The sequence below is a fragment of the Thalassophryne amazonica genome, chromosome 16, assembly GCF_902500255.1.
Source record: "Thalassophryne amazonica chromosome 16, fThaAma1.1, whole genome shotgun sequence".
NCBI classification, from domain to species: Eukaryota; Metazoa; Chordata; class Actinopteri; order Batrachoidiformes; family Batrachoididae; genus Thalassophryne; species Thalassophryne amazonica.
Genome location: NC_047118.1, coordinates 7,824,771 through 8,085,597, shown reverse-complemented (window position 1 = coordinate 8,085,597; position 260,827 = coordinate 7,824,771). Strand labels below are relative to the sequence as shown.

Here is a 260,827-nt window from a genome sequence, read left to right as displayed (position 1 = left end):
ACATAACCATCAAAATTTAAAAGTGGTCTTTTTTGTGAAATGTTATCATTTTAGGTATGGTTATATATCAGAGTTTCAATATTTCTATTGGTCTCGGTTCAGTCATTGCTAGAAATTATCAGTGCATATATACTATAATGTGCTAGAGCGTAACACTTGCGACAACAGTTGGAGGTATCTTCTTTAGTCTGCAGAAGTATGAAACAAAAATTCTGTCCATTATTTCCTGGTATTATTGAACATGAAATATAATTATTCTATTGAAGCAGAGTAGGAGATATAGCCTAGGTTTTGACACACATAAATCAAGAACTTACGCTTGCGTTACGCTTGCGACAGTTTACCTTGCTTTAGAAACATGTTTGTCTAGGAAATGACATTACTACCTTTATAAAAATGTATTACTGTTAGTATGAAGCACAACAAACTGACAAAATACAAGGTTATTTCTTTAACATTTAACTTTAAATGACAATGCTAAATATCTGTCACACAAAACTGATGAAAAAAGTGCTATTTTGGGGGTAAATTTCGTGCATATCTGTGGAACCGTGAGGAATTTTTCCATGAAATTTTCAGTACCTGTCAGAGACTATAGGCAACTCACAGATCAATCTGGATGGTGCTAAATAAAATAACAGCTTGTTCATGACAAATGCAATGCAAATCAGCAGTTAGGCTTCATTATTTTTGAACTAGGCCTAATGTGACCATAGGGTAATGCTAATTTGTTTTTGCTACGCTTTGAAGACATTTGGGTTTGAGATATAAAGAGGAGTATGTACTTGACTAGATGTTTTAAACACTATAGAGCTTAAAAACCTTTTATATCCGTCCTGCCAGGTTTTGCATGAGCAAATGTATTGGGGAGTGTTACTTACGGATCTTAAACGCATCCTATAATTGTGGTTCTGTCATGACTGTACGTACTTTTTATTGTTGCATTTCACTTGGGAAGACTGCAGATGTTAAAAAGCATAACCCAATATAAAGGCCAGACCGCTATTTATCGATGAAAAGTAAATCATTTAGAATCTGAGGGTCGAGGGGAAATTTTGAGGCATTGCAGAAACACTGAGCATAGCTAATGCAAGAATCTGAAATAGCCTGAAAAATAGGAAAAACCAATGTGCTGTGCAACGGACATCAAATGGGTTGACGATAAGGGAGGGGAAAAAAACAGCTGGTTATAGAAACATTGTTCGAGCTGTGAAAATCCCCAGTGACCGTGACTACCCACAATCCAACACAGAAACAATATATAGACATCATACTGCAAGATGCAAACCACTTAATCAGCAGTAAAAACTGGAAAACAGATTACAAATTCCATAACAAACATACAAAAACACAAGGACACCATTTCCATAACTTCATCACCAAATCTATCCTTCACCTTCTACAATGTCTCAGCAAGATCTAAAGTACAGGACCAGGTTTGGGCCTTGTTGAGTTCTGGCATACATGAGATTGCAGACATTCTCTGTCTTTGGGCTGTGCACAAAACAAGACATTTGAAAGCGTCGTTGTGGATTTTGGATAACATTGATCAACTTTTTTTTTTAATGTTTTAAGGATCTAACAACTAATACAGAAAATAATTGATTGATTATTCTATTCTGAACGTCATCCTTTGTTGCAGCCCTTTGATATTGTTGGGTTTTTTTAAATCCCAAACCAGTGTCTCTTCAGCAAAAACAAGCTGTACTTTTTGTTCCGTTACTTTCAGAGATGACTGTATTTGTTGTTTGTTTTGCTTGCAGTCGGCTGTTATCACCCTGTCAGAACAGGTTCACTGATGTGCTTCAACCTTTTGCAGTACTGATCTTTTTATCTTTTTATTTTTAAGCCTTGTCATTGTATGTATTCTCTGCACTTTACTGCTGCGTGAGGGAGGGAGGGAGGGAGGGGAGGGATTGATGGTGGGACAGAGTGCAGTATTGGCTGCATGGGAAAGGGTGGAGGTGATTACTTTGACTATATGTTTTAGGGGGGGGGGGGGGGGGTGCGCAAGGAAAGGAGGAGATTCCTGGTTCGAGGCGGGTTGTGTGGAAGGGACCACAGTAACTAAAGAACTTTTTTTAGTATGTGCATACGTTTTTAACTGTTTCCGAAAGACATGCACTTGTGTTCTAACATGGACATCCCCTCAAAGTTAAAGCAATGCTCTTTTTTTTATAGACACTAGCTCCTCCAGTTGATGTCTGAAATTATTATTATTATTATTATTTTTTTTTTTGCTTGCTCATAGAGCATCTCCTCTGTTGTGTCCTGTCAGGATCTTTCCATTTGGAAGAAGTCTCCTCCTCCTTTCTTTGTTAAATAGAAAAGCACTTTCTACTAAAATTCCTAGCTAGTTAAGAAAAAAATAACGTATATTCTTTAAAGATGTTTTAAAAAAAATCAATATACTTTTCCCTTTGTATTTTTAACCACTTAATGTAGCATTGTGTATATTATTGTATCTGGTACAAATGTGCAGCTTTATAATGTCCCGGTTTGTTTGTTTTTTGTGTGTGTATATATATATATATATATATATATATATATATATATATATATATATATATAAAATCTGGGGTTTGAGGAGATGTGGTAATGTTGGGCCTTTTTTGATAATGTATATTATACCTGACTGCTAACTTTGAGAAGTAAAAACAAGTAGCCATGGTTATCACACACGTTTTCCTCCTTATTCTCAGACATTGTTGAAAGTCAACTGTAATCTGCAAAAGGACGGGTAAAGTTGAATATTTAACAAAACGTCAGTCACAAAGTTCATTTTGGTGGACATAATGTTTCATGAGAAGGTTCAATGAAATGTTGTATTCCAGCTGACTATTTTAACTGCACAGACGTTTGGATGAGAGGTGCTATTTCAGGTTTGCAGTGGCAGAACGCCTGGAACCAAATGTTTACTGGTTAAACGTAACGCAGGAGATGCAGCAGATGACTCCTTTTTTGAGAACATTAGGGTCTTCTGTTAATTGAATGTGAAATGCACAAACGTCTTAAAATGACAGTTATGATGTTTTGACAGATGATCTGAAAGAGCGTTGCAGCTGGTTTTATGCAGTGATCTCGTTACGCCTCCAGTTCTTTTAGATCCACCAGCTGAACTGCTGCACCAAGGAAGAAAAGGACAAAAATGGTGCTTCACACACTCAGAAAATACTGACTCATTGGATCAATGCAATTCAGTTATGAGCAGGATTTCCATCTAATAAATATTTAGTCCCACCTAAATTAAATTATCTTGCATGGATGTGCTGTGCATACTTTCTTCTAGATGCACTGTAAATATGGAAGTGTGTCAACGGTAGGATTGTGGTACTAAAAGCAACGCTTTTTGCTATATCCGGCCATTGCAGAAAATTACAGCATGCACATGATAGATGCAGCACACAATGTTGTCAAAAATGGACATCGCTCAACAAAAATGTAGCATTCCATGTCTGCATAAAAAATTTCTCAGATCTAAAGCATGGAAGTCACCTGAAATGCAGTTTGCACATGAATGAAAGGACAAAATGCAGTAAGTGTTACATTTCCCAAAATATGCATGTGCATGTGGACAAATGCCATTGGTGCTGGAGCTCTTTGGAGGATCCTTGGGTACTACAGAAATTACTTTTTGTCCAGTGAATAGTTAATTAAAAAAGTAAGCTCAACAGTATTGCTTGTATTGTGAGGGAACATCAGCTGTGACATTTTGGCCACCGTGCATTTTCACTGATGGCTAGAGAAGTAGGGCGGGTCCATGGTTGACTTTGCTGCAGCAGATAGTAGGGGGTCACTTTCAAGAAAAGGGGATGGATCAGTTGTCTGTCTGGGTGGTTGCCATCCAGGATCTAAGGCAGTTCTGTAGCATGGGTGCAGCAACTGACTAACATTAGAGTTATGATCAGTAAGGGCCCTGTTACACTTAGTAAAAATGAACAGGGATCACGCCGAATCAGCCGGAATGGGGGGAAAAAAGCCACAGCAGTCAGGAGGGACAGATATTCCGACAACCGTATATGAATGCCCGTCACTACTTAGAATGTGGGTGGATCCCTGCCGTGTCTTGCTGCTGGAATTTGAATGACATCCAATCCATGAATTGATTACATGTCAACCAGATTATTACAGTCATCGCATCACTGACCTGCAGACCCACAGCAGTTATTACCGGAAATAGCCACCAGTCTGTGGTGCATTGCAGTGCACCCATGATAAGGGGACCCTGACTTATATACATCACTCCATATATTGGATAAAATACAAAATCCAGAGGAAAGGAAAGGCAGGTCTTGACATTAAAGCATTACACAGCGGCGGCAAGTCCCCTCGCTCCCCACCCCCCATCACACGTGTGCCCCATCTCTTACTCTCCAGAAAATCAGCTGTTTAGCGGACAGCAGGATGCTCTGCTGTCCAGACGGGCTCATGCACACACAGCAGGGTGATCAAATCAAATCAATTTTATTTATATAGCGCCAAATCACAACAAACAGTTGCCCCAAGGCGCTTTATATTGCAAGGCAAAGCCATACAATAATTACGGAAAAACCCCAACGGTCAAAACGACCCCCTGTGAGCAAGCACTTGGCGACAGTGGGAAGGAAAAACTCCCTTTTAACAGGAAGAAACCTCCAGCAGAACCAGGCTCAGGGAGGGGCAGTCTTCTGCTGGGACTGGTTGGGGCTGAGGGAGAGAACCAGGAAAAGACATGCTGTGGAGGGGAGCAGAGATCAATCGCTAATGATTAAATGCAGAGTGGTGCATACAGAGCAAAAATAGAAAGAAACACTCAATGCATTATGGGAACCCCCCAGCAGTCTAAGTCTATAGCAGCATAACTAAGGGATGGTTCAGGGTCACCCGATCCAGCCCTAACTATAAGCTTTAGCAAAAAGGAAAGTTTTAAGCCTAATCTTAAAAGTAGAGAGGGTGTCTGTCTCCCTGATCCGAATTGGGAGCTGGTTCCACAGGAGAGGAGCCTGAAAGCTGAAGGCTCTGCCTCCCATTCTACTCTTACAAACCCTAGGAACTACAAGTAAGCCTGCAGTCTGAGAGCAAAGCGCTCTATTGGGGTGATATGGTACTATGAGGTCCCTAAGATAAGAAGGGACCTGACTATTCAAAACCTTATAAGTAAGAATAAGAATTTTAAATTCTATTCTAGAATTAACAGGAAGCCAATGAAGAGAGGCCAATATGGGTGAGATATGCTCTCTCCTTCTAGTCCCCGTCAGTACTCTAGCTGCAGCATTTTGAATTAACTGAAGGCTTTTCAGGGAACTTTTAGGACAACCTGATAATAATGAATTACTATAGTCCAGCCTAGAGGAAATAAATACATGAATTAGTTTTTCAGCATCACTCTGAGACAAGACCTTTCTAATTTTAGAGATATTGCGTAAATGCAAAAAAAGCAGTCTTACATATTTGTTTAATATGCGCTTTGAATGACATATCCTGATCAAAAATGACTCCAAGATTTCTCACAGTATTACTAGAGGTCAGGGTAATGCCATCCAGAGTAAGGATCTGGTTAGACACCATGTTTCTAAGATTTGTGGGGCCAAGTACAATAACTTCAGTTTTATCTGAGTTTAAAAGCAGGAAATTAGAGGTCATCCATGTCCTTATGTCTGTAAGACAATCCTGCAGTTTAGCTAATTGGTGCGTGTCCTCTGGCTTCATGGATAGATAAAGCTGGGTATCATCTGCGTAACAATGAAAATTTAAGCAATGCCGTCTAATAATACTGCCTAAGGGAAGCATGTATAAAGTGAATAAAATTGGTCCTAGCACAGAACCTTGTGGAACTCCATAATTAAGCTTAGTCTGTGAAGAAGATTCCCCATTTACATGAACAAATTGTAATCTATTAGATAAATATGATTCAAACCACCGCAGCACAGTGCCTTTAATACCTATGGCATGCTCTAATCTCTGTAATAAAATTTTATGGTCAACAGTATCAAAAGCAGCACTGTCTAACAGAACAAGCACAGATGAGTCCACTGTCTTGAGGCCATAAGAAGATCATTTGTAACCTTCACTAATGCTGTTTCTGTACTATGATGAATTCTAAAACCTGACTGAAACTCTTCAAATAGACCATTCCTCTGCAGATGATCAGCTGTTTAACAACTACCCTTTCAAGAATTTTTGAGAGAAAAGGAAGGTTGGAGATTGGCCTATAATTACCTAAGATAGCTGGGTCAAGTGATGGCTTTTTAAGTAATGGTTTAATTACTGCCACCTTAAAAACCTGTGGTACATAGCCAACTAATAAAGATAGATTGATCATATTTAAGATCAAAGCATTAAATAATGGTAGGGCTTCCTTGAGCAGCCTGGTAGGAATGGGGTCCAATAGACATGTTGATGGTTTGGATGAAGTAACTAATGAAAATAACTCAGACAGAACAATCTGAGAGAAAGAGTCTAACCAATACCGGTATCACTGAAAGCAGCCAAAGATAATGATACGTCTTTGGGATGGTTATGAGTAATTCTTTCTCTAATAGTTAAAATTTTATTAGCAAAGAAAGTCATGAAGTCATTACTAGTTAAAGTTAAAGGAATACTCAGCTCAATAGAGCTCTGACTCTTTGTCAGCCTGGCTACAGTGCTGAAAAGAAACCTGGGGTTGTTCTTATTTTCTTCAATTAGTGATGAGTAGTAAGATGCCCTAGCTTTACGGAGGGCTTTTTTTTTTATAGAGCAACAGACTCTTTTTCCAGGCTAAGTGAAGATCTTCTAAATTAGTGAGACGCCATTTCCTCTCCAACTTACGGGTTATCTGCTTTAACCTGCGAGTTTGTGAGTTATACCACGGAGTCAGGCACTTCTGATTTAAAGCTCTCTTTTTCAGAGGAGCTACAGCATCCAAAGTTGTCTTCAATGAGGATGTAAAACTATTGACGAGATACTCTATCTCACTTACAGAGTTTAGGTAGCTACTCTGCACTGTGTTGGTATATGGCATTAGGGAACATAAAGAAGGAAACATATCCTTAAACCTAGTTACAGTGCTTTCTGAAAGACTTCTAGTGTAATGAAACTTATTCCCCACTGCTGGGTAGTCCATCAGAGTAAATGTGGTGGGTGGACTCATTTACATTTTGAGCAAAGCCAATTGAGTCTAATAATAGATTAAATGCAGTGTTGAGGCTGTCATTCTCAGCATCTGTGTGGATGTTAAAATCGCCCACTATAAATCTTATCTGAGCTAAGCACTAAGTCAGACAAAAGGTCTGAAAATTCACAGAGAAACTCACAGTAACAACCAGGTGGACGATAGATAACAAAACTGGTTTTTGGGACTTCCAATTTGGATGGACAAGACTAAGAGTCAAGCTTTCAAAGAATTAAAGCTCTGTCTGGGTTTTTGATTAATTAATAAGCTGGATGGAAGATTGCTGCTAATCCTCCGCCTCGGCCCGTGCTACGAGCGTTCTGGCAGTTAGTGTGACTCGGGGGTGTTGACTCATTTAAACTAACATATTCATCCTGCTGTAACCAGGTTTCTGTAAGGCAGAATAAATCAATATGTTGATCAATTATTATATCATTTACTAACAGGGACTTATAAGAGACAGACCTAATGTTTAATAGACCACATTTAACTGTTTTAGTCTGTGGTGCAGTTGAAGGTAATTTTTCTTTTTGAATTTTTATGCTTAAATAGATTTTTACTGGTTATTGGTGGTCTGGGAGCAGGCACCGTCTCTACGGGGATGGGGTAATGAGGGGATGGCAGGGGGAGAGAAGCTGCAGAGAGGTGTGTTAGACTACAACTCTGCTTCCTGGTCCCAACCCTGGATAGTCACGGTTTGGAGGATTTAAGAAAATTGGCCAGATTTCTAGAAATGAGAGCTGCTCCATCCAAAGTGGGATGGATGTCGTCTCTCCTAACAAGACCAGGTTTTCCCCAGAAGCTTTGCCAATTATCTATGAAGCCCACCTCATTTTTTGGACACCACTCAGACAGCCAGCAATTCAGGGAGAACATGCGGCTAAACGTCACATCTGCCGGAGGGGAACTAACGGCGGCTAAGCTACCTTGGTCCACACTGACTACAGGGGCCTGGCTAGCTGTAGGATTTTCCAACATTTCACACCCAGAGCAGAAAAGTGCAGGAGAGACAGGAGAAGCCGCCATGCTAAACTGGCTAAGAGCTAGTAGCTGCGCTAAGCTAGCGGATTTCTAAAAACACGAAGTGATAATATGTAAATAATTTAGAGGTGATTCAGCAGAGGGAGTGCTTTAGTTAAGGCACGTGAAGATTACACTGTGAAACAAATCGTTATCTAGATAAACTAGATCTAACTGCGCAGATTAAACAGCTAACAGATACAGAAAAACACCGCTGTGCTCCGGAACAGGAAGTGATACAATACCGCAGTGAGAGCCAACCACCAGTAGAGGCAAGCAAGAGCCAACAAGAGAAGGAGTTTGCGAAATAAGGTCCGCCTCTGTCACGCATACGAACAGATTATATGTCCTCATGCACGAGCTGCAGGATTTTATGTCCATGAGATGATTACTCTGTGGTTCACATGTGTGTCCTGGCAGTCAATTCACATGATGTACTGTCTGGACTTTTCAATTGCGTGGAACGTGCCCTGGCGCACGGGGGGGGCGTCTGGCTGGGTGGCACCGTTGCAACCACTGGAATGGCGCGTCATATGGGATATAGCCATCCTTATGGCGCTGCCAGGTTGCCAGGGATTTTATCACAGGCTGCTGCCTGGCTGTTTTTGCCCTGTAAGATGCATCTGAACTGTTCCACAGGTGAATTCTTATACTATTGTCCTGGCTTGACAATAACAGTTGGCACATCATTGCTCCTGAAGGATTCAATGGTTTACATGTCATACATTAGAGCTGAGACACGCCGTTCAGCTGCACTGTGCCAGACCGAGCCTCTGAAACGCATTGATTTGCTGTAGGTCAGCAGCGTGGCACAGCTGCTGCTGGTGTTACAGCTATGCTGATCATATATTTACATACATTATCTAATCCATGGGAGGGAATGACGATGTATCTGTAATATAGGTTTATTATGGATGTGACACCCTGTTCCGATGTGTGCGCTGCTCCACGGTTCTGAGACGCATTGACTCACAGTGATACACAGTGCTTTAAGTTTGATTGCACAATGTTCACATCTAGTTCACAAGATGAATGCATGCCACAGACGTTGCACATAATATTTCCTTTGTGCGGCCCAAATGGGATCCAGTGGAGGTGCATGTATGGCTCATCCGTGGCACAGTCGGGATATGCCGGCAGTATTTGATGTGTCTGACCATGGCGAAATGTCTCTTGAGCGCGATCAAGACTGTTCTGAATGCTGTTTTGATGCTGTGGGAATATTTAGAACGCAGTCAGACAGCACTTCAACCGCCATTTAAGCTTTTTCCACCTCGACTGCACCGTGAGTGTTTTGAACTTGTGCTAAACATTCAGGCAGAATGCTGCCGGAGGTTTTTGATTGCGCTTCGACTTTGCCCGAATGGAGGTTGAATTTTCATTCGCACTCTAGTGTGACGGGGGTGTAAAACATTTCAAATGCACGTGGCGTGGCTCTGTCCTTCCACTTCACAGTTTTGCTCTGTTCATGGACACGTCTTAAAATACACCCACCATATTTTGTAACCACATAGTTTATTAGCACAGCTGTTATCACCACATGCAAACAGATGTCTGCATCTCTTCTTCAAACTAAAAATTTAATGTTATTCCACATCTGCCACTTCAATTAACCCATTAATTGAGTGCCTACCCGAAGGATGCATTAAGACATTTATCACTGTGTTCACTTAAGTAGAGCACACATACACCAGCGAGTTACATAACGCTGTAAGGTAGCCGAGCAGGCCGATTGGAGGAGGAACACTGATGGTGAGTGGGTGGTCAGGTACCACAGCTCGCTTCAGCAGCAGAGGAGATAACACGCTGTCTCTACGTCTCCGTCCCCATTTGGGTTTGAAAATAGTCGACCGCCCCAGCTGTTAGTCATCACGCTCTGCACTGAAGAGGAGGGAGGAGGTCACGTCTGTCAGCGGGCAGATAAGGAAAAGATGGCTTTACGTTGTGCTTTTCAGCCTCGTGAGCGTTACAGTTTGCTCATTAATCACAGTGTATTTGCAAGTGTTTATCCGAAGTGTCTAACGGGAGAAATGAGCAAAACCCATGTCAACTTCATGCCCGCACTGCAAGTGTCTCATTGTGCTCATTTAGATGTGGAAACATTTCCCCGTTTGAAACTTGTTTTAATTTGTTTCTTAAAGGTTGCACCTTTTTGCGCATGAATAGTTAATCTACTTGTTGCAGGTCGAGGACAAAGGTCAAGCTCTGATTAAAACCAGAATCGCTGGCGGCCAGGTTCAGGCTGTAAGCCGCCCGTGTCATGTGGAGGTGGTGACGTAGCCTCCATCCATGTCTGCTGGCTTGTCAAGGGAGTAATGCCGATGCAAAATTTATAGATTTCAGTTGGATCTTTCCAGAAGAGGAGGTGACTTCCAGCCAGAAGTGTTTATTCTCTGCAGCAGTGTTTCCGTCTGGTTTCTCTGGATCCTACAAACAGTTAAATGTCTGTCTTGAATGAACAGTTTCTTACAGTGGAAAAGGGTTTTCTCTCTCTTTCTCTCTCTCTTCATTTGTCTTGGGGGGGGTGGCAGTTATTTCATGGACGGTTTGTAGGGAAATGTGCAATATGCATTTTAACGTAGATGTGAAGCGCCTCCACGTGCATTAAACTTCTCTCACATACAATAAAAAGACATAAATAGCAATTGTGTAAAAATAAAAATCACCTTTTGGTTGAGATGTATATATAACTGCAACTCTGGACAGTTTTTATAAAACATCCGAACAATAGAAAAACTACTGCAACAATAAATGGGTGATTCTTTAACTACGGGCACTATTGGCCTTGTAAATGTAATTTCCACCACACCATTGCCTTACAATATAAAGCGCCTTGGGGCAACTGTTTGTTGTGATTTGGCGTTATATACATGTGCTCTGATGTCACTGTTTATCTCCATAGAAACTACTCAAACAATCTTTCATACAAACTGTTTAAAGGGACATTACAGTGTTGTGGTGGAAATTACGGCAATAGTGTGGGACAACTACATTTGTTTTAAAAAATCACAACAGTTGTATGACATTGAATACCCAATTATGTTTTGATTTTTTTACTGATATTTTATTCAGAGATATTTTAAAACATTAGAAAAAAAACATTTCTTTACCATTCATTTTTATCATTGAAGATCAAAAGTCTGGGTGTGGGACAAGCACAAAACGGCAATATTTGCATATAATGATGCTGAAAAAGTCATCATAGACTACTAGAACAAATTTCTTAACACACTTTCATTGTAAAGATAACTATAAAAGTGTGAAATTTCCCCTTTTTTCTGTTTTTCATACAATATGATCAAAGGACATAAGTGCCCGTAGTCTAAGAATCACCCAAATGTAGAGGCGGCGCTACAGAAACACTTAATGTACTTTCCAGAGTGTAAGTTGCGGGTTTTGTTTTGTTTTTTCCCTCCTAGTTTGGGAGGTCCTGCAACTCGTATTCCGGTGCAACTTATATACCAAAAAAATAAAATAAATAATCATTCATTTGTTATTAATATTTAATATAGTCACTATTTATATAGGACTTTACCAGAAATACACACAGGCCACAATTGACAACCTGATCAACTCTATGCGAAGGAGTTGTGTTGCACTGCATGAGGCAAATGGTGGTCACACCAGATACTGACTGGTATCCCCCCCCCCCCCCCCAATAAAACAAAACTGCACCTTTCAGAGTGGCCTTTTATTGTGGGCAGTCTAAGGCACACCTGTGCACTAATCATGGTGTCTAATCAGCATCTTGATATGGCACACCTGTGAGGTGGGATGGATTATCTCAGCAAAGGAGAAGTGCTCACTATCACAAATTTCGACTGGTTTGTGAACAATATTTGAGGGAAATGGTGATATTGTGTATGTGGAAAAAGTTTTAGATCTTTGAGTTCATCTCATACAAAATGGGAGCAAAACCAAAAGTGTTGCATTTATATTTTTGTTGAGTGTAATAATAATTAACTAGATAATTCACAAATGGAAAACAAAGTTTAAAGGAGTAAAAATAAACTTGTAAAAAAAATATGTTCAAAGGAGAAGCAAACAGATAAAGGATTCTGGTAAAAGACTAAATGCCCATAATTACAAAGTGTGCTCCAAACAGTGCACAAAACCCCTGAATTAAACAGCTGTTAAGACAGAAAAATGGTGCGACTTATATATGGGTTTTTCCTCTTCAAGAGGCTTTTTTTTTTCCACAGCTGTTTCTTGTACTCTGGACAATACTGTAATTGTAGGATGAGTAAAGCAGAAATTTAAAATAAAATTTACAGATCTTCAAAAAAAAAAAAAAAAAACTAAAACATGTTTGTTTTCATTGAACATAAGTCCATTATGTTGCCTCAAAATGAATCATAACAGATCACTGAATTAGCCAAGGCCATAAGTATTTGGACAGTGACACAATTTTTGTAATATTGCTTCTGCATACCTAATAACAATGGAGGTGAAATGAAACGATCACAACTTTCAACTTTAATTCAAGTAGTTTAACAAAAACATCACATTAACCACTTCAGAGTTACACCTGTTTTTGTATATTATATTTTTGAGTACCATCCCCAGCCACACATTAGTTTCTTGTTGTATATTTCATCACTTATTTGCCCACACAGCGGGCATCATCTCCTACCCAGAGGGTCCTACCCAACACGAATGTGATTGGGGGGGTGCACATTACACCTGGTGGTCAGCAGGTGGCAGACAAATATATCTATTTAAGATCAACCACAGAGATTCAAACATTTTTTTGAATCCATCCAGCGCACATTAACCAGCCACCAGGTGGCAGCCACATTTATGAGATGATACATAAGTAAATCAAAGTTGTGTTTTCTATTGATCTGGTGCATCAAAGTTCACCATTTCCAAATCACACCATCCTCATTATGTGATATTTAAATCTGACGAGTTTATTGTTTTTGAGTTACTGTTCATAATATGGCAGTGATGGGGAAAATGGTGAAAGTACCAACAGGTGCTGAGCTTTCAATGAAGTGTCACTGGGTTGCTGATGTCGTTTGGGACTTGGAGCGAGTGATTTTTAGGTTATTTTAACTTGGGTGCTGGTGCAAACAGTCTGTCAAAACTCAAAAGAAGCATTGAATATTTAGATTTTGGTGAGGTTTAATTCGTACCTCACACAGTCAAACATGACTTACTGTTGCTAAATAAAACGCAACTGTGCACTTCTGGAAGTTGGCAACCCTGAACACATATTTTAGCAGGAAAAAAAGCCATCAGCAAACACTGGGGACAGGACGGGGAGAAATGGAGCAAAATCACTGTTTCTTATTTTACAGGGATAAAATGTGTTTTTGTCCTTTGGTCTGCCCCACAGCTCCCTCCTAACCTCACAAAGTCTGGCCGAGACTATTTTAATTAACATGCTGCCTCCCCAAAGTCAGCATGAATGTTCCTTTGTTTCACCCTCACAAATATCAGGATCTGCATGTTCGGCCTTGATGTCGCCCACGTCACGCTCACTCACCAAAACTGTGATATTAGATCGGTTTTGTTCAATACTGTATCTCTCTTGGCGTTTTTGTTCCTTGTACTCGGACTGACATGAGGGGAAAAGATTTGTTTTTTATCTTCTGATGTAATTATTTGGAATGAATTGCACATTGTTGTAACATTGAATATGTGACCTTCACTACTAAATTGATATGATCTGCACTACTTTGCAAAGGTTTGGAAACATTGGATAAAATGTCATGGTTTCTTGACATTTGTCCATTTATGAACCAAATAATCTTGGAATACTGGAAAGAATGTTTATTTTGAAGGTTACGTTCATGGATTTCAATTATTTGGTTCATAAACAAACAAACAAAGGTACAGCAGACCAATGAGCTCATCACGCAACAACATGGGAAACATGTAAATGAAGAAAACATCTTTGAGTTCGGCAATGTATGCGCTGCAATTTCTCGTAACATAACAAAAAAAATGTGTTGCAGCTTCTCACAACACATCCAAATAAAAAAAAAAATTCCCTGCAGCTTCTCATAACTAAACCAAATAAAAACGCATTACAAATTCTCATAACTCAAAAAATAACAAAAAACGCATTGCAACTTCTCATAATACAATCAAATACAAATCTTGCTGTAAATGTATTTACGAAAGGCACTTTTGTAAAACGTTGCCTTTGGCCTGTAACTTTGACTTTTCTCCCATTTTTCTCAAAATAAACCTCTCTGTCCTTGGCTGGCCCTCAAAGCCTGGTCCAAATCAGGTCAAAAGTCAAGTTATTTTCTTCACACACAGATGGACAGATGTAATGAAAAAGAAAAAAAATCTGATAGCTTTACATGATTTAATATGTACATCGATTGCCCATGATCAGAATGTGCAAATAACATAAGAAAATTGTGTTATTTGGACACATTCAAATCATGTGCAATCAATGTGCATATTTAAATCATGTTTCCTTCTTTTCAGTGTACAGTACAGAAAGCAGTACCCCCACTTGTGCTGCTGCATGCGGGTGCTGTAATTTAAAGAACTAAGTATATCTTATGTTGTGTGAGTGACATGAGCGTGTTCAGCTGATCCCAGTATCTTGCATCAACAATGGGAGTTGTGGAAACTGTGTCTGTTGATCACATTAGAAGGCTGCAAACACACAGTTTTGAAAGGCAAATATCAATTTTCTGCTGGGGCTTCTGACATTCTTATGGGATTTGGGGCGGGGGTGGGGGGTGGGGGGGATAGCCCAGTCTGGCCCAGCTCTAGAACCGCCAATGTAGGGAACACCAGAAAATAAAATCCAGATTTTATTTTATTGAGGTGAAATAATATAGCCCATCACTTTTCATATCACTTTTGAACAAATTACTCTTAAAAAAAAAACAAAAAAACAATGAACACAAAAGTTTCATCTTTCTGTGTTATAAACTGAAATCTTGGCCCCATGATTATCTCTTTCTTTCTTTCTTTATTCATTCATTCATTTATTTATTTATTTATTTTACTTTCCTTTCCCAGCATCTTGTTTTCTTCTGTTATCACAACTTGACAGAAGGGGCACGAAACGCTTTGTGACGCTTCAAAGTCAAAGCAGAACAATCTGCCCATTCGGATCCGTCAGTCTTCCGTCTGATGCAATTTTCTCGGTAGCGTCGTGAACGCGCCCTGTAAGATGTTATTAAAGGGGCGGACGAGAGGACGCGGGAACGTGCACGGTGGTTTCGACGGTTGCATAAAAAGTGCTCGTCGCCGGTCGCTCCGGCTGACCGGCGACAGTCTGCTCAGCGTGACACCGGATCGGACCCGGACCACGGACACGCGCGTGGACACGGTGCGTCTGTCCATCAGGTGACACAGTTGATCCTTTTTTAAAAATTATTATTTTATTTATTTTAAACCATTTTGCAGGAGTTTGAATTAAAATGTTGTGTGCGTGCGAGCTCGCGCTGTTGATTTCATACCGGACGTGCACGTGCGCGCGCGTGAGTTGAATAACGTTTCTAACTCGAGTTTTGTTTTTTTGTTGTTGTTTTCTTTACATTTATAAAGGAGATCGTGTTTTTCGGTTTGAGTGTGATTTTCATTCAGTTTAATGGAAAGGTTGATTTTATTGGAAAAGGGGATGAAATTTGGAGCTTTTTTTTTTTACCAAGAATTTTTCTCCATCGAAGAGGATTATCAAAAAGTTTAAAAACACCACATCCATCGAAATATCACTTAGATTTTTATTTATTTATTTATTTATTTTTAATGACAAGAATAATCCAGAGCTGGATATAAATCTGGATCAGATGCTGATTCAGTTTCCAACATAATAGAGCTGAAAAAAACATTTCTGAAAAAAATCATACACACACACACATATATATATATATATAGCTGCAATTCTGACTTTTCTTCAAAGTATGGCATTGTGAAAATGCAATTTTGTCCTTTTTTTTGTAACAGTATAGATAATATTCTTGTAGTTTCATGTTGTGTCCTGAATTTCTCTTAGTTTTGTCTGCATGCAGAGAAACTCCACTGCAATAATTAAAATTTATGTCTAAAACAGCGCATTTTATATTTCCGTGACATACGTCGCACACGTTCATATTATATAGGCGAACTCGAGACTGTTGCCCCAGACTGTTTGATCTCCTCCACAGAAGTCAGGAGCAACAAGGTGGCAACATGCATGCTTTTTGAAAGTGACCATCAGAGGGCGCTGTGATCTACCAGAAACTGTGATGCAATTATTCCACAATAAAAGCTTAAAAATAGTAGTTAGCATTTGAGTTTCATTTTAAATCTCATAGCTCTTGGTGGTGTGTTTTTTTTTATGGCCAAAATAATTTTCTCCTCTAACATCATGTCTGCACAACAACTAGTTGGTGATGAAGATGTTGGAGCTCTGAGCCACTCAGGAGCCGATGCTCATGTTAAGAAATAAATGGCTCAATCACTGGCTGTTCACGGTTGATAAACCTGCTTCCATCCTGACACTCTGTTGCAAACATGTCATTTACAAAATGGTGTGTGCATAGTACTTCTACATAAATGTCAGTCATCATGAAACTGCATGCATGTGTGACCCTGATGCCCACTCCCATCTTTAGCCATGAATGGATGGAGGTGCATCCTCAAAAATCATTTGCATATAAAACCTCTGTGTGTCTAAATCCAGGCCTGTTTCCTCACACAGCTCATGGGGGAAAAAAGCTCAAAAGAAGCACAATTTTACCAAATACAAAAAGGAAATGGACATCGGAGAGAAAGAAGAAATATGTTAATTTGGAGATCTGAAATTCTAACATTTTTTTAATCCACTAAAATGGGTTAATCTCATGCACAACACAGAAGTGCAACTATTTATCAGAGCCACATGTAACAAACAGCCAAATTATAATGCAAAGTGTGAGGTTGCTTCACCTTGATTTGGTCACCCATCTGTTTGAATTTTGAGTGTCTCAGTAAGACTTCCTGTCCTACATAGTTTCAATATTGTATAAGATGAATAAAACAGTCATAAGGATGCTCAGTGAAAAATTGGTTTAATGTTAATTTGACTGAAGATTAGCACTCGGTCTGTTTGTCCCCACTGACAGTCAAAGCCCATTTTTTTGCAGCACTTGTCCAGGATCAAAGTGAGCCGGTGACATCAGCAGACAGCCAGCACAGCTGACATTAAACTCAAACAAAGTAGGCCATGCAGCCACACACCTACGCAGCTTCTGTGGAGCTCCGCTAACAGACTGCGCTGCCTGTCTTTCACTCTTATTCATTTGCATGTTTGCTTGCAGGATCTGGATGGAGCCTGTTGGGATGTGATGCTTTATTGTCCCATTCAGATCCAGATGTATATATTTATGACATCACTTTTCACCCTCTGACAGCAGGATGATCGCCCACACCTTCCTTCACCTTGTATGCTTTGTGTTTCCAACCGTATGAGCCTGCTGCTGCTGAGCTTCTTCTTCTCTTTCAATGCTTATATTATTGTTCCTAAACCTTAAATCCATAATATCCTGTTTCTTCCATCACCCCGACCCCCTTCTTTGCCTATGTATTGAATGACGTTTCCCAGAAAGCGTCCACCTTACCGTGACCTGTGTTGTGTGGGATGCTGGAGAGTGGGAGAGCTGGAGTGGGCAGATTTGATGCCAATTGGCAACTCTGAGAGGTTTGGCTTGTAGTCAGTCATGGGGGATTCAATCTTCAACTGCTGTTATGTTCCACCCCATCCTCCAGGCCAGGAGGAACCCCTCAGATCCAGGCGTTCAGAGATCATGGCCGCCACTTCTGCTCACATCTCCAATAAGCGCTTCCTCATCTTCTTCGACTTCGATGAGACCATCGTGGACGAGACCAGTGATGATATGGTGGTGCAGGCCGCCCCGGGTCAGCACCTCCCAGGCTGGCTGAAGGACACCTACCAGCCTGGCCGCTACAACGAGTACATGCAGCGTGTGCTGGCCTACCTGGCGGAGCAAGGTGTCACTGAGAGCGACATACGCATCATCATGGAGAAGATACCCGCCACGCCTGGCATGCTCAACCTGTTCCAGTTCCTCCGCACCAGTCCTCCACAGGACTTTGAGGTGGCGCTGGTGTCTGACTCTAACAGCTTCTTCATTGAGTCTTGGCTCCGTCGGGCTGGTGCCCGCCAGCTTTTTCACCGGATCTTCACCAACCCTGCGACCTTCAACAAGGACGGCCGCCTGGTGCTGCGGCCCTTCCACTCCCACAACTGCCCTCGCTGCCCTGACAACATGTGCAAGCAGGTGATCCTCAGGGACTACGTGGCCCGCCGAATGCAGGAGCGAGGCCGACCCTACCAGAGGGTGTTCTACGTGGGAGATGGTGCCAACGACTTCTGCCCGGCGCTCATTTTGGGGCCCCGGGATGTGGCCTTTCCCCGGCGGGATTTCCCCATGCACCGCATGATCACAGAGATGCACGAGGCCATGCCCGGGGAGTTCAAGCCGGTCACAGTGCCGTGGGTCCACGGAGATGACGTGGTGCAGCGACTGAGGAAGCTGGTGGCAGAGTAGATGATAACTCCAACGGAAAGAGGGCTAATAATACTTTAAATCTTATTCTCAGGTAAAATAGTCCCAGAAGCCGTTGTCAGACACAATAAATTGTTCGATGCCGTGTCCTTCGTCGAGAAGCTCTGTGTATTTGTGGTCCAACCTGCATGTTTCTCAGTGCTCCATGTTGTTTTCTCTGGAGGTTCTGCCCCAAACAGCAGGTTAATGATTACGGAGAGGTGCTTTAGGGTTACTGAGGACACCTGACACCTGGACACTTACTCATTCTTGTTAAGCATTAAAGTGGCTTGAATGAGATTTGCTTTTGAATGAGAAATTTAAGTGCATTGTCACACAAACTGCACATTTTCTTTAAAATATAAAGCCTTAAAATGTAAAAAAAAAAAAAAAGTGAATTTAGAATGAGGCTGCCCTCTGATGGCAGTGGGTGATAACAGAGATGGTGTTTGTTTGTTGTTGTTTTTAACATTATTCTTGTTAGGGAAGATACATTTCCAGATGTGTAACTGTGTTTATCTGTTTATTGTGTTGTTACTGTGGACATTAACACCAGCAGGAATAAAGCCATGAACCGAAACACTGTGCGTGTCTGAGTTAATCCACGCCTCTCTGTGTTCACGAGTTCTATATCAGTCTCACAGATGATGTATTTCCCCTTTTAACACCGGCAGTGGATCAAAGTTCACGCAGACCAATCATTAAACCATATCAGTTCCATCAGTACGGTCTGTTTCCTGGAATTTTCTAAGAATGAGTTGTTATTCACAATACTGATTATTAGTCATGCAAATGGAAAAGAGTAGATTGAGAAGTTGTTTGAATTCTCTCAGATATTTGTGATGAAACAATCTCAGTCTCCAGCAGATGTCCAAATATTATGAAGTAGGCTTTTCTCATGGTTGGTTTTATATATGTTGTGGGATGTATTATATATAGAGTGTCTCAAAAAAATGTACCCAAAAGTACTCTGAAATATTAATACCAGGAAATGGTTTTACTGGGACATAATGGTGTTTTTCCTCATTTCATGAACCCTAAAGTTTGTTCTGCAAGACATTAAAGTCCAGAAAAATGCCGCAGTTGACCCTAATTCAGAGAACAACAATTGTCGAGTTCTGTGTAACGCATCCTAACGGCTGACTTGCATCTCTTTCCAGACAAAATTCACTCTCAGAGCGAACTAACTCCCCAGCAAATGGCAAAGAGGCTTCAATTTGCTGGGTGGTTTTCCGGAAAACTGGAGATGGATGATTTGTTTCTTAGGAAACTTCAGACAAGGAGGTTACGTTGATCATGTGGTGTAAAAGATAAAGCGTTAAAACATCAAAAGGAAAGACTGAACTAAAAAATGCACTGGGGAGAAAAATTACATGCTTCGGCCATATGGTCATGCAGAAAATGTCTGATAATATTGGTTGGCTTTTCTGTACTGTCAGACTACTATGGTGTACATTTTTTGAGACACCTTATATATCCCACAACAGCCTCTACTCAAGGTTCTTGAAATGGATCAATATCACCACCTGGTGGAGATATTCTCATTTAACTCATGATAAGGCATTCATTCAGAGAGTAGAGAGTTGAATCAACACTGATTTGAATGCCTTTATGAAAATAGTCCAGTGCGGCGGGACACATTAATGCAGACACAATAGAGTTTCACCAAACACGCACATATATATGGTAAAAGTAAATTCCTTTGGCTGCTCTCTTGCTGGCACTTGGAATCACCACAGCAAATCTGAGGTGGATCTGCGAGTAGAATTGGCACCAGATGTCCTTTCTGACACAATTCCACATTACATGGAGAAATGTGGCAAGGGTGGGGTTTGAACCGGAAACCTTCCATACTCCATATATATATATATATATATATATATATATATATATATATATATATATATATATATATATATATATATATATATATATATATATATATATATATATGCACACAAATTTTCCAGTATGTAGGATTTAGTGCCATCTAGTGGTGATAGTGAAGATTGCATTATGCTGTTTCTGGTCACTGTTTCCATTCATGTTTTCACTTCTTTGCCCATGGAAATTCATGCTCCCCTGCATTCTCTTGTAAAAAGGACTATATATGATCCTCCATTTCACAAAAATGAGGATTCTCAAACTTGTTGGCCTGCACTAAGCATCCAGCACAGTAGGCAGTACATAGGGGAGTAACCACTGATTTATTTTTCTCTGATCTTCTAACATTCTGACCACACTGCAAAAATGCAAAAAGGCGGATTCAGTATGTCCTTTTTGGCTACTGTATCAACATGGCGGCCTCCATAAGGGGGTCTGGCCCCATATAGATATGAAGGTCTGATTCTAAACTCATGAAAACACATTGATGCATTATTGCAGGCAATTATACATGAATGAAGAGGTGGTTATGAATGTGGTACACCATTTCTGCTAATAACATCCCATAGGTCCTGCACATAGTGGCTTTAAAATAAATAAATAAAGACATCAATCACTACATTGCCTTCTAAATTCTGAACTACTGAAAGCTTTTGCACAGTATTGTACATGTAAATCTTTAAACACACACTATTCATTGTGTTTCTTTGTTGCACTGTTTGATTTGTCAGTTTTGCACAACAAATTGCTATTTGCCTGAACTGTATGTATGTGTACAAATGGCAAAAAAGTCTCTTGATTAATTCCATTTCAGAGTCAGCAGTTTCACAGGTTCTTTTCAACTCTCAAAGTGTTGTTGTAACATTCTGTGACAGAACCTGTACAGCACTGGAATAGTTTCATATATTGAAGCAAATCAGTGTTGATTCAACTCTCTACTCTCTGAAGGCACCATTTTAACCCTGGACCTGAGTTGAGTGAGAAATGACAAAAAGGAATTTCAAAAACAGCACTGTTCCCTCATAACCAGAGGGCTGTGTGTCCAAACCCACCTTAAGGCCTTTGTCCAAGAGCTCTTGGTGCCATTCTATTGTACCTGCGATAATGTTAATGTCCAACAGGTGGCAATATTGCTCCATTTCAAGAACCTTGAGTACAAGCTGCTGTGGGACACAATGATGAACCTGTTGCTTCTACTAGTTGATACTTCAACAGTTATGCTTTTAAACAGGATTGGAGTATGCTCTATGACACTGGAAATGCATTACATATGTGAAAAAGTTAACATTATTAAATAGTTAATGTTTTAACATTGCTGAATATGTAACTTTAACTCTGAACCAGTGTAAATTAAGAATAGTGTTAATTTTTAACTCTATGCTGTGTCAGCTACATAAAGTATGTAAAAGTAAAATTGATTATCACTCCAATTTTTTTTGTAGAATTATCAAACTGATTAGAAATTATTCTGTTTTTATTTAATCTTATTTGTTGTTCAGAATCATATGTTATAAAGTGAAAACATTTAGTCACAGACGATAGATATCTCCAATGTGGGACTTCCTACACAACCAATAAGGGCTGCTAAATGCGACTGTCTACATGCAACCAGTAGGAGGCAGCAAATATCCACATCACATTTTACAGAATGAGATGAGTGTTTGGTAGTGTACAACTTTCAAAATGCCTATGTGATGCAAACGTACAACATGGCATGGCTAAGAACTAACATCATACATCAACATTAAGTATGAAGAAAATACACAAAATATTCCAGAGATGTCTGCAAAAGAGCTGCAGAAAATTCAAGGTTCTGTACATACTAAATATGAAGGAACTCCACTTAGCAGTTGCTGAATTCGGACTCAAGACAGATTCTGTTATCCCCTACGGACCCCATGCAGCTGACATCATGATGTCTCATGATTAGGTTTTGTTTGACATTTTGGTTGTTGTACACTGTAAAAATGATCAAGATGGTTCCATTTAAATTTTTTTTTACATCAATTGCTGCCTTAAAAATGTGAGTAAACTCAACTTCAAACTAAGTTCTGTTTCAACACAAAAGGTTAAATTATAAAAGTAGTTAACTGAATGATCATTTTTTACAGTGTAGCGTCTCAGCTTGGGACTCCAACGAGGGTGGTTGCATTTCCTCCACTCTCTCTTATCTCTGTTCTCTGCCTTTAACCTTCAAGTCCCTACTTCACCAGACTGTGAATTCCTCAAATTATATTGGATTCTGGATCTACTGGACTACTATTGGATTAACCATGGAATTGATCAGCTGGTCTCTGAACGCTATTGACACCATTTTTCTACAAGAAGTTCAGGATCAGGGGATCCTACCTGCCCAGACGGAACGTATCCTGCGGGCTATGTCCTCGACTCCTGGGGGTCTTGGCGTGTTGCATGCTTGGCGCCTTTCTCCATTGAGGACATCGAGGATTTATTCATTTTTGGTCTCATGGCAGCAAGGCTGGTACATTTTGGCTTATGTGCTGCCCTGATCTACCAGAAATTGGCAAGACGGTGGTATCAAGAACCACGGCCCCTCGCTTGTCCGTCATGATTAACGAAGTTGGCAGGGCAGTACATTCTCAGACTGTGATGACTTTTGAACCCAGACGCAAATTGGATGACATCTTGGAGCAGATGCGTGCCTTACAGTTGAAGCTGAAGATTTCAGAGGCCGGTGAATATTCTTAATTCATAATTGGGAATATTCTTAATTCATAATTGGGAATATTCTTAATTCATAATTAGGATTTGGTTGTGCAAGTTGAACTGTTAAAAAGTGATTTCACTGCTGAAACCATAACATTACAGGCTTATCAAGCCTGAAGGTCAAATTGCTCCGCTGTCTCCTCCAGAGGTATTTGTTTCGACCTGCGGAACATTGGCTGTTTCTTATCTCATCTCACAAAGACAATAAACTGTTTTTCACAGGACTGAAGCATGTTCAATTCCTTTCCCCCACCCCCTCCCTCCCCATCAACACTTCCCCTTTCCGGCACCTGCCAACGTCATTCCTTCCCCTGTGGGGGCTGTGCAGTTTTTAGCTGCGGCAGGTCCCCGTTCCCCCCAAGCTGGCAGCGGCGTGACTCCAGTTGCAGCGGCTACCACACACTCACATCGCCTCAATTGGAAGATGGACTGGCGTACGGATTGATGATCCTCCACCTGTTGTGAGAAGCTGCTCATTTACATAAGGCTTAAATTCAGACCTGAATGTGTTGCTGATAGTGTGTGCCTCTGAAGGATATTTTGACTTACCTCACCTTTTCCGTCCTTCACAGAGTCAGTTTGTCGTATCCACCTGGGGGGTGTTCGGCGGTGAATCTAGTCCAGAAGTGTCGGGCTTTGATCCATTTGGGCGCTGGAGAGCCAAGACAGCTGAATATTTATGTTATACACGAATTATTGCACATGAGGGGGAATAAATTTGGAATAAATTTGTTTCTTCTCATTCATTTCATTCTCACACACGATAATCACCTCCGATTTGTGCTGACAGCATGTGTCCCTCACCCGTCCTCCTTCACAGGCACAATGTGTCAAACCCTGGCGCAGTCCTCAGCGTCTCACAACCGAACGTCACAAGGTCGAGTTCCCGGCAATTCTGCTCAAATCACTCATGGCTTAAATGCAGAACGCCATCTCATTATCTGCTTCAGCTGAAAGTCTTTAAGTCTGCACGTGAGCATCATCCACAGGTGCTGCAAGTTGTTAGGCCTGCACGTGAACATCCTCCACAGGTGCAGCCAATAGTTCTGATGAGGGTGAAGGACTCTTGCGCCAGCACCTTCTCCACAGAAAAAAACAGTTTGCATACCACCTGGAGAGCAAAGAAAAGAAAACAGCACCCAAATGTCCAGCCAAACCCCCCAACACACAACATATGTGTTGTCTTAATTCTGATGTGTGCCATTATTACGGTAAACAAGTAATAATTGTGGATTAATTGCTGTTTGTCTGTGGAATGTGAGTGTGGAAATGTCATTGTTGTAATGACAATGACAATAAAGCTATCCATCCATCCATCCATCCATCCATCCATCCATCCATCCATCCATCCATCCATCCATCCATCCATCCATCCATCCATCCATCCATCCATCCAAAGAACTCACTCATCTTCAACTGCTTACTCCAATTAATGGTCACGGGAGCAGTCATAGGGTGTAAGGAGGGGGGCACCCTTAGAACCATACATGCACATTTCCATAAAAGCCCATTAATAAATTGCCTTAATAAATGAATGAATGAAATAATTAATCAAATTAATTAATTCACTCGCTCATGATACAGGGAGTCCCAAACAGGAAGAGCCAAATTTTGAGTCCACAGTGAAACAGGAAATGTCAAACACTTCCTGGATCGACAGATGAGATCACATGGAATCCCACGGGAATACAATGGCAAGTTCACACTGAAACAGGAAGTGCTAAATTTTGAGTCCACAGTGAAACAGGAAATGTCAAATGTTGAACACTGTCTTTTACCTTAATGTTGGTTTACAAATGGCTGCTCAGATTAATGTGAAAGTGTTGTAAGCCTGTAAACTTTATTTGTTGTTATTAATTTAAAAAAATGTTGAACACTTCCTGGCATGAGTGGAGTTAGAGCGGAGGCCAGGGTTGCACTGGACTCCTCTGAAATCTGATTGGACACAGATGATTGACATGTCACGGCACCACACGTCTGGTTGAAAAGAGCTGCATTTTGAAATCAGACATATACTCAACAAAAATATGAACGCAACACTTTTGGTTTTGCTCCCATTTTGTATGAGATGAACTCAAAGATCTAAAACTTTTTCCACATACACAATATCACCATTTCCCTCAAATATTGTTCACAAACCAGTCTAAATCTGTGATAGTGAGCACTTCTCCTTTGCTGAGATAATCCATCCCACCTCACAGGTGTGCCATATCAAGATGCTGATTAGACACCATGATTAGTGCACAGGTGTGCCTTAGACTGTCCACAATAAAAGGCCACTCTGAAAGGTGCAGTTTTATCACACAGCACAATGCCACAGATGTCGCAAGATTTGAGGGAGCGTGCAATTGGCATGCTGACAGCAGGAATGTCAACCACAGCTGTTGCTCGTGTATTGAATGTTCATTTCTCTACCATAAGCCGTCTCCAAAGGCGTTTCAGAGAATTTGGCAGTACATCCAACCAGCCTCATAACTGCAGACCACGTGTAACCACACCAGCTCAGGACCTCCACATCCAGCATGTCCACCTCTGAGATCGTCTGAGACCAGCCACTCAGACAGCTGCTAAAACAATCGGTTTGCATAACCAAAGAATTTCTGCACAAACTGTCAGAAACCGTCTCAGGGAAGCTCATCTGCATGCTCGTCGTCCTCATCGGGGTCTCGACCTGACTGCAGTTCGTCGTCGTAACTGACTTGAGTGGGCAAATGCTCACATTCGCTGGCGTTTGGCACGTTGGAGAGGTGTTCTCTTCACGGATGAATCCCGGTTCACACTGTTCAGGGCAGATGGCAGACAGCATGTGTGGCGTCGTGTGGGTGAGCGGTTTTCTGATGTCAATGTTGTGGATCGAGTGGCCCATGGTGGCAGTGGGGTTATAGTATGGGCTGGCGTCTGTTATGGACGAAGAACACAGGTGCATTTTATTGATGGCATTTTGAATGCACAGAGATAGCGTGACAAGATCCTGAGGCCCATTGTTGTGCCAATCCAAGAACATCACCTCATGTTGCAGCAGGATAATGCACAGCCCCATGTTGCAAGGATCTGTATACAATTCTTGGAAGCTGAAAATGTCCCAGTTCTTGCATGGCCGGCATACTCACCAGACATGTCACCCACTGAGCATGTTTGGGATGCTCTGGACCGGTGTATACGACAGCGTGTACCAGTTCCTGCCAATATCCAGCAACTTCGCACAGCCATTGAAGAGGAGTGGACCAACATTCCACAGGCCACAATTGACAACCTGATCAACTCTATGCAAAGGAGATGTGTTGCACCTGCATGAGGCAAATGGTGGTCACACCAGATACTGACTGGTATCCCCCGCAATAAAACAAAACTGCACCTTTCAGAGTGGCCTTTTATTTCGGACAGTCTAAGGCACACCTGTGCACTAATCATGGTATCTAATCAGCATCTTGATATGGCAGTACAATAGTTGAGCACAAAAAGTTATAATCCACTTTAGTAGAAGAAGAAAAATGTTGGACTCACTGACTCCAAAACAGAGATTTTCTTAAAAAGAATTGTAGTTCAACTACAATTTGCCAGAAAGTACATCTGTGATGCAAGCCGAGATTTGATGTTTTGGTGAAAGAAATTGATGTAAATAAAGTCCAAGACATATAATTTTAGAAATTTTTATTCTTTATATTTTGTGTGTGTGTGTGTGTGTGTGTGTTTCTTGTATTTGGAATGTCACGAACAAATTAAAATGTGCAATATGTTCCAATACTTTTGGAGGACACCTTATCCTAACCTTATGATGAGTGCAAAATGAGTGTGGTATTATTACTGTATTGTTTCAGAGTGTTTCATTGTACTTATCATTTATCTCTTGCTTGCCTCTACTGGTGGTTGGCTGTCACTGCGGTATTGTATCACTTCCTGTTCCAGAGCACAGTGGTGTTTTGCTGTATCTGTTAGCTGTTTAATCTGCGCAGTTAGATTGATCTAGATAACGATTTGTTTCACAGTGTAATCTTCACGTGCCTTAACTAAAGCACTCTCTCTGCTGAATCACCTCTAAATTATTTACACATTATTCACTTTGTGTGTTTTTAGGAATCCACTAGCTTAGCGCAGCTACTAGCTCTTAGCCGATTTAGCATGGCGGCTTCTCCTGTCTCTCCCGCACTTTTCTGCTCTGGGTGTGAAATGTTTAGTTATTCCTCGGCCTGATTTAGCAGTAATGGTACTTGTAATAAGTGTAGCTTATTCGTAGCTTTGGAGGCCAGGCTGGGCGAATTGGAGACTCGGCTCCGCACCGTGGAAAATTCTACAGCTAGCCAGGCCCCTGTAGTCGGTGCGGACCAAGGTAGCTTAGCCGCCATTAGTTCCCTTCCAGCAGATCCCGAGCAGCCGGGAAAGCAGGCCGACTGGGTGACTGTGAGGAGGAAGCGTAGTCCTAAACAGAAGCCCCGTGTACACCGCCAACCCGTTCACATCTCTAACCGTTTTTCCCCACTCGGCGACACACCCGCCGAGGATCAAACTCTGGTTATTGGCGACTCTGTTTTGAGAAATGTGAAGTTAGCGACACCAGCAACCATAGTCAATTGTCTTCCGGGGGCCAGAGCAGGCGACATTGAAGGAAATTTGAAACTGCTGGCTAAGGCTAAGTGTAAATTTGGTAAGATTGTAATTCACTTCGGCAGTAATGACACCCAGTTACGCCAATCGGAGGTCACTAAAATTAACATTGAATCAGTGTGTAACTTTGCAAAAACAATGTCAGACTCTGTAGTTTTCTCTGGGCCTCTCCCCAATCGGACCGGGAGTGACATGTTTAGCCGCATGTTCTCCCTGAATTGCTGGCTGTCTGAGTGGTGTCCAAAAAATGAGGTGGGCTTCATAGATAATTGGCAAAGCTTCTGGGGAAAACCTGGTCTTGTTAGGAGAGACGGCATCCATCCCACTTTGGATGGAGCAGCGCTCATTTTTAGAAATCTGGCTAATTTTCTTAAATCCTCCAAACCGTGACTATCCAGGGTTGGGACCAGGAAGCAGAGTTGTAGTCTTACACACCTCTCTGCAGCTTCTCTCCCCCTGCCATCCCCTCATTACCCCATCCCCGTAGAGACGGTGCCTGTTCCCAGACCACCAATAACCAGCAAAAATCTATTTAAGCATAAAAATTCAAAAAGAAAAAATAATATAGCACCTTCAACTGCACCACAGACTAAAACAGTTAAATGTGGTCTATTAAACATTAGGTCTCTCTCTTCTAAGTCCCTGTTAGTAAATGATATAATAATTGATCAACATATTGATTTATTCTGCCTTACAGAAACCTGGTTACAGCAGGATGAATATATTAGTTTAAATGAGTCAACACGCCCGAGTCACACTAACTGCCAGAACGCTTGTAGCACGGGCCGAAGCGGAGGATTAGCAGCAATCTTCCATTCCAGTTTATTAATTAATCCAAAACCCAGACAGAGCTTTAATTCATTTGAAAGCTTGACTCTTAGTCTTGTCCATCCAAATTGGAAGTCCCAAAAACCAGTTTTATTTGTTATTATCTATCGTCCACCTGGTCGTTACTGTGAGTTTCTCTGTGAATTTTCGGACCTTTTGTCTGACTTAGTGCTTAGCTCAGATAAGATAATTATAGTGGGCGATTTTAACATCCACACAGATGCTGAGAATGACAGCCTCAACACTGCATTTAATCTATTATTAGACTCAATTGACTTTGTTCAAAATGTAAATGAGTCCACCCACCACTTTAATCATATCTTAGATCTTGTTCTGACTTATGTTATGGAAATTGAAGACTTAACAGTATTCCCTGAAAATCATTTCTTAATAACATTTACATTTACTCTGATGGACTACCCAGCAGTGGGGAATAAGTTTCATTACAGTAGAAGTCTTTCAGAAAGCACTGTAACTAGGTTTAAGGATATGATTCCTTCTTTATGTTCTCTAATGCCATATACCAACACAGTGCAGAGTAGCTACCTAAACTCTGTGAGTGAGATAGAGTATCTCGTCAATAGTTTTACATCCTCATTGAAGACAACTTTGGATGCTGTAGCTCCTCTGAAAAAGAGAGCTTTAAATCAGAAGTGCCTGACTCCGTGGTATAACTCACAGACTCGCAGCTTAAAGCAGATAACCCGTAAGTTGGAGAGGAAATGGCGTCTCACTAATTTAGAAGATCTTCACTTAGCCTGGAAAAAGAGTCTGTTGCTCTATAAAAAAGCCCTCCATAAAGCTAGGACATCTTACTACTCATCACTAATTGAAGAAAATAAGAACAACCCCAGGTTTCTTTTCAGCACTGTAGCCAGGCTGACAAAGAGTCAGAGCTCTATTGAGCCGAGTATTCCTTTAACTTTAACTAGTAATGACTTCATGACTTTCTTTGCTAATAAAATTCTAACTATTAGAGAAAAAATTACTCATAACCATCCCAAAGACGTATCGTTATCTTTGGCTGCTTTCAGTGATGCCGGTATTTGGTTAGACTCTTTCTCTCCGATTGTTCTGGTTGAGTTATTTTCATTAGGTACTTCATCCAAACCATCAACATGTCTATTAGACCCCATTCCTACCAGGCTGCTCAAGGAAGCCCTACCATTAATTAATGCTTCGATCTTAAATATGATCAATCTATCTTTATTAGTTGGCTATGTACCACAGGCTTTTAAGGTGGCAGTAATTAAACCATTACTTAAAAAGCCATCACTTGACCCAGCTATCTTAGCTAATTATAGGCCAATCTCCAACCTTCCTTTTCTCTCAAAAATTCTTGAAAGGGTAGTTGTAAAACAGCTAACTGATCATCTGCAGAGGAATGGTCTATTTGAAGAGTTTCAGTCAGGTTTTAGAATCCATCATAGTACAGAAACAGCATTAGTGAAGGTTACAAATGATCTTCTTATGGCCTCAGACAGTGGACTCATCTCTGTGCTTGTTCTGTTAGACCTCAGTGCTGCTTTTGATACTGTTGACCATAAAATTTTATTACAGAGATTAGAGCATGCCATAGGTATTAAAGGCACTGCGCTGCGGTGGTTTGAATCATATTTATCTAATAGATTACAATTTGTTCATGTAAATGGGGAATCTTCTTCACAGACTAAGGTTAATTATGGAGTTCCACAAGGTTCTGTGCTAGGACCAATTTTATTCACTTTATACATGCTTCCCTTAGGCAGTATTATTAGACAGCATTGCTTAAATTTTCATTGTTACGCAGATGATACCCAGCTTTATCTATCCATGAAGCCAGAGGACACACACCAATTAGCTAAACTGCAGGATTGTCTTACAGACATAAAGACATGGATGACCTCTAATTTCCTGCTTTTAAACTCAGATAAAACTGAAGTTATTGTACTTGGCCCCACAAATCTTAGAAACATGGTGTCTAACCAGATCCTTACTCTGGATGGCATTACCCTGACCTCTAGTAATACTGTGAGAAATCTTGGAGTCATTTTTGATCAGGATATGTCATTCAATGTGCATATTAAACAAATATGTAGGACTGCTTTTTTGCATTTGCGCAATATCTCTAAAATTAGAAAAGTCTTGTCTCAGAGTGATGCTGAAAAACTAATTAATGCATTTATTTCCTCTAGGCTGGACTATTGTAATTCATTATTATCAGGTTGTCCTAAAAGTTCCCTGAAAAGCCTTCAGTTAATTCAAAATGCTACAGCTAGAGTACTGACAGGGACTAGAAGGAGAGAGCATATCTCACCCATATTGGCCTCTCTGCATTGGCTTCCTGTTAATTCTAGAATAGAATTTAAAATTCTTCTTCTTACTTATAAGGTTTTGAATAATCAGGTCCCATCTTATCTTAGGGACCTCATAGTACCATATCACCCCAATAGAGCGCTTCGCTCTCAGACTGCAGGCTTACTTGTAGTTCCTAGGGTTTGTAAGAGTAGAATGGGAGGCAGAGCCTTCAGCTTTCAGGCTCCTCTCCTCTGGAACCAGCTCCCAATTCAGATCAGGGAGACAGACACCCTCTCTACTTTTAAGATTAGGCTTAAAACTTTCCTTTTTGCTAAAGCTTATAGTTAGGGCTGGATCGGGTGACCCTGAACCATCCCTTAGTTATGCTGCTATAGACTTAGACTGCTGGGGGTTCCCATGATGCACTGAGTGTTTCTTTCTCTTTTTGCTCTGTATGCACCACTCTGCATTTAATCATTAGTGATTGATCTCTGCTCCCCTCCACAGCATGTCTTTTTCCTGGTTCTCTCCCTCAGCCCCAACCAGTCCCAGCAGAAGACTGCCCCTCCCTGAGCCTGGTTCTGCTGGAGGTTTCTTCCTGTTAAAAGGGAGTTTTTCCTTCCCACTGTCGCCAAGTGCTTGCTCACAGGGGGTCGTTTTGACCGTTGGGGTTTTTACGTAATTATTGTATGGCCTTGCCTTACAATATAAAGCGCCTTGGGGCAGCTGTTTGTTGTGATTTGGCGCTATATAAATAAAGTTGATTTGATTTGTTTAAGAATCTTTAATTTTCACTGTTGCTGCACTTTGTGTGAAATCATAGTCATATCATATATCATATTAATATGACAATATTTTGGCCATAATAATAATTATACAACCCCAATTCCAATGAAGTTGGGACGTTGTGTAAAATGTAAATAAAAACAGAATACAATGATTTGCAAATCCTCGTCAACCTATATTCGATTGAATACACCACAAAGACAAGATATTTAATGTTCAAACTGATAAACTTTATTGTTTTTGTACAAATATTTGCTCATTTTGAAATGGATGCCTGCAACACGTTTCAAAAAAGCTGGGACAGTGGTATGTTTACCACTGTGTTACATCACCTTTCCTTCTAACAACACTCAATAAGTGTTTTGGAACTGAGGACACTAATTGTTGAAGCTTTGTAGGTGGAATTCTTTCCCATTCTTGCTTGATGTACGACTTCAGTTGTTCAACAGTCCGGGTTCTCCGTTGTCATATTTTGCACTTCATAATGCGCCACACATTTTCAATGGGCAACAGGTCTGGACTGCAGGCAGGCCAGTCTAGTACCCACACTCTTTTACTACGAAGCCACGCTGTTGTAACATGTGCAGAATGTGGCTTGGCATTGTCTTGCTGAAATAAGCAGAGACATCCCTGAAAAAGACGTTGCTTGGATGGCAGCATGTGTTGCTCCAAAACCTGGATGTAAATTTCAGCATTGATGGTGCCATCACAGATGTGTTAAGTTCTCCATGCCATGGAGAACTTAACACACCCCCATACCATCACAGATGCTGGCTTTTGAACTTTGTGCTGGTAACAATCAGGATGGTCTTTTCCCTCTTTTGTCCGGAGGACACGACATCCATGATTTCCAAAAACAATTTGAAATGTGGACTCATCAGACCACAGCACACTTTTCCACTTTGCGTTTGTCCATTTCAAATGAGCTCGGGCCCAGAGAAGGCAGCGGCGTTTCTAGATGTTGTGGATGTATGGCTGTCACTTTGCATGGTAGAGTTTTAACTTGCACTTGTAGATGTAGCAACGAACTGTGTTAACTGACAATGGTTTTCTGAAGTGTTCCTGAGCCCACGCGATAAGATCCTTTACACAATGATGTTGGTTTTTAATGCAGTGCCGCCTGAAGGATCAAAAGTCACGGGCATGCAGTGTTAGTTTTCGGCCTTGCTGCTTACGTGTAGAAAGTTCTCCAGATTCTCCTGATTATATTATGGACTGTAGATGATGGAATCCCTAAATTCCTTGCAATTGAATGTTGAGAAACATTGTTCTTAAACTGTTGGACTATTTTCTCACGCAGTTGTTCACAAAGTGGTGATCTTCGCACCATCTTTGCTTGTGAACGGCTGAGTCTTTTGGGGATACTCCTTTTATACCCAATCATGACACTCACCTGTTTCCAATTAACCTGTTCACCTGTGGAATGTTCGAAACAGGTGTTCATTGAGCATTCATCAACTTTCCCAGTCTTTTGTTGCCTCGTCCCAGCTTTTTTGAAATGTGTGTTGTGTGGGCCGCTGAAGAGGAGGTACTGCTGGCCCACCACCAGAGGGCACCCTGCTTGAAGTGCGGGCTTCAAGCACGAGAGGGTGTCGGAGCAACAGAGAGTGACAGCTGTCACTCATCAACAGCACCAGCTGTCACTCATTCTACTATCATCATCCACATCACCATAAAAGCAGGACTGCAACTCCACCTCCCCGCCGAGAAATCAGCTACCACTCAGGTAACCTTCTCTGCTGTGACTTACTGAGACTGAATATTGTTCTGTGTGCAGCCGTTTGTCCTGTGGATACAGTCTTCAGCTGGATTGGCGTACAGTGTGGGTTTGCAACGTCTTCGCCTCTCACTCCTTCTAGAGAAGCGACTGACAGGAGCTGCACAGGTGTTTCTGTTTCTGGAGGTGGAGGTTCTCCCTCCCAGAGGAATTGAGTATTGAGAGATTACTGGGTGTGTACTCACACACCCACCATTAACTGTTTCTTTTTCCTGCCAGTAGTACCAGGTCTGACAGCTGGAGACGGTGGCCACCTGGGGAATCAGGACTTGGCGGCTCCGGTGTTCTTCAGATCCGTTGGCGATGGAAGCCGTGTGGGATCCAGCTCTTCTCTGGACAGACGTCTTCTATCCTCGAGCCTGCCCACACGTCACCTTTTCGTATAATTGACTGTACTTCTCAACTGCACTTGTCTGTATTCTGTTGTGCGATTCACAACATTAAACTGTTATTTTTTGGCTTATCCATTGCCCGTTCATTTACGTCCCCTGTTGTGGGTCCGTGTCACTACACTTTCACAACAGGATTTCTCGGCCAGCATCATGGATCCCGAGGGGCGTCAACCATCGCTTGAACAGCCAATGGAAGAGCGAGGTACACAGGCGCCAGCAGGAAGCATGTTAGGTGAGCTGCAGCACATCTTAACCACTTTCACTGCTCGGTTGGACTTGGTAACCAAGCAGAACATTATTCTCAATCGAAGGATGGAGGCTCTCACCGCCCAGGTGGAAGCGCGCACACAGGGCGCTGCTGCAGCACCTCCTCCTGCTGACCGAATGCCAGATACAGACATTCCAGTGGTCGTTCAACGAACCCCCCCTCCATCCCCTGAATCATACATAAGCCCTCCGGAGCCATACGGAGGTTGTGTCGAGATGTGCGCAGACTTCTTAATGCAGTGTTCGCTCGTCTTTTCACAGCGTCCCGTCATGTACGCGTCAGATGCTAGCCGGGTGGCTTACGTTATAAATCCTGAGACCCATGTCAAGCATGTACGTCAGGTCCTGCAGCGGTTGTTGGAGAACCGGCTGTTCGTGAAGAGCGAGAAGTGCAAGTTCCACCGCTCTTCTTTGTCCTTCCTGGGGTTCATAATCTCCTCTAACTCCGTCGCCCCTGATCCGGCCAAGGTTGCGGCGGTGAGGGATTGGCCCCAACCAACAAACCGTAGGAAACTGCAACAGTTTCTCTGCTTTGCAAATTTCTACCGGAGGTTCATTAAGGGCTACAGTCAGGTAGTTAGCCCCCTGACAGCTCTGACCTCCACTAAAGTCCCCTTCACCTGGTTGGATCGGTGCAAAGCCGCGTTTAGGGAGTTGAAACGCCGGTTCTCGTCTGCACCAGTCCTGGTGCAGCCCGATCCAAATTGCCAGTTCATAGTTGAAGTGGATGCCTCTGACTCAGGGATAGGAGCCGTGCTATCCCAGAGTGGGGAGTCCGACAAGGTTCTCCATCCATGTACCTATTTTTCCCGCAGGTTGACCCTGGCTGAAAGGAACTATGACGTCGGCAATCGGGAACTTCTGGTGGTGAAAGAGGCTCTTGAGGAGTGGAGACACTTGTTGGAGGGAGCATCGGTACCGTTTACGGTTTTCACGGACCATCGGAACCTGGAGTACATTCGGACCGCCAAGCGTCTGAACCCCAGGCAAGCCCGCTGGTCACTGTTCTTCGGGCGTTTTGATTTCAGGATCACATACCGCCCCAGGACTAAGAATCAACAATCCGACGCCCTGTCCCGGGTGCACGAGGAGGAAGTCAAGACTAAGCTGTCGGATCCTATGGAAACCATAATCCCCGAGTCCACTGTTGTGGCCGCCCTCACCTGGAACGTGGAGAAGACCGTCTGGGAGGCCCTGGCACGGAACCTGGACCCGGGGCCCGGCCCGAAGGATAAACTGTACGTCCCACCAGAGGCCAGAACTGCTGTCTTGGACTTCTGTCACGGTTCCAAGCTCTCCTGCCACCCAGGGGTGCGAAGAACCATGGCAGTGGTCCGGCAGCACTTCTGGTGGGCGTCTATGGAAGCCGACATCTGGGATTACGTCCAGGCCTGTACCACCTGTGCCAGAGGCAAGGCTGACCATCACAGGACCCAAGGCCTCCTCCAGCCTTTACCCGTGCCTCATCGCCCCTGGTCCCACATCGGCCTGGACTTCGTCACGGGCCTCCCGCCGTCCCAGGGCATGACCACCATTTTCACGATAGTGGACCGGTTCTCCAAGGCGGCCCACTTCATGGCCCTCCCGAAGCTCCCGACGGCCCAGGAGACTGCAGACCTCCTGGTCCACCACGTTGTGCGTCTGCATTGGATTCCATCAGACATCATCTCAGATCGTGGTCCTCAGTTCTCCTCTCAAGTCTGGAGGAGTTTCTGCAGGGAACTGGGGGCCACCGTGAGTCTCTCCTCCGGGTACCATCCCCAGACGAATGGACAGGCAGAGTGGGCGAACCAGGACTTGGAGCAGGCCCTCCGCTGCGTGACCTCCGCGCACCCGACAGCCTGGAGTCACCATCTGGCCTGGATCGAGTACGCTCACAATAGCCAAGTTTCGTCTGCCACTGGCCTCTCCCTGTTTGAGGTGTGTTTGGGGTACCAGCCCCCATTGTTCCCGCTCGTGGAGGGAGAGGTCGGGGTGCCCTCGGTCCAGGCCCACCTCAGAAGGTGCCGTTGGGTGTGGCGTACCGCCCGTTCTGCCCTGCTCAAAGCCCGGACGAGGGCCAAGGCCCATGCAGACCGCCGGCGTTCCCCGGCCCCTGCATACCAGCCTGGGCAGGAGGTTTGGCTATCAACCAAGGACATCCCTCTTCAGGTGGAATCCCAAAAACTCAAGGACAGGTTTATCGGACCATTTCCCATCCTGAAAGTCCTCAGTCCGGCTGGCAGCTTCAGCTTCACTGCGGATTCATCCTGTTTTCCATGTGTCACGTCTCAAGCCCTACCACACTTAACCGCTCTGCACCCCCGGACCTGCGCTGCCTCCTGCCCGGATCATCGACGGGGAGCTGGGATGGACCGTGCGTCGGCTCCTGGACGTCCGTCAGAAGGGTCGGGGATTCCAGTACCTGGTGGACTGGGAGGGGTATGGACCTGAGGATTGCTCCTAGGTGAAGCGGAGCTTCATCCTGGACCCGGCCCTCCTGGCCGATTTCTACACCCGACACCCTGACAAGCCTGGTCGGGCGCCAGGAGGCGCCCGTTGAGGGGGGGGTCCTGTTGTGTGGGCCGCTGAAGAGGAGGTACTGCTGGCCCACCACCAGAGGGCGCCCTGCTTGAAGTGCGGGCTTCAAGCACGAGAGGGCGTCGGAGCAACAGAGAGTGACAGCTATCACTCATCAACAGCACCAGCTGTCACTCATTCTACTATCATCATCCACATCACCATAAAAGCAGGACTGCAACTCCACCTCCCCGCCGAGAAATCAGCTACCCCTCAGGTAACCTTCTCTGCTGTGACTTACTGAGACTGAATATTGTTCTGTGTGCAGCCGTTTGTCCTGTGGATACAGTCTTCTGCTGGATTGGCGTACAGTGTGGATTTGCGACGTCTTCGCCTCTCACTCCTTCTAGAGAAGCGACTGACAGGAGCTGCACGGGTGTTTCTGTTTCTGGAGGTGGAGGTTCTCCCTCCCGGAGGAACTGAGTATTGAGAGATTACTGGGTGTGTACTCACACACCCACCATTAACTGTTTCTTTTTCCTGCCAGCAGTACCAGGTCTGACAGCTGGAGACGGTGGCCACCTGGGGACTCAGGACTTGGCGGCTCCGGTGTTCTTCAGATCCGTTGGCGGTGGAAGCCGTGTCGGATCCGGCTCTTCTCTGGACAGACGTCTTCTATCCTCGAGCCTGCCCACACGTCACCTTTTCGTATAATTGACTGTACTTCTCAACTGCACTTGTCTGTATTCTGTTGTGCGATTCACAACATTAAATTGTTATTTTTTTGGCTTATCCGTTGCCCATTTATTTACGTCCCCTGTTGTGGGTCCGTGTCACTACACTTTCACAACAATGTGTTGCAGGTATCCATTTCAAAATGAGCAAATATTTGCACAAAAACAACAAAGTCTATCAGTTTGAACATTAAATATCTTGTCTTTGTGGTGTATTCAATTGAATATAGTTTGAAGAGGATTTGCAAATCATTGTATTCTGTTTTTATTTACATTTCACACAACGTCCCAACTTTATTTGAATTGGATTTGTAATTTGGCCATATTGCATGACCCTACTGTCAGCTAGCTGAAAAGTTTGAATATTTATTTACATTTACATAAAAAAAAATGCTTAAAGTGGCAGGGGGTTAAAAGGGCTGTAATTACGGGGGTATGGGGGGGTGGAGCCCCCCAGAACCTGAAAGGCAAAAAAGAAAAATGCTTAAAAAGGCGGGAGTCTGGGGAGGGGGGTTAGGGTTAGGGTTACCTGAAAGGTTTTAGCCATGCTAATGCTCCCCTGAAGCATTTGCTCAAAAAAAGTCTGAAGGACCTAAATGACATGGTGAGATTCTGAAGAGCATCACTCGGTCGTTCATGTCTGCGACATATACATATTAATATAGATAAATAATCCTGTCCAGGGTGTACCTCACCTTGTGCTCTATGACTGCTGTGATAGGCTCCAACACCCGGAGTCAGTGGTTGAAAATGGTGTGTGTGAGTGTGTGTGTTTTCCACACGAACAGCAGAGGGAGTAATGAATTTTGATGTTGGTTGTTCATTGCATTCTATCAGTAGACGAAGAAGAAAACACCTGAATGTGTTACGTTGTGTGCGCATGGCGGTGTTTGAAGTATCATTTCTCTGTTGAATTTGTATTTATATTCTTTTAAACATAACATTTGGCAGCGGTGCTGTAATTAAATACAGGTGAGTGTATGTTGCACGTGTTCTCTTGTCAAATAGAGTTGTTTGTCGTGAAGTGCGTTTGCTGGACAACAACGCAACTAAAACGTTGCCTCCGAAAGTCATTCATTTAGCCGGATAGCATGCTAACCTTCGGCTAACGCAGCAGCTTCCACATAGCTACATAAATCAAACACCCGCTGAATAAATAAAAATTCTTTGGCTGGGTTTGATGAGTCCTTTTGGCTACATACTATTCAGCATTAGCTGTAGGGTGTAGCTAAGTGTTATAACACCCTTTTTGAAAGCTGTTTTTAACTTGTAGCTACTGCTCCTTTCAGTCCCGCTGTGTTTTTCCAAATAAGTTCTTCATTTTAGGAATTGACAGAAGTCATTAAATTCTAAAGCATATCAATTTTTATGTGACTGAGATTTTGTGATTCTGTCAGTTATTTGTGCTATTAATGTAAGAAATTGATCACATTTTCTTAATTATTTTTTGCCTGATTGACAGAGATAAACTATTCTCTTTGCATTGATATAAAACTGTAAGAGGCGAATTTTCATATTAAGATGCAGGAATCAGTCTGATCTCAAAGTAGGTGACTGTTGCTTTTGTTCGAGTTGCCTGCGATCAGTAGGACAACCACTAGTGCAGCGGATAATTGAAAAAAATGCTTCAAATGGTGATGCAAGCACCAAATTTGGCACACATACTCCTTAGACATTACTCTTTTAAAAATGCCGGGTACCCACGTGAACTTTCAATAGGCGGCTAAGAAGGGGTCAGTTGAAGTATTACACAGGGGTCAAAATTTAGAAATGCTCCAATCATATTGAAAGGTATTCCATGTTATTTGTATGATCATAAAGATTTGGACTATCTGTGAATGAATGGTCTGGAGTTATGGGGTAAAAACAGCAAGAACACTGAGAAAGGTCAATTTCAGTTTGTACAGGGGTCAAAAGTTAAAGTTGCTCCAATTTTGGTAAAAAAGTGGTGCAAATTACTGGTTGAGCTAATAGGAATAATAAATGGAATAGTTTTGACTGTGTTGCGTGCTTGGTTTGCAAAGTAAAGATTAAACAATATCAGCATCCATTGGATTCTATGACATGTGACATATGCTACCCTGTAACATAACTAAGCATGATACATGCACTATACCTTTTTGGAATCTTTATGATCAGACAAATAATATGGAATACCTTTCAATATGATTGGAGCATTTTTAAATTTTGACTCCTGTGTAATACTTCAGTTGACCCCTTCTTGGCCGCCTATTGAAAGTTCACGTGGGTACCCGGCATTTTTAAAAGAGTAATGTCTAAGGAGTATGTGTGCCAAATTTGGTGCTTGCGTCACCATTTGAAGGATCCCTCAGTAAATATTCACTTATCTGCTGCACTACACAGGATATAAGTGATCACAGTGATGTCACTGCTGTGAGCCTTTCCTCATGTCTTTGTCGATCATAACAGAATTTGAAAATAGTCCACACCTGTGGTGTTTGTGGATGTACAAATTGATCAAATGGACCAAATAGTTTTCTTTATTCATGTACCTCTCGTCTACAGTGAGGAGGAGAAAAAAAAACTTTGAAGTTGATCATAGCTGGAAACTGGTGACTACACACACCGTATTTACCCCATTAAAGCCCCCCCTCCACCCCCCAACTTTTTTCAGCACATTGCATGTAGCATGTAGTGAAATTGTGAATTCCTGAAAGAACAGAGTAAAATGAAAATGAAATAGTCCTACCTCATTGCCACAAAATCTCATCAAGTCTTTTCTTGTTTCCATGTTTCTTATGCAGCCGCAGTTCCTCATATTTCAGATTTTTCCTTGTCACATGAATGCCTGAGGTTTAGAGCTGAAACAACTAATCAAGTTAATCGATTAAAATTGATTATTAAAATAGTTGTCAACTAATTTAGTCATTGATTAGTTGCTAAATAACTTTGTTTTACCGCAAATGTTTCGTTTCTCCCATATAATCAACCGAGCTTTGCTTTGAATCTTGAAGCAATGAAGGAGTGCTTCGAGCTGCTGCTTCGTTGCTTTCATTTGTTTTATTTCACTTTATCTTAATTTTTTCCCACTAAAACTCTAAAGAGCATATGTCTGTGAGGAATATTTACCTTTTTTTTATGTTAAACTGACCTGTTATGGTCTTCTGAAACAGTTGATAGATGTATTTTATACTAACGCCGATGCTAATGCATTAGCATGTCTATGGTGTTTTCAGTGTTAAAGTTAGCATTAAGCTGCTGGCATTTCAGCATGTTTGTGCATTTGTTTTTTGTATAATAATTAATGGCTCAGCGTTTGTTGTCATAAAAGAGTCAAATGTATTACAAATTGTAATATTTTTACATTTATTTTTATTTATATATTAATAATAATAGCAATAATAGAGCAGGGGTGGTGGCCAAGTGGTTAATGCGCTTGGTTTCAGTTCAGAAGGTTCCGGGTTCAAATCCCACCCCTGCCACATTTCTCCATGTAATGTGGAGTTGCGTCAGGAAGGGCATCCAGCGTAAAACTTGTGCCATTTCAACATGCAGATCCACCTTGGATTTGCTGTGGCGACCCCAAGTGCAAACAAGGGAGCAGCCGAAGGGACTTACTTACTTTACAATAATAATAGCAATAATAATAATAGTAATAATAACTAATAATGTTACAATACAATTTTAGAGAAAGAGACATGAGTCACATGTGTCATTGTGAAATGACCACGTAGTTTACAAGTTATACAGAGAATGTTGCACATATGAGTCAGGCTACAGTTTTTGATTTAGGTTTTATGGTTAACTGGTTATGCTAATTATGCTCATTTTCAGCAACAAAAATACCTCTTTTTTTCACCATATATTTTATAACATATGTTTCAGTGTTGTTTTATGGCAACTCAGCACTTTGATAAAGCAATGCCATTTGAAATAATTATTTTTGTTCTTTATTATAAACTGTTTTATTCTTTATTATTTTATATTTCAACAGCCAAGGGACATTTGACGATTTGTTGATTTTCAAGTATTTTAAGTTTTCAAATAATGTTCTGTTGTTAAATAAAGTGATGGAAGCAGAGAAAAATTGTTTCCCTGGCACATTTTTAAAAAATTCCCCGCTAATCCGATTAATCGATTAATTGTGTCGAAACCCCATAAGATTCATCGATGATCCAAATAATCGTTTGTTGCAGCCCTACTGATGTTCTCCTTTCCTGGAATCATCTCATCAGCTTCTCTTCAATGTCCTCATAATGCACTCTCCTCCCCCCACCAGGTAGCCGTTTTGCTGTTTTGGCCAGGGTTGTAAGCTTATCCTTGTTCCTACACCACCCTGGACACGTTTCCTCTCGACTAGGAAAATCAGAGCAGCACGGTTCTTCCCCCTTCTCTTCCACTTCTTTCACAACTTTTAGTTTGAATGCTGCGGAGTAATGTTTGTGCAGAGCCATTTTATGTAATTGTGTAGCAGCTACTGCATGCAGGAAAACAACATTCATTTTGAGTCTGTGCTGCTTCTCTTACATGCAGTATGCATGTCCGTACATACCATAAGGCCGTACTGTGTACAGCATGCATGCATGATTGTCAATAAACGCCCCTTCACGAAAATTGCAGCCCCCTGGGATGTTTAATGAAGTAAATATGGCATTTAATGTTTGCAGAGTTTGTTGTAAACAGGCCATGTGGCAGGGGTAGGGAAGTGATTAGTGTGTTTGGTTTCATTGCAGAAGGTTCCTGGTTCAAACCCCACCCCTGCCACGTTTCTACATGTAATGTGGAGTTGTCAGGAATGGCATCCGGCATAAAACTTGCGCCAAATCAACATGCAGACCCGTCTTGGATGTGCTGTGGCAACCCCAAGTGAAAACAAGGGAGCAGCTAAAGGGACTTACTGTTGTAAACAGGCTGTGTAGCTTGTTTTTGCAACATGTAGCATTCTGATTGGGCACTATCTTTGTCAGTGAGAGACTAAAAGATTCCTGGTCCTACAAAATTTGAAAATCCAGAGTTGTTGCAGTCAAGTCTGGGAGCATGCACTGGTGCTGTGCTTTACCGCATCCACAACACCACGGAACCGCCTGTGTGGATGGCAGCCACCCAGGCAGACAGCCAGTCTATTCCTCCATCTCTAAAATAATGTTTCTGCCACAGCCATGTGAAACGTGGGCGTCTCCTTGGCGTTTGCTGCAAGGTTTGATAGCTCATTTCTGTTTGTCATGAACTTATTATTTGCTGTAAGTCAAGATAGAATGTACTGCAATTCGAAGGTTATGTTTTCTCCTCTGTTTGTTTGTTTGTGAACAGCCTGTAACCCACAATTTTTCATATATTGTTATGACATTTTTACAGAGGGTTCATATCCCAATAGGCAAGAACTGATTAAATTTTCAAGGTCTGTGACAGTTGGAACAAATTTTCAAAAAAAAAAAAAAAAAAAATCATACCTCTGTCAAAAAATATCAAATTTCTTTCATATTCGTTATGTAGGATGGTATCCTTTATCAACTGTCAAAGTTTGATCTGGATCTGATCCAGATTATAGATTTTGTGGCCATTTAAATTTAACATTGAAAACCCCATTTAATGTATATTTTACATTATATCTTAATCAGATGTGACTCAATCACTCTCATATTTGAAAGTGAGGTGCAGACTGTCACTCACTATCACCTGACAACGTTTGATCCAGAGCCGATCCGGATTGGAGATTTTGTGGACATTTGAATTTAATATTGAAAAGCCCATTTGATGTACAACCCCTGGCAAAAATTATGGAATCACCAGCCTCTGAGGATGTTCATTCAGTTGTTTAATTTTGTAGAAAAAAAGCAGATCACAGACATGACACAAAACTAAAGTAATTTCAAATGGCAGCTTTCTGGCTTTAAGAAACACTATAAGAAATCAAGAAAAAAAGATTGTGGCAGTCAGTAACGGTTACTTTTTTAGACCAAGCAGAGGAAAAAAATATGGAATCACTCAATTCTGAGGAAAAAATTATGGAATCACCCTGTAAATTTTCATCCCCAAAACTAACACCTGCATCATATCAGATCTGCTCGTTAGTCTGCATCTAAAAAGGAGTGAACACACCTTGGAGAGCTGTTGCACCAAGTGGACTGACATGAATCATGGCTCCAACACGAGAGATGTCAATTGAAACAAAGGAGAGGATTATCAAACTCTTAAGAGAGTAAATCATCATGCAATGTTGCAAAAGATGTTGGTTATTCACAGTCAGCTGTGTCTAAACTCTGGACCAAATACAAACAACATGGGAAGGTTGTTAAAGGCAAACATACTGATAGACCAAGGAAGACATCAAAGCGTCAAGACAGAAAACTTAAAACAATATGTCTCAAAAATCGAAAAATGCACAACAAAACAAATGAGGAACGAATGGGAGGAAACTGGAGTCAACGTCTGTGACCGAACTGTAAGAAACCGCCTAAAGGAAATGTGATTTACATACAGAAAAGCTAAACGAATGCCATCATTAACACCTAAACAGAAAAAAAACAAGGTTACAATGGGCTAAGGAAAAGCATTCGTGGACTGTGGATGACTGGATGAAAGTCATATTCAATGATGAATTTCGAATCTGCATTGGGCAAGGTGATGATGCTGGAACTTTTGTTTGGTGCCTTTCCAATGAGATTTATAATGATGACTGCCTGAAGAGAACATGTAAATTTCCACAGTCATTGATGATATGGGGCTGCATGTAAGGTAAAGGCACTGGGGAGATGGCTGTCATTACATCATCAATAAATGCACAAGTTTACATTGATATTTTGGACAATTGAAAGGATGTTTGGGGATGTTTCAAGATGATAATGCATCTTGCCATAGAGCAAAAACTGCGAAAACATTCCTTGTAAAAGACACATAGGGTCAATGTCATGGCATAGGGTCAGCGTCAACAAGTAGATCTGATTTGATGCAGGTGTTAGTTTGAGGGATGAAAATTTACAGGGTGATTCCATAATTGTTTCCTCAGAATTGAGTGATTCCATATTTTTTCCTCTGCTTGGTCTAAAAAAGTAATCGTTACTGACTGCCACAATCTTTTTTTCTTGATTTCTTATAGTGTTTCTTAAAGCCAGAAAGTTGTCATTTGAAATGCCTTTAGTTTTGTGTCATGTCTGTGATCTGCTTTTTTTCTACAAAATTAAACAACTGAATGAACATCCTCCGAGGCCGGTGATTCCATAATTTTTGCCAGGGGTTGTATATTTTGCATTATATGTCAATCAAAAGTGTCTCAATCACTCTCATTTTTGACAATGAGGTGCAAACTGGCACTCTCAGTGAATAGACTAAGTTTGATCTGCATCTGATCTGTATTACGGATTTAGTAGATATTTGATTTTAACATTGAAAAGCCCTTTTGATCTATATTTTGTATTATATTTTAGCTTCTGAAAAGCCACTTCTAACAGGACTTTGGGCTTGAAATTTTTTTCCAAGATGAAAATTTGTAAAATTCAAAACTAATGTTGGCGGTGGTTTGCGCTCTATGAATGCGGTGCTCTAGTATTGCATGTAAACAAAGGTGAACCTTGAACCCAAAGATCGTGGCATGCAGTGAAAACTGTGTAGTAATGATGTATAACCAGTACTACTTAAATGTCCTTTCTCTCAGATCTCTACAGGATGGAGGCTGATCTGTATGATGAGTTTGGAAATTATATCGGCCCAGAGATAGACTCTGATGATGATGAGGATGATCTCGATGCAGAAGACAGGGATGTTGATGAGGTAGTTTCTAGTTCAAAAAGTTAAATTATTTCAGCACCTATTTTTTTAAAGAAGTACATGTGCGGAATATACACAGATGATTATTCCTCTCTCCTTGTTCAGGGTGATGAAGATGATGACGATGAGCCTGCTGATGATGATGTCCCAGGGATGGAGGTGGTCCTGCACGAGGACAAGAAGTACTATCCTACGGCAGAGGAGGTTTATGGACCAGAAGTAGAAACTATTGTCCAAGAGGAGGACACACAGCCTCTTACAGGTTAGAGACATGCAAACAGCCATCTGTATTTTTGGACGACAGTAAACGACAGGAGGTGTCGGTATTTCTGTAAAGAGTGACATTGCTTTCAACCTGCGGAATGACATCAGTGATGATCTAGAGACAGTATGAATTGACGTATAGCTCCCAAAGACGAAGCCCATCCTTGTCGGCGCGTGCTATAGACCACCAAAGCAGACAGACTTTTTTCAACGTTTAGAGCAATCATGCATAAACTGTGACAGCTTTACAGCTAGGGAATGTATTACAACCCCTGGCAAAAATTATGGAATCACCGGCCTCAGAGGATGTTCATTCAGTTGTTTAATTTTGTAGAAAAAAAAGTAGATCACAGACATGACACAAAACTAAAGTCATTTCAAATGGCAACTTTCTGGCTTTAAGAAACACTATAAGAAATCAAGAAAAAAAGATTGTGGCAGTCAGTAACGGTTACTTTTTTAGACCAAGCAGAGGAAAAAAATATGGGCTCACTCAATTCTGAGGAATAAATTATGGAATCACCCTGTAAATTTTCATCCCCAAAACTAACACCTGCATCAAATCAGATCTGCTCGTTGATATTGACCCTATGCCATGACACTGACCCTATGAGTCTTTTTGCAAGGAATGTTTTCACAGTTTTTGCTCTATGGCAAGATGCATTATCATCTTGAAAAATGATTTCATCATCCCCAAACATCCTTTCAATTGATGGGATAAGAAAAGTGTCCAAAATATCAATGTAAACTTGTGCATTTATTGATGATGTAATGACAGCCATCTCCCCAGTGCCTTTACCTGACATGCAGCCCCATATCATCAATGACTGTGGAAATTTACATGTTCTCTTTAGGCAGTCATCTTTATAATCTCATTATTTATTAATTCATTATTTTCTTTATCATCTCATTGGAACGGCACCAAACAAAAGTTCCAACTGTTCTAGATTTGTTTATTGTATCTGACCCTGCCAAAATATCTCAAACTGGTGTATCAGATTTCACTGTTAGTGATCATTCACTCATTTATTGTACTCGTAAGCTTAAAAAGTCACCAATTAATCAGCATAATGGTATACATATCAGGTCTCTTAAAAATTATAGTAAACAACTGTTTGAAACTTGTCTGTCTGAGGTAGACTGGCAGGAGGTGTACGGTTGTACATCGGTGGATAGGGCATGGTATGTATTTAAAAATAAGTTTCTCTCCATCATGGACCAAATAGCGCCGCTCAAATATGTTCGCGTTAAGCAACATACAGATCCCTGGATGACAGGAGAGATCCTGCATCTTAGACATGAAAGGGATCGAACTTTCTTTAAATAAAAAAAAAAATGACCACAATTTATACGAAAAGTACATTTATCTTCAAAATCAGGTGCAATATCGGAAAAAGAAGCCAAATCCAATTATATAGCAAGGAACGTCGAATATAAAAAACAACCTAAAAAATTGTGGCAAACTTTAAAGTCTCGGAACGTTATCGCAATCAAAAATAAAACCTTCCAACATCGGTCTAAATATAAATGGAGAGACATGTTTCGATAAATTATAGGTATCCGAGCACTTCAATGAATTCTTCACTACCATCGCCTCAACACTTGTCGACAAGCTTCCGCCTTCTGTCGGTAAATATGGCATACGCCATATTAGAGAGTATTATCAATCTTTGTTTGCTCCGGTAAATAGTTTTAAACTTTCTTTGGTCTCGGAGGACATGGTTACTAAGATATTGTCTGATCTAAATTCGAGCAAGGCCACCGGTTTAGACCAACTGTCACCCAGATTTATTAAAGATGGTGCCCAGTTCATTATTTCTCCTTTAACGCATATTCTAAATTTATCTTTGGCTACTGGTAAAATCCCAGATGATCTAAAAGCGGCTAGGGTGACGCCGATTCACAAAAAGAACAATAAACTTGAGGCAGGTAACTATCGACCGGTTTCGACTTTGAGCACGGTATCTAAATTATTTGAGAGTCGTCTATAACCAACTTGATGATTATCTTAGAGCCCATAAGCTCTTATGTGAATACCAATCGGGTTTCAGATCCGTTTATTCTACCGATACCTGCCTGATAAATCTGACCGATTATATCAAGTAGGAACAGAATAGAGGACACTATATTGGTATGGTCCTCTTAGATCTTCAAAAAGCTTTTGATACGGTACACCATAGGATCCTCTTACAGAAACTCGACGCTCTAGGATGTCATGTATCAGCCGTAGACTGGTTCCGATCCTATCTTGGAGAGCGAAAACAATCGGTTGAGATTAGTGGTACAATCTCTAATCCGGCTACCATAACGTGGAGTGCCACAAGGCTCTATTCTTGGGCCTCTACTTTTTCTCATTTATGTTAATGACATTCCGTCTGCCGTCAGTTGCAAGACACTCGTATATGCTGACGACACTGCTCTTATTGTTTCGGGCAAAGATGTCAAGGGTATAGAGAAAATACTCTCCTCTGAGCTTGAATCAATCAGAGAATGGCTGATTGATAACAAGCTATCTTTACATTTAGGCAAAATGAAGTCAGTACTTTTCGGGTCTAAAAATAAACTCCACAAATGTAATTCCATTCAGGTGCAATGTGCTGGCAATATATTGAATTGTCAAACACAGGTGAAATACCTGGGTGCCAAACTTGATCAATCTCTATCTGGAGCTGGCATGGCTGAAAATGTTATCAGTAAGTCAAACGCCAAATTGAAATTCTTATATAGACAAGGGAGGAATGTGAGAAAATGCTAGTATCGGCACTCATTCAATGTCACTTTGACTATGCCAGCACCTCTTGGTACACTGGACTAACCAAGAAGTATAGAACTTGGTTGCAGTGTACCCAGAACAAGGTGATTCGGTATCTTTTAAATGCACCGGCCAGAAAACATATTGGCGTCATGAATTCGAACAAGTTGGTATGTTACCAGTGGAGTTGCGTGTTCGGCAACTGAAATTAAACCAAATGCACAACATCTTTTATGGAAATGCTCCATCATATTTGGCCCGTCCTTTTGAGCGAGCACGTAATCTCCACTCAATCGGTACAAGATTCAGTACCATGTCCTACCAAGTACCCAATGTTAAGTCTCATGGAAAAGATTCGTTTAACTATACAAGTGTTTTGTTATGGAATCAATTACCTAGTCATGTACCTACCTAGTCAAAGGAGCAGGTCTCTTTAAATGCCTAGTCAGACTATTTTTATTTGATAACCTCAATGCTGAGGAATCTAGTTATTTTATATATTATTCATTTTTTTTAAATAGTGTACTATTTAGGTACTTTTTTATTTTTTATTTCACTTAGTCATAAATTCATATGTTCTCTTTACATTGTTAAAAACCATTTCTTGTACCCATGTTGATCATGTACTGTATCTGTTTTTGTTTTTTTATAAGGACCACAGTGGAAATAAGTGCTTGCACTTTTTTCCTTTTATTTGAATGTTACTTGTATACAATATTTGTTATTGTTATACAATGTACATTTTAATAATAAAATCAATCAATCAATCAACATGCACAGTTGTATATCTGTTGGTGTGCAGTGATGCCGGTAACGCGTTACTTAGTAACGCGTTACTCTAATCTGACCACTTTTTTTAGTAACGAGTAATCTAACGCGTTAATCTTTCCAAATCAGTAATCAGATTAAAGTTACTTCTCCGTGTCACTGTGCGTTACTATTATTTTTCATTGTGGGTCGATAGCAGCATTAAACTTGGTCTGTGGGCAGGAGGTCGGGGTTCGACTGAACTGCCCACTTTAAGTGAGCTGTGAGCTTTTCATCCACGGTTTTTTGCAGCTGCTCGACTCGTCGTCTCCTCTTAAAGCACGGTGATCAGCACACCTGCACTGAGCTTTACAAAGACATTTTTATACTTTTTTTCCTCCTTTATTTAGAGCTGAGCTGAGCTGCTCCGTATCTGCACGTTAAAACAGCTGATCCTCCGCGACGCGTCAACAACTAACACTATTTTCCACTCAAATGCACCTAAACTGTCTGAGGACCACATGATGTGAAAACACAATAAAACTTTCTTACCTGTAAATCTGGTCACGTTTTCTGCATAAATAAATGTTATCCATTCTTTGTGCTCAAACGCCAAAGTAGGGGCGAATCCAGATGGAATGGGGGCGTGGGGCAGGGATGTGCCCCCCTCACAACACCCCTAGATTAAAGGTCCAGTTTTGAAGCCTTTTTTTACTACAACTACTAATACTACTTAAAATAATATTAATTTCGACAAGTAAAATATTTAGAGAGAATTTAAATGTTAGAAAAATGCTAGAATGAATTTAATAGTTACATTTATAAACAATGTAGGTTCGAAATTGCAAGTTTTACTGTTACAGTGCTGTCAACAGTTAAATATGAGGTCAAGAAAGAGGTCTTTATTTTACTTTTTATAAAACAAGTATTTATTTTCATTGAAGTCAAGAAAGGGTGACTATAAAGTAAGTTTTGGCAAAACAGGTATCATTGTCATGTTGAGGTGGCAGAGGGTTGTTGTTGGCAGCTGGGAAAAGTAACTAAAAAAGTAACAAGTAATCTAACTTAGTTACTTTTACAATTTAGTAATCAGTAAAGTAACTAAGTTACTTTTTCAAGGAGTAATCAGTAATTGGATTACTTTTTCAAAGTAACTGTGGCAACACTGTTGGTGTGTGATGGGTGTTTGGAAGAAAACATACAGATGCCAATGAAAAAAATTTTCTGCACTTTTTCTAGAACCAATCATCAAACCTGTGAAGCACAAGCAGTTCACCTTGATGGAGCAGGAGTTACCTGCCACTGTTTATGATATGGAGTAAGTCATTGAAATGATTGACTGTTTAGATGAATGCATATGTGAACTTCTGTTTTTTTTTGTTTTTTTTGTTTTTTTTCTGAGAAGACAGAGGTAAATATCGAAAAATCTGCATCAGAACATCCTGGGTGTTTCACTTGAAATTCTGCTCGAAAAGCAGGTGGGAGGAGGCACAGGAGTCAGTTATTAAGTTAAGGCCAGTGATCACCTTAGTATTTCTTCTGTTTTTCTTGTTGCTTAATGCTGACAAATTGTACTGTATTTGTTGTCTTTCTGATACCTGATTCTGTTTTTTTTCTCTCAGTTTGAGGTGCGGCTCCCTCCAGAGTTGGGTGTGGTGTCTGTTTCTGTAACCCTCCTGTCCTGTGCACTGGTAATATTTCGTGTATATTCGTTTTGTAAATTGTGTCGGTCGCATGGGCCAAGTAGAGAGTCACCCCTTTGAGTCTGTTTTGCTTGAGGTTTCTTCCTCAAATCATCAGAATGAGTTCTTCCTTACCACTGTCGCCTGGGGGTTGGTAAGGTTAGATCTTACTTGTGTGAAGCGCCTTGGGGCAACTTTGTTGTGATTTTGAAATTAAATTAAGATGAAATTAAGTTTATCAGAATGCCCACCCCTCCAAATATTTCAATAAAATGTCTGATTTAATCACAAATAACTCACCCATTTCATACCAGATAGTACCAGATCCTTTCCACCTTGTGCTCAACTTTTGTACTGCAAACTTTCAAAAGGTATTGTGGGTCACCTGGTGTGTTTGTGGAACTCGGGAAAGACCAGCACACACTGATGATGTCATCACAGGTAAGGCTGAGGTGTTAAGAAAGACCTCATAAAAACTTTTTGCTTTTGTGTTAGAGTTAAAAAAATTAACTGGAGGTAGGCATTTAAAAAAATTTCAGAAACTTTCATGAAACAAAGGGGGTGGCTGGATGCTCCAGGGGCTGTTACGAAATGTGGAGACCAAAATGTCATTGACAAAATACCAAACACCTGTGTCATACAGGAGTGAACATGTGACTTATTGAAACAGCTGCTGGCATCAAATTCATGTATTTGTACCATTTTCTTGAATTAAATAGAGGATTTAATCTTTTGTAAATCATTGCACATCATTTTTTTTTTTGTATGACAGTTCAGTTTTCTTTTCGATCCTTTGTTTTGGCAGATTTCTTGCTGATCTGATGGACAGTACAGAGTTGATCCGTAACGTCACGCTGTGTGGACACCTTCATCACGGCAAGGTTAGAGGCTGCCACGAGCTGACGCATTGGCGGATTGGGCTCTCTGTTATTATATTTTTTTTAAGCTGTCTTTATTCAAAACAAGAACATAATGCACTAATCTCTGAGTATATGTTGATGACATGTCTGTACCTCCTGGTTGTAACTGATGGTTATTCTGTTCAGACTTGTTTTGTGGACTGCCTCATTGAACAGACGCACCCAGACATCAGGAAGAGGGATGATGTGGATGTAAGCGTTCTCTCACGTCACATGTCTCTACAGTCTGGTATTAAGTGCAGTCTCTGCACTTAATTCCCCTTTATGGTAATAAAGACAAATATTGTCATTTGTCTTTCAGCTCAGATACACAGACATCCTCTTTACAGAACAAGAGGTGAGTGTTTTAGGTAAACTTTTAACTAACAATGACTAATACCTACTTTATGACAGCATCTTCAGCTACATTGCATGAGTTTGCAGAAACTTTCATGTGTCTGAATAATGTACAACAGAAAATTAAAAATATGGTTTATGACTAAACAGTGCAACACTGAGAGTATTTGATCACTATTTTACACTATGGCTGTTGGTGAAATTCTGTTGTACCTGCATAGTTGTACATGTGCACCAGGTGGAGATGTTACTCCATTTCAAGAACTTTGGGACATGATGATGGCCAACCTGTTGCTTGTATTAGTAGATTTGAGGCACTTGGAGTGCATATCTTTGCCAAAGCACAATGTTTTACTGGAATTCTGGATTTCCATATTTTGAGGGGTGGCCCTGTATTTTGTCTGGGGAATGTCCAGGTAGTCGAGGTGTATTTGATCAGCGCGACGCATAAAAAAACACTGTGATCACATTTGCATAAGTCGAGATGTGTGGGAATATTTCCTGTTCGAAAAAGAGGTTTAAGGACAAGTGGTTAGTGCGCTTTGTTTCAATGTGGAATGTTTCCTGTTCAAACCCCACCCCCGCCACATTTCTCCATGTAATGTGGAGTTGCATCAGGAAGGGCATCCTGTGTAAAACTCGTGCCAAATCAAAATGCAGATCCACCTCTGGTCTCCTGTGGCGACTCTGAGTGAAAACAAGGGAGCAGCCAAAGGGACTTACTTTTGTTGCCTCATAGTAGTGAGAAGGTGCGGCATTAATAACTTATCAGTAAACGCTGCTATACAGTAGAATGTTGCAAGGTTTATATAGTCAGTATGCTGACTGCAACCGGTTCCTTTACAGGAAATGAGTAATGTTACAAGTTATTTTATTCCTGTATTTTCAAGTATCAAAAAGATAAATTTGTGCTCATGTTTCAGATTAATCTTGTACAGCAGTGCTTTTCTAGCTTCTTTTGGCTACTTTCATTTTTGCCCAGTTGCCCCATGGGATCTGTTGTGATTATTTTTCTGACTTTCTCCATTTACTTGCAGTCTTTTACAATGAATGGACTGTATAAAAATGGCTGTAATTCCTCAATGGTTCAATGTCATATTTTTGTTAAACTCCTTGAATTAAAGATGATAGCCTACAAGTGCATATTGTTTATTTTCAGCTCTATTGTTTATGGTGTACAGAGGAAAATTACAGTCTCAGTTTAAATCTGTTGGTTCCTTTTGCACAACGTGGTGCTCCTTAATTAACAGAACCATTGGATCAGGACTTCTCCAGTGCAGAGGTATGATCTGACAGAATCCTTCACCCTGTGTTTCTCCTGAAGTCAGTTAAAGCACAAATTATAACTATAACTGGCTCTAGTGCTAATTTGTGTTTGGTTATAAAGTTTTATTTGTAGTTCTTGTTATTTATGTGTTGGGAAAGTGGGTAGTAAAACTAATAGACAGTGGAGAAAAAAGTTTATTGCATCAGTACATGGCAATAATGAAATAAAAATTAAATTAGACACAACGTTCACATCATAAAATTTACTGTGTGTCTTAAGCTGTCGACAGCAGAGGAGTTATTCTCTAAATAAATTTCTAGCAAAAATAAATCTCATGAAAATCAGTATGAGCAAAATTGGCTTTTGCTCTGATGGCCCATTATTCAGTCTGTATTGCTACAAAGTCGGTGTGCATCCATTCACTTTAATTTACATTGTGTTCTTATATTAAAAATTATATTCACTGAATTGCTTTGTCAAGTGGACTAAACAACTGAAGAATTATGGCCTTTGTTTGACATACTTTGTGTTGACAAGCTCTTAAAAAGAATCCCGTAGAAGTGCATATCCTGATTTATTTTCTTTATTTTTTAATTTTACCTGCTTTCCCCTCAGAGAGGAGTTGGTATCAAAAGTACGCCCGTCACAATGGTCCTACCTGACTCAAGAGGCAAATCCTACCTTTTCAACATCATGGATACCCCAGGTATTGTGTCTCACTTGGATGATATTTTTTTGGATGCACCGTTAGAGGAGGAATTGTGTCCAACATTTAATTATGCTTTTCAAGGCCATGTCAACTTCTCTGATGAGGTCACGTCCAGTATCCGACTCTCAGATGGCATCGTCCTCTTCATAGATGCAGCAGAAGGAGTGAGTAACAATTTGGCTTCTAGAAAGTATCTAAAACCTTCAGGGTCTCTGCACATATATTGACATCTCAAACCATCCACATAACCCAGATTGTGTGTATGTTCTTGTCAAGGTGATGCTGAACACAGAACGTCTGATCAAACACGCTGTTCAGGAACGTATGGCTATCACCATCTGCATCAACAAGGTGGACCGCCTCATTGTGGAGCTCAAACTGCCCCCTACAGATGCTTATTACAAACTTCGCCACATAGTGGATGAAGTTAATGGTTTGCTCAGGTAATGCTGGAAGTCATCACATCTACCAAATCATTTTGACAGCACAGCATGAGTGTGAAGGTTTCTCTGCAACTGGAGCTCAGGTGGAAGAATGTGTGGCCCATTAACCATAAAGTTATGGTATAACAGAAATTGTGCTTTTTTATATATATATATATATATATATATATATATAATTCATTGACCGATATCATGATTTATAATGATAATGCTGCCAGGTTGAAGACTACAGTGTATCCGGAAAGTAGTCACAGCGCTTCATGTTTTCCACATTTTGTTCTGTTACAGCCTTATTCCAAAATGAAGTAAATACAATTTTTCCCCTCAAAATTCTAGTCACTACACCCCATAATGACAACATGAAAAAAGTTTTGTTTTTCTATGAAATTTTTGCAGATTTATTAAAAATCAAAAACTAAGAAATCACATGTACATAAATATTCACACCCTTTGCTCAATACTTTGTTGATGCACCTTTGGCAGCAATTACAGCCTCAAGTCAAAGGAATGTTTATGTACCCTTCCCCAGATTTGTCACTGAAGACAATCCTGTCTCGGAGGTCTACATACAATTCCTTTGGTTTGTGCTCTGACATGCACTGTCAACTGTGCGACCTTATATGTACAGGGCTGTGAAAACTCTGGAATTCCACGGATTTCATCATGGGGAGGGGTGCGGAGTGTCAGTGTTGTACGCTTTAATTGTGATCGTTACTGAGTTCTTAAAATGTTTATCGCAAAGCATTCTCTTTTTTTACGACATCATGCAAGTTTTATAAGTCTGTGGACACTGATCTGTGTGTTACAGATACAAATCAGTTTCCTCAGATCCGCGGAGTTTCGAGGAAAATAAATGCCACTCAAAGCCTGGCTGTTACGACAGTTGTCGTAAAGCGGGACTGGTTGGTTGCTGCGGTGACGCTGTGTGGCTCCTGTGCGAAGCTAGCTGAACGTAGCATGTGGACATCGCAAACTTTTAGAACTTTCAAGTTTTTAAAAGAAGAATTTTGCAGCATGTCTGTGTCACGGAGTGACATCAGACAGAGCGAAGATGGCGAGAAAGACGTTTTGAAAAAGTGTGATAAGGACAAGAATCCGTGGAATTGTTGCTGGCTTCATCAACACACCTGAAAGATAAACGGGAAAAGCGAACTGGTAAGAATTTTTTTCTCTCTCTGGAAAATAAACATTGTGCTGTTCAAACGATTTCAGAAAAGATTATGTGCCTTTTTTTCTTTCATTAATCTAGACTTTCTTTGATTGAAAAGAGACATTGTGGCTTTGAATGAATTTAGGCTACATGAATTTACACAACAATGTAAATTAGTTTTTATTAATGTAGACTTTTTTCATGGGAAAAAAAGACATTGTGGCTTTGAGTGGATTTATAGGAATTTACACAAGAATGTGTGGCTTTTTATTATTAGGTACGTTACTGATATTTTACCCTGATTTTTTAAAAATATTCTACAATCTACCACCTGCAAATTTTCCTCAGATTTCACAATTTTCATTTCACAGCTCCGTATGTAGACAATATGCCTTTCAAATCATATCAAATCAACTGGATTTACCCCAGGTGGACTCCAGTTAAGCTGTAAAAACATCTCAAGAATGATCAGTGGAAACAGGATGCACCTGAGCTCAAGTTTGATCTTCATGGCAAAGGCTGTGAATGCTTATGTACATGTCATTTCTTAGTTTTGTTGTTTTGTTTTTTTTTTTTAATTTGCAAAAATAACAAAAAAGAATTCACATCGTCATTATGGGGTTAGTGTAGAATTTTGAGGGAAAAATTAAATTAACCCCATTTTGGAATAAGGCTGTAACATAACAAACTGTTGAAAAACATGAAGTGCTCTAAATACTTTCTGGATTCACTGTAAGATTAGAGCTTTTGTGAAATTCTGTTGTCCCTGCATTAATGGTAAATGTCCACCAGTTGCACACGTGAGAATCTCTGAGCCAAAATTAAGATGCTGCTGTTTGTAATTGAGTGCTATTTTCTTCTCAGCACATACTCCACAGATGAGAATGTGGTGGTGTCTCCTCTGCTTGGGAATGTGTGCTTTGCCAGCTCTCAATACAGTATCTGTTTCACACTGGGATCCTTTGCAAAGATCTACTCAGACACCTATGGTGAGACACTTAAGAGTGTACAGCATAGATGCAGTGTATTAGATATTAACTAACTACGGTCTGTCAGCAGGTGACATCAACTACGGCGAATTTGCCAAAAGGCTTTGGGGAGACATTTACTTTAACCCCAAAACGTAAGTATCTGCTTTGGATTTTAGCATTAAGTTCATTCTCTCTGTACAGCTCGTCTAACACGTCCTCAATTCTTCTTTGTAGGCGCAAATTCACAAAGAAAGCTCCCAGCAGTAACTCTCAGCGCAGCTTTGTTGAATTTATCCTGGAGCCGCTCTACAAGATTCTTTCACAGGTTAGAGTTTGATTTTAACAACACAGCTGGATTACCTACTTAGCATATTCCCAAACTCGGGGAACATCGCCGATCTCTGGGTGAGAAACTTTCACGACCGTGTGAGTAGTCATCAATGAAATTGTGTTTTGATTCAGGTCGTTGGGGATGTGGACACGTCCCTACCGCGGGTTCTTGACGAGTTGGGGATTCACCTGACGAAAGAGGAACTGAAACTCAACATTCGACCCTTGCTGAGGCTGGTCTGCAACCGTTTCTTTGGCGAGTTCACTGGTACGCCTCTCCACACTGCTATGAACAGCTCTAATGTCACTTTTTTTTTTCTCCACACAGTTTTTCCTGGGTCATTGCAGTGGTGATGGTTTATATTTTACTTAGAGCATTGTCATAAAGACGACGACGACGAAGAAGAGGAGGAAAACGTTGCCACGAACAGCGGGAGAAGAAGAAAACTAGAAGGGTGGAAATGAGAGTGGGGACTTTGAATGTTGGTAGTATGACTGGTAAAGGGAGAGAGCTGGCTGATATGATGGAGAGGAGAAAGGTAGACATATTGTGTGTGCAAGAGACCAAGTGGAAGGGAAGTAAGCGCAGGAGCATCGGCAGTGGGTACAAGTTGTTGTACCATGGTGAGGACAGAAAGAGAAATGGTGTTGGGGTCATTTTAAAGGAAGAGTATGTTAAAAGTGTGTTGAAGGTTAAGAGAGTGTCTGACAGGGCGATGAGTGTGAAGTTGGAAATTGAAGGGGTGATGATGAATATCATCAGTGCATATGCCCCACAGGTAGGTTGTGACATGAAGGAGAAAGAAGATTTCTGGAGTGTGTTACATGAGGTGGTGGAGAGTGTGCCCAAGCATGAAAGAGTGGTGATAGGAGCAGACTTCAATGGGCATGTTGGTGAAGGGAACAGAGGTGATGAGGAAGTAATGGGTAGATATGGTATCAAGGACAGGAATGGGGGAAGTACAGATGGTAGTTGATTTTGCAAAAAGGATGGAAATGGCTGTGGTGAATACCTACTTTAAGAAAAGGGAGGAGCACAGGGTAACATATAAGAGTGGAGGAAGGTGCACACAGGTGGACTACATTCTTTATAGGAGATGCAAGCTAAAAGAAATCACAGACTGTAAGGTGGTAGCAGGAGAGAGTGTCACTAGACAGCATAGGATGGTTGTTTGTAGGATGACTTTAGAGGTAAAGAAGAAGAAGAGAGTGAGAGCTCAACAAAGGATCAGATGGTGGAAGCTGAAGGAGGAAGACTGTTGTGTGAAATTTAGCGAGCAGGTGAGAGAAGCACTAGTTGGAGGGGAAGCAATTTTGGACAATTGAAGAGTACTGCAGATGTGGTGAAGGAGACAGCTAGGGCAGTACTGGGTATGACATCTGGACAGTGGAAGGAAGACAAGGAGACTTGGTGGTGGAATGAAGAGGTCCAGGAAAGCATAAGGAGAAAGAGGTTGACGAAAAAGTTTTGGGATAGTCGGAGAGATGAAGAAAGTAGACAGGAGTACAAGGAGATGCGGCGTAAGGCGAGAAGAGAAGTGGCAAAAGCAAAGGAAAAGGCATATTGCGAGCTGTACAAGAAGTTGAATAGTAAGGAAGGAGAAAAGGACTTGTACCGATTGGCCAGACAAAGGGACAGAGCTGGAAAGGATGTGCAGCAGGTTAGGGTGGTAAAAGATGCACATGGTAATGTGCTGACAAGTGAGGAGTGTGTGCTGAGAAGGTGGAGGGAATATTTCGAAGAGTTGATGAATAAAGAAAATGAGCGAGAGAAAAGGCTGGATGATGTGGTGAGAGTAAATCAGGAAGTCAAAGAGATTAGCAAGGAAGAAGTGAGGGCTGCTATGAAGAGGATGAAGAGTGGAAAGGCAGTTGGTCCAGATAACATTCCAGTGGAGGCATGGAAATGTCTAGGAGAGATGGCAGTAGAGTTTCTAACCAGATTGTTTAATAAAATCTTGGAAAGTGAGAGGATGCCTGAGGAGTGGAGACGAAGTGTGCTGGTTCCTATTTTCAAGAACAAGGGTGATGTGCAGAGCTGCAGTAACTACAGAGGCATAAAGCTGATCAGCCACAGCATGAAGTTATGGGAAAGAGTAGTAGAAGCTAGGCTTAGAAAACAGGTGAAGATCTGTGAGCAGCAATATGGTTTCATGCCGAGAAAGAGCACTACAGATGCAATGTTTGCTCTGAGAATACTGTTGGAAAAGTACAGAGAAGGACAGAAAGAGTTACATTGTGTGTTTGTGGACTTAGAAAAAGCTTATGATAGGGTGCCAAGAGAAGAGTTGTGGCATTGTATGAGGAAGTCTGGAGTGGCAGAGAAGTATGTTAGGGTAGTGCAGGACATGTACAAGAATAGTGTGACAGCGGTGAGATGCGCAGTCGGAATGACAGACTCATTCAAGGTGGAGGTAGGATTACACCAAGGATCAGCTCTGAGTCCTTTCTTGTTTGCAGTGGTGATGGGCAGGTTGACAGATGAGATCAGACAGGAGTCCCCATGGACTATGATGTTTGCAGATGACATTGTGATCTGTAGTGAGAGTAGAGAGCAAGTTGAGTCTAGTCTGGAGAAGTGGAGATATGCTTTGGAGAGAAGGGGAATGAAAGTCAGTAGAAGCAAGACTGAGTACATGTGTGTGAATGAGAGAGAGCCCAGTGGAATAGTGCAGTTACAAGGAGTAGAAGTGGTGAAAGTAGATGAGTTTAAATATTTGGGGTCAACTGTTCAAAGTAATGGAGAGTGTAGTAGAGAGGTGAAGAAGAGAGTGCAGGCAGGGTGGAGTGGGTGGAGAAAGGTGGCAGGAGTGATTTCTGACCGAAGAATATCAGCAAGAGTGAAGGGGAAAGTTTACAAAACAGTACTGAGACCAGCTATGTTGTATGGTTTAGAGACAGTGGCACTAACAAAAAGACAGGAGGCAGAGCTGGAGGTGGCAGAGCTGAAGATGTTGAGATTCTCTTTGGGAGTGACAAGAATGGACAAGATTAGGAATGAACATATCAGAGGGACAGCTCAGGTGGGACGGTTTGGAGACAAAGTCAGAGAGGTGAGATTGAGATGGTTTGGACATGTGCAGAGGAGGGACCCAGGGTATATAGGGAGAAGGATGCTGAGGATGGAGCCACCAGGCAGGAGGAGAAGAGAGAGACCAAAGAGGAGGTTCATGGATGTGCTGAGAGAGGACATGCAGGTGGTTGGTGTGACAGAGGAAGATACAGAGGACAGGGTGAGATGGAAACGATTGATCTGCTGTGGCGACCCCTAACGGGAACAGCCGAAAGACAAAGAAGATTGTCATAAATTTTTAATGACACCAAAATATTAGAATTATGTTGTATTATTAATATTCTTGTATTCCTTGTCATATTGGTTAGTGGGAGACTTGCATTATCAGTGCTGTATCTGCGCAATACTTTACTCATGTTATGGGTAAGTGTGTGAAATCGCTGTAAAATCTTTCCCCACAGGCTTTGTGGACATGTGCGTGCAACATATTCCTTCACCACAAGAGGGCGCTCGGAACAAGATAGAGCACACCTACACAGGAGGCCTGGACTCAGACCTGGGGGAGGCCATGGCAGAGTGTGATCCTGATGTGAGTGGAATGGGAGCGGAGCAAAACTTTCCGGCTTTATTTGGCTTGTCAGAAACACGAACACACACATACACACGTGTTAATTACTGCAGTCTGTTTTCAATGGAACTCAATATTGTTAATCCAGCTGTCCTTCCAAATTGAAGCCTACAGGCTATTTTAACTGGCTTGAAAATAATGTGCTATTAAATGAGCCAGTACAAGTCAGTGAAGGACATTGATCATAGTTTCCTAAGTGCCATTTACAGAGATTAGTGGCTCTTCCCTAAGCCGTGTTACAGGCATTTAGGAAGAAATGTTGTATGGTAAGAGTTCCTTGTCCTACTTTCTGGCCATCTCTCTTAACCCGCTTTCCTCATGTCTGTCACCCTTAGGGCCCTTTGATGTGCCACACCACTAAGATGTACAGCACCGAGGACGGGGTTCAGTTCCATGCATTTGGCAGAGTGCTGAGCGGGACCATTCAGGCAGGCCAGGCTATCAAAGTTTTAGGAGAGAACTATACCCTTGAGGATGAGGAGGATTCCCTTGTCTGCACAGTGGGGCGTCTTTGGATTTCTGTTGCCAGGTATGCTCCAGAGGTTGGTTTTGTTTGTACTCTCAGAAAGCAGTCAACAAATGATCAAACATTGTGGTTCCATCTTCTGTTTTTTTTTTTTTTTTTTAAAGATACCAAATTGAAGTCAATCGAGTGCCTGCTGGCAATTGGGTTCTCATCGAAGGTTGTGATCAGCCAATTGTCAAGACTGCCACCATCACAGAACCTCGGGGGAATGAAGAGGTGAGATAAGGGAGCTTTTATGTTGACAGAATGAAAATGAATTGACGACAGAGCAATGTTTAAATTTTATATTATTATTTTTTTAATCAGGCTCAGATTTTCAGGCCATTGAAGTTCAACACAGCTTCAGTTATTAAAATTGCTGTGGAGCCTGTCAACCCGTCAGAGTTGCCTAAAATGTTGGATGGACTGAGGAAAGTCAACAAGAGCTATCCTTCTCTCACCACAAAGGTTTGCGTCTCTGCATAGATCAGTGTCCTCATTACATGAGGCATATAGTATATGTCATATTTGTAAATTATCTCTTGAAGATTAGAATTTAACAAGCTCTAGGATACACAAATTACCATTCCAACAGCCATGGCTGCCAAATACTCAGCCATGAAACTCCACTACAGAATATTCAGATAAACAAAAAAAAAAAAACAAATTAAGAAAATTGTAAATTGCTTTATTTCTCACTGACTGTTTATTACTTATTTCAGGTGGAGGAGTCTGGAGAGCATGTTATCTTAGGCACAGGAGAACTATATTTGGATTGTGTCATGCACGACCTGCGTAAGATGTACTCCGAAATTGACATTAAGGTAATTTTTCTAATTGTTGCTTAGTTGAAATTACAGAAAGTGTGCTAAATTTACATTTTGCTACTGAGTTGTCGCCAAACCACTGTAGGCCAGAATGGAAAAGCCTCTGTATATATCTGGTTTTGTACTACCCACACTTGCACAAACTCAGCCACATGGGGTGTGCAGCCAGTACATTCTGAGTGCCGGTCCCAAGTCCAGATAAATGTGGAGGGTCTGAGGAGGCAGGGCATTAACCTTAAAAGTTCTCAAATCTCAGCCACACGAGGTGTGCAGCCAGTACACTCTGAGTGCCAGTCCCAGGACCGGATAAATAAGTAGGGTTGTGTCAGGAAGGGCATCTGGTGTAAAAGAAGCCAAAATGACCATGCGGAGTACAAAGTGAATTTCCAGACCAGATTGGTCGAGGCCCGTGTTAACAACGACCAGCACCGGTGGCGCTGCCCAACAGGGTACTGGCAAAAATTGGGCTACTGCTGGGCGAAGAAGAAGAGGAGGAGGAGGAGCAGAATGTATTCACAGACAGCGGAAGAAGAGGAAAACTAGAAGGGTGGAAGTGAGAGTCGGGACTTTGAATGTTGGTAGATGGAGAGAAGAAAGATAGACATATTGTGTGTGCAAGAGACCAAGTGGAAGGGAAGTAAAAGCAGGACTATAGGCAGTGGGTTCAAGTTGTATCATGGTGAGGATGGGAAGAGAAATGGTGTTGGGGTCATTTTAAAGGAAGAGCATGTTAAGAGTGTGTTGGAGGTTAAGCGAGTGTCTGACAAGGTGGTGAGTGTAATGTTGGAAATTGAAGGGGTGATGATTAATATCATCAGTGCATATGCCACACAGGTATGTTGTGAGATGAAGGACAAAAATTTCTGTAATGAGTTAGATGACATGGTGGAGAGTGTGCCCAAACATGAACGAGTGGTGATAAGAGTGTACTTTCATAGGTATGTTGGAGAAGGGAACAGAGGTGATGAGGAAGTAATGGGTAGATATGGTATCCAGGACAGGAATGTGGAAAGTCAGAAGGTAGTTGATTTTGCAAAAAAGATGGAAATGGCTGTGGTGAACACCTACTTTAAGAAAAGGGTAACATATAAGAGTGAAGGAAGGTCCACACAGGTGGACGACATTCTTTGTAGGAGATGCAAGCTAAAAGAAATTGGAGACTGTAAGGTGGAGGCAGCGAATGTGTAGCAGGACTGCATAGGATGGCGGTTTGTAGGGTGACTGTAGAGGTGAAGAAGAAAAGAGTGAGAGCTCAACAAAGGATCAGATGGAAGCTGAAGGAGGAAGCCTCCATTCATCCATCCATTTTCTTCCGCTTTATCCGGAGTCGGGTCGCGCGGTCAGCAGCCCGAGGGGCTCGGAGGGCGGCAAAGCTCTCGATTTACCGATCGATCTACATTCCAGTCCTCACCTATGGTCATGAGATTTGGCTCATGACCGAAAGAACGAGATCGCGAGTACAAGCGGCCGAGATGAGTTACCTCCGCAGGGTGGCTGGGCGCTCCCTTAGAGGAGGAAGCCTGTTATGTGAAATTCATAGAGTAGGAGAAAGAGCCACTGGATGGAGGAGAAGCAATTTTGGACAACTAGAAAGGTTCTGCTGATGTGGTGAGGGAGACAGCTGGAAGGTACTGGGTGTGACATTTGGACAGTGGAAAGAAGACAAGGAGAGTTGGTGGTGGAACGAAGATGTCCAAAGCAAAAGGAGAAAGAGGTTGGCGAAAAAGAATTGGGATAGTCAGAGACATGAAGAAAGTAGCTAGAAGTACAAGGAGATGTGGTGTACGGCAAAAAGAGAAGTGGCAAAAGCTAAGGAAAAGGCATTTAGCAAGCTCTACAAGATGTTGAATAGTAAGGAAGGAGAAAAGGACTTGTACTGATTGACCAGACAGGGACAGACCTGGAAAGGATGTGCAGCCGGTTAGGGTGGTAAAAGATGCAGATGGTAATGTGCTGACATGCGAGGAGAGTGTGTTGAGAAGGTGGAAGGAATATTTTGAGGAGCTGATGAATGAAGAAAATGAGAGAGAGAAAAGGTGGAATGATGTGGAGAGAGTAAATCAGGAAGAACAAGAGATTTAGTAAGGATGAAGTGAGGGCAGCTATGAAAAGGATGAAGAGGGGAAAGACAGTTGGTCCAGATGGCATTCCAATAGAGGTATGGAAATGTCTCGGTGTGAAAGTAGTGGAGTTTCTAACCAGATTGTTCAGTAAAATCTTGGAAAGTGAGAGGATGCCTGAGGAGTGGAGACAAAGTGTGCTGGTTCCTGTTTTTAAGAACAAGGGTGATGTGTAGAGCTGCAGTAACTACAGAGGCATAAAGTTGATCAGCCAAGGCATAAAGTTATGGGAAAGAGTAGCAGAAGCTAAGCTTAGAAAACAGGTGAAGATCTGTGAGCAGCAATATGGTTTCATGCTGTGAAAGAGCACTACAGATGCAATGTTTGCTCTGAGAATACTGTTGGAGAAATATAAAGAAGGCCAGAGGGAGTTACATTGTGTGTTTGTGGATTATGATAGGGTGCCAATAGAAGAGTTGTGGTAATGTATGAGGAAGTCTGAAGAGGCAGAGAAGTATGTGAGGGTAATGCAGGACATGTACAAGGGTAGTATGACATCGGTGAGATGCACAGTAGGAATGACAGACCCATTCAAGGGGGAGCTGGGATTACACAAAGGATCAGCTCTGAGTTCTTTCTTGTTCGCAACGGTGATGGACAGGTTGACGGATGAGATCAGACAGAAGTCTTCATGGACTATGATGTTTGCAGATGACATTGTAATCTGTAGTGAGAGTAGAGAGCAAGTTGAGTCTAGCCTGGAGAGGTGGAGATATGCTTTGGAGAGAAGGGGAATGAAAGTCAGTAGGCGCAAGACTGAGTGTGTGAATGAGAGGGAGCCCAGTGGAATAGTGCAGTTACAAGGAGTAGAAGTGGTGAAAGTAGATGAGTTTAAACACTTGGGGTCAGCTGTCCACAGTACTGGGGAGTGTAGTAGAGAGGTGAAGAAGAGAGTGCAGGCAAGGTGGAGTGGGTGGAGAAAGGTGGTAGGAGTGACTTGTGACTGAAGAATATCTGCAAGAGTGAAGGGGGAAGTTTACAAGACAGTAGTGAGGCCAGCTATGTTGTGTGACTTAGAGACGTGGCCTAACAAAAAGACAGGAGTTAGACCTGGAGATGTTGAGATTCTCTGGATGTGCTGAGGGAGGACATGTAGGCAGTTGGTGTGACAGAGGAAGTTACACAAGACATGGTGAGATGGAAATGGTTGATCTGCTGTGGCGACCCCTAATGTCTACAGTGGAAAGAAGACTACCCACACTTGCATAGATTTGGGAGGGCACACGACGTGTGTCATTGTAGCATTAAAGTGAAAAATATCGTATCAGGCGATAAATATTTTGTCAATAACACCAATGAAAATATTTAATGAGGCTAAAACTGAGTGATTCTAGTCTTTGGGTATTCTAGTATTCCTAGTTATTTGGTATAAGGTTGGTGCAGCTGTGAGTATGGGTTTGAAATTTGTGCTTGTTGTCAAGTGATGGTCTGAATTAAGCAGAGATTTATAAAAAGATGAGGATGTATGACAACACAGTTCAGTAAAAGGTTGTGAACACCACCTTTTACTGAACTGTCACCGCTGGGGGTTAGTAAGGTTAGACCTTACTTGTGTGAAGCGCCTTGAGGCAACTTTGTTGTGATTTGGTGCTATATAAATGAAAATAAATTGAAATTGAACAAAAATGTATTTGGCCACTGTTTTAATTTTAGTAAATGGTATATACTTTTGATGCAAGGGTGTCATTCATGAATCTTTCGCTCTTTGCACACAGGTTGCAGATCCAGTTGTAACTTTCTGTGAAACAGTTGTGGAGACGTCATCTCTCAAGTGCTTTGCTGAGACACCAAACAAAAAGTGTGTAACAAGAAATATTTGTGTTATTATGATGAATGTTATTTATCATCAGTCTTACAGTAACTTGGTAATATATATTTTTTAATATTAGTTCCTGTCCACCCTTTGCTCTTGAAACATTTTGGAAGTTGTAATTTTTTGGGGAATCTTAAACGTCTCCGGCGTTTGGTGAACACATGAACCATCTCTAAGTCAGTCTTTCCCTCTGGTCCAATTTCTCCCAGTCCTCGTGTGGTTGATTGACATCTGTAATGTGTAATTGACAGGAACAAGATCACAATGATTGCAGAGCCCTTGGAGAAAGGATTGGCTGAGGACATAGAGAATGAAGTTGTACAGATCACATGGAACAGGTATGATAATGCACGTAACACCAGTTCTGTTCTACCCACATACCAATTATGAAGTTATCTCAGAATTCGTGGAAAGTGGTTAAATCAGGATGTGATGGACATCAATGAAGTCCAAAGTGATTCTGCTAATTGCTTGTTTTTTGTATGAATTAGGATGCCATTGCAACTCGATGCAAATTCTAGGCTTTGTCCTATTACAAGATAATATTGATTTTACTTGATTTGATCAAATGCTGCAATCATGGTATCAACTACATTCAGGGGCATGTAGCCAACCTGCTCTGGTCACTGAGCAACACACTGCTGGCACAAAATCCTGTTGAGAATGACTCTTGCAGGTACCTTTCCCGGCACAGATAGCTGTATTGTACACCAATATTAGATGTCCCAACAGCCACCAGAATCCTGGTGCTGAAGATGTCCTACCTCCCCAGCAGTAGGTCTATTCTTATACAACTGCTCCAAGTAGGAAACCCGATGACATAGTGCAGAAGATCCTGCTGTCACTTGCCTCGACTGTGGTGGGACAGTGTTGGGTATGGAGGATTATTGCGGTTATTGTGTAAGCAGGCTGATGGTTTCTTGGCCACGGATGGAAACACAGTCTGGTTTCTCAGCTTCTAATGCAGCTGTGAGTCCTGTCTTCTGTAGGGATGTCCCAATCCAATTTTTGTTGGTCTGCCCTGCCTCCACTGCGTATGCATCATGTTGGACCTCTGAGACAGAGTCTCTTCACCCAAAGTGATCAGATGGATTAATGGGATTATTAACCATCAGATGACAAGGTAAAACCTCTTAAATCATTCTAAAGTCAGCAAGACTTTAAGCAGAAATGAGGCGATACTTGGTGATGCTTTGAAATGACGGACGTGTAGTGAGCGCATCAGCTAGAAGCGCTGCGGTGCGCTGATCACTTCCTCCATTTTTTCTGATGAAATAATGCTGAATTTTTGTGGAAATGATTGTTGTACAAAAGCTTCAGATATCTGTTGCTGAGACAGATGATGACTGGAGTGCAGTTTGAAGCTGAAACAAAATGATAATCGGTGAACCGCCCCTAATGACGCATGTGCAGTGAAGGCAGGGCGGACCGATTTTTAGGGGGGACCGTTCGGTCTGTGACACCTGTTATTGAACAGCTCTTAAGTGCATTAAGGAGAAAAAAAAACATTTAGTTTAAGCTGCTCTTTAATGTTTTTATTACTTTGGTTTATCTTTGCAAAATAACACGATAAACATAATTTTATGTGTCTCATTAGTGCAGCATTGTACAGTAAAATTAGAAAAAGAGTACTGTTGATTGAATGCAAAAATATGTTCAGTATATCTTCAAAAGTGGGCCATTACCAAAAAAAAGGGGGGATAGTAAACTGTTTGTGACATAGGAACCTCTGCATGAAATATCATTGGATTCTATATTGTACACACAGATAGGCGGTCACATTAACCTCCACACATCTTCTAGAGGTGTTTGTAGAAATTCTGTGTCCTTTTCTGTATTGGCAGGTTGGTTGGCAGAGGTTTGAAGAACTATTTAAAGACTGTTTAGGCTCTCTGAAATTGTAATGAATATTTTTTTCACTGTTTTCTGATCATTTATAGTCTAAACAGGCTTGTGTGCACTATGAACCTGAGTTAGTGCATGAAAACTGTTCTTGCTGTTGATCTGTTAATTCACTAAATGAACAGTGCACCTATGACACTTCTCATTCCTGTAACATGAAAAATGTGTTGGAGTGTGTGTTGTGCCAGAGGCTTGTTTCTCCTCAGTTTCCCCTTTGTCTCTGAGGCCATCTGGGCCAAAGCAGTGCCAGCACGGAGTATCAATGCCAGGAAGTGACATACTTAACACGCTGTTAAATTAACCTCCGCTCTTATCCTCTTCTGCCATTAACCTCTTTGCCTTTCTGTCAACCAATGTCCTTAATGCTACAGCTGACTCAGTCTGTGTTCTAACCCTTTGTGGCCCAATGCTGCCATTGCAGGAAGAAGCTGGGAGAGTTTTTCCAGACAAAGTACGACTGGGATCTGCTGGCTGCTCGGTCCATCTGGGCCTTTGGACCAGACACCACAGGACCAAACATCCTTGTAGATGACACGCTGCCTTCTGAGGTGAGTTAAAATTGGCCAGTATATGTTGCACTGCTGCTTAGGAGTTTGGTTTTTCAGTTTTAATGTTGGTTTATTTGTTTTCAAGTGCTGGATTAATTCCTACTCCAAATGTGTACACCTGCACACTGTATGAAGGGCAAAATGAACTCCAAAAAATATTTTTCTTTTTTCCACTTGGAGAATGTGAAATCAGAGGTCTGTGGAATAAATCTTGACATGAAATACACACTTGGCAGGGTGTTATACAAGAGCATCAGAAAGGGGTGTCATATGACTGATTTGAAATATTGAAGCAAATTTGGGGCCCTCTGGCACAATCTTGGCATAAAAAGCAGTTTATTTATTCATTTTTATTAAAAATTTAAGAGAACAGATTTTATTATGGTCTCATCAATTCCCTTTAGTGCAGCAGTAAAACTAGGACAGTGATGGAATAATGTTAAAAACATTCATTATTATTATTAAAGAAAATGTCTGCAAAAGCAGACCTTTACTGTGGAGGCGTTAGGGGCTTCCATCCTTTTGTTGCTCTGGTTACGCACCTGTATGGGGGTCTGTTACTATGAGGAAAATATAAGACATAAGGAGGAAAAACGATGGGGGAACGATGACTTGACTGGCCAGTAAGAAGGCTATATATCATGACTTGTTGCATATTTGAAGCAAAGGAGGGTGAAATGTGTTTGCTTTGCTGCAACCCAGTGACAGTGAGTGATAACAGATGCTGGCTGTTATTGTTGCGTCGGCACTAAGCTTATTAAAAAAAAAAAAATCAAAGGTGACGTGCATTGACAGTCTGTGTGAATAAAATAGGATCTGGTTGGTTGCCATGCCACACTGGCTGGCCAGTGGCAGCATGCGATTGAATCCCGTTGTTGCAGAAAATTACCTATTGACTTCCAGTTTAGGCCATCGAAAAGGGGACGATGGGTCTTTAGATAACACATGGTGGAAAAACAATACATCTGTTTAATCAAATACATTTACAATGATTCATTTATGGTGCTGCTGAAATGTTGGAGGTTTGCTCAATTCGATATTATCCATCTTTTTGTAGACAACTCCAAACTGTATCCTTTTGCTTTGCAGGTGGATAAAGCGCTGCTCGGCTCCGTCAAAGACAGCATTGTTCAAGGCTTCCAGTGGGGCACCAGGGAGGGGCCTCTGTGTGATGAGCGTAAGTTCTCGGCATATTTTTGAACTTCCAAACAAGTTGGAAAAAACAAACGTTACACACAATTTTTCATTGTTGCTTCTTAGCTAATAATGATAATGGGCCTTTTTGCTGCCTTCAGCTATCAGGAATGTAAAGTTTAAGATCCTGGATGCCGTCATTGCACAGGAGCCGCTGCACCGAGGAGGAGGTCAAGTCATTCCGACAGCCAGGAGAGTGGTGTATTCTGCTTTCCTCATGGTGAGACCAGCGCGCAGTCCTGTTGTTCTCATCCTCCATCAGCATCTGTGGACTTTCCCTTTCATCTTCACTTTCTTTAATGTTCCATTACCTTGATTGCATTTTGGAATTTTGCTGAAGTGTGCCCTTTATTGTAGTGTGATAACATTTCTCTTGCACAGTTTTGGCTCCTTTTCTCTTCTGCTTTGGCTCTTTCAGTACTTGTCGCTGTTAATGTAAATTGATGAGTCAGCTGTGCGTGGAACAGCTGTACTCTTTCTGTAACGTCTGTTGGTTTTTATGGCAGGCCACTCCGAGGCTGATGGAGCCGTACTACTTTGTGGAGGTTCAGGCTCCAGCTGACTGTGTATCTGCTGTTTACACAGTGTTGGCTCGAAGAAGGTTGGTTTGCCGCCTTAGCTGTTATAATCAGGAACAAACATATTCCCAATTAAAATTTTTCATTTCTTCAAGCTCTTCACAAATGGACTAATTTGAGATCTGCGATTTCACCCAACCTTTGTTCTGTAACAGGGGTCACGTCACCCAGGATGCACCTATTCCAGGGTCTCCTCTCTACACCATTAAGGCTTTCATTCCAGCCATAGACTCTTTTGGATTTGAGACAGATCTTCGCACCCATACACAGGGACAGGCCTTTGCCCTGTCTGTGTTCCACCACTGGCAGGTGAGATGTTTATATATGAAGCTGTTTTTAATTGGATTTTAATGTGTGCAGAGTTAAATACACTGACGTCAAAAAAGTTAGTACAGTTTATTTATGTAGCACCAAATCACAACGTAAGATGCCCCAAGGTGCTTCATAAAGGTAACCAACCCTTGAGAACAAACACATGGGTAACAGTGATAAGGAAAAATGCCCCCAGGTGTTTTTTGATTGTAGGAAGAAACCTCAAGCATCCCAGACTCACACAGCCATACAACAGAGAGATGTTCAACATGCCAAAGAGAGATGGGGCCCAGTCTTCATTAAGTTCACTGCCACATTCAGGAGATTGTTGGTGGTAAAACATCTAGCACTCATCTGTTGCAACCAGGGGTGCCACCAGGCATTTTGGGCCCCATGAAAAGAAATCTTACTGGGCACCCCCCATATTATTTTGTCAGTATTTTAATTGTATTAGGGGCCACTCTGGGCCCCTGTCAACCATGGGCCCCTAGAATCCTTCTCATTCTCCCTTTTTCGGCACCCCTGCAACCATCAGTGATTGTCAATCAGCAGCTTTTCTACAGCACCTCAAGCAAAGAGACAGAAATCAATCAGCCAGATTGAACAACTGACAGGAACAGTATTTCTCAGCAGCAAATAACAGACTGGATGCTCATGTGATTGCCGGCAGCTAGCCCAATCATTCACTAACAGTCCCATAATGTAGACACGAGGAGACTGAGTTCAGCTCTATCAGTAGGAACATAAATTTAAGATGGAGGGCAACTTGGTACAAGTGCATAGTAGTCTTAGGACAGAGAGAACAGATGTGTCTTTAATGTGGATTTGATCGATTCCACAGAATCAGACTGTTTTATTTCATCAGACAGATTGTTCAACAAAACAAGTGCATGATAGGAAAAAGCTCTGTGATCTGCTGACCTTTTTTTAACCTTTGGAGCACACAGTAGTTCTGCAATTTCAATTTATTTTCATTTATATAGCACCAAATCACAACAAAGTTGACTCAAGGCACTTCACACAAGTAAGGTGTAACTTTACCAACCACCACAGCAAGCACACAGGCGACAGTGGTAAGGAAAAACTCCCTCTGATGATTTGAGAAAGAAACCTCAAGCAGCCCAGACTGTAAGGGGTGACCCTCTGCTTGGGCCATGCTATCGACACAATTTACAAAATGAAAAAACAGGAAATTTTTCCGGTGCACTGGACAGGATGGTTGCAGAAACAGACACCATACCCATCTCTGGATGGAGCAGCACCTCAAACGGACAGAAAAAAACAAAAAAACAATCAGGCATCAGAAATACAACAAATACAGTATAATTTGTAAGCATTAAGCAACAAGGAAAAACAGTAGAAATGCTAAGGTAATACTAATACTATATATATATATATATATATATATATATATATATATATATATATCGTTAATACAAAGGTAATAATACTGGCCACTAGCTCTAAGCGTCACTAAAAGACCCAGAATTTTGACCAAGTTGAGGCCGTGGCCCCTAATAAAATGAAATTAAAATGGTAAAAAGCATAGTAGCATACTATTCCAGTATGCTAGCCATACGAAAATGGTAAATGCAAAATCGACCGCATTTATACAGTTTTTGGTTTACGGTTTTCCATCTGCATCATACGCTCAAATCGTTTTACAATAATGCTTCACATTCACCCCAGTGTCAGGGTGCTGCCATACAAGGCACTCACTACACACCGGGCGCAACTAGGGGATTAAGGACCTTGCCCAAGGGCCCTTAGTGATTTTCCAATCAGGCTGGGATTTGAACCAAGGAACGTCTAGTCTCAAGCCCAACGCTTAACCACTAGACCATCACCTCCCCTGAAAATGAAAATAAATGCGTCTTAAGCCTGGACTTGAAAGTCTCTACAGAATCTGACTGTTTTATTGATGCAGGGAGATCATTTCACAGAACAGGGGCACAATAAGAGAAAAGCATGTGACCTGCAGACTTCTTATTCACCTTAGGGGCACAAAGTAGTCCTGCATCCTGAGAACGCAAAGCCCGGGCTGGTACATAAGGTTAATTAGGTCAGTGAAGAGCTGCCAAATTGGGTGTAATGTAGTCATACTTTATGCTTCGGGTCAAAGGTCTGGGAGTAGCATTTTGAGCCAGTTGGAGACCCCTAATGCTGGACTGTGGTAAACCAGAAAATAGAACATTGCAGTAGTCCAATCTAGAAGAGACAAACATGTGAATCAGAGTCTTAGCATCAGCCATGGACAGGATGGGACGAATCTTCACTATATTTCGCAGATGGAAGAAAGCAGTCCTAATATCTCTAATGTGATGGTCAAAGGACAATGTAGGATCAAAAATTTCCCCAAGGTTCCTCACTTTGTCAGTGTGATGTATAACACACGAGTCCTGGGCTGGGCATTAGCCCAGGACTCGGGGCTAATGCATCAATTTGACCTCATTAGCTCGTCAAATTGATGCTGATGTCTCACTGGACCAAGAACCATCATTTCAGTCCTATCAGAGTTTAAAAGTAGGAAGTTGCTAGACATCCAGCTTTTCACTGATGCAAGGCAATCTTCTGAGGATTTTATGTGGATGAGATTACCAGCTGTCATCAGCATGTATAACTGAGTATCATCAGCACAGCAATGAAGGGTAACCCCAAAACACTGCAATATGTGCCCAAGGGGTGCTGTATAAAAGGAATAAAGCAGAGCGTCTAAGATGGCCCTGTGGAACCCCAAATTGCATGTCACTAAAAACACAGTGAGAACGATTGGTCATGTATAATGTCAACCATGCAGGGGCACTCCCAGTAATCCCAAAATGATTCTCCAGCCTGTCAAGTAGAATATGATGATCCACGGTATCAAACGCAGCACTAAGATCTAATAGCACCAGAACCGTAGTGGTGTCCGAACCCATTGCAGCGCTCGCCACTTTTGTGAGTGCTGTCTCTGTGGAATGATATTTTCTAAAAGCAGACTGCATTATTCTCAGTAAGGTGCCGTGAAACCACTTTTTCCAGAATTTTAGAGCAAAATGATAGATTTGATATCTGCCTTTAGTTTTTCAATACACTAGGGTCAAGATCAGATTTCTTAAGTAATGGTTTAATTACTGCAGATTTGAAACATTTAGGAACAGATCCAGAGGTTAATGAGAGATTAATCATTTCTAGCACAGTCGGCCCAAGAGTGGGCCACAGGTCTTTAAACGGTTTTATTGGTATGGAATCAAATAAGCAGGTTGTGCTTTTTGTAGATGTTATGAGTTTCATCAGCATGCCTAGTGAGATACTACCAAATTCTGTAAATCTAGGTAATACCTCAGTAATGGCGCCCACCTCAATAGCAGAGTGTAGTGGCTGGGTTAAGACATGCTGGCCTTCACCCTGAGAATGCAGAGCACAGGCCGGTACGTAGGGTTTAATTAGGTTGGCCAGATATGGCATTAGTCTATGAAGGATTTTCTATGTTAATAACAAAACCTTAAGATCTGACCTCACACAGCCAGGAAACCATTGGAGGGAGGTCAAAATCAGAGTGATAAGATCAAATTTCTTCTCGTAGTCAGAACTCTCATAGCAGCATTTTGGACCATTTTGGAGACCTCTGATGCTGAATGGCGGTAAACCAGAAAATAGGACTTTAAAAGTTTGAAAGTCCATCTGTCTGTAAACATCTTCTCACAGGATGCTCCTCACTTGCAAACATGTAAGAACACGGCCTCGTGCACAGCAGAACGAACAGCGGTGCACCTGTCTACCTCTCTGGTTAAATAGCTTTGATGTCAACTGTTGAGTCATTAAGTTTTGAGCATAAACACAAGCATCTGTCACTCGCTGTCATGTCTAACATGTTTGTGTCTGCGCTCTGCAGAGCCGTGTTACCAAAGCTCACACAGCTTAGGAAAGATTAATACTGTCATTTTATGGGGGGAATCCTCTTTACATTTTATATGCTTGAACTAAAAAAGTCCATAAATTTAGCATTTACATATGTGGTTTACTTTCTAAATGACATATGTAAAGGACAAAGTAATTCCTTGTGAATGTCAGAATAATTGATGAAAACGCGTTTTAGGCTCTCTCAACCATAGCACTGTAGTGACCACCCTGATTGTAAGAAGAACCACTTTTTCACGACCTCTTTTTAGAAAAGTACATTCTGAAGACCAAATTTTGTTTCTTAAAAAATGCATTTATTTGAAAATAATGTGAATAAAAGCACATTTGATTGATGGGAAAAACTCGATTGTAGTGGAGCAGTGGTTCAGTAAACAGTGATGCAGTAAAGGGTGTAAACTAGCCTACCTTTGCTTCTCATATCATCCGTTATTACTTTGGATAAAAAAAATTATTCCTGTAAGAAAATATTGTTTCAGCTGATACCGCACTTTAGTGTTCTTGCCTCTGGTGGGGCTGTAGTGAAATGCTTTTCTGAAATTCACAGAGAAATGTCAGAACTAACTTCACTTTTTAAACTCCTGTTCCAGTCACTCAGTGGCTCCCCGATGTCATTTGCTCGCTGGAGACTCTATGCTCACTTCATCCTCTAATTTCTGATCAGTGTTCATTTGTGGCAGTAAAACAGCAGAAATGGGTCCAGATTAGGCCTGCACGGTTTAGGCAGTTTATCCAGTACACGGTATAATTTTGGTCGACGGTAGAGATTTGGAGTCCACCAACTAATCGCGATAATGGCAGTGGAGTTTTTTGATCCAGGAAAACTCCTTTGTGAAGCGGCTGTGTGTGTGTGAACCAGTTTGCTGCGGTGGAGAGGGGGTGTTCTGAGATGAAGTGACTGACTCTCACTGCTGTTCATGTAAGTTTGTGAGATGCCTGTTCTGTCGCTGATATTTGCAAAGCCGTTGTTTATTTATTCCAGCCGACGCACTGGGGGAAGGCGGAGGCTCCGTCATGACCTGAATCAAACATTTGAGAAAGCTCCACATTTAATAATGCAATGATTTTCTTAACCAGAGCAGAAAGACAAAAATCCGCAGGTAACGTCAATTTACCCAGACTGACTTCAAATATGAGTAAATTAAGTATTTTTTATAAAATGTTTTGGTGGTGTCGTGCTGAGTTTTGTAAATGAGGACGCGACTGTCCTGAAAGCGCTTCATGTATTCAGAGCGGGTGTGCCATCTAGTGTTCAGGAGATGAAAATTCAGCCACTGACCATGAATGTATTTAATTCTTTCACCAAAACATCAAATCCAGGCTTGCATCTTAGATGTACCTTCTGGCAAATTGTACCAGTAGTTTTGAGATCTGCACAATAAATATTTTCAAAATTACATTATATGTTTTTTTTTTTTTTGTTGTTTTTTTTTTATCAATTTTCCTTTGCTAAGGGACCCATTCGGAAAAACATTTATAATTTTTACACTTAGGTTTATTTTGCGATATATACCGTTACCGTGAACGGATTCAATTTGTACCGTGGTATGAATTTTAGGTCATATCGTGCAGCCCTAGTCCAGATGCATTCAAGCAAGTGGTCACCTGTTGGCTGCGATCAGGTTCTTCTGGGGTCCTTTCTGTTGGTTCATATCATAGCAGTAGAGATGAGTAAGTCCTATGTAGACACTTAGGCCCATTGGGCCAGGATTTATCCCAGGATACTGTAACATGAAGCCAGTGAGTGTTCGACTCCCCCTGGATGGCGACAATCCGTCCCAGTTTACCCCCCAACTAAAGCTGACCATTTATAGCTGAGTTGACTGGGACAGGTGAAGGGTCTTGTCCAAGAACAAGGACAGATGGCCTGAAGGAGTCATACGTGTCTGTACTTTTTAATCCACCTCTGATGGCACAGAGCATATGAGGGGTGATTGAGAAGTTTTGAGCCTGACCCACAAAAAGTAGGGTGTGGTTCTCCATCTTTTGCATTCTGAGAATCCAACATTTCTCAACATATTTTTAAAAACAATGGTTCTTTCCTTTCTACCATTCAGTGACTTTGCCCCAAATTCTGGTAATGATTCATTTTGTATCTCTTCCTTTGGAGAAAAATTGATCTCAAGAAGGTCCTAATTGTTCTGGAAATCATCCATGTGCAGTGAGAAACCAGCCTTCACTCATTCCTTGAGTCCTCGCCACTCTACATTTATGGAGAATGTTTAAAATATCATGACAATGAATAAATCATTTTGTGAAGGTCATGCTGTGAACTCATGCTGGAGAAGAATGGATTTAGTAAATCATTTTAAAACATCTAGATTCTAATGGCATTTTTGAAAAATTCCAGTCTGGCTTCACATCCCTTCGTAGTACTGAAACAGCACTGTTGAAGGTTTTTAATGATCTCCTTTTAATTGTTGACTCTGGTTGCTCTGGGATTTTAGTTTTGCTGGATTTGACTGCAGCCTTTGACACGGTTGATCACTGTATTTTACTGTCCCATCTGGAGTATTATGCAGGTTTTAAAGGCACAGCACTGGAGTGGCTTAGATCTTATCTTAGAGACCGTAGTTTCTCTGTGCACCTTGGGCCACACCAGTCCAGCTCAGCACCCTTAAATTATGGTGTTCCACAAGGCTCTGTTTTGGGTCCTGCTCTTTTTTCACTGTATATGCTGCCACTTGGCACCATATTCAGAAAATACAACTTGGCCTTTCATTTTTATGCTGATGACCTGCAAATCTATCTGCCACTTAAGCTCCCATCAAATTCTCTTACTATTTTGGTAAATTGTCTGCAGGAAGTGAAAACTTGGTTGGCTCAAAACTTTCTAATTCTCAATGAGAATAAAACTGAAATAGTTAGTTTTGGCCCTGCATGGTCATCTGGTTCATGTGATGTGCTTGGTCCTTTGTCTTCCTGTATGCATGATTCTGTCAGAAATTTGGGGGTAATTTTTGACAGCTCCTTCAAAATGGACAAGCAAATTAATTCTGTGGTAAAGGCCAGTTTCTACCAACTTAGAATTTTGAGAAAAGTGAAGGCTTACCTCCCAGCGTGTGATTTTGAGCGAGTTATTCATTTGTTTATAACATCTCGTTTAGATTATTGTAACTCACTCTACTGTGGACTGGACCAGTCGTCTCTAAAGCGTCTGCAGCAGGTTCAGAACGCTGCTGCACGACTGCTCACGGGGATGAGGAAACGAGAGCACATCACCCCTGTGTTGGCCTCGCTCCATTGGCTCCCAGTCACATTCAGGATTGATTTTAAGATCCTGCTGCTTGTGTTCAAGTGTTTACATGGTTTGGCTCCCCAATACCTCTCTGAGGTTTTGACTCCTTATGTTCCGGTCAGATCAGTGAGGTCAGAAAGCCAGCTTTTATTAAATGTGCCCAGATCTCGATTAAAAACTCGAGGTGATCGGGCTTTTTCAGTGGCTGCGCCTAAACTTTGGAACAGTTTGCCTTTGCATATCAGAGCTGCTCCATCACTAGAGTCTTTTAAATCTGTTTTTAAGACTCATTTTTATGCTTTGGCTTTTAATACAATTTAAGCTGTGTGTGTCTGGTTTTATGTGTTTTCGTATATTTTGGAATTTTAATGCTCTGTTTTGGTGGTATGGTTTTTGATATTGTTTTTACTGTGAAGCACTTTGGGCAGCTGCTGTTGTTGTAAATGTGCTATATAAATAAAATTGAGTTCTTTATACTCAGCACACTCACTGCACTTTTGTGGCATGTTGGTCATAATCTGAAATTGATGATACTGTATTTATTATTCCCTCATGCACTCAACAAAAATATAAATGCAACACTTTTGGTTTTGCTCCCATTTTGTATGAGATGAACTCAAAGATCTAAAACTTTTTCCACATACACAATATCACCATTTCCCTCAAATATTGTTCACAAACCAGTCTAAATCTGTGATAGTGAGCACTTCTCCTTTGCTGAGATAATCCATCCCACCTCACAGGTGTGCCATACCAAGATGCTGATTAGACACCATGATTAGTGCACAGGTGTGCCTTAGACTGCCCACAATAAAAGGCCACTCTGAAAGGTGCAGTTTTATCACACAGCACAATGCCACAGATGTCGCAAGATTTGAGGGAGCGTGCAATTGGCATGCTGACAGCAGGAATGTCAACCAGAGCTGTTGCTTGTGTATTGAATGTTCATTTCTCTACCATAAGCTGTCTCCAAAGGTGTTTCAGAGAATTTGGCAGTACATCCAACCAGCCTCACAACTGCAGACCACGTGTAACCACACCAGCCCAGGACCTCCACATCCAGCATGTTCACCTCCAAGATCGTCTGAGACCAGCCACTCGGACAGCTGCTGAAACAATCGGTTTGCATAACCAAAGAATTTCTGCACAAACTGTCAGAAACCGTCTCAGGGAAGCTCATCTGCATGCTCGTCGTCCTCATTGGGGTCTCGACCTGACTCCAGTTCGTCGTCGTAACCGACTTGAGTGGGCAAATGCTCACATTCGCTGGCGTTTGGCACGTTGGAGAGGTGTTCTCTTCAAGGATGATGCAAAGGAGATGTGTTGCACTGCATGAGGCAAATGGTGGTCACACCAGATACTGACTGGTATCCCCTCCCAATAAAACAAAACTGCACCTTTCAGAATGGCCTTTTATTGTGGGCAGTCTGAGGCACACCTGTGCACTAATCATGGTGTCTAATCAGCATCTTGGTATGGCACACCTGTGAGGTGGGATGGATTATCTCAGCAAAGGAGAAGTGCTCACTATCACAGATCTAGACTGGTTTGTGAACAATATTTGAGGGAAATGGTGATATTGTGTATGTGTAAAAAGTTTTAGATCTTTGAGTTCATCTCATACAAAATGGGAGCAAAACCAAAAGTGTTGCGTTTATATTTTTGTTGAGTATATTTCATACGAGGGGATGTACAGTTCATCTGGAAAGTATTTGCAGCGCTTCACTTTTTCCACACTTTATTTTACAGCCTTATTCCAAAATGAAGTAAATACATTTTTCGCTCAAAATTCTACTCATGAATCATGCAAATCTGCTTTTTGGGGGGTGGGGGGGTTACAGCCAGTCAGAGTAGAGAGGCACCATGACTTCACTGGCTGATGAAACCACTGCGTTTCTGTTTAAATTGAATGTTTTGCATATATTATGTAAAAGCTAGTGAGAAATTAAACACATTTAAAACTGAAAGCGCTGTTTTGTTTTGTAAACTGATTACACCTCTGGAGTGATTTACAAGACATCTTGCGGACATCAGCATGCACCAGCGTTCATCTTTCAGCAGGACAATGACCCTCATCACACATGGCGGAATCCGCTTTGTCACCACTGCCTTTCTGGGTAAATCTAACATGTTTCTCATGTATTACGTAAAAGCTAGCAAGAAAAAAACCGCTTGTAAAACTGAAAATGCGTTTTTTTGTAACCTGATAATACCTCTGGCATGATTTACAAGACATCTCGCGGACCTCGGCGTGCACGTGCATCACACTCGGTCAAAGGTGACTTCCGGCCTTTTCAAAGGCTCAAGTATGTGCACACGTGCGCTCTCCTGCAGACGCTATTAGAAGTTACATGCTGATATGGCCGAGGGTATTTTAGCATTGTGTTACATTTTATTTTTAATAAATTTGAAAAAATCTCAAAAACTTTTTTTCACATTGTCGTTATGGGGTATTGTGTGTAGAATTTTGAGGAAAAAAAATGATTCATTTTGAAATAAGGCTTTAACATCAAATGTGTAAAAAGTGAAGCACTGTGAATACATCAGTGGGTAAAAAGCTACTTAGAAAATAGAAAACAGTTTGTTCAGATAAATAATACCAAATCAGAATTGTGTAACATTATTTATGGAGTACCACAAGGATCGGTACTTGGACCCAAACTGTTTATTTTGTATATCAATGATTTTGTGAATGTATCCCATGTGCTTGGCAGCATTTTATTTGCTGATGATACAACGCTGTTTTACTCTGGATCAGATATACAGGAAGTAGCACAAGTGATAAATACAGAGTTGGAAAAAGTTAAACATTGGTTTGATATAAACAGATTGTCACTAAATATTAATAAGACAAATTTCATATTGTTTAATGATAGAGCGAAAGAAAATGTGTCATTACAAATAGATGGAATGGATATACAAAGGGTAAAAGAAATGAAATTTTTAGGAGTCATGATTGATGAAGATCTTACATGGAAGTCACACATAAATTACATAAAAGGAAAAATAGCGAAAGCCATTGCTGTTTTGCATAAAGTAAAATATTCATTAAATAGTTATGGTTTATTAACATTGTACAATTCATTGATTGTCCCATATTTAACTTACTGTGTAGAAATCTGGGGATCAACATATACAGCCTATATACAACCTTTATTTATTTTGCAGAAAAGAGCTTTAAAAGTGATTAGTAACAGTGGTTTTAGAGATTCATCTAATCCATTGTTTATTAAGTATAGGGTACTTAAATTTCATGATTTAGTTGATTTGAAAATATTACAAACGATGTACCAAGTTAATAAAAATACTTTACCAACAAACATTCAAAATATGTTTGAAAAAAGAGTAAGTAGTTATAAATTGAAAGGAATAGAAGTCTTTAAAAAACCAAGATTTAGAACCAAAGTAAAGGAAAGGAGTATTGCAGTAAATGGTGTCAAATTATGGAACAATCTTAATAAAGAAATTAAAGAATTAAGGTCGCTTAAATTATTTAAAAAACATATTAAATTAGATGTATTAAGTAAGTATGAAACTATGAAGTAAGTCAGTGGGCTGCAAGAAAGTCAAAAAAAAAAAAAAAAAAAGTAAACTGTTAATAATGTTTGGAGTGTCTTAAGTTTAAATGTAACCTGTCAGTGATGTAATCTATTAATTAATGGTCATAATTATGAAATGGGTCAGTGGTATGTGACAAGTTAAAGAAATGCAATCTGTTAAATAATGTTGACTATGATGCTGTATATTGAAAGATTGTATTGTTAAAAGGGGCAGAAATCATAAGACTTGTTCTTCTTTCTGCTCCTTTTCATTCTGGTATTGTGGTGCTTTTGTTTTTTGCTTTTCTGTTTTTCTTTTAAATGAATGAAATAAATATTAAAAAAAAAAAAAAAAAAAAAAAATACTTTCCAGATGCACTGTAGCGATCGCCATGCCCGCTCATCTATCCATTTTCACTTAGTGCGATATCTCAAAAGCCACTTCATTCACCGCTTTCATTCATATTCATCATTAAAGTGTACTTGAGTGATCATCTGGCACTTTATTACTGGTTTGTGGGGACCAGGGGGATATATGACATATGTCATCTCCTGATGATTCTTGTTTATTTAAGTATGAAGCCACTATTGGAATTGTCCGCTCAGCTAGTCTTATCTTTATGATGTCACAGAGCTCTTCTGTTTATTCTGTAATTTTCTCACCTCGTTCTTCCGTTTCTGTACAGATCGTGCCTGGTGACCCGCTGGATAAAAGTATTGTGATCAGGCCTCTTGAGCCTCAGCCCGCCCCCCACCTGGCCAGAGAGTTCATGATCAAAACCCGCAGGCGCAAGGTGAGGTTTAGGTCTGCTCGTCATATAGTGCTTTATAAATAATCAATTTTTTTTTTTTAAATCACGGTTGATATTTTATGTTTGTTGCGCGGCAGGGTTTGAGCGAGGACGTGAGTATCAGCAAGTTCTTCGACGATCCTATGTTGTTGGAGCTGGCGAAACAGGACGTGGTGCTGAACTACCCCTTGTAAAGCTGACACCGTGATTATTAAGGATCTGCACAGACTCTCAGACACACAGCGGTAATAACGGGAGACGTATGGGAGGAGTCAGCTTTTTGCTTTTTTTTTTAATATGTACAAATATCCCTCTGTATGTAGAATAAGGTAATTTGGATAAAAAAAGTATTAAAATAAAGGGTGGTGTACTCTGTTGCCTTGTTCCAGGTCTGTTTTGAGTGGATGTGTGTGGGCTGTGATTGATGTGCAGGTCTTAGGATGGCAGGAGGCAGAACAGAGCAAAGGTCACCTTCACCAGGTTGAACTAAAGTGGCATTTAAATGTGCAGCGCCACCACAGTTCATACATCTGTTTTCTGAACATGAGTCACATAAATGGTTGCTGTCAGGAATGTTTCTGAAAACCAGTTTATTATAATTCCTGATTACAAACTGCTGCACACAGGCTAATTTAAAAGAAAAGGAACATTAAAAAAGTACGCACAGCTCGATCTGACAACCCATTTAGAAAGATTCATGAAAATGAGTGATTATGCGAAGATGCTGACAAACCTGAAACTTACTTAAACAAAAAACTAAACATGTTCTCTCTGGACCTTAACAAGTAAAGTATGAATCGCTTCTCATTAAGTGGAATAATGTTCAAGTATGTCACTGGCCAACATTTTTGAGGCCATACTGTGTGATTGTGTTATTTACAGATAATGGTTCAGTTTGTTTGTCCAAACTGGAAGATTGTGTTTATATATCAAACATCCCTGCAAACAATCATTTGGAATGTCACACCATGAAAACATGAAAATAATTTTGGGAGATCATGTATTTAACGTGTTTGCAAGTATAGAGGATGACTATTTTGATCACGCTCAGTTACTTCTTTTTGCCATTTTTTCAACTATCTTTGAATTTGCAGTATTAGCATTTGTTGAAAAGCAGTAATGATTGACAAACTTAAAGAAAATAAAAACTTTTAAGACTAAATGGAAACCACACAACTGATCGAAATTGTTTTTTTTTTTTTTTTTTTTTTTTTTTTTTTTTTTTTTTTTTTTAATGTTTTGTGATAATTTTGCTTAGTAAAAAGCTCCATTCCTTGTGACTTATGGGCTGTATAAAATTAACCATGCAGTGCTGACAATTCAGCCAGGAAAAAGAAAAAACAAAAGTGTTTCAGTACATTTGATCTTTAAGACGTGATGTTTGACTTTGGTCACATCGACAGAAGAATCCGCTGTCTGAACAGTTCAGTCAGTCATTGCTGACAGTTTCCTGAAAAGTCCTGGAGGTGCTGCAGATGAGGAAGGTAGGAACAGGGACAGACGGTCAACAATGTCTCCAGTTGCTTTGACATTTGGACTGAATGCCAATCCTGTCCACTAAGATCAGGGACTGTGTTTTAATTTGAGCAGACGGGGGTATGCGGTGATGAGGGATGCTGTGGCCTTTGCGGATGCTACAGGGGGTGAACCAGAAGGACTTTCTGTGAATGTAAAGACTGTTAGCAGAGTCTTCAATGTCTGAGTGAGAGTGGAAAAGCTTAGGCGTGTAACGGAATAGCTCCGGCTATCATTTGGGGATGGAATTGAATGACAGTCTACAACATAAATAAGGGATCTGAAGTGTTTGAGGAGGGTTTGGTGGCTGAGAACTGCAAACCAAATTTGCACAGAGAATGAACTATATTTAATATGTGTGGGTTTGGGTCTTGCCTGGTTGGTTGCTATCCAGGACTCAAGGTCGTCCTGTGGTGTGGATGCGGCAAAGCGCATGCTGTCAGACTTGAGAGAATTTGAATTTTTAAAAAAGACTCAAAACAATCGATTATGAAAATATTTGTTGATTAATAGTTGAATTGTTGTAGCTCTATTATAAACATTTGTGCAACTACAAACCATTAGATAACCACATGGTCCCCAGATTTGACTTTAATTTTTTTCCTTTTTTTTTTATCATAATTGTGTGTTTTTATATTTTATTTATATATATATATATAAAATCAGATCAACAGTGGTTTAAAGAACATGACAGTTGATAACATCACCCCCACTTGTTTTGACAGCACAGGGATTCTCTTAAAATTCTGAAGGCCTCAGCAGCGGGAAATTTGATTGGTAAAAACAAAACTCATCGATATGAGCTGATCTGGAGGAAGCACAGCTTAGAAAGAGTAGAACTGAGTTGATTACTACAATAAATAAATAAATACATGTAGCATGAAAGAAAATACATTTTTAAAGCAAATTTTGTAATCCGTACTATATTTAGGGCAGCGCAGAAGGCCTTGCCGACCCTGACGGCCTGAATTTAATAATCTTCCAAAGGCTATGTGGTGGCCAGTGCTTGGTTTTAACTTTAGCCTAAAGAATATCGAGAGCGTTTTCTGCGTAAGACTGTGAACTTTACCATTTTAAATTAACACTGCAACAGCAACATATCCCATTCAAAAATATCAAATCAAGTTCATGTACACTCCAAATAACATGTTCTCACATCACAGAGCCGTCACTCCCGCATTAGGCTGGCTTGAGTAGGGATCGTGCATGGCTTCAGGAGCTACAACGGATGGCAGCTGTTCCAGTCGGACTGAACGCTAAGCCCAGGGCGTTTGTTCCAATCTGTGGCCCCTGTGCTATATATAGACAAGGAGCCACACTCTGCCCTGTTCCAGGCTTCCTCTGCTCCTCCTCGCCAAGTCCATCTGGTCTCATCTGCTTCATATTCACCTTTGTCACGTGTCCTCTGTTCTTATCTCGCCATCTTGTCCTGTCTGCATCTTCTCTGTGACTCAAGCATGCACGTCTCTTCTTGCTAACATCATGAGAGGACCTCTTCTCAAAGCTGGCCTGCTTTAGGCCACTTGAGTACTTTCGTATTTCCAGTGTCCACTACGGAACGGGTCGGTTACATCACTAATCAGTCTACAGGCGGTGTGTTGACGATGACTGTTGAGTCATCCTGCAAACAATGTCATGACTCCTCAGAGTCTGCTGGTCATGTTTGACTTCATGCACTTTCTTCTCTTACCGCGGAACATTGTATTTGCTTCAGTGAGATTCCATCTTCCCGTTGCACAGTGTAGCCTTGTATGAGGTCAGCTAAAGTCACGCCTGTGACCACGCAAACCCCCACGACTAAATACCTAAGCTGCTAACTGAAAAGTTAGCTGTTAAATCGCTGAACCAACTAACTGCTAAAACATTTAGCTGAAGCTATTGCTAACACTATCTTTTATTATATGAATTTAGCTTTTGCTTTTTTCCCCTTGTTTTTGTCTGTAAAACCTGGGAAAACAGACCAAAAGAGCTCAAATTTTAATACGCCAAATTGTAAACCTGGTGGTTCCCAGAAAGGTCTAGCGTGCTAAGATTAGATAATCACGGTGTACATAAATAATAAAACAAAGAAGTGAAATTAAACAAAAAATTAAGAAATAAAAATGAGAAATAATTTTAATAGTCTGATTAATGCATTTAATCTGCTCCTCTGTGCGATGTGTAGGGTTGCCAACTCTCTGAAAATAAATAAGGGACACCTCACTGGCAGGGCTGAGCGGCCCATGGAAATATAGACTGGAATGGACGTGCGCGCCTCTATCTATTAGCGTCACTCAGGACAGGAAGGCGCCATTACTAAGGGTGGAAATGTGCAGCTCATCAATAATAAACTGACAGCTTTTTTTGCACTAGCGTCACTATTTCTTAATGGATTTTAATAAATGTAGGCTTGTTTCAAAGCCCTTTGAAAGCTCTTTCCAATGCACCTATGCATGTGTGGGTGAAAAAAAAAACTTTTATGTAAAATGCAGAAATCTGGGGAAATTACAACAAACTGTGCTGCTTTTCTCACTTTGTCGCTATTTGTTAACATATTTTAATAAAAGTAGGCTTGTTTTAAAGCCCTTTAATTGCTCTTTCTAATGAACCCATACATGTCTAGATAGAAAAAAATGTTTTATGTAAAGTGTGGAAATTTGTGGAAAATATTCCATTCTGTTCACTTACTGTGATTTTTTTTTCCTGTCGTCATAATTCTCGATGGATTTTTATAAATGACGCTTGTAAGTTGTATTCATGCTAATTAAAAGGCCTAACGAACCCATACATGTCTGGATAAAAAATCCTTATGTATTAAAATATTAATCTGAAGTATGTCTTGCCATTGCGCTCATTTATCCTGCTGCCTTTTCCACTGTAATATTACTGCTAGTCTTTTAATGACAACATATATATGATTTTTACTAACATTTTATTCCAAGTAGATATAAAGCCATTCAGAATTTATGACTTTTGACCCTCAGTCAGGGTAAAAAGTACCTCCTCCATCCCCTCCAACCACACTGTTAAAATTTAAATGCCTCCTGTGACCACATGTACATATCATATTAAACAACAGCTGCAAGTATATGTATAGACATAAATATATTTAAAAAATTTTGTTTCCGCATGTGAACGCAGCTTAATGAAAAGAACTTATGGCGTTGAGTTATAGTCTCAGTATATTGACATTAAATTGCAGCATAACGACTTTAAAATAGACATTTGTTTTACATAATTACATTAAGGCTCTTGTACAGTTCATTTTAGTATTGGAGAATTTATTTTTGTGGTTCGTGCAGTTGATGGTGAAGCACTGGCTGACTTTTTTCTCCTCATATCGCTTCTGTTTAACAGGATCAAGGTCTCTCTCCACCCTCAGTAACGGCCGCCGTGCAGCACGCTGCTAGTCACGTGACGTCCATTCCAGTCTCTATTTCCATGGACCGGCCAACTGACCATCGCCTTCACCCTTCCCAGCGTGTGTGTGAAACGATTTTTAACCGTTTGACTATTGACTTGACCCTGAATTTAAGTAGATGCACACATGCATTTGTTATGATATGAACATGCAGAAAACAAATTATTATTTAGCAATTTATTTTTCACTCACAATTTCAGTATGAGCATCCTGTCCTGCTTCAAAATATAAAAAACAAATTCTTTAAAAATAAATCTTTCTCTGTCGTGTTATTGCTTAACTTAAAAGTGTATAAATTAACAAAAAAAATATCATCCAAAACAATGTAACAGTGAAAGTCTGAAAAAGTAAACAATACTTACAATACTTGTCGCGCACCTTTTCCACCCAGACATTTTCCTTTTCCCATGTATTTTTGCTTTCTTTTTTTCGAGGAGGAGTAACAACGTTACAGACATTGCTGTTCGTAGGCGTATCTGCAGTGCCAGTGTCGGTGTCTGTGTCGGTATCAGCCATGCTGATTTGTTATGGTCGTCCGACGACCGTCGTCGGCTCATGATTCTCGTCCGGGATCTTCTTGCGAGCAGATGTCCCTCAACCAATGACATAAGAGTGATTCTGTATCGTCAACTCGTGTCTGTCAGCTCATTGGTGAAGAGCAGGAGAGAGGCTGGGATCAAATTTACCGTAAGTTTCCAAATAAAGCGCAAGTCAATTCCATTGACATTTTACAGACTTTTTGATTCTCACAGAAATACGGGACAAACTGCGTCCCGTTTCAGGTCAATACGGAACGCACACTTTTATTTCCAAATAAGGGACGATTCCGTTTTTCAAGGGACGGTTGGCAACCCTAGCGATGTGTCTGTTTTCCTCAATTAGTTTCTAACTTCCAGTAAGAGCAAACGTATAACTTTATGGTATAAAATATTTTATTTTTGGCAGTTAAACTTCATTTTTATAGAAATGCGAGTGGACTTAAAGTTAGCAGAACTAAATTTAGTGGCACTAAACTGGTCCACTAATGGTTTTCAAAGTTAGCTGACGAGCTAATCTGCTAATGACAAAGTTAGCTTGGCTAATTTTGCTAATTAGCTGATTAGGTCAACTGCCCATGGTTGTGGGACCCATAAAATCACACTCTGTCATGCGCTGTAAGTGCAGCGAGAAGGATCAGGAGTTTGCCATTAGAAATCACATTAGAACAATCAAACTGCAAACTCAACGCAGCTGTTTCAATTAGCCACAGGAACTAAATGTCTTGGCTCAGGTTTTCCACACCAGGAGATTGACACCAGACGTGGGCCTTCACACAGTGACACAATGGAACTGAAGTACACTGGAATGATTGTAATCATTTCCACCGATTTGTCGATATTAGTCTTGTTTAATTGTATGGAAAAGCAGGCGTCAGCCATCGGAGGATCTGGTGTAATACACTCATTTCCTCTGGAGAAACGGTCACTTGGTTTTCCAACTAACAGGTTGACGTCACCAAACGTGCACAAGGTCAAGCTTTGTGGGCCACTGTACTCTGATAATCATCACGGTCAGAGAAGCAATGTTCCATCACTTCAGCTGTCCTTCAAATGCACTTTAAAGGGGTCATATCATGAACAGTCTGAATCTACTTTTTAACACTTAAATATTGCTGACTTTCATATTAAACATCATCAAAGTTCTACATGTCTGCATGCCCACATAAGGGCGAATTTAAATCGGATGTGGCTCATTTTAGATTCTGTTCCATATGTCACTGATGTCGCTATGTGGACTCCTGCTTACTGTGAGACAGGCCCACTGAGACGGTATCCACTCAGTGTGAGAAACGCCTACATAGACTGTGGGAGAAGGACAGGGCAATTTTTTGTTTTGAAGTGAGAGGGGCATGGCAAGCAACAAAAAAACTATTGTTTTTCAGAAACTTGAAAATGCAGTATTTTTGACACACATGAGGATTTGAAAGCTGTTTTTAACTACAGACTTTAAAATCTGTTTTTAAGACACTGGTGTCCAATATTAGCTTCCTGACAGAGCGTATACAGTGACCTCTTTAAACTAGAGTGTGTAGGATTTAGTGTCCTCTACTGGTGAGGTTGCAGATTGCATTATGCCATCGCCAGTTCTGATTTTGATTCCCTTCTTTTTTCTTTTTTCTTTTTTTTTTTTGCATCTTTGTACACTGGGATTCATGTTGTCTTGCCTTTGCTTGTGATAAGCTAAATTTATTATGCTCAATTTCACAAAAAAGGCATCTCAAACTTGTTAGTCCTAACGCTAGCAACCAGTAGACAGTATATAGGGGAGCAACCATTGGTTGCTCTTGCTTTTTTCCTTCAGTCTTCCAGTCATGCTGCAAACTTTCAACAACATGATAAGTATGCCACTTTTTGGCTACTGTATCAAGATGGCAGTGCAACATGGCGGCCTCAGTGACGGGTCCTGCTCCCATATAGGTATGATAAATCTATGCTCATGCAAACATGGCAAGTCATTGCTACAGGTAATTACACAGTCATGCTCAGACTGCTGTATTCCATTTCTACCATTGGACTCATCAGGTTAAAGTAAGTAAGTAAGTAAGCTTTCTTTATATAGCACTTTTCACAGACCAAGGTCACAAAGTGCTTCACACGATATAAATAGACAATAAAAACAACACATACAAATATAGAACAATAAAATAAATTGACACTAAAATGCCAGTTTAAAAAAATGTGTCTTTAGTTGCTGTCTAAAAACATCCACAGAATCCAGTGAGCGAAGAGAACAGGGAAGCTCATTCCAGAGGCGAGGTGCCACAGCTTTAAAAGATCTGTCCCCTCGAGTTTTAAAACAAGTTCGGGGAGCCATCAGCAGGTTCTGATTGGAAGACCTCAAACTCCTGCTGGAAACATAAGGCTGGATCAGGTCCTTAATGTATTCCGGTGCCTGTCCATGTAGAGCTCTAAAGGTCAGCACGAGGATTTTGTAATTTATCCTGTAAAAAACAGGGAGCCAATGTAAAGACTTGAGGACAGGAGTAATATGCATTCTCCTGTGGGCGCGGGTAAGAAGTCGTGCAGCAGAATTTTGCACTACCTGCAGGTGGGCCAGCTCTTTCTTACTGAGGCATGTAAAGAGACTATTACAATAATCAAGTCGTGAAGAAACAAATGCATGCACAATCATCTCTAGCCACCATTTTGCGTAATTTGGAAATGTTTCGAATTTGGAAAAAACAGTTCTTAACGAGCTGCCTGGTGTGATGTTCCAAAGACATCCCTCCATCCAAAATGACACCCAGGTTACACAGGCTGCCTTTAACAGAGCTGCTCAGATTACCAAGGTGATTCTTAATGACAGACATAGCACTGTCTGGAGCTACAATCAATGTCTCAGTCTTATTAGAATTCAACTGCAGGCTGTTTTCAGTAAGCCATTCTGTAATTTTAGTGAGACAACTAATGAGAGAACAAATTTTCTGTGCTTCAGTTGTCTTAAAAGAACAGTACAGCTGCAAGTCATCGGCATACAAATGGTAGGACACATTGCAGAACTGCTGGATCAGCTTACCAAGAGGAAGGATATACAGCAGGAACAAAATCGGACCCAGGACTGAGCCCTGCGGGACACCCCACAAAAGATCAGCAGATTCAGACGTCACATTGTTCACAGAAACACTAAAAGTTCTACCAACCAAGTAAGAGCTAAACCACTCTAATACAGAACCTGACATGCCAACCGTATCCCGCAATCTATTAATCAAAATGCCATGGTCAACGGTATCGAATGCAGATGACAGATCCAATAAAACCAGCACAGAACATGTACCACTATCAGCGGCCATCATAATGTCACTAGCCACCTTCAACAGGGCAGTTTCAGTGGAATGAAACTCACGGTACCCGGACTGAAATGTGTCATAGATGTTGTTAGTCTGCAAAAATGATTTAAGTTGGACACAGACCACCTTTTCCAAGACTTTAGCCAAAAAGGGGGTCTTTGATATTGGCCTAAAGTTCTTCAGTTCCATAGAGTCCAATCCTGCGTTCTTTAGCCATGGTTCCACAACAGCATGTTTAAAAGAACAAGGAAACACACCAGTCGACAAAGACATATTGAAAATTTTAACAATACAAGGCCCAATAGAGTCAAAAACATTCATAAACAATCTAAAAGGAACTACATCCAAAATACCAGAGGTTGGTTTCATTATCTTGATGACAGATAGAATGTCCTCAATTGTAACAAGCTTAAAAGAGGTCCAGCATTGAGTGGGAGGTCCCAAATACCGGGAATCACAACAAGAGGGCAATGAGAGCAGCAAACTATCTTTTATGACTCTGACTTTGTCAATGAAGAAATTAAGGAACTCATCACTACTTGTTTTAGGAAGAACAGGAGTTACAGCAGCAGCAGGTGACACAATAGAGGTGATTGTGTCAAAGAGCACTTTGGGATTTCTCTTATTTGAGGCAATCAGCTGATAAAAATAGATAGATAGAAAACGATTTCTTACATAGGTGAGTTGGTTTGGCCTCAGTCCCCGTTGTGGCAGTGGAATGAGCAGAGACTCCTGAATCCTTCAATGGAGGCAGGGGGCGGAGCCCATCCCCCACAGTAGATGGGGAGCAACTGGTGGTGGAGGGGTGGTGGAAGGAGCATCAGGTGGAGAACTGAAAAGCAGCAAGAGGTGAGTGATACATTGAAGCTTTTAAAGGATGTGCCTGTGTCCTATTGGTTTATGGTGATTATTAACCATAAGACCTGTTAGGATTATGTTCATGGCTACAGCAATTTAGCTGATTGTGAGAAAATGAATTGTGAGTATTCTAGTAGAACTATCGCTGGGCTGCGTTTCGTTTCTGCTAATAAACTGTAAGTCGTGCACACTACAGCTTTAATTTTTAATGCTTTGAAATTCTTTAGGGGTTTTAGGGTCACCTTTATTTTGTATTCCTTATATAAAGAGCATTCAGTGGGTTTTATGTTTGACAGTTGCAACACATTTAAAAATGGGTTGCTTTGAATGCTGGTGAAAATCTAACATTTCCATATTGTAATGAGGAATCTTAGAGAAAGGAAACGAAGGACACAAGGCACAGTGCAGTAACACTGCATTTATACTAACGTTAACCAAGAGGAATATCACAATAAAATGATACAATAGGAGACAATCTCATTAAGAATCCTTGAGCTATTCTGAACTAATTATTTTGTAGCACAGTTTTAATTAAGATACTTTTGTCATTTACTCAAGGCCAAAATATGGCCGTTGGGTATTGCGAAGGCTTTGTGCATATCAGTCTGTTCTTGTGTCCGTCTATCTGTGCACAGCATAGGTCCAGTCCCAAATGTTCTTTTTGTAGCTGATCTCTTATGAACTGCATAAGGACATCTGTCATCACACTCCAGCAGTAATCTACCTTCATGTTGCAGTTCCATCCACTTTGGTAACGTTCTTCCATCACTTTAATGTCCTGATGGAAACGCTCGCCCTGCTCCTCACTTACGTCGCAAAGATTCTCGGGAAACTTGCTCAGGTGGCTGTGCAAGTAGTGCACTTTAATACTCATCCTACTCCCTAGTTCTTGCAGGCTGAGGAGAAGCTCCTCCACCATCTCTCTATAACTGTCAGCTTTCTTATTGCCAAGGACGTTACACATCACATTAGCAAATGCATTCCAAGCTTGAGCCTCAACAGTGGTCACTGTATAGTCACAAAGCAGTGGTCCTTGAAAAATGTTTTGATCTGGGGGCCCATCAAATATCCCTGCTTTATTCTTCTCATAGCTAAGGCCAGGAAAGTACGGAAGGATATTGCATTCGCTGGATAATGGTGTGTTTACACATAACGACGACAAGTCACGAATGTGATGATTTGAGGCAGAGGTGTCCAGTGTCCTCAGGAACTGTTACCTGTTACCACATGTTACGATTAATGGCACGTATTGCTGGAGAATTATCAGGAACCATTACGCACGGTCAAGAATAAGTTTCCGCATCATTAAGTTCTGTCACGTTGTGAATGAGGCGAATTGTCTCCACACACAACAATATTCATCCATCAGCTGCTGAGCAATTCAGATCGCTCCACTTTGCTCCACAGCAGAAGAACCTTGTGACTGCATGCTTAGTTGGGCTCTGTGCCATGGAGTGGTGCAGAGAGGAGGAGGAGAAGGAGAGAGCCAGATGTGTGGCTCCACGCAACTCTCGTCTCGCTCATTTTCCCAAACATCAGGCACATGCAGCAGGTGGAACACCTGCAGGAGCATGCTGAGGAGCATTGGAACAAAACTTTTAGCTAACTTGGCATCACTGTCCTTCAGCATGCTACAGCAATGAAACTGAATGCGGTGCAGCAGGGTTTAATTGTGTGCACGTCAGAGAAGAACGCTGTCACGCTCTATTAAGGACCACCACTCATAAAGACGGATCAATACGCTCAGTTGCGACCTCCATGAAATGAGGGTGGTGCATGACATTCGTGGAAGATTTTTTGACAGCCAAAAACATGCTCCACGAAAATCATACACCAACACACAGTATTAAGAAACCTATTCAGATGCATTAAGTCACGTTAAGAATGTCAGGAATGCGCCCAGAATGACACAAATATGACATTCAGAACACGTCTGTAATCAAACACAAAGTGTGGATTTTCCCCTCAGATGCTCCTGGATGAATGTCTATGGAGGAGCATGGGGCGTCTCATCAAAATGAGCCATGTCTCGCTTCCTTCCAGCTTTCGCTCACACAGCCCCTCCGACCACTGAGAGACAGGCGCATGCTAGTCTGGGTGTCCTGTGCCCCACCTTGCTGGAGGAGTTTCATTCATTCAGGAACATCTTAGGGGAAAATCCACACTTTGTGTGCTTGTGGTGTGCGATCACAGTGCAGTGTAGGCGATTACAAATTGCCCGATTTTTGATTATGACTCTGGAATTCTCACGCTTGTCTTTACTGATGGGCTGGAAGTACAGAAGCACATTGTACAGAAGCGATTACACACACACACACACACACACACACACACACACACACACACACACACACACACACACACACACACACACACACACACACACACATATAAATAAACATAGCCTGATCTTGTAATTACAAGATCTTTTCTTGTAATAACAAGATCAGTGGTTAATTTTTTTTAATCCACTGAATGCAGTTGGCAGAGTTTGAGTTTTCTTTGTTTTGTATTATCGGGGTTTTGGTTTGTTTATTCATTTGTTGGGATTTTTTCAGCTTGGGTCTGTCTGTCTCTGTTTCTCTTGTCTCTCTCTTGGTTCTTGGTGATGGGTGTTTCTCTCTCTCTCTCTCTGGCCATGCTCTACTTCTGGTGCTTTTTATTTTCACCTGTTCCTGATTTACTGATTACCACCTGGGGTTTTATAAGCTCACTGGGTGGTTTTGTTCCTTGCCAGTTTGTTGTGCCTTGTACCTTCATTCCAGCTCTGTACCTGCATTCTTGTTCCTGCCTGCCTCATAGTGTGTACCTGACCTGGCCTGTTGCCTTGACCACGCCATATTGCCTGATGATTTCTGTGCTGTTGTTTTTGTTGGACTGCCTACTCGTGTACCGACCACTGCTATCCACTTCAGTAAAGCCTTCTAAAAATCAAAGCTGTCTGCTGGAGCCGTGCATTTGTGTCCTACCATTCCTGACCATCCCGTCTGACAGCAATACTCTTCCATAGGAAAGGTTGAGCATATGTAGCCAAAACAGTCTCCAGAATGATCAAGTGCTTTGAAAAAGTGCTTCATTAGTCTAAGTTTGATGTGCAGTGGTGGTAGAGTGATGTTGTTTCCTGATCAACCAGGGGGGTTCTTTATGATATTCTTTTCTCCAGGTTTCATTGTATTTCTTGGTGGCCATTCTTTTCTTACCCAAGGCTCTTCATTGGTTCTACTGCCTCAGTAGCATAAAAAACAGGGATATTTGGTGTGAGTGACCGCCTTGTTGTCCCAATAGGAAATTTACCATTTTCAAATCCACACAGATCAACCACTGGTGATCACAATATTTCAATCTTTCAAGCACAACCTTGATGCTTGTGTGGTTCTTCTTCAGCATGACAGAGGGTCTTATAGGGATGGATCCATGCTTCCCATTATGGAGTAACACACATTTCTTAACCTTACTTGCTGGAAACAGCTATTTTTCTAGCTGTTACTAGAAAAACTACTACTTCTTGTATCAAGCACCGAATCAAAAGCTGTAGTCTTGCGCACCTCTTCGCCACCATAAACAGTATTATGCACTCACATAAATATTTACCCTAACTTTTAAGATTTATATAATTTTATTACATGACAAATTCCCATTTACTTTTTTTTTTAGATAATTTTAATACAAACCTACCAAATAAACCTTACATGATGCATATTCATTACTGTAATAAATCCTGTTTATTTGAAATGCATAATCCTCAGCTTTATGTATTTAGTATTAATAAAATATAATTATTCTAAATCAATAATAATGACAGTATTTATTTAAAATACATAAAGTATATTGTTTGAATTGCATAATAATTATGTTACCTATGCCATGTATCTTGTATATGTAACATAATTATATTTTATTAATACTAAATACATAAAGCTGAGGATTATGCATTTCAAATAAATAGGATTTATTACAGTAATGAATATGCATCATGTATGGTTTATTTGGTAGGTCTGTATTAAAATTATCTAGAAAAAGTAAATGGGAATTTGTCATGTAATAAAATTACATAAATCTTAAAAGTTAGGGTTAAATATTTCTGTGAGTGTGGGTCTTTTCACATTTCATGAACCTGGTTTAAAAACTATGCTTTTGAAGATGCTTTTGTGAGTCAAACTCATGAGTGAATGCGCAACTTTTGTGTAATCCATCAATAAGGAACATGTAGATTGCAAAAAAAATGCAATGTGATAGAAGAAATCTGACCTCAGATTCAGCACCCTAAAATAACCCTAAATCAGTTCTCAAAGTCCATACAAGATGTTTTTTGTGACCAGTCGCCATCATCATTGCCACCCAACATATCTTGCAGCAGGACCCTAACACTGGTGTGTGAATTGGTGAATGTGAGGCATCACTGTAAAGCTTTGAGCTTCTAATTCAGATGGAAAAACACTATGAATGCAGTCCATTTATTCACTCAAAAAACTGATGCATTGGATGAACTCAATTCAATTATGAGCAGGATTTGTATATAAGCCCCAACTAAATTAAATTACATTATCTTGCATGGATGTGCTTTATTTGATTTAGGGCTACATATATTTATTAGATGGAAATCTTGCACATAATTGAATTGAGTTCATCCAGTGAACCATTTTTTGAGTGTTGCTACTATAATAATAGTAATAAGGTAAGGAGGCATGCTGAAAACTGGTTATTTCTGCTCTTATAATCAAATTAGCATTTTATTGAGGATATATGACGTCAGGTGTGCGTCAGATGTGCGTCAGATGTGCTGACTTTTTGTTGAATAAACTGAAACATGAAATAATGTCCCCATATTAATTAACAAGCAGTAGTGAAGCTTTTACCTCCACCAAGGAGGTCATGTTTTCACCGGTGTTTGTCTGTCTGTTTGTTAACAGGATAACTCAAACATTTTTGAATGCATTTGAACCAAATTTGGTGGAATGATGGAAAATATATCCAGGATCAATTGATTAAAATTTGGTGGTGATCCGGATTAATCTCTGGAATATAGCATAATGTATTAGTTTGCCCTTTTGTGAATGCACATCCTCCGGTATTGATATGTGGCGTGGCGGAGGCATGCGCTCTACCGAGTGCCCTTCTAGTTAATTCATGAATTCAAAATGTGTGAACTGTCGCGTGCGCGCACTGCCAGATGCGCGTGCGCGCAGCCTCCCGTCTCTGTGGAAAGAAAAGGGTCGCGAGAGCACAATCCAGCTGTCATTCAATCAGTGTCGGCTCAAATGATGGAAGAACTGGTCCAAACGCGCGACTGGATGTAGCGCAACAGATCAACAGCTCCGCTGTTTCTCCTGCAAAGCGAGAAGATGATCGGAACCAGACTGCCGCATCCACCCGGTCCACGCGTGCGCCTGACAAAGACGTGAACAAAAGCACTCCTAGGATTCCATTTGAACCAGCAGAGGCGGATCACTTCGTGCCAAAATGACCACACCATTGTGCGTCAGAGTCGCTGTAACGGAACGGGCCAGCAGGAATTTTGGCACCGCTTTTACGCGGCCGACCACATAGTTTGACCGACGCGCTCGTTCCACGGCACAAGAGTGAGGCTGACACGGACAAAAGATGTTGAGAATATCTTACAAGTGATGCTGCGAGCGACATAAAACAGCTCCGTGGGACGTCGCGTGGAGCGAGGAGTGGAACCGACAACCAACAGCGCCATTCAAGTGTGGACCTCAGCGCGTCCAAAACCACCCCCCACCCCCCCTCCAAAATTCATCTTACATCTTAAAGCATCTTCACAGACTCGCACAGCGGTAAGACTTTATTTTTTCATTCATCCTCAGCAGTGGAACGGCATTTGTTTCATACCCGGCGGGTCGCAAAGGCAGCGTTTGGCACTAAAATGCTGAAAACAGACCTACCGCATGTCGAATTTATTATTTAGTATTAAAAACCTGCACAATTTCTCTTTATTTTGACTTGTTGCAGTAATACAAATAGACTGTGTGAACAACAAGAGGGCAACTTCTCTAAACACGCTTTTTTGGAAACAGCCGCGCCTGCGCGTAAAAATGTGGCGTCCTCGTGGATGAGCGTCACTTTCACACATTTAGAAAGTGAACCTCGTGAGCACATTTTATCGTCACTTTATTTAAACTGCTGTTTTAGTAAATGTTAGTGTTCATTTAGTACTGCAGTGAATGCATGTGGTCCAATTCAAAATAATGTTAAACGCATGCCCGTATATAGAGGGGGTTCAGGGGTTTCAACCGAACCCCCCCTGAGAATTCTGCTGATTTTTTTTCTGCTGATTTTTTCCTGATCTGGATATCAACGTTATGTATTTTCTTTTCATTGATAATAAGCAACAAGCACTAACTGTTACACAGCTATTATCACACACCCTCAAGTTTCAATTTCCTCTGCCAGAGTAATCCCTTAAATGATGAAAGGGGAAACTGCTAGATAAACTTTTCCCATGGGGGTTGAGAATTTTTGCTCCCTGGTCCCTATCCTCCTCTGATATCAAACAGATTAGTAGGCTTGTAAATACCATGTAGACACACAATTACACTTGTCTGGTTTGTAAAAGCATGTTTGTATGTATAAGCTGAGAAATAAAGGGAGCTTCTCCTTCCTGTTGCAAATACTGTAAAGGTGCAAATATTCGCGTGGGATTTATTATGCGAATTTCGTGAGTTAAACAAGGTCGCCAAATTAAATACCGCTATTTTAATACATAACGTACATATATGTACATATTCATAATGTAAACGTGAATATTAATACCGCTAAATACGAGGTCTGTTAGAAAACTAGACAAACTTTTTATTTTTTGCAAAAACTATATGGATTTGAATCATGTGCGCTTGCATCAGCCAAGCTTGAACCTTCGTGCGCATGCATGAGTTTTTTCACGCCTGTCAGTTGCGTCATTCGCAACCGACAGGCAGGTATAAAGTTTGCATTAATGTTACCTTTGTTCTTCCTGGGTGGTTCTTATGGCAACTGATCCAATCCAAAGCAAGAACTATTTGTATATAAAAATGTATTTCCTAAAATGATACATTTTGGGTTTCAAATGAAATTTATGTAGCTTTTTACCCCTCAAAATCCTGAAAAAGCTTCTGCTTCGGGGGGCTTCGCCCCCCTGAGCCCCCCACAAGGGCGTTGCCCCTCGACCCCACCGGGGGCCCTGCGGCCCACTGGACCCCCAACTCAAGGATTTGAACCTCCCCCCCTTTCACATTCCTATATACAGCCCTGAAACATATTAGTGGTAATTAATTTAACACTTTTTAAAATGGGATCATATACACGTGCTGTTGAATACTGCAGGATATACTGTGGAGGTGACGTATGAGGGTTTTTCCAGCTGGATATAAAAGCTGGAAAAGCCAAGTCAGGTGATGGTCGAGTGCAGGGGTGGACAACGAGGACCAAGACAATGCAGGTTTTCCTTGCAACCAGTCACCTCAGCAGGTGGGTTTGCTGATGAGCTTCTCCCCTTAACATAAACACCTGATCATCAATGAAATCACCTGCTGAAGTGATTGGTAGAAAGGGAAACCTGCAGTGTCTTGGCCCTTCTTGACAGATGATTGACCATCCCTGGTCTAGTGTTAAGTAGAGGTGGACAGATCGATCCTAATATCGATAATATCGATACCAACGCTGGTATTGATATTGAACAATCCTCGTGTAAAAAGAGCGATACTCAAGCTTTTTTCTCTCCTGCACGCACTGACACGCACTCAAAGTCTACTCTCTGTCTAAAGAGCAGCGCTGTGCTGTGTCACACAACATGGAGAAGCACACCCTTGTATTGTGGTTTGTCAGCCCTCTACCTGAGGAGATTTTGTTTTAAGTTGTGTTGAGTGATATTTTTTTAAACAAAAATGTTGATTATGATAAAGTATTTTGTTGTCACGTACAGTGTTTGGCAAAATTCTATCCTAGGTCTTTTGGATCCTTTGGATCTATGAAGCTTAATCAATCAATCAATCAATCAATTTTTTTTATATAGCGCCAAATCACAACAAACAGTTGCCCCAAGGCGCTTTATATTGTAAGGCAAGGCCATACAATAATTATGTAAAACCGCAATGGTCAAAAGGACCCCCTGTGAGCAAGCACTTGGCTACAGTGGGAAGGAAAAACTCCCTTTTAACAGGAAGAAACCTCCAGCAGAACCAGGCTCAGGGAGGGGCAGTCTTCTGCTGGGACTGGTTGGGGCTGAGGGAGAGAACCAGGAAAAAGACATGCTGTGGAGGGGAGCAGAGATCAATCACTAATGATTAAATGCAGAGTGGTGCATACAGAGCAAAAAGAGAAAGAAACACTCAGTGCATCATGGGAACCCCCCAGCAGTCTAAGTCTATAGCAGCATAACTAAGGGATGGTTCAGGGTCACCTGATCCAGCCCTAACTATAAGCTTTAGCAAAAAGGAAAGTTTTAAGCCTAATCTTAAAAGTAGAGAGGGTGTCTGTCTCCCTGATCTGAATTGGGAGCTGGTTCCACAGGAGAGGAGCCTGAAAGCTGAAGGCTCTGCCTCCCATTCTACTCTTAAAAACCCTAGGAACTACAAGTAAGCCTGCAGTCTGAGAGCGAAGCGCTCTATTGGGGTGATATGGTACTACGAGGTCCCTAAGATAAGATGGGACCTGATTATTCAAAACCTTATAAGTAAGAAGAAGAATTTTAAATTCTATTCTAGAATTAACAGGAAGCCAATGAAGAGAGGCCAATATGGGTGAGATATGCTCTCTCCTTCTAGTCCCCGTCAGTACTCTAGCTGCAGCATTTTGAATTAAGTGAAGGCTTTTTAGGGAACTTTTAGGACAACCTGATAATAATGAATTACAATAGTCCAGCCTAGAGGAAATAAATGCATGAATTAGTTTTTCAGCATCACTCTGAGACAAGACCTTTCTGATTTTAGAGATATTGCGTAAATGCAAAAAAGCAGTCCTACGTATTTGTTTAATATGCGCTTTGAATGACATATCCTGATCAAAAATGACTCCAAGATTTCTCACAGTATTACTAGAGGTCAGGGTAATGCCATCCAGAGTAAGGATCTGGTTAGACACCATGTTTCTAAGATTTGTGGGGCCAAGTACAATAACTTCAGTTTTATCTGAGTTTAAAAGCAGGAAATTAGAGGTCATCCATGTCTTTATGTCTGTAAGACAATCCTGCAGTTTAGCTAATTGGTGTGTGTCCTCTGGCTTCATGGATAGATAAAGCTGGGTATCATCTGCGTAACAATGAAAATTTAAGCAATACCGTCTAATAATACTGCCTAAGGGAAGCATGTATAAAGTGAATAAAATTGGTCCTAGCACAGAACCTTGTGGAACTCCATAATTAACTTTAGTCTGTGAAGAAGATTCCCCATTTACATGAACAAATTGTAATCTATTAGACAAATATGATTCAAACCACCGCAGCGCAGTGCCTTTAATACCTATGGCATGCTCTAATCTCTGTAATAAAATTTTATGGTCAACAGTATCAAAAGCAGCACTGAGGTCTAACAGAACAAGCACAGAGATGAGTCCACTGTCCGAGGCCATAAGAAGATCATTTGTAACCTTCACTAATGCTGTTTCTGTACTATGATGAATTCTAAAACCTGACTGAAACTCTTCAAATAGACCATTCCTCTGCAGATGATCAGTTAGCTGTTTTACAACTACCCTTTCAAGAATTTTTGAGAGAAAAGGAAGGTTGGAGATTGGCCTATAATTAGCTAAGATAGCTGGGTCAAGTGATGGCTTTTTAAGTAATGGTTTAATTACTGCCACCTTAAAAGCCTGTGGTACATAGCCAACTAACAAAGATAGATTGATCATATTTAAGATCGAAGCATTAAATAATGGTAGGGCTTCCTTGAGCAGCCTGGTAGGAATGGGGTCTAATAAACATGTTGATGGTTTGGATGAAGTAACTAATGAAAATAACTCAGACAGAACAATCGGAGAGAAAGAGTCTAACCAAATACCGGCATCACTGAAAGCAGCCAAAGATAACGATACGTCTTTGGGATGGTTATGAGTAGTTTTTTCTCTAATAGTTAAAATTTTGTTAGCAAAGAAAGTCATGAAGTCATTACTAGTTAAAGTTAATGGAATACTCAGCTCAATAGAGCTCTGACTCTTTGTCAGCCTGGCTACAGTGCTGAAAAGAAACCTGGGGTTGTTCTTATTTTCTTCAATTAGTGATGAGTAGAAAGATGTCCTAGCTTTACGGAGGGCTTTTTTATAGAGCAACAGACTCTTTTTCCAGGCTAAGTGAAGATCTTCTAAATTAGTGAGACGCCATTTCCTCTCCAACTTACGGGTTATCTGCTTTAAGCTACGAGTTTGTGAGTTATACCACGGAGTCAGGCACTTCTGATTTAAAGCTCTCTTTTTCAGAGGAGCTACAGCATCCAAAGTTGTCTTCAATGAGGATGTAAAACTATTGACGAGATACTCTATCTCACTTACAGAGTTTAGGTAGCTACTCTGCACTGTGTTGGTATATGGCATTAGAGAACATAAAGAAGGAATCATATCCTTAAACCTAGTTACAGCGCTTTCTGAAAGACTTCTAGTGTAATGAAACTTATTCCCCACTGCTGGGTAGTCCATCAGAGTAAATGTAAATGTTATTAAGAAATGATCAGACCGAAGGGAGTTTTCAGGGAATACTGTTAAGTCTTCTATTTCCATACCATAAGTCAGAACAAGATCTAAGATATGATTAAAGTGGTGGGTGGACTCATTTACTTTTTGAGCAAAGCCAATAGAGTCTAATAATAGATTAAATGCAGTGTTGAGGCTGTCATTCTCAGCATCTGTGTGGATGTTAAAATCGCCCACTATAATTATCTTATCTGAGCTAAGCACTAAGTCAGACAAAAGGTCTGAAAATTCACAGAGAAACTCACAGTAACGACCAGGTGGACGATAGATAATAACAAATAAAACTGTTTTTTGGGACTTCCAATTTGGATGGACAAGACTAAGAGTCAAGCTTTCAAATGAATTAAAGCTCTGTCTGGGTTTTTGATTAATTAATAAGCTGGAATGGAAGATTGCTGCTAATCCTCCGCCCCGGCCCGTGCTACGAGCATTCTGACAGTTAGTGTGACTCGGGGGTGTTGACTCATTTAAACTAACATATTCATCCTGCTGTAACCAGGTTTCTGTAAGGCAGAATAAATCAATATGTTGATCAATTATTATATCATTTACCAACAGGGACTTAGAAGAGAGAGACCTAATGTTTAATAGACCACATTTAACTGTTTTAGTCTGTGGTGCAGTTGAAGGTGCTATATTATTTTTTCTTTTTGAATTTTTATGCTTAAATAGATTTTTGCTGGTTATTGGTGGTCTGGGAGCAGGCACCGTCTCTACGGGGATGGGGTAATGAGGGGATGGCAGGGGGAGAGAAGCTGCAGAGAGGTGTGTAAGACTACAACTCTGCTTCCTGGTCCCAACCCTGGATAGTCACGGTTTGGAGGATTTAAGAAAATTGGCCAGATTTCTAGAAATGAGAGCTGCTCCATCCAAAGTGGGATGGATGCCGTCTCTCCTAACAAGACCAGGTTTTCCCCAGAAGCTTTGCCAATTATCTATGAAGCCCACCTCATTTTTTGGACACCACTCAGACAGCCAGCAATTCAGGGAGAACATGCGGCTAAACATGTCACTCCCGGTCTGATTGGGGAGGGGCCCAGAGAAAACTACAGAGTCCGACATTGTTTTTGCAAAGTTACACACCGATTTAATGTTAATTTTAGTGACCTCCGATTGGCGTAACCGGGTGTCATTACTGCTGACGTGAATTACAATCTTACCAAATTTACGCTTAGCCTTAGCCAGCAGTTTCAAATTTCCTTCAATGTCGCCTGCTCTGGCCCCCGGAAGACAATTGACTATGGTTGCTGGTGTCGCTAACTTCACATTTCGCAAAACAGAGTCGCCAATAACCAGAGTTTGATCCTCGGCGGGTGTGTCGTCGAGTGGGGAAAAACGATTAGAATTGTGAACGGGTTGGCGGTGTACACGGGGCTTCTGTTTAGAACTACGCTTCCTCCTCACAGTCACCCAGTCGGCCTGCTTTCCCGGTTGCTCGGGATCTGCCAGGGGGTAACTAACGGCGGCTAAGCTACCTTGGTCCGCACCGACTACAGGGGCCTGGCTAGCTGTAGAATTTTCCAAGGTGCGGAGCCGAGTCTCCAATTCACCCAGCCTGGCCTCCAAAGCTATGACTAAGCTACACTTATTACAAGTACCGTTACTGCTAAAGGAGGCCGAGGAATAACTAAACATTTCACACCCAGAGCAGAAAAGTGCGGGAGAGACAGGAGAAGCCGCCATGCCAAATCGGCTAAGAGCTAGTAGCTACGCTAAGCTAGCGGATTCCTAAAAACACGCAAAGTGAATAATGTGTAAATAATTTAGAGGTGATTCAGCAGGAGTGCTTTAGTTAAGGCACGTAAAGATTACACTGGGAAACAAATCGTAATCTAGATAACTAGATCAATCTAACTGCGCAGATTAAACAGCTAACAGATACAGAAAAACACCGCTGTGCTCCGGAACAGGAAGTGATACAATACCGCAGTGAGAGCCAACCACCAATAGAGGCAAGCAAGAGAGATTGATCAGCTCCAGGAAATATGAAAAAGTATCAGTATCGGTATCGATATCAGCGATACTGGGCCTGTATTTACTTGGTATCGGATCAATACCAAAATTCCCTGTATCACCCACCTCTAGTGTTAAGCGTTGGGCTTGAGACCAAAGGATCCTTAGTTCAGATCCATCTCAGGCTGGAACTCACTACAGGCACTTGAGCAAGGTCCTTAATCCCCAAGTTGTTCCCGGTGAGCACCTTGCATGGCAGCACCCTGACATCAGGGTGAATGTGAGGCGCTATTGTAAAGTACTTTGAGCTTCTGACTCAGATGGCAAAGTTCTATATAAAAGCAGTCCATATATTTTACATGACCGTCTTGAATGACTTACAACAACTACTCAGTTAAACTCATTTGTTTAGGTAGATAATATTTCTAAAACGTTGCAAACTACAACAAAAATATTGTGGTCACACCCAAAGTGTTACATGTGGTCAAATACACAATCACATTAAACTCTTGTATGCCTTTAAATCCATTGTCACTTTTAACATTTTATTTATCCGTTGTTTTGTCTTTACTCCGTTCTGAAAGCCTTTGTCTTTGAATCTTTGCAGTCTGTGTTTTGGGCACATCATTTCACTTTTTTTCATTAATATTTGTTCTGGATACAGTTTCCACATCATGTTGCTGCTGTTGGACCTCAGTGCAGTTTTTGATACAGAAGGTCAGTGTACTTTGTTTGAGGGAATTGACAATTATTTCATGGATCTTACCTGTCAGGTTAATTGCTGATATTTATTTATTTGTTTATTACTGATCCGATATTACCTGGAGAGAGTAAATCAGCAAATGCAGCGCATACAGATGAAGCGAGGACAGAGGATGAAGTGTCCATGAGCGGGGCAGATATGTGAAAAAATTGTATGTTTTATGGTAAAAGCATCCCATTTTGCACAGATATACGAGGTCTGTTAGAAAAGTATCCGACCTTTTTATTTTTTTGCAAAAACCATATGGATTTGAATCACGTGAGATTGCATCAGACAAGCTTGAACCTTCGTGCGCATGCCTGAGTTTTTTCACGCCTGTCGGTTGCATCATTCGCCTGTGAGCAGGCTTTGTGTGAGCAGTGGTCCACCCCTCTCGTCGGATTTTTATTGCAAATAAATGTCTGAACGATTTGGAGCTTTGCTGCATCAAATCTTTCCAGAAACTGTGAGAGACCTCCAGGTGGACACCATTCTGAAAATTCAGATGGCTTTCAGGGATGATTTTATGGGGATTACACAGATTAAGGAGTGTTACAGCCGGTTTAAAGACCGCCCACAGCGTCTGAGAGCGCGGCGCACTCCGAGAGCCAATCGACAGGCAGAAACCCCGCTGAAACAACCAGATCATTTCCAAAGTGAAGGCTTTGTTGATCCGGGACGTCATCTGACTTCCACAAAAAAAGGCAGAAGGCATGGACATCAGCACTTTTTCAGCACATTCCACTGTTACAGGAGTTTTTTTCATGGAAAGAGGAGTGGAGGGATGCGCCACCGTGCCGCGGCACAAAACCACCTCCATGTTGGTCTCACAGGACGGCTTTCAGATGGCTTTCAGACGGCTTATGGTCGCTTTTCAGTTGTGTGACTATCCGAGAAATTGTGAATGAGCTGGACATGCCCCAACATGTCCTGTGAGGCTTCATCATGGCGTTGCTTTGCGCCATGCGGCTCTGCCGCGACGCACAAATTTCTCCGCACGTCTGTCTCAATGTGCCGAAAAAGTGCTGATGTCCACGTCTTCTGCAATTTCTGTGGAAGTCAGACAACGTCTCGGATCAACAAAGCCTTCACTTTGGAAACGAACGGCACATTCCACTGTTACAGGAGTTTTTGTCATGGAAAGAGGAGCGGAGGGATGCACCATGGAGCCGCTCATGGCGCGGACAAAAGCACCTCCATGTTGGTCTCACAGGACGGCTTTCAGATGGCTTTCAGTCGGCTTTCGGTGGCTTTTCAGTCGTGTGACTATCCGAGAAATTGTGAATGAGCTGGACATGCCAGAACATGTCCTGTGAGGCTTCATCATGGCGTTGCTTTGTGCCATGCGGCTCTGCCGCGACGCGCGAATTTCTCCGCACATCTGTCTCAATGTGCCGAAAAAGTGCTGATGTCCACGTCTTCTGCAATTTCTGTGGAAGTCAGATGACGTCCCGGATCAACAACGCCTTCACTTTGGAAATGAACGGCACATTCCACTGTTACAGGAGTTTTTGTCATGGAAAGAGGAGCGGAGAAATTCGCGCGTCGGGACGGAGCCACATGGCGCAAAGCAACGCCATGATGAAGCCTCACAGGACATGTTCTGGCATGTCCAGCTCATTCACAATTTCTCGGATAGTCACACAACTGAAAAGCCACTGAAAGCCATCTGAAAGCCGTCCTGTGAGACCAACACGGAGGTGGTTTTGTCCCGCGCCATGAGCGGCTCCGTGGCGCATCCCTCTGCTTCTCTTTCCATGACAAAAACTCCTGTAACAGTGGAATGTGCTGAAAAAGTGCTGATGTCCATGCCTTCTGCCTTTTTTTGTGGAAGTCAGACGACGTCCTGGATCAACAAAGCCTTCACTTTGGAAATGATCTGGTTGTTTCAGCGGGGTGTCAGCCTGTTGATCGGCGCTCAGAGTGCTCCGCGCTCTCAGCCGCTGTGGGCGGTCTTTAAACCGGCTGTAACACTCCTGTAAACCCCATAAAATCTTCCCTGAAAGCCATCTGAATTTTCCGAATGGTGTCCACCTGGAGGTCTCTCACAGTTTCTGGAAAAATTTGATGTAGCAAAGCTCCAAATCGTTCAGACATTTTATTCGCAATAAAAATCCGACGAGAGGGGTGGCCCACTGCTCACACAAAGCCTGCTCACAGGTGAATGACGCAACTGACAGGCGTGAAAAAACTCACGCATGCGCACGAAGGTTCAAGCTTGGCTGATGCAATCTCACGTGATTCAAATCCATATGGTTTTTAAAAAAAATAAAAAGGTCGGATACTTTTCTAACAGACCTCGTATAATAAAAAAATATCATGCCAAGCTCAATTTTTTTTAAATCAATGTAATTGTAGTTGGAATGGATTTGGTGTGGAAGAAAATACAGTAAACAACACTTAATTTCCATCTGTATGACATTTAGTAATATAAACAGAACATTTAGAAGATAGGTAGCAAATCTTGGATTTTGCTTTTTATTCTCAGGGGAAAGAAACTGAGGATGGCATGATATCTATTTTTTATACAGTACAATCTGCAAAATTTGGTGCTTTTACCATAAAACGGAACAATCATTTCCCATATCTGCACCATTTTTATTATTATTATTTGGCTGGAATTGGATATGCCGAGTTCTTTGACTGCCTTCCTAGCCACAAGTTCATATTTCATTGTGTATGAAAAGAAATGCTGCCGCCACTCAGAGCGGTTAACCTGCAGAACGTCATTCACCATGATGAGAAACCGTTTCATTGTGCTGCCTGCCTTTGAAATATTCCATATTGGTTTCCGTGTGGAGCATTTTGTCAACACCACACAGTGATACATCACATATGAAGGGCTACGATGAGTCTCTTCGAAAAATCCTCCCATTTATGGGAAGTCTGCAGGTGATGGATCTGGAATGCAAATACTTTGTGCTGCTGACTGATGCTTACTTTCGTCCTAACATATGGATGCCGTATATTTTTTCACCGATTATTCTTTGCAGAGTTGCCAACAGACCCTCATCTATGCTGATTTTTTTCTTCTTCTTTATGTCCAGAAAGTGCAGTTTTAACTTGTAATATCCTTGGCTACTATACATTTCTCATCTCACTGTCCTGACTTATTATCCATCATCACCACCAACACTGTGATTTTTCTCCCAGAGATTTGGGAGAGGATGAGGCGTTGAACTGGTACATTCCCGCTCAGAAAGAGAGATGAGTAGCAGATTCCATGTGGCAGCACAGAGATGCTCCATCACTTCAGTTAGTATCACCACCAATGTGCTGTCTTCCTTTCATTTAAAATACTGCATGTTCTGTATTATTACAGTGCAGAAACTCTGGACCTGGCAAATAAAAGTGATAAATTGTTCACAAGTGCTAAAAGATGCTCTGAAAAAGTTTGAAAAGTACACCTAGCCTGCTGGCTGATAACTTTCTTTAGAAAGCAAAATTCTCATATTTATACAAAAAGTCAAATTTGCACAATCAAATGATAAATTCTGAGGGTAATTAAGTGCTGTAGGACAAAATTTATGTTGAATGATTGAATTAGATCAAGAATAGAAAGGCATTTTGTTCCAAAGCATATAAATAAATAAATATTCATGTGTGTGTGTGCATATATCTATCCATCTATTTTATGCATGTATCCTTTCACAGACAAAGGATAACACAAAAAATGACATCAATGTGTGATAATCAGGCATCGCACAGAAATGTACTTTGTGCAGAAAAGCACAGAACTGTGACACACCTGAAACACATGGAGACATTTATTTATAAAGAAACTATTAATGCTTTAAATATGCTGACGTTTACAAGGAATGTTTTGTTTTTATTCTATGCACAAGGAGGCGCTATTTTGTGCATTTGAAGGATGCAATCCACAGAGCACAGTTAGTAAATCAACATGCACTTTTTCTTTGCACATTTTAACATGTAAACCTTTAATAAATCAGGCCCTAAATCAGAAAGTCATTGCCTGATTTTTTTTTTTATGTATTCAGATTTTTCTAAATGGCTGATTAGAGATTTCATTTCTTTACATGAACAGTAAAACAAAACATTTTAGTATGATTTACAATAACAGCACACAGTTTATTAAATTATAGCATTTTGCATTGTTATTTAAATCATGAGTTTATTTCTGTCCTCAGCATTGGATCAGCCGATATCAAGCCGTTATATCGGCCACATCTGAGAGAGTGGATTCTCAATATGACTCGTTTCCAACATTAAAAGAAACTGTGTTAATATTCAAACATCTCACGTGCATTCCACATGTCAGAAGTATGCTATTATTTAAATGATTTTTACATCTAATTCATTTATAATATAATCAGGCATTTATAATTATAATTATGAGCAGAAATGTCTTGGGGGATGTGTTTAACTCTGCTCCATGCTTTACAAGCAGCTATTTGGAATAATCCGAGTAATTCTCCTCATATTCTGCCCTCGCTTTTTTTTTTTTAAAGTCAAGACAGATAGCCGAAATGTTCATACTGTTAGGCTCCACATAAAAAAAAAAAAAAAATGATACCACCTATCATGACTTGTCAGAGTTCAAAAACGAGCTTTTGGTAAATTGTGCACAGTGGATGGTTTGAAGAAAACGTTCTGGACAATTCCTTCCAGCAGCTTTTCGTGAACTGGCTCTGTGCAACGTGAAACCTTCAGGTATTATGTCTGTATCTTCTTCAGCAGACGTGCGTGCGCCACCAGCTTTAATCCTCGGAGAGCGGTGCACAGAGGGGAAAATGTGTCTTTATGGGGCGACCAGCTCGTCTGGATTCCCTCTGCTTGACATTGTGTACATTACGAAGCTTTACGACATTAAAGCGCACGCAGAGTGAAGGTGCCTGTACTCTGTAATTATGACTGTAGTTGTTAGAGGTCATCAAACATTAAATAAACACTGAGTTTATTTTGTTTTTATTATTCGATACTAATGTTTAGTCTCTGCATGTTTATTTCTGTGTGTATTTAGAGGAGTGGTGCCAAACCTTTGTCCTTCCTGGGTGGTCATCTTCATAAAAGGTACAACAAGCCTCGCCAAGAAACTGACAAACAAGCTTGTTTCAAACTGTATGTAATGTCAAAACCCCGCGTGATGAGGGAGACAGAGAGATGGAAGATGTCTGCTTTAACGACATTCGTACAAAATCCTGTCTGCAGGGTTATGTGGGCTTGTGACTTAAAATCCGTGAAAGAATCACAAAATAACGGTTTATTTCTCAAATTTTGTAAATTTCTGTCCCAAAACAGTTTCTCGGTCAGGGACCTTATTCACTCCATATCGCCAACGCTCTCTTTTTCTTCTGTAGAGGTGTGACCATGTTATTTGAATTTTAGAATGGAAATGCTGTGAACCAGAACCACCATGACAACACGGGCCAAGGATGCAGTTGGGCAGATTTGCAGTGTTTGTTTAGCTCTGGATGGGAGGATCAGGGGTGGTGGCCAAGTGGTTAAGTGCACTTGGTTTAACCCTCTGAGGTCTGAGGGGATTTTTTGGACAGTTCAGTCACCTGGCATAAATATTTTATTATTGCTGTTAAAAGCTCTCCCTGCATCCCACAATGAAGTTTGATGTATCTTTTTTTCAGGACAACCTGTACTTTCAGAATATATATTTTTTGCTGTGTTTTATAAGTGTAATAATGGTTTACAATCAAAAATAGACAAGGAAAAAATAAAGCGAAAAATTATTTTCCACACACATTTATTCAAAACACACAGCAAACTATAATAAACAACTGTTTTGACACTTTATAAAAGTAATTTGAGGTCTTGTGTGAAAGACTGTACAACAGAAAGGTTCAAACAGTAAACACAAATGCACATTTTGAACAATATATACAAAATGGTCTATGCGTTTTGTTGTCCATTGATATGGTAAACAGTGCTTTACACAGAGAAAGCAACAGAGTTATCCAGTAACATTCACATGCAAACTAGTGGAGCAATCCTAATAGTTACACACTCTTTGAGTGAGCACGTGAGATTATCATCAGAGGCTCTCCATGTGCTCCTGCTTTCACTGATCGCTGTGCGTAATGGCGCAGGGCGCACTGAGTATGTACTAACAGTATGTACTCACTGGAGCACCCAGGGGGCTATTCACACGGGCCAAGTAGTAACATATCACTCCTGAAAACGATCTTTGATTTTCACGTGAGGTAAATCTGCCCTACGATTGGATTTTGGAAAACCATGTGACGGTGAACCAATTACGATTAGACACTCACATTGCACACATCATCACACAGCTTCTATGAGGAGTACAAAGATGGCCGATGGCTGGCTCGAAAGTCCACGGAGTTAACTTTTCAGCAAAAAAAAAAAAAAAAAAGTAAGTTTCTATCTCATATCATTCAAAAGTTATTTATAATTTAGTAAAGCTTGGTCTTAGCCATCGTATACAACGGCGTCTGCCCCAGAGGGTTAAGTGTGGAAGGTCCTCAGTTCAAACCCTACCCCTGCCACATTCCTCCATGTAATGTGGAGTTGTGTCAGGAAGGGCAACCCCGAGTAGAAACAAAGGAGCAGCCGAAAGGACTTACTGGTCAGCTCTGGAGGGACACCATCAGTGCCCGGAGCCTTGCCTATGGCCAAGATATAAATGGCCTTGCTTAGCTTCTTAAGTGTAGATTATGTGTCTATCTTATCTATATTCCGCAGCCACTCATTAGTGGCTGAAGGAGTCACAGTATTGTCTCTGGAGTAGAAGTCAGAGTAATGTTCGTCTTTGTTTGTGGACTTGCCTTCTTTACTTGTTTCATAGCTGCAGGAATTGCTCATGTTAGCATTTATAACTGCATTTTCCTCAACCTAAACAATAAATGCAGTTTGTTATTAAAAGAATGAAAAGTACCAAACCATTATTGAATAATTACTTATAAGAACAGTTAAGAATCATTTCATTTATTGCACCAAGGCAGTGATTTAATTTTTTCATGAATTTTATGTTGTTTGACAAAAAAGCGTACATGCCACTCTGTGCACACCTGATTCTGTCAGGTCTCAGACAATAAGCAGAGAAGGACCTGATTAGTACTTGGCAGGGAGTTCCAGGAAATATAGGAACAGCAGGAGGTGTCCATTCATGGTTCTCCACACAGAACTGGAGTTGCATCAGATGAACTTCCAATCCAGCTCTATACCAGAGCCACTGTGATGACCTCAAGCAAATAAGAGCAACCGAATAAGAAAAAACAAAGGTTGTCTGACAGAATAAAATGAGTGCAGGGTAACACTACAACACAAATACTGACATGTCAAATGGGAGCAGTGTTACACTTATAAGCCATGTGGAATTCTATGATGCATCATTGCGTTGAGGTATTGTTTAAATATTTTACTGATGCTACATTGTCTGATAAAGTAATCACAAAACCAAATTATTCACAGGAATGACAAATCATACTGGTGCAAATTGCTGAACTCTGGCTCTCGCACATCTGGACTGAACCCCCTGGTTCAGTGGGTTAAATTTCTTGGATACAATGGATACCTTGACTGAGAAGCTGAGTAAGGAATCAGAGTGTCTGAGTTTTCGATCAAGTCTAAGGTTCTGGCCTTCAATAACATTCTGGACTCATCTATTAGAAGTATATCTACAGTATATGTAGTGAAGGGGTTGAACATCTCATCAATGACATTCATGTCTCTGGGTCATCATTCTCTGAGACTAGGAGATGCCTGGGAAGAGCTCATGGAGTCATGATGTCGCTGGATAGAGGTGTTTAGTAATGTTCATGTCTTTGCAGGAGAACGTAGGTCCAATTCTTCAGGGTCCTGGTGCTTCCTGTCTTATTGTATGGTTGTGAGACTTGGACACTAATCAGCATCCTGACTGGATGTCTTTCATATTATGTCTCTACTGCGTATCCTTGAGTACTGCTGGAATGATTTTGTGTCAAACCAACGGTGACTTTAGACAGGATGTGGAGTATGACTTGGGAGGGAGCATCGTGTTCAGGATCCTAGTGGCTGGAGTAGAAAGAGGACATGCCCATGTTTCAAGTGGTTGCAGCAGACAAGTTGATACTTTCAAGGCGTGGGTGGGGGGGGGGGTGGATTGGATGTCTGTCTGGGTGGTTGACATTCAGGACTCAAAGTGGGTTCGAGGTGTGGTGGAAAAACAACCCAGACTCCATGTTGTTTCGATCTTGTGTTGTATCCTCTGTTCTCTTTTCAGAATGGCTGTAGCTGATGGCCCACCCACTGAGTCTGGCCTGCTTAAGGCTTCTTCCTGTGAAGTAACATAAAATGATGAGGGAGTTTTACCTTACAACTGCTGAGCTTGTTCCACCACCAAAGTGCTTACTCATGGGTTGGACCAGGTCTACACTTTACTCACGTGTAGCACTTAGTGTTAAACTACCTTATGATTTGGTGCTATAAAAATACGTGGGAGGTTAAAAAAAAAACTGCTTTTGAAGTTTTCTCTGAGACCAATTAAACCTCCAGTCAGGGATGGGGAAAAAAAGGATGTCAAGAAAAATAAATTAAGAAAATAAAAAAGTTTTTAAGTTTGATAACCTAATTTTTTGCCACAATTTCTTAGTCATTATCTTCCACTGAAAATAGCTGAATATATCTCACTGTGTCAACAATATGATTTTTTAACACTATCATCTGTACATAAAAGCAGGATAAACATCTATGATCTGCAAGATATTTTTATAGATTATCATTAAAGCCTTTTTGAAGATTCCTGGTCAAATCTGTACCCCAAACACACCTCATTGATACAGTTTACAATAAAAATGAATATTTCACTTTGTAAATTTGACTTTTTTATATTATTATTCATGATGGAAAGAGTTGCTTACTACTACATAGTGGAAAAAAATCTTATTTTTTTATGACAGTGACAATATTACACTATCATTCCATGGATGAGCGAAATCCACTCAGCGGATTGGCCCATTACAATGAATCGGACTCCCCACCCACCCCACCTCCACCCCCCATCAATAATCTCTGGATCCACCCCTGCCACGAGTGCAATACATTTGCCATAGAAAAAGTTGTAAATGATGAGTCACAAATGTCCAATATTTAGATTTTCATGTAATTCTCAAATTCATCAATAACCTCATGTATGTTCAAGATCATTCCAAACGTAATCCTGTGTGTTTAGAGTACGACGGACATGCTTGTGATGTACGAGGAGACTCCGATCAGACGACTGAGGGGAGGAGGAGGAGGGCTGCTATGTCGCGCCCTCTGTGACTCAGGATGACTCCTCCCGAACACGAGCCCTGCATGCGGCCCTGACCCTTCGCGGTCAGGCGTACTTCCAGTGGTGCCGCGCACGTGTAACCCTGACGCCACAGCAGATCTCACAGCAAGGGAAGAGAAACGGCTGCAGCTCCTCTGACAAAGGGAATCCTTTCTGCTGTGATTCATGTCATCCTTCGAAGCATGTGAACACAACGTGAACGTTCACGTGCTGTAAACACGAGCAGGAGTTGAGGATTTAACTTTCATCTGGCTGACAGAGTTTGCAAGTGATACAGACACACATAGAGAGAGAATCCCACAGAGTGTGGATCAGATCTGAACCGTGCAGCAGATACAAACAGCCGTGAGCCTCCTTCCCAATGGGAATGTCACTGTGAGCCCGGAAACATCCCACATAGAGAGACCTTTTTTTTTTTTTTTTACACCATTCAGCTTTTAAACGTGCTCATTCAAAGTGATGCGTCGGACTCAGGAGCCTGTGCTTGCTGACACATTTACATATGAGCTCAGATGTGGCGGAGCGAGCGGTGATTCGGGGTGACAGGTCTTATGCTGCCTCCCTCCAGGTCACCAGATGGGCGGAGCCACAATGTGACAGGCAGAGGGAGACTTTTTATTCACTGTGTGATGTCAGATCGTCTGTTTCTCTCTGCAGGATGCAGATGTGTGCACAGCTGGATCACACTGTAACTGTTGTCTCACGTTTCGTGAACGCCGCTGTGCATAACGTACAGTCCCCTTCCAAATTATATTAAAGATAAGGCCGCTTCATCTGTTTTTGTTGTATACAGAGAAGATGATAATAATAACCATCAAATCTATGATTTATTAACATCCTCGAAGTTTATTTGTTTGTTTGTTTGGGTGGTGGGGTGGAGGGGGTTATCCCCTCTTCTGGATGTGACATGCATGCTCACATGGAAAGACTCATTCCTGCAGAAATGTGCAGACACATTGTTTTTGCCACACTAAAAGCTGTGTGCATGCATGATTATATAAATCTCAATGGTCATGCAAGTGCATGTTCAGTAAGTGATGTTCACGTCTAATGGTGATGACTGTTTGGTCACAGGGGTGCGTCTCTATGTGCGTGATCCAGCACACGGGTGCCTCATCGTAGAAGACTTCAGTGGCTGCAGAATACCAAAGGGATGTCCACGCTTCATCTGGCTGCAGCATGCAGACAGTTACCATTTCAGAGATTCTCCTGCTCCTCACCGGTCCTTTTACTGATTTCTACCAAACTTGATGTGTAGGTGACTGTCAACCTTAATTTGGCAAAGGTCAAGGTCTTTGGAGTCAATTCACCCTATTGAGATATCCCATAATCCCTTGCATGCCAGAGAGGCACTGCAGTTAAAACAACATGGAGAAACCACCTGAGGACAATTGCAAATGAACATTATACTATCAAAATGTAAATTTTTATGCATTTCATAACATTTATAAGAGACTGCATGTGTGAGACCCCTGAAAACTTGCTAAAACAAATATTCCAAATATTCTGCGTCTGCTATCTTCAACTTCATAAACCCAAACCGAATTTCAGACATCTTATATATATTACTCTGGAACAAACCAGACAAACAGTGTTGTAAAGGACAATAAGCAGGGCGTTAAAGAGCAAACTTCACTTTCCCCCCAAAATGACATGAACAGGAAGCGGGCGTGGCTTACAGTGATTCCCATTAAAAATAAAGAAGAAGCAACCTGAGATTCTCACGTTTACATAAAACAAACACAATAATGTCTAAAAACCCAGACAATATATTCATCAGAGTTTTAGGCACAATAGAGTTTTACCTTGCGATGTTGATGCTGTTGTCCATGTGCAACGGTTAAATAGCATCGTTGTTGTGAAAGTGTAGTGACACGGACCCACAACAGGGGGCGCAAATGAACGGTCAATAGATGAGCCAAAAAAGTAACAATTTAATGTTGTGAAGGTGCACAATGAATATACAGACAATCTCAGAATCAGATAATTGTCAATCCACAAAGGTGACGTGTGGGCAGGCTCGAGGATAGAAGACGTCTGTCCTGAGAAGAGCCGGAACCACACAATTTCCGCCGCCACCGAACCTGGTGAATACTGGAGCCGCCAAGTCCCGAATTCCCAGGTGATCACCGTCCCCGACTGCCGGATCTGGTACTGCTGGCGAAGAGCAAAGACAGTCAAGTGTGGGTGTGTGTACACCCCGTAACAACAACGGTGGGAATGCCACCTCCACCTTTAACACACACTCGTGCAGCGTCTGTTTAACCACTTATCTGACGAGACGTAGGACGAAACAGTCGCGACCCACGCCGGTCCTCTGGTTGACAGCTGCAACACAATAGCTCTTGGAATCACTTGATGCTGGCAGAGAAAGTTAACTCCATAGAAGTACGATATCTCGGCGATGAGGTGGAGATGATGTCTGGGTTTTATGGAGTGATATGATGAAGAATGAGTGACAGCTGTCAGGAAATAATGAGTGACAGCTGTCACTCCCGGCTGTGTCCGTGGCGGCAGCGCCCTCTCGTGCCTGAAGCCCGCACTTCAGGCAGGGCGCCCTCTGGTGGTGGGCCAGCAGTACCTCCTCTTCTGGCGGCCCACACAACAATCGTTATCTGAAAGTCTCAATGCATTTCTCAATGTTGTTGACATCTCGCAAAGTGGTGACCTTTCTGAGATTTTCTGAGATTTTGTGGGATTTGAAACCTCAATAGGGAGACTGGTCAAAATTTTGATTTTCACTAAACTTGGTGCATGCACACACACATATGGGGGTGGATTTTTTAATTGCTCGAGTGGGATCAAATTTAGCAGAGATTGATTATTTGGGCCAAGGTCAAAAGTTATTTTCACTTGGCCTACTTTGTATCAGTTCCTCATACGATTCCTTGGTCTGTCATCATGTGACAAGGACTAAAACAATGTGGGATTATCCCCTACAACTGTTCTGTTTGCTCCACCACCATGGTCAAATTTGCTCTTGCTCATGGTAAATCACTAGGGGGCCAAGGTCACCTAGTCTCAGGTCCTTTTACTGACTTCTATCAATCTTGGTATGTCAGTGAGAGTTAAACGTAAAATTACCCTTATAGAATTCATTTTGGCAAAAGTCAAAATCAAGGGATTCAATTTTTCACCCGATTTGGACCAAACATGACACACACTTTAGTGTATTCCATAACTGCTCTTGCAAGGTCAATCAGAGGTTAGTCATTTGGGTGAAGGTCAAGGTCACTGGGGTGAAATTCTGATTAGCGCTTACTGTCTTCATGCCCATGTGTATTATAACCTAGTACTGATCAAAACTGGAGGTGCATTTAAGATCAAAGCTACATAACAATAGTCATGTTTTCATTCACTGTCTTAAATGCAGGAGGTAAATTTTGGCTTAACGATTTTTTAATCTTGTTTTTAAAAAGTGTAAGATTTCAAGGATAAATTTAATGTGCCACAATGTTTTAAAGGTCATTTGAGAGACTTTTCTACCTTTGCAGGAACAACATCGTCAGCGCATCTCAGATATATCGTATTTCCCAGAGTATAAGTCGCGGTATTTTTACGACTTTGAGAGCTTCTGTGAAGGCTCTCAGTTGCCCAGGTGGTTTCCATAGTAGAGAAACTTGAATCTTCGACTGGACTGGGTTGCTTGACGCGAGGACGTTTCGCTTCTAATCGCAGAAGCTTCCTCAGCTAAATTTCTTGCTCTGGTAGTCTGACTTCTGTCTTGACTCTTGCAGAGAAGAATAATAGAAGCCAGCAAAGGCTGGAGTTTTAAACTGAACCAGACCCCTCCTACCGAGAGGCAGACTGCTATAGGCTAGTGACTAACAATTGCTCTAATTAGCACCTATTGTGCTCTAGTTAGCACCCTCCTAATGACAGGGCAGCTGTCCCTCCTAACGATGGGACTGACCCCTCTCCTGATGGCTCTCCTGACGACGTGAATCACTCATTACCATGAACAAAAGACTGAAACTGCTTTGACCTGAGTACCCCACTAGTTTGAGAGGTTCCACGACTTGTAGTCAGGTGTAACTTATATATAAAGAAAAAACATCATTATTCAAGACCACAAATTTTCTTTACAATTGAAATGAGACACACACCATTATGCTGCTTTTTCATTTTAAAAAACAAGAGAGGTGGAAACTTCCTAACAGGGCTTGATTACTTTCAGCACACGTTTAAAACTGAGTCGGGTCAAACGAAATGAGCAATCGTGATGGTGTTTCTCTTTTGAGTTTTTATTTATGTCGGCTCCAGTGAAAATACAATTAGCAGTTATGCTCACTTCAAGCAGATATATATGAATAATTGTCTTTATCAAATAGCAAAGTGTGCTTTCAGACACAAAGAGCTGCGCCATAAAAAAAAGCAGAGGAACAAATCTTCTTGTCTGTTCCTGTGCGCTGTTATGGCGCAAACAAACAGACGTTAATTTCCACAGCAGAGGAACAACATAAAGAGGAAACAGATAAATGCACCGTGAGCTGATTTAAAACTGAACTTATCGTAAGTTTGCGTTGGACCACTCATAGAAAAGAAATCCACAAGAAGTCACTGCCGTCTTCAAAAGGTCTGTGTGATAATCCACTGTTAAACGAGGAAGAGGAAAAGTGTAAGGGTGGGACGACGTCGGGTATCAGTCATCGACTAGTTAACTAGTCAATGACTAAATTTGACATTGAATGAATTAAGCCAATTTCAAATCTTCATGGTGAAACTCAAATGTGACATTTATTTTAACAAATATAAGCACAAAATCAGCTTCACATCATCACAAAAATAGCATTAGTATGAAGACAATATCTGCATTCATTTACTAGGCATAGATGACCCGTTTGAGCTGAGAAATTCACCTGCCAACCTTCACACTCTCTTTACTGAGTGAAGGGAGCGGTAGCAGCTCCAGCAGGTCTGTTCTTTTTAGGGTTAAATGAACTTCCTTTAGACCTCAACAATTATCTTCTCATCCACATAGTGAAGCAGATAACTGAAACAATCCTTCACTTGGTAATGCAAACATCAGATTAATCCAATTAATCCAATCAATCATATTATGTCTCTGATCACAAAGATTCCAAAAAGGTATAGTTTGGACTATCTATGACTGAATGTTCTGGAGTTATAGGGTAAAAATAGCAAGAATGGTGACAAAGGTCAGTTTCAGTTTGTACAGGGGTCAAAAGTTAAACTTGCTCCAATTTTGGTTAAAGGTGATGCAAATTATTGGTTGAGCTAATAGGATTAATAAATGGAATAGTTTTGTCTGTGTTGAATCCTTGGTTTACAAAGTACATGTCAAACAATGTCGATGTACATTAAGATTCTATGGAATGTGACATATGTTACCATGTAATGTGACAACTGAGCATGACACATGGTGCAAACTATTCCTTTTTAAAACCCTATTAACGCAACCAATAATTTACATCACATTTTACAAAGATTGGAGCAACTTTAACGTTTGACCCCTGTACAAAGTGAAATTGACCTTTGTCACCATTCTTGCTGTTTTTACCCCATAACTCCATAACATTCCGTCATAGTCCAAACTATACGTTTTTGGAATCTTTGTGATCAGACACATAATGTGGTATAGCTTTCAATATGATTGGAGCATTTTAAAATTTTGACCCCTGTGTAATTCTTCATTGACCCCTACCTGGCCCCCATATTGGATTTTCAAGTGGCCAGCACTTTTTAATCAAACACTGATTTATGAAGAACATTCATGCCAAATCTGATGCTTGTATCACCAAGTGAACAATTCTGGCCAAAAATCAAACTTATCTGCTCCACTAACACCATGACAGAATAACTTGGACCCACCTTCATTGCTCCTGGTCTTGTTTCCCTTCCACTTGGTCTCTGGTACACACAGTATGTCTACTTTTCTTCTCCCCGTCATGTCAGACAACTCTCTCCCTTGACCAGTCATACTGCCAATACTCTTGCTTCCACACGTGTCACTTTCATCCTGCCCAACAGTTGCCCAATTTTTGCCAACACTCTGTTGGACGACTGCACTGGTGCTGGCCGTTGTTAACCTGGACCTCAAATCAACCGCAAGTCAGCTCGTTTGAGTTGGCAAAATTTATGATGGATGCCCTTCCTGATGCAACCTTCCTCATTTACCCGGGCTTGGAACGGGCGCTCCGAATGCACCGGTGGTTCACACCACGTGGCTGACTTACACATTTCTTTCAATAAGCTTATTTAAACTTATTATGACAAATTGCATTGTGATTGTTAAAAGCTGTTACTGTTGTGTAGGTGCACAGTGCACACACAGCATCGACACAAACGCAGCGTGCACAGATTTCACGAAACACGCAGTCACCTTTGTTATCTGAAGCAGTGCACACAAGGGATCAATCGAGTGGCGCTGACACTCTGCAGAACATATTTGAATCCATAAGGATATCTGTGCCACGGCGCTGCACACGGTGGAAGGCATGCGCTGATCCGTCCAACAAAGATTACGCCTGATTGGCCCAGCTGGGGCAGCCACGGCCCGCCGATGTCCCCCTTGGTCTCTGTCAACTGTAGAGTTAAACGGAGCAGCCACGTTCACAGACCTCTATGCATGCATGCACAAAAAACAAGCAGGACCACAGAGCAGAGGGGGACACGGAGGAGGACTGCGTCTGAATTGAAATTCTGAAAAGAAGCGCTGACCAGTGACTCACACAACACACAATGCACATATTACTCCCATTTTGTCAGTGCAGTGTCAGCCCACGCAGACCGGCTCTCGGCTCCTCCTGTAAGCTTCTTTCTTGTCACACATCAAAAGGTTACGACGTCCACTCATAGGTCAGGGACACGTACAAACGGCTTTTCTCCAAAAGAGTGCAAAGTCCTGGAAAATGAATGTAGAACCAGTTCACTGCACACTTTATTGATGAAAAAATAATCATGGTAATAATAATAATAATAATAAACTAGGACTGCAAGCAGTCATATACGGGCCCTCGTTCCGCGTGACCGCCTACCCTGGGCAGTGTGTTCTCTTGTGACCAGATGTGGGCATGTGCGTACAGGGGCAACCACTCATCCCACAGTTCAAATTTCAAGCAAATCACACAATGCATAAAGGAGTTATGACATGTTGATGGTTCATCCACTAGGGAGCGCTCAGTGTAGAAACAGAGGGGCCAGGTGTGTTGAGGGGCCAACCGTCATCATACATGTGAAGTTTCAAGTCAATCAGGCAAAGCATGAAGGAGTTATCATGACTTGATGTTCTATGGCGAAGGGTCAAAATGGCGGCACCACAGCGGCCACACCCTTCAACATAGAAACTTTTGGTTAGTATCATCTGTGGATGCTGTTAAATAAATTTGAAGTGCATTGGACGAAATCCCTGGGAGGAGTTCGTTCAAATACAACATGTGGAAATCACGCCAAAATGAGAACAAAATTCAAAATGGCTGACTTCCTGTTTGGAGTAGACCCATGGTGCAAGAGAGTTTTTTGTACGTCTATGCAAGTCACACATGTGTACCAATTTTCATCTCCGTACTCCAAAAGAACCCCTATGGGGAGGGGTTTTGGAAACTTTCAAGGGGGCACTATTGAGGCATTTTGCCCCGCCCACGGGCGATGCCCCTATGAATTGTAAGAGGTTGTCGTGCTTGACCTGTGTTTCAATTTTCATGATGATATGACAAAATTAAAGCCGTCAAAAGGAAGAACGTAATTTCATGGTGAATGGGCAATATTCAGCACGCCGCCACACGGATGCAGTTACACGTAACTTCACGGCGATCATCGCCTACGTTCACAAAGTTGTTCTGCATGTTTTAGAAGTGGAAGGAAGTTGATGGGGTTAAATATGTGACTTCAGTACCTGTTTAAGTATAATGTTCATATGGCGAAGGGTCAAAATGGCGGCACCATAGCGGCCACACCCTTCGACATACAGAAAAGCTTTCGATAACTTTTGGTCAGTATCATCTCGGGGTGATCTGGAAGAAATTTGAAGTTCATTGGACAAAATCCCTAGGAGGAGTTTGTTCAAATACAACATGTGGAAATCACGCCAAAATGAGAAGAAAATTCAAAATGGCCGACTTCCTGTTTGGAGTAGACCCATGGTGCAAGAGACTTTTTTGTACATCTATGCAAGTCACACATGTGTACCAATTTTCATCTCCCTACTCCAAAAAAACCCTATGGCGAGGGTTTTTGAAAGTTTCAAGGGGTCGCTATTGAGGCATTTTGCCCTGCCCATGGGCGACGCCCCTATGAATTGTAAGAGGTTGTCGTGCTCGACCTGTGTATCAATTTTCATGATGATATGACAAAATTAAAGCCGTCAAAAGGAAGAACGTAATTTCATGGCGAATGGTCAATATTCAGCATGCCGCCACACGGATGCCGTTACTCATAACTTCATTGCGATCATCACCTACTTTCACCAAGTTGTTCTGCGTGTTTTAGAAGTGGAAGGAAGTTGATTGGGTTAAATATGTGACTTCAGTACCTGTTTAAGTATAATGTTCATATGGCGAAGGGTCAAAATGGCGGCACCATAGCGGCCACACCCTTCAACATACAGAAAAGCTTTCGATAACTTTTGGTCAGTATCGTCTCTGGGTGATCTGGAAGAAATTTGAAGTTCATTGGACAAAATCCTTAGGAGGAGTTCGTTCAAATACAACATGTGGAAATCACGCCAAAATGAGAAGAAAATTCAAAATGGCCGACTTCCTGTTTGGAGTAGACCCATGGTGCAAGAGACTTTTTTGTACGTCTATGCAAGTCACACATGTGTACCAATTTTCATCTCCCTACTCCAAAAAAACCCCTATGGGGAGGGGGTTTTGAAAGTTTCAAGGGGGCGCTATTGAGGCATTTTGCCCTGCCCATGGGCGACGCCCCTATGAATTGTAAGAGGTTGTCGTGCTCGACCTGTGTATCAATTTTCATGATGATGTGACAAAATTAAAGCCGTCAAAAGGAAGAACATAATTTCATGGCGAATGGGCAATATTCGGTACGCCGCCACACGGACGCCGTTACTCGTAACTTCACGGCGTTTATTGCCTATGTTCAACAATTTGTTCTGCATGTTTTAAAAGTGGAATGAAGTTGATTGGGTTAAGTATGTGACATCAGGACCTCTTAAAGTAAAAATAGGACATTTCCCGCCACCACCGGGGGGCGCTATGGCGCAGGTGGGAACTTAAGATATGTAGACGTTCAGGGTGGAGCCCTCATCATGTCCAGCAAGTTTGAAGGATCTACGATTAAGTATGTGGGCGTGACAGCCGTACAAAGTGAAATGGCGTGCTCCGAAAAGCTCGCCAAAGTTTCACGACCCCTAGCAGCCACGCCTTTTGACTTAATTAGAATCTTTTGATAACTTTTGATCACCATTGTGTTGTGATGATTTTGACCAAATTTGAAGTCGATCGGATCAAATCCCTAGGATGAGTTCGTTCAAATGTAAGTAGTGGAAATAGCCAAAAATGGCAAAAATTTGCTCGAAATCGAAACTTAAAATCAAAATGGCCGACTTCCTGTCGATATTTCACCATGACAGTAACAGACTTTTTCATGCGTCCCTGGCATGGTAAATATGTGTACCGAATTTCGTGAGGCTACGATGAAAAAAGCCCAATGCGGAGGGGTTTTTGAAAATTTCTAGGGGGCGCTATTTCGCGATTTTTCTGTGACCATGTGCGAAGCCCCCAAAATATCGAATTTCAGATTCGGCCAGATGACTTTGGAAAGTTTGGTGAGTTTTTGAGCATGGGAAGAGGCCGAAATTTCGATTTCAAGAGTGAGAATAATAATAATAATAATAATAATAATAAACAGTGCAATTACAATAGGGTCCTCGTAGGACGTTGCCTACTCGGGCCCTAATAATAATAAATAACTAGGACTGCAAGCAGTCATATATAAGCCCTCGTTCCGCGCGACCGCCTACCCAGGCCAGTGGGTGCCCTTGTGACCACATGTGGGCATGTGCATGGAGGGGTAACCACTCATCACACAGTTAAAATTTTAAACAAATCACACAATGCATCAAGGAGTTATGACATGTTGATTGTTCATCCACTAGGGGGCGCTCATTGTACAAACAGAGGGGCTGGGTGTGTTCAGGGGCCAACTGTCATCATACATGTGAAGTTTCAAGTCAATCAGGCAAAGCATGAAGGATCCATGAAGCCAGAGGATACACACCAATTAGCTAAACTGCAGGATTGTCTTACAGACATAAAGACATGGATGACCTCTAATTTCCTGCTTTTAAACTCAGATAAAACTGAAGTTATTGTACTTGGCCCCACAAATCTTAGAAGCATGGTGTCTAACCAGATCGTTACTCTGGATGGCATTTCCCTGATCTCTAGTAATACTGTGAGAAATCTTGGAGTCATTTTTGATCAGGATATGTCATTCAAAGCGCATATTAAACTAATATGTAGGACTGCCTTTTTGCATTTACGCAATATCTCTAAAATCAGAAAGGTCTTGTCTCAGAGTGATGCTGAAAAACTAATTCATGCATTTATTTCCTCTAGGCTGGACTATTGTAATTCATTATTATCAGGTTGTCCTAAAAGTTCCCTAAAAAGCCTTCAGTTGGTTCAGAATGCTGCAGCTAGAGTACTGATGGGGACTAGCAGGAGAGAGCATATCTCACCCGTGTTGGCCTCTCTTCATTGGCTTCCTGTTAATTCTAGAATAGAATTTAAAATTCTTCTTCTTACTTATAAGGTTTTGAATAATCAGGTCCCATCTTATCTTAGGGACCTCGTAGTACCATATTACCCCATTAGAGCGCTTCGCTCTCAGACTGCGGGCTTACTTGTAGTTCCTAGGGTTTGTAAGAGTAGAATGGGAGGCAGAGCCTTCAGCTTTCAGGCTCCTCTCCTGTGGAACCAGCTCCCAATTCAGATCAGGGAGACAGATACCCTCTCTACTTTTAAGATTAGGCTTAAAACTTTCCTTTTCGCTAAGGCTTATAGTTAGGGCTGGATCGGGTGACCCTGGACCATCCCTTGGTTATGTTGCTTTAGACGTAGACTGTGGGGGGTTCCCATGATGCACTGTTTCTTTCTCTTTTTGCTCCGTATGCATCACTCTGCATTTAATCATTAGTGATCGATCTCTGCCCCCCTTCTCGGCATGTCTTTTTCCTGGTTCTTTCCCTCAGCCCCAACCAGTCTCAGCAGAAGACTGCCCCTCCCTGAGCCTGGTTCTGCTGGAGGTTTCTTCCTGTTAAAAGGGAGTTTTTCCTTCCCACTGTGGCCAAGTGCTTGCTCATAGGGGGTCGTTTTGACCGTTGGGGTTTTTCATAATTATTGTATGGCCTTGCCTTACAATATGGAGCGCCTTGGGGCAACTGTTTGTTGTGATTTGGCGCTATATAAGAAAAAAGTTGATTGATTGATTGATTGATTTATCATGACTTGATGTTCTATGGCAAAGGGTCAAAATGGCGGCACCATAGCGGCCACACCCTTCAACATAGAGAAAAGCTTTCGATAACTTTTGTTCAGTATCATCTTTGGATGCTGTCAAAGAAATTTGAAGTGCATTGGACAAAATCCCTGGGAGGAGTTCGTTCAAATACAACATGTGGAAATCATGCCAAAATGAGAAGAAAATTGAGGCATTTTGCCCTGCCCATGGGCGACGCCCTTATGAATTGTAAGAGGTTGTCATGCTCGACCTGTGTATCATTTATCATGATGATGTGACAAAATTAAAGCCGTCAAAATGAAGAACGTAATTTCATGGCGAATGGGCAATATTCGGCACACCGCCACACGGACGCCGTTACTCGTAACTTCACGGCGTTCATCGCCTACGTTCACCAATTTGTTGTGCATGTTTTAGAAGTGGAATGAAGTTGATTGGGTTAAGTATGTGACATCAGGACCTCTTAAAGTAAAAATAGGACATTTCCCGCCACCACCGGGGGGCGCTATGGCGCAGGTGGGAACTTAAGATATGTAGACGTTCAGGGCGGAGCCCTCATCATGTCCAGCAAGTTTGAAGGATCTACGATGAAGTATGTGGGCGTGACAGCCGTTCGAAGTGAAATGGCGTGCTCCGAAAAGCTTGCCAAAGTTTGACGACCCCTAGCAGCCACGCTTTTTGACTTAATTAGAATCTTTTGATAACTTTTGATCACCATTGTGTTGTGATGATTTTGACCAAATTTGAAGACGATCGGATAAAATCCCTAGGACGAGTTCGTTCAAATGTAAGTAGTGGAAATGGCCAAAAATGGCAAAAATTTGCTCAAAATCGAAACTTAAAATCAAAATGGCCGACTTCCCGTCGATATTTCACCATGACAGTAAGAGACTTTTTTGTGCGTCCTGGCATGGTAAATATGTGTACCAAATTTCGTGAGGCTACGAAGAAAAAAGCCCAATGCGAAGGGGTTTTTGAAAATTTCTAGGGGGCGCTATTTCGCGATTTTTCTGCGACCATGTGCGTCGCCCCCAAAATATCGAATTTCGGATCCGGCCGGACGACTTTGGAAAGTTTGGTGAGTTTTTGAGCATAGGAAGAGGCCGAAATTTCGATTTCAAGAGTGAGAATAATAATAATAATAATAATAATAATAAACAGCGCAATTACAATAGGGTCCTCGTAGGACGTTGCCTACTCGGGCCCTAATAACTAGGACTGCAAGCAGTCATATACGGGCCCTCGTTCCGCGCAACTGCCTACCCAGGCCACTGGGTGCCCTTGTGACCACATGTGGGCATGTGCATGCAGGGGTAACCACTCATCACACAGTTAAAATTTTAAACAAATCACACAATGCATCAAGGAGTTATGACATGTTGATTGTTCATCCAATAGGGGGCGCTCAGTGTACAAACAGAGGGGCTGGGTGTGTTCAGGGGCCAACCGTCATCATACATGTGAAGTTTCAAGTCAATCAGGCAAAGCATGAAGGAGTTATCATGACTTGATGTTCCATGGCAAAGGGTCAAAATGGCGGCACCATAGCGGCCACACCCTTCAACATAGAGAAAAGCTTTCAATAACTTTTGGTCAGTATCATCTTCGGATGCTGTCAAAGAAATTTGAAGTGCATTGGTGAAAATCCCTAGGAGGAGTTCGTTCAAATACAACATGTGGAAATCATTTCAAAAAGAGAAGAAAATGCAAAATGGCCAACTTCCTGTTTGGAGTAGACTCATGGTGCAAGAGACTTTTTTGTATGTCTATGCAAGTCACACGTGTACCAATTTTCATCTCCCGACTCCAAAAAAACCCCTATGGGGAGGGGTTTTGGAAAGTTTCAAGGGGGCACTATTGAGGCACTTTGCCCCGCCCATGGGCGATGCCCCTATTGTAAGAGGTTGTCGTGCTTGACCTGTGTTTCAATTTTCATAATGATATGACAAAATTAAAGCCGTCAAAAGGAAGAACGTAATTTCATGGCGAATGGGCAATATTCAGCACGCCGCCACACGGATGCCGTTACTCATAACTTCACGGCGATCGTCGTCTACATTCACCAAGTTGTTCTGCGTTACTCATAACTTCACGGCGATCGTCGTCTACATTCACCAAGTTGTTCTGCGTGTTTTAGAAGTGGAAGGAAGTTGATGGGGTTAAATATGTGACTTCAGTACCTGTTTAAGTATAATGTTCATATGGCAAAGGGTCAAAATGGCGGCACCATAGCGGCCACACCCTTCGACATACAGTTAAAGCTTTTGATAACTTTTGGTCAGTATCATCTCTGGGTGATCTGGAAGAAATTTGAAGTGCATTGGACAAAATCCCTAGGAGGAGTTCGTTCAAATACAACATGTGGAAATCACGCCAAAATGAGAAGAAAATTCAAAATGACCGACTTCCTGTTTGGAGTAGACCCATGGTGCAAGAGACTTTTTTGTACGTCTATGCAAGTCACACGTGTACCAATTTTCATCTCCCTACTCCAAAAAAACCCCTATGGGGAGGGGGTTTGGAAAGATTCAAGGGGGCGCTATTGAGGCATTTTGCCCCACCCATGGGCGACACCCCTATGAATTGTAAGAGGTTGTTGTGCTCGACCTGTGTATCAATTTTCATGATGATGTGACAAAATTAAAGCCGTCAAAAGGAAGAACGTAATTTCATGGCGAATGGGCAATATTCGGTACGCCGCCACACGGACGCTGTTACTCGTAACTTCACGCCGTTTATCGCCTATGTTCAACAATTTGTTCTGCATGTTTTAAAAATGGAATGAAGTTGATTGGGTTAAGTATGTGACATCAGGACCTCTTAAAGTAAAAATAGGACATTTCCCGCCACCACCGGGGGGCGCTATGGCGCAGGTGGGAACTTAAGATATGTAGACGTTCAGGGCAGAGCCCTCATCATGTCCAGCAAGTTTGAAGGATCTATGATTAAGTATGTGGGCGTGACAGCCGTTCGAAGTGAAATGGTGTGCTCCGAAAAGCTCGCCAAAGTTTCACGACCCCTAGCAGCCACGCCTTTTGACTTAATTAGAATCTTTTGATAACTTTTGATCACCATTGTGTTGTGATGATTTTGACCAAATTTGAAGTCGATCGGATGAAATCCCTAGGACGAGTTCGTTCAAATGTAAATAGTGGAAATGGCCAAAAATGGCAAAAATTTGCTCAAAATCGAAACTTAAAATCAAAATGGCCGACTTCCTGTCGATATTTCACCATGACAGTAAGAGACTTTTTCGTGCGTCCTGGCATGGTAAATATGTGTACTGAATTTTGTGAGGCTATGACGAAAAAAGCCCAATGCGGAGGGGTTTTTGAAAATTTCTAGGGGGCGCTATTTCCTGATTTTTCTGCGACCATGTGCGAGGCCCCCAAAATATCGAATTTCGGATCTGGCCGAACGACTTTGGAAAGTTTGGTGAGTTTTTGAGCATGGGAAGAGGCCGAAATTTCGATTTCAAGAGTGATAATAATATTAATAATAATAATAATAGTAATAATAATAATAATAAACAGCGCAATTACAATAGGGTCCTCGTAGGACGTTGCCTACTTGGGCCCTAATTAGAACTATATAACAAATCAAAACAGATTAAAGATTCCTTGTCCTTGCATTGCTCCCAAAATACTTGTCACAACAATTTAAAGAGGCAAATTGGACTGAAGTTGACAAGGCACAGCCTGCAGGATCCACTGAGACACAGACGAGAGCTGAAAAAGTTTCCTTCTGCCTACTGTGGATGTATGAATATGACTTTTTGAGGTCTACAAAATCCTGGGGGGTACAACTGGACAAAACCTAGATTTATGATGGTTATTCACGTGCATAAAATTGCTCTTAAGTGATGCCTTGGGTTAGTACAGTGTGACTGAGATGAGTGTCTATTGTTATCTCCATAATGTTAAATATTAATATAACTTAAAAGTCTTGTGCAGTGACCCCCCCCCCCCCCACCACCACCGCCAAAGTTTAGCAAATTTCTGTAACAGATTTAAATTATTTTCTGTCCAAATTAATGTTTTTATTAAACACATGAAACCTTTGCATCCACTTCTGTTCTCTTCTTAGTTTTGACAATATTCCAACAGTGCTTCTACAGTTTGATGTATTGAAATACCGTGTTCATAAATATGAAGCCCATATTTACATTATTGCACTGTAAAAAAAAGACAATATTTTGAAAATGTAAATTTTATTCCATATTGTTGATATGTGGGCAGCACAAAGCTTGATGCAGCATATTATGTGATTTCCAACCTGGTCTCACGGCAGCACGAAATATACATTAATCTATTGGTTTGTGATATTGTGATGAAAAGCCCCTCATTTTCGTCACGGCAGCACAAATTCATTTTAATTCATTCATCATTGTGATGGCTGCACAAAATTAAAAGTGAAGCGGGGGGGGGGGGGGGGGGGGGGGGGATTAGTAATAGTGATTTAAAAAAAGCCCCGTCACAAAAATTTGACTCATTTCGTCACGGGAGCACAAAAAAAAAAACAAAAAAAAAAAACACAAAAAACAAAACAAAAAAACAACAAAACAAATGTGAGACTGGGCTGGTGATTTCATTGTGGAGCTATAGAAATAAGAAACATTGTAATGGCAAGGTCATATGAGTTAAAGCTGCTATAAATTACATTGTAAACATTAATATAGAATCCAACAGCTATTTTCTGTCTAAGATGTCTACTAAGTTAAGCCCAGTAAAATCCCTACCAAGAAATGCACTCTGTCCAACAACCAGTCCAGCCAAGCACTGAACAATATAGGCACCACAACACATCCCTGATGAACACCAGTACTCAACCTTACCAAATTCTCAGCAGGGATTCATCACTTGAAGGTCTAGGTCAGGTTTGATGATGAATGACCTTGATCGAATATTGAAGGTCACAGAACCAAAATAAGTGTCTGTGTGTGATGAAGACTGTAGTCTCAATAACTTTCCAAAGATTTCTGACAGGCTCATCAAATTTGCAGCAAAAATGCATCCCTTCATGGTGTAGGCCAACTGTAATGACAACGTGGGGGACACACGGTATTCAGGCCAATATTGCATTTTTATTCATTTATCTATTCACATTTCATTTTGCAAAGCCTAGGAATTTATACGAGCCTAAGAATAGTATTTCTGTATCTCTTCAATTATCTTTATCCACAGCATCATGTGACATTATACATGGAAGAGTGAAGCAGTTTTGTTTTTAACCTCAAAGACAAACTGATTTGAACCAAACTGGAAAAATAGTTGAGCTGCAGTTGGGAAAAAAAACAACAAACCCTAACATTCATTTTGTTCATCTTCCAGATCCAACAGTTTTTTTTAAATCATGCTTTTTAGTATTACAATGGAACCACGTTGATACGCACTCAAAGAAAAGTCAATGACGCCTCTCAAAAAGGGGTCGCACACGTAAAAAAAAAACAAGAAAGAAACACACGAGCCGAGGTTTATTTTTAGCCGTTGTTACATCTACAACATGTCACTGCGGACACAGAGATGCTCGAAGTCGTGTTCCATTCAAAGGGTCTCCTACGGTTACCTCAGAGTGGAAACCAGTCGGTTTTAAGGATCAGTCAGGAACAGTCTGGTTTAAACAAAGACACATCTATAAACATACAGATAATAAATAAAGTTTGTGTCCTAATGACGTGTTATTGCAGTGTGCTTCTGACAACTCAGTAACACCTGAAGCATTGATGGTCTGTCTTTGAATATTTCCATCATCGTGGCCTCCAAGGAGGTTGACGTACAGCCAATAAAACGTGACTCTGATTGAGACAAACAGGCACAGCTCAAAACGTTTTCAAGAATTAAACATGTGGATTCAGATCTTGATGCCTCTTAAAAAGCTACAGCTTTAGTTTGATATTTCAGGGCTTTTAATTTGATAAGACAAAGTGAGGAAGACTGAGACACGCACCAAGAAATCCAGCTGGTGCTGTTGGTTGTTGCTTTTAGTTTTTCTAAACTCAATATTATTAGAAGTAAATGACAACTGCATGTTTAAATTTATTTTTTCTATTGTTGATAAAATGATATTTATTTGCTGTGACTATACAGAGATACGTACAACTTCAAATCAGAAAAAGCTGGGACAGTGTGGAAAATGGGGAAAAAAGAACCAAACAAAAAACCTTCCACAGTGATTCCTACATTTGTTTTGTGTTTTGTTTCATTGCAGACACCATAAAGCCAAGATGTTACATAAGGTCAACTTACGTGCCGGAGTTTGGGGGGGTTGTGGTTATGGTTAGGGGAACGGAGAGGGTTAGAAATAGCAAAATAAAATATACGGTGTCACAAAAATATTAAAAACCCAGTGACCTGCTGAAGGGGGTCACATGACATCATCGCGCTCGATCAACCGAAACAAATAGCCAAAGCAAATCCTCTTCCAGTCATGGAAGAATAACCACTGCCTAAATAATTTATCGATTGTGAATTGTATGAAATAAACTGAGAAATATTTGTGATTAATGTCATGTAAATTCATAAATTTTACCTAAAAAAATTTTGGAAGGTCAATTACTGAGTGCATAAATTCCACCATCATCTAGTCTACAATAAAATACAGAGACAGCAGCTTCTTTAGTATTTCATTTTCTTTTCCTTCCTGTTACATCACTAAAAGCTGATGGACTTTCCTGTCCTGTCCTTTGCTCCGTCTCTTCTCCTTGATTCACGTTTGAACAAATTAACATTCGTACATGAGTGGAGTTCCACGTCCGCGGAGCCCGAGGATCTTCTGTGCCACAGCCCACTGCGGTGTCACGGGAAAGAAAAAACCCAACAGCGCTCACAGATGTTCTCGTGCTACGAGTGTAGCCTGGATGATAGCCTCGCGGGCTAACACTTTGAGACTCTGCGTCTGCAACAGCGACCAAAAGAGAAAAAAACAGATTCACTTGACAGAAGCGCTTCAGGCCAAACTTTATATAGCGCTCTGCTCTTCTTTTCCCTCTGCGGTTGCTTTGGGCCTGGCTTTGGGTCTCTGCTGCACAGGAGTGTATTGAATGGATTTGGTGAGTGGAGAGAAATGTTCTTGTCTCCAAACGAAGCCTTCAGACAGATTGTTTATGTAAAGATGAAAGCGTGTTTGTTCTGAGAATGATAATGACTTACTGACTACGCTCAGGCTGCAAGGGAGAGCAGCTGCAGCTCCAGTCTCTGGTTTGGAAAGAGGGAGAGACCTCTCAGCTAACCCCCCCCCCCAAAGAAAAATGTTTTTGTAGGAGATATTCACTGTGTCTGAGTGCATAGCAGCTCCACAGAACAGCCAAGTTAAACAGGAGGATGCTGCACGTAAGTCTACATGGAGTTGCCCTTCCCTGCATCCACAACACCACAGAACCTTCTTTGGTCCTAGATGGCAACCAACCAGGTGTCCAAGTGGTCCACTCCCACAACCCCTAAGTCACCATCTATCTGTTGCAGTCACATGAAATGTGGGTGTTTGCTGGCTAATGCTGACAAATTATACTGTATTTGTTGTCTTTATATTTGTTACCTCCACCAAGGAGGTTATGTTTTCGGTCGCATTTGTTTGTTTGTCTGTCTGTTAGCAGGATAACTCAAAACATTTTGAACGGATTTTGATGAAATTTTGTGGAGTGGTTGGAAATGACAAGAGGAACAAGTGATTAAATTTTAGTGGTGATCCGGATCACGATGCTAACGCGTTAGCATGTCTATGGCATTTTCAACGTTAAAAGTTAGCATTAAGCAGTTGCAGCTGTCATCTCGTTCGGGTGCATTTGTTTTCAAATTGTAATATTTCTTAAATTATTTTTGTTTATATATTAATAATCTAATGATTATTATATACAGTTTTAGAGGAAGCGACAAAAACAAATAGATCACTGTGCCAAGGAGGGAATCTCTTTAGGGTCAGTGACCCTATGGCCTTGTTTAGAGAAGTGTTTAGTTGAATAATTCTCCTCTCCTAGAAGGAGAGAGCATATCTCACCCATATTGGCCTCTCTTCATTGGCTTCCTGTTAATTCTAGAATAGAATTTAAAATTCTTCTTCTTACTTATAAGGTTTTGAATAATCAGGTCCCATCTTATCTTAGGGACCTCGTAGTACCATATCACCCCAATAGAGCGCTTCGCTCTCAGACTGCAGGCTTACTTGTAGTTCCTAGGGTTTGTAAGAGTAGAATGGGAGGCAGAGCCTTCAGCTTTCAGGCTCCTCTCCTGTGGAACCAGCTCCCAATTCGGATCAGGGAGACAGACACCCTCTCTACTTTTAAGATTAGGCTTAAAACTTTCCTTTTTGCTAAAGCTTATAGTTAGGGCTGGATCAGGTGACCCTGAACCATCCCTTAGTTATGCTGCTATAGACGTAGACTGCTGGGGGGTTCCCATGATGCACTGTTTCTTTCTCTTTTTGCTCTGTATGCACCGCTCTGCATTTAATCATTAGTGATCGATCTCTGCTCCCCTCCACAGGATGTCTTTTTCCTGGTTCTCTCCCTCAGCCCCAACCAGTCCCAGCAGAAGACTGCCCCTCCCTGAGCCTGGTTCTGCTGGAGGTTTCTTCCTGTTAAAAGGGAGTTTTTCCTTCCCACTGTAGCCAAGTGCTTTCTCACAGGGGGTCGTTTTGACCGTTGGGGTTTTACATAATTATTGTATGGCCTTGCCTTACAATATTAAGCTCCTTGGGGCAACTATTTGTTGTGATTTGGCGCTATATAAAAAAAAAAATTGATTGATTGATTGATAATAAATTGAATTTTGTCTCTTATTTGTTTTTGTCTATAAGCACATGCAATATCAATATCAGTGCTCAGATGACAGTAGCTTCTGGGAAAGGTGCAAGGTGCAATAAACTGTGATGCCAAACGCTAAGGATACATGCTATCCAGTCACAGCAGATGAAACTTTTTTTTACTACTGAGCAAACATTGTTAGACTTTTTTAGGTTCAATGATTCCATGGTCAAGTGTGTCGATCGCATGGCCCAAGCAGAGGGTCACCCCTTTGAGTCTGGTCTGCTTGAGGTTTCTTCCTCAAATCATCAGAGGGAGTGTTTTCTTACCACTGTTGCCTGTGTGCTTATTCTGGGGGTTGGTAAGTGCCTCGAGGAAACTTAGTTGTGATTTGGCGCTATATAAATGAAAATAAATTGAAATTGACTTGAACTGGCCTTCTGCAACTACTGGGTCAACACTGAGGTACCTACACGGTGGATGATGCACAGAGAAATGTGCCGCATGCCCAAAATGTCAAAGCTGATGCTTCTTCACAACGCAAGTGATACTCATCATCTTAATGACGCTTAGTAACCGCTTATTTGATACAAAGTCATTTCAGCACTACCCAAGGATCTTCCAAAGAGACCTAGTACCGAAGACCTACACAAAGACAAGGTAGCATCCAAGTGTACTAAGGTAGTCTACCAAGGTAACAACATGTAAAACGAACCCACTTGAGCATCAAACCCGCTCTTCAGAAAACCTGTTGGTGACCTTGCAGAGCTTGTTCATTCAGTCTAGGGTTAGCAAATGGCTTTTGTCAAAGTTAAGTTTAGCTGTATGCTTTGTCAAAAATGGCCGGAGTGCCCAGACAAAATTTGGAACCCTGTCACAATGACGCTATATGCATGAGAACTCATGAGAAATCTGTATTGGTAGGAACTGAGAGAACATCCAAGCTACACCCTCATTGGAAGACAAACCAGCCTTCTGCTAGTCTAGATTTTCTTGTGGAAAGCTCAGGTGGCGGCACAACCAAACCTTGGCTGAGATGGTTGTGAGTTTGGAGGTAGAGAGAAAGAAATGGGCTAAATAACTTCAAAACTCAAGAGCCCTGCTTCTGCTGATTTGTCTAATTCTTTTTTTAAGGTATGTGTTTTTAGTATAATGCCCATTTGTTGCGTATTAAAATGTTCAGAAGAATCTTAGCTTTCACAATATGTGGCACATTGGGCCTCATGTATCAACGTTGTGTACGGCGATATTTGAGCGTATATGGGGTGTACGCCAAATGGGGTGTTACATGATTAACAGTGCTATTATACAAATCAATGCATATGTTACATAAATAACACTTTCCTGATTATACTACATAATAATCAATACAAATCCCGCCTTTGCGGGATTGTTATGGAGCACGATCCGTGGTCACAGCGCTGACTGCAAAGAAAGCGCTGCTCGCCTTTTTCTCCAGACTTCGAGCCTGGAGCCAGAGCAGCGCTGAGCTTAACTTCATGTGGTGTGATCGTTTTAGACTATGAAATTGATAATAACAACTGTAGTTTCATCATTCCCTTAATTCGCCCGTGCTGCAACCAGGTTTTGTCGTCTCCATTCGGTTGTCACAATAAAATAAATACAGAAATACATTTAAAAAATAAAGAAATCTGACAGATTAGGCGTGTCTTATTAATTGAGTGAGCAAATAGCCACATGTCAAGAATTATTGACATGTAAAAAGAGAATACAGTGGTCCCTCGCTATAACGCCGTTCACCTGTCGTGGCCTCGGAGTCTCGCGGAGTATTTAGTCCAATTTTGCATGCCTTTTTTTTTTTTTACAGTGTTCTGTGTTCTGCGTATCTGTTTATAAGAATCTTGTTGCCCAGAAGAGAAAAGAGTGCCAACAACTACTCATAACTGTGTTTGTCACACGGAAACAAACACCTGCTGCAGCCAGGTGTGAGTGGAAAAAGGCGCGATCTGTGAAATACTGGTGATGTTACGGATAAGACGCGGATTGAGGAGCGGTCCAGTATCTGACTGAACCCAGCATGAAATAATCAGAAGCAGTTCCAAAAAGAAAACACCTTTATTTTTCTCCCTTTGTGCTATACATGAAATACTAAATACTTAAAGTTCTGGTGAGGTGAAAAGGCGACGCGCTCTCTCAGCGTCTCAACAGTCGGAGTCCGAACGTTCAGGACTCAGGAGTTCCGCCAACACCCCCCCCAGGTGACTTTCCCAGACTGTACTCTGCGAAGGAGGAACAGAGATGAGATTATTCAACACTTATTACTATGAAATATTGTTTAGAGGCAAACTTATCAGCTACACGTTTAGGTCTGGTTTCAAACTTAGTTCAAAAAGGCTGCTGCTCACAGCTAGTGGAGGATCATTAATCCGCACGCCACTGCCGTGAGGAGCACGCCAAACAATTTCCACCAATAATTACTTATAGCTGTGTATAAACGCCAATTTACATTCACGGATAAACTTTTCAGAATATTCACCTCTGTTGTGTGCTGACAACGTTTGCCTCTCACCCTCGTCCTCCTTCACAGGCGCGATGTCAGACTCTGAAACGGCCCTCAGCGTCCCCACATGGTCGTCACAAGGTCGTATTCTCCGGCAATCTTATCCAACTCACTGCTGGTTTAAATGTAGTTCTTCATCACTACATTGGTACCAGCTGGAAGTCCTCAGATCTGCACGTGAACATCACAGGTGTCGTGGATTGTCCTGATAGAGAGCCGCACGAGAATGCAACAGGTACAGCCAATCATCGTAACAGAGGAGACTCTTCTGCAGCACATTTTCCTCAGAGAACAGCCCCAAATCACCTGGGAAGGAAAATAAACACAAAACAACCCAACTTTGTCCAGCCAAACCTCCCCCAACACACAACAGTACCCCCCCATCAACGGGAAGCCTCCCGGCGACCACACAAACCAGACCCAAAAACAACCCCACACATCAAAGGCCAAAGCAGAAGGAGGGCAGAGATCACAGCAGGCAGCAGAGCCGGGAGATGCGGTAGAAAGGCTGGCCGGCATCAAAACAAAAAAAAAAAAATCCCGAAACAACCCCAAACACAAAAACAAAACACAAAAAAAAGGCCCCCAGCATCCCCCCCAGAGAGTACCACAAACATACCCCAGGGAAGCACACCGGGGTAAACACAAAAGAAAAACACAATACCCAACCCAACACCCCCCCCAGAGGACCGTCCCATCAAACCCTGGGGAGGAACAAAAAACACACAAACCCAAAAACCACAACAAAAACCCCCCAACACACTGGAACACAGGTCAAAGGAAAAAACAAACAACGCCCTCCCCTAACATGTGGAGCCCGACTTCCCCCAGGGGACCTCATCATCAACCCCAGGAGCAACGACCATGGCAGGAGCCATCCAGGAATCCCCAGGCATACACAGGAGCCTTAACGTCCCATCAAACCCCAGGAGACACCCCCACAACCCATGAACCCCACCCCAGCCCAACACGGCTGGTCGGCCCCACAGTCAACCTCCCCCCCAGAGGACCATCCCATCAAACCCCGGGGGGAAACAGGAGGAAACAAAAACCACAAACCCCCAGGGATTTCCAAAAACCACCCAGGAGCAAACAAAAACTACAGAAAGCCCCATTGACCTCCCCAGCACCCCGAAAGACCCTCCAGGTCTGTCGGGAAACACGTCGTGGCAATCGGCACAGGACTACTAAGCCGGAGAAGCCAATAGGAAAAACGCAACCCAGCTCCACCCCCAAGGGCAGGGGAAAACCGGCAAGACGGCCGGTGCCGACCCCCCGACTATACTCCAGCCTACCGAGAGGGGTGGGCAGTGGAAAAGGCGTACGGCACTGATCGGCCCCACCGCTCCGACTGGAGTATATCCCCACTGCCCGACACCTCAGCAATGCCAATGGCGAACGGTCAGAGGCACGCTGAGGCTGGAGAGGAACCGGGAAACAACTAAACCTAAGAAAAGAGCCCTGGACCCCCCCCTCCCAGGTGCAGAGGTCCTCATGGGAATGCCCAGCAACCAACCTGCACCACCCCACAACACCAAAGACGAACGGCCAGAAGTGTGTGAGGCTGGGGTTAGGGGACAGGGAAATAAAAACCAACAAAATAAAACGACCCATTCTGCTAACAAAAATTAAATAACTATAAACAATAAAAAAAAAAACACACGCTTACCTGAGACCAAACGAACTCCGACCAGCCAGTCTGTTCACCCCACCAGAACTACAAGTGCTAGACACAAAACCTGGTTTACAAAAACTCCCATTTATATCCCACAAAAATGTCCATAAAACACCTGGAGCCATGTTATGATGCTGTCTCCTGACGCTCGTTTGACCGGGGCAATATGGCTGTTCTGACCCTTTCAAGTTGCATTGGCTCGTCCACTAGAGGAGCTAGAGGTCCCGTCGGAGGAGTCTCAGAGGAACGAAGAAGAGGCGGTCCGGACTTGTGTCGGGGAAAACCCCGAGACAAAACACCCCGCTCGGACACTCGCCCTCTCTCTCGTCCACGCTCCCTAATCCAATCGTCTAGACGAATAACCAAGGATATTAACTCATCTAAATCCTTCGGTTCATCATGGACGGCTAGCTCGTCTTTCAGGGAGTCATTCAACCCGTCTACAAACACCCCCCTCAAAGCAGCAGCATTCCAACCAGACTGAGCGGAAAAGATTCGAAAATCCACAGAATAATCAGCTGCGCTTCGTCGCCCCTGTCGGAGGTTCAGCAATCGTTGAACCACGATATTTGTTTTCATGGGATGATCAAAAAACAAACGAAGTTCACGGGAAAATTCATCAAAGGATTCTAGCAGTGATGATTTATTGCTCCCGAATCATCTCCAGGTGCTTCTGGACTTTCTCCTGAAATGGAACTGCTTCTGCCGCTGGGTCCATATTGGTTTGGCCGGAGAATTCTGTTATGGATAAGACGCGGATTGAGGAGCGGTCCAGTATCTGACTGAACCCAGCATGAAATAATCAGAAGCAGTTCCAAAAAGAAAACACCTTTATTTTTCTCCCTTTGTGCTATACATGAAATACTAAATACTTAAAGTTCTGGTGAGGTGAAAAGGCGGCGCACTCTCTCAGCGTCTCAACAGTCAGAATCTGAACGTTCAGGATTCAGGAGTTCCGCCAACACCCCCCCCCCCCCAGGTGACTTTCCCAGACTGTACTCTGCGAAGGAGGAACAGAGATGAGATTATTCAACACTTATTACTACGAAATATTGTTTAGAGGCAAACTTATCAGCTACACGTTTAGGTCTGGTTTCAAAACCTAGTTCAAAGAGGCTGCTGCTCACAGCTAGTGGAGGATCATTAATCCGCACGCCACTGCCGTGAGGAGCACGCCAAACAATTTCCACCAATAATTACTTATAGCTGCATATAAACGCCAATTTACATTCACGGATAAACTTTTCAGAATATTCACCTCTGTCGTGTGCTGACAACGTTTGCCTCTCACCCTCGTCCTCCTTCACAGGCGCGATGTCAGACTCTGAAACGGCCCTCAGCGTCCCCACACGGTCGTCACAAGGTCGTATTCTCCGGCAATCTTATCCAACTCACTGCTGGTTTAAATGTAGTTCTTCATCACTACATTGGTACCAGCTGGAAGTCCTCAGATCTGCACGTGAACATCACAGGTGTCGTGGATTGTCCTGATAGAGAGCCGCACGAGAATGCAACAGGTGCAGCCAATCATCGTAACAGAGGAGAGAGACTCTTCTGCAGCACATTTTCCTCAGAGAACAGCCCCAAATCACCTGGGAAGGAAAATAAACACAAAACAACCCAACTTTGTCCAGCCAAACCCCCCCCAACACACAACAGGTGAGTCACTATTAATAGTTTCTTATGTGTCCGACCTCGTTCGTGGATCGTTAAAATTAATTCGTTAGTTCTAAATGCCATCATAATTATTTATAGGAAAACGTTCTATTTTTATTTCTCAAACAAATGTTTGGGCCTGAAAACAGTTTGGTATTATTTTCCTACTAAGGTTTGAACTTTGAGAGTGTTTACACATGAGAGAAAAGTGAGAAAATGTTCATGCCTGATTGAGAAAGTGTATAAACTGTGTAGTGAGGGGTTTTACAGCTTTGAAAGGTCTATAATAATTGTAAAAAATAACGCTGACTACGTCGCGGTTTTGCGTATTACAGGCTACAAAACAATTGATACGACGGCCGCTTTTAATGCTCTATTGGCACGCGTCGTGATTGGTGGAGTTCTTTTTCATTGACGTCTTCCCGGCTTCCATGTCGTAAAATGAGGGTGTGTCTGAAGCGGAATCTGAATATTTATGGGCGTGTTTATTATAATTACGATCGTTTCCACCCGCCGCATTTATCAAGATCACGTCAGGCGTACGCCAGAAATGGGCAGGTGCGCACTGCTTGATACATGTCACGGCAACTTTGGTGTATTTCAAGTTTACACCGTAAATTTACGCCACAAGTGCACAACATTGATACATGAGGCCCATTGTGTCTAGAACACTGCCTGTCAAAATATTTTGGCTCTAAATCTGAAAAAAAAAAATTAATACATTTTTAGAAAGTTCTTCAAATCTTAATCGAAAATACACCTTTATTCATATGGATGAACTGCTTAGGTGCTAGATATGGGTTCACCAAAGCAAATGGCTCACATAAATAGTGTAATATATGAAGGAAATTGTATATCATTGAACAAAAAAAAGAAAAATAAAATCACTAATTGCCAGCTAGATGTTTTCTGTATTCCCTCTATGCAAAAATGTCTACAAATATCTGTCATTGGATGAAAAATGGATAGTCCCTCATGAAAAATGCCTATATTGTCAGGGTCCAAACAGGTGTGGCACAGAAGGGGGATGCACGCAAATGCAAAACTCACAGAGACAGGCGTGAGAGTAAAAGACTTTATCTCAAAAACACATTTGGTACACAGGTGGTCAGTCAGACAAGCAGTGGTACAGGCAGGCGTCAAGCTAAGGTGAGGTCAAAAACATGCACTTCTCTACATTCTTCTCTACAAGAGTTAAGACAGAAGTCAGACTACCAGAGCAAGAATTTTAGCTGAGGAAGCGATTTGAAGTGAAACGTCCTTGCGTCAAGCAACCCAGTCCAGTCGAAGATTCAAGCTTCTCTTCTATGGAAACCACCTGGACAACTGAGAGCCTACACAGAAACATGCACTGGTCAATACACAAGGCGGCAAAGGTCATGGGCTGAGGCGAGAGCAAGGTCAAAAGCAGAACACGTGCAAAACATGGTAAAACAGAGCAAGACAAAAATGGCTGCAACGTGGACTAGAAAGCACAATGAACTGGCAGGGAGTGGAGAAAGTGAGGGGCTTAAATAACAGGTGCAGTAATTAGGGAAACAAGACACGTGTCAGGGAATGTGCTGGAAGGGGCGTGGTCAGACAAGACAAGTGAGACAAGAGTAGAGTGACAGGTGGGCGTGAGTAACAGAAGCAAACTCAGAGTGACTGAAAATCAAACTCCAACCAACTGTGATAAAAACTGAAATGCCTAATGCAGAGAAGAAGCAAATATCAAAGACAAGAAAAAATACAGACATGAACAGACAGTGATCAACATGAAAATAAAGGCAGAGACCAAACTAGAATGAGACTAAACAAGTGGTAACAATATAACAGAAAATACAACTAACGACTACCCAGAAAATAAATGATAAATAAGGCATGAAACCAGTGACGAAAGCAATACGCACAGAAAAGAGATAATCAGAACAAAACCAACAAGTGACTAAAATACAATGACCAGATACATATAACCATAGACTGAAATCATGATAAACAGAAGAGCAAAGATAAATGTCTTACATATGAGAAAGGCCAAAGCAGGACACAAGCCCATCCAGGGCACATCATGACATATATTGCTTGTAGATCCTAGAAAAAGAAAATAGCCCATCCACTTTTTTTTTAATGACTGTATCCCTTGTCTGCAGAACAAAATAAAAAGGAAAAAGTGTTTCAGGCTGACTGGATTTTTTTTTTTTTCTGAGGTTTTAGTGGCAGTGTGAATTTGTCTGCCTCCTGAACAGAGTGACGTATGCTCTGAATGAGCCTGTTGAAGTGGCAGGCAGGGAGAGAGGGGCAGACCGATGTGACCTTCTCTGGGCTCTAGGATTGGCTGTGAGGCAAAGATAATCTAGAACATGGATTGAAACTAGAGGTGACACTCTGTAGTTTCAGGAAGTCAGCAAATGAGTCTGTGTAGCATTCCATCACTGGTTTATCCACGATGAAACACATAAATGAGTCATGCATTGGACTTGCTGGCACATCCATCGACCTCAGAGTGTTAAAAATGTGTCATCAGAAGTGAATCTTTAGCTGAAAAGAGGCATAATTATTTACAACCGCCCTGCAGTGGAATCCCTCCAGCTACAGGCCTGTCAGATATTGCTGTATTTGTGGCCAGGCTGTGCATTGGAATACACATTCACAAAACATAGTGCAATAATCTTTTTTTTTTTAACATCACTGTGTTACATAGACCCAACCTCAACACTCAAAATAGATGTTTTTCATTTCCCAGCACCATGAAGTCTTTCATTTTCTAGTATTTAACTACAATAATAGCATGAATGAAATCCATTTTTGCACAAACAGACCCGTCAGTTAACACTTTAAGCATGATTGGCTGATTAAAGTTTCTTTGGAACAAGTGCATCCACAGGCAAGAAGAACATGTTGCAGGATTCCAAAAGGGATTTTTCTTCTCTTGTCATTCAGGATGCTTCCTTCTTTTCTTGGTTCCTCAGCCCTTTTCATGCCTTTTCATTTTCCTCTTTCTTCTCATTTCCTCTCATCTGCATCCTTTAAGTGTTTTGTGGCTAATTTGATTGCTCAGTTCCATGTGCGTTTACTCCCCATCTGCTGAATTTGGCGGCACTCTGCTGTGAATCAATTCTTAATTGTGGCAGCTTTTCAGTGACTTGCTTCGTCTGTTTCTTTGTGTCTTTCAACTTTCACATTTTTATTTTTCTCTGGCATTTTTTCATCTCTCATCTGTGCAGCACTCCAATTCCATCGACAGCTGAAAAGACGCTTTAACTGCCAATAGAAAAGAAATGTAATGATTTGAATTTAAAAAGGGCTACAAATTTGGGGGCTTTTTTGAGCTTCCATTCATTTTCTATACCTGCTTACTCCAATTAAGGGTCATGAGGGGGCTGGAGCCTATGCCAGCAGTCATAGGGCATGAGGCAGGGTCCACCCTGGACAGGACGTGGGTCGCAGGGCCAAATATAAACACACCTACGGACAATTCTTTGGAATTGTGAGGAAGCCTGAGCACCCAAACACGGAGAGAAGATGCAAACTCCACACAGAAAAGCCAAAGGTGGGAATCAGTCCCATGACCTTTGTTATGTGTCGAACGCAGCCCGGAGAACCGACCAGCGTTTGAAGGACCCAGTATGAAATAAGCAGAGCACGGTACAAAGGATAACAGAGTTTAATAAACATAACAGTGAAGTGATACGAAAACAACAAAAGAGTGCGCGGTCTGGCATGGTAGATTGCGGTGCGCTCCCAGCAGCGCTAACGGTCTGGAGCCAGAAAACTGTTCGGACCCAAGGACCCCGCCGACACCCCCCAGGTGGCTGCGACAAACCGAGTCTGTGAAAGAAGAAATCATTATGTGAGTCCACACTCAACACACAGAGAGACCACTCAAAGGTGTACAAACAGCAAACACTTCCTGGCTTAATTGCAAATCAGCTTCCCACCCTGCAGGCATAGAACACCCTGTTCACAAAACTCCACTGCAGTGGAAGCTGATTTAAACGACTAACATACAGCTCAATATAATAAGGTGTGAGGGACACCACATTTACTGACTGTATAAATGTTAGTCACAAAACCAAACGTACCTCAGGAAGTGTGCTGACAAGCGTGAGACCTCACCCCCTCCTCTTTCACAGACCATGCATCAAACCTGGATGTTCTCTGCATCCACTGATGGGAGATGGCTCTAGAGACGACGATCTCACCCGTCTGGTCACAAGGTCGAGTCTCTGGCAAACACACACTGTGCACTCCAGACTTAAATGCCACCATGTTCCAATCCATGTAGATGCACCACAGCTGTGAGTCCTGACGAGCTGCACGTGATCAGCCCCAGGTGATCAGGGTGAGGTCCTGATAAACTCAGCTACACAGCCACTCAGTCCCAAATGCGCACCACCTGGGAGGAAAACCAAAAGACAGAAACAGAAGACACACAAAAGCCAGCCAGGCACGCCAGCCACAACAACCTTTTTGCTGTGAGGTAACAATGCTAACCACGAAGCCACTGTTAGGAATGCTACCTGTTGAGACCAGAAGTAATAAATAAAAATAGCGTGATTGGTGATCCCACTATCACCAACATTACTGTTTTGATTTGGGTCTTTTTTTTTTTGCCAAAATATTTTTATTAATATTTTGTACATAGTTTAACAATCACAAAACAAACAACAAACATGGTGCATATATCAAGTCTATGCAATCTATTGCATTTACTGACAGTAATGTGTTTTAACAAAACAATTTTGCAAAACTTTACACATCCCAGGGTTACAGTCTCTTTTTAGTCCTTTGAATCATCCTCCAATAGTTTTAAATCTTTAACATACATTATGAAAGGATTCCAAACATTTTCGACAATCTCCTGTTTGCCCTTGAGAATGTATGAAATTTTTTCTATGGGAAGGGTTAAAAGCATCTGTCGTATCCACTGAGTGACAGTTGGTCTATGAGTTCTTTTCCAATGTAGTGATATGCATTTTTTAGCAATCAAAAGACTTAAGTCTATAAATATCCGTTCACTTTTAGTGTATTTGTGTTTTTCTGGATATACACCCATTAAAAATAATTTTGGATCTAATATTATTTGCTTAGAAATTATTTTTCCCAGGACATCTCTTATCTCACCCCAGAACAGTGCAAGATGACTACAATGCCACATGTAATGGACTAGCGATCCTCTATGGTCTGCACATGTTGAGCACACATCAGGAATATTTTTGTTGTACCTGTTAAGATCTACTGGCGTGATATAAATTCGCATTAACCATTTGTATTGAATTAGCCACAGCCGTATATTGATAGATCGGGTTTGTGCTAAAACACATGCAGATTGCCTCTACATATCTGTAGAGACAAATCTTCCCTCCAAGCATCCAGTCTACCACGTGAACTTTCATCTACTTCAGAAATTAGCAAAGTGTACAATTTAGATATTAATCCCTTTTTCTGACTGTCTTTTACTATTGTTTCTTCCAAAACGGATTTGATAGGTTTGGTTGTTGCATTTTCTTGACTTGATCTTATAAAGCTTCTGAGCTGTAGATATTTAAAGAAATGTTTATTACTTATATGAAATCTATGTTGTAGTTCCATGAAGCTCATTAATGTATCAGATTTTGGCATGTAGAGATCTTGAATTGTTGCAAGTCCTTTGTCCTTCCATGATTTAAATGTTGAGTCTGCTCTACCTGGTATAAATAATTGATTGCCCCATATTGGACTAAATTGAGATAAATTGGTTGATTATCTCAAAAAAAATTGTACATCTCGCCACACTTTAACTGTGTTTCGAAGAATTGGATTTTTTGTTTGTTTTAATAGTCGTGTCATTGTATTTGAATATAAGTAAGAAGGGAGTGTCAGATTCAATCCGTGACTTTCCATATCTACCCAATGTGGGTGATGGTTTGTGTAGTAAAACATCATACACCTCAACTGTGTGGCCCAATAATACAACTGAAAATTTGGGCATTTCAAGCCTCCACTGTCATAGGGAAGATATAGCAAGGACAAACACAGTCTGGACTTTCTGTTATTCCATATAAACCTTATTATAATTTTTTCATTTGTGAAAAGAAGTCAGGAGGAGGTGGTAGAGGAAGATTTTGAAATAAATAAAGTAACTTAGGCAGTATATTCATTTTCAACACATTAATTCTTCCAATCAAAGATATTATTAACGGCATCCATCTCTCAGTTGAATGATTTACATCAGTCAATGCAAGATTGTAATTAGTCTCAACTAAATGTTTTTGGTCTTATAGAATTTGTATTCCTAAATTTGTATTCCTGTGTTGTTACATTAAATTGTAATACTTCTGGAAGTGGGATGGCTCCCTCAAAAGCATTCAGTAACAAGACATAAGACTTGTTTCTGTTAATTTTATAACCTGAAATATTACTAAATGACATAATTATTTCCAAAAGGATTGGTATTGATTGTTGCAACTTTGACAGAAAAAGGATGACATCATCGGCAAATAAAGAGATTTTATGTTCTGTTGGTCCCAATAAAATCCCAGCAATTTAAGTGTGTGATCTTATTGCAATTGCCAATGGTTCAATTGCAAGAATGAACAGCAGGGGTGACAGTGAACACCCCTGTCTACAGCCTCTGCTGATCATTATTGGTTTAGAAATATTCCTATTGCTAATTATTTCAGCAGCAGGATTTTTATATAATAGTTTCATCCACTTTACAAAGTTGTCCCCACATCCATATTTTTTCAGCACTTGAAAAAGATACACCCACTCCACTCTATCTAATGCCTTTTCAGCGTCAATAGATAGAAGAGCAGTATCTGCTGCATCTTTATTATAGTGAAGTATATTCAGTAATCTCCTCACATTGTGGAAACCCTGTCACCGAAACTGTCAGTTACAAGATCACCCAAACCGTCACTATTACACAATCACCCAAACTCACTGTTACACAATCACTGAAACTGTCAGGATAACACGATCACCCAAACTGTCACTATTACACGATCACCCAAACCATCACTATTACACGATCACCCAAACTGTCTCTATTACACGATCACCCAAAATGTTACTGTTACACAATAACTGAAACTGTCAGGATAACATGATCACCCAAACTGTCAGGATTACACGTTCGTCCAAACTTTCACTGTTACATGATCACCCAAACTGTCACTCTTATGTGATCACCCAAACCGTCACTGTTACACGATCACCCAAACTGTCACTGTTACACAATCAACCAAACTGTCACTGTTACATGATCACCCAAACTGTCACTGTTACACAATCGCCCAAACTGTCAGGATTACACGATCGACCAAACTGTCACTATTACAAGATCACCCAAACAGTCACTATTACACAATCACCCAAGATGTCTCTGTTATGTGATCACTGAAACTGTCAGAATTACACGATCACCCAAACTGTCACTGTTACACGATCACCCAAACCGTCAGGATTACACGATCACTGAAACTGTCACTGTTACATGATCAACCAAACTGTCACTCTTACATGATCACCCAAACTGTCAGGATAACACGATCATTCAAACTGTCACTGTTACACGATCACCCAAACTGTCAGGATTACACGATCGTCCAAACTTTCACTGTTACATGATCACCCAAACTGTCACTCTTACATGATCACCCAAACTGTCACTGTTACACGATCACCCACACCGTCACTGTTACACGATCACCCAAACTGTCAGGATAACACGATCATCCAAACTGTCACTGTTACACAATCACCCAAAACGTCACTATTACATGATCACCCAAACTGTCACTGTTACACAATCGCCCAAACTGTCAGGATAACACGATCGCCCAAACTGTGACTATTACAAGATCACCCAAACCGTCACTGTTACACGATCACCCAAACTGTCAGGATAACATGATCATCCAAACTGTCACTGTTACATGATCACCGAAATGTCACTATTACACGATCACCCAAACTGTCACTGTTACACAATCACTGAAACTGTCAGGATAACATGATCACCCAAACTGTCAGGATTACACGATCGTCCAAACTTTCACTGTTACATGATCACCCAAACTGTCACTCTTACATGATCACACAAACTGTCACTGTTACACGATCACCCAAACCGTCACTGTTACATGATCACCCAAACTGTCACTGTTACACGATGACCCAAAACGTCTCTATAAAATGATCACCCAAACTGTCACTGTTACACAATCACTGAAACTGTCAGGATAACATGATCACCCAAACTGTCACTGTTACACAATCGCCCAAACTGTCAGGATTACACGATCGCCCAAACTGTCACTATTACAAGATCACCCAAACAGTCACTATTACACAATCACCCAAACTGTCTCTATTATATGATCACTGAAACTGTCAGGATAACACGATCTTCCAAACTGTCACTGTTACATGATCACCCAAAACGTCACTATTACACGATCACCCAAACTGTCACTGTTACATGATCAACCAAACTGTCACTCTTACATGATCACCCAAACTGTCAGGATAACACGATCATTCAAAGTGTCACTGTTACACGATCACCCAAACTGTCAGGATTACACGATCGTCCAAACTTTCACTGTTACATGATCACCCAAACTGTCACTCTTACATGATCACCCAAACTGTCACTGTTACACGATCACCCACACCGTCACTGTTACACGATCACCCAAACTGTCAGGATAACACGATCATCCAAACTGTCACTGTTACACAATCACCCAAAACGTCACTATTACATGATCACCCAAACTGTCACTGTTACACAATCGCCCAAACTGTCAGGATAACACGATCGCCCAAACTGTGACTATTACAAGATCACCCAAACCGTCACTGTTACACGATCACCCAAACTGTCAGGATAACATGATCATCCAAACTGTCACTGTTACATGATCACCGAAATGTCACTATTACACGATCACCCAAACTGTCACTGTTACACAATCACTGAAACTGTCAGGATAACATGATCACCCAAACTGTCAGGATTACACGATCGTCCAAACTTTCACTGTTACATGATCACCCAAACTGTCACTCTTACATGATCACCCAAACTGTCACTGTTACACGATCACCCAAACCGTCACTGTTACATGATCACCCAAACTGTCACTGCTACACGATGACCCAAAACGTCTCTATAAAATGATCACCCAAACTGTCACTGTTACACAATCACTGAAACTGTCAGGATAACATGATCATCCAAACTGTCACTGTTACATGATCACCGAAATGTCACTATTACACGATCACCCAAACTGTCACTGTTACACAATCACTGAAACTGTCAGGATAACATGATCACCCAAACTGTCAGGATTACACGATCGTCCAAACTTTCACTGTTACATGATCACCCAAACTGTCACTCTTACATGATCACCCAAACTGTCACTGTTACACGATCACCCAAACCGTCACTGTTACATGATCACCCAAACTGTCACTGCTACACGATGACCCAAAACGTCTCTATAAAATGATCACCCAAACTGTCACTGTTACACAATCACTGAAACTGTCAGGATAACATGATCACCCAAACTGTCACTGTTACACAATCGCCCAAACTGTCAGGATTACACGATCGCCCAAACTGTCACTATTACAAGATCACCCAAACCGTCACTATTACACAATCACCCACACTGTCTCTATTATATGATCACTGAAACTGTCAGGATAACACGATCATCCAAACTGTCACTGTTACATGATCACCCAAAACGTCACTATTACACGATCACCCAAACTGTCACTGTTACACAATCACTGAAACTGTCAGGATAACACGATCACCCAAACTGTCACTATTACACGATCACCCAAACCGTCACTATTACACGATCACCCAAACTGTCTCTATTACACGATCACCCAAAATGTTACTGTTACACAATAACTGAAACTGTCAGGATAACATGATCACCCAAACTGTCAGGATTACACGTTCGTCCAAACTTTCACTGTTACATGATCACCCAAACTGTCACTCTTACGTGATCACCCAAACCGTCACTGTTACACGATCACCCAAACTGTCACTGTTACACAATCAACCAAACTGTCACTGTTACATGATCACCCAAACTGTCACTGTTACACCATCACCCAAACCTTCAGGATTACACGATCGCCCAAACTGTCACTGTTACGTGATCACCCAAACCGTCACTATTACATGATCACCCAAACTGTCACTGTTACATGATCACCCAAACTGTCACTGTTACACGATCACCCAAACCGTCAGGATTACACGATCACTGAAACTGTCACTGTTACATGATCACCCAAACTGTCAGGATTACACGATCACCCAAACTGTCACTGTTACACAATCACCCAAACTGTCACTGTTACATGATCAACCAAACTGTCACTGTTACATGATCACCCAAACTGTCACTGTTACACGATCACCCAAACCTTCAGGATTACATGATCACCCAAACTGTACTGTTACACGATCACCCAAACCGTCAGGTTTACACGATCGCCCAAACTGTCACTGTTACGTGATCACCCAAACCTTCAGGATTACACGATCACCCAAACTGTCACTGTTACACAATCACCCAAACCGTGAGGATTACACGATCACCCAAACTGTCACTGTTACGTGATCACCCAAACCATCGCTATTTTTATTTTATTATTTTATTTTATTTTTTTATTTATTTATTTTTTTTTTTTAGCACTGTTGTCGTGCGTTACCTGTGCTGCTCCACAGCCTGTCCAGTGGATTTTTATTTTATTTTTTAGCACTGTTGTCGTGCGTTACCTGTGCTGCTCCACAGCCTGTCCAGTGGATTTTGATTTTGATTTTATTTTTTTGGGCGCTGTTGTCGTGCGTTACCTGTGCTGCTCCACAGCCTGTCCAGTGGATTTTTATTTAGCGCTGTTGTCGTGCGTTACCTGTGCTGCTCCACAGCCTGTCTAGTGGATTTTTATTTTGTTTTAGCACTGTTGTCGTGCGTTACCTGTGCTGCTCCACAGCCTGTCCAGTGGATTTTGATTTTGATTTTATTTTTTTGGGCGCTGTTGTCGTGCGTTACCTGTGCTGCTCCACAGCCTGTCCAGTGGATTTTTATTTAGCGCTGTTGTCGTGCGTTGCCTGTGCTGCTCCACAGCCTGTCCAGTGGATTTTTATTTTTATTTTATTTTTTAGCACTGTTGTTGTGCGTTACCTGTGCTGCTCCACAGCCTGTCCAGTGGATTTTTATTTTTATTTTATTTTATTTTTTAGCACTGTTGTGCGTTACCTGTGCTGCTCCACAGCCTGTCTAGTGGATTTTTATTTTATTTTAGCACTGTTGTCGTGCGTTACCTGTGCTGCTCCACAGCCTGTCTAGTGGATTTTTATTTTGTTTTAGCACTGTTGTCGTGCGTTGCCTGTGCTGCTCCACAGCCTGTCCAGTGGATTTTTATTTTATTTTAGCACTGTTGTCGTGCGTTGCCTGTGCTGCTCCACAGCCTGTCCAGTGGATTTTGATTTTGATTTTATTTTTTTTGGCACTGTTGTCGTGTGTTACCTGTGCTGCTCCACAGCCTGTCTAGTGGATTTTTATTTTATTTTTTACCACTGTTGTCGTGTGTTACCTGTGCTGCTCCGCAGCCTGTCCAGTGGATTTTTATTTTATTATTTTATTTTATTTATTTATTTATTTATTTATTTTTTATCACTGTTGTCGTGCGTTACCTGTGCTGCTCCACAGCCTGTCCAGTGGATTTTTATTTTATTTTTTAGCACTGTTGTCGTGCGTTACCTGTGCTGCTCCACAGCCTGTCCAGTGGATTTTTATTTTATTTTTTACCACTGTTGTCGTGCGTTACCTGTGCTGCTCCACAGCCTGTCCAGTGGATTTTGATTTTATTTTTTTGGGCGCTGTTGTCGTGCGTTACCTGTGCTGCCCCACAGCCTGTCCAGTGGATTTTTATTTAGCGCTGTTGTCGTGCGTTACCTGTGCTGCTCCACAGCCTGTCTAGTGGATTTTTATTTTGTTTTAGCACTGTTGTCGTGCGTTGCCTGTGCTGCTCCACAGCCTGTCCAGTGGATTTTTATTTTTATTTTATTTTATTTTTTAGCACTGTTGTTGTGCGTTACCTGTGCTGCTCCACAGCCTGTCCAGTGGATTTTTATTTTGTTTTAGCACTGTTGTCGTGCATTACCTGTGCTGCTCCACAGCCTGTCTAGTGGATTTTTATTTTGTTTTAGCACTGTTGTCGTGCGTTACCTGTGCTGCTCCACAGCCTGTCTAGTGGATTTTTATTTTGTTTTAGCACTGTTGTTGTGCGTTACCTGTGCTGCTCCACAGCCTGTCTAGTGGATTTTTATTTTGTTTTAGCACTGTTGTCGTGCGTTGCCTGTGCTGCTCCACAGCCTGTCCAGTGGATTTTTATTTTTATTTTATTTTATTTTTTAGCACTGTTGTTGTGCGTTACCTGTGCTGCTCCACAGCCTGTCTAGTGGATTTTTATTTTATTTTAGCACTGTTGTCGTGCGTTACCTGTGCTGCTCCACAGCCTGTCTAGTGGATTTTTATTTTGTTTTAGCACTGTTGTCGTGCGTTGCCTGTGCTGCTCCACAGCCTGTCCAGTGGATTTTTATTTTTATTTTATTTTATTTTTTAGCACTGTTGTTGTGCGTTACCTGTGCTGCTCCACAGCCTGTCTAGTGGATTTTTATTTTATTTTAGCACTGTTGTCGTGCGTTACCTGTGCTGCTCCACAGCCTGTCTAGTGTCGGATTCCCTGTTTGGGAATCCGCTAGCTTAGCGTAGCTACTAGCTCTTAGCCGTTTTAGCATGGCGGCTTCTCCTGTCTCTCCCGTACTTTTCTGCTCTGGGTGTGAAATGTTTAGTTATTCCTCGGCCTCTTTTAGCAGTAACGGTACATGTAATAAGTGCAGCTTATTCGTAGCTTTGGAGGCCAGGCTGGGCGAATTGGAGGCTCGGCTCCGCACCGTGGAAAATTCTACAGCTAGCCAGGCCCCTGTAGTCGGTGCGGACCAAGGTAGCTTAGCCGCCGTTAGTTACCCCCTGGCAGACCCCGTGCAGTCGGGAAGGCAGGCTGACTGGGTGACTGTGAGGAGGAAGCGTAGCCCTAAACAGAAGCCCCGTGTACACCGTCAACCCGTTCACATCTCTAACCGTTTTTCCCCACTCGACGATACACTCGCCGAGGATCAAACTCTGGTTATTGGCGACTCTGTTTTGAGAAATGTGAAGTTAGCGACACCAGCAACCATTGTCAATTGTCTTCCGGGGGCCAGAGCAGGCGACATCGAAGGACATTTGAAATTGCTGGCTAAGGCTAAGCGTAAATTTGGTAAGATTGTAATTCACGTCGGCAGTAATGACACTCGGTTACGCCAATCGGAGGTCACTAAAATTAACATTGAACCGGTGTGTAACTTTGCAAAAACAATGTCGGACTCTGTTGTTTTCTCTGGGCCCCTCCCCAATCAGACCGGGAGTGACATGTTTAGCCGCATGTTCTCCTTGAATTGCTGGCTGTCTGAGTGGTGTCCAAAAAATGAGGTGGGCTTCATTGATAATTGGCAAAGCTTCTGGGGAAAACCTGGTCTTGTTAGGAGAGACGGCATCCATCCCACTTTAGAGGGAGCAGCTCTCATTTCTAGAAATCTGGCCAATTTTTTGGGATCCTCCAAACTGTGACTGTCTAGCGTTGGGACCAGGAGGCAGAGCTGTGGTCTTATACACCTCTCTGCAGCTTCTCTCCCCCTGCCATCCCCCTATTACCCCATCCCCGTAGAGACGGTGCCTGCTCCCAGACCACCAATAACTAGCAAAAATCTATTTAAGCATAAAAATTCAAAAAGAAAAAATAATATAGCACCTTCAATTGCACCACAGACTAAAACAGTTAAATGTGGTCTATTAAACATTAGGTCTCTTTCTTCTAAGTCCCTGTTGGTAAATGATATAATAATTGATCAACGTATTGATTTATTCTGCCTAACAGAAACTTGGTTACAGCAGGATGAATATGTTAGTTTAAATGAGTCAACACCCCCGAGTCACACTAACTGTCAGAATGCTCGTAGCACGGGCCGGGGCGGAGGATTAGCAGCAATCTTCCATTCCAGCTTATTAATTAATCAAAAACCTAGACAGAGCTTTAATTCATTTGAAAGCTTGTCTCTTAGTCTTGTCCATCCAAATTGGAAGTCCCAAAAACCAGTTTTATTTGTTATTATCTATCGTCCACCTGGTCGTTACTGTGAGTTTCTCTGTGAATTTTCAGACCTTTTGTCTGACTTAGTGCTTAGCTCAGATAAGATAATTATAGTGGGCAATTTTAACATCCACACAGATGCTGAGAATGACAGCCTCAACACTGCATTTAATCTATTATTAGACTCTATCGGCTTTGCTCAAAAAGTAAATGAGTCCACCCACCACTTTAATCATATTTTAGATCTTGTTCTGACTTATGGTATGGAAATAGAAGACTTAACAGTATTCCCTGAAAACTCCCTTTTGTCTGATCATTTTTTAATAACATTTACATTTACCCTGATGGACTACCCTGCAGTGGGGAATAAGTTTCATTACACTAGAAGTCTTTCAGAAAGCGCTGTAACTAGGTTTAAGGATATGATTCCTTCTTTATGTTCTCTAATGTCATATACCAACACAGAGCAGAGTAGCTACCTAAACTCTGTAAGGGAGTTAGAGTATCTTGTCAATAGTTTTACATCCTCATTGAAGACAACTTTGGATGCTGTAGCTCCTCTGAAAAGAGAGCTTTAAATCAGAAGTGTCTGACTCCGTGGTATAACTCACAAACTCGTAGCTTAAAGCAGATAACCCGTAAGTTGGAGAGGAAATGGCGTCTCACTAATTTAGAAGATCTTCACTTAGCCTGGAAAAAGAGTTTGTTGCTCTATAAGAAAGCCCTTCGTGAAGCTAGGACATCTTTCTACTCATCACTAATTGAAGAAAATAAGAACAACCCCAGGTTTCTTTTCAGCACTGTAGCCAGGCTGACAAAGAGTCAGAGCTCTATTGAGCTGAGTATTCCATTAACTTTAACTAGTAATGACTTCATGACTTTCTTTGCTAACAAAATTTTGACTATTAGAGAAAAAATTACTCATAACCATCCCAAAGATGTATCGTTATCTTTGGCTGCTTTCAGTGATGCCGGTATTTGGTTAGACTCTTTCTCTCCGATTGTTCTGTCTGAGTTATTTTCATTAGTTACTTCATCCAAACCATCAACATGCTTATTAGACCCCATTCCTGCCAGGCTGCTCAAGGAAGTCCTACCATTATTTAATGCTTCAATCTTAAATATGATCAATCTATCTTTGTTAGTTGGTTATGTACCACAGGCCTTTAAGGTGGCAGTAATTAAACCATTACTTAAAAAGCCATCACTTGACCCAGCTATCTTAGCTAATTATAGGCCAATCTCCAACCTTCCTTTTCTCTCAAAGATTCTTGAGAGGGTAGTTGTAAAACAGCTAACTGATCACCTGCAGAGGAATGGTCTATTTGAAGAGTTTCAGTCAGGTTTTAGAATTCATCATAGTACAGAAACAGCATTAGTGAAGGTTACAAATGATCTTCTTATGGCTTCGGACAGTGGACTTATCTCTGTGCTTGTTCTGTTGGACCTCAGTGCTGCTTTTGATACTGTTGACCATAAAATTTTATTACAGAGATTAGAGCATGTCATAGGTATTAAAGGCATTGCGCTGCGGTGGTTTGAATCATATTTGTCTAATAGATTACAGTTTGTTCATGTAAATGGGGAATCTTCTTCACAGACTAAAGTTAATTATGGAGTTCCACAAGGTTCTGTGCTAGGACCAATTTTATTCACTTTATACATGCTTCCCTTGGGCAGTATTATTAGACGGTATTGCTTAAATTTTCATTGTTACGCAGATGATACCCAGCTTTATCTATCCATGAAGCCAGAGGATACGCACCAATTAGCTAAACTGCAGGATTGTCTTACAGACATAAAGACATGGATGACCTCTAATTTCCTGCTTTTAAACTCAGATAAAACTGAAGTTATTGTACTTGGCCCCACAAATCTTAGAAGCATGGTGTCTAACCAGATCGTTACTCTGGATGGCATTTCCCTGATCTCTAGTAATACTGTGAGAAATCTTGGAGTTATTTTTGATCAGGATATCTCATTCAAAGCGCATATTAAACAAATATGTAGGACTGCCTTTTTGCATTTACGCAATATCTCTAAAATCAGAAAGGTCTTGTCTCAGACTGATGCTGAAAAACTAATTCATGCATTTGTTTCCTCTAGGCTGGACTATTGTAATTCATTATTATCAGGTTGTCCTAAAAGTTCCCTAAAAAGCCTTCAGTTGGTTCAGAATGCTGCAGCTAGAGTACTGACGGGGACTAGCAGGAGAGAGCATATCTCACCCGTGTTGGCCTCCCTTCATTGGCTTCCTGTTAATGCTAGAATAGAATTTAAAATTCTTCTTCTTACTTATAAGGTTTTGAATAATCAGGTCCCATCTTATCTTAGGGACCTCATAGTACCATATTACCCCATTAGAGCGCTTCGCTCTCAGACTGCGGGCTTACTTGTAGTTCCTAGGGTTTGTAAGAGTAGAATGGGAGGCAGAGCCTTCAGCTTTCAGGCTCCTCTCCTGTGGAACCAGCTCCCAATTCAGATCAGGGAGACAGATACCCTCTCTACTTTTAAGATTAGGCTTAAAACTTTCCTTTTCGCTAAGGCTTATAGTTAGGGCTGGATCGGGTGACCCTGGACCATCCCTTGGTTATGTTGCTTTAGACGTAGACTGTGTTTCATAATTATTGTATGGCCTTGCCTTGCAATGTGGAGCGCCTTGGGGCAACTGTTTGTTGTGATTTGGCGCTATACAAGAAAAAAGTTGATTGATTGATTGATTGATATTACATGATCACCCAAACTGTCACTGTTACATGATCACCCAAACTGTCACTGTTACACGATCACCCAAACCGTCAGGATTACACGATTGCCCAAACTTTCACTGTTACATGATCACCCAAACTGTCACTGTTACATGATCACCCAAACCGTCAGGATTACACGATCACCCAAACTGTCAGGATAACATGATCACCCAAACTGTCACTGTTACACAATCGCCCAAACTGTCAGGATTACATGATCAACCAAACTGTCACTATTACAAGATCACCCAAACAGTCACTATTACACAATCACCCAAGATGTCTCTGTTATATGATCACTGAAACTGTCAGAATTACACGATCACCCAAACTGTCACTGTTAGACGATCACCCAAACCGTCAGGATTACACGATCACTGAAACTGTCACTGTTACATGATCAACCAAACTGTCACTGTTACACGATCACCCAAACTGTCAGGATTACACGATCGTCCAAACTTTCACTGTTACATGATCACCCAAACTGTCACTCTTACATGATCACCCAAACTGTCACTGTTACACGATCACCCACACCGTCACTGTTACACGATCACCCAAAACGTCACTATTACATGATCACCCAAACTGTCACTGTTACACAATCGCCCAAACTGTCAGGATAACACGATCGCCCAAACTGTGACTATTACAAGATCACCCAAACCGTCACTGTTACACGATCACCCAAACTGTCAGGATAACATGATCATCCAAACTGTCACTGTTACATGATCACCGAAATGTCACTATTACACGATCACCCAAACTGTCAGTGTTACACAATCACTGAAACTGTCAGGATAACATGATCACCCAAACTGTCAGGATTACACGATCGTCCAAACTTTCACTGTTACATGATCACCCAAACTGTCACTCTTACATGATCACCCAAACTGTCACTGTTACACGATCACCCAAACCGTCACTGTTACATGATCACCCAAACTGTCACTGTTACACAATCACTGAAACTGTCAGGATAACACGATCACCCAAACTGTCACTATTACACGATCACCCAAACCGTCACTATTACACGATCACCCAAACTGTCTCTATTACATGATCACCCAAAATGTTACTGTTACACAATAACTGAAACTGTCAGGATAACATGATCACCCAAACTGTCAGGATTACACGTTCGTCCAAACTTTCACTGTTACATGATCACCCAAACTGTCACTCTTACGTGATCACCCAAACCGTCACTGTTACACGATCACCCAAACTGTCACTGTTACACAATCAACCAAACTGTCACTGTTACATGATCACCCAAACTGTCACTGTTACACCATCACCCAAACCTTCAGGATTACACGATCGCCCAAACTGTCACTGTTACGTGATCACCCAAACCGTCACTATTACATGATCACCCAAACTGTCACTGTTACATGATCACCCAAACTGTCACTGTTACACGATCACCCAAACCGTCAGGATTACACGATCACTGAAACTGTCACTGTTACATGATCACCCAAACTGTCAGGATTACACGATCACCCAAACTGTCACTGTTACACAATCACCCAAACTGTCACTGTTACATGATCAACCAAACTGTCACTGTTACATGATCACCCAAACTGTCACTGTTACACGATCACCCAAACCTTCAGGATTACATGATCACCCAAACTGTACTGTTACACGATCTCCCAAACCGTCAGGTTTACACGATCGCCCAAACTGTCACTGTTACGTGATCACCCAAACCTTCAGGATTACACGATCACCCAAACTGTCACTGTTACACAATCACCCAAACCGTGAGGATTACACGATCACCCAAACTGTCACTGTTACGTGATCACCCAAACCATCGCTATTACATGATCACCCAAACTGTCACTGTTACATGATCACCCAAACTGTCACTGTTACACGATCACCCAAACCGTCAGGATTACACGATTGCCCAAACTTTCACTGTTACATGATCACCCAAACTGTCACTGTTACATGATCACCCAAACCGTCAGGATTACACGATCACTGAAACTGTCACTGTTACATGATCACCCAAACTGTCAGGATTACACGATCACCCAAACTGTCACTGTTACACAATCACCCAAACTGTCACTGTTACATGATCACCCAAACTGTCAGGATTACATGATGACCCAAACTGTCACTGTTACACGATCACCCAAACCTTCAGGATTACACGATCGCCCAAACTGTCACTGTTACATGATCACCCAAACTGTCAGGATTACACGATCACCCAAACTGTCACTGTTACACAATCACCCAAACTGTCACTGTTACATGATCAACCAAACTGTCACTGTTACACGATCACCCAAACCGTCAGGATTACATGATCGCCCAAACTGTCACTGTTACGTGATCACCCAAACCTTCAGGATTACACGATCACCCAAACTGTCACTGTTACACAATCACCCAAACCGTGAGGATTACACGATCGCCCAAACTGTCACTGTTACGTGATCACCCAAACCGTCGCTATTACATGATCACCCAAACTGTCACTGTTACATGATCACCCAAACTGTCACTGTTACATGATCACCCAAACTGTCACTGTTACACGATCACCCAAACCGTCAGGATTACACGATCGCCCAAACTTTCACTGTTACATGATCACCCTGTTACATGATCACCCAAACCGTCAGGATTACACGATCACTGAAACTGTCACTGTTACATGATGACCCAAACTGTCAGGATTACACGATCACCCAAACTGTCACAGTTACACAATCACCCAAACTGTCACTGTTACATGATCACCCAAACTGTCAGGATTACATGATCACCCAAACTGTCACTGTTACACGATCACCCAAGCCTTCAGGATTACACAATCACCCAAACTGTCACTGTTACACTATCACCCAAACCGTCACTATTACATGATCACTGAAACTGTCAGGATAACACGATCACACAAACTGTCACTATTACACGATCACCCAAACCATCACTATTAAATGATCACTGAAACTGTCACGATAACACGATCACCCAAACTGTCACTATTACACGATCACCCGATCTGTCACTATTACACGATCACTGAAACTGTCAGGATAACACGATCACCCAAACTGTCACTATTACACGATCACCCAAACCGTCACAATTACATGATCACCCAAACTGTCACTATTACACGATCACCCAAACCGTCACTATTACATGATCACCCAAACTGTCTCTATTACACGTTCACTGAAACAGTCAGGATAACACGATCACCCAAACTGTCACTATTACACGATCACCCAAACCGTCAGGATTACACGATCACTGAAACTGTCACTGTTACACAATCACCCAAACTGTCACTGTTACATGATCATCCAAGCTGTCACTGTTACATGATCACCCAAACTGTCCCTGTTACACGATCACTCAAACTGTCAGGATTACACGATCACCCAAAACTGTTAGAATTATACGATCACCCAAACTGTCACTGTTACACAATCACCCAAACCGTCACTGTCACATGATCACCCAAACTGTCACTGTTAGGTGATCACCCAAACCGTCGCTATTACATGATCACCCAAACTGTCACTGTTACATGATCACCCAAACTGTCACTATTACACGATCACCCAAACTGTCAGGATTACACGATCGTCCAAACTTTCACTGTTACATGATCACCCAAACTGTCACTCTTACATGATCACCCAAACTGTCACTGTTACACGATCACCCAAACCGTAAGGATTACACGATCACTGAAACTGTCACTGTTACATGATCACCCAAACTGTCACTGTTACACGATCACCCACACCGTCACTGTTACACGATCACCCAAACTGTCAGGATAACACGATCATCCAAACTGTCACTGTTACACAATCACCCAAAACGTCACTATTACATGATCACCCAAACTGTCACTGTTACACAATCACTGAAACTGTCAGGATAACATGATCACACAAACTGTCCCTGTTACACGATCACTCAAACTGTCAGGATTACACGATCACCCAAAACTGTTAGAATTATACGATCACCCAAACTGTCACTGTTACACAATCACCCAAACCGTCACTGTCACATGATCACCCAAACTGTCACTGTTAGGTGATCACCCAAACCGTCGCTATTACATGATCACCCAAACTGTCACTGTTACATGATCACCCAAACTGTCACTATTACACGATCACCCAAACTGTCAGGATTACACGATCGTCCAAACTTTCACTGTTACATGATCACCCAAACTGTCACTCTTACATGATCACCCAAACTGTCACTGTTACACGATCACCCAAACCGTAAGGATTACACGATCACTGAAACTGTCACTGTTACATGATCACCCAAACTGTCACTGTTACACGATCACCCACACCGTCACTGTTACACGATCACCCAAACTGTCAGGATAACACGATCATCCAAACTGTCACTGTTACACAATCACCCAAAACGTCACTATTACATGATCACCCAAACTGTCACTGTTACACAATCACTGAAACTGTCAGGATAACATGATCACACAAACTGTCACTGTTACACAATCGCCCAAACTGTCAGGATTACACGATCGCCCAAACTGTGACTATTACAAGATCACCCAAAACGTCACTGTTACACGATCACCGAAACTGTCAGGATAACATGATCATCCAAACTGTCACTGTTACATGATCACCGAAAACGTCACTATTACATCACTGAAACTGTCAGGATAACATGATCACCCAAACTGTCAGGATTACATGATCGTCCAAACTTTCACTGTTACATGATCACCCAAACTGTCACTCTTACATGATCACCCAAACTGTCACTCTTACATGATCACCCAAACTGTCACTGTTACACGATCACCCAAACCGTCACTGTTACACGATCACCCAAACTGTCACTGTTACACAATCACTGAAACTGTCAGGATAACACGATCACCCAAACTGTCACTGTTACACAATCGCCCAAACTGTCAGGATTACAAGATCACCCAAACCGTCACTATTACACAATCACCCAAACTGTCTCTATTATATGATCACTGAAACTGTCAGGATTACACGATCACCCAAGCTGTCACTGTTACACGATCACCCAAACTGTTAGGATTACACGATCGTCCAAACGTTCACTGTTACATGATCACCCAAACTGTCACTCTTACATGATCACCCAAACTGTCACTGTTACACGATCACCCAAACTGTCACTGTTACACGATCACCCAAACTGTCAGGATAACACGATCACCCAAACTGTCACTATTACACGATCACCCAAACCGTCAGGATTACACGATCACCCAAACTGTCTCTATTACACGATCACCCAAAATGTTACTGTTACACAATAACTGAAACTGTCAGGATAACATGATCACCCAAACTGTCAGGATTACACGTTCGTCCAAACTTTCACTGTTACATGATCACCCAAACTGTCACTCTTACGTGATCACCCAAACCGTCACTGTTACACGATCACCCAAACTGTCACTGTTACACAATCAACCAAACTGTCACTGTTACATGATCACCCAAACTGTCACTCTTACGTGATCACCCAAACCGTCACTGTTACACGATCACCCAAACTGTCACTGTTACACAATCAACCAAACTGTCACTGTTACATGATCACCCAAACTGTCACTGTTACACCATCACCCAAACCTTCAGGATTACATGATCACCCAAACTGTCACTGTTACATGATCACCCAAACCGTCAGGATTACACGATCGCCCAAACTGTCACTGTTACGTGATCACCCAAACCGTCAGGATTACACGATCGCCCAAACTGTCACTGTTACGTGATCACCCAAACCGTCACTATTACATGATCACCCAAACTGTCACTGTTACATGATCACCCAAACTGTCACTGTTACACGATCACCCAAACCGTCAGGATTACACGATCACTGAAGCTGTCACTGTTACATGATCACCCAAGCCGTCATGATTACTCGATCGCCCAAACTGTCACTGTTACACGATCACCCAAACCGTCACTGTTACATCATCACCCAAACTGTCAGGATAACACGATCACCCAAACCGTCACTGTTACATCATCACCCAAACTGTCAGGAAAACACGATCACCCAAACTCTCTATTACATGATCACCCAAACTGTCACTATTACACGATCACCCAAACTGTCAGGATAACACGATCATCCAAAATGTCTCTATTATATGATCACTGAAACTGTCAAGATAACACAATCACCCAAACTGTCACTATTACACTATCACCCTAACTGTCAGGATAACACGATCACCCAAACTGTCACTGTTACGCGATCACCCAAACCGTCACTATTACACGATCACTGAAACTGTCACTATTACACGATCACCCAAACTGTCACTATTACACGATCACCCAAACTGTCACTATTACACGATCACCCAAACCGTCACTATTACACGATCATTGAAACTATCAGGATAACACGATCACCCAAACTGTCACTATTACACAATCACCCAAACCGTCAGGATTACACGATCACTGAAACTGTCACTGTTACACAATCACCCAAACTGTCACTGTTACATGATCACCCAAGCTGTCACTGTTACATGATCACTCAAACTGTCCCTGTTACACGATCACTCAAACTGTCAGGATTACACGATCACCCAAAACTGTTAGAATTATACGATCACCCAAACTGTCACTGTTACACAATCACCCAAACCGTCACTGTCACATGATCACCCAAACTGTCTCTATTATATGATCACTGAAACTGTCAGGATTACACGATCACCCAAACCGTCAGGATTACACGATCGCCCAAACTGTCACTGTTACATGATCACCCAATCTGTCACTATTACACGATCACCAAAACTGTCACTGTTACACAGTCACCCACACCGTCACTGTTACACGATCACCCAAACCGTCAGGATTACACGATCGCCCAAACTGTCGCTGTTACATGATCACCCAATCTGTCACTATTACACGATCACCAAAACTGTCACTGTTACACAATCACCCAAAACGTCACTATTACATGATCACCCAAACTGTCACTGTTACACAATCACTGAAACTGTCAGGATAACATGATCACAGAAACTGTCACTGTTACACAATCGCCCAAACTGTCAGGATTACACGATCGCCCAAACTGTGACTATTACAAGATCACCCAAAACGTCACTGTTACACGATCACCCAAACTGTCAGGATAACATGATCATCCAAACTGTCACTGTTACATGATCACCGAAAACGTCACTATTACACGATCACCCAAACTGTCACTGTTACACAATCACTGAAACTGTCAGGATAACATGATCACCCAAACTGTCAGGATTACACGATCGTCCAAACTTTCACTGTTACATGATCACCCAAACTGTCACTCTTACATGATCACCCAAACTGTCACTCTTACATGATCACCCAAACTGTCACTGTTACACGATCACCCAAACCGTCACTGTTACACAATCACCCAAACTGTCACTGTTACACAATCACCCAAAAGGTCTCTATTACATGATCACCCAAACTGTCACTGTTACACAATCACTGAAACTGTCAGGATAACACGATCACCCAAACTGTCACTGTTACACGATCACCCAAACTGTTAGGATTACACGATTGTCCAAACGTTCACTGTTACATGATCACCCAAACTGTCACTCTTACATGATCACCCAAACTGTCACTGTTACACGATCACCCAAACTGTCACTGTTACACGATCACCCAAACTGTCAGGATAACACGATCACCCAAACTGTCACTATTACACGATCACCCAAACCGTCACATTACACGATCACCCAAACTGTCTCTATTACACGACCACCCAAAATGTTACTGTTACACAATAACTGAAACTGTCAGGATAACATGATCACCCAAACTGTCAGGATTACACGTTTGTCCAAACTTTCACTGTTACATGATCACCCAAACTGTCACTCTTACGTGATCACCCAAACCGTCACTGTTACACGATCACCCAAACTGTCACTGTTACACAATCAACCAAACTGTCACTGTTACATGATCACCCAAACTGTCACTCTTACGTGATCACCCAAACCGTCACTGTTACACGATCACCCAAACTGTCACTGTTACACAATCAACCAAACTGTCACTGTTACATGATCACCCAAACTGTCACTGTTACACCATCACCCAAACCGTCAGGATTACATGATCGGCCAAACTGTCACTGTTACGTGATCATCGAAACCGTCAGGATTACACGATCGCCCAAACTGTCACTGTTACGTGATCACCCAAACCGTCACTATTACATGATCACCCAAACTGTCACTGGTACATGATCACCCAAACTGTCACCGTTACACGATCACCCAAACCGTCAGGATTACACGATCACTGAAGCTGTCACTGTTACATGATCACCCAAGCCGTCATGATTACTCGATCGCCCAAACTGTCACTGTTACGTGATCACCCAAACCGTCACTATTACATGATCACCCAAACTGTCACTGTTACATGATCACCCAAACTGTCACTGTTACACAATCACCCAAACCGTCAGGATTACACGATCACTGAAGCTGTCACTGTTACATGATCACTCAAGCCGTCATGATTACTCGATCGCCCAAACTGTCACTGTTACATGATCACCCAAACTGTCACTGTTACACAATCACCCAAACTGTCACTATTACACGATCACCCAAACCGTCACTATTACACGATCACCCAAACCGTCACTGTTACATCATCACCCAAACTGTCAGGATAACATGATCACCCAAACCGTCACTGTTACATCATCACCCAAACTGTCAGGAAAACACGATCACCCAAACTCTCTATTACATGATCACCCAAACTGTCACTATTACACGATCACCCAAACTGTCAGGATAACACGATCATCCAAAATGTCTCTATTATATGATCACTGAAACTGTCAAGATAACACAATCACCCAAACTGTCACTATTACACTATCACCCTAACTGTCAGGATAACACGATCACCCAAACTGTCACTGTTACACGATCACCCAAACCCTCAGGATTACACGATCACCCAAACTGTCACTGTTACACGATCACCCAAACCGTCAGGATTACACGATCACCCAAACTGTCACTGTTACGCGATCACCCAAACCGTCACTATTACACGATCACTGAAACTGTCACTATTACACGATCACCCAAACTGTCACTATTACACGATCACCCAAACTGTCACTATTACACGATCACCCAAACCGTCACTATTACACGATCATTGAAACTATCAGGATAACACGATCACCCAAACTGTCACTATTACACGATCACCCAAACCGTCAGGATTACACGATCACTGAAACTGTCACTGTTACACAATCACCCAAACTGTCACTGTTACACGATCACTCAAACTGTCAGGATTACACGATCACCCAAAACTGTTAGAATTATACGATCACCCAAACTGTCACTGTTACACAATCACCCAAACCGTCACTGTCACATGATCACCCAAACTGTCTCTATTATATGATCACTGAAACTGTCAGGATTACACGATCACCCAAACCGTCAGGATTACACGATCGCCCAAACTGTCACTGTTACATGATCACCCAATCTGTCACTATTACACGATCACCAAAACTGTCACTGTTACACAGTCACCCAAACTGTCACTATAACATGATCACCCAAACTGTCACTATAACACGATCACCCAAACTGTCACTATTACACGATCACCCAAACTGTTACTGTTACACAATCACCCAAACTGTCACTATTACACAATCACCCAAACTGTCAGGATAACACGATCACCCAAACTGTCTCTATTACACGATCACCCAAACTGTCACTATTACACGATCACCCAAACTGTCAGGATAACACGATCACCCAAACTGTCTCTATTACACGATCACCCAAACTGTCACTATTACACGATCACCCAAACTGTCAGGATAACACGATCACCCAAACTGTCACTGTTACACGATCACCCAAACCGTCAGGATTACACGATCGCCCAAACTGTCACTGTTACATGATCACCCAAACTGTCACTGTTACATGATCACCCAAACTGTCACTGTTACACAATCACCCAAACTGTCACTATTACACGATCACCCAAACCATCACTGTTACATGATCACCCAAACTGTCAGGATAACACGATCACCCAAACTGTCTCTATTACACGATCACCCAAACTGTCAGGATAACACGATCATCCAAAATGTCTCTATTATATGATCACTGAAACTGTCAGGATAACACGATCACCCAAACTGTCACTATTACACGATCACCCAAACTGTCACTATTACACGATCACCCAAACTGTCAGGATAACACAATCACCCAAACTGTCTCTATTACATGATCACCCAAACTGTTAGAATTATACGATCACCCAAACAGTTAGAATTATACGATCACCCAAACTGTCACTATTACACGATCACCCAAACTGTCACTGTTACATGATCACCCAAACTGTTAGAATTATACGATCACCCAAACTGTTAGAATTATACGATCACCTAAACTGTCCCTGTTACATGATCACCCAAACTGTTAGAATTATACGATCACCCAAACTGTTAGAATTATACGATCACCCAAACTGTCCCTGTTACATAATCACCCAAACTGTTAGAATTATACGATCACCCAAAATTTTAGAATTATACGATCACCCAAACTGTCAGTGTTACACGACCACCAACTTTTTTGACTGACCTCACCTTTACCATGTGTCAAATCTCTGTGAAGCATTAAAATGAACTGAAGATGAACTTGATCATTATTTGATAAACCTTGGCCCTCGGCCACTCCGCCGCTGTCATAAACATGAGCGTGCTGACAGTCTGAGAGTCTCCACAGTGTTCATCCTACTTTATTTCTGTTTGTATGTAACACACAGGAATTCCTGTCAATAAAAGCTGCTCCTTACACCTCAAAAAAAAAAAAAAAAGACTTGCTGGACTAAAAGTAATGCATGTGGTAACACTCAAATTAATCAGGATCTATCAAATTAACTTAAGTAATCCCTATGCCAACTTGCTCACTTAGTTTAGACACTTAATTAATTTGAGTGTTCAACTGAAGCAATTTCTTTAAGTTTTCTCTTTTTTCTTGTGTCTCATGAAGAGGAAGTGTACATTTGTACACAGTGTACATTTTTCATTGCCATTTTTCGCTCACGACTGGAATGTATTTTGTTTAGTGCTTTGATTCACAGGACAGTCCTATGTAAATTGTTATTGTAATTATTATTATTAATGACAAAGCGTGATTATTTAGTTTGGCAAATACAAGGTCTGTTAGAAAAGTATTGGACCTTTTCATTTTTTGCAAAAACCATATGGATTTGAATCACGTGTGATTCCATCAGCCAAGCTTGAACCTTCGTGCGCATGCCTGAGTTTTTTCACGCCTGTCGGTTGCGCCATTCGCCTGTGAGCAGACTTTGAGTGAGTGGTCCACCCCCCTCATCGGATTTTTATTGCCAATAAATGTCTGAACGATTTGGACCTTTGCTGCATCAGATTTTTCCAGAAACTTTGAGACACCTCCAGGTGGACACCATTCAGAAAATTTATATGGCTTTCAGCGATGATTTTATGGATGAGATTAAGGAGTGCTCCAGCCGGTTTAAAGACCGCCCACAGCTGCTGAGAGCGCGGCGCACTCCGAGCGCTGATTGACAGGCTCAAACCCCGCTGAAACAACCAGATCATTTCCAACAAGAAGGCTTTGTTGATCAGGGACGTCGTCTAACTTCCACAAAAAAGGCAGAAGGCGTGGACATCAGCACTTTTTCAGCACATTCCACTGTTACAGGAGTTTTTTTCATGGAAAGAGAAGCGGACGGATGCGCCACCGTGCCGCTCATGGCGCGGCACAAAACCACCTCGGTGTTGTCGGTGGCTTTTCAGTCGTGTGATTATCCAAGAAATTGTGCATGAGCTGGACATGCCCCAACATGTCCTGTGAGGCTTCTTCACGGCGTTGCTTTGCACCATGCAGCTCCGCCGCGACGCGCGGAATTCCTCCACTCCTCTTTCCATGACAAAAACTCCTGTAACAGTGGAATGTGCTGTTCATTTCTAAACTGGACGCTGTGTTGATCCGGGACATCATCTGACAAGCACAGAAATTGCGGAAGACGTGGACATCAGCACTTTTTCGGCACATTGAGACAGATGTGTGGAGGAATTCCGCGCATGGGGACATTTCCGATAGCCGCCGAGCCACCGACAGCCGTCTGAAATCCATCTGAAAGCCGTCCTGTGAGACCAACACGGAGGTGGTTTTGTGCTGCGCGATGAGCGGCACGGTGGCGCATCCTTCTGCTTCTCTTTCCATGAAAAAAAACTCCTTTAACAGTGGAATGTGCTAAAAAAGTGCTGATGTCCACGTCTTCTGCCTTTTTTGTGGAAGTCAGATGATGTCCCGGATTAACAAAGCCTTCACGTTGGAAATGATCTGATTGTTTCAGCCTGTCGATCGGCACTCGGAGTGCGCCGCTCTCTCAGCAACTGTGGGCGGTCTTTAAACCGGCTGGAGCACTCCTTAATCTGTGTAATCCCATAAAATCGTCGCTGAAAGCCAACAGAATTTTCCGAATGGTGTCCACCTGGAGGTCTCTCACAGTTTCTGGAAGAAATTGATGCAGCAAAGCTCCAAATCGTTCAGACATTTATTCGCAATAAAAATCCGACGAGAGGGGTGGACCACTGCTCACACAAAGCGTGCTCACAGGCGAATGACGCAACCGACAGGCGAGAAAAAACTCACGCATGCGCACGAAGGTTCAAGCTTGGCTGATGCAATCACACGTGATTCAAATCCATATGGTTTTTGCAAAAAATAAAAAGGTCCGATACTTTTCTAACAGACCCCGTAAGCCGCAGGACCTCCCAAACTAGTAAAAAAATATATAATTAATTAAAAAAAGAAAATTATACTCCTGTGAACATGGAACCTATTGCAGAAGTGCAAAAATCAAGCAAAAATAAATAAAATAAAATTTTTTTTTGCTGCAGTTCTGAAGACGAAACAAAAACGTGTTGCCTAGGTGACGCCTCAGATCTACACCCCACATATTTGAGAGGTTAAAGAATAAATAATAAGATAACTGTAGAAATAATGTGACAAAATATTATAGATTTACACAAAACACCGTGTTAAATCCTTCAAAGATGTTTTTTTTTTTGCTTGGAAACATGAGACTCGTGTGTCTCCTGCCCACAAACATCATTCAAAATGATCTCCTCAGCCTTCAGTCACTCTGACAGCGCTGGACGTCTGGATTTATCGGGAGTAAAGAAATTCCGCTGTGGCTGGCAGTGACATTTGACCTCTCTGTCATCTCCTTTAAGTGTGAGCGTGCACGGCTGTAGCCCTGTGCCGCAGGAGCCAAGCCACATTTCATTACACAATGCTAATTAATTTCTGCGGGAAGTCATGCGTGTTTTGTGACTGATTGACTCGTTGTCACATCCTAAATAGACGTCGTGTCTCATGATGCTCCAAGTGCCAATTTCACGCTTACTGCAGGGACAGTGGCTGAAGCTATGAACCCATCTGAAATGAAATGCCAAGTGTTAAGAAAGTGACGACGTTAATGCTTAATCAGTTTCAAATTAGTGTTGGACTGCATCCTCTGGGACGTGGTTGTGAATACGGAATTACAACCGGAAGAAAGATGGAATGAAGAAATACAGGATACGAGAACATGCAAGACTTGACCTGGACTTTTACCTGTCGGTCCTCAGTCCCAACCCCCACCGTCGGTCCCACTGTTATCAAGTGCACGAGGGCTCTCATACAGACATTTTGAGCCCGTTATGCCCACCTTCCATAAGCAGGCATTTCTGTAGAGCTTGCCAAAGAGAATTACCCACATTTCACAGCATTGTGATATAAAACTTATAAGACGTTACCTGGGGAAGCCTGGAAGTGCAAATCAGTCAAAAAACAAAACAAAACCTGCACACTGCAGTGTGCAGTATGCCTAAATCTAAAAACAAAGATATTACAGAAAAAAAAACATGAATTAAAAAAGAATGCAAGTATATGCCATATTAAACATATAGTTTGTTCATCAATCACATATATTAAAGCTATACAGCCTTTGTTTTTTGTTTTGTTTTTTAAAGATTTATGTCATAAAAAGAATTTTCCTTGGCACTACTATAATTTTATTCCGTAACATTTAAATAAGGGGTTTATAATACGATGTGACCAGTATAATCAAAATTCATGCTGTCTGGAAACAATTTCGAATTTTGACCCCTGATGGGTAGAAATTCAAGCAATCAGACACTATCATATGCATTTGATAGCGACGTCATCCATCACGTGGGGGCTGCTGGGAGGGACATGGTGACTGCCAATCATAGTAAAAAAACTGACTTGCTTGAACAAAATAAATAAAGATGGCAGAATACGAGGTCTGTTAGAAAACTATCCGACCTTTTTATTTTTTAAAAAACTATATGGATTTGAATCATGTGCGCTTGCATCAGCCAAGCTTGAACCTTCGTGCGCATGCGTGAGTTTTTTCACACCTGTCGATTGCATCATTCGCCTGTGGGCAGGCTTTGAGTGAGCACTGGTCTACCCCCCGCGTCGGATTTGGCTGAGCGATTGGAGTAGCACTGAATCAAATTTTTCCAGAAACTGTGAGAGACATCCAGGTGGAAACCATTTGGAAGATTCAGACAGCTTTCGGTGAAGATACTCTGGGCGTCACACAGATTAAGGATCATTATAACCGGATTAAAGACGGCCCACAGCGGCGCAGGGCGCACCACGCTCCGAGTGGCCATCGACAGGCTGAAACGACCAGATCATTTCCAAAGTGAAGGCTGTGTTGATCCGGGACGTCGTCTGACTACCAGAGAAATTGTGGAAGAGGTGTATACAGGGCTTAATTTGAGGGGGAGCAAGCCGGAGCGCACTCCGGAACCTCTGACGTGCGCTCCGGAACCTCTGACGTTGGCTCCGCCAGCTATTGATCGTGATCCGCCACCTCTCTTGACTAACAAAATATAAAAAAAAAAAAATCACCGCGATTGCTCTCACTGCCACCCATACCACCGCCCTCCTGTCTGCTGTGCGGAATTGCGCCAAATCTGGCAACAGGTCCAGAGGCTATGCTCGCTGTTTTGATCCGGATGTTGACCGTAGCCGCAGAGTTCCGTGGCCACCGAGAGAGGACTTGGATTCTTTGCGGGTCCCGCATCCGTACCCCCGGAGGCAGTGAGTGAAGGGAGAGCCACGCATTGTGTTCTGCGTGTGTCTGTTTATAATCTTCTCGCACAGAAGAAAAAAGAGAGTGTTTACACAAGAGAGAAAAGTGAGAAAATGTTAATGCCTGTTTGAGGGGTTTTACAGCCTTAAAACATCTATAATAAGTGTAAAAAATAGCGCTACTTCGCAGATTTACAATACATGCCCAGTTTATTTTCGGTGTGGCGCACAGCGTTGTTCGCAAGTGCCCCCCCCTTTTTTTTTCTTCTGCCCCGGAGCCACCCATCCTCTGCGCTCCGGGACCTTCCACTTTACAAATTAAGCACTGGGTGTACATCAGCACTTTTGTGGCACATTCCACTGTTACAGGAGATTTTGTAATGAAAGACGTGCGGAGGAATTCGCGCGTCGGGACGGAGCCGTTGATGGTGCACAACAAAAAGCACGTCCGTGTTGGAAACCATTTGGAAGATTCAGATGTGCGCTCTGGAACCTCTGACGTTGGCTCCGCCAGCTATTTATACTGGATCCGGTGATCCGCCACCTCTCTTGACTAACAAAATATTTTTTAAAAAATCACCGCGATTGCTCTCACTGCCACTCATACCGCCCTGTCTGCTGTGCGGAATTGTGCCAAATCTGGCAACAGGTCCAGAGGCTACGCTCGCTGTTTTGATCCGGATGTTGACCGCAGCCACAGAGCTCCGTGGCCACCGAGAGAGGACTTGGATTCTTTGTGGGTCCCGCATCCGTACCCCCGGAGGCAGTGAGCGAAGGGAGAGCCGCGCATTGTGTTCTGCGTGTGTCTGTTTATAATCTTCTCGCACAGAAGAAAAAAGAGAGTGTTGACACGAGAGAAAAGTGAGAAAATGTGATGGATTTCGTTTATCGCGGGTTATTTTTAGAACGTAACTCCCGCGATAAACAAGGGATCACTGTACATCATTAAACAGGAATTTGTACTCTATCTGGATTTGGTGTGACTAGTGTTAGTGGGCCTCATGTATCAACGTGCGTACGGCGATATTTGAGCATATATGGGGTGTACGCCAAAACGGCTGCGCTACTTGGCATTTATCAATGTGGTCGTTGGCGTACGCTGCGCTGAAAATATACACCAGGTCGAGAGGTGGCGTAAATTATACACCAAAATGAACCAGCGCTGGAATCCACATAAAAATGAAAATGATCAACATGATAAACAGTGCTATTATACAAATCAATGCATATGTTACATAAATAACACTTTCCTGATTATACTACATAATAATCAATACAAATCCCTCTTTTGCAGGATTGTTGGTCTATCGAGCACGATCCGTGGCCACAGCGCTGACCGCAAAGAAAGCGCTGCTCGCCTTTTTCTCCAGAGCCTGGAGCCAGAGCAGCGCTGAGCTTAACTTCATGTTAATTACAACTGTAGTGTTGTCATTCCCTTCGCCCGTGCTGCAATCAGGTTTTGTCGTCTCCATTCGTTTGTCACAATAAAATAAATAAAGAAATACATTTAAAAAATAAAGAAATCTGACAAATTAGGCGTGTCTTATTAATTGAGCGAGCAAATATCCACATGTCAAGAATTATTGACATGTGAAAACAGAATACAGTGGTCCCTCGCTATAACGCCGTTCACCTGTCATGGCCTCGGAGTTTCGCGGAGTTTTTAGTCCAATTTTGCATGCTTTTTTTTTTTTACAGTGTTCTGTGTTCTGCATGTCTGTTTATAAGAATCTTCTCACCCAGAAGAAAAAAGAGCGCCAACAACTACTCATAACTGTGTTTGTCACACGGAAACAGACACCTGCAGCGAGGTGTGAGTGGAAAAAGGCGCAGTGCCAGGACAAAGAGGCGCGATCTGTTGGTGAGCCACTATTAATAATTTCTTATGTGTCCAACCTCGTACGTTGATCTTTAAAATTAAATTTGTTAGTTCTAAAAGCCATCATAATTATTTATAGGAAAACGTTCTATTTTTATTTCTCAAACAAATGTTTGGGCCTGAAACAGTTTGGTCTTATTTTCCTACTAAGGTTTGAACTTTGAGAGTGTTTACACACGAGAGAAAAGTGAGAAAATGTTCATGCCTGATTGTGAAAGTGTATAATGTGGTTTTACAGGGGTTTTACAGCTTTAAAATGTCTATAATAATTGTAAAAATAACGCTGACTACGTCGCGGTTTTGCGTATTACGGGCTATTTTTAGAACGTAACTCCTGCGATAAACGAGGGACCAGTGTAACACTTTTTTGATTATACTACAAAACAATTGATACGACGGCCGCTTTTGACACCCTATAGAGGGTTTTCATGTGACGTATCGGTCACGTCATTTTGTGTCCCGTGGCCGTTCTGGATTACGACGCGGTGGCCGCTGTGTTATGCTGCGTGCATTTGGCGAACAACTGCAGAAGTTTCAACGTCGGTGTGAAGAAGCCTGACGGCACCGTGGCGCTGAGAGAGATCCGCTGCTACCAGAAATCCACTGTTACCAGAATTTTATCTTACTTTATTCGGCAATAAAATTATATAACAATACATAAAAATACCACTGAGGATAACACAAGAACGCTTCCAATACGGATGCTTATTTACATTGTGGTCCTCGAGCACCGAGCTGCTGATCCGCACGCTGCCCTTCTAGCGCCTGGTGAGAGAAATCCCTCAGGACTTCAAGACGACCTCCGCTTTCAGAGCTCCGCTGTGATGCTCTGCAGGAGGCCGGCGAGGCTGACCTGGTCAGTAGTTTCCTAGTTCACAATATCGCAGTGTGACACTGTCGGCCAGTTTGTTACATCACCACTAAATTCACTATCTGGTACAAGATACGGATCCACTGAACCAACTGCTACACATCTATCACGATAAATAGCTTTATCCCGAGGATTTAAAGCATCGTAATAACCAGACATTCTCTCCATTTTTCTATCACATGTCAGCCTCCTTGTAATCCAGAATGGAGAAGACACCTGTCCTGCAGCAACTCGGTCACGTCATTGAAAACCCTCTATTGGCACGCGACGCGTCGTGATTGGTGGAGTTCTTTTTCTTTGCCGTCTTCCTGGCTTCAATGTTGTAAAATGAGGGTGTGTCTGAAGCGGAGTCTGAATATTTATGGGCGTGTTCATTATAATTACGATTGTTTTCACCTGCCGCATTTATCAAGGTCACGTCAGGCATACGCCGGAAATGGGCAGGTGCACACTGCTTGATACATGTCACGGCAACTTTGGTGTACTTCAAATTTACACCGTAAATTTATGCCACAAGTGCGCAACTTTGATACATGAGGCCCATTAGGCCTACAATACATGCCCAGTTTATTTTCGGTGTGGCGCACAGCGTTGTCATTTACATTTTGAGCAAAGCCAATTGAGTCTAATAATAGATTAAATGCAGTGTTGAGGCTGTCATTCTCAGCATCTGTGTGGATGTTAAAATCGCCCACTATAATTATCTTATCTGAGCTAAGCACTAAGTCAGACAAAAGGTCTGAAAATTCACAGAGAAACTCACAGTAATGACCAGGTGGATGATAGATAATAACAAATAAAACTGGTTTTTGGGACTTCCAATTTGGATGGACAAGACTAAGAGTCAAGCTTTCAAATGAATTAAAGCTCTGTCTGGGTTTTTGATTAATTAATAAGCTGGAATGGAAGATTGCTGCTAATCCTCCGCCTCGGCCCGTGCTACGAGCATTCTGGCAGTTAGTGTGACTCGGGGTATTGACTCATTTAAACTAACATATTCATCCTGCTGTAACCAGGTTTCTGTAAGGCAGAATAAATCAATATGTTGATCAATTATTATATCATTTACTAACAGGGACTTAGAAGAGAGAGACCTAATGTTTAATAGACCACATTTAACTGTTTTAGTCTGTGGTGCAGTTGAAGGTGCTATATTATTTTTTCTTTTTGAATTTTTATGCTTAAATAGATTTTTGCTGGTTATTGGTGGTCTGGGAGCAGGCACCGTCTCTACGGGGATGGGGTAATGAGGGGATGGCAGGGGGAGAGAAGCTGCAGAGAGGTGTGTAAGACTACAACTCTGCTTCCTGGTCCCAACCCTGGATAGTCACGGTTTGGAGGATTTAAGAAAATTGGCCAGATTTCTAGAAATGAGAGCTGCTCCATCCAAAGTGGGATGGATGCCGTCTCTCCTAACAAGACCAGGTTTTCCCCAGAAGCTTTGCCAATTATCTATGAAGCCCACCTCATTTTTTGGACACCACTCAGACAGCCAGCAATTCAAGGAGAACATGCGGCTAAACATGTCACTCCCGGTCCGATTGGGGAGGGACCCAGAGAAATCTACAGAGTCCGACATTGTTTTTGCAAAGTTACACACCGATTCAATGTTAATTTTAGTGACCTCCGATTGGCGTAACCGGGTGTCATTACTGCCGACGTGAATTACAATCTTACCAAATTTACGCTTAGCCTTAGCCAGCAGTTTCAAATTTCCTTCAATGTCGCCTGCTCTGGCCCCCGGAAGACAATTGACTATGGTTGCTGGTGTCGCTAACTTCACATTTCTCAAAACAGAGTCACCAATAACCAGAGTTTGATCCTCGGCGGGTGTGTCGTCGAGTGGGGAAAAACGGTTAGAAATGTGAACGGGTTGGTGGTGTACACGGGGCTTCTGTTTAGGACTACGCTTCCTCCTCACAGTCACCCAGTCGGCCTGCTTTCCCGGCTGCTCGGGATCTGCCAGAGGGAAACTAACGGCGGCTAAGCTACCTTGGTCCGCACCGACTACAGGGGACTGGCTAGCTGTAGAATTTTCCACGGTGCGGAGCCGAGTCTCCAATTCACCCAGCCTGACCTCCAAAGCTATGAATAAGCTACACTTATTACAAGTACCATTACTGCTAAAGGAGGCTGAGGAATAACTAAACATTTCACACCCAGAGCAGAAAAGTGCGGGAGAGACAGGAGAAGCCACCATGCTAAATCGGCTAAGAGCTAGTAGCTGCGCTAAGCTAGCGGATTCCTACAAACACACAAAGTGAATAATGTGTAAATAATTTAGAGGTGATTCAGCAGAGGGAGTGCTTTAGTTAAGGCACGTGAAGATTACACTGTGAAACAAATCGTTATTGTTATGATTCGGACGCGGTCGGAGCACCGACCCAGCGTTTGAAGGACCAAGCAGAAAATAAGCAGAGCACGGTTCAAAGGATAACAGAATTTAATAAACATAACAGTGAGTGATGATAAACAACTAAACAGTCCGCGGTCTGGTGAGGTGAAAACACGGCGCGCTCTCAGCAACGCAAACGGTCCGGAGCCACAGCAGTTCGGACCCAGGGACCCCGCCGACACCCCCCAGGTGGCCGCGACAAACCGAGTCTGTGAAGAAAGAAAACATGAGGTGAGTCCAACTCCACACAGAGAGACACAACTCAAAGGTGCACGCAATCAGCAAACACTTCCTGGCTTAAATCTATACATCAGCTTCTTACCCTGCAGGCACGGAACAACTCAGTTCAAATCTCCACTGCAGCAGAAGCTGATTAGACAATTAGCATAACGTGACAGCTCACTAACACAAGGTGTGAGGGACACCAAATCCACTGTCATTACTTCATAAAAGTCATCAAAACCTAATTACCTCAGGAAGTGTGCTGAAGAGCGTGAGACCTCACCCAATCCTCCTTCACAGACTGTGGCGTCAAACCTGGAGCGGTCTCTGCGTCCGTGATGGTGAGATTGTTCTCCTGACGTCGATCTCACACGTCTGCTCACAAGGTCGAGTCTCTGGCAATCACACACTGTGCATTCAAGGTTTAAATGCAGCAATCTCTGATTAAGACAAAATATACCACAGCTGTGAGTCCTGATGACCTGCACGTGATAACAAGCCTCAGGTGTTCAGGGTGAGGTCCTGATGCTCAGCCACTCAGTCCTGAATGCATACCACCTGGTGGGAGAAACAGAAAACAAAAACCAAGCCAGCCAAACACCCCCGCCCACAACAGTTATCTGGGTAACTAGATCAATCTAACTGCACAGATTAAACAGCTAACAGATACAGCAAAACACCGCTGTGCTCCGGAACAGGAAGTGATACAATACCGCAGTGAGAGCCAACCACCAGTAGAGGCAAGCAAGAGTCCGTGTCTTTGGTGGTGTATGGGAAAGGGAAGTGAGATCTAAAGCGGCACTGTACACCACCATCCAGACTCATCCTGTTCCAGAGGAGGTATTGACAACAGTACTGATTGAGGTGGAGGGGATTTTAAACTCCAAGCCTTTAGGCTACGTGTCAACAGATGCAGCAGATACTGATCCAGTGACCCCTAACTTGCTCCTCATGGGGCGACTGGATCCCTCATTTCCACAGGCTATATACGGAGAGACTGAGATGCTCATCCGGTGACGCTGGAGACATACTGAGGTTTTGGCTGATCAGTTTTGGAAATGTTTCATTCGACACTATCTTCCCACTCTTCAAACACACTCTAAATGGCCTAAAGATTCAGCCCAGCCCCGGCTTCAACCTGGAACCATAGTTATGATAGTGGACCCCCAGCTGCCAAGAGCACATTGGCCAATTGGCCACATCACTCAAGTCATCCCAGGGCAAGATGGCCGAGTCAGAACTGCAGTAGTCAAGATTAAGGACAAGAGCTACACCAGACCAGTCGCTCGGCTTGTTGTGCTGCCTGCCATCCCAGACACTGATACTGTCTGTCCTTCTTAAGGTGACAAATTTGATGGACAAATTTGGGGGCGGCTGTGCTGAAGGACAGCTTTAGGGAAGGTAATTAAGGTGTTGAGTGGCAGAACTGCGCCCTCTGCTGGCTAAAAGGAGCCTCTGCAGAGTTGGTGGATGCAGCAGGTGGACACATGTCAGACAAAGAGTTTGGGTTTCAGTATTATTGTTGCTGTTTCTGTCGGGAGTTTTGATAGTGTGCGTTCAGAGACCAGTAAGTGTAGAGTTTATGGTTATTTATGGCTTCATGTTATTCCTCATAGTTTATACATGTTGATGGTTTGGCTAACCAGTTAGCTTGTTAATGCTAATAGTTGCTAACAGTAAGAAGCCTCTCATGTGCTCATATTCTTGGTTGTTGTAAATTAATCTGAATGCTTAATTCTTTATTTTCATTGGTTGTTTATGACTACAGTTAATGATATACAAGCTGTTTTGGTAACTGGTTCCTTTTATTCTCTGTTACAGAACCACACATACACACACCCCTTTCACATAGCTTCCATTATCAGCAATAAAGAAGCTAAAAGGAGCATCTGGACTTGTGCATTCTTACCGATGCCCCCCAGCGGCCACAAGTGATCTAATCCAGTGTACCATACAGTCCTTACAATAAACTGCCAGCATCATAATATCTAATCATTCAGCCACTCTGTGAGGCGTCATAATATCTGATTGGTCAGCCGCTCCATGAGGTGTCATGACATCCGCTGGTTAGCCGCTCTGTGAGGCTTCATAGAATCTGATCAGTTAGCCACTCCATAACAACAAGCTGTTGTTTCTAATGACGCCAAACATGCGAGCGAGAGGATCCCTAACCAGAAGTCTTGGTTTCAATATGGTGGCGCAACTTGAAAATCGTCCATTTATGTGGATGACTTAGGTCATTTCCAGATATTCGGGAAGCACTATTCGGGATTGACTCGGAACAGAGTTGTTGCTTCTTTGCATTGAAAGGAGCCATCTGAGGTGGTTCAGGCATCTGGTGAGGACACCCACTGGTGGTCTCCCTAGGGAGGTCTTCCAGGCACGTCCAACTGGGAGGAGACTTGGTACATGCTGGAGGGATTATATGCCCTAGCTGTCTTAGGAACGCTTTGGGATCCCCCAGGAAGAGTTACAGGACTTGGCTGAGGATCGGGCAGTGTAAGTGGGCTGCTTGGTCTGCTGACACCATGACCCAGACCCAGGTAAGTAGTACAAAATGAATGAATGAATAATTTGGTCCCCAGTAGATGATCACGTTGCTCTCATCTGACAGCAGACTTGAAACCAGTCACTGTGGAAACGGAGCTCCTTCACAGTTCATGCTTGATTTCCCTCAACTGCTGGAAGACTCCCCCCCCCCTTTTTTTTTTTTTTTTTTGCTGCTCTTCTTCATTTTCTTTGTAGCAGCACTTGAGCTTGTCATAGTCAAAGATGGTGAATTTTTGGTGGATTTTGTGCGATTGGACAGTGCATACGGTGTTTGGTGTTTCACTCTTTTGCAATTTTTGTATGATATGAAGGGGAGAAAAACTCCTGCAGTCTTGGTGTGATGCCCTCTAGACTAGAGACACCGGGCCCTGTGCAGTCACACACTTTGCGCACCCATGCAGCAGCTCTGGTTGTGTGAAGGTGCCCTGACACTTACACAACTTTTGGTTCCACATTTCCGCACAATTCGTCGTGACGATGCCACCCGCTGTGTTCCCAGTTGGATGCCGCGCTTGTGCGCTAGACGCTGCGTATATAAAATAATTATTTCATAGCGGATTAATAATTTTCTCTCAAAGTTTGGCTGATGAAAACACCTCTAATTGCTTCCAGAATCACAGAGGACCGTTTCAGCTGCTACTTTTTCTCTCTCTCACCTGAGCTTCATGAGGTGGAAGATGCATGTGGAATAGTGTAAAAGGCAGTTATCTGTAATATTTATATTGTAATAGCTTGGTAAAACAGTTGCAGTTTCATTCCTTGTTATGAGTATCTGTAAAAATATGTTCATGATACGAGGTCTGTCCATAAAGTAACGGTCCTTTTTATTTTTTCAAAAACTATATGGATTTGATTCATATGTTTTTACATCAGCCAAGCTTGAACCTTCGTGCGCATGTGTGAGTTTTTCCACGCCTGTCGGTTGCGTCATTTGCCTGTGAGCACGCCTTGTGGGAGGAGTGGTCCAGCTCCGTCGTCGGATTTTCATTGTCAGGAAATGGCGGAATGATTTGGGTTTTTTTTTTTTTTTTGGGACATGCCTATCTTGGCTTTCAGTGCTTACCGGTCGAGTGAGTAAAGAGAAATTGTGGAGAGCTGGACATGTCCCAACTTGTCCTCTAACACTCCAAAACAGAGGTGTTCCTTTGTCTCGCTCCATCAGTGGCTCCGTCGTGACGCGCGAAGCCTCCGCGCGGCTTTCCATGACAAAATCTCTTGTTAAAAGTGAAATCTGCTGGAAAATGGCTGATGTCCAGCTCTTGTGATAACCAGAGAAATTGTACACAACGGTCCCGGCTCCACACAGCGATCCGTTTAGAAATGATGTGGTGGTTTCTGCCTCGTCGTCGCAGCTCGGAGCGCGGCGCGCCGAGCGCCATTGTGGGCCGTCCTTAAAGCTGTAGTAACAGTCCTTATTCTCTGTGAAGCCCGTAAAATTTTCACCGAAAGCCAGATAAATTTTTCAAATGGTTTCCAGCTGCCTGTCTCTAACAGTTTCTGAAAAAATTCTGATGGAAAAAAAGCCCAAATCATTCCGCCATTTCCTGACAATGAAAATCCGATGAGGGAGCTGGACCACTCCTCCCACAAGGCGTGCTCACAGGCGAATGACGCAACTGACAGGCGTGGAAAAACTCATGCATGCGCACGAAGGTTCAAGCTTGGCTGATGTAAAAACATATGAATCAAATCCATATGGTTTTTGAAAAAAATAAAAAGGACCGTTACTTTATGGACAGACCTCGTAGATTTAACATCTCAGCATAATCGTTCAGATGAGCTGCGCTGTGATGCGGTGCGCTGATGCAATCACTCGCACTCACACGCAGTGTTTTTTTTAATTGTTTTTTGCAATGTTCATGTGAAGTTCACATAATCAATGCGTGACTGAGATTCTTAGCATTTCAAAATTATCTTTGCACATTTGCACAAAGCTGTGCACAGTTTATAATGGTTTGCAACAGGTTTACTCTCCTGTACGGCAGATTGCGGGCAAGTGCGTGAATCAAATTCATGCAAGCGTCACAGCGCCTTTAGTTGAATTCCAGTGTGGCACGCAAATGGTATCAAATAGATGTTATGGAACCTGGGGGGCACTGTAGGACCAAATCAGCCAGGAAATACTGCAGTGAAAAACTGCAAACAAAGGCTGTTGAATGGCAAATGACAGCTTCTTTGTGTGATTATGGTGGTGCTGCTTCATTTCTAGGAGGGCATGGGGGGGCGGTGCAACCTCATCAAGCCCCACCCTAGAGCCACCCATGGTGCATGTGTGAGCGGAACCAGCAAACCACAATGAACACTCTCCTCCACTTCACACTGGAAAATCTCACATGCTTGATTTTTGAGCAGCAATAGATTACGGTGTCATCAGCATACAGATGATAGAAGGCGTTTGATAGGTTTATACACAGGTCAGTAGTATAAAGTGTGAAGAAGACAGGTCCCCTGTTTGACCCTTGAGGAACACCTTTTGTTACCTCGAGGAAGGCAGTGTTAACACCAGCATAGCTTCTTGGTTTAAGATCATGGATGCTAGCAGAGAGGTGAGGAAATGCTGGGATTCCAGTTGGACCAGAGCTCCTATCTCTCAGTGGGCCTCATGTATCAAAGTTGCGCACTTGTGGCGTAAATTGACGGTGTAAATTTGAAGTACACCAAAGTTGCCGTGACATGTATCAAGCAGTGCGCACCTGCCCATTTCCAGCGTACGCCTGACGTGACCCTGATAAATGCGGCGGGTGAAAACAATTGTAATTATAATAAACACGCCCATAAATATTCAGACTCCGCTTCAGACACACCCTCATTTTACGACATGGAAGCCAGGAAGACGGCAAAGAAAAAGAACTCCACCAATCACGACGCGTGCCAATAGAGCGTCAAAAGCGGCCGTCGCATCAATTGTTTTGTAGTATAATCAAAAAAGTGTTACAGTGGTCCCTCATTTATCGCGGGAGTTACGTTCTAAAAATAGCCCGTAATACACAAAACTGCGACGTAGTCAGCGTTATTTTTTACAATTATTATAGATGTTTTAAAGCTGTAAAACCCCTGTAAAACCACTTTATACACTTTCTCAATCAGGCATTAACATTTTCTCACTTTTCTCTTGTGTGTAAACACTCTCAAAGTTCAAACCTTATTAGAAAAATAATACCAAACTGTTTCAGGCCCAAACATTTGTTTGAGAAATAAAAATAGAACGTTTTCCTATAAATAATTATGATGGCTTTTAGAACTAACGAATTTAATTTTAACAATCAACGTACGAGGTTGGACACATAAGAAATTATTAATAGTGACTGACCAGTATTTCACAGATCGCTCCTCTTCGTCCTGGCGCCGCGCCTTTTTCCACTCACACCTCGCTGCAGGTGTCTGTTTCTGTGTGACAAACACAGTTATGAGTAGTTGTTGGCGTTCTTTTTTCTTCTGGGCGAGAAGATTCTTATAAACAGACATGCAGAACACAGAACACTGTAAAAAAAAAGCATGCAAAATTGGACTAAAAACTCTGCGAAACTCCGAGGCCGCGAAAGATGAACCGCGTTATAGCGAGGGACCACTGTATTCTCTTTTCACATGTCAATATTTCTTGACATGTGGATATTTGCTCGTGCAATTAATAAGACACGCCTAATTTTTCAGATTTCTTTATTTTTAAAATGTATTTCTTTATTTATGTTATTCTAACAAACAAATGGAGAAAACAAAACCTGATTGTAGCACAGGCGAATTAAGGGAATGACAACACTACAGTTGTAATTATCAATTTCATTGTCTAAAACAATCACACCACATAAAGTTAAGCTCAGCGCTGCTCTGCCGAAAACGGCGAGCAGCGCTTTCTTTGCAGTCAGCGCTGTGGGCATGGATCGTGCTTGACAGACCAGCAATCCCACAAAAAGTGGGATTTGTATTGATTATTATGTAGTATAATCAGGAAAGTGTTATTTATGTAACATATGCATTGATTTGTATAATGGCACTGTTTATCATGTTGATCATTTTCATTTTTATGTGGATTCCAGCGCTGGTTCATTTTGGTGTATAATTTACGCCACCTCTCGAGCTGATGTATATTTTCAGTGCAGCGTACGCCAACGACTACATTGATAAATGCCAAGTAACGCAGCCGTTTTGGCGTACACCCCATATACGCTCAAATATCGCCGTACGCACGTTGATACATGAGGCCCAGTGTCTCTGAGGTGGGAGCAGACTTGAGTGAGAGCTCTGCAAACTCTCATCACTGGCAGAATGTGAATGGGACACTGCAGGAATGCCTCATCTCTGCGGAGCGCTGAGCACCACGGGCTGGAACAGGGCTCTATTCATGCACTCCAGTTTTGTCTCGTCACACTGTGGGCACTGTCCAATTACTGATTACTGATTACTCCTTGAAAAAGTAACTTAGTTACTTTACTGATTACTCAATTGTAAAAGTAACTAAGTTAGATTACTAGTTACTTTTTTAGTTACTTTCCCCAGCTGCCGACAACAACCCTCTGCCACCTCAACATGACAATGATACCTGTTTTGCCAAAACTCACTTTATAGTCACCCTTTCTTGACTTCAATGAAAATAAATACTTGTTTTATAAAAAGTAAAATAATCTTTCTGGACCTCATATTTAACTGTTGACAGCACTGTAACAGTAAAACTTGCGATTTCTAACCTACATTGTTTATAAATGTAACTATTAAATTCTAACATTTTTCTAACATTTAAATTCTCTGTAAACATTTTACTTGTCAAAATTATTATTATTTTAAGTAGTATTAGTAGTTGTAGTTAAAAAAAAAATGGCTTCAAAACTGGACCTTTAATCTAGGGGTGTTGTGGGGGAAGGGGGCACATCCCTGCCCCACGCCCCCATTCCAGCTGGATTCGCCCCTGCTTTGGCGTTTGAGCACAAAGAATGGATAACGTTTATTTATGCAGAAAACATGACCAGATTTACAGGTAAGAAAGTTTTATTGCGTTTTCACATCATGTGGTCCTCAGAAAGAGAGTTTAGGTGCATTTGAGTGGAAAATAGTGTTAGTTGTTGACACGTCGCGGAGGATCAGCTGCTTTAAGAGGTGAGGACGATCGTAGCTGATGAAAAGCTCACAGCTCGCTTAAAGTGTGCAGTTCAGTCGAACCCCGACCTCCTGCCCACGGACCAAGTTTAATGCTGCTGTCGACCCACAATGCAAAAATAATAGTAACGCACAGTGACTTGGAGAAGTAACTTTAATCTGATTTCTCATTTGGAAAGATTACCGCGTTAGATTACTCGTTACAAAAAAAAAGTGGTTAGATTAGAGGCATCACTGGTAATAATGTAATAATTTCAACACATTTTTCAGTCAATTGGAGGCCCTGCAAACTAGTGCAACATGGTTGGTGCCCCACGCAGGCTGCGTAGTCTGCTTATGCCTAACGGCGGCGCTGCCTCATCTGCAAACATCTTGCTGCTTTTTTAAGAACTCGCTTGACCTGGGTGAACGTTTTCATACAAATGTTGAACTGCAACATGCAAGGATGGAAATGAACGGGTTAGAAATGCGCCATCAGCACTACGGCGCCCTGCGAGTCATCTCTCATCACGGCTCTTGCTCTTTGTATCTATCAGTCTTTCAGACAGCAGAATGGACCCTACAGTGCAAACAGAGGCTGAAAGCTGCAGCTGCTGTACACACAGAGCAAAGGCGAGGAGGCACAGTGCTGCACGTGCACACTCACACACACGCACACAGAGAAGATCCTTCCTGTTTGTCGGATGTTTTGCTTTGTTTTAATAGCAATACTGATGCCATTTAAATCTTTCGCTTGAATTCATCCAATGCAAATGCAGCTGCACAACTGGGTTACCCGAGCTCTTCTTCACTGACACGTAGGGGAGGACAGTGAATGCATCAGGCCTATGCAGCCAGATAAACCTCACTTTCCCAGTGTCAGGCTATCAAAGACATTTAATTACCCAGATGTGAAAAATCAGCAAATTACAGCAGCGTGAAAGCAGTTTGCATCAAGAATGAAGATTTTACATGTGATTTACGATTACAGAATCATGCAATTTTTTTTTAAAGGGCTTGAAATTTGTATTTTATGATCATGTATGATTGTTGCAAATTGCATTTCCTAGCAGTATATTTTTGACACAGTATTTATTTGTTTATTTATTTATGACTGTTCTCATTTTTACTCAGGATTGCCACGGCAAATCCAGGATGGATCCACATTGACAGGTTTTTTTAAACTGGATGTCTTTCCTGATTCCACTCCAGATATACAGGGAGAACAGTTGCACAGGTGACTTTGAACCAGCAGTCTTCTATTTGGGAGGCCTGTTCATGGAAATATGACAATATGCATTGCACGGGTTGAGGGATAATGCATGGAAATTTATTCCATAATAACAAGAACTTTGAAAAGAATCTGTACAATAAAGATTACAGAAAATGTCTGTAGAGAGAGGACTGATATATTAAACAAAATGGTGTTTTTTTTTTAATAAATAAAGGGGGAACCGCATCTTTTATAATAATAATAATGATAAACAGACATCTGACAATAATTTAAGGACAAGCTTATTTATCCATATTTTGCCTGCTTTTTCAGTTTTACCAGAAGGACTTACGAGGCAAGTTAAAATTAATAACTTTAATGCACAAAATGATGCACAGAAAATTATTGTCCACGTCCATATAGTCCACAAATCCTGTCAATGGCAGTGGGAGAACCTGCCCGTCTGCAGAGGATGGGGACCAACTGGTGGCAGTGGGGTGGAGGAGGGGACGTCTTGTTGGTAATGTGCATGGTTCCTGTTTGTTGAGAGCTGATGATGAATGGAAACACCTGCTTTGTTAGCGATTAAAGCTGATGTTAATTGTTCGATTCCGGGTGACTATTTAACAGTCTGAGTCCTCTAGTAGAACTGCTGTATTAAAGCAGTGCTGACATGAATGAAGTCACCCCTAATCCTGTGTATGTGCGATCCCTCTGATGTAGGTAGACTAATCAAGATGAAGCCGCTGTATGATATGCTGGATATTATTAGCATGGTAACACGGTTTTAGAAGGCACAAAAATAGTGGGTGCATCCAGGTGTGTGATATTTAGCAGCAGCAGTTGCCTGAGGTCCATATTTCTCAGACCCAGTGAGCACACACGGTTAAAGAAAGACTGGCCACTTCCGCCGAGAATGTGAATAAGAATAACACACTTTACAGGATGTTTTGGAAACATGCACACACTTAAAGAATCCCTCAAATGCCACATGCAGGATTTCCGGTGCCCTGCAAAGCTGTCACCAAAGGCAATGATGGTCTTCACATGCAACTATATATTTGAGCAAAAATACATGTGCACACATGAAGCACAGCCGCACATCGAATGCACTCCACGTGTGCCTGAAGCCACAACATCTAATTCTGACTCATTCTCAGCCTGAATCAAACACACACATAGTGGTTCCTCTATCTTTATGAAGACTCTCTTGGATATAATACACTCCTTATGACTCAAAAACCATTGGGTTTTTCTTGAGGCTGTTGTGCATGGTTTGCACACTTTAGTGCAGAGAGAAAAGACGTGTTTACTGGTGCATTCTTCTTTGCACTATTCTCTAAAACAGCAGGTGGCAGTAGCGATGGAATACTCCTTGGTAGCAGAGGGCAGCAGAGAGGCAGCAGGAGGTAACTTCACTTCCTCAGATGGTGCTGTTTCATTTGGATCCTTTTGATACAAAATCTTTCATCCTGATTGTCAAATAAATAAATACATACATATAAATAAAGAAGTCTTCAACATCATCCTTCTCCTGTTATGTATGAATTATTATTATTAGTAGTATTATTATTTTAGATGTGAAATCAAAAGCGTGTGCTTTGGTTGTCAGTTAGCAATGTAACTCACCATTATCTCCTCCATCTCTCACCCCACTTACGGGGCTTATGCGCTGATGACAATCATTGTCACTCTTTCAATTTTGAGCGTCATACTGAACACTCTGTCCGATGCTGTCTTCCCCTCTACTACTCTCTTAATATATTCATCAGATCAAATCATATTTATTAATTTGTATAGTGCCGACTCACAATAAAATCAACTCAAGGCCCTTCACACAACACAACACGGAAGAAAACAGAACAAAATGAATTAAAAGGTTAAAAACATAATAAAAGCAAAACCATAAAAAGTACAAGAATGAAAACACAGAATAACACAATATACTAGTGGTAAAACAAGGAGAACAAATGAGTCTTTAGTCTGGATTTTAAAGTCTCCACAGTATGTGACTGCCTTATGTGCGCCGGGAGATCATTCCACAGTGCAGGCACATGATAAGAAAAAGCTCTGTGACTGGCAGACTTTTTATTCACCCTGGGAACACAGAGAAGCCCTGCACCCTGTGAACGCAGGGCCCGAGCCAGTACATAGGGCTTAACCAGGTCAGCTAGGTAGGGAAGTGCCAGTCTGTGAACAATTGTATAGGCCAGTAACAGAACCTTAAAATCCAATCTCAGAGAGACAGGAAGCCAGTGAAGGGATACCAAAATGGCTGTGATATGGTCAAACCTTCTGTTTCATGTCAAAAGTCTGGCAGCAGCATTTTGAACCAGTTGAGGACCCCTAATGCTGGACTGCAATAAATCAGAAAATAGAGCATTGCAATAGTCCAATCTAGATGAAACAAATGCATGGATCAGAGTCTCAGCATCAGCCATACACAGGATGAGACGAATCTGCGCTATATTTTACAGATGGAAGAAAGCAGTTCTCGTAATGTCTCTAATGTGGAGGTCAAAAGACAATGTAGGATCAAAAATTACCCTGAGGTTCCTCACTTTGTCTGTATGATGTGTAACACATGAATCCAAGCTAAGCGCTAGCTGGTTAAATTGATGCCAATGCCTTGCTGGACCAAGAATCATCATTTTAGTATTATGAAAGTTTAAAAGTAGGATGTTACTAGACATCCAACTTCTCACTGATACAAGACAATCTTCTAAAGATTTTATGTGAATGTGATTACCAGCAGTTATCAGCATGTATAACTGAGTATCATTAGTATAGCAAAGAAAGGCAATCACAAAATGCCGCAGTATATTCCCAAGGGGTGCCACATAAAGGGAAAAAAGCAGAGGGCCCAAGACGGACCCCTGTGAAACCCCAAACTTCATGTCACTAAGATTAGAGGTAGTGCTGTTGTATAAAACACAATGAGAACAACCGGACAAGTAAGACGTCAACCACGCAAGGGCACTTCCAGTAGTCTCAAAGTGATTCTCCAGCCTATTGAGTAAAGTATGATGATCCATGGTGTCAAATGCAGCACTAGGATCTTACAGCACCAACACCGTAGTGGTGTCCGAGTTCATTGCTTGCAGAAGGTCATTCACCACTTTAGTGAGAGCCGTCTCTGTGGAATGATATTTTCTAAAAGCAGACTGTAGTTGCTCAGAAAGATTATTCTCAGTAAGGTGGTCCATGAGGTGCAGTGAAACCACTTTTTCCAGAATTTTTGAGCAAAATGATAGATCTGATATCGGCCTATTGTTTTTCAATACACTAAGGTCAAGATTAGATTTCTTAAGTGATGGTTTAATCACTGCATATTTGAAACATTTAGGAACAGATCCAGAAGTTAATGCGAGAAAATTATTTCCAGCACAGTCGGCCCAAGAGTGGACCACAGGTCCTTAAACAGTTTTGTTGGTATGGGATCAAATAAGCAGGTTCTGCTTTTTGTTGACATTACGAGTTTTGTCAGCGTGCCTAGAGAGATACTATCAAATTCTGTAAATCTAGGTAATACCTCAGTGGTTGCACCCACTTCCATATCAGGATGCAATAGTTGGGCCAAGGTGTGCTGAGATATGCTCAACCGAATGTCTCCTATTTTCTTCTCAAAATAATCCAAGAAGTCCTGTACTGAAAAGCGAGAGTGACTAACAGGTGGCTGTCCATGAATGAGAAATGCTACCGTGTCAAACAAAAACTTTGAATTATGCTTGTTTTTATTGATAAAATCAGAATAATAGGCCTGATTTGTAGCCAACAGTGCATCTTTATAATCTAAAATAGCATCATGCCACGCAAGGTGGAACACCTCTAATTTGGAACTACGCCATTTCCGTTCCAAACCTCGAGCCCTCTGCCTGAGGTCACGCAAGTAACTATTGAGCCAAGGCGACTGTGCCTTGGGAAGGCGTGGCCTTAATAGAGGTGGTGCAGTGTTATCAAGTGTAGTGTTGAGCGCTGAATTTAAACTATCTGCAAGACTTTCTACTGATTGAGCACTCTCCAAACTTGAAGCTAAAATATTAGGCAGTCTAGCTTCAAGTTCAGTCATAGTTGAGAGTTTAATGTGTCGTTGCAGTAATAGACAAGGTTGTTGCTCCACCAAACGCGGCAGCGTAAATGTAAACCTAATGAGTGAGTGGTCAGAGTCCACCGATGCAAGAGGCAAGATGTCGATATTTGTGACAGCAAACCCACGAACAAGAACCAAATCCAGGATATTTCAACTAATGTGTGTCAAGTCTTGAATGCACTCTTGGAATCTCAATGCATCCACAATTTCCAGAAATGACTTGCAGAGGGGATCAGAAGGCTTATTTATATGAATGTTAACATCACCAATAATCAGAGTATTATCTGCACTAGTTGACAAGTCAGAGATGAACACACCAAATTCATCTAAGAATCTAGGATTATGGCAGGCTATAACAATGACAAAATTCTTCCTCTCTTCCTTCAACATTATTCCCATTTATCCTCCCATCCATACCGTGTTAGAACAGTTTGTAGCCACCTCCAATGCTCCTGGCTGTGTGCCACTTCCACTTGGTTTCTTGTACACACAGTATGTCAACCATTCTTCCATTCTGGTTTCTTTGCCAGTCATAGTGCCAGCCTGAACCTTAAACCTGACACGAAAAAAGCCTCTTGAAGAGGAAAATCCATATATAAGTCGCAATGGAGAATAAGTCACACCTTATTTTCTGTATTACCAGCTCTTTAATTTTGGATTTTTGTGTTTTGTTTGAGTGTACTTTTTTATTATTGTCATTTACTCTTTTATTGTTAGAGTTTATTTTGTCTGATATAAATAGTGATTATAATCATTATTATGAATAACGTGTGGCTTTTCAGTACATAAGACACAGGACCTGCCAAACTGGTAAAAAACAACAAACAAAAAAGGGATTTATACTCTTGAAAATATGGTACATCTGTGGCCTCATGTACAAAGGGTTGCGTGGATTTCTTACTGAAACATGGTGTATGCTAAAACCCAGAAACTGGCATAAGTACAAAAATACCCACATGTATCAAAGTGTGTGTGCGCATGGCTCCAAGCACATTCTGTTTATACATCCCACTGAACATGGACTTGAGACGTACCAAGTTCCTCCCTTTCCACAGCCCTATTTAAATATGTAAATGCATGTAAATAGGCCTTGGCAGCTGGGAATCCCCTTCTGTCAGATCAGTCAACATGAACTCAGAAAAGAAATCATACCAAGTATGAGCTACAGATGACATGGAGACACACAGTGATAGTTTATGTGGTACCCTGTCAAACGGAATATGAGACAGGAAAAATGTTAGTGGGAGCGTATGTGTTTGAGGGTATAAACGCTGTGAACTCAGAGCAGCGTGCACACACACTAAAGTAAAACATATGATGTGCGCTGCAGCTGACAGTGTGTGACATTCACAACTTTATGCATGTGTTTACTGACAAATACTGAACACAGGGAGACAATCAGGGCCTGTTAAGATGCTCTGCAGCTCTAGTTTCACCATCAAGAAAAAAAGACGTTAATAATAATAACAAAAAACATATTTGAATGTGCACATGCCCAAATGTGCCCGCGCTGGTTTTCATGCGGAACAATTACATGAGTAAACTATTTACCCACGCAGCCATCTATCACACACCGTGCCAGCTTCTAGCCTGTACCCAACCCAACCCAATGCATTTGTGCATCACATATGATTTGAACATTGACGGAATGAAAATGTGTCCTATTAACAAAGACAAATTCATCATGTGATGGCACCTTTATAGCAATATGTGTGCAGTCAATAGCTCTGATTACATTCAAATCCCACCCCTGCCACATTTCTCCATGTGGAGTTCCGTCAGGAAGGGCATCCAGCGTAAAACCTGTGCCAATTCAACATGCAGATCCACCATGGATTTGCTGTGGCGACCCCGAGTGCAAACAAGAGAGCAGCCGAAGGGACTTACATTAAGTAAACTGACTCTCACCGCAAATTACACATGTTGGAATGTGATGTAGCTGGATGACATTCAGTTGATTGTGTTCCACACAGCTGGCATGGCTGGGCTCAAGGTTGACTGGCACACTCCTGACCAGTTGACCGGCTCACGCTGGAATGCCCCTGTTGCTAGGAAGCCCAGCATGGTCAGCACCTGTGTAGACCCAGACAATCCCTGGCTCCTGCCATATTGCGCTCTGGACCGGCCGCGTTTTGTGCACAACTCCAGTAACAGTGGCCTTGGTAATCGAAATTGGCTTATGAGCCAATTATCATCATTTGAAAAGTAAATCCTGGTGTTCCCTGAATACACACTCATGCTGGCTTGCACAGTTTGCAAGGTCCTCTAACAATGCTAACACAACCATTGTTAGTGCCATTTTCCTCATCACTTTGCGCGTGCTTTTATATCCACTCATATAACTGCAAACGTGGGTGTGTTAATTGTTCAAAAGTGTGTCTCTGATGTGCACCTCACTCTGATGGTGATGTGTTTTCACACTATTAACGGTTCCCAGCATCACCTCTACGTGTTGCCAGAGGAACAATAGCTGTAGCTCGGAGACAAGAAGAAGAGGAGTGTCTCTCCCTTATTTAGCAGGAGTAGGGGAAAAACTACAGAGGATCTTCAGACAGCACAAAATCCCAGTTTACTTTAAACCGGTTAACACCTTGAGACAGAAATTAGTTCACCCTAAGGACAGGATCCCTAGTTACAAACAGAGCAATGTAGTGTATTCTATCAGATGTCAGGAAAACTGTAACGAACACTACATAGGTGAGACTAAGCAACCTTTACACAAAAGGGTATACCAGCACCACAGAGAGGGCGCCAGCGGACCTCAGTCTGCAGTTCATCTCCACCTTAAGGACACTAACCACACGTTTGAAGACAAGGAAGTTAAAATATTAGCCAGAGAGAAGAAATGGTTTGAGAGAGGGGTCAAGGAGGCATTCTTCATGAAACGTTTGAAACACAGCCTTAACGGGGGACGGGGTCTGAGACACGCTTTATCCCCTGTTTACAATGGGGTACTCAGGTCAAAGCAGTTTCAGTCTTTTGTTCATGGTAATGAGTCATTAATGTCATCAGCAGAGTCGTCAAGGGAGCCATCAGGAGAGGGTCCGTCCCATCATTAAGAGGGACAGCTGCCCTGTCATTAGGAGGGTGCTAACTAGAGCACAATAGTTTCTGTGTAGGCTCTCAGTTGTCCAGGTGGTTTCCATAGTAGAGAAGCTTGAATCTTCGACTAGACTGAGTTGCTTGACGTGAGGATGTTTTGCTTCAAATCACAGAAGCTAATGAGTCATTCACGTCATCAGGAGAGAGTCGTCAAGGGAGCCATCAGGGGAGGCTTCCATCCTGTCATTAGGAGAGTGCTAACTAGAGCACAATAGGTGCTAATTAGAGCTATTGTTTAGTCACTAGCCCATAGCAGTCAGCCTCTCCGTAGGAGGGGTCTGGTTAGGTTTAAAACTCCAGCTTTTGTGACTTCTTGATTATTCTTCTCTACAAGAGTCAAGACAGAAGTCAGACCACCAGAGCAAGAATTTTAGCTGAGGAAGCTTCTGCGATTTGAAGCGAAACGTCCTCGCGTCAAGCAACCCAGTCCAGTCGAAGATTCAAGCTTCTCTACAATAGCTGTAGAAACGTGTGTACGCCAGGTGAGCAAAAGATAATCTGTAATGTTGTAATTATGACATGTGGCATGTGCCTCCTTTTGCCCAACACATAAACAGCATGCATACTTAACTTGAACCATGACAACTTAACCCCAGCACTCACCTAAATCTCATTGTAATGGTAAAACCAAGTTTTAACTCTCTGTCAGGCCTCTCAAGGCCTCACTTTTAGAAAACCATCCTCACATAAAGCGGTCAAAGTGGTCCTTCTAAAGATGTACAGTGTTCCACGTACAGACTATCCCTCCTCCAACTTCCTACATCGTTTCCTAATGAGGCGTCAATTTAGCAGGTGAGCCTGAGGAGATGATAGTGGAGAGCTATTGTGTGTGTGTGTGTGTATTCTAATGTAAGATAATGCACACGTGCTCACAGAGTTCCTCCAGCCGCCGTTCACCTCAAGTTAAATCATCTCATCCACACTAATTACAGATGAGAATTTAACGGATGATGAGCTTTAGACTTTTTATTTCAAAGCGTGAAATGAAGTGTGACTGAAGCTGCTGTACACGTGACAGAGATACAAGAATTCCAACAATATGAGCTCAAAAGGTTAGATAAATGTAAACGTACCAAACAGTAATGGCTGAGGAGGAAATGGTTCATTATGAAAGGGCGATCTGTAAAGAAGCATAAAACATAATGTGGAGAAGACTGCAGGTTATTAGGAGGGCGGCCTTTCGGGACTAATCCTGACCCAGACTACGGCCACCCGGGGTCTGTGAGTTCTTCCAGATGCCAGACAACCATGATCGGTTTTGTCTGTTTATGCTGAATTCCTCCTACAGAGCTTCATCTTCTGTAAGTAAGATATGATGTCTGAGTGAAGCAGCCATTGCTCAGATGCACAGGGGCGATGCACTTGTTGATGAGCAAAAACATATCAGAGGTTAACTGCAGCTCCTAAGGTCTCCAGTTGGACTCTGGGTGCTCCCAGGGCTCTTATGTGGACAGAGCTGCTAAATCCACAGGTTTTCTTTAATTTCACGCTCAAGGATTTGATACATTGAGAAGGAATTTATTTATTTATTTGTGTGTGGGGGGGGGGGGGGTGCAATTATAGACGTAATTATGGCACAATCACCTCACAAGCACAGAGCTCAAATCATATCCCAATAGTCTTTTTCTGTAATGTTTTGCAGCACCAAACCAGCCGCCATTACAAGATCTACTGGCTGTGGTTCTTTAAGAGAAACCCAAATCATCATGGGTCATGTACAATTAGCTAAACTTAGCTGCTAACGTTAGCTTATCGAGCCAGCTACAGCACCATCTGTCATAGCTAACAACAAAGCCAGTTCTGTTTAAGCTAACATTAATAGACACTTGTTTACGGTTGTTGTTATACGTATTGGTTGTTACGATTGTTATTGTAGGGTGTAGTGACACTATTGTGCTTTATACTCTAGTTATCGGCTTTATTTAGCTTTTTTGGTTAGCAAAGTGTGCTAGGTTAGTTATATGCTAAATTACGGCAGCTCTTGTGGCTATAGTTAGCCAACTTTTGGGATTTCTTCTCTTTTACACGATGTAGATTTTTAATGGTTCTTCAATTTAAACAGTTCTTTAATAGATATCAATAGATAGTATCTAAGTTTGGGGTTTCCATTAGAAAGCATGTAGAGTATGGAATTTGTCTTTCTATTGTAATTTAGCTAGCAGGGTGAACTTTAGATAGGAACCTAATACATATTATATCATAGCTTTTGTTTCTATAATGACATAACCATATCTTAGCCTACTAGCCATAACTTTGTTTTACAACAAGTCTACAGACTAGGTACTGAACACTTTGTCCGATGCTGTCTTCCCCTCTACTACTCTCTTAATATATTCATCAAATCAAATCATATTTATTAATTTGTATAGTGCCGACTCACAATAAAATCAACTCAAGGCCCTTCACACAACACAACACGGAAGAAAACAGAACAAAATGAATTAAAAGGTTAAAAACATAATAAAAGCAAAACCATAAAAAGTACAAGAATTTACAACAAGTCTACAGACTAGGTAGATGTATATTTCAATCTTTATCTGTAGGAACACTTAGGTTTCAGGTAATAACTCCTATAATATTATGTAGTTATTATATTTCTTGTATATGTTGTTTACTGCCCTGTTTGTGTAAATGTCACTTATGTATGTGCTGTCCATATTCTTGAGCCCCTTGGCTGGGTAGGGAGAGTTCCCATGAGATAAAAAAAAAGCTTTTAAACCTACCATCCCTGGTTCTCAAGACCAGGCACCTAGGTGGTTCTGTCCTTTCTTCTTTCTTCCTCTTTGTGTGTGTTATTATTATTATTTTTTTAATATTTAGGAGGACCTTAGTATACACTAGTATAGTTCCACCATAGATTTCTGAATGTATAATAGAAGATATACCTTACTGAATTTTCATGTTTCAAGTAACAGGGAGAGTTTAAGCTGCAGTGACAGAGTCTGTCCTTGTGAAAAGTTTAGATCTATAATATCAGCTTCACACGGGACAACCAAGTTGGAAGTCCCAGGAAACAGTATATTAGACTTTTGTCCAACAAACCAATTATGTGGATTAAGGGCAACTCCCACCATTGTCCTTAAAAGGGTTGTTTGGGCCAAGTTCAAGGCCACTGGGTCAAAGGTCAAACCCAGAATTGTCTTGAAAGCAGGGGTCACTGTGCTGGGCACCTGCCCTGTATGATTTTCATCTGTCCCTGGTATTTCATATGTATTGATTAGCTGAGAAGAGTATCGCTTGTATGTGTGTGTGTGTGGGGGGGGGTCAGCTGCAACATTTTGGCCGTGTGACATGTCCTTGTGCATGATCCAGCACAGCCCAGTCTCGCGCTTTTTTGTGTGTTTTCGTGACGCTTCCTGTAACCCTAACCATAACTCACACACACACCCCCATCCCCTACATCACCCTGCATTTTGTGCTCCCGTCATGAAATCAATTTGTGCACGAACAATAGATTAATTTACATTCCATGATGGCATCAAGAAATGGTGAGATTGGGTTGCCCAGCAGGTAGGTACCTCAGTGTTGAGAACCCCAGTGGCCCGAGGGATGGTCAGGCTTCACCTGGCTGTGACAGATACATGGTTACTTTCAAGAGGTGGAGATGGGCTGGGTGAGTTTTTGGGTGGTTGCCATCCAGGACCCAAGGCAGTTCCTTAGTGTTGTGGGTGTGGCAATTGCTCCAAGACTTGACTTGACTTGATTGGCTGTGCACACCTGATTTAGTTGCAGTGGATGAAGCCGGGAAAGTTTGAAAATATGCAGGTCTGGTGATCTCCAGGACCAGAGTTGGTGACCCCTGTCTTAAAGGGTTTATTTAGGCACAACTGACTCCAGTGTCCATCCAACTCCAGTTGTCAGTCATTGGCATCAAGGTCACGTCTGCCTGTCTGTTGTTGGCCTCATCCTCCCAGCTCCATTTTCTGATTCCTGCCAAACATGGTATGTAAGTGAACACCTAATCTGAAATTGTCCTTAAAGAATTTGTTTTGGGAAAGATCAAGATCAAGGAATTACATTTTCAATACGATTTGAACCAAATGTAATACACACTGAACTGGACTCCATAACTGCTCTGTCAGGATTGACCAGAGGTCAATCTTTTGGGTGAAGGTCAACATCAGACTGCTGCAGCTCTTACAGTCTTCATATCCACAGGTACTATGATCTAGTTTGATGAAAGGCTCAGGAATACAGTCGCTGTCGTGTCATACTAGATGATGGAGGAACTGCTGCGGCGGCCAGTAAGCTCACATGTTGTTAACAGAGAATAAGAATGAGGAGACGCAAAGCTGGTTAGAATAAGAAATGAGAGAATCAAAAGTTTAAAAAAAGATGGAGAAATGCTTAACCCTCTGGGGCCGACGCCATCGTATACGATGGCTAAAACCAAGCTTTACTAAATTATAAATAACTTTTGAATAATATGAGATAGAAACTTACTTTTTTTTGCTGAAAAGTTAACTCCACGGACTTTCGAGCCAGCCATCGGTCATCTTTGTACTCCTCATAGAAGCTGTGTGATGACGTGCACAATGTGAGTGTCCAATCGGAATTGGTTCACCGTGACATGGTTTTCCAAAATCCAATCGTAGGGCAGATTTACCTCACATGAAAAGCCAAAGATCGTTTTCAGGAGTGATGTGTTACTAGTTGGCCCGTTTGAATAGCCCCCTGGGTGCTCCAGTGAGTACATACTATTATACTCAGTGTGCCCTGCGCCATTACGCGCAGTGATCAGTGAAAGCAGGAGCACACGAAGAGCCTCTGATGACAATCTCACATGCTCAAACAAAGAGTGTGTATTCTATCAGGACTGCTCCACTAGTTTGCATGTGAATGTTAGTGGATAACTCTGTTGCTTTCTCTGCATAAAGCACTGTTTACCATATCAATGGACAACAAAACGCATAGACCATTTTGTATATATTGTTCAAAATGTGCATTTGTGTTTATTGTTTGAACCTTTTTGTTGCACAGTCTTTCACACAAGACCTCAAATTACCTTTATAAAGTGTCAAAACAATTGTTTATTATAGTTTGCTGTGTGTTTTGAATAAATGTGTGGAAAATTATTTTTCGCTTTATTTTTTCCTTGACTATTTTTGATTGTAAACCTTTATTACACTTATACAACACAACAAAAACATATATATTCTGAAAGCACAGGTTGTCCTGAAAAGAAGAGACATAAAACTTGATTGTGGGATGCAGGGAGAGCTGTTGCAGCAATAATAAAACATCTATGCCAGGCGAGTGAACTGTCCAAAAAATGCCCTCAGACCCCAGAGGGTTAAGAAAGTATATATTAGTAAAGGAAATGGAAGAAGGACAGACAAACAGGAAAACTTGAAGGAAAATGTCAGATGCATTAAGTCCAAAATGAAACAACAGAAGCAGTAAAACTGATCCTGGTTAAGTGTTGTCAGTTGATGCTTAGTTATTCTTATTACAAAATGATGTGGGTGGTCAAGATTCCATCTCCAGATACCATTACATTTTGTTCGTCCTGCTTAAGATCCTACTGGTAAAAAGATGCTCATGTCCATCTAATCATCCTCTGACTGTAGATCCTTGTTTGATTCCATGGTTTTGTCATTGAGTCACTTTGGATATGTTGCCTGTATTCAATATGGTCACATAATCCCACAAACTCTGACCTCCACACTGATCCACACAAATCTTTAAAACTCCACACAGCTGTTGGACGCATGGACAGTACAGTTTCTTAGTGGTTTGCACTGTTGCCTCACAGTGAGAAGGTCCCAGGTTCACTTCCCACTTGTCCCTTTCTGACTGGAGTTTGCATGTTCTTCCCATCTTTATGTGTGTTCTCTCCAGTTATTCCAACTTCCTCACATTTCCAAAGACATGCACCTTAGGTAAAAGTATGCCACTAATTTTGACATTGCAGTAATTTCATAAAAACTAGAATACATACAATTTGTGCACCAAATTCTTGGTATTTTTTGATTTCAGATGTATATTGGAAATTTTTTTCTGACCCAGAAAATGAGCAATTGAAAGAAATCATTGGAAAAAATATTTTAAGCCCAATATTGTATGTAAACATCTGACAACTTTATAATATAAGCTTATATTATATTTACTTTTCACGTAGTGACTTTGGGTTGCCACAGTGGAGCCCAATATATTCAAATTTGTATATCAGTTTAGCAGACATTTTGCCTTTCCTGAAGGAACCCCAGATGTGTGAACAGTGATGCATGGGTGGCTTTAAACTGGGGACCTTAACTGTTTGTGAAACAAGCTGTTTGCTGCCCATAATATAATATATAATCAATCAATTTTCAATCAATTTTATTTATATAGCGCCAAATCACAACAAACAGTTGCCCCAAGGCGCTTTATATTGTAAGGCAAGGCCATACAATAATTACGTAAAAACCCCAATGGTCAAAATGACCCCCTGTGAGCAAGCACTTGGCGACAGTGGGAAGGAAACCCCCCCCCCCCTAACAGGAAGAAACCCCCAGCAGAACCAGGCCCAGGGAGGGGCAGTCCTCTGCTGGGACTGGTTGGGGCTGAGGGAGAGAACCAGGAAAAAGACATGCTGTGGAGGGGAGCAGAGATCAATCACTAATGATTAAATGCAGAGTGGTGCATACAGAGCAAAAAGAGAAAGAAACACTCAGTGCATCATGGGAACCCCCCAGCAGTCTAAGTCTATAGCAGCATAACTAAGGGATGGTTCAGGGTCACCCGATCCAGCCCTAACTATAAGCTTTAGCAAAAAGGAAAGTTTTAAGCCTAATCTTAAAAGTAGAGAGGGTGTCTGTCTCCCTGATCTGAATTGGGAGCTGGTTCCACAGGAGAGGAGCCTGAAAGCTGAAGGCTCTGCCTCCCATTCTACTCTTACAAACCCTAGGAACTACAAGTAAGCCTGCAGTCTGAGAGCGAAGCGCTCTATTGGGGTGATTATTCAAAACCTTATAAGTAAGAAGAAGAATTTTAAATTCTATTCTAGAATTAACAGGAAGCCAATGAAGAGAGGCCAATATGGGTGAGATATGCTCTCTCCTTCTAGTCCCCGTCAGTACTCTAGCTGCAGCATATAAGTAAAGATTAAGTCACACATTTTACAGTTGCAAGAGGGGGTTGAATCTGAACCCCAAAACAAGCATATAATGGTGCATGGAAGCACTAACATAAAAAGGAAGTCTTTCATTACAATGATGAGCAGAGTGTTAAGAATACAGTAGTCAAAAAACACAGGACGTGGGCTGGAAACCACTGGGAGCAATAGAAGGTTCAAACCAGAAAACTAAACATGGCTCACCACTAAACTCAAAAGGCATAGAGAGGAAGTGAATTAGTGAGGGGATGATTACAAATTGGAAACATTGGCACAGTGATTAATGCAACGCAGAACATGCAAGAGGAATAGAGAGTGCAACTGTCGAACATCAGAGGGAGCCAGAGAACAGAGGGAGAGAGAACACATGAACCAAGAAACCAGTGCACAGGAAGTAAAGACACACAGAAGAAACATGGAATAGGACAAGGAATAACTAACACAGAAGAGAATGTCACAAAAAGAATTTGAAGAGTAAATAGCACGGCAAAGAGTAACACTAAAGGAACAAGTCGAGTGATTAGTATGGGGGAGCATGGGCGTAGATCCTGGGGGGATAGGGCGATACATCCCCCCCTTCAAAAGGGGTGAGGGGGATGGACAATGTAATCATCCCCCCCCCCCCCTTTGCTGACCTTGAGTTGGAATCTTTTAACCAGTAACCTGGTATGTTTTTTTTTTTTTTTTCAAAATATATACCACCAATACATCTGAGAGCTTCTGAGAGACTGACTCAGTGTCACTCCCATCACTGGGCCATCAGAGAGTACCAACTCTCTGCTCCCATCGTCCCTTTGGCTCCTTCCCTAAAAATGGCACACCCCTATGTCCATCCCCTTTCCTGAGAATGGTACATCCCTATGTCCTAATTAATTAGGTCACAGTGGTCACTCAGGTCACTCACCCCTTGAAGAAGCTTGGTGTGGCAAACACTGGTAAGTTTACTATATCAATTTACTTTTACCTGCATGAAAACTGAAAAGTGCTTACTGTAGAATTGCATCAAACAGTTGCAAATGCAAACTATGATGTAATATACATTTAATAGTTAACATATTGATTATAAGAAAAGCCTGAGATTGAATCTGAGGTCTATAGTATGAAAGTAAAGTAATATAATATATATTTGTCACAGCACATCAGTTCCTTTGCAATTTCAAAAAAGTGTTGCAACTTGCAATAAACTTTGAATAAATGCATAGTGATAAATCTCTGATGATGAATCATACATGTATGATGGCCAGCACATGTTCTTACCAGGGCACTGCTTATCTGGGGTAGACTGTTAATTTGTTAGTCCCTGGAGACCAGATATTATAGCAAGCTGAGATTTTGATATTATCAGTGTTTGTAAACACAAAATGCTGAGAAATGTGTTGCTGAAAACAACAGATTAACTGTGTTTGGTCATTGCTGAATGTTAAGATTGAGAATATACCATTTTGTACAGAACTACAGTAATAAAATTGCATTTGTATTACATATATTTATTGTTTAATATTCAGACAAAAGTGTAGAACTGCTTATAGCTCATATAAGAAGACATTTTCCTATTGCAGATGTCTTTTTTTGAACCAAACAAAAACAGTTTTGACCACTGCATTGTTAAAAGCAAAAAAAAAGTTAATTCTAAATAATTCCTGAGGTGAATTATTAATGAAAGCTTTTCCTAATCACTTCAGAAGAAAATCATGTCAAGAAAAAGAAGTGATACTGGTGGCATTGAAAAATATTTCAAGAAAATACGAAACACAACACCAGTGAATCCTGAACTGACCAAGGATGAGCAGCCTATGGCAATCAGTTCTACACAAGATGAGCTCTTGAGCTATACCCCTTCTGGTTCTCATCAATCTGAGGACAGCAAATTAAATGCTTCAAATTTTCCTGCCAGGCCAAACCAGCCAAACCCAGAACAAATTCCCTCAATGAAAACCAACAGTCAGCAAGTGTTTTTCCAGTCAAAATGTTACACAGAATACCCTTGGATCCATTATGACATGGCAAAGAAGACGGTACTGTGCTTCACATGCATGAAGGCAAGTCAGATGGGTCTATTTTCAATGAAGCCTGATAGACCACTGGAGCCAACGTTCATATCAAAGGGCTTTGACAACTGGAAAAAAGCAAGAGAAAAATTTGGAAACCATGAATCCTCAAGCCAACACAAATTGGCCACTACCCAGCTTGCATCTGCCAAAGGTCCCAGTGTGGATACCCTAATGGACCAAGGACACAAAAAGGGCCAGGAAGCTGCTCGAAAATGCCTTTTGAAAGTCAATCAATCAATCAATTTTTTTTTTATATAGCGCCAAATCACAACAAACAGTTGCCCCAAGGCGCTTTATATTGTAAGGCAAGGCCATACAATAATGATGTAAAACCCCAACGGTCAAAACGACCCCCTGTGAGCAAGCACTTGGCTACAGTGGGAAGGAAAAACTCCCTTTTAACAGGAAGAAACCTCCAGCAGAACCAGGCTCAGGGAGGGGCAGTCTTCTGCTGGGACTGGTTGGGGCTGAGGGAGAGAACCAGGAAAAAGACATGCTGTGGAGGGGAGCAGAGATCGATCACTAATGATTAAATGCAGAGTGGTGCATACAGAGCAAAAAGAGAAAGAAACAGTGCATCATGGGAACCCCCCAGCAGTCTACGTCTATAGCAGCATAACTAAGGGATGGTTCAGGGTCACCTGATCCAGCCCTAACTATAAGCTTTAGCAAAAAGGAAAGTTTTAAGCCTAATCTTAAAAGTAGAGAGGGTGTCTGTCTCCCTGATCTGAATTGGGAGCTGGTTCCACAGGAGAGGAGCCTGAAAGCTGAAGGCTCTGCCTCCCATTCTACTCTTACAAACCCTAGGAACTACAAGTAAGCCTGCAGTCTGAGAGCGAAGCGCTCTATTGGGGTGATATGGTACTACGAGGTCCCTAAGATAAGATGGGACCTGATTATTCAAAACCTTATAAGTAAGAAGAAGAATTTTAAATTCTATTCTAGAATTAACAGGAAGCCAATGAAGAGAGGCCAATATGGGTGAGATATGCTCTCTCCTTCTAGTCCCCGTCAGCACTCTAGCTGCAGCATTTTGAATTAACTGAAGGCTTTTTAGGGAACTTTTAGGACAACCTGATAATAATGAATTACAATAGTCCAGCCTAGAGGAAATAAATGCATGAATTAGTTTTTCAGCATCACTCTGAGACAAGACCTTTCTGATTTTAGAGATATTGCGTAAATGCAAAAAAGCAGTCCTACATATTTGTTTAATATGCACTTTGAATGACATATCCTGATCAAAAATGACTCCAAGATTTCTCACAGTATTACTAGAGGTCAGGGTAATGCCATCCAGAGTAAGGATCTGGTTAGACACCATGTTTCTAAGATTTGTGGGGCCAAGTACAATAACTTCAGTTTTATCTGAGTTTAAAAGCAGGAAATTAGAGGTCATCCATGTCTTTATGTCTGTAAGACAATCCTGCAGTTTAGCTAATTGGTGTGTGTCCTCTGGCTTCATGGATAGATAAAGCTGGGTATCATCTGCGTAACAATGAAAATTTAAGCAATACCGTCTAATAATACTGCCTAAGGGAAGCATATATAAAGTGAATAAAATTGGTCCTAGCACAGAACCTTGTGGAACTCCATAATTAACTTTAGTCTGTGAAGAAGATTCCCCATTTACATGAACAAATTGTAATCTATTAGACAAATATGATTCAAACCACCGCAGCGCAGTGCCTTTAATACCTATGGCATGCTCTAATCTCTGTAATAAAATTTTATGGTCAACAGTATCAAAAGCAGCACTGAGGTCTAACAGAACAAGCACAGAGATGAGTCCACTGTCCGAGGCCATAAGAAGATCATTTGTAACCTTCACTAATGCTGTTTCTGTACTATGATGAATTCTAAAACCTGACTGAAACTCTTCAAATAGACCATTCCTCTGCAGATGATCAGTTAGCTGTTTTACAACTACCCTTTCAAGAATTTTTGAGAGAAAAGGAAGGTTGGAGATTGGCCTATAATTAGCTAAGATAGCTGGGTCAAGTGATGGCTTTTTAAGTAATGGTTTAATTACTGCCACCTTAAAAGCCTGTGGTACATAGCCAACTAACAAAGATAGATTGATCATATTTAAGATCGAAGCATTAAATAATGGTAGGGCTTCCTTGAGCAGCCTGGTAGGAATGGGGTCTAATAAACATGTTGATGGTTTGGATGAAGTAACTAATGAAAATAACTCAGACAGAACAATCGGAGAGAAAGAGTCTAACCAAATACCGGCATCACTGAAAGCAGCCAAAGATAACGATACGTCTTTGGGATGGTTATGAGTAATTTTTTCTCTAATAGTTAAAATTTTGTTAGCAAAGAAAGTCATGAACTCATTACTAGTTAAAGATAATGGAATACTCAGCTCAATAGAGCTCTGACTCTTTGTCAGCCTGGCTACAGTGCTGAAAAGAAACCTGGGGTTGTTCTTATTTTCTTCAATTAGTGATGAGTAGAAAGATGTCCTAGCTTTACGGAGGGCTTTTTTATAGAGCAACAGACTCTTTTTCCAGGCTAAGTGAAGATCTTCTAAATTAGTGAGACGCCATTTCCTCTCCAACTTACGGGTTATCTGCTTTAAGCTACGAGTTTGAGAGTTATACCATGGAGTCAGACACTTCTGATTTAAAGCTCTCTTTTTCAGAGGAGCTACAGCATCCAAAGTTGTCTTCAATGAGGATGTAAAACTATTGACAAGATACTCTATCTCCCTTACAGAGTTTAGGTAGCTACTCTGCACTGTGTTGTTATATGGCATTAGAGAACATAAAGAAGGAATCATATCCTTAAACCTAGTTACAGCGCTTTCTGAAAGACTTCTAGTGTAATGAAACTTATTCCCTACTGCTGGGTAGTCCATCAGAGTAAATGTAAATGTTATTAAAAAATGATCAGACAGAAGGGAGTTTTCAGGGAATACTGTTAAGTCTTCTATTTCCATACCATAAGTCAGAACAAGATCTAAGATATGATTAAAGTGGTGGGTGGACTCATTTACTTTTTGAGCAAAGCCAATAGAGTCTAATAATAGATTAAATGCAGTGTTGAGGCTGTCATTCTCAGCATCTGTGTGGATGTTAAAATCGCCCACTATAATTATCTTATCTGAGCTAAGCACTAAGTCAGACAAAAGGTCTGAAAATTCACAGAGAAACTCACAGTAACGACCAGGTGGACGATAGATAATAACAAATAAAACTGGTTTTTGGGACTTCCAATTTGGATGGACAAGACTAAGAGACAAGCTTTCAAATGAATTAAAGCTCTGTCTGGGTTTTTGATTAATAAATAAGCTGGAATGGAAGATTGCTGCTAATCCACCGCCCCGGCCCGTGCTACGAGCATTCTGACAGTTAGTGTGACTCGGGGGTGTTGACTCATTTAAACTAACATATTCATCCTGCTGTAACCAGGTTTCTGTTAGGCAGAATAAATCAATATGTTGATCAATTATTATATCATTTACCAACAGGGACTTAGAAGAGAGAGACCTAATGTTTAATAGACCACATTTAACTGTTTTAGTCTGTGGTGCAGTTGAAGGTGCTATATTATTTTTTCTTTTTGAATTTTTATGCTTAAATAGATTTTTGCTGGTTATTGGTAGTCTGGGAGCAGGCACCGTCTCTACGGGGATGGGGTAATGAGGGGATGGCAGGGGGAGAGAAGCTGCAGAGAGGTGTGTAAGACTACAACTCTGCTTCCTGGTCCCAACCCTGGATAGTCACGGTTTGGAGGATTTAAGAAAATTAGCCAGATTTCTAGAAATGAGAGCTGCTCCATCCAAAGTGGGATGGATGCCGTCTCTCCTAACAAGACCAGGTTTTCCCCAGAAGCTTTGCCAATTATCTATGAAGCCCACCTCATTTTTTGGACACCACTCAGACAGCCAGCAATTCAAGGAGAACATGCGGCTAAACATGTCACTCCCGGTCTGATTGGGGAGGGGCCCAGAGAAAACTACAGAGTCCGACATTGTTTTTGCAAAGTTACACACCGATTTAATGTTAATTTTAGTGACCTCCGATTGGCGTAACCGGGTGTCATTACTGCCGACGTGAATTACAATCTTACCAAATTTACGCTTAGCCTTAACCAGCAGTTTCAAATTTCCTTCAATGTCGCCTGCTCTGGCCCCCGGAAGACAATTGACTATGGTTGCTGGTGTCGCTAACTTCACATTTCTCAAAACAGAGTCGCCAATAACCAGAGTTTGATCCTCGGCGGGTGTGTCGTCGAGTGGGGAAAAACGGTTAGAAATGTGAACGGGTTGGCGGTGTACACGGGGCTTCTGTTTAGGGCTACGCTTCCTCCTCACAGTCACCCAGTCAGCCTGCTTTCCCGGCTGCTCGGGATCTGCCAGGGGGTAACTAACGGCGGCTAAGCTACCTTGGTCCGCACCGACTACAGGGGCCTGGCTAGCTGTAGAATTTTCCACGGTGCGGAGCCGAGTCTCCAATTCGCCCAGCCTGGCCTCCAAAGCTACGAATAAGCTACACTTATTACAAGTACCATTACTGCTAAAGGAGGCCGAGGAATAACTAAACATTTCACACCCAGAGCAGAAAAGTGCGGGAGAGACAGGAGAAGCCGCCATGCTAAATCGGCTAAGAGCTAGTAGCTACGCTAAGCTAGCGGATTCCTAAAAACACGCAAAGTGAATAATGTGTAAATAATTTAGAGGTGATTCAGCAGAATGAGTGCTTTAGTTAAGGCACGTAAAGATTACACTGGGAAACAAATCGTAATCTAGATAACTAGATCAATCTAACTGCGCAGATTAAACAGCTAACAGATACAGAAAAACACCGCTGTGCTCCGGAACAGGAAGTGATACAATACCGCAGTGAGAGCCAACCACCAGTAAAGTGTTTGGATGCCTCAGGTACTTAGCACAGCAGGGTTTGCCTGTCAGAGGACATTCACCAGAAGAAGGCAATTTCATTCAACTGCTCAAGCTAATGGCTTATGATGACCCTGATCTAAGAATGTACATGAAGAGATCAACAAATTTTCTGTCTCCCCAAGGGCAGAATGAGATTCTTGAAATGTTTTCAAATTCAATTCTGAGAAAGCTAGTACAGGAGGTGACTAACAACCAAATGTTTGGAATAATGGTTGATGGAACCCAGGACATCTCTGGACAGGAGCAGGAGTCCATCTGTTTGCGATATGTAGATGACAACATGAATCCTCACGAAATTTTCTTTGGCCTGTACAATTTGACCAGCACCACAGGTGAAGCTGTTGCTAACCTGGTCTTTGATGTTCTGACGACTCAACCTGCCACTGTCACACCTGAGAGCCCAAACATATGATGGCACAGCCAATATGAGTGGAGCCTACAAAGGGTGTCAAAGCAAGGTAAAAGAGAGAGAGCCCTTGGCACTATTCTTTCATTGTGGGACACACATGACCAACCTTGTGATGCAACAGGCTGCCACATCATGTAACACCATCAGGGATGCCATTCAGTGTGTTCATGATCTTGGTGTGATGATTAAATCATCAGGAAAATACAAGACACATTTTACTGAATTCGTTTCTGCTTCAACAACAGAAGATGAAGATGACACAGACCACAATGAAGCCACTGCAGGTGCAGGTCCTGTTAGATTCATTCAACCTCTGTGCCCAACCCGTTGGCTATGCAGGGCCACTGCCATTGACAGAGCCCTAACTCAGTATGAGCCAATCATTGAATCTCTAAATGAAATGGGAAAAGGAAAGGGAGAGACTGCCTCAAAAGCCCAAGGCTTGTGCAGAAAGCTTGAAGAAGGCACCACGCTACTTGGACTGCTGATGGCACAGACACCATTTGCTATACTAGAACAATTAAACAGGTCTCTTTAAGCCCAGTGTGCTGATGTTTCAGGCATGATTGAAGCCACAAATGTTGTTAAATCACAGCTTCAAAATTTGAGATCAGAAGAGTCCTACAACAAGCTGTATGATTTAGCTGAGGACAAGATCCAAAAGATGGATTTGGAGCCTATAAAAATGCCCAGGAAGAAACAAATTCCACAGAAGTTTGGAACTACTGCTGCAGCTACATATCAAACTGCCAAGGATTATTTCAGGCCTCAGTACTTTGAAGTCCTTGACACCCTATTGGGTCAGCTGAACAACAGATTTGATGCCTCAAACCAAGATTTACAGAGGTACCTGGAATTGAAAGCCATGATTGTCAGTGGCACAGTGAATGAAGGCCCTGTACTGCAGTACCCTGAATGCAAACTGGACAAGCTCAAGTACCAGCTACCCATGTTTAAAGGAACAACAAATGCAACAACAGTCCATGAAGCAAGAATGGCATATCAGGAAATGAATCCAGCATGCAGAGCTTTGTTTTCTGAAGTGGCTGTGTTACTCAAACTGCTGTTGGTATGCCCTGTGTCAAGCTGTGAGTGTGAGAGAAGTTTTTCCACACAGACGCCTGAAAACCTGGCTGAGAGCTACTGTGTCACAGAAGAGACTCAATCACATTGCTGTGTGCCATACACACAAAACAGAGCTTGACAACCTTGATCTGTACATGCTGGCAAAAGAGTTTGTTGAGCGGTCACCACAAAGGCGTTCAATATTTGGTGTTGTCCCAGCTTCAACTTGAGTCTGACTCTTAGATTAAGTACTGTGTAGAACACTGCTGTCTGCCATACAAACAATTTCACATAAAACAGAGCTTGACAAGTAATGACAACCTTGATCTGAACATGTTGGTTGAGTTGATTGAGCAGTCATGTAAAAAGTGTTCAATATTTGGTGTTGTCCCAACTTCATCTTAAACTTGAGTCTGACTCTTAGATACAAGTACTATGTAGAACACATTGCTGTCTGCCATACAAACAAAACAGAGCTGAACATGTTGGCAAAAGAGTTTACAGTGTCATTCAATATTTGGTGTTATCCCAACTTCAACTTCAACTTGAGTCTGACTATTAGATATAAGTACTGTGTTAGTGTGTAGAACCTTGAGTATTGATTTTAACTTAGAAGTTAAGAGCATTCCCATACTGTGACATAGATTTCATCTTGCATGAAAACCCTGGGCAGTATGACATTTCTTCTCATTTGTTGATACAAAGTTAAATCTTCTTGTTCTTTATAATATGTCATTTCTATTTACAGCTTTATAATTGCTGTATTATTGCTATTATGATATTTAATGTCATTTATAGTTAAATAAACAGGAGTGTTGTGCTGTTCAGTTGTTAATGTTGACCTGTTGTAATTCTTATTATAATTGAAAGAACAACCAGTACTCTGCAAGTAATTGTTTTAGCTTTAAAATAGTTATTTAACCAGAACTATATTAGGCTAGCTCCTCTTAAAATGCTGCTAATTAAGGGTTTTTTCTAAATGCCACGCATCCCCACTATTTTTATTAATAGCCACTAGGCTTGGCCAGAATCATCCCCCCCCCTACCTTGGGAGAAAATCTACGCCCATGTGGGGGAGCAACACCAAAGAGTAATAAAACACCAGAATATGGAATAACACCGGAGAGAACAAAAACCCAGAGCCCAGAACAAAAGACAATCAATCAATCAATCAACTTTTTTCTTATATAGCGCCAAATCACAACAAACAGTTGCCCCAAGGCGAGAAACATGAAACATGAATTAAGACATTTTTCTTTACAGTTATCGTATGACTAAGAAAAGCTCTCCAGATTTAAAGTCATATCAAAAAGTGTTCAGTATGTCTGCATTTTTAATGGTATGATGAAATCACACATTAAATCTAACATCTGAAAATGTTGAGTGCAAGTATAAAAAAAATCCTACACTAATTACAATAACAAGAGCGACATTTTTAACCAAGCTTATGCACTTTGTGAAACATAATATGCATTTAAAGAGGATTTATTTCCAACCCTCAGATTCGTCAGCACACAATCTGTGAAATTTGGTGATAGGAATTGGTCCGCTCGGAGGAAAGATAAGAGGAGAGAGGCTGAGATAGCATGCAGCCCTAATTTCAGCATCCGCCACTGCTGAGTGGATTTGGACAATATCAAATGAACATCTTTTATTGTTTGTAGCCTTGCATGATTCACACTGTCCACTGTGAGAGTGCACAAGGCACAGCTGAGGAGGAGGATTATGAAAATGTGTCCATGTTTTTGAAAATAGCTGAATATTTCTGTTTTCAATTTAAATGTCAGAGTTGAAAATATTCTTTCATGATTTTTCTGTAATTTCTGTCCACGTTTGTTATGTGAGTTTAAGTTTAGTTTTAGTTTCAACTAAACATTTTTTAGTTAAAATTCTCAAACTCACTGATCATATTGAGGCTTTTCAGGTTTCAAATCCCGCAAAACCTCAGAGAGGTCACCGCTCTGTGAGATCTCAGTAACGTTGAGAACTGCATTGAGACGCTCTGATCACGCTGCACTTTAACCGCTGCACACGGACAACAGCATTAACATCGCAACATAAAACTATTTTTATTTTGTGCCTAAAACTCTCATGAATATATTCTCTGGGTTTTTAGATGTTGTTATTGCATTTGTTTTATGTAAACATGCAAGAATCACAGGCTGTCTCTCTGTTATTTTCAATGGGAGCTGCTGTGAGCTAGGCTTGCTTCCTGTAGTTCTGGGAGAAAGTGAAGTTTGCTCTTTAACTTCTTGATTATTGTTCTTTACAACACTGTTTGTCCTCTTTGTTCCAGACTAATATATATAAGATGTCTGAAATTCTGTTTGCACTTATTAAATTCCACGCAGATTAAACGTAGCAGACACGGATTATTTGTTATAATTGTTTTAGCAAGTTTTCAGGATATCATGCAGCAGTCTCTTATTAATGTAATGAAAAGCATAAAAAATTACATTTTGTAGTATAATAATCATTTACAATTGTCATCATGCAGATTCTTTATGTTGTTTTGACTGCAGTGACTCTCTGGCGCGCAAGGGATTATGGGATACGTGAAAACCCTGAATTGTTATGTGCTGACACGGGTCAGAGAACCGAACCAGCATCTGACAATGGCACAGCGCTAAATAACCAGAAAGCGGTTCCAAGAAACAAATTTATTCCCCCTCATGTGCAATAATCCGTGTACAACATAAATAGTCAGCTGTCTTGGCAAGGTGAAGGACGGCGCGCTCTCCAGCGCCCAAATGGATCAAAGCCCGGCACTTCTGGACTCAGATTCACCACCAAACACCCTCCAGGTGAATACGACAAACTGACTCTGTGAAGGACGGAAAAGGTGAGGTAAGTCAACAGAGCTACAACAAATATCCTTCAGAGGCACACACTGTCAGCAACACATTCAGGTCTGAATTTAAGCCTTATGTAAATGAGCAGCTTCTCACAACAGGTGGAGGATCATCAATCCGTATGCCACGGCAGTGAGAAGCAAACTGCACAATTCTCATCAATGTTCAAATATACTGTGTAACAAAACGCCAAATTGCTCTTACCGATTATTCAGACGATAATCACCTCTGATGTGTGCTGACAGCATGTGTCCCTCACCCGTCCTCCTTCACAGGCACGATGTGTCAAACCCTGGCGCGGTCCTCAGCGTCTCACAACCGAACGTCACAAGGTCGAGTTCCCGGCAATTCTGCTCAAATCACTCATGGCTTAAATGCAGAACGCCATCTCATTATCTGCTTCAGCTGAAAGTCTTTAAGTCTGCACATGAGCATCATCCACAGGTGCTGCAAGTTGTTAGGCCTGCACGTGAACATCCTCCACAGGTGCAGCCAATAGTTCTGATGAGGGTGAAGGACTCTTCCGCCAGCACCTTCTCCACAGAAAAAAACAGTTTGCATACCACCTGGAGAGCAAAGAAAAGAAAACAGCACCCAAATGTCCAGCCAAACCCCCCAACACACAACAGTACCCCCCCATCAACGGAAAGCCTCCCGGTGACCGAACAGACCAGGCCCAAGAACAGCACCTCCCCCCGGGGTCCACAACAGGAAGCAGACAGTGTAACGCCCCCAACGTCCACAGCAGACAGCAGGACAGGGCACCGCGGCTGGAAGGCCGGCTGGCATCAACAAAAACCCCAAAAGAGTCCCAAGTACAACCTAACATACAAGAAAAATACAAAACCCACCCAAACCCTCCCCAGGGGACCGTCCCATCCAACCCCGGGAAGAAAAGAAAAACTCCCAAATCCAATAACCCAACATAGCCCCGACAACACAATACAAACACAATTTCACAAAGAAAAATAACAAACAACACCTCCAGACGACGTGCAGAGCTCAACACCCCCCAGAAGACCTTTACCGCCAGATCCAGGAGTAATAACCAAAGCCGGAATCCCACAGAGGTCCCCAGGTATACATGGAGCAACAGCGCCCCCCAGAGGACCATACCATCAACCCCAGGAGGCACCCTCCTCACAACCCAGGAACCCCAGACCAGGCCACACTTGGCTAGTCGGCCCCACAATCAATTCCCCCCCAGAGGACCGTCCCATCAACCCTGGAGGTGGAACCTGGAAGGAAACATAAAAAACACAAAAATCCAACCCCCGGCGGACTCCACTAAACCACCCTCTGGGGCAAAGAAAACAACCGGAAACCCTGTTACCCTCCCCAGCACCCCGAAAGACCCCAGATTACTCCCAGAGCCTATCGTCAGTACAATTTCGGTGAACGGCACAAAACTACCAAGCTGGGGAAGGAAACAGGAAAAACTAACCAAGTCCCATCCCCTAAGCGCAGCGGAAAACCGGAAATACATCCGGTGCCCCTAAACCGACCATACCACCAGCCTATCGGGAGGGGTGAAACTACCGAAATGGCGAACGGCACAGATCGGCCCACCACTCCAACTGAGGTACGCTCCCGCTGCACGACACCCCGGTAACGCCAATGATGAACGGTCAAAGGCCCACCGGGGCTGGAGTGGAACCGGGTAACAACCAAACCCAAAAAAAACACCCCTGACAACCCCCCCCCCCCCCCCCCCCAGATGCAGAGGTTTTCTGAGAAGCGCTCAGTGTAACCAACCTGCACCACCCCACAACCCAAAAGACAAACAGTCTTAGAGTACGTGAGGTTGGGGTTAAGGAAACAGGGAAATAAAAAACAACAAAACAAAACGACACAATCCACAAACAAAAATTACCTAAGTTCAAGTAATGAAGACATACGATTACCTGAGTTCAGCCGAGCTCCGAACTGCCAGTCGTTCACCCAACCAGAACAGCCACTAATTCCCTAAACACTTTATAACCCCTACATGAAAACAAAAACAGACCAAATAACTAAATAACCAGAGGTCTGCCCCTTTTTTATATATATATATATATTATGCCTGTCCAAAAACACCTGGAGATACGTCATCATTATCTTTCTTGCCCCTTATGTGACCGGGGCAATATGGCTGTTTCAGCTCGTCCGAGCTGCATGGGCTCATCCGCAAGAGGAGCCAGAGGTCCCGTTGGAGGAGTCTCAGTGGGGCGAAGAAGAGGCGGCCCTGATCTGTGTCGGGGAAAGCCCCGAAACGGAAAGACCCGCTCAGATGTCCACCCTCTCTCGCGTCCACGCTCCTTTATCCGATCATCTAGACGAATAACCAAAGATATTAGCTCATCTAAATCTTTTGGTTCGTCACGGACTGCTAGCTCGTCTTTTAATAAATCGTTCAAACCATCCACAAACACTCCTCTCAAACCTGCGGCATTCCAACCGGACTGAGCAGAAAAAATTCGGAAATCAACGGAATAATCCGCCGCACTCCGCCTCCCCTGCCTGAGATTCAGCAACCGTTGGGCAACTGTATTTGTTTTCACCGGATGGTCAAAAACCAATCGGAACTCCCAGGAGAAATCCTTAAAGGATCCTAACAATGGAGAGTTATTGCTCTACAACGCAGTGACCCAAGCTAAGGCGTCACCTCGAAGCAAATTTGTCACATATGAGACACAGCTACCATCAGAAGAGAAGGAAGCCGGTCGCTGAGCAAAAACCAGAGAACATTGCATCAAAAACAGAGCACAGACTTCAACGTTTCCCGCATAAGGTGCCGGATGACAAATAATTGGTTCGGAAGCCGACTCTCTGGGTGACGGAGTTATGTGCACCGGTATCGATGGTGCCGCAGCTGGAGCAGCAGGAAGCGGAACGGCTTGCGCTGCAAGCTCCGTAACGCGGGCATCTGTTTGTTTAATTTGGTTTGCGAGATGCTGCTCCCATATCTTTTCCAAGTGTTCTTGAACTCTTTCCGCAAATGGAACCACTTCTGCCGCTGGGTCCATTTAGTACTGGCCGGGAACTACTGTTATGTGCTGACGCGGGTCAGAGAACCGAACCAGCATCTGACAATGGCCCAGCACTAAATAACCAGAAAGCGGTTCCAAGAAACAAATTTATTCCCCCTCATGTGCAATAATCCGTGTACAACATAAATAGTCAGCTGTCTTGGCAAGGTGAAGGACGGTGCGCTCTCTAGCGCCCAAATGGATCAAAGCCCGGCACTTCTGGACTCAGATTCACCGCCGAACACCCCCCAGGTGGATACGACAAACTGACTCTGTGAAGGACGGAAAAGGTGAGGTAAGTCAACAGAGCTACAACAAATATCCTTCAGAGGCACACACTATCAGCAACACATTCAGGTCTGAATTTAAGCCTTATGTAAATGAGCAGCTTCTCACAACAGGTGGAGGATCATCAATCCGTACGCCACGGCAGTGAGAAGCAAACTGCACAATTCTCATCAATGTTCAAATATACTGCGTAACAAAACGCCAAATTACTATTAACGATTATTCAGACGATAATCACCTCTGATGTGTGCTGACAGCATGTGTCCCTCACCCGTCCTCCTTCACAGGCACGATGTGTCAAACCCTGGCGCGGTCCTCAGCGTCTCACAACCGAACGTCACAAGGTCGAGTTCCCGGCAATTCTGCTCAAATCACTCATGGCTTAAATGCAGAATGCCATCTCATTATCTGCTTCAGCTGAAAGTCTTTAAGTCTGCACGTGAACATCCTCCACAGGTGCAGCCAATAGTTCTGATGAGGGTGAAGGACTCTTCCGCCAGCACCTTCTCCACAGAAAAAAACAGTTTGCATACCACCTGGAAAGCAAAGAAAAGAAAACAGCACCCAAATGTCCAGCCAAACCCCCCAACACACAACATGAATGGTCATATTTTAGACATATATTTATTGTAATGCACATACTTTCCCTGTAAAACCTGTTTTCTTTTGCAGAGAAAAACATTTTCTCTTTTATTACCTGCAGTCACCGCTATTATTCAGTGTACTAGAGAGCAAAAACATGAATTGGTCATTATTTTAATAATTTAGTTAAATATTTATCAATTACAAGTAGAACTATAACTTTTTTTAATAAATATTTTTGCAATTTTGGATTTTGGGCTATTGATCCGACAAAACAAGACATTGAAGGCTGTGATCGTGTCTACGTTGGGCATTTTTGAAAATATCCTGGCATTTAAAGGATCAATCAGTCCAACAGTAAAGGAAGAAAGGAGATTTTCTGCTCAAAAAATGTAATTTAAAAACAACATAGGCTTTAACAGGATGAAAACATGGTGATCTTGTTTTACAACTACACAGGATTAACATTTTAGTGAGACCTAATTGAAGCAACATGAAACAGATGATCTTGAAGAAAACAGCATCAGATTTCAAATATAATTACTTACGATTGACATAAATCTTTTTGTGATGACCAGAGATCCCACAATTAAAAAGCTGGGTGGAAAAATATGAGTGTCTTTGATAAAAAAAAAGATTGAATAAATAATTAAGTAACAATAAATTTAACAACAACAATAATAATACCACAGCGTTGTGTAGTAACCAGGTCTTAGACCTCTTGCTCGGAGGTGATCGGTTGATGTTTTAGAATACACCCCTGTGCCTAATGAAAACGATACTTTGCCACATCATGTGATTGTAGGCTGGTATATTCCCAGCATGGACCCTCAGACATTCCCCAAATGGTATTGCATCTTCTACACAACTCATTTTTGCATCCATCATGAACATACTGGGCCCAAAGTCTTTTGACTCTTCTTGTATTGTTGTATTGTGAGACTCGCATGCTAACCAGTGACCTGAGATGACGTCTGCATGTCTTTGGTACTTCAGAGGATCCCTGAACACCACTGAATGACTTTCTGTAAAACAAGCCGTCGCTCATGGAACTACTGCTTGCATTTTTAGGGAATCAGCTATGGAATTTTGCTCATGTGTTGCACTTCTCTGGGTGTGATCCTTCGCACAGGATCATGAGGACCCCAGCAAATGTGAGGACCCACATTTCACCTGGCTCCAGCAGATAAATGATTATTTTGAGAGGTGGGATGTGCCCCTTGTCTGCCTGGCTGGATGCTTGGTTGTGGATGCAGTGACGTGTGGCATCATTCATAGCCCCGTATACTCCAATTAAGGGTCATGGCGGGGCTGGAGCCTATCCCAGCAGTCATAGGGTGTGGGTTGAGGTACATCCTTGGACAGGACGCCAGTCTGTCGCAGGGTATTATGGTACTGTCATGGTTGGGGTTTTGTTTGATGTTGTTTTATTTAGTAGTCAGTTCTTTCTGGGGTCTTCTGGTTTGTGTTTCTCTGTCTGCACACTCGTCTTTCGGTGTGGGCTTTGGTTTGGGGTGTGCCTGTTCCCTTTATTTGCCACGCCCTTTTCCTGCTTGTCTCCCATACCTGTGTCTAATTTACTGTGATCACACCCTCTATTTAATTCTTGCTGTTTTTGTCCTTCGATGCCAGATCGTCGTGCCTAACTGCCTTTGCTTCCAGCTTTCCTTCTGAGTTTTTGTCCTAGTCCTAGTCTGATTGCCTGCTTTTTGGGCCACGCCCTGCCTTATGTACAACCCCAATTCCAATGAAGTTGGGACATTGTGTAAAATTTAAGTAAAAACAGAATACAATGATTTGCAAATCCTCTTCAACCTATATTCAATTGAATACACCACAAAGACAAGATATTTAATGTTCAAACTGATAAACTTTATTGTTTTTATGCAAATATTTGCTCATTTTGAAATTGATGCCTGCAACATGTTTCAAAAAATCTGGGACAGTGGTATGTTTACCACTTTGTTACATCACCTTTCCTTCTAACAACACTCAATAAGCGTTTGGGAACTGAGGACACTAATTGTTGAAGCTTTGTTGGTGGAATTATTTCCCATTTTGCTTGATGTACGACTTCAGTTGTTCAACAGTCCGGGGTCTCTGTTGTATTTTGTGCTTCATAATGCGCCACACATTTTCAATGGACAACAGGTCTGGACTGCAGGCAGGCCAGTCTAGTACCCGCACTCTTTTACTACGAAGCCACGCTGTTGTAACACGTGCAGAATGTGGCTTGGCATTGTCTTGCTGAAATAAGCAAGGACGTCCCTGAAAAAGACGTTGCTTGGATGGCAGCATGTGTTGCTCCAAAACCTGGATGTACCTTTCAGCATTGATGGTACATCACAGATGTATAAGTTGCCCATGCCATGGGCACTAACACACCCCCCCCACCATAACATCACAGATGCTGGCTTTTGAACTTTGCACTGGTAACAATCTGGATGGTCTTTTTCCTCTTTCGTCCGGAGGACACAACGTCCATGATTTGCAAAAAACAATTTGAAATGTGGACTCATCAGACCACAGCACACTTTTCCACTTTGCATCTGTTCATTTCAAATGAGCTCGGGCCCAGAGAAGGCAGCGGTGTTTCTGGATGTTGTTGATGTATGGCTTTCACTTTGCATGGTAGAGTTTTAACTTGCACTTGTAGATGTAGCAACAAACTGTGTTAACTGACGTGTCTGAAGTGTTCCTGAGCCCACGCGGTAAATTCCTTTACACAGTGATGTCAGTTTTTAATGCAGTGCCGCCTGAGGGATCAAAGGTCACGGGCATTCAATGTGGGTTTTTGGCAATGCCGAAAACCAACCTGGAGAAAGTTCTCCAGATTCTGTGAATCTTCTAATTATATTATGGACTATAGATGATGGAATCCCTAAATTTCTTGCAACTGAATGTTGAGAAACATTGTTGGACTATTTTTTCACAGTTGATCACAAAGTGGTGATCCTCGCCCCATCATTGCTTAATTAATTAATTAATTAGTTAATGACACATTTAAGTAATTATTTAATCACATATTTGTTTATTTAATTGTGGCACTTTTAATCCTCCATATACAATACTGTACAGATATATGTATTTTTTTACAAACACTGTATTAAGTTCAGTGGACTACTTCCATTTATGAGTTGTGAGTTGATCTCACATCGTAAATGGTAAATAAATGGACTGCATTTATATAGCACTTTTCCATCTGCATCAGACGCTCAAAGCGCTTTACAATTATGCCTCACATTCACCCCGATGTCAGGGTGCTGCCAAACAAGGCGCTCACTACACACCGGGAGCAATAGGGGATTAAAGGCCTTGCCCAAGGGCCCTTAGTCATTTTCCAGTCAGGCGGGGATTTGAACCCATGATCTTCTGGACTCAAGCCCAACACCTTAACCACTAGACCATCACCTCCCCTCACATCTCGTATCCTTTCAATCTAAACTGAAGCAACTAATATCTGTAAGTTGAGAGAATTCAAACTGTCTGTGTAGCCGTTTGCCATTGAAGGTCTGACTGACAGGAGGCTTACAAAACATCTTCTCGTTCTTCTTCTCTGATGTTTAAGCTCCTTTGTGAGGCACTGAGAGATTTTCAAATCTATGAGGAAATGAAAACAAGGAAAACTAAAAGTGGATGCCATCCCCCCGGAGAAGTAACTTTGTTTAGAGAAACTCCCCAAAGTAATAATAATAATAATAAACCTGTTATGAACATTAAAAAACATTTAAAAAAAGTTAGGTTCCCCCTGCAGAAGGTCGACTGTACTGCGCACATTGTTCACGTAAATGAAACTTACTTACAGAGTGACTGATGCACGTCGCCACGATACACACACAAACTGTGAATTCCTATGTGTTGAGCACATGCGGTGCCTCCATTTGCGCCTCAGACTCATAAAAAGTGCAGCCGGAGATATTCAGGAATCCAAAAAAGAAAACCTCAGTGTTTGTGAGGAGGGAACACAGCGAACATTTTGGACGTGCGATCGGACTTGTGTTCCTGCCTGTGACAGAATGTGGACCTGAGAAAGTCGAATGATGGAGCTGTTCTTCTGGTGGGAGGGAGGTGCAGAAGGAACATTTAAACATTCCTTCTTTAGCAGAGTCCGAAGGGAAGAAACACAACCGTCAAGCAGTTCCATATGTTACAGGAAGAATCTGAGAGGTGGCAGAACGAAATATGGAGCACGTGCAGCCAAAACGCAGAGCACTCACTCTGCTGTTTCTTCCCCCGACGCCGGTTACACCGTCCTCTGTCGGTCAAACCGAGACCCCTCTTCTCAGCCGCCTTCACTTCAAATAAGCCCGACCTTCATGTAACAACATCCCAAGAAGAAAACAAAATAAATCCCAAAGCTCTCCAGCGCGCCTCAGAGTGTATATTAAACCAAGTGTGAGGTCTTTATGAAAGTCAGACGCTCACAAACGTCCTCACTTATTCCCCTTATGCCTCCAAACTGGGTCATGGTTGAAGGAGGATGGTGATGATGAGGTGGTGGTGGTGGTGGTGAGGTTTTAATAGTCCCCAGAGGGGGTGAAGATGGTGAATGTCTGCACATAAAGCTTTTGTGCAATAAATGCAGAAATCTTAAACAAAGGGCAACAACAAAAAAGATCTCCACAATATCAAGTCAAGTATGAGAGCATGCGCAAGTGCTGCACTTTGCTGAATACACGGTAACCACCCAGGGAGACAACCGGTCCATTCCTACATCTCTATAATAACCATCTATCTGCAAGGTGAAATTTGGGCATCCCCTTGGGCTTGTCCAGCTACTGGGGTCCTCAACATTTAGCGACCTACATGCTTGATCATATTATAAAAAAATGCTGTGCCTATCAGACTCTGGAACCAGAGGAGGCTGGACACAAATGCATGATTCTGACTCAGACGTGTGGCGTTCAAGCAGGTTTAATCTGGTTACAGGCAGAATTCAATACACAAGAAGGCAGTCAAAGATCAGCAACGGTAATAAATACAAACCTAATTCCAGTGAAGTTGGAACGTTGTGTAAAATTTAAATAAAGACAAAATGTTGGGAAAGGGTCATAACACGGACCCGCAACAGGGGGCGCAAATGAACGGACAATGGATAAGACAAAGAGCAACAATTTAATGTTGTGAATCGCACAACTAAATACAGACACAGATAATGCCAATTGTACACAAGGTGACGTGCGGGCAGGCTCGAAGATAGGAGACCTCTGGCGATCGGAGAGCCGGGACCCACACAGCTTCCACCACCAACGGCCTGAAGAACACAGGAGCCGCCAAGTCCTGAGTCCCCAGGTGGTCACCGTCTTCGGTTGCAGACCCTGGTACTGCTGGCAGAAGATGACAAAACAGTTATGGTGAGTGTGTATCCACACACCCAGTAATCCTTTTTCTGCAGGTCTTCAAGGAGGGAAAACCTCCACCTCCGAAATAGGAACACTCTAGCAGCTCCTGTCAGTCACTTATCTGGATGGAGTGGGAGGCGAAGACGTCGCTGCTCCCACTACACGCCACTCCAGTTATCTCCGACTTCAGGAAAAAAGCTGCAGACAAAGATTAGGTTAAGACACAGTCTTACTCACAGCGGAGAAATTACCTTCAACGGTAGTTGATTTCTCGGCGAGGAGGTGGAGTAATGATCCGGCTTTTGTAGAGCTGGTGGTGATTGGTGACAGCTGGTGTAAACGAGTGACAGCTGTCACTCTCTGTCTCGGCGCCCTCTCATGCTTGAAGCCCGCACTCCAAGCAGGGCGCCGACTGGTGCAGTACCTCCTCTTCAGCGGCCCACACAACAGGACCCCCCCTCAACGGGCGCCTCCTGGCGCCTGACCAGGCTTGTCCGGGTGTCGGCGGTAGAAATCGGCCAGGAGGGCCGGGTCCAGGATGAAGCTCCTCTTCACCCAGGAGCGTTCTTCGGGTCCGTACCCCTCCCAGTCCACCAGATATTGAAAACCCCGGCCCTTCCGACGGACATCCAGGAGCCGGCGAACTGTCCATGCCGGCTCCCCATCGATGATACGGGCAGGAGGTGGTACAGGTCCAGGAGTGCAGAGAGGTGAGGCGTGGTATGGTTTTATCCTTGAGACATGAAACACTGGGTGAATCCGCAGTGAAGCTGGGAGTTTCAGCTTCACTGCGGCCGGACTGAGGATCTTGAGTATTGAGAAAGGTCCGATGAACCGGTCTTTGAGCTTTTGTGATTCAACCTGCAGTGGGATGTCCTTGGTTGATAACCACACCTCCTGCCCAGGCTGGTATGCAGGGGCCGGGGAACGCCGGCGATCTGCATGGGCCTTAGCCCTCGTCCGGGCCTGCAACAGGGCAGAACGGGCGGTCCGCCACACCCGGCGGCACCTTCGCAGGTGGGCCTGGACCGAGGGGACCCCGACCTCTCCCTCCACAAGTGGAAACAATGGGGGCTGATACCCCAAACACGCCTCGAAAGGGGAGAGGCCGGTAGCAGATGAGACCTGGCTATTGTGGGCGTACTCGATCCAGGCCAGATGGTCACTCCAAGCCGCCGGATGCGTGGAGGTTACGCAGCAGAGAGCCTGTTCCAACTCCTGGTTCGCCCGCTCTGCCTGGCCATTCGTCTGTGGGTGATACCCGGACGAGAGACTCACGGTGGCCCCCAGTTCCTTACAAAAACTCCTCCAGACCTGCGAGGAGAACTGGGGACCACGATCCGAAACAATGTCCGATGGTATCCCATGCAGACGCACGACGTGGTGGACCAGGAGGTCTGCTGTCTCCTGGGCCTTCGGGAGGGCCACGAAGTGGGCCGCCTTTGAGAACCGGTCCACTATCGTGAGGATGACGGTGTTACCCTGGGACGGCGGGAGGCCCGTGACGAAGTCCAGGCCGATGTGAGACCAGGGGCGATGAGGCACAGGCAGGGGCTGGAGGAGGCCCCCGATCTTGTGATGATCTGCCTTGCCCCTAGCACAGGTGGTGCAGGCCTGGACATAGTCCCAGACGTCGGCTTCCAGTGACGCCCACCAGAAGCACTGCTGGACTACTGCCACGGTCCTACGCACTCCGGGATGACAGGAGAGCTTGGATCCGTGGCAGAAGTCCAAGACGGCAGCCCTGGCTTCTGGTGGGACGTAAAGTCTGTTCTTATGACCGTTTCCCGGGTCCGGGTTCCTGGTCAGGGCCTCCTGGACGGTCTTCTCCACGTCCCATGTGAGGGTGGCCACAACAGTAAACTCGGGAACGATGGTCTCGATGGGGTCTGACAACTCAGCCTTGGCTTCCTCTTCGTGCACCCGGGACAGTGCGTCGGATCGTTGGTTTCTAGTCCCGGGACGGTAGGTGATCCGGAAGTCAAAGCGTCCAAAGAACAGGGACCAGCGGGCTTGCCTGGGGTTCAGCTGCTTGGCGGTCCGGATGTACTCCAGGTTCCGATGGTCCGTGAAAACCGTGAAAGGCACCGTAGCTCCCTCCAACAGGTGTCTCCACTCTTCAAGAGCCTCCTTAACCGCGAGGAGTTCCCGATTGCCCACGTCATAGTTGCGTGCAGCGGGGGTCAACCTGCGGGAAAAGTAGGCACATGGATGGAGAACCTTGTTGGACTCCCCGCTCTGGGACAGAATGGCTCCTATCCCTGAGTCAGAGGCATCCACCTCCACTATGAACTGGCGAGTAGGATCAGGCTGCACCAGAACTGGTGCAGACGAAAACCGGCGTTTCAACTCCCTAAACGCGGCTTCGCACCGATCCGACCAAGTGAAGGGGACTTTAGTGGAGGTCAGGGCAGTTAGGGGGCTAACAACCTGACTGTAACCTTTAATGAACCTCCGGTAGAAATTTGCAAAGCCGAGGAACTGTTGCAGCTTCCTACGGCTTGTTGGTTGGGGCCAATCTCTCACCGCCGCAACCTTGGCCGGATCCGGGGCGACGGAGTTGGAGGAGATGATGAACCCCAGGAAGGACAAAGAAGTGCGGTGGAACTCACACTTCTTGCCCTTCACAAACAACCGGTTTTCTAGTAACCACTGCAGGACCTGACGTACATGCTGGACATGAGACTCAGGGTCCGGAGAAAAGATGAGTATATCATCCAGATATACGAAGACAAACTGGTGCAGGAAGTCCCGCAAGACGTCATTAACCAATGCTTGAAACGTCGCGGGGGCATTAGTGAGGCCGAACGGCATGACCAGGTACTCAAAATGATCTAACGGGGTGTTAAATGCCGTCTTCCATTCGTCTCCCTTCCGGATCCGAACCAGGTGGTACGCATTCCTAAGATCAAGTTTGGTGAACATTTTGGCTCCATGCAGGGGCGTGAACACCGAATCTAACAGGGGCAACGGGTATCGATTGTGAACCGTAATCTCGTTCAGCCCTCTGTAGTCAATGCATGGACGGAGTCCGCTGTCTTTTTTACCCACAAAAAAGAAACCCGCACCCATCGGGGAGGTGGAGTTCCGAATCAACCCGGCGGCTAAGGAGTCCCGGATGTAGGTCTCCATCGATTCGTGTTCCGGACGTGAGAGGTTGTACAGTCTGCTGGACGGGTACTCAGCGCCCGGAATCAAATCGATGGCACAATCGTACGGTCGGTGTGGGGGAAGAGTGAGTGCCAGATCTTTGCTGAAGATGTCAGCAAGATTGTGGTACACCTCGGGCACCGCCGTCAGATTGGGGGGGACTTTGACCTCCTCTTTAGCTGTAATTCCGGGTGGAACCGAGGATCCAAGACACTCCCGGTGGCAGGTTTCGCTCCACTGCATCACCACCCCAGACGGCCACTCAATCCGGGGATTGTGCTTCACCATCCATGGAAATCCCAGAATCACTCGGGAGGTAGAAGGTGTTACATAAAACACAATCTCCTCCCTGTGATTCCCAGACACAACCAAGGTTACTGGCTGTGTCTGATGTGTAATTAACGGGAGTAGAGTGCCATCTAGTGCTCGTACCTTCAATGGTGAAGGCAGGGCCACCAGAGGAAGCCCTACTTCCCTGGCCCATCTGCTGTCCAGCAGATTCCCTTCTGACCCCGTGTCTACCAGTGCTGGGGCGTGAAGGGTTAAATCCCCACTCAGGATTGTTACTGGAATTCGTGCTGATTTATGGGTTTTCCCTGTGTACATATTATGGCCCACCCTTAACCCAGTTCCTAAGGATGGGCGTTGGAGTTTGATCGTTTGGGGCAGTCTTTTAACATGTGCTCACAAGAGCCACAGAAAAAACACTCCCCGCGGGCCAGCCTCCTTTGTCTGATAGTTGATTTTAATTTGGCCCTGCTCGTGTCCATAGCTTCGTCAGCAGGGGGAGTTGTTGCCACACGGAGCCCTCTGGCAGTGGAACGTGGGGAAGACGACACCCTTTCGGACCCGGAGGAGAGAGGGACGGCTTGTGCCCGACCACGCCCCCCGGCCTGCTCCCGACGGTGTTCATTCAACCGGTTGTCTAAACGTATAACCAAACTGACAAGCCCATCGAAGTCTGCCGGTTCGTCCTTAGCCAGTAAATGCTCCTTCAGAACTGGAGACAGTCCGTTTATGAAGGCGGCGCGGAGTGCAACATTATTCCAGCCGGACCTCGCAGCCGCGATGCAGAAGTCGACTGCATAATCAGCTGCGCTTCGGCGCCCCTGTCTCATTGACAGCAGCACGCTCGACACGGTCTTGCCTCTGTTGGGATGATCAAACACCTGTTTGAATTCCCGTACAAACCCAGCGTATGACGTCAGGAGCCACGAATTCTGTTCCCAAAGCGCCGTAGCCCAAGCGCGTGCCTCACCTCAAAGCAAATTAATCACATAAGCCACCCAGCTGGCATCTGATGCGTACATAACTGGACGTTGTGAAAAAATGAGCGAACACTGCATTAAGAAGTCTGTGCACGTTTCGACACAGCCTCCGTACAGTTCTGGAGGGCTTATGTAAGCTTCAGGGGACGGTGGGGGGGTTTGTTGAACGGCCAGTGGAACGTCTATCTGTGGCCCAGAGCCAGCAGGAGGAGTCACTGTAGCAGCGCTCGAGTCGCGTGCTTCCACTGTGGCGGTGAGAGCCTCCACTCTCCGATTGAGGACTGCATTCTGCTCGGTTACCAGATTTAACTGAGCGGTGAAAGCAGTAAGGATTTGCTGCAGATCACTTACCACGCCTCCTGCTGACGCCTGCGCTCCTTGTTCTCCCATTGGCTGTTCAAGCTGTGGTTGACGCCCCTCGGGATCCATGACGAATGGCCGAGAAATCCTGTTGGGAAAGGGTCATAACACGGACCTGCAACAGGGGGCGCAAATGAACGGACAATGGATAAGACAAAGAGCAACAATTTAATGTTGTGAATCGCACAACTAAATACAGACACAGATAATGCCAATTGTACACAAGGTGACGTGCGGGCAGGCTCGAAGATAGGAGACCTCTGGCGATCGGAGAGCCGGGACCCACACAGCTTCCACCACCAACAGCCTGAAGAACACCGGAGCCGCCAAGTCCTGAGTCCCCAGGTGGTCACCGTCTTCGGTTGCAGACCCTGGTACTGCTGGCAGAAGATGACAAAACAGTTATGGTGAGTGTGTATCCACACACCCAGTAATCCTTTTTCTGCAGGTCTTCAAGGAGGGAAAACCTCCACCTCCGAAATAGGAACACTCTAGCAGCTCCTGTCAGTCACTTATCTGGATGGAGTGGGAGGCGAAGACGTCGCTGCTCCCACTACACGCCACTCCAGTTATCTCCGACTTCAGCAAAAAGGCTGCAGACAAAGATCAGGTTAAGACACAGTCTTACTCACAGCGGAGAAATTACCTTCAACGGTAGTTGATTTCTCGGCGAGGAGGTGCAGTAATGATCCGGCTTTTGTAGAGCTGGTGGTGATTGGTGACAGCTGGTGTAAACGAGTGACAGCTGTCACTCTCTGTCTCGGCGCCCTCTCATGCTTGAAGCCCGCACTCCAAGCAGGGCGCCGACTGGTGGTGGTGGGCCAGCAGTACCTCCTCTTCAGCGGCCCACACAACACAAAATACAATGATTTACAAATCCTCTTCAACATATTTAATGTTCAAACTGATAGACTTTTTTGTTTTTGTGCAAATACGAGGTCTGTTAGAAAAGATTCAGAGAGGTGTCAAAAAATCTGTAACAGTCCTGCGCACGATCTCAAAAAGCGACCTATGCCATAGGTAAAGTCGTTTAGTCGCAATTTATGATTTTTTAACGTAATTCCAGAAATCTAGTTGCAAAATCCAAAAATCGAGTAATAACTCCTTCATTGTTCTAATTAAGGTTACAGGCAGAATTCGATACACAAGAAGGCAGTCAAAGATCAGCAACGTTAATAAATACAAACCTAATTCCAATGAAGTTGGAACATTGTGTAAAATGTAAATAAAGACAGAATACAATGATTTATAAATCCTCTTCAACATATATTCAATTAAATACACCAAAAACACAAGATATTTAATGTTCACACTGATAGACTTTTTTGTTTTTGTGCAAATATGAGGTCTGTTAGAAAAGTTTCAGACCTTTTTATTTTTTTCAAAAACTATATGGATTTGAATCATGTGCGCTTGCATCAGCCAAGCGTGAACCTTTGTGCGCATGCGTGAGTTTTTTCACACCTGTCGGTTGCGTCATTCGCCTGTGGGCAGGCTTTGAGTGAGCACTGGTCAAGCCCCCTTGTTGGATTTTCATTGTCAGGGAAATGGCTGAGCGACTGCCGCTTTGCTCCATGAAAATTTTTTCAGAAACTGTGTGAGACAGCCAGGTGGAAACCATTTGGAAAATTCAGATGGCTTTCGGTGAAGATTCTATCGGCGTCACACAGATTAAGGAGGATTATAACCGGATTAAAGACGGCCCACAACGGCGGAGAGCGCGCCGCGCTCGGAGCGGCCATCGACAGGCTGAAACGACCAGATCATTTCCAAAGTGAACATCGTGTGACTACCAGAGAAATCGCAGAAAATGTGGACATCAGCACTTTTGCGGCATATTCCACTGTTACAGGAGATTTTGTAATGAAAGACGTGCGGAGGAATTCGCGCGTCGGGACGGAGCCGCTCATGGCGCACAACAAAAAACACCTCCATGTTGGAAACCATTTGGAACATTCAGAAGGCTTTCGGTGGCTTTTCAGTCGAGTGAGTATCCGAGAAATTGTGTAACAGCTGGGCATGTCACAACTTGTCCTGTGAGACTTCCCAACGCACGAATTCCTCCACACGTCTTTCATTACAAAATCTCCTGTAACAGTGGAATGTGCCGCAAAAGTGCTGATGTCCACATTTTCTGCGATTTCTCTGGTAGTCACACAACATCCTGGATCAACACAGCCTTCACTTTGGAAATGATCTGATCGTTTCAGCCTGTCGATGGCCGCTCGAAGCGCGGCGGGCCCTCCGCTGCTGTGGGCCATCATTAATCCGGTTGTAATACTCCTTATTCTGTGTGACGCTGACAGAATCTTCACTGAAAGCCATCTGAATTTTCCGAATGGTTTCCACCTGGCTGTCTCACACAGTTTCTGAAAACATTTTCATGGAGCAAAGCGGCAGTCACTCCGCCATTCCTAAACAATAAAAATCCGACGAGGGGGCTGAACCAGTGCTCATTCAAAGCCTGCCCACAGGTGAATGACGCAACCGACAGGCGTGAAAAAACTCACGCATGCACACGAAGGTTCAAGCTTGGCTGATGCAAGCACACATGATTCAAATCCATATAGTTTTTGAAAAAAATAAAAAGGTCAGATACTTTTCTAACAGACCTCGTATCTGGTCATTTTGAAATGGATGCCTGCAACACATTTCAAAAAAGTGGGGTCAGGGGCAACAAAAGACTGGGAAAGTTGATGAATGCTCAAAGAACACCTGTTTGGAACATACCACAGGTGAACAGGTTAAGTGAAAACAGGTGAGTGTCATGACTGGGTATAAAAGGAGCATCCCCAAAAGGCTCAGCCGTTCACAAGCAAAGATGGGGCGAGGATCACCACTTTGTGAACAACTGCGTGAAAAAAATAGTCCAACAGTTTAAGAACAATGTTTCTCATCGTTCAATTGCAAGGAATTTAGGGATTCCATCATCTACAGTTCATAATATAGTCAGAAGATTCAGAGTATCTGGAGAACTTTCTACACGTAAGCGGCAAGGGCAAAAACCAACATTGAATGCCCGTGGCGTTCAATCCCTCAGGTGGCACTGCATTAAAAACTGGCATCACTGTGTACAACTGAAGTCGTACATCAAGCAAGAATGGGAAAGAATTCCACCTACAAAACTTCAACAATTAGTGTCCTCAGTTCCCAAACGCTTATTGAGTGTTGTTAGAAGGAAAGGTGATGTAACACAGTGGTAAACATACCACTGTCCCAGCTTTTTTGAAACATGTTGCAGGCATCCATTTCAAAATGAGCAAATATTTGCACAAAAACAATAAAGTTTATCAGTTTGAACATTAAATATCTTGTTTTTGTGGTGTATTCAATAGAATATAGGTTGAAGAGGATTTACAAATCATTGTATTCTGTTTTTATTTACATTTTACACAATGTCCCAACTTAATTGGAATTGGGGTTGTAATTAAAATGATCTGCAAAATTGTAAAGAATTACAGCAAGTTTATTATTTATTTATAGGTTAACTGAACTAGAAATTGTGAATTGATCTGATTCTAAATTTTAAATTGATCAAAGAAAACATAACAGGTTGTGCAAACCTTTTAGCCCAAACTGATGCAAGTAACATCCTTAAATTAAGAAAATTCAATGTCTTTAACTCCGGTTGCCTTAATAATTTTACAGTGTAGAATCTCAAGACTAAGGCTTTTTTACACCAAAGAGACACTGGAGGTCTTAGCATCAAAATAACCCAGGGTTATCATGGATGGATGTCGAGCCAGCCAAGGCAGAGATTAGTTTGATCTGTGTAGCCTGTGCAGAACAAGGTTGCGGCTCAGAGCGCATCAAAGAAATTTGGGGACACTGCTGGAACAACAGAGGGGGAGATGATGATGCCACGGCTCTGACAGAAGGACAATCCTCTCGTGGCTCTCTGATGTTTTCATGTCTTATTGTTACACAGCTCATATTATGCACATTTTCAGTGAGCTGATTCCAAACCCTAACACCTCCAATAAATGAGGTCAACACAGAAGTAACAAAAACGTGCAGTTACTTGAAGACGGCTCCAAAACTGAGTCTCTCTCCATACATACCCATGCTAAAATCCTGAACTTTAGAGCAGTGTAAACATGTTTTTAACTTGGTATGAAAAAGAATTTTGGTCTTTTTTTTAAACTAGTTTCCCCATTCATGACATCTGTATGGTGGGTGTTTTTTTTTTTATAACTTTTTAAAGGTATTTTAAGCCTATATGTTATCAGTAATTAGGGGCGGGGTGCCTTTGAGTGACAGTTGTGTGCCAGTGAGCCGTGTCCAGGGCCCTGCTACCGACTGTGCATTTCCTTTTCCTTTCTTTTCCTTTCTTACCACTTTATTACAAATAAAAGTAAGTAAGTCCCTTCGGCTGCTCCCTTGTTTTTGCACTCGGGGTCGCCACAGCAAATCCAAGGTGGATCTGCATGTTGAATTGTCACAGGTTTTACGCCAGATGCCATTCCTGACGCAACTCCACATTACATGGAGAAATATGACAGGGGTGGGATTTGAACCAGGAGCCTTCTGAACTGAAACCAAGTGCATTAACCACTTGGCTGCCACCTCTGCTCCCACTTTATTACAAATACTGAGATAAAACGTGTTGCAGTGCGGTAAATTTTACTAACACACCATCAGCAGTTTATCCGGACATTCCACTGTTAAAGGAGATTTTTTTAATGAAAGACGTGCAGATGGTTCCGCGCGTCGGGACGCAGCCGGCGCGGCGCACCCGCCACAGGAAAAACACCTCCATTGGAAGCCTTAAGGACAAGTTGGAACATGCCCTGCTGTTAAACAATTTCTCAGATACTCACTCAACTGAAAGCCACCAAAAGCCGCCTGGATTTTACAAATGGTTATCAACACGGAGGTGTTTTTCCTGTGGTGGGCACGCAGCACCGGCTGCGAGCCGATGCGCCAATCCGTCCGCACGTCTTTCATTAAAAAAATCTCCTTTAACAGTGGAATGTCCGGATAAACTGCTGATTCCGACCTCTTCTGAAAGTTCTCTGTTCTCTCACAACGTCCTGGGTCAACAGAGGCTTAAATTTTGAGGTTTTCAGCTTGAAACAGGATGACGACATCGCCTCGGAGCGCTGCGCGACGTCCCGCTCCGTGGGAAGTCCTTACAGCGATAGAAACAATCCAAAATCTGTCATCAGCCGTTAAAATTTTCACCGAAAACCAGCTGAATTTCTCGAATGGTGTCCACTCAATGGATGTGCCTCACAGTTTTTGAAAAACTTTTGATCAAGCACAGCGCCAGTCTCTCAGCAACTTCTCAGACAATGAAAATCCGACGAGGGGGCTGGACCACTCCTTCCACAAGGCGTGCTCACAGGCGAATGACGTCACCGACAAGCGTGAAAAAACTCATGCGCACGAGGGTTCAAGCTTGGCTGATGTAATCACACGTGATTCAAATCCATATAGGTTTTTTAAAAAAATAAAACTGTCGGTTTCTTTTCTAGTAGACCTCATATATATATATATATATATATATATATATATATATATATATATATATATATATATATATATATATATATATATATATATATATATATATGTATGTATATATATATCCACAATAAAAGGCCACTCTGAAAGGTGCAGTTTTATCACACAGCACAATGCCACAGATGTCGCAAGATTTGAGGGAGCGTGCAATTGGCATGCTGACAGCAGGAATGTCAACCAGAGCTGTTGCTCGTGTATTGAATGTTCATTTCTCCACCATAAGCCATCTCCAAAGGCGTTTCAGAGAATTTGGCAGTACATCCAACCAGCCTCACAACCGCCAGAGGTGTCAAGTAACAAAGTACAAATACTTCGTTACTGTACTTAAGTACACTTTTTAGGTATCTATACTTTACTCCATTACTTATTTTTCTGCCTACTTCCGACTTCTACTTATTACATTTTCACACAAGTATCTGTACTTTCTATTCCTTACATTTTTAAAACAAACAGCCTCATTACTCTTGGCTTCAGCGCCGGTGGATGTGCGCTGAGGCGTCAGCGCACATCCACCGGAAGCTCGAGGCGCCAGCGCAGTTCCACCGGCGCGGCTTTACCGAGGTGCCAGCGCGGATTTATCTGACCATGGGTCCGAAGAAGGTACTGACGGCGGAGGAGGGAGACGATATCAAGAAGTCCCTGGACTTTTTGTCTGAGGAAATCTCTGTTGTTAAAATGCATGCAGAAATCCATTATGGAGCTGGTGGAAGAAGTGAAGGCTCTTCGGATCCAGAATGCCGAGAAAGACCGGCGTCTGGTGTACCTGGAGAACTGTGTTGCAGAGTTGAAACAGTACACAAGGATGAACGACGTTATTATTACAGGAATTCATATTAAACCTCGATCCTACGCACGGGCGGTGTCAGAAGACAGCGGAGGGGAGGCCAGTGAGCAGGAGGCCAGCTCAGTGGAACAACAGGTGGCTGACTTCCTGCAATCTAAAGGTATTCAAATGGACTGTAATAACATTGAAGCGTGCCACCCCCTGCCCAGGAGAGAGGATGGAGACAAGCGAGCAGTTATAATGAGGTTTGTCAACAGAAAACATAAAATGGCATTGTTAAAACAGGGACGGAAACTCAAAGGAACAAACGTATTCATCAATGAACATCTGACCAAAAGAAATGCAGACATCCCCAGGAAAGCTCGTTTCTTAAAAAAGCAGGGAAAATTCAACAGACATGGACATCCAACTGCAAAATATTCATCAAACTGAACGGAACACCAGAACAAGCGAAGGTTATGGTAATCAGGAACATCAAGGAACTGGACAAATACGATCAATAAGGTATGAGGACACAAACACATCACAACACCATGACACAGACCAGAGGAACCTATTCATCTACTACATCATCTACATCTGGAGACAAGAAGGATATAACTCACAGGATTGCTGATCATGGAAAAGTAGAACTGAGAACATTTAAATACACAGACCACAATGTACTGGACTTGGAGCACGATATAGACCCGGACAATAAATTCTTCTCAAATATTAATGACAGTTATTGCTATTATACAGATGAACAGTTTAATCGGATCATTAAAACGGATAACAAATTATCAATAATCCATTTCAACAGCAGAAGTCTGTATGCAAACTTTAACAACATTAAAGAATTTTTAAGTCAATTTAAAAAAAAAATTAACATAATTGCTATATCAGAAACATGGATCAATGAAGATAAAGGAATGGATTTTGAAACAGTCGAAGCAGTGGTTTGCAGATTGAAGCAATGCTTCAACCTATTGTTTCGTTTATTCTTTCTTTCTTTCGCTTAATTTTCCCCCGCTAAAACCCTAAAGAGCATACTTCTGTGAGTATTATTTACCTTTTCTATGTTAAACCGACCTGTTATGGTCTTCTGAAACAGTTGATAGATGTATTTTATAACTTAAAAATGGGAGCGACGCTAACACGTTAGCATGTCTATGGCATTTTCAATGTTAAAAGTTAGCATGAAGCAGTTCCAGCTGTCTTCACGTTCGGGTGCATTTGTTTTCAAATTGTAATATTTCTTAAATTTATTTTTGTTTATATATTAATAATCTAATGATAATTATTATATACAATTTCAGAGAAAGAGACAAAAAGAACCTGAATAGAAACACAACAGAAAATAAAATATAAAAGCAACTAACAATGAACATACATACATACATACAGAAATAAATAAGTGTTTCCTGTGAACACCTAGTGACTCTTCCACCTCCATTTCATCCCTGTTTTATTTAAGTTTAATGACAGTTTGTTTCGGTCAAACCATATTGTCAATGTGTTAATTTCTTCAGTGATTTCCTCCAGAACTATCTGCCAAACTAGAAAACTGCTGCATCCTAGTAAGAGCAGAATACTACTGGAATGAATCTGAATAAGGAAAGTTTTTTTTTTTTCTCACTAAATGGATGCTGCACTCACTGCAGTTTATTGTCTGGAATAGTCCCAGATTGCATTTCAGAGCTTCTAGAATTGAAACATTTTCGTGCAGGTGGTGTTGGGGGTAATTTTGGGTTTTTGGTCTTGGGCCACATGTAGAACGAATCAGTTTTTAAATTAAGCTTTCAATTCATATAGTGGCATCTACCTTTTTTTTTTTTTTTTTTTTTTTTTTTTTTTTAAGGTTACTTTATACTTTTATACTTTAAGTAGGTTTTGGAGCACATACTTTTTCACTTTTACTTGAGTAAAGAGGTCAAGTTGATACTTCAACTTTTACCAGAGTGTTTTTAAACTGCAGTATCTATACTTCTACTTAAGTAACAAATGTGTGTACTTTTGACACCACTGACAACCGCAGACCACGTGTAACCACACCAGCCCAGGACCTCCACATCCAGCATGTTCACCTCCAAGATCGTCTGAGAACAGCCACTCTGACAGCTGCTGAAACAATCGGTTTGCATAACCAAAGAATTTCTGCACAAACTGTCAGAAACCGTCTCAGCGAAGCTCATCTGCATGCTCGTCGTCCTCATCGGGGTCTCGACCTGACTCCAGTTCGTCGTCGTAACCGACTTGAGTGGGCAAATGCTCACATTCGCTGGCGTTTGGCACGGTGGAGAGGTGTTCTCTTCACAGATGAATCCTGGTTCACACTGTTCAGGGCAGATGGCAGACAGTGTGTGTGGCGTCGTGTGGGTGAGCGGTTTTCTGATGTCAATGTTGTGGATCAAGTGGCCCATGGTGGCGGTGGGGTTATGGTATGGGCAGGCGTCTGTTATGGACGAAGAACACAGGTGCATTTTATTGATGGCATTTTGAATGCACAGAGATACCGTGATGAGATCCTGAGGCCCATTGTTGTGCCATACATCCAAGAACATCACCTCATGTTGCAGCAGGATAATGCACGGCCCCATGTTGCAAGGATCTCTACACAATTCTTGGAAGCTGAAAATGTCCCAGTTCTTGCATGGCCGGCATACTCACCGCACATGTCACCCATTGAGCATGTTTGGGATGCTCTGGACCGGCGTATACGACAGCGTGTACCAGTTCCCGCCAATATCCAGCAACTTCGCACAGCCATTGAAGAGGAGTGGACCAACATTCCACAGGCCACAATTGACAACCTGATCAACTCTATGCGAAGGAGATGTGTTGCACTGCATCAAGTAAATGGTGGTCACACCAGATACTGACTGGTATCCCCCCCCAATAAAACAAAACTGCACCTTTCAGAGTGGCCTTTTATTGTGGGCAGTCTAAGGCACACCTGTGCACTAATCATGGTGTCTAATCAGCATCTTGATATGACACACCTGTGAGGTGGGATGGATTATCTCAGCAAAGGAGAAGTGCTCACTATCACAGATTTAGACTGGTTTGTGAACAATATTTGAGGGAAATGGTGATATTGTCTATGTGGAAAAAGTTTTAGATCTTTGAGTTCATCTCATACAAAATGGGAGCAAAACCAAAAGTGTTGCGTTTATATTTTTGTTGAGTGTATATATATATATATATATATATATATATATATATATATATATATATATATATACGCGGTCTGTTAGAAAAGTATCGGACCTTTTTATTTTTTGCAAAAACTATATGTATTTGAATCATGTGCCCTTGCATCAGCCAAGCTTGAACCTTCGTGCGCATGCGTGAGTTTTTTCACGCCTGTCGGTTGCGTCATTCACCTGTGAGCACGCTTTCAGTGAGCACTGGTCCACCCCTCTTGTCGGATTTTCATTGTCAGGAAAATGTCTGAATGGCTGGAGCAGCACTGCATCAAATTTTTCAAGAAACTGTGTGAGACAGCCAGGTGGAAACCATTCGGAAAATTCAGATGGCTTTCGGTGAAAATCCTATGGGCATCACACAGATTAAGGATTATTACAACCGGATTAAAGACGGCCCACAGCGGCTGAGGGCGCGCCGCGCTTCGACTCCCCAAACTAAGTGGAAATACTCGGTTAAAAGACAAACACATTTGAAGCCCTTCATGCAGACCTTTTGCAATCAAATTTATAATAAAATTACACAAAAGGTAGGTAACAGTAAATGTAAATATCAATAAATATAATCACAAAATTAATGTATTCAGACAGGAAGACAAACTGGGTTGTACAGGACAGTCAGGTGCTTCACAGTTGAGAACATAAAGTAGCTGAAGGAAGGGATTAAATAAACAGAGATTTCCAACACATATACAGGGCTGGAAATTTGAATCTGCCTGGTCATACCCACAGCCAGCTGTTTTGGAGGTAATTTTCAGTTCAACATTTTTAAAAAAATGGTAGCAGTTTGTTCCCCATGTCAAGATGATTCAGAATATATATAGTTTTTAGGGCTACATATTATAGTTTGGGAGTTTATCCTGGACAGACAGAAAGACAGACAGAAGTGGCAGCATGAAAAGCACATGATACAACACTGTATGGTCTTACATAAATGGCTATTTTGGGGGTAATTTTCAGTTAAACTTTTTAAAAAAAATGTATGGTCTTGCATAAATGGCTATTTTGGGGGTACTTTTCAGTTAAACCTTTTAAAAAAAATGTATGGTCTTGCATAAATGGCTATTTTGGGGGTAATTTTCAGTTCAACTTTTTAAAAATGGCACCAGTTTGTTCCCCATGTCATGCGGATTCAGAATATATATAGTTTTTAGGGCTACATATTATAGTTTGGGAGTTTATCCTGGACAGACAGAAAGACAGACAGAAGTGGCAGCATGAAAAGCACATGATACAACACTGTATGGTCTTACATAAATGGCTATTTTGGGGGTAATTTTCAGTTAAACTTTTTAAAAAAAATGTATGGTCTTGCATAAATGGCTATTTTGGGGGTACTTTTCAGTTAAACCTTTTAAAAAAATGTATGGTCTTGCATAAATGGCTATTTTGGGGGTAATTTTCAGTTCAACTTTTTAAAAATGGCACCAGTTTGTTCCCCATGTCATGCGGATTCAGAATATATATACTTTTTAGGGCTACATATTATAGTTTACAGTACAGTATAGTACAGATGTAGCCCTTTATGTATATAGATTCTGTGACCTTTTGTTAAACAGTAATGGAAATATAAGTTTTTGGGTGGCGGCCATTTTGAATTTTGAATTATGGTGCCACCATTGAGAATTGATTTCGGCCCCCAATCAGATTTGAATTCAATTCAGCAGGTTGAAAGCTACAATTGTGCCATATTTCATGCTTATAGACAAATCTGCACAATCTGACCCCTTCGGAGCCCTAACAGCCCAGACTAACCTGTTTTTGGGTTAGTCAGGAGTTACGCACTGCCAACATGGTGACATCAAGAACTGTCCCATTTGAGCTTTAAAACTGTTCTTCAGAAAACCAAGGATCGAGTCTGGGCTCTGCCAGGCTTTGCGTTGTTCATCACCCTGCGTGTAGGCATAGTGGCAATAGCAAGGTATTGTTTTCACTGGTGTGTGTGTGTGTGAGAGAGAGAGAGAGAGAGAGAGAGATGACTGAATAATGGCTGGATGGTTTTTGTTCATTCTTCACTGTCACTTGGAATGATATCCAGAGATGACTAAATTGTGGGAAAGTTTGGTCAAAACTCAAAGGTCGAGGTCAAGGAAAACATGCTCTGATAAACATGTTGTTTATTTGTATATCTTAACAACCAAGAAGCCTAGATGGATGATCAAAAGCATATATTGATTAGCAAAATATTTGAAACTGATCGGTATGAATGAATCCATAATGAAGTCACACCATGACAGACAGATTTATATTTATTTATACATTTATGACAGGAAGAGAAATGGTGTTGGGGTCATTTTAAAGGAAGAGTATGTTAAAAGTGTGTTGGAGGTTAAGCGAGTGTGAAGTTGGAAATTGAAGGGGTGATGATGAATATCATCAGTGCATATGCCCCACAGGTAGGTTGTGAGATGAAGGAGAAAGAAGATTTCTGGAGTGTGTTAGATGAGGTGGTGGAGAGTGTGCCCAAGCATGAAAGAGTGGTGATAGGAGCAGACTTCAATGGGCATGTTGGTGAAGGGAACAGAGGTGATGAGGAAGTAATGGGTAGATATGGTATCAAGGATAGGAATGGAGAAGGACAGATGGTAGCTGATTTTGCAAAAAGGATGGAAATGGCTGTGGTGAATACCTACTTTAAGAAAAGGGAGGAGCACAGGGTAACATATAAGAGTGGAGGAAGGTGCACACAGGTGGACTACAGTCTTTATAGGAGATGCAAGCTAAAAGAAATAACAGACTGTAAGGTGGTAGCAGGAGAGAGTGTCACTAGACAGCATAGGATGGTTGTTTGTAGGATGACTTTAGAGGTAAAGAATAAGAAGAGAGTGAGAGCTCAACAAAGGATCAGATGGTGGAAGCTGAAGGAGGAAGACTGTTGTGTGAAATTTAGCGAGCAGGTGAGAGAAGCACTAGTTGGAGGGGAAGCAATTTTGGACAACTGGAAAAGTACTGCAGATGTGGTGAGGGAGACAGCTAGGGCAGTACTGGGTATGACATCTGGACAGTGGAAGGAGACTTGGTGGTGGAATGAAGAGGTCCAGGAAAGCATAAGGAGAAAGAGGTTGGCGAAAAAGTTTTGGGATAGTCGGAGAGATGAAGAAAGTAGACAGGAGTACAAGGAGATGCGGCGTAAGGCGAGAAGAGAAGTGGCAAAAGCAAAGGAAAAGGCATATTGCGAGCTGTACAAGACGTTGAATAGTAAGGAAGGAGAAAAGGACTTGTACCGATTGGCCAGACAAAGGGACAGAGCTGGAAAGGATGTGCAGCAGGTTAGGGTGGTAAAAGATGCACATGGTAATGTGCTGACAAGTGAGGAGTGTGTGCTGAGAAGGTGGAGGGAATATTTTGAAGAGTTGATGAATAAAGAAAATGAGCGAGAGAAAAGGCTGGATGATGTGGTGAGAGTAAATCAGGAAGTAAAAGAGATTAGCAAGGAAGAAGTGAGGGCTGCTATGAAGAGGATGAAGAGTGGAAAGGCAGTTGGTCCAGATGACATTCCAATGGAGGCATGGAAATGTCTAGGAGAGATGGCAGTAGAGTTTCTAACCAGATTGTTTAATAAAATCTTGGAAAGTGAGAGGATGCCTGAGGAGTGGAGACGAAGTGTGCTGGTTCCTATTTTCAAGAACAAGGGTGATGTGCAGAGCTGCAGTAACTACAGAGGCATAAAGCTGATCAGCCACAGCATGAAGTTATGGGAAAGAGTAGTAGAAGCTAGGCTTAGAAAACAGGTGAAGATCTGTGAGCAGCAATATGGTTTCATGCCGAGAAAGAGCACTAAAGATGCAATGTTTGCTCTGAGAATACTGTTGGAAAAGTACAGAGAAGGACAGAAAGAGTTACATTGTGTGTTTGTGGACTTAGAAAAAGCTTATGATAGGGTGCCAAGAGAAGAGTTGTGGCATTGTATGAGGAAGTCTGGAGTGGCAGAGAAGTATGTTAGGGTAGTACAGGACATGTACAAGAATAGTGTGACAGTGGTGAGATGCGCAGGCGGAATGACAGACTCATTCAAGGTGGAGGTGGGATTACACCAAGGATCAGCTCTGAGTCCTTTCTTGTTTGCAGTGGTGATGGACAGGTTGACAGATGAGATCAGACAGGAGTCCCCATGGACTATGATGTTTGCAGATGACATTGTGATCTGTAGTGAGAGTAGAGAGCAAGTTGAGTCTAGTCTGGAGAAGTGGAGATATGCTTTGGAGAGAAGGGGAATGAAAGTCAGTAGAAGCAAGACTGAGTACATGTGTGTGAATGAGAGGGAACCCAGTGGAATAGTGCAGTTACAAGGAGTAGAAGTGGTGAAAGTAGATGAGTTTAAATATTTGGGGTCAACTGTTCAAAGTATTGGAGAGTGTGGTAGAGAGGTGAAGAAGAGAGTGCAGGCAGGGTGGAGTGGGTGGAGAAAGGTGGCAGGAGTGATTTGTGACTGAAGAATATCAGCAAGAGTGAAGGGGAAAGTTTACAAAACAGTAGTGAGACCAGCTATGTTGTATGGTTTAGAGACAGTGGCACTAACAAAAAGACAGGAGGCAGAGCTGGAGGTGGCAGAGCTGAAGATGTTGAGATTCTCTTTGGGAGTGACAAGAATGGACAAGATTAGGAATGAACATATCAGAGGGACAGCTCAGGTGGGACGGTTTGGAGACAAAGTCAGAGAGGCGAGATTGAGATGGTTTGGACATGTGCAGAGGAGGGACCCAGGGTATATAGGGAGAAGGATGCTGAGGATGGAGCCACCAGGCAGGAGGAGACGAGGGAGACCAAAGAGGAGGTTCATGGATGTGCTGAGAGAGGACATGCAGGTGGTTGGTGTGACAGAGGAAGATACAGAGGACAGGGTGAGATGGAAACGATTGATCTGCTGTGGGGACCCCTAACGGGAACAGCCGAAAGACAAAGAAGAAGATATTGTGGTATGTTTAATTTAATTTAACACTTATTTAACCAGGTTAGTCCCATTGAGATCATGATGTTGTGTGTTGGGGGGTTTGGCTGGATGTTTTTCTGTTGTTTTCTTTTCTTTGCTCTCCAGGTGGTATGCAAACTGTTTTTTTGTCTGTGGAGATGGTGCTGGCAGAAGAATCCTTCACCCTCATCAACATTATTGGCTGCACTTGTGGAGGATGTCCACGTGCAGGCCTAATGACTCGCAGCACCTGTGGATGATGCTCATGTGCAGACTTAAGGACTTTCAGCTGAAGCAGATAATTAGATGGCGTTCTGCATTTAAGCCATGAGTGGTTCAAGCAGAATTGCAGGGAACTCGACCTTGTGATGTTCGTTTGTGAGACGCTGAGGACCGCGCCTGGGTTTGACACATCGTGCCTGTGAAGGAGGACGGGTGAGGGACACATGCTGTCAGCACACATCAGAGGTGATTGATTGTCTGAAGAAGTGTTAATAGTAATTTGGTATTTTGTTACGCAGTATATTTGAACATTGATGAGAATTGTGCAGCTCGCTTCTCACGGCCGTGGCGTGCGGACTGATGATCCTCCACCTGTTGTGAGAAGCTGCTCATTTACATAAAGCTTAAAGTCAGACCTGAATGTGTTGCTGATAGCGTGTGCCTTTGAAGGATATTAGTTGTAGCTGTTGACTTACCTCACCTCTTCTATCCTTCACAGAGTCAGTTTGTCGTGTCCACCTGGGGGGTGTTTGGCGGTGAATTTGAGTCCAGAAGCGCCGGGCTTCAATCCCTTTGGGCGCTGGAGAGCACGCCGTCCTTCACTCTGCCAGACCAGCCATATATTATGTTGTACACAATTATTGCACAGAAAGGGAAATAAATGTTTTGTTTTTGGAATCGCTTTCTGGTTATTTAGCGCTGGGTTCAGTCAGACGCAGGTCTGCTCCTCAACCCGCGTCAGCACATAACACAAGACCTCTTTTGCAACGGAGACCTGGACAATTATAAAGTTTCCAATTCACCTAACCTGCATGTCTTTAAATGTAAGAGGAAACCCACGCAAACACAGGGAGAACATGCAGACTCCACACAGAAAGGCCACAGGTAGGAATTGAACCCATGATCTTCTTGCTTTGAGGCAACAGTGCTAACCACTAATCCATCGTGCTTTATACAGAGTTCTCACAGTGTGCATCAGCGCTCTCATGTCTTTCAGTCTAGACTGTCTTTAGATTCCAGCGCAGGACCACGTGCAGGATGGTCAGATGGTGTGGGCGCAGTGGGCATATACCCAGACTCCCTCCCTATTGCCCTCTGTGGTTTTAACAAAGGACCTGACTGATGAGTGGTATTAACAGCCTGGATGAGTTCACAGAGGCTGTGACATCATACATAAGGACGACACTCCAGAGTTAGTTACATCAAAGATAAACTCTGGTTCACAACTAAACTTGTGCAATTAAACCAGTTCCATCATATAGTGCAGCGGATAAGTTCAATTTTTCACTAGAACACTTCAGTTAATGATGCAAGCAAAAAAATTGGCACAGATATTCCCCATAGGGTACTTGTGAAAATTCACTGGGTACCCAGTCAAAATTTCAAGATGGCCACTATTTTTCAAGATGGCCACCAGTCGACTTTCCATATCGCAACTCTCGCAACTTTTGTCATGTTTCTAAGCATTTGTATTGGTTTTATTTGCTTAATCTACACCCCCAAGCAAATATATGCTGGATATTTGTATACTGATTAATATAGTATATAGAGTTACAAGTAAACACAAATATGGCAGCCATATGTCCGATCAGAACACATGAATGATTTACAAGGCTCTTGGCGATGTTTTTATGTCATGCAGAAGTGTTCATTTCATTAAATATGTCACACACAGTTGGTTTGCAATTCAGTTTGGTGTGAAGTTACTGTTTTTGTATTATAATATATTTAAAAGAGTGAAAGTCAATGCACATCCAGGGCACACTGGTGACTTCACCTCTGTTCAACTCAGCATTGGGTTCAGTGTCAGCTAATCTTGCTTTACTAATGCCATACTTAGTATTACTAACACCAAAATGGTATGCTAGCCCTAGTTGTAGTGTAGTTTAGCATAGAATAGTGTCCCAAATGCTGTCTAGCAGCCCCAAATCAATTAGCTAGTAGAAAGTAGTTGGTAGATTTAGTTAGACAGCCGCACCTGAATTGACAGGGTGTGCCAGCGCGGGAGAGCCGAGCCAAGGGTGAGGGGGCTATACATGGGTTACGCATGTACTTACCCAGATGGTGTACAGATCACACGGGACTTAAATGTCATTGGATGAATAATCGGGCTAGGTGTAGGGTAACCGAACCTAGTTGTATCCCATACATCAATGTGCATACTGGACAAAGGTGGTAAAAGGATAGCCCCTCGGCCTTCGTCAAGCGCTCAAAATGGCAAGTTCTTTCCCAAGCAGAAAGGAAACTGACTGGATCAAATGCTGTCTTTGTCAAGACAATAAAAAGGAAGCTCTTATTTCACCCTTAGCCTCTGTGCATCATGATCCAGAGCAGGATGGATATGTGATGATTGCAAGAAATGTGCCATTGTTTCAGGAAATCGGTGAAATGCCAATCACCTTTGACCCAGCAAGGCTGGATGAAGGCAGTGGCATAGAGGCAACATTGAGAGAAAACATGGCAAAATACCACAGAAAAGGTCCAGCAACCTCCATAGTGTGGATGAGGCCAGACTTGACCTGTTTGCCAGAAAGCAGAGGCCATATGAAGCCATCCCTCCAACTAGAGCAGCTCTGCTTCAACACACAAAATGCTCGGCATATCAGGCAGGTTGTGTCTGGGCCAAAGCAATTCTGCGCCAGCCAGAAGAAGAAAATCCAGCTGACTGGGGTTGGGAGAAGGATGGGTATCAATGGAAAGTCTTCTGGATTGCCAATTCCCCAATAGCAAAGAGCTGTGAACAGCTGACAAAGTGTGGCTGTAAGTCTCACTGTAGTGGCAGGTGTAAGTGCTACAGACGTGGGCTTCTCTGCACAGGTTTGTGTAGTTGCAAGTGTGATGTGTAGGTAGCCTCACATTCTCATTTCGGTAGCCATGTATCTACTTTTTTTATGATGTGCTCTCACAATTCGTATTGTTCCTCTTCTAATTCTTAGTCACTTGTTTGGAGATCCTCTTTTTTTGGAACTGCCAAAGCTTTCTTTATCATGTCAAGTTCTTTGCAATATAAGCAATGTATCATTGTAGCAGATGGTCAAAAGTTTATTTATTTATATATTTTTTGTCCGAAAATTGTGTCTATCGCTACAGTACAGATCAACAAATATACATCTGAATGGCAATGCAATTGCCTCCAATTCATTTCCAATACTAAGTCTGAGTCTATATTTGTAGGTACGTTTTTATTTCTATATATATCTAGAAACACATATGAAAGAGGAATTTGTATACACATACACGCACACATATATATACGAGGGCTGTGAGAAAAGTATCTGACCTTTTTATTTTATGCAAAAAGTATATGAATTTGATTCATATGTTTTTACGTCAGCCAAGCTTGAACCTTCATGCGCATGCGTGTTTTTCCATGCCTGTTGGTTGCGTCATTCGCCTGTGGGCAGGCTTTGAGTGAGCACTGCTCCATCCCTCTCGTCGTTTTTTCATTGAAAGGAAATGGCGGAATGATTTGGGCTTTTTTTCCCATCAGAATTTTTTCAGAAACTGTTAGAGACAGGCATCTGGAAACCATTCAAAAAATTTATGTGGCTTTTGGTGAAAATTTTACGGGATTCACAGAGAATAAGGAGTGTTACTACAGCTTTAAGGATGGCCCACAATGGCGCACGGCTCGCCGCGCTCCAAGCCGCCATCGAGAGGCAGAAACCACCACATCATTTCTAAATGGATGGCTGTGTGGAGCCGGGACCGTCGTGAGCAATTTCTCTGGTTATCACAAGAGCTGGACATCAGCCATTTTCCGGCGGATTTCACTTTTAACAAGAGATTTTGTCATGGAAAGCCGCGCGGAGGCTTCGCGCGTCACGACCGATTTGCTGATGAAGCGAGACAAAGGAACACCTCCTTTTCGGAGTGTTAAAGGACAAGTTGGGACATGCCTATCTCGGCTTTCAGTGCTTACCAGTCGAGTGAGTATAAGAGAAATTGTGGAGAGCTGGACATGTCCCAACTTGTCCTCTAATACTCCGAAACGGAGGTGTTCCTTTGTCTCGCTTCATCAGCGAATCGGTCATGACACGCGAAGCCTCCGCGTGGCTTTCCATGACAAAATCTCTTGTTAAAAGTGAAATCTGCCGGAAAATGGCTGATGTCCAGCTCTTGTGATAACCAGAGAAATTGCACACGACAGTCTCGGCTCCACACAGCAATCCGTTTAGAAATGATGTGGTGGTTTCTGCCTCTCGATGGCGGCTCGGAGCGCGGTGAGCCGTGCGCCATTGTGGACCGTCCTTAAAGCTGTAGTAACACTCCTTATTCTCTGTGAAGCCCGTAAAATTTTCACCGAAAGCCAGATAAATTTTTGAATGGTTTCCAGCTGCCTGTCTCTAACAGTTTCTGAAAAAATTCTGATGGAGAAAAAGCCCAAATCATTCTGCCATTTCCTCAGAATGAAAAAACGATGAGAGGGGTGTACCACTCAAAGCCTGCCCACAGGCGAAAGACGCAATTGACAGGCGTGGAAAAAATCACGCATGCGCACGAAGGTTCAAGCTTGGCTGACGTAAAAACATATGAGTCAAATCCATATATTTTTTGCATAAAATAAAAAGGTCGGATACTTTTCTCACAGACCTCGTATTTATTTATATACTCAACAAAAATATAAACGCAACACTTTTGGTTTTGCTCCCATTTTGTATGAGATGAACTCAAAGATCTAAAACTTTTTTCACATACACAATATCACCATTTCCCTCAAATATTGTTCACAAACCAGTCTAAATCTGTGATAGTGAGCACTTCTCCTTTGCTGAGATAATCCATCCCACCTCACAGGTGTGCCATATCAAGATGCTGATTAGACACCATGATTAGTGCACAGGTGTGCCTTAGACTGCCCACAATAAAAGGCACTCTGAAAGGTGCAGTTTTATCACACAGCACAATGCCACAGATGTCGCAAGATTTGAGGGAGCATGCAATTGGCATGCTGACAGCAGGAATGTCAACCAGAGCTGTTGCTCGTGTATTGAATGTTCATTTCTCTACCATAAGCCGTCTCCAAAGGCGTTTCAGAGAATTTGGCAGTACATCCAACCAGCCTCACAACTGCAGACCATGTGTAACCACACCAGCCCAGGACCTCCACATCCAGCATGTTCACCTCCAAGATCGTCTGAGACCAGCCACTCGGACAGCTGCTGGAACAATCGGTTTGCATAACCAAAGGATTTCTGCACAAACTGTCAGAAACCATCTCAGGGAAGCTCATCTGCATGCTCGTCGTCCTCATCGGGGTCTCGACCTGACTCCAGTTCGTCGTCGTAACCGACTTGAGTGGGCAAATGCTCACATTTGCTGGCGTTTGGCATGTTGGAGAGGTGTTCTCTTCACGGATGATACGAAGGAGATGTGTTGCACTGCATGAGGCAAATGGTGGTCCCACCAGATACTGACTGGTATCCCCCCCCAGTAAAACAAAACTGCACCTTTCAGAGTGGCCTTTTATTGTGGGCAGTCTAAGGCACACCTGTGCACTAATCATGGTGTCTAATCAGCATCTTGGTATGGCACACCTGTGAGGTGGGATGGATTATCTCAGCAAAGGAGAAGTGCTCACTATCACAGATTTCGACGTGTTTGTGAACAATATTTGAGGGAAATGGTGATATTGTGTATGTGGAAAAAGTTTTAGATCTTTGAGTTCATCTCATACAAAATGGGAGCAAAACCAAAAGTGTTGCGTTTATATTTTTGTTGAGTATATATATACACACACATGATTTGAGGTATACGAGGTCTCTTAGATAATAAACCGACCCTTTTATTTTTTTTTTTTTTAACTATATGGATTTGAATGACATGCGATTACACCAATCATGCTTGAACCCTCGTGCGCATGCGTGAGTTTTTTCACGCGTGTCGGTGACGTCATTTCCCTGTGGGCAGGCCTTGAGTGAGATGTGGTCCCGCCCTCTCGGCTGAATTCCTTTGTTTCACACGCTGCTCGAGACGGCGCGCGTTGCTTTATCAAAATGTTTTCTGGACCTGTGAGGAATATCCGAGTGGACACTATTCGAGAAATTAAGCTGGTTTTCTGTGAAAAGTTTAACGGCTGATGAGAGATTATGGGGTGTTTCTGTCGGTGTAAGGACTTCCCACGGAGCGGGACGTCCTGCAGCGCTTCCAGGCGCTGTCGTCGGCCTGTTTCGAGCTGAAAACATCCTAATTTAAGGCTTAATTCACCCAGGACATCATGAGAGAACAGAGAAGATTCAGAAGAGGCCGGCATGAGGAATTTATGCGGACATTCCACTGTTTAAGGACATTTTTTTAATGAAAGACGTACGTGCAAATTCGCCGAGTCGTTTCCGTGACGACTCTGCAAATCTGTGTGCGCCGTGACAGGAAAAACACCTCCGTGTTGAAAACCATTTGTAGAATTCAGGCGGCTTTTAATGGCTTTCAACAAGTGAGTAACTGAGAAATTGTTTAACAGCTTGGGCATGTTCCAACTTGCCCGTTAAGATTTCCAACGGAGGTGTTTTTCCTGCCGCGACCCCCCGCGGTCGGGTCCAGCCCGACATGCGACTCTGCCCGCACGTTCTTTCATTACAAAATGACCGTTAACAATGGAATGTCCGAATAAACTCCTCATGCCGACTTCTTCTGAAAGTTCTCTGTTCTCTGACGACTTACTGCGTCAACAGAGCCTGAAATGTGGAAGTTTTCAACTTGAAACGACGAGACGCTGCCGCCTCGAAGCACAGATCGCCGTCAGGCGCCGTGGACCGTCCTTAAAGCGACACTACCAGACCAAAATCTCTCATCAGCCGTTAAAATTTTTACCGAAAACCAGCTGAATTTATTGAATGGTGTCCACTCAGTTGTGCTTTACAGTTTTGAAAAAAATTTTATCAAACAAAGCAACAGTCTCTGAGCCATTCCTAAACAATGAAAAAAATCGACGAGCGGGTGGACGACTCCTCACTCAAAGACTGCCCACAGGCGAATGACGTAACCGACAGGCGTGAAAAAACTCTCGCATGCCCACGAGGGTTCAAGCATGTCTGATGTAATCACACGTGATTCAAATCCATATGGTTTTTGAAAAAAATAATAAGGTCGGATACTTTTCTAATAGACCTCGTACATATATATATGTATATATGATGTGTCCATATAATTTATATTTTTTATTGTGATAAAACCTTATAATGTGAGATATGCAGATACATCAGAAATTTTCAGATTTATAGCTTGAAATCGTAATTGCTAAAAAAGACAATTTTGCCCTGGCAATTTGAACGATATGCTTTTCAAAATGATATTTCTTATACTGTTGATGATTTTAACTATTGTACAAGCCCAAAACACACTTTAGCTAAGAAATGGTGCATTTGTTTCATCCATTGTGTGCAGAAATCATCATAAATTAGTATAGCTGGTGGCTATCTTGAAAAATGGCAGCCATCTTGAAATTTTTTGTGGGTACCCAAACTTTTTGAAAGAGAAGGTTCTACTAAGCTATTGCACAAAATTTCTTGCTTGCATCATTAACTCAAGTGTTCCTTTGCTTAGCTGCTGCACTAATACGAACGCCAAACTCTGCACACGCCCCCAAACCAACAGAACTGAAACACATCTGAACTTACATCTCATCCACAATAATCAGCAACTTCTTTGTCTATTTAGTGCAATAAAAGTGTTTCTTTTTCTGTGATTAATTTCTGCAGAGCCAACACATTACACGCTATCTCTGCACATGCGACGGAGCTGCGGGGAGGGTTTAGCTTTAGTCTGAATCTGTCTGTTACTCAGCTTTTCATTCTTGTTCATATAGATGGTAAAAGTCTGGCTTCCTCACACAGCGAGCCTTGTGTTTCCAAAATTAATTAACCTTTCTCTCTGCAGTTTCAGTAGCACTTGTCATACACTTTTTTCTTCTTCTTTTTTTTTTGTCTTACAAAAGCCAACGTAAGCAGTAAAACTGTCCCTTAACCTGCTTCCACATACTCGCTGCCTCAGCTGTCTGGTGGCTCGCACAGTTTAATGTTTCAGTTTTGGCAATAATCCATCAAAGTCTGTGCAAGTGTGTGTGTGTGTGTGTGTGTGTGTGTGTGTGTGTGTCTGTGTGTGTGTGTGTGTGTGTGTGTGTGTGTGTGTGTGTGTGTGTGTGGTAATATTGATTTCCCAGTCAAACTGGCAGTGGATGAATAACTGATCCTACAGTTTGCTTTTATTGTGTCCTTTTTCTTCTTCACACACGGACTCAAAAAGAAAAAAAAAAGAAAAAAAAAGCTCATAAAGAAAACAATTTAACATGCCTGAAAGGATGTAAGCAGAAGCAAAAGCTTATAAACGCCCACCCTTTTAATCATAAAAATAAAAAAATGTATACATATGCATATATAAATATACATGTACTCATGATAATAAATGCAAAGTATAAATTAATCAAATCAAATTTAGCATAAAAATGGCATAAAAAGTGGCATAAAAATAACCTCAGCAGACCCTTTAAGTACTCGAGGATTGACTTTGTCATGTCCCATGGACTTAATTAGGATTAACTGACATCACTAATTTTCTAACATCCTCAGAGGAAAAGAATACATCTTGTTGTGTGGGCCGCCAGAAGAGGAGGTACTGCTGGCCCAACACCAGAGGGCGCCCTGCCTGAAGTGCGGGCTTCAGGCACAAGAGGGCGCCGGAGCAACCGGGAGTGGCAGCTGTCACTCCTCAACAACACCAGCTGTCACTCATCTTCATCAACCACATCTCCATAAGAGCCGGGCAGCATCTTCACCTCACTGCTGAGAAATCATCTACCGATCAGGTAACACTCTCAGCCGTGTCTGTGCTGAGCGCACGTATTATTGTCTTTTTGAAACTGTTGCAGGAGTACCTATCTTCAGTCAGCTGGGAGCTGGGTTTTGGACATTGAGGAGTGACGGACTTCACTCCTCTTTCCAAACCAGAGAAGTAACAGTCGGTCTCTGCACGTTTCTGTGTTTTTGTGTCGGAGGTGGAGATTCTTCCACAAAAGGAGAGATCTAATTGTTCTGAACTGTTTGCTGGGTGTTCAAGCACCCACCATCACCTGTCTGTTCTTCCTGCCAGCAGTACCCAATCTGACAGCCGGAGGCAGTGGCCACCTGGGGACCCAGCACTTGGTGGCTCCGGGGTGCTTCAGATCCGGTGGAAGTGGAAGGCGTGTGGGATCCGGCTCTTTTCTGGACGGGCGTCTTCTATCCTCGAGCCTGCCCACACGACACCGTGACTAATTGACTGTTAATCTCTATTGTGTTGTCTGTTGCTCTGTTGTGCACATTCACAACATTAAATTGTTATATTTTGGCTAATTCCATTGTCCGTTCATTTGCGCCCCCTGTTGTGGGTCCGTGTCCCTACACTTTCACAACAGGATTTCTCGGCCAGTGTCATGGATCCCGAGGGGCGTCAACCATCGCTTGAACCGCCAATGGAAACACAGGGTGCACAGGCATCGGCAGGAGGCGTGTTAAGTGAGCTGCAGGACATCTTAACCGCCTTCACTGCTCAGTTGGATTTAGTAACCGAGCAGAACGTCATACTCAGTCAGAGGATGGAGGCTCTCACCGCCCAGGTGGAAGCGCGCACACAGGGCGCTGCTGCAGCACCTCCTCCCGCTGATCGAGCACAAAATACAGACATTCCAGTGGTGATTCAACGAACCCCCCCCCCCCCCCCGAAGCATACATAAACCCACCGGAACCGTACGGAGGTTGTGTTGAGACGTGCGCAGACTTCTTAATGCAGTGTTCGCTCGTCTTTGCACAACATCCCGTCATGTACGCATCAGATGCTAGCCGGGTGGCTTATGTCATTAATTTGCTTCGAGGAGAGGCACGCGCCTGGGCTACGGCGCTCTGGGAGCAAAATTCACGGCTCCTAATGACATATACTTTATACTTTATACTGACATATACTTAAACATGTGTTTGATCATCCCAATAGAGGCAAGACCGCTTCGACCGTGCTGCTGTCAATGAGACAGGGACGTCAGAGTGCAGCCGAGTATGCAGTCGACTTCCGCATCGCGGCTGCGAGGTCCGGCTGGAATAACGTTGCACTCCGCGCCGCCTTCGTAAACGGACTGTGTCCGGTCCTGAAGGAGTACCTGCTGGCTAAGGATGAGCCGCGGGATTTTGATGGGCTTGTCGACCTGGTTATACGGTTAGACAACCGGTTAGAAGAACACCATCGGGAGCGGGGCGAAGGGCGTGGCCAGGCGCAAGCCATCCCTCTTCCTTCCGGGTCCGAAAGGGTGCCGCCGTGCCCACGCTCCACAGTCGGAGAGCGCCGTGGAGTTACAGCTCCCCCTGCTGACGAAGCTATGGACACGAGCAGGGCTAAAGTAAAATCAAATGACAGACAACGGAGGCTGGCTCGTGGAGAATGTTTTTTCTGTGGCTCTCAGGAGCACATACAAAGGAACTGCCCCAAGCGGTTAAACTTCAATGCCCGCCCTTAGAGACTGGGTTAAGGGTGGGCCATAACATACACGCGGGGAGATCCCGTAGATCTGCACGCATCCCAATGACGATCCTGAGTGGGGATCTTACCCTTCACACTCCAGCACTGGTGGACATGGAGTCTGAAGGGAATCTGCTGGACAGCAGATGGGCCAGGGAGGTAGGGCTCCCTCTAGTGGCTCTACCTTCCCCATTGAAGGTGCGGGCACTAGATGGCACCCTTCTCCCATTAATCACACACCAGACACCTCCTGTGACTTTGGTGGTGTCTGGGAATCACAGGGAGGAGATTGTGTTCTATGAAACACCTTCGACCTCCCGAGTGATTTTGGGATTTCCATGGATGTTAAAGCACAATCCCCGGATTGATTGGCCGTCTGGGGTAGTGACTCAGTGGAGCGACACCTGCCACCGGGAATGTTTAGGATCCTCGGTTCCACCCGGTGTGACAGCTAATGAGGAGGTTAAAGTGCCCCCCAATCTGTCAGCGGTGCCTGAGGAGTACCATGATCTTGCTGACGTCTTCAGCAAAGATCTGGCACTCACTCTTCCCCCGCACCGTCCGTACGATTGTGCCATTGATTTGATCCCAGGCACTGAGTACCCGTCCAGCAGGCTGTACAACCTCTCTCGTCCTGAGCGCGAATCAATGGAGACCTACATCCGGGACTCCTTAGCTGCCGGGTTGATCCGGAACTCCACCTCCCCGATGGGTGCAGGTTTCTTTTTCGTGGGCAAAAAAGGACAGCGGACTCCGTCCATGCATAGACTACAGAGGGCTGAACGAAGTCACGGTTCGTAATCGATACCCACTGCCTCTGTTAGATTCCGTGTTCACGCCCCTGCATGGAGCCCAAATCTTCACCAAATTAGATCTTAGGAACGCGTATCACCTGGTTCGGATCCGGAAGGGAGACGAGTGGAAGACGGCATTTAACACCCCGTTAGGTCACTTTGAGTACCTGGTCATGCCGTTCGGCCTCACCAATGCGCCTGCGACATTCCAGACATTGGTTAATGACGTCTTGCGGGACTTCCTGCACCGGTTCGTCTTCGTATATCTGGACGACATCCTCATCTTCTCCCCGGATCCTGAGATTCATGTGCAGCATGTACGTCAGGTCCTGCAGCGGTTGTTGGAGAACCGGCTGTTTGTGAAGGGCGAGAAGTGCGAGTTCCACCGTACTTCTTTGTGCTTCCTGGGGTTCATCATTTCCTCCAACTCCGTCGCACCCGATCCGGCCAAGGTAGCGGCGGTGAGAGATTGGCCCCAACCGACAAGCCGTAGGAAGCTGCAACAGTTCCTCGGCTTCGCAAATTTCTACAGGAGGTTCATTAAGGGCTATAGCCAGGTAGTTAGCCCCCTGACGGCCCTGACCTCCACTAAAGTCCCCTTCACCTGGTCGGACCAGTGCAAAGCCGTGTTTAGGGAGTTGAAACGTCGGTTCTCGTCTGCACCCGTTCTGGTGCAGCCCGATCCCAATCGCCAGTTTGTTGTTGAAGTGGATGCCTCTGGCTCAGGGATAGGAGCTGTGTTGTCCCAGAGCGGAGAGTCCGATAAGGTTCTCCATCCTTGTGCCTATTTTTCCCATAGGTTGACCCCAGCGGAGCGGAACTACGATGTCGGCAATCGAGAACTCATAGCGGTGAAAGAGGCTCTTGAGGAGTGGAGACACCTATTGGAGGGAGCTACGGAGCCCTTCACGGTTTTCACGGACCATCGGAACCTGGAGTACATCCGGACCGCGAAGCGTCTGAACCCCAGGCAAGCCCGCTGGTCACTGTTCTTCTGGCGTTTTGACTTCTGGTTTACCTACCGCCCCGAGACCAAAAACCAGCGATTCAACGCCCTGTCCTGGGTCCATGAAGAGGAAGTCAAGGTCGAGCTGTCAGATCCACCGGAACCTATCATCCCCAAGTCCACTATCGTGGCAGCCCTCACCTGGGACGTGGAGAAGACCGTCCGGGAGGCCCTGGCACAGAACCCAGACCCGGGGACCGGCCCAAAGAACAGACTCTACGTCCCACCAGAGGCCAGAGCTGCTGTCCTGGACTTCTGTCACGGGTCCAAGCTCTCCTGTCACCCAGGGGTGCGAAGAACCGTGGCAGTGGTCCGGCAGCGCTTCTGGTGGGCGTCTATGGAAGCTGACATCCGGGAGTACAGCCAGCAATTCAAGGAGAACATGCGGCTAAACATGTCACTCCCGGTCCGATTGGGGAGGGGGGTTATAAACCCAACGTTAAGCTAGTCGTCATGGCTGGATTTTCCTCTCACTCCACTGCTTTGTCAGGGGTAAAATTCCATTCGAGATGTCACAATCTGTCCCCAAAGATCCTGTGAGGGACAGCAGTGTTTGGGTTCAGCTCCACTGCACCAGCTAATGTGGGTCTGCTGCTCGAGTCCCCACTCCAGTGCTTTGTGCTCAGCCACCTGCTGATCGTGCCGGTTTGGACGGACGGCCTGGAGCCCAGACCTAACCTACATAGGCAACGTGTTCCATTCCGTGACAGTGTGCTCAAATACACACGAGTGCACTGCGGCACAATGCCATTTACCTCCGCGCCAGACCAAACCAGTCAAGTTAACGCAATCCTGAAAACTGCACCTCACACTGAAGAAGGCTCACTAAGAGGATTTATTTCTTCAAAAAGCAGATATGTGCGTATTTGGCGATAGCACATTTCCCATTTGGATTATTTTGCCTCCTTCTCAGTGCTGCTTGATGTTTTTTTGATGCCAATATCCTCTTTCCCTCCTTTTTTAGTCTCCTAATTCCCCCCCCAAAAGCCTGAACTTGACAGCGACCCAACTGTGACACTGAGCTCAGAATTCTGTGTATTTATCCTGCAAGATGCAACACAGCAAGTTAACAATATCGACTGCCTCCTTCTCAGACAGCACTCATTTTAATTAAGCCACTCAGTCGTTTCACGTCTTGCTGCTGAACTTGCAGAATTGTCATTAGAAAAGAATTCTGACATTTTTAATGGAGTACTGTTTGTCAAATATTTGAATTCCATCATTTTTTGTACATGTTTGATCCAGTTAAGGGTCACGAGGGTCATTAAGCAAGAGGTGGAGTACACCCTGGACAGGACACCAGGGCTGCATTTGAAAATTAAAAAAAAAAAATTTAGCCATAATAACATGGTAACATAATAATTACCCATTTAATTAATCTTTTATGTGAAAAAAAATTAACGACAAAACTTTGAATGTATTGTAAGTAAAGTTATTGTTTACTGACTAATTTTAGCAAAAACTTTCCTTTTTGCTAAAGCTTATAGTTAGGGCTGGATCAGGTGACCCTGAACCATCCCTTAGTTATGCTGCTATAGACTTAGACTGCTGGGGGGTTCCCATGATACACTGAGTGTTTCTTTCTCTTTTTGCTCTGTATGCACCACTCTGCATTTAATCATTAGTGATTGATCTCTGCTCCCCTCCACAGCATGTCTTTTTCCTGGTTCTCTCCCTCAGCCCCAACCAGTCCCAGCAGAAGACTGCCCCTCCCTGAGCCTGGTTCTGCTGGAGGTTTCTTCCTGTTAAAAGGGAGTTTTTCCTTCCCACTGTCGCCAAGTGCTTGCTCACAGGGGGTCGTTTTGACCGTTGGGGTTTTTACGTAATTATTGTATGGCCTTGCCTTACAATATAAAGCGCCTTGGGGCAACTGTTTGTTGTGATTTGGCGCTATATAAATAAAAATTGATTGATTGAATGATAGTTTAAAAAGAACTGCTGTACGCATAGCGACTATATGTATATATATATATATATATATATATATATATATATATATATATATATATATATATATATATATATATATATATATATACAGTGATGCCGGTAACGCGTTACTAAGTCGATAGCAGCATTAAACTTGGTCTGTGGGCAGGAGGTCGGGGTTCGACTGAACTGCCCACTTTCAGTGAGCTGTGAGCTTATCATCCGCGGTTTTTTGCAGCTGCTCGACTCGTCGTCTCCTCTTAAAGCACGGTGATCAGCACACCTGCACTGAGCTTTACAAAGACATTTTTATACTTTTTTCCTCCTTTATTTAGAGCTGAGCTGAGCCGCTCTGTATCTGCACGTTAAAACAGCTGATCCTCTGCGACACGTTAACAACTAACACTATTTTCCACTCAAATGCACCTAAACTCTCTTTCTGAGGACCACATGATGTGAAAACACAATAAAACTTTCTTACCTGTAAATCTGGTCACGTTTTCTGCATAAATAAATGTTATCATTCTTTGTGCTCAAACGCCAAAGTAGGGGCGAATCCAGATGGAATGGGGGCGTGGGGCAAGGATGTGCCCCCCTCACAACACCCCTAGATTAAAGGTCCAGTTTTGAAGCCTTTTTTTACTACAACTACTAATACTACTTAATATATATATATATATATATATATATATATATATATATATATATATATATATATATATATATATATATATATATATATATATATATATATATATATATATATTCCAATTAAATATTTTGCTAAATGTTTACATTGATGTATCTATATATTTGTTTCATACAATATATAAAATAGTTTAATTGTTACATGTTACAACACAAATGTGATATTCTAATATTAAACAGTTTAGCTTGAAATACAATTACAGATAATGTTTTTAAGTTAAATATCGAGAAAAAAGTGAGCTAAAAACATGTATGCTGATTTTAAAATGTATTTATTTTTGGCTGATAATGAAATGTGTCAAAATTTACCCTGTAGTATTTTTTTATATCTTTATTTTCTTGCCAAGAGTAAACCTCTTGTTGGGACTGTAAACTCATACCATTTTCATTTCTTTTTTATTACCTTTTCTTGTCTTCCTGTTTTTCTTCTTTGCAGAGTCTGTGAACAGGTGAGAGAGGGACACTGTCTGCCCCACTGTCCAGCGACACCATGAGCTGGAGCTTCCTCACGCGGCTGCTGGAGGAGATCCACAACCACTCCACCTTCGTGGGGAAGCTGTGGCTCACCGTGCTCATCGTTTTCCGCATAGTTCTTACTGCTGTCGGGGGAGAGTCCATCTACTACGATGAACAAAGCAAGTTTGTCTGTAACTCAGGTCAGCCGGGCTGTGAGAATGTCTGCTATGATGCTTTCGCTCCTCTATCTCACGTTCGCTTCTGGGTCTTCCAGATCATCTTGGTAGCAATGCCTTCTCTCATTTACATGGGCTACGCTGTCAGCAAGATTGCACGATTGGACGAAGCCAAAGGAGGAGGGACCACCACTACAGCCAGGATAGCAGGAGGGGGCTACACACACAGGAAACCCAGGAAAATTTGCTTTGGAGCACGCCAGCACCGAGGCATCGAGGAGACAGAGGAAGACCAGGAGGATGACCCCATGATCTATGAGGTGCCTGAGATTGAACCTCCAAAGAGACCACGGGATCCACTGCAACCAACACCCCGTCCCAAAGTGCGCCACGACGGTCGAAAACGTATCAAAGATGACGGGCTGATGCGAGTTTATGTTTTGCAGCTAGTTACACGTACGGTTCTAGAAGCGGGCTTTCTTGCAGGTCAGTACTTGCTGTATGGGTTTCGTGTGATGCCCGTGTTTGTGTGCTCGAGTCAACCTTGCCCTCACAGTGTTGACTGCTTTGTGTCACGACCTACAGAGAAGACCATCTTCCTACGCATCATGTACGGTGTCACTGTCCTCTGCCTCACACTCAATGTTTGGGAGATGCTCCACTTGGGCATCGGATCCATTTGTGATATTGTTCACCGTAGGCGCTGCCCAGCTCAGGACGATGAGTACCAGATGGGTTTACTTGGCGCCAGTAGTGGGATGGAGGGCTCTGGAGGAACATCAGGACCTGAAGCGGGTTCCGAAGGAGAAACAGGTGGAGATGGTACTGCTGACTATGTCGGATATCCCTTTTCGTGGAACACGCCGTCTGCTCCACCAGGCTACAACATTGTTGTGAAGCCTGAGCAGATGCCATACACAGACCTCAGCAATGCTAAGATGGCATGCAAACAGAACCGGGCAAACATTGCCCAAGAGGAGCAACAGCAATTTGGGAGCAATGAGGATAATTTTCCCACCAGAGGAGAGGCCCGCATGGCTATAAACAAAGACACGATCCAGCAAGACCAAGAACAGCTGGAGGCGGCCATTCAGGCCTACAGTCAGCAGCACCGAGCAGAGGAACAGCTCGGGAACAACCAGGATGACAAGCCTCAAAGTAACATCATCCAGGCCCAGCCTCAGCCACTGCCTCAAAAGGAGCGCAAACGTCGGTCAAAGCACGCAAAGGCAGGTAGCAGCGGAGGAGGCAGCAGCAGCAACAGCAGCAGCAGCAAATCAGGCGAGGGGAAGCCCTCTGTATGGATTTAACCCACTACACACCCCACAAACAGAGACTCTAGAACCACCTAAACTGTATGTGTGACAATGTAAGAGATATTTAAACGCCATAGTGCCTTAAAGAATCGTGAAAGCTGTAGAAGATTTGTGTGCAAAGGTTTATAACGTACCCACTAACGTTAAAGCTGACAGCCGGTTTAGTCTGAGTGATCATAAGCTACAAACATTGTGCCATCACAACCTATTGAGCAAATCCCATCATTTACGTGTTCTAAATAGTGCAGCAGATAACAGAAACAATCCTGCAAATGGTGATACAAGCACTAAAGTCAGCACAAATACTCCTTAGACATTACTCTTTTGAAAAAAAAAAAACAACTAGCCACTTGAATTTTCAATAAGCAGCCAGGTAGGGGTCAATTGAAGAATTACACAGGGGTCAAAATTAAAAATGCTTCAATCAAATTGAAAACTACATTACGTTATTTGTCTGATCATAATGATTACAAAAAGGTATAGTTTGCACAATTTGTGACTAAATGTTCAGGAGTTATGGTGTAAAAACAGCAAAAATGGTGACAAAGGTCAGTTTCAGTTTGTACAGGGGTCAAAAGTTAAAGTTACTTCAATTTTGGTAAAACGTGGTGCAAATTATTGGTTGAGCTAATAAGATTAATAAATGGAATAGTTTTGATTGTGTTGAATGTTTGGTCTCCAAAGTAAAGGTCAAACAAGGTCAACGTCCATTGGATTCTATGACATGTGACATATGTTACCCTGTAACATGATAAGCAGTGATGGGCACAGCTGACCAAAAAGTTAGCTTCCATTACAGCTAATCATCTAACTGAAAAGTTAATCTTAAACTGATAGACCATCCAAAAATTTATCAGACGCTATAGCTAACCGATAACCAATAACTTTAAAAACACCACGATCACAGACCCCAACAATGAATCACCACTTCTGTCTTTGTGCGCTGTGCCCCTGCTGGAAACTCCTGTTTACTACATATTTTACTCTACCGAACCATTACCACCAGGTTGTCACAAAAAAACGGAATATTCCTTAAACACATACAGCAATTCTGCCATGAGGCAGAGGTCTTGGAAAATAAAGCAGGTTTGACTTTTGCTTTTGATTTAGAAATCAATTTATTCTGGATAGAATAACTACATTAATGACAATTCTGTCATTTGTGCAAAGTTAAAATATAACACGTATATTTTAATTTTAAATAATGCACTAATTTTGAAGTTTTGTAACACACACAGATGCCAAAGGGATTATGGGTAAAATGAGCCTCCGCTAACACTGATTGGTTGACTCATTCATTCTATGTAAAAACAAACACATTAATGTGATGTGGGTGTTGGTTTACATACAACCCCTGGCAAAAATGATGGAATCACCGGCCTCGGAGGATGTTCATTCAGTTGTTTAATTTTGTAGAAAAAAGCAGATCACAGACATGACACAAAACTAAAGTCATTTCAAATGGCAACTTTCTGGCTTTAAGAAACACTATAAGAAATCAAGAAAAAAAGATTGTGGCAGTCAGTAACGGTTACTTTTTTAGACCAAGCAGAGGGAAAAAAATATGGACTCACTCAATTCTGAGGAAAAAATTATGGAATCATGGAAAAAAAAAAAGAACGCTCCAACACATCACTAGTATTTTGTTGCACCACCTCTGGCTTTTATAACAGCTTGCAGTCTCTGAGGCATGGACTTAATGAGTGACAAACAGTACTCTTCATCAATCTGGCTCCAACTTTCTCTGATTGCTGTTGCCAGATCAGCTTTGCAGGTTGGAGCCTTGTCATGGACCATTTTCTTCAACTTCCACCAAAGATTTTCAATTGGATTAAGATTTGCAGGCCATGACATTGACCCTATGTGTCTTTTTGCAAGGAATGTTTTCACAGTTTTTGCTCTATGGCAAGATGCATTATCATCTTGAAAAATGATTTCATCATCCCCAAACATCTTTTCAATTGATGGGATAAGAAAAGTGTCCAAAATATCAACGTAAACTTGTGCATTTATTGATGATGTAATGACAGCCATCTCCCCAGTGCCTTTACCTGACATGCAGCCCCATATCATCAATGACTGTGGAAATTTACATGTTCTCTTCAGGCAGTCATCTTTATAAATCTCATTGGAAAGGCACCAAACAAAAGTTCCAGCATCATCACCTTGCCCAATGCAGATTCGAGATTCATCACTGAATATGACTTTCATCCAGTCATCCACAGTCCACGATTGCTTTTCCTTAGCCCATTGTAACTTTGTTTTTTTCTGTTTAGGTGTTAATGATGGCTTTCGTTTAGCTTTTCTGTATGTAAATCCCATTTCCTTTAGGCGGTTTCTTACAGTTCGGTCACAGACGTTGACTCCAGTTTCCTCCCATTCGTTCCTCATTTGTTTTGTTGTGCATTTTCGATTTTTGAGACATATTGCTTTAAGTTTTCTGTCTTGACGCTTTGATGTCTTCCTTGGTCTACCAGTATGTTTGCCTTTAATAACCTTCCCATGTAGTTTGTATTTGGTCCAGAGTTTAGACACAGCTGACTGTGAACAACCAACATCTTTTGCAACATTGCGTGATGATTTACCCTCTTTTAAGAGTTTGATAATCCTCTCCTTTGTTTCAATTGACATCTCTCGTGTTGGAGCCATGATTCATGTCAGTCCACTTGGTGCAACAGCTCTCCAAGGTGTGATCACTCGTTTTTATATGCAGACTAACGAGCAGATCTGATTTGAAGCAGGTGTTAGTTTTGGGGATGAAAATTTACAGGGTGATTCCATAATTTATTCCTCAGAATTGAGTGATTCCATATTTTTTTCCTCTGCTTGGTCTAAAAAAGTAACCGTTACTGACTGCCACAATTTTTTTCTTGATTTCTTATAGTGTTTCTTAAAGCCAGAAAGTTGCCATTTGAAATGACTTTAGTTTTGTGTCATGTCTGTGATCTGCTTTTTTTCTACAAAATTAAACAACTGAATGAACATCCTCCGAGGCCGGTGATTCCATAATTTTTGCCAGGGGTTGTATAAATGTGCTTCTGTAAAATATGCCATTTTTTCATATGTAAAAAAAAAAAATAAAAAATTGCAAAAGCCAAACTTCAAGTTGTGATTAGACAACCGTCTGATATAACCGGGGTCAAAATAAATAGAACACTGCCATCTACTGGTGCCCAGATGCTCAGACCCTAACCCATAATCCTTTGTGCACAAAGGTTTTTTTAACATTTAACAGGTAGGCTCTAAAATCTTTGATATCAGACTTTAAAAATGTTTATTAACTGTTAAAACTTTATTCACTAAGCTTGCAATAATATGTTAGTGGTCTAAAAATTATCAGACCAAAATTTATCAGAAGATAATTGATTCGATGATGGTTTTCAAAGTTATCTGAAAAGCCAATCCGATAATGAAAACATTAGCTTTGATAATTAGTGGTGAGCGGATTAGCGG

General features: G+C 42.4%; 3 protein-coding genes across 5 annotated transcripts; all 3 read left to right on the top strand.

The window, feature by feature from the left end:
• The first annotated feature begins 17,265 nt into the window (after positions 1–17,265).
• On the top strand, positions 17,266–82,009 carry eftud2 (elongation factor Tu GTP binding domain containing 2). 3 transcript variants are annotated; one of them, XM_034189828.1, is made up of 28 exons: positions 17,266–17,308; positions 45,043–45,158; positions 45,261–45,417; positions 50,158–50,236; positions 51,406–51,481; positions 51,647–51,712; positions 51,822–51,857; positions 53,739–53,829; positions 53,914–53,996; positions 54,109–54,275; positions 56,290–56,414; positions 56,485–56,548; positions 56,631–56,721; positions 56,859–56,994; positions 60,201–60,328; positions 60,703–60,896; positions 60,998–61,109; positions 61,200–61,340; positions 61,595–61,696; positions 65,535–65,617; positions 65,884–65,970; positions 67,956–68,082; positions 69,172–69,259; positions 69,378–69,496; positions 69,783–69,877; positions 70,010–70,163; positions 81,530–81,637; positions 81,733–82,009. In XM_034189828.1, exons 2-28 carry the CDS (start codon positions 45,054–45,056, stop codon positions 81,826–81,828), a joined length of 2,910 nt encoding a protein of 969 aa, XP_034045719.1. In that variant the 5' UTR covers positions 17,266–17,308; positions 45,043–45,053; the 3' UTR covers positions 81,829–82,009. The 3 variants fall into 3 exon arrangements, with proteins under 3 accessions (XP_034045719.1, XP_034045718.1, XP_034045717.1); XM_034189827.1 differs by lacking the exon at positions 17,266–17,308 and adding an exon at positions 38,270–38,402; XM_034189826.1 differs by lacking the exon at positions 17,266–17,308 and having other exon boundaries at positions 44,932–45,158.
• Positions 17,707–19,232, top strand: phospho1 (phosphoethanolamine/phosphocholine phosphatase 1). Its single transcript, XM_034189829.1, has one exon. It carries the CDS (start codon positions 17,809–17,811, stop codon positions 18,658–18,660), a length of 852 nt encoding a protein of 283 aa, XP_034045720.1. The 5' UTR covers positions 17,707–17,808; the 3' UTR covers positions 18,661–19,232.
• A 14,891-nt stretch (positions 82,010–96,900) lies between the features above and the next one.
• On the top strand, positions 96,901–257,368 carry LOC117528390 (gap junction gamma-1 protein-like). Its single transcript, XM_034191023.1, has 2 exons — positions 96,901–97,028; positions 255,863–257,368. Exon 2 carries the CDS (start codon positions 255,917–255,919, stop codon positions 257,366–257,368), a length of 1,452 nt encoding a protein of 483 aa, XP_034046914.1. The 5' UTR covers positions 96,901–97,028; positions 255,863–255,916.
• Positions 257,369–260,827: the final 3,459 nt, after the last annotated feature.

Coding starts and splice junctions, on each gene's coding strand:
- eftud2 (XM_034189826.1), top strand. CDS start 45,027: ATGTCCTTTCTCTCAGATCTCTACAGGATGGAGGCTGATCTGTATGAT. Junction 45,418..50,157: donor GGACACACAGCCTCTTACAG/GTTAGAGACATG, acceptor CACTTTTTCTAG/AACCAATCATCAAACCTGTG. Junction 60,329..60,702: donor TGGCAGAGTGTGATCCTGAT/GTGAGTGGAATG, acceptor TGTCACCCTTAG/GGCCCTTTGATGTGCCACAC.
- phospho1 (XM_034189829.1), top strand. CDS start 17,809: ATGGGGGATTCAATCTTCAACTGCTGTTATGTTCCACCCCATCCTCCA.
- LOC117528390 (XM_034191023.1), top strand. CDS start 255,917: ATGAGCTGGAGCTTCCTCACGCGGCTGCTGGAGGAGATCCACAACCAC.